Below are 288,358 nucleotides of genomic sequence, written 5' to 3'. Positions count from 1 at the left end.
GGTCTTTTAAAAAAAGAAACAGAAGTAATTAACACTTTTAACATCAGGAAATATAATTTTGTTATTCTTTCATAATCAAAATTTTCAATTATTTCTAAGACTGTCTCTATAGCCTGTTTTCACTCAGCTAGTTCAGGAGACACACTGGTTGAAAAAGGGCTGAGGATATAAACTTTAAGGCTAAAAAATTCCATCTCCAAAATGTAAAGATTTAAATAGAGCCCTTGACAAGGTTATTTAATACCTAATTGCTGGTCATGAAAACAAGCAGACAGAAAAAAAGGGCCATATTTAAATGCTTAAATGAAAAACCACAGGCAGGTCTTTCACAACGTAATTCTTTCAACATAAGAACATTTGCTGAAAGTAAAAGTTACCTTACTTCATGATACATCTTCTTCAAAACCATTACGCCCAATTCTGGATCAATGTCTCTTATGCTTTGGTTGGAAGATTTAATATAGTATATAGTCTGTAGGAGGTAACTATAGAACTCAACAAACAAAATAAAATAGATAAAATATTAGAATCTTAATTGAAAAATGTCATGTTTGTCCATCTTTTCCATGCAATCAGCATGCCCATCTTAAATCTGACATATCATTTATAAAAGATTGCTACAGTCCCCACTGAAACTTGTTATTCTGATGCGCCAAATTCAGATGCTTTCATACAGGTGAGGATTAAAGAATGTTTATTCATCATTGTCTGTAAAAAAAAAGAGAAAAAAATAAATTAATTTCCCTGCAAATCAACTGTATGTATCTACTTGTAAAAAAAATTATATTTTTCATGCTAAAGGAAAAGAGCTTTAATGTAGTTTTTATTATAATATCACATACTCAGTGTAAAATATTCAGTCAATACAATGAACAATAAAGTGGGAAGCAAAAAATGATCTATAAGCCAAAGACAACCAACATTAATTTTATATAAATCTTCCCAGATCTTTCCCTGTGCATATACAAATATCTTTTTTAAAATTACAATAAAATGCAGTTTTGAGACATGAGTTTCCCCCACTTAAAACACATAATGGACAAAGAGATGAATAAATAAGTAATAAAACAAGATTATAAAATGTTAATGGCAGAATCTAGGTGGTGGGTATATGGGTGATAACTTGAAAAGTTCTTTCAACATTTCTACACAATGACAATTTTACAATAAAATGTTGAAAAAGAATAAGTCATAGATATATTCCATTTCAATTTCAATGGCTGCATTTTGTTTTATTTTATGGATATGGCACAATTCAGCATTTCTATTTTAGCCACTTTGGTTATTTCCAATTTTTTTGTTAGTCTAAGAAAACACTGCTGCATGAATTAGAGCAGTTAATTTAATCCACGATAACAATCGCCATCTTCCACATGCCAGCAAAGGTGATTGCTCATTAAACTCCAAGTGTCATCTCTAATCACTGCACTGCCTAAGACCCTTCACTCGCTCCCCACTGCCTCAGGACAGAGCCCTATATGGGCTGCAAAGCCCTTCATTATCTGGCCTTTTAAATATGTCTAGCCTTATCTACTTTCATTGCCCACTTTCCCTAAGCATCCCCATAATTCATGCTTTAGTAACAGTGAATTGCTTATTGTTCCCCTAATGCAATATTTCACATCCCTCTATGTAGTACACATATTGATTTGGGGGTTAATTCCCATTAATATTTCAAAATCCAACTCTGATGTCCTCTCCCCTAGGAAGAATTACCCTGAAACCTTGATTTCTTCCAATATAGCCAGATCATTACCTTATGCAACATATATGTTACAATTATCACTCTGTATTACAATTTAATTGCTTTTTTATAATCACACAATGTCTCAAATAGTCAGGAAAGTACAGAGAATAAAGTAATGAACACACACCTACCTAATCCTTAGAATTAATAAAAGTTAACTTGTAGCTATATTGGTTTGGATTATTTGTTAAGAAAAATCATATTACAGGTACAAAGTACTCTTCTCCAATCTTATTGACTTCTCTTCTTCCCCAGGGGCTGTATCCTGAGTCTGATGTGTGTCCTTCCCTCCCATGATTTTTTACTTTTATTAGATATAAGTATACCTAAATAAAATTGCCTTTAAACATTACAAAAATGATATCATGTACTAACTACTTACTCAACTGATCATATTTGTGGGGCTTATCCATATTGATAGATAAAAACTTAGTCCATTTGTTTTAACTGCTCTAGAGAATTTCATTACATAAACACAGTACAATATCCAAAGTCAATGTGGAAAGAAGGTATGTATTTCCTTCTTAAGAGACTACAAGCTTGGACGTACGCTAGTAACTTGCATCATGCCATATTATGAGAAAGAGCCACATGAAATGTAACTACTGTAAAAATTACTGAAGGTATTTTTCAGTCTGATATAGTACTATTTTATAAAATGGGGTTCAAGATCTCAATAAAATCATGAATTCACAAGTTCCAGATAATGTTTTAATTTTATATTTCCAATTCTCTAATAATAAAAATAATCTTCTAACGTTTTGGAGGAAAGCATTTGCTTTACACTACTGACGGGCATTTTTAAGGACTAAGACTTGAGTTTTCACTGACGTCTATGGACTTAGATTCTTGGAATCTGAAAAAAATTTTTACCCTTTAAAGGAATCGACATATTATTCGAGCTTGAGGAACACTATATCATAGTCCTCTCTTTTTTAAGAATAATGGGAATTGTTTCCTTTCTTTCAATACCAAAAATAGCTGTCCTCTGCGTAACTGACATGCTTTGTCTCATGCACACTGTGACTCATGGACTTAATTACGTTTCCTGCTTTGCTAGAAAGATCAGCACCAAATTGGTGACTTGTTTTCACAAAATGTAGAAACCATTTGAACATACACTTTGTATTCTTACTTCAGTCTTGGCTTAATATTATATTGTTTGTACTCATTTGCCTGATACGTTGAATTTCTCAAACACTTGTTCTTAATTTTACCATGTGTTGTATGTATTTTTAAATGCAATCTTTAATGTTTTCAAAACAAGATAAAATCTTATAAAAATTTATAGTTAAATTTAAGCATCGACATTTTAAATCCTCAATTTCAAATCATACTTATAAAGTAACAGAATTTTTGACCAATATTCTAGACATATATTCTTGTTCAAAATCATCAGAATCAGTTTATAAATTAATTTTGAAAAATTGGGTTCCTTACTTCATGATAAGATACTTAAAACAAAAAGACCACATTTTATTATTATTATTTTTTGTTAATCCTCACCCAAGGATATTTTTTCCATTGAGTTTTTAGAGAGAGTGGAAGAGAGGGAGAGAGAAAGAAACATCAATGTGAGAGACACATTAACTGCTGTCTCCCACGCACGCCTGCAACCAAGGTATGTGACCTTGACCAGAATAGAACCTGCAACCCCAAAGTTCTCGGGCTGACGCTCTATTCACCAAGCAAACTGGCTAGGGCAAGACCACATATTATTGACCTTGATAACCCACTTCATTCACTAAACTTGATTTTAAGTAAAATTGAGCTTTTTCCAAAGAATTAAATGCTCCCAGAAAAAGGACTTATATCAAAAAGGATAATCAAAAAATCTGGTAATAAGCTGTCACAGGGAAATTCCAAAAGAGAACTTTCAAGGTATTTTGTGTAATGGAACATCTTCATTAGACTACGTCTATATCTCTACATTAAGTTCTTACATTTTTCCACCAAATGCTGTTATAGTTCTTTAACAATTTTTATAGAGAAGTGCTCCCTTAAATTTCTATTGATAGATTTCACAGCAACCACCATTAATATAAAACATTTTATTTTTATTTGCTATAATCCTAAGGGGGCTAAAAGAAACCATAATGAAGAATAAGTGCAGCACTAATTACTGGCTTATGAAGGAAGACTGGTATATATTCAATGCATTACTTGTTGCTAACAACCCTAACTTTTTCTTGACAGTTATTCTGTTAAAAAGAATAGTACTGAAAATAGTGATTTTTTTTTTAATCCTCACCTGAGGACATGCTGAAAGAAAGAGAGGGAGGGAAGAAGGGAGAGAGAGAGAGAGAGAGAGAGAGAGAGAGAGAAACATTGATGTGTGAGAGAAACATCAATTGGTTGCCTTCTGCACATGCCCCAACAGGGGATCAAACCTGAAAGCCAAGTATGTGCCCTGACCAGGAATCCAAACAACTACCTTTTGGTGCACAAAATAACATTCAACCAACTGAGCCACTCGGCTGGGCAAAATACAGTGATTTTTTAAGCTATAATAGTACTGACTATACCTAAAGATTTTCTAATTTTGATTTATCAATAACTATTAGAGTTTTACAAGACTTACTTGTATTAAAACAATCCAAAGAAACATTTTTTGTTGAGATTTAGAAAACACATATCATAAAACTTTAGGAAAAAACAGTCAATGTAAATAAGTCTACATAATTATAAAGCTGCTCCCCAAATTAAAAAAAATACTGAATTTCATTTTAGTAAACAATTTTTCATGAGTCAAACTATCAAATATTTTCATAAGAAGCCTTGCTCTGAAATACTTGAACTGAATATTAACAGCTCTATTCCTATGGAAATCCAGGTATTCATCATCTCATGCCCAAACACACCTACAGTTTCAAAACAGATTACTTCCAATCTTGGCACTCTCCAAACCATCCAGAATACTGCGACCAGATTGAACTTTATAAAACACTTCATTCATTATGTCAGTTTTTTCAGTTCAAAAATCTTCACTGATTTCCTCTGTGTATTTTACACACTTCACAATGTCAGATCACAAAGACTAATTCTCAATAAGAAGCTTCTAATATGGTCAATTTAATCCTAATATACATTAATCAGTTCATTCTATTTTCCTCACAAATTGTTCCCTCTATATTTCTTTCCATTTTTCACAAACGAACTTCCCCTTCTCTAATTCCTACTGTACTAAAAAGTATCTTAGGATGAGCAATCAATTATATGTGTATATATATTCTATAATAATAAAAGCATAATATGCTAATTAGACCAGACCACCGAACAACCTTCAGGATGTCCTTCTGGACAACCTTCCGGATGAAGCCAGGGCTACGAGGGCCGAGCCCCTTGCATGAGTTTCGTGCATCAGGCCTCTAGTGTGTGTGTGTGTGTGTGTGTGTGTGCGTGTGTATACCCTCACCCGAGGACATATTTTTACTTTTATTGATTTTTAGAGAGAGAGAGAGAGAAACATCAATGTGAGAGAGAAATATTGATTAGTTGTCTCCTGGATGTGCCCTGACTGGGGATTGAACCCACAACCTAGGTATGTATCCTGACCAGAAATTGAACCAGCAACCTTTGGTGTACGGGACAACGCTCCAACCAAATGAGCAACCCAGCCAGGGCTATATATAGTTTTAAATATTTATAACTTATCTCCCAAGGAAACTGTAAACATGTAAGCAAATATTAGGTCTTTTATTGTCCAGAGTAATGAAGTGCGAGGCATACTAGTACAAGAAGCACACAATAACTACTTTGAAAACCAATCTAAGTACATTAGATTGGAGATCATTTTCCTATTTTTATAGCAAAGGAAAGTGAAACTTAAGACAAAATAAATCACTCAATGTCACACCATCAGCCTCCCAAAGAGTCAGGACTGTGACACTGGTCTCTTGGTTCTGTGGTAAGTGCTCTTGACTATATTTAAAGAGAAACCATTTTTACCTAATAACTTTTCATAAAGTCCTAACATATTTTTGAGTGATTCTATAGGTAAGTAGTTTCCAAATATAAAAGTGGGTTACATTCCAATCCTCATAGATGAACTCTCCTTACTCTGAAAGAGATTACATTTAGTATTATTTAGGATAAACTTTGCATATTGCTGAAGCTCATCAATTTACATTTGTCATGTTGTTTTTTGCACATTTATTTAAAATATAAAAATGGGAGGAAATCTTACCTTCCTGATAGGCCCCATCTGCCATGACTAAATGAAGAATCTTGGCATAAAGATGCTGATGTTCGTTTCCCAAAATATTCTGAGCTATTGTTGAACAAATCTCTATATTTTCATCTTCATCTTCATGAACAGCCTATACCAAATCCAAATATAAAGTAATATTTGAATATTATCTTTCTCTAATTGGATACTTTGTTAATCTTTTACAATAAATTTACTTACCAATAAGAATCACTGACATTTCACTAGTAATTCAAACACAGCATATTTCAAAATTAAATGTTTTAACTGACATTTCACTTACCTTTATTTTCTCATAAACTTCAAAGAACTTTTCAAAGCCTATTTCCTGCTCCAGGTGAAGTCTCAGCTCCTCTAAATGGTTAAAGACACTATCATATTCACACTCACTAGTTATCTCACCATCACTGTTATCTAAAAAACATTAAAAAGATATTTTATAATTTAAAAAGACTAAATCAAATAATTATTACCCTAATATACTAAAATTCTATAAGTGAACAATGTCATTGAAATAGAATACTTTTGCACTGGCTGGAGTGGCTCAGTTGGTTGGGTGTCATCCTGTGCACCAAAAGGTTGCCAGTTCAATTCCCATTCAGGTACATGGGCTCAATCCCTGGTAGGGGGCATGCAGGAGGCAGCCAATCGATGTTTCTCTCTCTCATTCTCTCTCTCTCTTTCCCTCTCTCTCTCTTCTCTCTCCCTTTCTCTCCTTAAAAATGATAGCAAAAAAGAAATAGACTACTTTGTACTTTAAATATAAAGTTTTTGTCATTATCATATTTGTCATTTATACAGGTAATCAATCCACATAAATTTGTCTTAATAAGAACATTACTCTGAAATCTTTTCTTTTGATAGAAATAAACAGTAAACCAGTATAGAATAAAAGCTTCCCTAGAGATGTCATCAAATGTAGCAAAAAATAAAAAATAAAAAAATAGAAAAAGCACACCCATATGTTCTGCATCACAGCAACCAACCCTAACTACTATTTTTAAAAAGTAGATATTAAACATGAGCCAAACATTAACAAGCATGCAAAAGGCAGACAACCTAAAATACATACCATAAAACTTCAGTAAAGCACCTAAAAAGTATTATAAATGCTCTGTATGTTTTATGCACGCCAAAGGTACTTTGAAAAATTCCAGTAAAAAACAAAATTACTGAAGGATCATTCCTTTTCACATGAGTTCTTCTTCCCAAATAAATGCAGTTATTGGAATACATGTATTTTCTTTATATCTTAGCGGTAATGCTATGAATAAAGAATAGTTTCTAAAACAAAGTTTAAAAAGCTGCTTTAGTCTTATCCCTTCTGGTTAACCACTGTATGTAGAAGCTCTTTGCAAAACATAAAATACTAAGAAAATGAAGTTATTATCTTTATTACTAAAGAAATAAATCAAGAAATAAATATTATTCTGTCAAGAAACAGAATAAAAATGCTTCAAAAAAGCATTTCCATAATTTGATGGGAAAGAAATGGAACAACTTTTTGTTCTGAAATACTTGCTCTGAAATACTTGAACTGAATATTAACAACTTTTATTTTTTTTTGTATATGTGCATTTGTGTGAAAAGAAAAAGAATAAATACAAGTCAGACAAAGAAGCATGCTTCAGTTTTATTTAAAACTGGAAGTGGTTCAGCCTGACTGGTGTGACTCAGTGGTTGAGCATCGACCTATGAACCAGGAGGTCATGATTCAATTCCCAGTCAGGGCACATGGCTGGTTATTGGCTCAATCCCCTGTGGGGGGTGTGCAGGAGGCAGCCAATCAATGATTCTCTCTCATCATTGATGTTTCTATCTCTCTCTCCCTCTTCCTTCTTTCTGAAATCAATAAAAATATATTTTTAAAAAATAAAACTGGAAATGGTTCATATTAGATATCAGAAAAACATACTCTAGTTGAAATATGTGTACGCACTGGAAAAGGAAAAGGCCCACCACAATCGTGATCACGCACCCGAGTGCCACTCTTCATTGAGGGCGCTTTCGCTGCTGGGATTGTCCTCCTCGTCGGCTGGATCTGTCCCATTCACAGTCTGCTCTAGGTCACTGTTCTTCAGGACGGATTCTTCCTCCTCGCTATATTCCTCCCCAGGTTCTTCTCTGAGTAACTGCTCCATAGAGGCCTGAAGCTCTTGTAAATCTGTGTCAGTTTCTTCAAACACACTGAAATGTAAAAATCTAAACATTACTAAAGCCCACGTCTTTCTACTCAAACACTTAATACTCCAATACTTTTCTTTTATGTTTTGAAAGTTCAGCAAAATCTTGGTATGGATGTATAATAATTGCACACTATACAAAAAGCTTTCCATATAAACCCTCACTGGGCATCTGAACTCTTAGAAATGGAAATACTTAGGGAATTATATGTTCAGGTTAATTGGATGATTTAGTAAATAAAATGGTCACCAGAAGTCTTATCTTTAGATGCTTATTCTTGAAAATATTTCTAAAGTATATAATAAGTAGACTTTACTGTAATTATAATACATTAACCATAATAATCTTATGTGGGACACGGAACCAAGATGGCGGCATAGTTAAACAACTAATCTGCTGCCTCACACAACAATTTCAAAAACACAACTAAAAGACAAAAACGTCTACCACCCAGAACCACGGGAAAGCTGGCTGAGTGGAAGATTTACAGCTGAGAAGAGAAAGGAGCACAATCGCTGAAAAGCTGAGGTACGGAGGCACTCGAATCGGGCCGGCAGCGGCGGGCGGCTGGGTGCGCGGCTTTTCTTCAACCCGCAGGGAGACAAGCTCCCGATCACTCTGAAATCCAGTTTCTGGGGACACTCGGGGGACCCAGGCACCTACGGGGAGAAGCTGGACTCTCGGCCATCAGGTCGGAAAGTGAGAGTGACTTTTTTGCAGAGGTGCGCCCAGCATTCATTGTTTACTGCGCTGGAGCGCGGGGCGCAGGGACTTGGAAACATGGAAAGGCAGAGACGGCTGACGGCAGCCATTGCCGTTGGCCACGCCCCAGCCTAGTGACGCCCTGAGACCCCGCCCAGCCCTGAGGCCCCGCCCTGCACATTCTACAAACCCGCCCAGGCTCCACACAGCGGCTTTTGCATATAATTGGCCTGTTCTGTGGCAGCTTAACCAACTACAGCTCCAGACTGCTCCAAAACCGCCCAAGCAAAGGAGGAGAAAACTAGCCCTTGCTGTAGCTCCTGCTGGGGAACACACAGTACACAAGGGTACACCAAGAGTGTCCACCTCAAGTAACTGGGAGGCTGACCCGTTGAACCAATAGGACACCTAGTACACAAAACTACCCTACCAACCCAGGGAAGCAGAGAATATGAGAAGGCAAGGAAACAGATCACAAACCAAAGAAATGGAGGAGAATAAGCGACTGGACATAGAGTTCAAAACCACGGTTATAAGGTTTTTCAAGAATTTCATGGAAAAGGCCGATAAATTAAATGAGACCCTTGAGGATATGAAAAAGGACCAACTAGAAATTAAACATACACTGACTGAGATAAAAAATATTATACAGAGACCCAAAAGCAGACTAGAGGATTGCAAGAATCAACTCAAAGATTTGGAATACAAAGAGGCCAAGGACACTCCTCCAGAGAAGCATGAAGTGAAGAGAATTCAGAAAGTTGAAGATAGTGTAAGAAGTCTCTGGGACAACTTCAAGCGAACCAACATCAGAATTATGGGGGTACCAGAAGAAGAGAGAGAGCAAGATGCTGAAAACCTATTTGAAGAAATAATGAACGAAAACTTTCCCCACCTGATGAAAGAAATAGACTTACGAGTCCAGGAAGCGCACAGAACCCCAAACAAAAGGGATCCAAAGAGGACCACACCAAGACACATCATAATTAAAATGCCAAGAGCAAAAGACAAAGAGAGAATCTTACGAGCAGCAAGAGAAAAACAGTTAGTTACCTACAAGGGAGCTCCCATACGATTATCAGCTAATTTCTCAACAGAAACCATGCAGGCCAGATGGGAGTGGCAAGAAATATTCAAAGTGATGAATAGCAGGAACCTACAACCAAGACTACTCTACCCAGCAAAGTTATCATTCAGAATTGAAGGGCAGATAAAGAGCTTCACAGATAAGAAAAAGCTAAAGGAGTTCATCACCACCAAACCAGCATTATATGAAATGCTGAAAGGTATTCTTTAAAAAGAGGAAAAAGAAGAAGAAAGATAAAAATTATGAACAACAAATACATATATATCAACAAGTGAATCTAAAAGTCAAGTGAATTAAAAATCTGAGGAACAGAATAAACTGGTGAACTTAATAGAATCAGAGGCATAGAATGGGAGTGGATTGATAATTCTCAGGGGGAAAGGGGTGTCTGTGTGGGGAGTATGGGAAGAGACTGGACAAAAATCATACACCTATGGATAAGGACAGCAGGGGGGGAGGTAAGGGAAGAGGGGGGGTAGGAACTGGGTGGTGGGGAGATATGTGGGGAAAAAGGAGAAACAATTGTAATCTGAACAATAAAGATTCATTAAATTAAAAAAAAAATAATCTTATGTGGGGAATCTTGTTTACAAGAAATTGCTCAGGATATTAATTCTATTTTCATGGAAATATAGATGCTGAAATGAACTAATTTATGCAAATAGTATTATACATTTATACAGTACTTTAGTTTTATACTATTATTTAAATCTTATTCACACAAAACTCACTTAAGAGACATAGAAGCTGTGAATCAAAGTGTTTAAATGACTTATTCAAGGCCACAGTCAATAAATGACAATTATAGGACTGAAATCTAGGTCCTCTGACCATTTCTATAATACCCCCAAAATGTACTCATACTCACAACGTTATCTCTCCTGTGATTTGCTTCTTTCTCCTAAAGTGGCATGTAAATAGGTTAACGCCTTTCCTAAAGTTTACACTCCAATCAAACAGACAAATGTTTACTGAAGAACTAAAATATCAACAATATTATGTGAGACAGTGAATAAAATTTCCATTAATGGAAAAAAGAAAATAATCTTTTAATGTAGAAATATCTTTATTATGTACTTATGTGTACAAACTCCTACACTTTGACTTTGTAGTAGCTATAGAAAAGCAAAACATCTATGAGGAAGAAAGAGTATCTAATTTTTTTGGATCATCCTACTAGTAGCATTTAACTTACTACATTTAATTACAAAAGTAGTATAACAGGCACATCTGCTAGGTACCATTACCACAATGACTGAACACTGACTTGTGGATAAAACTCTCTAGTGGCCACCAGCCTAGAGCAGTGATCGGCAAACTCATTAGTCAACAGAGCGGCAAACCGTGGCTCAAGAGCTGCAGTTTGCCGACCATTGGCCTAGAAGAATTAGTGGCCTCCATAATGGTAGTAAAATAAGCAGGACTGCTAAGTTTGCCATTGCAAAGAAAAATGAGATTATGATCTTTTATGAAATGAACATTTCAAAATTTGTCTCAGGTAATTCAAAACCTGGTCCCAAATTCACCTTTTAGTAGACTTTCTTATTAGTCAATTTTGAGTAAAGTTTGGATTTAAATAAATTAATTTTTTCCTCAAAGAAAACATCAAGTGAAATTTCCTGTATAGACATGGAATAACTTACTTTAAAAAAATAACTTAGTTTTCAAATTTAAAAAAATCATGTTAAAGGCTTCTAACTTAAATTTTAAAATAAAATTGTAATCAACTAGTAATTAAAAGAACATAAGCCACAAATAAATGATAGTTCACTCAAATAAAATCGGATGACTTTATAAAAACTGAGGAAAAAACTGCTACCTAGCACTTTGCCAACCATAAAGATGCTGAAATGTTGTGTTCTCCAATAGGCGTAATGAAAAGATAGTTAAAATGCTTAATGACCAGAGGTAAGCAGAAGAAAACAAAGATAAAAAAGGTAACTTTTCCTCTAAATTTTGAGGGTACCAGCAAAATTCTACAAAACCCCATAAGAATTTTAAAAAAGAAGGCAGAATTTAAGAGATAAAATTTGGTTAGAGATTTAAGAAGGGGTAAGACTTAAGAAAAACAAAGAGAGAAAATAAAATATAGCAGATGAAGTAACCCTGGCTCAAATATTATAGGAGGGTTCAATCACACCAAAACACAAGTTCTTTCTATTGAATGGCAGAGATGAAAAAGGAGAAAATTTAATTTAAAAAATCAGAAAAGAAATCACACAAATTCTAATATTTTGAATGTATTTCCTGGTGACTTAAATACACTGTACCTTCTCAAACACTTTATTCTAGGGTGTCCTGGTTTTATTCTCCCCCACCCCAAATTTGTAACACTTGTCTGAGGGGTGAGAGGGCTGACTGATATCAAAGAATGTGAAGCGGGATTACTGTCTAAAGGGCCATCACTTCCAACTATTCTCAGAAGTATTGCTTAAATGACCCTGCTAGATTTTTAGATTCCCTATGAATCATAAAGTAAGGAATTTTGTGAAAGCAATTAAGTTACTTACATGTAGAACACACAAGCAAGCACGTGCACACACACAACCAAACAACTATCCCACCCACTAACTCCTCACTGCCATGGTTTTGAAATAATTCCCATCAGCAGATAGATGAGGATGGAGCTTTCTGGTCATCTTCCTGGGGAATTGTAGTGTAGTAAGTAAGCACTTCACAAATTCCCACTACAACTCCTATATCATGTGGTGTTGCACTATTTAACAGTCATTATTCTGCTAACATTCATTCACTTAATATTTATTAAGCACCTACCAGGTGCAAGCCATTATGCTGGATGCTAAGTGGTGAATAAGACAGAGAAAACCAGGAGAAACCATTTTCTTATATTCTCCAAGTGAGATTAAGTCATACTATATTGAGGCAGAAATACATATCAAAATTTGCATGACTGTAGTTTAAATACGCTGTAAAAAGTTAAAGGAGTAGTGAAAAGTTAGCTACAGATCATTTTTAGAAAGTGTCCAGGTAAGTTACCATCTCTAGGACATTTATAAACTCAGAAATGCTGTTAGTGTTACTATCTATTAATCACTTCACACTCACATGTCTTCAGAATCAGAAGGTCCTTCTTTAATGTGCTCGTCTTCAATGTCATCCATTTCAAGGTTGTCTTGCCGGACATCTCCTACCGTGGGGACATCCATCAGTGTTCTGAACAGCTTTGAGAGATCTGGAAGTGAACATGTCCTCAACATCTAAGAAAAGGCAACAGATTTCTTATCAGGAGTATGATTAGAAAATAAAAACAAAAAAATTGTAAAATTAGAGTTAAAGATAATTTTATCATTATATATATATTAAAGGCTCACTTGCCCAAGGTGAGTCTTAATTCTTTTGAATTTCAGTGAGGAAACTAAACTTGGAGTTATGTTTGGGATTCAACACATAGGTTTCAACATAGCGTCACCTTTAAAAGGTAGGGAGAGGTGTTTATTTGGGATGTACTCAGAGCATGGAACTGGAAATCTGCCCGGAATCAGGCATTGCTAAAAACTGCCAGTTTGCTCCTTCTCACTCGTGGTCCATATTGTGCCTTCATGGTATCTCTGCCAAGTCTTCCTTTACTTTCCCATGGCTAACCCTCCATATATATAGGGTGTCCTCCCAAAAAGTATACACACACTTTGAATAAGTATAAAGGCATTGTTTATTAAAATACATTTCATTTTCAAAATTGAGCAATCAGCTATTAAGTGTGCATACATTTTTTGGAGACACCTGTATTTTTTCCCAAATCTTAAAAGTTAATCTGAAGTGTTGACTAAGCACCAGTACACATAATTGATGGCTCTTTGTACCACTTTATCACTAGGAGTTGCTGGCTAGCCAACAATGGTTAAAACAGGGGCTTCAAATTAGTGGGGGGTGGGGGGATGCAAAGTCCTAGCCCAGTGGTCGGCAAACTCATTAGTCAACAGAGCCAAATATCAACAGTACAACGATTGAAATTTCTTTTGAGAGCCGAAAACCGACTTCTGCGCATGGGCCACGAAGTTTCAATCACACTGTACGTGCGCGCCCGCACGGGGTATTTTGTGGAAGAGCCACACTCAAGGGGCCAAAAAGCCGCGTGTGGCTCGCGAGCTGCAGTTTGCCGACCACTGTCCTAGCCGGTTTGACTCAGTGGAAAGAGCGTCGGCGTGGGGACTGAGGGGTCCCGGGTTCGATTCCAATCAAGGGCATGTACCTCTGTGGCAAGCTCGATCCCAAGCCCTGGTTGAGGTGTGTGTGAGGGCAACCAATCAACATGTCTCTCTCACATAGGTGTTCTCTCTCTCTCTTTTCTACTCTCTCTAAAAAATCAATGGAAAAATATCCTCAGGTGAGGATTAACAACCACAAAAAAGCCTAACAATGCTAAAGGAACAATGGGCTGTGAGTGGGGCCTTTCCCACTCTGGACGGCTAAGGACACTGCCACGTCCATGCTGAAAATCCTTGGTAGCAGCAGGTGAGAAGGACTCAGCAAACCCAGCTAAGGAAAAACCCTGCAGACAGCTGAGGTGTTTACAATTTGATTTTTTTGTTGGATAAGACTAGGGATATGAGGAATGGCTTTTGTCCACTAACTTTCAACCAATGGACTGATAGGGCTATAAAACAAGTATGTATTATAGTATAAGTCTCAGGGTTGGGTTAACCCTAAAGACTCTATGAGATCTGAAACATGACTCCCAAGGCCCTGATTAACAGCATATACACCAGACGGGAGACTGTGAAAACACAACATTTAGCATATTAATGAAAATTTATCTACTTGGACAATTTTATTGGTACAATCTGTTTTTGAGAATAAAAAAGGATAAATTTCCATTATTGGAACATAATTTACATATTAAAGCACTCAAGAGGAAAAAAATGGTTTCAATCGGCAAGATGAAGATACACTGCTTGTTAAAGCATTTAATAGTATTTATTTTGCTGAATCTCTCACTGTCAGCAGAATTTATCCTTGACTTATTTATTATTTTAATGTTTTGAACCATGTATATTATAAACCAGCAGTATGCAAAATACACACCTAGTAACAGTTCTTTCAGAAACATGCTAATCAATAAAAATTAACAGCATATACTCATGGATACAAAAGAGAGTGAGTGATTGCAGGGGGAGGTGGCTAGAGAGAGGAAGAGAAGGGTATACATGGGGATAAACAGTGATAAAAAATTAATAGCATATATGCATTACATACCTAAATACAAAGCAACTACACAAAAGGATGCACTATTTTTTAGGTTGACATAAATTTTAGCCTGGAAAAAATAATCTTAGTTCTAATTTATTCCTTTCACTCCTTAAAATAGCTTTCATAACTGAACATAAAATAACAGGAAGAATTTCCAGTGGTATGTCATTTGACAACCTTCCTCTCAGAATGGGTTTACACACCTACCAACCCAACAACTATCTGTCCTATGCTAAAAATCATTTAGGTTCGTACTCTTCTTTGAAAGACTGTTAAAGTTTTAAATAGAAAATTCACCTTTAATCAGAAAATTTTATATAAGCAAACTTTCAGTTCTATAATTCTGATTCTAAGTTTTTTCATGTTGTTAAAGTAATATTCTATAGTTTTAACAATCATAGAAAGAGATCTTTCTGAAAATAGCTATCTATAACATGTTGCCTTACATCTTCATTTACAGTCAGACTAATCTTTTTCTAGATTCTTTAAAGAATGATTTCACACAGCTAGCATTTGGTGCCATTATAAATCAATCAGGAGATCAATGTTTTAGAAAACTTTAAAACATAAAAAACTCACTTTTTCATCAGTAGTATTTTTCTTTTTTCTTTTTTTTTTTAAATATATTTTATTGATTTTTTACAGAGAGGAAGGGAGAGGGATAGAGAGCTAGAAACATCAATGAGAGAGAAACATCGACTAGCTGCCTCCTGCACACCCCCTACCGGGGATGTGCCTGCAACCATTGTACATGCCCTTGACCGGAATCGAACCTGGGACCTTTCAGTCCGCAGGCCGACGCTCTATCCACTGAGCCAAACCGGTTTCGGCAATCATCAGTAGTATTTTTCATATAAAATTATTAATTAGTAATACTTTGGTTATACTGTGAAATGGTTTATGATGAGCACATCTGTTTAGCTTCTGTTTACTGCAATTAAAGTATAACATTTCACCCTTGAAACAGTTTCCATAGTCCTGACCAGGTGGCTCAGTTGGTTTGAGCATCATCCCGTACACCAAAAAGATTGCCGGCCAGGGCACATACCTAGGTTTCAGGTTTGATCATAGTTAGTGATCAAATGGGAGGCAACCAATGGATGTTTCTCTTTCACATTGATGTTTCCCTCTCTCTCTGTCTCTCTCTCTCTCATCATTAAAAAACATATCCTCAGGTGAGGATTAAAAACAATAGCTTTTATAAATATTTGCTTATTCCAACCCATAAAATGGGTTAAAAATGAGTTTAAAACACTAATTAAAAAATTATGAGCACCTACCAAAGGCAAAAATCATGAACATTATCAAAGAACTAGAGGCCCGATGCACGAAATTCATGCGAGGGGCTCAGAACTTGCAGCCTTGGCCCTCACAGCCCTGGCTTCATCCAGAAGGTTGTCCGGAAGGACATCCAGAAGGTCGTTCGGCTGTCTGGTCTAATTAGCATATTATGCTTTTATTATTATAGATGATATTTTAGCAAATAAAAAGAAGACATTTAAGGTACATGCGCTAGTTGTAAATTGTACATTAATATTTTCCCCACCTTACATTTGCTATAACAAGAAATCTTTGTAAGAGGTTGAATTATCCCATTTTAGGAAACAAATTATATAAATATTTATCTTCATGATTCAAGGTCAGCATTATCTCAGAGATTTATGGGATAGGCAGATATGGTTTTCTGTCCTTGCCTGAAATGGCTACAGATTGCTTTGATTTTCTAGTGTTATTTTTTTTTCCTAGTGTTTTTTTCTTGCACTTTTCTCCCAAAGTACTTTTCAGAACTAGTGAGGTATAAACTAAGATCATGAAAGTAAATCAAATAATTGAATGTATTATGTAAGGAGTCATAATTTTATTTTATTTTTAAATTTATCTTTATTGTTGAAAGTATTACAATGTCCTCCTCACTCTTTCCCCCATTGACTCCCTCCACCCAGTACCCACCCCTCCCAAGCCTTCACCACACTAGTGACTGTGTACATGGGCTATGCATATATGCATATAAGTTCCCCAATTAATCTCTCCTCCTGACCCTCACCCCTGCCTTCCCTCAAAGACAGCAATGAGGTTTTAAAAAGCTTTGGGCTAAAGACAGCTGTACACCTTCAATACAAAAGAAATACATAACTTGTATGATAATCCTTGTCTGTCACACCAAGTTTATATCTTTGAAAGCCTAACTATTATTAAATAAGTGAGAGTATTTAGCAATATCTATACTTAAGATAAGCATAAGAAAATACTCCACAAAATAAAAACTTATCTAATTGGAAAATTAAATTGAAAATCAAAATGACATATTTAAAAAACAATGAAGGACAAAAGAATTCAGCCCTAGCTGGTTTGGCTCAGTGGTAAGAGCATTAGCCTGCAGACTGAAGGGTCCCAGGTTCGATTCCAGTCAGGACACGTACCTGAATTGCAGGCTCGATCCCTGGCCTGGTTGGGGAGTGTGTGAGACAACCATTTGACGTGTCTCTCTCACATCTATGTTTTTCTCTCTCTCTGGTGAGAATTAAACAACAACAAAAAAAGAACTCAGGCAACTCATTCATATATAGATAAATATATAAAAAATATTCAACCTCCTAGGGAAATACAAAAATACAAATTTAAAAAAATTAACACCATTACTCATTCATTAAATATACAATTTTTAAGTAAATGATAATAGTTGGTGCCATTTAGAATACAGACTCTCACATACTACTGACAGCATTATAAACTGTTTCCTAATGGGGAAATGAGGCAATATATATATTTTAAAATTGTACTTAAAAGAAATTTATTTTATGGAAATAATTGTGGATGTGTAAAAAGATACAGGGGATGGTAATCTCAAAAACTGAAACATAAAGGCCAAACCTAAATAAAAGATTGGCTTAAAAATAATGATATAGCAGAATAAATGGAATTTGTGGCCATTAAAGATAATATGAAAGACTTTGACAATATGACAAAATGCTATTTTATTTTATTTTTGGCACCAGGGTTTGAGCTTTTATTTTTTACTAGAGGCCAGGTGCACGAAATTCGTGCACTCGGGAGGGAGCCTCTTAGCCCAGCCTGTGCCCTCTCGCAGTCCGAGAGCCCTTGGGGGATGTCCAACTGACAGCTTAGGCCTGCTCCCTGTAGGGAGCAGGCCTAAGCCGGCAGTTCGACATCCTTAGCACTGCTGTGAAGGTGGGAGAGGCTCCCACCACCACCACTGTGCTTGCCAGCCGTAAGCCCGGCTTCTGGCTGAGTGGCGCTCCCCCTGTGGAAGCACACTGACCACCACAGGGCAGCTCCTGCGTTGAGCGTCTGCCCCCTCGTGGTCAGTGCATGTCATAGTGACCAGTCGTTCTGCCGTTCAGTCAATTTGCATATTAGCCTTTTATTATATAGGATTTATTTTAATTTCTTTATTGATAAGGTGTTACATATGTGTCCTTATTCCCAGATTACCCTCCCTATCCCCCCTGCTCATGCCCTCACCCCCATGTTGTCTGTGTCCATTGGTTAGGCTTATATACATGCATACAAGTCCTTTGGTTGATCTCCCCCCTCCCCTACCTTCCCTCTGAGGTTTAATGGTCTGATCGATGTTTCTCTGTCTCTGGATCTATTTTTGTTCATCAGTTTATGTTGTTCATTATATTCCATAAATGAGTGAGATCATGTGATATTTATCTTCCTTTGACTGGCTTATTTCACTTAGCATAATGCTCTCCAGTACCATCCATGCTGTTGCAAATGGTAAGAACTCCTTTGTTGCCAAAACCGGTTTGGCTCAGTGGATGGAGCGTCGGTCTGCGGACTGAAGGGTCCCAGGTTCGATTCCGGTCAGGGGCATGTACATTGGTTGCGGGCACATCCCCGGTGGGGGGTGTGCAGGAGGCAGCTGGTCAATGTTTCTCTCTCATCGATGTTTCTAGCTCTCTATCCCTCTCCCTTCCTCTCTGTGGAAAATCAATAAAAATATATTTAAAAAATAAAAAAGAACTCCTTTTTTACTGCAGCATAGTATTCCACTGTATAAATGTATCACAGTTTTTTAATCTACTCATCTGCTGATGGGCACTTAGGCTGTTTCCAAATCTTAGCTATGGTAAATTGTGCTGCTATGAACATAGCGGTGCATATATCCTTTCTAATTGGTGTTTCTAGTTTCTTGGGATTAAAAAAAAATGCTATTTTTGTACTAGTATTATTTGTAATCATTTTATAATACATATTACATAGAAAAGCAGGTGAGAAAATGATTATGCATATATTCTATTTTGGTAAAAAGTTATATATAAAAATTATATATATTAAAAGTAACATAAAATGATATGTAATTTCTTTATTTCTATTTTTAAATTCTCTATAGAGATAATGCTCTATTTTCTTATCAAGAAAAAATTGGTTACATATTTAGCAAGTGAGAAAAGACAAGATGTCTGAAAAACTTAGAAAGTGCATATGAACATCTATTAATCTTTCTATGTACAAATTAGGTAATATGATACTTCTAGCCATTTAAAATACCTTGCTTAAACTTAGTCTCATACCAACATTGGAAGTTGAGTTGGGTAGTGGGAAAGAAGGATAATGTAAGAGGGATCTTTTGCTAAATAAAATAAAACCCTATAAAAAGAACCTTGAACAGGGAGCCAATGGAAGAGTCTTTGTCCTGATTTTCAGTATCTCAGATGATAAAATGGAAGTTTCTTTGTTGTTTCTGTAAGTTGTTCTGATGTATGTCTGAGTATATGTGCTTGTGTTTTTAAGGGATTAAAACTCATTATTATAGTTTATCAAAGAAAAACAATCCATAAAAATGTTACCAAATGAATAACATTTCCCATGGGAGGAGCATACTTGCCTTTGGGTTGTTTGCATCAAATAAACCAGTTGAAAGTCCAATCAGCAAGGAATTCTTGTTTTTCTTTTTTGGTGGTGAACCAGAGCGGGATCGAAGTGGAAAGGATTCTTCTGGTGAACACAGAATGGACTGAATTTGAGAGACTACATTCAAGTGTTCTGGGTGAACCACTTTATGGAAAAATGGTTCTGGGTGCATAGGTTTATCTACATCACATTTAGAGTGCGGAGAATCACCTATTCCAGGTTCTGTGGTGTAAAGCAAAAATTATGTGATAAACTTATATAGCACTTAAATAAAATTTCTAAGTTATATTGATAAGACATAATATTTAACACAAATTCTAGCAAAAAACCTTCATGTTGCCGAGACCGGTTTGGCTCAGTGGATAGAGCGTCGGCCTGTGGACTGGAAGGTCCCAGGTTCGATTCCGGTAGGGGCATGTACCTTGGTTGCGGGCACATCCCCAGTGGGGGGTGTGCAGGAGGCAGCTGATCGATGATTCTCTCTCATCAATGTTTCTAACTATCTATCCCTCTCCCTTCCTCTCTGTAAAAAATCAATAAAATATATTTAAAAAAAAAAAAAAAAAAAACCTTCATGTCTACCAGAAAAACAAAATCAAAATATATACAGTAGTCCTCACTTAATGTTGCCAATAGGTTCTCCAACTTTAACTGAAATGACATATAACAAAACCAATTTTACAAAAGGCTAATTGAGATAAACAAGAGTAAGTTCCTACTATGTCTCATCAATGTTATAAAGAAATGACTTTGGCCAAAACAGGTTTGGCTCAGTGGATAGAGCGTCAGCCTGCGGACTCAAGGGTCCCAGGTTCGATTCCGGTCAAGGGCATGTACCTTGGTTGCGGGCACATCCCCAGTAGGGGGTGTGCAGGAGGCAGCTGATCGATGTTTCTCTCTCATGGATGTTTCTAACTCTCTATCCCTCTCTCTTCCTCTCTGTAAAAAATCAATAAAATATATTAAAAAAAAAAAAGAAATGACTTTGAACAAAATGATGTTATTTAGAGGACCTGCTGTATGTAATTGTACTATCTTATAAATAATCTTTAACAGAATATAATGTCTCATTTTCAGAAAAAAGATTTAATGTTATATACTTCCATCACATTGGAAACTCTAAAATGTACACACAGATGCAAGAAAATGTGAAGAAACACTGTTTAGACACTCATATTTAGTTTCAGTTTATCTTTATCCCTCTAAGTTAGATAGAAAAAAAGTATGCTTTTTATATTTTAATTAATACTATTGAAAACAAGACAACTTATGAATGTCCTTAGTATATTGCCTTAGTTTTGGGAAGCAATTCTTTTCATTTTGAACATTTAATAAAATAACTGACCTAAAAGTTGTACTGCTCACACTGTCAAGCAATCCAGGCTTATAAATGCAGAGTACAGTGTTCTATGTCTATTACATTTTTTAAATGATTGAGGTGACTGATAAGGAATAGTCTCTATTAATATATTGTCCAAATAAAACAGGTTAGTGTTCACAACCTTCCAGAACGTAATTAGACCAATACAAGGATGCTTACCTATAAGAACTTCATTAAGTTGATCCACCTTCCTTAAGATTCCTTCTTCAGAAACTTCATTTTGCTGAATAGTGATCCTATCTTCTAATCTGTCACATATAGGTATACCAGTTTAAAAAAAAAACAACTCCACAGTTTACTAGAAATAGCATTCTCAAATATAAAAAAAAAGAACTCAAGTTCACGGGCATGCTGTGATTCCTCTTCTAACTATTTTTCTGATTTATATGTATACTTCCTCTCATAAGCACAATATGTTTTTTACTCCGTTCAAACCTTCACCAATCATAATCATTCACAACAACTTCCCTCACCATTTCTTATAACAGCTGAAAATCTCTTAGACTAGAAGAATATATTCCAAAAGGTAGCAATAATTTATCTCTGGGTTTGGTTCATAGACAGTTTTTATTTTCTTAATACTTTTTTATCTATCTCAAATTTAAGTAGTTTTTACTTTCTTAGTTATAAATTTTGAACAATTTTCTATTTTTACTTTATTAAATATTTATTTTTAATCATACAAGTAATACATTTCTTCATTCAAAATGTAGTATTCCGTGGTTCCTCAAAAAGATGAACACAGGATTATCATATGCTGCAGAAATTCCACTCTCAGGTACACAATGTATTAAAAATTACTGAATTGTACATTTTAAAATAGTTAAAATAAATTTTATGTTATATAAATTTACCTCAATTTAAAAAAAGTAGTGTTTCTTTTAGGACACCCCTAACCACTCAAATCCTAGTTTCCCGTGCTACTATCAGTTTGGTGGACATGTGACCATACTTTTCCTTTAAAATTACAGATATATATATATATATATATACACACATATATAATGATTTTACATAGAATTATATTTTCTAGTATATGGAAATGTTTTATTCAATATAAATTTGTTTCATTAATCACTCAATATTTTAGACCTATTCCATATAAACAGAGAACTCACAGAAAATAGAAATGAAACTTAAACATTTGAAAAGGTATGCTCGACTTTACCAATAATAAGAGAGATAAACTAAGACCCTAAACCATGATACTAAGAGATTGGCAAAAATAAAAATTCTGATAATAAAAGGTTAGCAAAGCTATGGGGAAAATAAGACATTTTGTAGATTTTTTTCTGAAAGCATAAATAAACACAACCTTTGGGGAGAACAATAATTGAATTACAAATGCAATTTATAAAAATGGAATTGACCTGTTAATTACACAGCTATGTATCTATCCTATAGATATATTTATATTTATGCAAAATGACTTTATTAAAATGTAATGAATACATTGCAGCATGTAATATGAATTCATAAAGGACTCTGAGTTGTGGTTTATCCATATAATGAAATACCAAATAGTCATAAAATAGAGGAAGCACTATATGTATTAATATGAAAAATATTCCTGGATTACTGACTAAAAATATAAAGGGTTGAAAATACTGTGTACATTATATTAACAACTATATTTAAAAGGGAGGTGGACTATATATTTGTTTTTGCTTATGTACATATTAAAAATATTTGGAAGGAGGAGAGAGTGGGAATTTGCTGAATGGGGATAGAGGTGGAAAGACACTTCTTACTGTATGTCTTTATATACTTGTTGATTTCTGAACATAATGTCTAAAAATTAAATTACTTTTATAAGGTATAGGATATAGGGTAATATTAGATTATGACAGTCTTTTTTAAAAACTATATTTTTATTCATTTCAGAGAGGAAGGGAGAGAGAGACAGAGATAGAAACATCAATGATGAGAGAGAATCATTGATCAGCTGCCTCCTGCATGCTCCACACTGGGGACTGAGCCTGCAACCCAGGCATGTGCCCTGACTGGGTATCGAAAAAAACCTCCTGATTCATAGGTAGACATTCAACCACTGAATCATGTTGACCGAGCCATGATAGTATTTCTTAGAAGGAAATTATAGCCCAGACAGCGTGGCTCAGTGGTTGAACATTTACCTATGAACCAGAGGTCATGGTTCAATTCCCGGTCAGGGCATATGCCTGGGTTGCGGGCCAATCTCCAGTGTGGGGCATGCAGGAGGCAGCCGATCAATGATTCTCTCTCATCGTTGATGTTTCTATCTTTCTCTCCCTCTCCCTTCCTCTCTGAAATCAATAAAAACATATTTTTTTTAAAAAAAGGAATTACAAAATGGATCCAGGTTTTGACATACAAGAAAAAAGAGGTAACATACTCAGTTTCCTTTGTTTCCCTAGTCTCACTAATCCATACGTCAGTGACAGGGAAAGGTAAGCCATCATCTTTCTTTGTTCCACATGGCTCTCCTAGAACTTCTGTTTCCAAATCATCAGGTTCTGAAAGCAAAAGCATAATAAAAAATGTCTCAAAGCAAAATTAGTTTAGAGAAAATGGAATAAATTTCTATAAATTATCATTACCTAGTTTTGGGCTAATATATTAATGATAACAGGAAAAAGTACTGTGTTAACTCTCTAGTTTAGCTGCATTTGAAATGATAGATTTTTCCTTTTGCATTTTTCATTGCAATAAAAATACTAAAAAGAAATATTGCACACTGTATTTTTATTAGTATATAAAATTTTCTCTTACTTAAAATTTCAGTAATATACACTTTGCTTTTAAAGAAGATATAAAAAGTAGTTTAAGAATAACAATATCTGTGGTTAGAAACAAGGAAGAAGAATAGACTGTAATATCATGGATTAATAACTGACAGGGAAGTTCAATCACCAAAATCTATCTTCAAAACACACACACAAAAAAAATCTTATTACCTAGACTTTCACAATGATATTAAGAACAAAATTGAAGTACACTAAATCTAATTTCCTAGACCTTCAAACAATTAATAACCAGGGTACTACCTCCATTTTCTGGCAGTGGCTCATTTTGTACCTGGTTGATATTTTCTGAAAATAAACAATAATGAGAAGAGTTTTTCTTCTTCCTTTGTTAACTCCTCTCCAATTCTGATATCAATGCTATCTTATTTAAGCCAGCAGCATCCCCTCTTTTTTCCTAAAATTCAAATACTCTTTCCTTCTAGATTTAAAAAGTTTCCAATAGCAGGCCTATTTAGAAAGATAATTTATATTGTATCAATCCTTATAGTTATCTTTTATTCAAATGACTTTTTGGGGTTACTCATATAAGGTAAGCACTTGGGGGAAATTCTTTTTTATTTACTTTTTCATGAACAATTGTTCTGTAGCACCTTAATCATATAAATATGACTCATTTTACAAAGTAGATTTGTGATTGTTTTGCTTGCTAAGTCTAGAATATTTACCATGTGGCTCTTTTTAGAAAGTTTGCTGACTCTTGCACTAGGCTATATAGCCTCTATTCTATGACTAAAAGTGTTTTTTTATTTTTTTAAATAAAATGCTTATGATACCTACTAACTATGATTCTAATGAATAAGAATATTTAAGTTACTGTGGTGAATTAAAAATGGTCACACATACAGCAAGTCTCTGACATCTGTCTCATCTAGAAAGGGCCTCTTTCTCCCCTCCCCTTGAATTTGGCCCGGTGCTGTGATGGCTTTGACCAACTGAGTATGACTGAAATGTTGCTATGTCCGTTCTAGATCTAGCCTTTAAGAGAACTGGCATTGTCCACCTTGGAATCTGGAAGTCAAAGCTACCCTAAAAGAAGCTTAACTGTTCAGGAAAGACTGAATGGCAAGGCCCTGAGACTAAAATGAAAAAAAGGAACCCAGTTGAGCAGGCCCAGCTGAGCCCTGCCAGGAAAGGGAGCGACATCATCTTGCACCCTCCAGATAAGCCCAGTTGACAGAGGAATACCCCTGAGTGATGCCAGCAATTGTTCTTCTCCAGCAATTAAGGGTTTCTCCACACGGCAGAGAAGGATCTTCCCAATTCCTAACTCACAAAAGTGTAAGATAAAATATAATAGTCATTTTAAGCCACTAAGTTTTAAGACTAATTTTCTTTCCACGAATAGATAACTAAAACAGAGTTTCTTATCTGAAAAATGGGTGCTGACATGACAAAAGCCTAAAACATGTGCACTGGCTTTGGGACTGGGCAACAGGCAGAAGTTGAAAGGCTTCAAAGGGACAGTTGGTGAGAGACTGGCCAGTGAAAAAAAAGTTATTGGAGGCTAGAGAAAAGAGGTTTCTTGTTATATAGTAGCAGATAATTTGGTACCTATGAAAATAAGAATAACAGAAAATGATCTTAACAAATTCAGTGATTAGCTAAGGAACTATCTAAGCAGAATGTTAAAGTGCCAGCTACTTTTTCTAGTAGTCTCTGATAAAGTGCAAGACAGAGACTGACTGAAGAAAGAACTGTTGGGTTTATAAGGAGAATTTAGAAGAGAAAACCCAAAATAATTCCTTCTAGGCTACAAAAGTTTCTTGAGGAAGACATGGCCTCAAGAGTTTCATGGACAAATGAATTTGGTAAATGATAAATAGCATATCCCCTTCTTGGAGATTCATAGGCACATTAAAATATTAGAAACTTGAAAAAAAAAAAAAAGAAGAGATTAAAGTATTATTCAATTAAATACAGCTCATTTTGACCCTTTAACACATACCATCCACATTTCCTTCTGGTTTCAATGACATCTGTGGAGACACCTCCCTAAACTTTGGACTGTTTGTCTCAACAGAAGAATCAACAGCAGTTGATGGGTTCATTTCAAGTGAAATACAATTTACTTGTTCTTCTCCAACAATTAAGGGTTTGTACTTCTCCCCTTCAGGAGAAATCTCTGAAACAATAAAAATAAAAAATCATGCTACATTTTCAAAGTGTTTTACCAGTAACAGCATTTAGAGAAAAGTTCAAAAATTGCATTCTTATAACAGGTAATTACTGGTTAAGCTCTGTTATATATTAGAAATGGATAATTAATACCTTACCCCACCTTTCCACCTTGCAATGTTCAATATTCATAGTCACAACCATTTTGCATTCTCTAGATATCTTTCCTGTTATATAATTCTTACTGCTACATAATGAATACTACTTGGTTTTCTAATATTATATAATAGCTTCCAAATACAAAAGAAGAAAATTTAACTCTTTCATAAAATCATCTTTTTCCCCCAAACATGATTCTTCTCTTCTAAAATTCATCATTAAATCAATATTAAATAGTTACATCATTTTTTTAGTAAATGTTGTTATGCTAACCTATATTGTACAATATGATTAGATTTTCATTCTCGTACATTACCTTTCTTCTGAAGTTATCAGTTGCCTCATCTTTTAATGCAGTTGCTTTTTTAATTTAATTTTTCATCAGTAATTAACAGGAAAACATTGCTACAGGACTCTCCTAATATGGTCAGGCACAGGAAGTAACTGAGTCATTCCTTTTTTCCTCTTTAGAGAGATCTCTTAACTTCTTAATCTAATTGTATAAGCTGCCCTTTTATTTGGAATTCTCTTTATTCTCAAGAGTAGGAATCTATTTCTCTCTTTCATTACATCTCCTCTTCCCTAGATTCTAACTCTTTCTTCTTTTCTTCTTTTAATCCTTTTCCTTTTACCTCACACCATGCATCCCGCCCACCCTCCCTTTCTTCCTTTTTGTTTAATCCCTCGTTTTATTTATTATTTTTTGTGGATAACGTCCTATGGTAGCTTCCTAATATATGAAGGGTAAGTTTTGAGATGTTCCACTCTTGAAAAACATGTTCCCATCTAATACATAATTGAAACTTCACCTTGGTTTATAATAGTAGGTTGAAAAGAATTTTCCCTTAGAATGTTTATGGAATTCCCTTATTCTCTTCTAGTATTTCTGTTGAGGAATGTAATGTCATTTTTATTCCAGATCACTTTCTTTATGAATTGAATTATCAAAACAGACTTTGTCCTTTCCTCATTTATTTCAGACTCCTCAGTCAGTGATTTTGTTAAAGTACAATTTTAATCATGTCACCCTTTAGTTGTCAGACTAAACTAGGAGAAAATGCAAACTTCTTGGCATTTTATACACCATTTTATATACTCTGCCTCACCAGCCTCATCTCCTCCCACTCAAGTCTAACACTTTATGTCCTGAAATAATATGTATGTTCTTTTAGCTAGCTGAATATATAATGTTCTCTTTCACATAAGTTTTTTGTACATATAACCTCTCATCCTTTGCCCCTCTCTTAGCTTTAACTTCTATTCATCTTTCAGGTTCTAATCAAGGTTTGGTACTTCAACATTATGCTAGCTCACCACATGTCTCCAAACCAGAAAGTAACACACTGAATTTTTCTGTTTATATCCTTTTTTCCCCCAGTAAATTGACAATTGCTTTAAATAAAGCCTGTACTGTGACTTGTTTAGCATATTCCTTAAAGTCCTGGAGAAATGCTTGGATGTGGTAAATATTTTCTTTTAATAAAATGGATTGGTACAAACCATATCTGTTTATCAATCCTCATCTGGTATGCTATAACTTTCTTGAATCTTTTATCATTTTCCTATCAAATCCTTACACTCTTTGAACTTTATGTACATACCAGAGGCTCGATGCATGAATTCATGCATGGGTGGGGTCCCTCAGCCTGGCCAGCGATCGGGGCCGATTGGGGCCAATCAGGGCCATCTGGCCCAGTCCAAATCAGGGCAATGGGGGGCCGGCTGGCCAGGGGGAGTGGCCACGAGAGGTTGCCTGTGGGAGCATACTTATCACCAGGGGGCAGCTCCTGCATTGAGCGTTTGCCCCCTGGTGGTCAGTGCACGTCATAGCTACCAGCTGGTCGTCTGGTAGTCTGGCTTAGGCTTTTATATATATATAGACTAGAGGCCAAGTGCACGAAATTGTGAGCGGGTATGGTCCCTAGGCCTAGCTTGAGATCAGGGCCATCTTCCCCGGCTGCCGGCAGCTGGCCCCACCCCCTGCCGCCTCCCACCCCGGATCCCCATTCGCCATCTGACAATGGAAGCCTGCTGGCCAGAGGGAGGGACCAAGAGGTTGGCCATTCCCACCTGCTCGCCAGCCCCACCCCTGCCACGGGTCGCCTTCTGTCTGTGGGGCAACCGGTGGGGCGGGGGCCTTGGCCTGGTGCCATCTGCATCCCCCGCCACCCACCCCAGTTCCCTGTTCGCCACCAGCGATCGGAGCTTACAGGCTGGGGGGAGGGACCAAGAGGTCGGCCGTCTACACGCTCGCCAGTCCTGACCCCTGCCGCCACTCACCCCAGTTCCCAGTTCGCCTTTGGCAATCGGAGCCTGCAAGCCAGGGAAAGGGACCAAGAGGTGGTCAGTGCACCTCACAGTAACTAGTTGAACGGTTGTTCTGGTCGTTCTGCCGTTATGGTCGCTGGGCTTTTATTATATAGGATGGTGCTGGACAACTGAACAACCAAAGGCCATAAAAAAATGTCTAGACACAGACCCTACACACTTCACAAAAATTAACTCAAAAATTGATAGCAAATCTAAATGTTAAATGCAAAACTATAAAACTCCTAGAAGGTAACACAGCAAAAAATCCTGATGATCCTGAGTTTAACAAGGACTTTTCAGATAGGATATCAAAGGCATAATCCATGAAAGAGAGAATTAATAAACTGTGCTTCATTAAAATTAAAAACTTTCCAAAAAAAATTAACTACTTTCATTCTGTGAAAGACACTGTTGAGAATGAGAACACAAGTCAGACTGGGAAAAATTATTTGCAAAAGACATCCTACCTAATAAAATGGTAATATGTAAATTATCATCACTCCACTACGCCCACGATTGGGTCAGAGGGAGGCGCAGGGGGCGGGACTCGGGGTGGCCAGGGTAGCCGATTGGGCCGGCAGGACGCTGAGCTCGCATCGCCAGTGGCGGCGCGAGCTCAGCATCTGCGCCATGGCTGTGCTGCGGAACAGAAGGGGCCTCTGGGGCAGCAAGCTCACGTCCCGCCGCAGACCATCAAAAGCGTGGGAGCTGGGTGCCTGTCCGCTCTGGCACCAGGCCTTTCGGAAGCCTCTGCCGCGCCGGAGGCTTCCGAAAGGCCTGGTGCACCAGCGGACAGGCACCCAGCTCCCACGCTTTTGATGGTCTGCGGCGGGATCGAAAGCGAAAGCGTGTAGGGGATCGAAAGCGAAAGCGTGTAGGGGACCCTACACGTGCGTGATTCAATCATGCACTGGGCCTCTAGTCTATATATATAAAAGCCTAAACGATCAAATGACCAAATGACTGGTATACTGTTTGCTATGATGCGCACTGACCACCAGGGGATAGACGCTCAATGTAGGAGCTGCCCCCTGGTGGTCAGTGCACTCCCACAGCCAACCTCCTGCAGCCCCTCCCCCTGGCCGGCCAACCTCCCGTGGCCCTTCCCCCCGGCAAGCCAACCTCCTGTGGCCCCTCCCCCCACCTTCCCCACCCAGGCCAAGGGACCCCACCCATGCACGAATTGTGCACCAGGCCTCTAGTAAATACATAAAGGACTGTTAAACAAAATATATAAAGAACTCTTAGAACCAAACAGTAAGAAAACAAACAATACAATTAAGAAAAGGGCAAAAGCTGGCCAGTGTGGCTTAGTTGGTTGGAGTGTTGTCCCAAACACTGAAAGGTGGTAGTTCGATTCCTGGTCAGGGTACATACCCAGGTTTGTTAGTTCATTTTGATCATTAGATTCCACATATTAGGGAGATCATATGGTATTTGTCTTTCTCTAACTGGCTTATTTCACTTAGCATAATGATTTCCAGGGTTCCTTCTTTTTTGCAGTTACATAATATTCCATTGTGTAAATGTACCACAGCTTTTAGTTTAATTTTTAACATTACTTCCAGTATAGAACAACAACTAGTTTATGCTTACCACTTGTAATGGTTGTGTTTTCCAATAGTTCTGTCTGCAGCTGTAGTTCAGCTTCTCCAAGTATCTTTAGAACAGAATCTGTGGGGCTTTTTCCCCAGACTCTTCTTGGAGATCCTCCAGGATCTAATTTAATAACCTCTCCCACTGTATTTCCTACAAGAAAAAGATATGATTTCAATGAAATAACATAATACAGCATTACTAGAGGCCTGGTGCACAGATTCCTGCACCGGTGGGGTCCCTCAACCTGGCCTATGGGGATCAGGGCAAAACTGGCTCTCGAACATTCCCCAAGGGGTCCCAGATTGTGGAAGGGCACAGGCCAGGCCGAAGGACCCCACCAGTGTACGAATCCATGCACTGGGCCACTAGTATGCATATAAGATCTTTGGTTAATCTCTTCCTGCCCTCCCCCACTTCCCTCTGAGATTCATCAGCCTGTTCCATGTTTCCATGCCTATGGTTTCAGCTCCTGCATTGAGCATCTGCCCCTGGTGGTCAGTGCGTGTCATAGCTACCGCCCCATCCGCCAGTCAGCCAGTTGCTTAGGCTTTTATATATACCAGAGGCCCAGTGCACAAATTTGTGCATCAGTGGGGTCCCTTGGCCTGGCTTGTGGGATCGGGCCTAAACCAGCTCTCAGACACCCCCCCAGGGGTCCCGGATTGTGAGAGGGCACAGGCCAGGCCGAGGGACCCCACCAGTGCACAATCGGGGCCAGGGAGGTACACAGGAGGTTGGTCAGCTGGGAAGGCACCATGGGAGGGCTCCAGGGCATGTCTGGCCCGTCTCACTCAATCCCGATTGGCTGGACCCCAGCAGCAAGCTAACCTATCAGTTGGAGCGTCTGCCCCCTGGTGGTTGGTGCATGTCATAGCGAGCAGTTGAATGGCCTTAGCATATCATTAGCATATTACGCTTTGATTGGTTGAACAGATGACTGGACACTTAGCATATCAGGCTTTTATTATATAGGACTAGTGGCCCGGTGCATGAAATTCATGCACGGAGGGGTGTCCCTCAGCCCGGCCTGCACCCTCTCCAATCTGGGACTCCTCGGGGGATGTCTGACTGCCAGCAGTCGGACATCCCTCTCGCAATCCAGGACCACTGGCTCCTAACCACTCATCTGCCTGCCTGCCTGATCTCCCCTAACCACTCTGGCCTGCTGGCCTGCTGACCTCCAAATGCCCCCCCCCGCCAGCCTTCTCGCCCCCAACTGTCCCCCCTGCCAGCCTGCTTGCCCCTAACAGCCCCCCCCCTGCTGGCCTGTTCGCCCCCAACTGCCCCCCCCCCCCCGCCGGCCTGCTTGCCCCCAACCGCCTCTGCCTCGGTCCCGCCATCATGGCTTTGTCTGGAAGGTCTCCCAGAAGGTCTCCTGGACTAATTAGCATATTACCCTTTTATTAGTATAGAAGACTAGCAGATAAGTCAGATTCATGGTCTTCTATCCAACTGAGTGCTTCATGAGAAATAAAGGTTATATCACAAAGAGCATATGATGATGATGCTTAAGAAAAGACTTTTAGGAAATGAATGATGAATAATAGAAGAGAAACAACTGACACAGTAATAAAAATATATCTATAATTACTTTATAAATACTAAAGAATTAAACTCTAGTTTTAGGGACTATAAAAATAAAAAAATATATTATGTTTCTATAAAATTTTTTACTTGAGAAAATAAAAAACCTAAGATAATTGAGCAATTATTGGGAGAGCACAAAAAAAGATAAAATATAAATGAATACTTTTTCTATGAATTTAATTGAAGAGAATAGAAAACAAATCCTAAGCTAAATGCACTTATGGATTAAAAGTAGAGAAAAGTATATCTAAGAAATTTTGTTTTATTTTCTTATATATCTTAAGTAGGCAACTGACACTTTCTTTTTGACAATAATAATTTTGGGTAAACTTGAAAAATAAAATTTAGGAAAGCAAAAATATGGGAAATTATCTATTGAAATTTGAATTTTCAGAATGTTAATAATATATTTAGCACTTAGGTATCTAGCAGTAATAGATAGAATATAATTTCAAATAATATGGGGTATAAGTCATAAACTTTCAATGGTACCCAAATATTTACTGATACAAATTTTGTGTACCAGTTCCAAGGGAGTAAGTACCTGCAAATTAGCAGGTAATAATCAGTTTGTACAGTCAAAAAGATTACCAATTTAAAAAAAAGATGGTTGAAAAGAATATAGAACCCAAAAATAGACCTCTGACTTACAGCCACTTGGTGTTTGACAAAGATGCCAAAGCAATGTAATATGTGTTTGGGGTCTCTTTAACAAAGGAAACTAGAAAACCAAATGTCCATATGAAAAGATATACTAGAATATACTTCACACCCTTCGATGCAGGGAGGGAAAACCAGGTAGAACTGGTGGTCTCTCTGAGCAGAGGTGGCGGAACTGGAAGTCTAGGGTGGCAAAAGTGGCTTATGTTGGCAAGAAGAGTGCTGAAGAGTAGAAAACTACACAAACAGAGAATTCAGGAGAACTATAAAGAGTCCCTTTGAGTCTTAAACTGAATAATGATCAGCACATGTGTGAGGAAATTACTGTAGTCTAGAAAAAAGACCACCCGAAAGGAGTAGAGGGATCAATACTTGGAGTTTACACAGGATCAGAAGTAGAACCTATTCCCACCAGCCAGAAAAGCAAATCTTATAATCCACAAGGCATCAAGTACATTACTCAGAGAGGTTTTTGACTCAATAAAGGGAGAAAAATTAGCTACAGACTAAACATTGTTTTGGCTCCATCTAAGCTGAAAAGCAAGACATAAAAGGGTCAAATGTTTTACAAGTGAATTGTGTCTCAGAACAAAAAGAACAAAAATATTTACAGAAACACAAAAAATATACAGCACCCATCAAATAAAATTAACTGCTTGGCCTCCAAACAAAATTTATCAAGCCTGTATAAAAAAGCAGCTGAATTCAACTTATACTAAATAGAAAAAAAAGTCTATCAATCAAAACCAACCCCAAAAATGATAGAGATGATGTTATTAGTAGATAGGGACGTTTATAACTGTCATTATGACTGAATTCCATATGTTCCACAAACTAGAGACAAGACTGCTGATGATACTCACAGATAAGGAAAACATTAACAAGATCCATATTGAACATCTAGAAAGGAGCACTGAAAAATATAATGGCAAACAAATCTGATGAAAACGATATACTCACAAATTTAAGAAGCTCAACAAAACCCAAGTAAAAGAAACATGAAGAAAAATGACATAAAGGTATGCCATAATCAAATTTACTAAAACGAAAGCTTAGTGAGAAAATCTAAAAAGCATTGAGAAGAAATAAGACATATTAATACTAAGAATGAAGACTAAGAATAAGAGAAAAAAGAAAGAGCTTGGCATGTTTTAAAAGAAGTGAGAACTGAGTAGGTAGAAAGAAGTAGATAGGTCAATAGGCAAGGGAAAACCTCAGGAGAGCCTAGTGGACTATGAAAGGGACTTTGTATTTTTGTTCTAATTGACATGGAAATCACTTGTTTTAAAATGGGAGAATGATGTGATATACTTTGACCTAATTAGCATAAAATATTTTCAAGTCTCTTTTTTCATAAAGTTTCACTGACTCGAAATTGCTACCAAGTAACACCAACCTATATCTCTATTGCCCTTCATAGCTCAGCTTCTTTAAAAGGTTCTAATTTTTTTTAAATTTATTGTCTAAAGATTTACATATGTCTCTTTTTTCTCCAATTGACTCCCACCCCAGTCATTCCCACCCCGGGCAGACCCACCACCCCAATGTCTGTGTCCATTGGTTAATTTTTTCTTTTTTTAACTTCCTCACCTTCCATTTGCTTCTTAATTCCTAGGCTCTATTTCTGCCCCTGGCACTCTAATGACACTGCTGTTATCAAGATCACAATGCTTTTCCTGGACAAAACTAGTGTAAATTTTTTAGCCCTCAACTTGTCCTCGCTCTTTCTGAAGTCTTCTCTTCTTCCTTGTAATCCAGGCCACACTCTCAATTTTCCTAACTCTAAATGTTCCTCATTTTGGTTTCAAAGTTTTTCTTCCTCTGACAAACTCCTAGAAGAGTTTCACATAAAGCCCTTATAGGCCTGTCTCCAAGTATATCTTAGATGTGTCCACTTTTCTTTATCATCTTTCAGCAACTCAGTGAAAGTTATCAATACTTTTTGTCTATATTAGTACAAGGCCTCTAAAAAATGGTCTCAAGGACTTTTTAATTCTGAGTAAGATGGAATCGGATACTGGATTGTGCCATTGCCTAAATAACCAAAACAATTGAGAAAAATATCTAAAACAACAATTTCAAGATACATCATCAAAAAATGCCATGTTATATAGAGAGGCACAAAGATAAGAATCAGATTTTTAGTCAGAAACAGTGCAAGTAAGAAGACAATAGCCCTAACCACTCATCTGCCTGCCTGCCAGAAACTTTAACATCTTTAAATCACTGGAAAAAAAAAAACTGCCAACCTAGAACTCTATTCCTAGAGAAAATAACTTTTAAAAGTTAAGGTGAAATACTTTTCAGTATAAAAAGTTGAAAGAATCTATCGCTTATATAAAAAAATAAATGTTAAAAGAAGTCCTTTAGTCAGAAGGAAAATGATACTACATGGATATGTGAACCTAAACAAAGACATTAAAAAATACCAGAAATTGCCATTATACAGATAACTATAATGACTAATTTTCTTAGTATTGAAATCTCTTTAAGGATAACTATATTTCAAAGTCTTGGGAAGATGAAGTAAGCATTAACCTGTGTCTCTCACTCAATACAGCTGTAGAAGCCCGGATGAAATGCATAAGCTATCTGAGAACTCTGGGATGCAAACAGTAGCAGCCAGATTAGGGAAAAGGACAAAAATTCAAGGTACCATTAGCCCCCCTTCCACCCCCGCATCTATTATTCCCCAGTCAGGATTCAGTATGCCAGAAAACCATAAATGGCACACTGTTTGAAGACCTCTCTCAGTAAGGGTAAGCTCATACTATTCAACAGAGCCAGTGTATAGGACCCTTCATGATATGGCCCTGCTTTCCTCTTCCAAGGTCTCTTGCTTGCCATTCTTTGTCTTGAACTCTGAACTTTGCCATCCATGCTGAATTATATCCATTCCCTGGGCTTCACATGCTCTTGTACTTTTCAGTCCTACTAAGTCTCTGCTGTAAACATTCTGCTTGGCTTTGGTTTATTTAGCTAACATTTTTTTAAAAATAAATCGTTATTGTTCAGATTATAGTTTTTCCTCCCCCTCCCCCAAAGCACCCCTCCACCCGGTTCCCATCCTACCATCGGCCCTTACCGCCCCCCCCCACTGTCCTCATCCATAGGTGTACAATTGTTGTCCAGTCTCTTCCCGCACCCCCCACACTCCCTTCCCCATGAGAATTGTCAGTCCATTCCCTTTCTATGCCCCTGGTTCTATTATATTCACCAGTTTATTCTGTTCATCAGATTTTTTATTCACTTGATTTTTAGATTCACTTGTTGATAGATATGTATTTGTTGTTCATAATTTTTATCTTTACCTTTTTCTTCTTCTTCTTCCTCTTCTTAAAGAATACCTTTCAGCATTTCATATAATACTGGTTTGGCGGTGATGAACTCCTTTAGCTTTTTCTTATCTGTGAAGCTCTTTATCTGCCCTTCAATTCTGAATGATAGCTTTGCTGGGTAGAGTAATCTTGGTTGTAGGTTCTTGCTATTCATCACTTTGAATATTTCTTGCCACTCCCTTCTGGCCTGCATAGTTTCTGTTGAGAAATAAGCTGATAGTCGTATGGGTACTCCCTTGTAGGTAACTTACTGTTTTTCTCGTGCTGCTTTTAATATTCTCTCTTTGTGTTTTGCTCTTGGCATTTTAATTATAATGTGTCTTGGTGTGGTCCTCTTTGGATTCCTTTTGTTTGGGGTTCTCCGGGCTTCCTGGACTTCTTTCTTTCACCAGGTCTATTTCACCAAGTATTTCTTTCACCAGGTGGGGGAAGATTTCTGTCATTATTTCTTCAAATAGGTTTTCAATATCTTGCTCTCTCTCTTCTTCTGGCACCCCCATAATTTGGATGTTGGTATGCTTGAAGTTGTCCCAGAGGCTCCTTACACTATCTTCATATTTTTGGATTCTTTTTTCTTTTCTGGTTGGGTGTTTTTTGCTTCTTCGTATTTCAAATCTTTGACTTGATTCTTGCGATCCTCTAGTCTGCTGTTGGATCTCTGTATATTATTCTTTATTTCAGTTAGTATATGCTTAATTTCTAGTTGATCCTTTTTCATATCCTCGAGAATCTCACTAAATTTCTTGGAGGTTTCTAGAAGATTCTTGAGTAACCTTATAACCGTGGTTTTGAACTCTATATCCAGTAGTTTGCTGTCCTCCATTTCTGTCATTTGTGACCTGTTTCTGTGTCTCCACATTTTGGCTGCTTCCCTGTGTTGATAGAGTGGCTTTGTGTGCTAGTTGTCCTATAGGGCCCAGTGGCTCAGCTTCCCCAATTACCTGAGGTGGACTCTCTTGGTGCACCCCTTTGTGGGCTGTGTGAACAGTCTTGTTGTAGTTAAGCCTTGATTGTTGTTGGTATCACTGGGAGGAATTGACCTCCAGGCCAATTGGCTGTGAGGATCAGTTGTGTCTATGATGGGAGATATTCTGTGCTGGAGACACCCTTATGGGTCAAGACTTGCTTCAGTGGAGCTTTGGTGCTCACTGAGTCTGCCCCCGAGTGTGTCCCTTATGGATCTGAAGAGTTGTAATCTGGATGGTCCCACTCTGACCACTGGGTACACTGGCTCTTAGATCTCCAAGGAGGTGCAAATTTAGCCTCTGCCTGAGGCCACCCAGCAGGAGCTACGAAGAGATCTGCAGATTCCTCTTCTTTGTTTGGGGTTTGGAGGTGCCCAGATGAGGCCCAGATGTGAAGCAATGCAAGCTGCTGTGAGGCCTTGGGCCTTCTTTTTGAAGTTCTGGGGCTCTCTGACCCAGCTGCAGTTTGTTAGGTAATTTTAGATTGCAAAAGGCTGTGCCATTCATATGCAAAAGCCTCTGTACACAGCTTGTGTGGGGTTGTAAATTGGGTGGGGCAGGGTCTCAGGGAATCAACAGGGTGGAACAAACAGCAATGGCTGACCGTCAGCCCTGCCCTAAGAGGCCCCCGAGTCTCAGTGTCCTGCAGTAATCGTTGCAAGCACCTCTGAGAGAAAGCCACCCTCGTGTTCCAGCCCAATGCCAGACAGTCCAGTTTCTCCCCATATGAGTCTGGGTCCCCAGAGTCTTGCCCAGAACTGGAGTTCAGAGCAGTCAGGAGCTTGTGTCTCCCTCCCAATTGAAAAAAACAACATTGTACTCAGTTGGCAGCCCCTTTCCGTACCTCCGCACTTCACTTCCACACCCCCTGAGTCTCAGTGTGCTTTTCTATTTCCTTCTAGTTGTAGAATTTCCACTTAGCCAGCCTTCCTGTGGTTCTGGATGATGTCTGTTTTGTCTTTTAGTTGTAGTTTTGAACTGGTTGTGTGAGGCAACAAGTTCAGGTGTTTACCTATGCCACCATCTTGGTTTCTCTCCTAGCTAACACTTTTTATTCCTTAGCACATCACTGTTTCCAAAAATCATTTTCTTAGCTCTCCCCAGACTGATTTATGCCCTGAGATACATATTCTTACAGTGCCTTATGATTATTTCCTACCATATTACTTATCAACTATAATGAATTGCCTCTTTTCTTGCCTCCTTTTCCACTAGACCAGTGGTTGGCAAACTCATTAGTCAACAGAGCCAAATATCAACAGTACAACAATTGAAATTTCTTTTGAGAGCCGAAAACCGACTTCTGCGCATGGACCACAAAGTTTTAATCGCACTGTTCATGTGCACCCGCACGTGGTATTTTGTGGAAGAGCCACACTCAAGGGGCCAAAGAGCCGCATGTGGCACGCAAGCCGCAGTTTGCCGACCACTGCACTATACCCTAAACTCCTTGAATGGAGAGAATATGTCTTAACCATTATTATATCTTCACTGCTTAGGAGTATGTGGAATATAATGGAATTCCATAAAGAATTGTTTCCTCAAAAAATTAAATGTGGAATTGCCATTTGAGCCAGTGATCCCACTTCTAGGAATATATCCTAAGAAACTCAAAACACCAATCAGAAAGAATGTATGCACCCCTATGTTTATAGCAGCCCAATTTATAATAGCTAAGATGTGGAAACAGCCAAAGTGCCCATTAGATGAGTGGGGGAAAAAAGCTGTGGTGCATCTATACCATGGAATACTATGCACCTGTGAAAAAGAAGGATCTCTTACCATTTGAGACAGCATGGAAGGACCTGGAGAGTATTATGCTAAACAAAATAAGCCATTCAGAGAAAGACAAGTATCACATGATCTCATTCATATGTGGAATCTAATGAACAAAGTAAACTGATGGACAAAATAGATCCAGAGACATAGAAGTATGGGAAAGACTGTGGAATCTCAGAGGGAAGGCAGGGGTGGGTGGGTCAATCAAAGAACTTGTACTCATATATGCATAACCCATGGGCAGAGACAATAGGGTAGTGAAGGCCTGGGGTGGGGGGTGGGAGGCATGCTAGACGGGGTCAATGGGGGGGAAAGGGGAACATATGCAATACTTTCAACAATAAAGATTTTTTTAAAAAGAACTGTTAAAATAAGTAAACAAATGCTGTGGAATATTTGGGCTTTTCTCCAAGAAAGAATTCTACAAAAATAGTCCATTAAAAAAAATTACTTAAAACTTTAGTTAGACAGGGGTCAGCCTTGCTCTTTTAGAATGTAAGCTCCAAAGAGCACATATGGCTTCATGCATTCACTGTTATATCTCTATCTAGTGCAGGCGTCCTCAAACTACGGCCCATGGGCCACATGCAGGTGTTTTTGCCGTTTTGTTTTTTTACTTCAAAATAAGATATGTGCAGCGTGCATAGGAATTTGTTCATAGTTTTTTTTAAACTATAGTCCGGCCCTCCAACGGTCTGAGGGACAGTGAACTGGCCCCCTGTTTAAAAAGTTTGAGGACCCCTGATCTAGTGCGTAGAAAAATGCAAGACAATAGTAGGTGCTCATAAATATTGCTGAATAAATATATTATTAAATGAGATCTTCTTAATACCCCTGCTAAATCCTAAGGGACTTTTCTGAGATTTTTGGCAGTTTACTACTTAGTTCTCATCAAGATTTATTTCTGAAACAGATTAGAAAGTGTTAAAGTAATATAATTTAAATAGTATATATCATTAGTCTCCCCTCTCACACTTTACACTTCTATAATAAAAATCCTTGCTATTCTTAAGGTTGAATAGATTTTCCCCCATGTTCTTTCAATCCCTCTAAAGTGTTCTTTCCCTCAGAGTGTCCAGTCTACAAGTTTACATGTGTGCTATGCCAAAATAGGATAAAAACACTTTCATACGTACTGTCAGTTGCTGAGAAGGATGTATCCAATGCAAACTCATCCAGAGGAATCACAAGTTGACCTCCTGCCTCCCACTTCTTGCGATCAGGTGAAATCAACTTTTCTTTTTCATGCTCTTTGGCATTTTCATGCACAATTACCTCATCCGTATGAGGGTGACACTGCTTCCCTTTTTCATCTTCTTGAGCTTTAAGATTTTGATTTAATCTCCGTAGTATTTCTCGTTTATTCTGAAACAGTTAAAATGCTATATTTTATGATGTATATGATTAAGTAAAATGATTGAGAGAAAAAAAGGAAAATTGTACCTACTGAAATGGAATTGTTAGTTTTTTGCATTTCTTCTGAGGTTTCCTGGGTATCAGTTAAACTTCTGTCCTTTAAACACAGATAGTTTCAGAGTAAGAAACAATGTTATTTTAACATTCTACCTCAAAATTTTTGTTTTTCATTAAATTGTTCCTTGTGAGTTATTTTATTCCTGTAAAAGTTAACACAACTTCCCACATTATCAGCAGTGAGAAATAGTTAAATATGATCAAGTAATAGATTAAATATACAGTAAAAGGGCCAATTCTCAATTACTTGTCATATTTTTGGATTACTGATTACCTATTTAACTATATCTTCTTCCTCTTTGGCACCTGAATTTTTTGGTAATTTTACGTCAATAATAGAAATAAAAAGAAGATTAATTCCCATAGGCTCTTAATTAGAGCTAAGTAAAGTTTTGATGAGTAAAGTAACTCAAGATAGGCTGTGTTATTTTGAAGCTTTCTTTGTTTCATGTACATATGTATGCTTATTAAGCAATACTACTAAACATAGTTGAGAACTGGCTTTTTTACCTAAGCAAAGAGAGTAACAATAGTGAGTTCTGAGCCCCATGTACCAAGGATAATATAAATTCTATCTTTTGATTAGCAAAATCATAGCAATCTTAGACACCTAGAATTTTTACATATATGAAAAGAAGAAATAAGTAGTTATGAAAGCAAACTATATATGGAAGACTCAGAGTATGGAAGAGCAATTTTAAAAGTATAAGTAAGCAATATTTACCAAGAAAACACAAAGAAAAACCATTTAGTTACATGAATTACCTTAATTTGTAGTATTTGAAAAAATACAAAAAAGTATAGTGGTCAGTTTTAAAGCAATACATGTAATGAGACAAAGAGCCTTTTACCCAGTACAGAAGTCAGGAATTAGCAGTCACTACAACCAGAGAGGTCACAGCTACTGAAAATAAATGTAAACGTGTCTTAAACTTTATTCCTAGAGTTAATTACTTTAAGTACCAAAGACATTATTTCTTAAAAAGTACACCTTTGTTAATTATGAAAGCTGGGATATAAAAATGTTTTTGCTTTATTTTTGGTACATTTGTATATATATTTCATTTGTTCAATATTATTTTAAAGTAAAAGAGGGAGAATCATTTTAAAATAGTTTTGAGATGTGAGACTGGGTGAGACCAGGAGGGAACCACACAGTGGTATCTAAAGTTGAAGTGAACAACGTAGCACATGCAAAGTCGTTATCAGAAAGAAGAGAGACTAATCCTACTTAAAGAAAAACTATGAAGTTTTTAAGAATGACTAAGAAACTTGTCTTTTCCTACTCAGTCTTATTTTCAAGACAAACACAAAGGCTGTAAAAATTGGCGCACCAATAACAAGTGTTGTCTACAAAAATTTAATGAAACTGAGCAATTAAAAGGCACAGACATTAATTACCAGGAGAGGAGAAATCAGGTTAATGTGTTGTATTATATAGTTCAGGAGACTTTTCCCCTTCTGTCTGATGAATTCTAAACTGAAATTCCACATCATGAGCCCATTTCCCTTATCCGCAGAACAGAGTTTTCATACTTCAGATGGATACCTGGAACATTCTTCAGAGCTTAAACTTTATACTCACCCACATATCTGTGTTTTACTATCCATATAGCATGACAGATTCAGAAACAGAAGGTAAAAGAAATAACTGACGCATTATTTGTAATTATACTGACTCCTCTAACATTTGCTATGCCAAAACAATGAAAATAAATGTAAACGTGTCTTAAACTTTATTCCTAGAGTTAATTACTTTAAGTACCAAAGACATTATTTCTTAAAAAGTACACCTTTGTTAATTATGAAAGCTGGGATATAAAAATGTTTTTGCTTTATTTTTGGTACATTTGTATATATATTTTATTTGTTCAATATTATTTTAACGTAAAAGAGGGAGAATCATTTTAAAATAGTTTTATCTACCAGGTGGTCCTAGATATAAAACTTAAGAGCAGCAAGGCTCCAGAATTCAGAGTAGAGCAGACACAAAAATCTTAGATAATTTTATTCCTAGAAAAACCTAATGAAACATTAGAAATTAACATAACTTGATTAAATTTAATCCTTTTAATAATCTTTTGACTTTAAAGAGTTCTAAATTTTAGGAAACTTACCATTCCCACTTCCTTCAAGGCTGAAGTCACAGAAATAACAGGTCTTATCTGATGCTTTGATGGTGAGCCACTTGCTTCATGCTGTCCCAAAGGAGGAGACATATCAGAACACTTGACTCCTTTAGACACCAACTATAATAAAGAATTTAAATACACACTGGGAATTTATATTTGCAGGAAGAAATAAAAGCTATATGAAGGTATATATAAGATCACTGCTTATACATTCTATCCGCATATAATTTTCTCCATTCCTCAATTTTCATGATGTAGGCAATGTGCTAGGTCCTGAAAGATCAGTGAATAAAGAGAAACATTTCAGGCCTCACATGTAAATATAATTATGTGTCATGTAGTACCAAATAATTCCATAATACTTTATTAACAGTATTTCATTAAATGCTCTTAAAAACAAACTGTCTTCTAAAAGACTAAATATTAGTCCTCTCACTTTAATACACTAAAACATTTCATGAGGAAAAAAAACATTTCATGAGAAGAAAAAATATTTCTTAATCTTACACTTGAAAATGTTTCTGTAATTTGTGCAAGTTTGGTACAATCTTCTTAAAGTTTAACATCAATCACCAAATGTAAGAGCTCTCATTATAAAAATGTCAACATAAATGAGAATGGAAGAACTATTATGCACAGTGAATAAGATTTATGTCATTAAAATATTATTTGTTATATTCATATAGGTGTTCATTTTTACCTTGCTACTTAGACTCTAAAAAATACAAAGTTAGATTCTGAAACTTTAATAATACCAGGAAATGGCATTTACAGATATGGTCACATTAGTATGGCAGCAACTCTGCTCCCTACTTTTATCTCTTTTTCAAACCAATAAACACAAATTTCTGGTGAGAATACATTTCACATGCAATATTTATTGAGTATCTTCTAAGCATAAGGTAGTAATACAATTCTAATATTTAGTCTTCTGGACTTTCACATTTTATGCTAGTATATGTTGTTAAAGAGAAGATAGAAGTATCTAACATGGTATTGAAGGAAAAGAATAAAATTTGAGAAATGACTTCAAGCCTTATTATAAAGCTACAGTAATCAAGACATTATGGTATTGATGTAAGAATAAACAAGTAGATAAATGGAACAGAACAGGACTCAGAAATAGAGCACACAAATACAGTCAACTGACCTTTACCAAAGGAGCAAAGGCAACTCAATGGAGCAAAGACAGTCTGTACAATAAATGGTGCTGGAAATAGATACCCACAAACAAACAAAATGTATCTAGACACAAACCATACACTCTTCACAAAAATTAACTCAAAATCTATCACAGACCTAAAAGTTAAACGCAAAACTATAAAACTCCTAGAAGATAACATAGGAGAAAATCCAGATGAACTTGGGTTAGGCAAGGACTTTTTTAGATAGAACACCAAAGGCACAAACCATGAAAGAGAGAATTAATAAAGAGTACTTAATTAAAATTAAAAACTTTTACTCTGTGAAAGACACAATTGAGAATGAGAACACAAGCCACAGACTGGGAAAAGTTATTTGCAAGATATAAACACACAAAGAACTGTTAACCAAAATATATAAAGAAGTCTTAAAATTCAACAATAAGAAAACAAATAACCCAGTTTAAAAAATTGACAAAACTGAAAAGACACCTCACCAAAAAAGTGTACAAATGGCAAATGAGCATATGAAAAGATGCTCCATGCCATATGCCATTAGGAAATTGCAAATTAAAACAATGTGATACCACTGAACTTTATCATGAGTGCTAAAATCCAAAACACTAACAGTGCCAAATGCTTTTGAGGATGTGGAGCAATAGGAACTCTCATTCATTTCTCATGGGAATGCAAAATGGTACATTCACTCTGGAAGATGTTTTGATAGTTTCTTATAAAACCAAGCAGTCTTACCATGTGATCCAGCAATCATACTCCTTGATATTTACCCAAAGGAGTTGAAAACTTATGTCCACATAAAAACGTGCACACAGATGTTTACAGCAGGTTTATTTATAATTGGTAATACTTGGAAGCCAAACAAGATGAACTTCAGTAGGTAAATGGATAAAAAAAAAAGGTGTGTGTGTATATATATATATATATATATATATGGGATATTATTCAGTGCTAAAAAGAAATGAGCTAATATGCCATGCAAAGGCATGGAAGAAACTTAAATGCGTATTAACTCAGTGAAAGAAGTTAATCTGAAAAGGCTACATACTATATGATTTTAACTATGACATTCTGTAAAAGGCAAAACTATGGAGACAATAAAAAGATCAGTGGCGCCCTAGCTGGTGTGGCTCAGTGGATAGAGCAGTGGTTCTCAATCTTTCTAATGCCGCGACCCTTTAATACAGTTCCTCATGTTGTGGTGACCCCCAACCATAAAATTATTTTTGTTGCTACTTCATAATTGTAATTTTGCTACTGTTAATGAATCGTAATGTAAATATCACGACCCACAGGTTGAGAACCGCTAGCAGGGTTGCCTAAGACCATCGGAAAACACAGATATTTACATTACGATTCATAACATTAGCAAAATTACAGTTATGAAGTAGCAATGAAAATAATTTTATGGTTGGGGGTCACCACAACATGAGGAACTGTATTAAAGGGTCGTGGCATTAGAAAGGTTGAGAACCACTGGGATAGAGCGTCAGCCTATGGACTGAAGGATCCCGGGTTCAGTTCCGGTCAAGGGCACATGCCTGGGTTGCGGGCTCATCCCCAGTAGTGGGCATGAAGGAGGCAGCCGATCAATGATTCTCTCTCATCACTGATGTTTCTTTCTCTTTCTCCCTCTCCTTTCCTCTCTGAAATCAATTAAAAAAAAAAACATATATTTTTTAAAAAAGATCTAGGGGTTGGAAGGGGAGTGAAGGTGGTGGGAGGGATAAATATACAGAATACAGAGATTTTTAGGCTAGAGAAAATACTCTATATGATATTATAATGATGAAAACATGTCATTATACATTTGCTCAAACCCACAGAGTATACACCACCAAGAGTGAAACCTAATGTAAACTATGGACTTTGGATGGTGATGTGTCTGTGTAGGTTCATCAATTATAACAAATGTACCTGGTAAAGGGTGGTAATAATAGGGCAAGTTATACATGTGTGAGGCAAGAGGTATATGGGAAACCTTTGTACATTCCTTTTAATTTTGCTGTGAACCTAAAACTGCTCTAAAAATTAGTCTTTAATTAAAAAAAGAGAGAGAGAGAGAGAAGAAAATACTGTTTTAACTTCATAGTTCAGTATTTTAGTATTGTGGAGAAAGTATGCTGATGTTTAAAATATCTATATATATATAAAAGCCTAAGCAACCGTTACAACCGAACAACTGGTCAACCAGCCGCTATGATGTGCACTGACCACCAGGGGGCAGACGCTCAATGCAGGAACTGCCCCCTAGTGGTCAGTGCACTCCCACAGCCAACCTCCCACAGACCCTCCCCCCCACCAGCCAGCCTCCTCAACTGGCTGACCAACCTCCTGGGGTCCCTTCCCCTGGCCGGCCCCCCCAATAGGCTCGATTGCCAGCCAGGCCAAGAGACCCCCATCCATGCACGAATTTGTGCACCAGGCATCTAGTATTATATATAACATTTTAAAAATTAGAGCTCTCACAAATGACTATAATCTTCTTGAAAGATTATATAGAAATATTTTGAAACTTTATGATTATCTTATAGAGTTTACTCAAAAAAGGTTCCATAAATTTTGAGGAAATAAAAACAAGCTCCAATTAGATCTGAACAAATAGCCACAGTCTTAGAATAATGTTATTTCCCTAGATGATTATTTTGAAGGAAACAAATTAATTTAAATGTACAAATTCTGTCGTTATTTTGTAAATCAGTAATAATTTCTCTACTATGTATCATATTTATTAGTTGTATTATGCCAATTTACTTAAAAATGATTTCTGCTATTTCAATGAATAAGTTTGATGTGATTTTGTGAGAAAACAAATATACAATATCTGATTAAAATTAATTAATCAACACATTCAAAGATTTATTAAGTGTGAAGCACAATGCTAGATAATGAGTATTGAAAATGAATGATACATGCAAACTATGTGAGGTGATAGATGTATTAAGTAACCTTATTGTGGTAAATGTTTCACAATATCTACACATATCAAATCACACTGTATATCTTATACTTACACAACGTTATTTGACAATTATATCTCAGTAAACCTGGGGGCGGAGGGGAACCCAACATATTGTAGACCAGAAGTAATGGCAGTAAATAATTTCAAACCAAAGAAAAACAAAATAAAATGAATGACACAATGCTTTCTCTCAGAAGATTATAAACTAGAAGGGAAAGGGGAACACATAAATCAATCAGTGTGGTACAGAGAAACAGAAGTAGATCGATGTATGTTAAATGATCTGGGGAAAAACAAACAAAATAGAAACCACAGAAAGAACTGTGTAAAAAGCCAGGATGGAAGATAGTTTAAGTGGTCTTCAAGAGTAGCCAGTTTGAATGGCCATTCATTGTTTAAGAAGTCATGAAATACAACTGAATGGGAAAGGACTACACTCAAAGTCCAAAACTCCCCTTCACTAACCCTGTGATTGTTTTCATTGTTTCTTATCCTCTCTACACTTCAAAATGCTTCTCTCTAAAATGGGACTGCTGTACTCATTATCTCTTTGGTATAGGGATTAAATGTGATAATTTATGTAAGGTGTACAACTGTGTGTGTAATAAATGGTAGCAGTTATTATAGTTCAGCTATTTAGATTTTATTATAGTACATCTACTTAGATTTTATTAAATAAAGTCATTTGCCTTAAACACTAAAAGTCTGGTTTTAAAACCTGATGAAATGAAGAAACTTGCACAAAGCAAAATAAAAACAAGACCTCCCATCTATGTACTATCGGAATTTAAAGTTTTTGTACTACAAAAGAAGGTTTTATGACACAGAGGTCAATAAGCAGCAGAAACCTGAAAGAAAATACTTTACATTATAAAAATTTAAAAACTAAGATTTTAAAAAATGATAAAGAGTAATTTAATTGTATAAATAATTAAACAGGAAAAATAGTATCAATTTAAACAATTTTACTAAAGAAGAGCACCAATTTCCCTTCTCAACCTATGATACAATTGCATTTATGCTTATAAAGAATATCTCAAAAGTCATTTACAGAAATTATTGGGCAGATGCCTGTGATAGGAACATTAAGAAAACTCATAATAAAAGAAAAAAAAGTCACCCATATGCCTACTGCTCCAACTAATTATAACTTCATTCATCTATACTTTTTTTTAAAATATATTTTACTGATTTTTTACAGAGAGGAAGGGAGAGGGATAGAGAGTTAGAAACATCGATGAGAGAGAAATATCGATCAGCTGCCTCTGCATACCCCCTACTGGGGATGTGCCCGCAACCAAGGTACATGCCCTTGACCGGAATCGAACCCAGGACCCTTCAGTCCGTAGGCCGACGCTCTATCCACTGAGCCAAACCGGTTTTGGCTATACTTTTTAAATGTTTATTCATATGCACACATAATTATTACACAACTTAAGGCACTGGCACAACTCTCGGAAACTGTAGACTTATGGACTAAGAAAAATTTTAAATCCTCTTGGGAATACTTAGCAGATATTAAAGAATGGCAAAAGTCACATAAAGAGACTGAAAATCCTTTATCTTGACTTTCTATTATTAAGATATAAATTATACTGAAGAGATATTTCTATATTAATCTCAACCTTAAAAAATCCCAAAAACAACAGAGACAAAAATATATACTGATAAAGTGTATGACTTACAGTATGAGACTAAAGATAATCACATTTAGGACAGTGCTAAAATTATGTTAAAAGACGGACAATCTCTACTAAATTTTCTTCATACTGCTCATCTTTGTGCCCACAGAAGCAAATCTCTTTTTTTAATCAACTGAAGATACTTTAATGAAGAAAATGTTTCACACATTACTATTAAAATTTCACTTTATATTATTAAAATCTGCCTGGCTGACATATTTGTATATGGCTAATGACTAATATATAGTCCAGGGGTCCTCAAACTTTTTAAACAGGGGGCCAGTTCACTGTCCCTCAGACTGTTGGAGGGCTGGACTATCGTTTAAAAAAAACTATGAACAAATTCCTATGCACACTGCACATATCTTATTTTGAAGTAAAAAAACAAAACGGCAAAAACACCCGCATGTGGCCCGCGGGCCATAGTTTGAGGACGCCTGATATAGTCTATGATCTAAGATATATTTGATCCAATATATAAGACAACATTATTGGTACCTTTGTAATAATCACTGTCAGCAGCCTTCAGTAAATGCTTATGTTCTACTAGAGGCCCGGTGCATGAAAATTCATGCACTGGAGCAGGGCGTCCCTCAGCCCGGCCTGCCCTCTCTCACAGTCCGGGAGCCCTCAGGGGTGGGAGGTGACCTGGCAATCAGGGGAAGGTGATGCCCCATCACACCTCTGCTGCTGCCACTGCCGGCAGCACAATCCTAGGCCGGCCCTGGTTACCTGAGCCTCGGGCGGCCCTGGGTGGCCCTGCCTGGGTGGCTGGGCAGCAGCTATCCAAGGCTTGCCTGAACCTCAGGCTGGCCCTGGGCGGCTGGGGGCGCTGAGGAGACTGGGGGACTCCGACCTTGCCATGCACCTGCCACCCCAGCAGGGCTGAGGGGACTGGGCACTGCCATCTTTGAGGGAGTGACAGTCAATTAGCATATTTCCTCCTTATTGGCTGTGGGCACCGCCATCTTTGCGACAGCGTGAGGGTCAATTAGCATATTCCCTCTTTATTAGATACTATAATCAAACATATACTAATTCTCCCTGGGTCAACTAAGCTAAACAAATCAGAAGAAGCTAAAACAATGAGCAAGCAAAGAAACTCAGACATTTGAAATTTAAAGCAAAGAACTAAGACCAACAGAACATCCTGCTAACTAGCTCTAATAATTACAAAACTAAGTCAACTTTTTAAAAATTTAAAGGTAATTTGGGGTAACTATTGAGACATGGCAACATCATTCATTATAAGCCAAGTTAACACATATCATTAACTTATTAGTACAGTAGGACTTTGGCCTTCTGTGTAAACATCATCAACATATGATTTATAACCTGAATTCAGCTTAAGGCTATTCTTCAATGTTAACCAGATCTTGAGATAGAAGATAATAACATAGTTTTTATTGTAATAATAAGAGAAAACATTAGAGACCTTAATTCTGAAAGTCCGTCCAATGGGACAAACAACACAAAGGTTAAATTAATTAAACTACGAAAACAAAACAAAGTTTCATAGAAGACAAAAGTATAAAATCTCAAAACAAAAAATTTTGTTATAAAATTAGTCATCCACTTAAGTCCAGAATACATATTTCATTCTATGCACAGTCTTTCAAAATCCATAGTTTTAAAAAAATTTGCAACAAGGATAATACATTGACCTGAAAGTTTAACAGGTCAGGTTGAAAAAACAAATTGCCTTAGGAATCTTTTATTCTAGACATTTTCTCACCAGGTTCATAAATTCAAAACTTTTCCTCAAAAGGTTTTTAATTATCAATGTAAAACTGATTTTATTTTATGTCAATTATTCTGTTTGCCTAAATATTAACCCACAGTGCCACCAAAAGACAAAATTCAAAATTTCACCAAACAGTGAAGCCAGGTTTATAAACATATGAAACTATCAGTTTATCTTGCTCTTAAAGCATAGATAAATGCAAATACTATTTCATCTCTCAATGCTGAATGATCAATAAAGATTTAATATATGTTCAAAAAATATTATTAAATGGCTTGATTTCATATTTTGAATATATATCAATCCCACATGCAATTTTATATAACCTAAAGATATAGCATGGTCAAATTTTATCAAATTCATAAAACTCTTGTCTCTAAAGGACAAAAAATATAAAGATATTTGTATATGAGTAATTTTTCTGAACTAGTATTGCTATAATGAATTTATAAGAATGTCAGGGAGCTAGAAGGGGGAAGTGTTTCCACCTTGGAGGAAGCCTATAAACAGACCTATATGGCAGGCACAAAGAATAGGATAAAGAAATAAAAATGAAATAACAAGAAATAGCTAACCACAATTAAAAAGGAACACATCGTATTCAAAATATAGTCTCTATCCTAAGACAGAATTTCCCTAATTCTATTTTTCACTGAATTTTAACTATTAAATGCATTGTATCCATTTTAAAACCTGAATTTCTTTCTTATATGTTTCACTCTCAATGAGTATATATGGTAGCTGAGAAAGGCTAGCTATTCTTTAATGTTAACAGATCTTGAGATAGAAGATAATAACATATTATCTTCTTGTCATAAGAGAAAACATTAGACTGAGTCCTTAATTCAGAAAGTCTGTCCAATGGGACAAACAACACAAAAGTTAAATTTTTTAAACTAAGAAAACAAAACAAAGTTTTATAGAAGACAAAAGTATAAAATAAAAGGACAAGGAATCTCTGCCAAATCACTACCTCTAGTAACCACAAATCTGTATTATTTGAGGGGGAGGGAGGTGTGAGGTGGAATCCTATCATCGTACATGAAAATTAATTTCCATATTAAAGTCCTAATTAGTACCACCATGTTTTAACATTAATTATGTCAAAGAGAAAAATTTATAAAATTGGGTATACACGCCAAAGATTTAATAATTAAGGCAGCCATTTTTACCACTTGTTAGATCAAAGAAGTTTGAGAATTCAGTGAAAGATATGTGACCTTACTGAAGGAAAATGCAACAACATACATACAGCGAAACTTTTAACTAACATTTCAGAAAATTTAATAATGCTAACTCCAACTCTGAATACTATGATAATCACTCCTAAATTAGAGCAATGGGCAATACATATAATAAAGCCCTTTATACTATATCTAGATTATGCTGTTAGACTTTCTATTGACATAATTACTCAGTAAAATAACTTTAACCCCTTTTATACAGACTAATCTGGAGTTAAGTACTTACATTATAAAGACTATTATTCTAGTAATTTAGACTAAACAACATTAGAGATCAAGCCCTTCATTTAGGAGATGAGGAAATAAAGGCCTAGAAACATTAAGCCAGTTCCTCAAACAGGTTAACTGGCAGAGCTGAGACTGAAATTCAGGTGTTTAGATTCCCAGTCTCATTTTCTTCCTAGTTTATTGAGATATAGACATACATCACTGTATGATTTCCAGGTATAGAGCATAAAGGCTTGGCTTACATATATTGTCAAATGATTACTACAATAAGTTTCGTTAACATCCACCATCTCATATAGATCCAATAAAAAGAAAAAAAATCTTTCTCCTTATAATAAGAACTCTTAGGGTTTACTCTCTTAACTTTCTTATATATTATATATCAGACACCAATGTTAGCTATAGTCATCATGTTGTACATTACATCCCTAATACTTATTAATCTTATAACTGGGAGTTTGTATCTTTTGACCACCAATTTCTTCTTCCTCAATCACTATCTCTAGTAACCACAAATCTGATCTCTTTTTCTGGCCTCCTTTTGTTAGTAAACAAATGTTTACGGAACAGTTCTCTATGCATAACTGAAATATCATAAGCCACAGAATTCCCAATGAATTTATTTTGTGTTACTATTCACCAGGTACCCTGCTGACATCTGACATGGCAAATCAGTTAAGCTTCTTTGGTGGAAAGCAATAGAAACTAATTCTGAAGAAAGGGAGAAGGGGAACAGAGGGGAAAAAGCTAAGTAGGATCTCAAAAGCAAAAGGAATCTCCACCAAAAACCTGGGTAGCTTTATGAATCTAGGTGACAGAAACTAATCTGTGATTTTCTTGAGGTTCTCTTACAGCATTAAATAAACTCCAACTTGAAATCTTGTAATATTCTGCTCAAGCTTCAAGCCCTGGGAGAGAATTCAATTGGTCTACTTTAGATGACCTGCCTATCCCTCAGCGAGTAGAAGCCAGGAAACCTTGTTTGACAGTTTTACCAAAAGCGCACACAATAAAATAATTCCCCCAAGTGAAAATGGGTCCCTTGCCTGTTGGATCTCAAAAGCCAGGCTCACTGCCACAGTTTAATGCTGCCACCATAAAAAGACTTCTGAAGGAACGTGAGGAGATACCAAGTTGTATCATACCAGCAAGTAGTATTACCTATCAATAATTCAATAATAGTCATACACCTGTCATTTGTGCACTTTACAACTATCTAAGGCATATCTGCCATTAAAAAGAAGATATATACAGAGAAAAAAGTTTTATACTGGTTTTATGTAGCTTGGAAAGCAAAGACTTTAAGGGGAGTTTTTCTTAGGCTGCATTGTAAGTATATGAATGCTCTTGAAAGTACCTTGGATGGGTATAATGAGGTCTAATGCAGTCTTCTGATAAGAGAAAAGCATTGGCTTCAATTGGTCATCTGAGAAAATAGAACTATGCTACTACTATTGCAGGTTTACAACTGTCCAGTAATAATAATATTTTTAATATATTTTATTGCTTTTTTACAGAGAGGAAGGGAGAGGTATAGAGAGTTAGAAACACCGATCAGCTGCCTCCTGCACACTCCCTACTGGGGATGTGCCTGCAACCAAGGTACATGCCCTTGACTGGAATTGAACCTGAGACCTTTCAGTCCACAGGCCGACGCTCTATCCACTGAGCCAAACCGGTTAGGGCAATAATAATATTATCTTACTTTATAATAGAGTAACATGCAAATTGACCGCACCTCCGCTATGCCCATGATTGGGCCTGCGAGAGGCAGGGGGCGGGACTCCGGGTGCCTATCTGGCCTTTGAGAAAACCAAGATGGCGGCCGCCAAATCCTATTAGTTACCAGGGTCCTGGGGAGGGATGACAACCCTAGAGGGGCGTGGTCGGGAAAAGCCAGAAGCCTCCCGGGCTCCCCGGCTGGATCGAGATGGGCTGGCGTGGCCGTGCACGGCCAGCAGCCTCCCTGGTGTCCCAGGACCCATCGCGACACGGGGGGTCGTGGCCGGGCACGGCCAGCTGCCTCCCCGGGGTCCCGGGACCCATCGCGACCCGGGGGGGCGTGGCCGGGGACGGCCAGCAGCCTCCGGGGGTCCCGGGACCCATCGCGACCCGGGTGGGCGTGGTCGGGCACGGCCAGCAGCCTCCCCGGGGTCCAGGGCTGCATTGCGACCCTGGGGGGCGTGGCCGGGCACGGCCAGCAGCCTCCCTGGGGTCCCGGGACCCATGCGACCCGGGGGGCGTGGCCGGGCACGGCCAGCAGCCTCCCCGGGGTCCAGGGCTGCATCGCGACCCGGGGGGGCGTGGCCGGGCACGGCCAGCAGCCTCCCGGGGGTCCCGGGACCCATCGCGACCCGGGGGGGCGTGGCCGGGCACGGCCAGCAGCCTCCCCGGGGTCCAGGGCTGCATCACGATCGGGGGACGTGGCCGGGCAGGCCAGCAGCCTCCGGGGGTCCCGGGACCCATCGCGACCCGGGTGGGCGTGGCCGGGCACGGCCAGCAGCCTCCCCGGGGTCCAGGGCTGCATCACGACCCGGGGGGGCGTGGCCGGGCACGGCCAGCAGCCTCCCCGGGGACAGGGCTGCATCGCGACCCAGGGGGGCGTGGCCGGGCACGGCCAGCAGCCTCCCTGGGGTCCCGGGACCCATGCGACCCGGGGGGCGTGGCCGGGCACGGCCAGCAGCCTCCCCGGGGTCCAGGGCTGCATCGCGACCCGGGGGGGGCGTGGCCGGGCACGGCCAGTAGCCTCCCCGGGTCCAGGGCTGCATCACGATCCGGGGGGGCGTGGCAGGGCACGGCCAGCAGCCTCCCGAGGGTCCCGGGACCCATCGCGACCGGGGCGTGCGTGGCCGGGCACGGCCAGCAGCCTCCCGGGGGTCCTGGGACCCATCGCGACCCGGAGGGGCGTGGCCGTGCACGGCCAGCAGCCTCCCTTGGGTCCCGGGACCCATCGCGACCAGGGGGGCGTGGACGGGCACGGCCAGCAGCCTCCCAGGGGTCCTGGGACCCATTGCGACCCGGGTGGGTGTGGCCGGGCACGGCCAGCAGCCTCCCTGGGGTCCCAGGACCCATCGCGATATGGGGGGGCGTGGCCGGGCACGGCCAGCAGCCTCCCTGGGTTCCCGGGACCCATCGCGACCCGGGGGGGCGTGGCCGGGCACGGCCAGCAGCCTCCGGGGGTCCCGGGACCCATCGCGACCCAGGTGGGCGTGGCCGGGCACGGCCAGCAGCCTCCCCGGGGTCCAGGGCTGCATCGTGACCCGGGGGGGCGTGGCCGGGCACGGCCAGCAGCCTCCCGCTGGTCCCGGGACCCATCGCGACCCGGCGGGGCGTGGCCGGGCTCGGCCAGCAGCCTCCCGGGGCGGGGTCCCCGGCGATCGCCACCCTCGCCTAAATGGCTGGTGCTGAGAGGGATCAATGGGGCCAATGGAAGGAGCAGGTGGTAGTTGACCACGGAGGCCATCTGCAGCAGCCGGATGCAGAGCTGGGGTCCACGTTCTCCAGGTTGGCCTCCATGGGGCCCGTGTGGCACCCATTGTAGCCGAGTGGGCATGCTGGCATAGTAGCCCCAGCATGAGGCCAGCTTCCCAAGCCAGGCTGCGGAGGGAGGGAGGGCCTCTGGGCTGGGAGCACTCCCCGACCCCAGTGGACAGGGCACAGAGCAAGCAGCAGAGAGCTACTAGGGGTGGTGGGTGTGGTGGCCTGGCTTCCAAGAGGCTGGCTTCAGCTGCTGTGGCCTGCGCTGAGGTGGCTGGTGGTGGGGGCAACTGCGTGGGCGCATCCGAGGCTGGGGCACTGGGAGACGTGGGACTGCAGCCCAGAAAGCGAGGCTCAGGAGGACCTGGTCACCGACCCCGGGCATTGAAGCCGCCTCCTACAAGATGGATCCTAGCCTAGGTGTGTGGGAAGCAGGTTCAGGAACCTCTCCCTTTGCGGCGCCAGAGCCCAGGCCTGCCAGTGCCCCAGAGGAGACCCCCACCAGGATCGGGGGCTTGACCAGTCTCTAAACCAGGGTGGCCATTAGCCCAGGCCTGCCAGCACCCCAGAGGAGACCCCCAACAGGATTGGGGGCGTGACCGGCCTCCAAACCGCCAGTCACCCTAACCCAGGCCTGCCAGCACCCCAGAGGAGATCCCCACCAGGATCGGGGGCGTGACCAGCCTCTAAACCGCCCTCAGCCCTAGACCAGGCCTGCCAGCACCCCAGAGGAGACCCCTGCCAGGATTGGGGTCATGGCCAGCCTTCAAACTGTGGCGGCCCCTAGCCCAAGGAGGCCTCCTGGCCGAGGACGCCTGAGTCTGTTCTTGACCTAGGGCCGGGCTCTCCCCGCAAGGGACTCAGAAGCCACCAGAGTCTAACTGCCAGTCTCTGGGAGTGCATCCACTGTCCACCAAAAAGTAGGGCCATCAAAGCATTCAGTCTCAGTGCAGGCACAGGTCCGTGGCTGACGGGGTGGAGGCCAGACCAAAAACAAAACAGCAGAAACACCCTGCCCACCTGGGCAGGTACTGCTGTAGTCCACGTGGCCTGGGCAGTGTAGAAAGCGCTACCTTCTCCCAGGTCCTGTGCTGGCACTGCCGCCTCGCTCACCCTCAAGCCCCCCTGAGTCCTGACAGCAAAGTGTGTGGGGCATTCTGCAGGAGTTGTACCGTTCTGAGTGCTTTTGCCCAAAGACACACTTTGGGATGAATTCAGAGCCACATCTCATTTCCCATGAGACTGGAAGAACCATGTGAAAGGATTTTGACAAAAGCTTTCCACATCTCTGTTTATTCTTTTGAATCCATAAAATGACCTTAAAAAAAGCATCCGGGCCACCTAAGAAAGAATGCACTTTCTGGCCAGAGCACGCAGGATTCTTTTGCCCAACAGGTTAAAGGGAGCAGAGCTGGCCCAGTGGGAATGGCCCTGGTGCCCTATGAGGAGACCGGGGGAATGGGGTTGCCGAAATTCCATAAGCCTCTTGCCACCTTCTCCTTTGCAAACCACACCATCCAGATCCACCAGGACTGGAGGCAACTGGGAATCACAGCCGTGATTTGGGACATGGTGAGCAAATCTTGAGGGGCCTCTGAAAACATCTGCAACTGATTATAAGACTGGTCTTTATTTAAAAAGAAATAAAAGAACAGCTTTGTTGAGATATAACCCATATACTGTACATGTCACCTAAAGTGTACAATGAACTGGTTTTTTAAAGTAAATTCAGAATGGTACAACCATCACCATGCTCAATTTTTAAATATCTTCATGACCCATCCCCTCCAAAAAAAACTTCTACCCATTGGAATCACTTTCCTGATCATCTTCCCCAAAATAGATTGCACTTTAAAGGTGGGTAAAGGAAAGTTGAGGGAAGTTAAAACACTGCACAAAGGATATTGTAAGATGACAAAGCTCAAAGTGAAGATGATGTGTTTTCTTTAAAAAAATATATATTTTTAAAATTTCAGAAAGGGAGAGGGAGAGAGAGATAGAAACATCAATGATAAGAATCACTGATCAGCCGAAACCGGTTTGGCTCAGTGGATAGAGCATCGGTCTGTGGACTGGAAGGTCCCAGGTTCGATTCCGGTTAAGGGCATGTACATTGGTTGCTGGCACATATCCCGGTGGGGGGTGTGCAGGAAGCAGCTGGTCGATGTTTCTCTCTCATCGATGTTTCTAACTCTCTATCCCTCTCCCTTCCTCTCTGTGAAAAATCAATAAAATATATTTTTAAAAAAAAAAAGAATCACTGATCAGCTGCCGCCCCAGGCCCCCTACTGGGGATTGAGCCCGAAACCCAGGTATGTGTGCCCCTGATCAGAATCAAACCTGGACTCTTCAGTCCACAGGCCGATGCTCTCTCCATTAAGCCAAACTGACCAGGGCCATGTGTTTTCTTCAAGTTCTGCGTGGTTGTAATGGTCCCCAAATCTATACTAATAAAAGGGTAATATGCTAATTAGAGTGGTTGTCTTCCGGACATCTTTCCAGACAAAGCCGCAGTGGCTACAAAGGCCAAGGCTCAGGCAGCCATAACCAGCTGCAGTGGCAGCAGCATTGGGGTTATGGGGGTGGTGCCTCCAGAGGGAGGCCAGACGGGGGGCCAAGGCACAGGCAGTTTGGGGTGATCAGGCTGATAGGGGAGTGCAAGGTAGGGGCAATCAGGCTGGCAGGAGATCAAGGTAGGGGTGAGCAGGAAGGCAGGCAGTGGGGTTAGGGACAATCAGGCAGGCAGGCAGGTGAGTGGTTAGGAGCCAGTGGTTCCGGATTGTGAGAGGGATGTCCAACTGCTGGAAGTTGGACATCCCCTGAGGGGTCCCAGATTGAAGAGGGTGCAGATTGGGCTGAGGGGCACCCCCCCTCACCCCCCCAGTGCACGAATTTCGTGCACCGGGCCTCTAGTCTCTATATAATAAAAGCCTAAGCGACTGTTACGGTGGAACGACCAGAATGACTGGTCACTATAAAGTGCACTGACCACCAGGGGGCTGATGCTCAACGTAGGAGCTGCTCCCTGGTGGTCAGTGTGCTCCCACAGGGGGAGGACCGCTAAGCCAGAAGCCGGGCTCACGGCTGGTGAGTGCAGCGGCAGTGGCGGGAGCCTTTCCCACCTCCGTGGCAGTGCTAAGGAGCAGCAAGCCAAGCAGTAAGAAGCTTGCCGCTAAGGAGCAGTGAGCCGAGCGGTAAGGAGCAAGCAGGTGGGCCGTAAGGAGCAAGGGATCCTGGACTGTGAGAGGGATGTCTGACTGCTGGCTTAGGTTTAAGGCAATACTGATCAAAATTCCAATAGGATTAAAAAATTATCCTAAAATAAATCTGATAAAGGAAGAAACAGCAAATAACTAAGCATAACATATGTTAAAAAGAAACAAGGGACAAACTCTATTAGAAATTAAAATATATTCTAAATTCATAATTACTAATACAATGTGGTATTGGTAAAATAGACAGAAAGAATGGAGCAGAAAAAAGCATGACACATATTTGCTATAGATACTTTCTCTTGTATAAGAGAATTTAACATATCTTAAAGGTAGCACTATAAACAGTGGAAATTGAAGGAAGGTGTAGCCAATATATGATGCTGGGACTTTGATTAGCAGTAACAAAATAAATAAGTAAATTAGGTTCTCACCTCAAATTAAACCCCAAAATAACAGATCATCCTTAAATAGGAAAAAGAGAGAGAGAGAGAGAGAGAGAGAGAGAGGAGAGAGAGAGAGCAATAGAGCAATAGAGAGAAGAGCAGGGAAGGGAGGGAGAGGGACAATTAATGAGAATTTTTAAAAAAATAGAGTTACAAAATTATAATTCTGATATACTACGCAGCAAGAGATACAAGGGCATTAACATGACCAGGATTAAGAATGAGCTAAATCTTACATTATCTTCCCACGCTCTCTTTTCTCTCTCATATGCTTCCTTTCTCTTTCGTTCCAATTGTTCTTTTAGTACAGCAGCACGTGCATTTGCTTGGGCCTGAAAATAAAAACAACAAAATTAGTTACCAGAAAGAAGGGCATAAGAGTGTGTTTTTCAGGTCTATACAAATATTTACTTTTTAGCCAAAAAAGAAATGTGTGTGCACACACACGTGTTTGGTGTCCCAGAATAAAAATGTAAGCTCACTCTATATTTTCAGCACTTAAACCAGGGCTCAACAAACAGCAGCTACTCAATACATGTTTGTTGAGTGAAAATAAATGTAGGCACACTCTAATGGAAATACAACTGTGGAAATTTTAAATGATAATTATTATACATGAACTTTATTATTTTTCACAGAAGTGAACAATTACATTTTTCATTTATAAGGTTACCATTTTTCCTTTTTAAGGTTAGCTGTGTGATGGTTTTATGTATTTATACCATGGTTTCATTAAATTTCTCTCCATAAATATGTGAAAAAGTGCTATTTCTTAGAAATCAAAAATTGAAAGATAAAGGGGAAAAAAATTAAGGCAAGAGGATATACAATGACTGGACTACAAAAGGCTTAACACAATTCCCTATCTAAGGTTTCAACTTTCTCTAAGAAAACCATTTCCAATCTATACCTTAAGAGCTTCCACTCTTTTACGTCTCATGTCAGCCTCCTCACTTCCTTGTCCTTCAGAATTGTCAGATGCTTTCTGTAAAATAAGTAGAGAAGCAAACCTCTTAGGATAGAACTTCAAATTCGGTGCAGAGAATATGAATAAACTAACATCTAACTATGTAAAATGGTAAATCGTTCAATGTTACTAATTTGTTCTCACAATTAATTCATATGTACAACAAGGAAAAATATAAAAAGAGAATGATAGAGCCGAAACCGGTTTGGCTCAGTGGATAGAGCGTCGGCCTGCGGACTGAAGGGTCCCGGGTTCGATTCCGGTTAAGGGCATGTACCTTGGTTGCAGGCACGTCCCCGGTGGGGGGGTGTGCAGGAGGCAGCTGATCGATGTTTCTCTCTCATCGATGTTTCTAACTCTCTATCCCTCTCCTTTCCTCTCTGTAGGAAATCAATAAAATACATTTTTAAAAAAGAGAGAGAGAATGATAGAAAATGTAGCATTTAATAGGTCCATGGGTACTATTTATATTTTCCTCTTAGAATTCTTCTGGAACAAATAAATGGTATTATCAACTTTAAACAAGATTTACTTTATCCCCTTTTAGAGTTTTCTGGTCTTTGACTTTCACTGTCTTGATCAGATTTTGTGTTGCATTTTAAATCTTAACCTATTATAATGTCATTCAATTATGTTTTCTAAAATTGAATGTCAACCTGCCTTTTCACCACGGAGTTTGGCTCTAATCTGTTGGCGCTCATTGAAATTCTGCAATCTTATTTGTCTCAGCCTCGCAAGATAAACCTATAAGGAGAAAAAAAACCCACATTTTAATTTAAAAGAAAAACTACCAACGTTTGTTTTTTTTTTTTTACTGCTAAATCATTGTTAAATTAAAGAAAAGAATTAATCTGAATACCACAAATAAAAGTTTCAAAATCTTAGCTTTCAAATTTTTAATTTAGATCAACTTATTTCTGAAAAGAAATACATTGCAATTACAAATTTTTAATTTTATCAAAAGAAAAGAAATTGAACTCAGAATACCGAATAACAGTTATGGGGCAAAATTATGACACAGTATGTCAGTCAAAAAAATATTAACAGGTCCCTATAGACCTACAAAAATCCTCAAATAATTGTTAAGCATTTAAACCATGCAGGAAAGGAAGGCAATAAACTCAAAAATGGCTATGTGACGGAGGAAGCGAACATGCGGGAAGCATACCTCTTCCTCTTTGTTTCTTGGCTTCCCTCCTCTTGAAGAGCTGGACCTGCCTCCATACATAGCTGCCAGGTTTTGCAGGATTCCCTGTTCATCATTTAATGTACTAAGTTTAAAGAATGACTAAGGCTACATCAGCATCTTACCTAGGAATACCCAGGTGCCACTTTATTTCTTTTGGCTAATACTGGTCATTTATTTCTAGCTGATAAACTGAAAACAAACCCTGGCGTTTTCCTGTATCAGTTTAACCAACATATTCAGTGACAACAGAAGGAAGCAATTAAACCCCATAGATAATTATTTGAAACAGAGACCAGCTATGTTTTTAGTAGCCATATAAGTAAACAGGTTTCCAAAACTCCTTTGGAGGTTAGCTGAACCCCAAATAAAAAATTTCCTCTACAAAGGGCCAATCATTTCTACATGTTTGTTTACATACTAAATACACAAACACAATACAAACTATTTGAGCTTAAACTTTTTGCACTCGGGCACATCCTATTACTATACTACAAAGAATCATAGCCAATCACAAACTGATTCATTTTTTAACATAGTTTATCATAAACATGATAATTACCTTATTAGAAATTAGTACCCTTCAATAAAAGTATTATAGATTGAATTATCAATTTTCTCTTCCTTCAGCACATAATTGTTTCATGTTCCTCCTAATTAAAAAAAATCTTCAGTCCCACTTCCCCATCTAATGTCTTATCAACTTGTTGAAAGTGTACTTTTTATGCTCATCACCTCCATTTTCCTGCCTGCCACTCCTTTTTTAACCCACTACAATCTGTTTTCTGATCTCACTGTGACTGAAAATTTTCTAAGGTTACCAATGACCTCTAGTGCACAATTCAAATGAGTAGATTTGAGTAGATTTTGCATTTAACATTTCCACTGGAAATTAGTTTGGGCTAAATCTACTAAATTTACATAAGCATTCTTTTCTCTCATAAATATAATATATGTTCACTGTACAAAATTTATAAAGTGAAGAAAATATAAATAATTCATAATTCTATTACCTGGCAGGCAAAATTTAAGAATATTACCTTCCAAATTTCCTTCTATGTATATGCATGAATATACACACATTTATTTTTACAAAAATTAGTGGAATTTTACTGTATTCTGATTTTTTTCACTTAATATTAATTAACATTAATGTTCTGAGTCTCTTTCTACATTCATTATCCTTAAAACATTATTCTTAACTGACTACATGATATGCATAATATTCCACTAAATAGTGAATTATAATTTACACATAAAAAAAACCCTCTCTTCTCTTTTAGTATTTAAAACAGCACTCTCCTGAGATCTACCAATCTTCACTATTTTTCACAGGCTTTTCTCTTCTTTGCTCATTGCTAATGTCAATATTTTCTAGAGATTCATTCTCTGGCCCAGGCCTTAACATATGTTGCCAATTCCCAAATCTAAACCTTTTTTCTTGAACTTGTGTATACTAGTATACAATTGCCATCTGAACAATGCTCTTATGTAGCGAAGGTTCTTCAAATTATTTATAGACCTGACTTCATCATTCTTTTTACTACATGATCTTATTCCTACCTCAGTCATTGATCACAGATGGATATCCAAGTCAGAAAGGTGGGAGTTACCTCTTTCTCTACTTTCTCTCTCTCTCTGTCTCATCTGCCTAATATAAATGACTACCAAATACTAAGTCTACCTTACAATAACTCCATAATTTTTATCTCTAGTTTTTGTCTCCAGAAGAGCTTCCTAACTTATCATCTTACCTCTGGTCTCACTCTCCTACCCCCTCCCTCCCCTGCCCTACCCACCCAGTCTAGTCTCAATGCACTCAGAGAAACCTTTCTAATATTCTCTTTCATACTGAGCCCCACATAAATCCATTATTTTCAGAATATATACCACTTTCTGTTGAACAGCAGATAAAGCATCTCTAGTCTCATCTCTCAATCATAAAGCCTACATTCTAGCCATGACACCTACTTGTGGTTTACGGACTATCATCTCCTCATCATCTCAAAATGGCTAACTCATCTTCCAAAATGCAAACCAAACTTCTCACCCCAGGAAAGCTTTACCCACGCCTCCTTCAGTGAGTTAAGTGTGACCTGCCATACCATTTTTTGTATATAACTCCCACAGTAGCACTCATCAGAGTGATAGAAGGGCAATATTCTGTGACAGTTAAGACAATGGGCTGTGATGTAGGGAGCAGTTATAGGGTTAAGCCTCGGACTGACCTGCTGGCAAAGCAGCAAACAAGTCCCAGCTTAGAAGGCATAGCCCTCTTAGCATAATTAAGCTTGATCTTATGACACTCCCTAGATCCTTCCTGGGTAGCTAATGGGCTGTGGGAGGTGCAGCAAGTGCTGCCAAAACAAGTGAAACTTACAAGAACATTGTAAATTACCGTGTTTACCTCTGACTATAAAATAAAGGCTCAGCTTGCAGTCTGGATCTGTTCTGTGTCCTCAGCCAGGCACAGAAGATCCACCTAGACCCAGCTTATTCTCTTTGTCTGTCTTTTCTTCATCCTTCGCCGGCCCTCCCTCAGGCTCGCCGAACCCTTGGCTGTGCTGGCGGGGCGCACTGTGACAGGCTGTGAAGTCTGGCAGTTCATGTATTTGTCAACGCCACCTAACCATTGCTGACCTTCAGCAAAATTACTTACCAGTAAACTTGCTTTAAGACTGGCATAATAATACCACCCACTTCATGGGTGTGCCAGAACCAAAAGTATTATTATGTGAGCATATTCTGCCTTCCCCCTCTTCCAGACTGAAAAAAGGATTCTACCTACTCAGTTTCCTCCCCTCTTCAAGATCTTGGCATTAGCTTGTCAGTTACTTGAACTTTGGGGATACAGACCATAGGGTGGGGGAGGTGAGGTGAGGAAAAACAAGAAATAGGCAAGGCTGGTCAAAGATATGAGGTGAACTCTGAAAAGATGTATAGGAAAATCTACAGAGTTACAGGAGAGTGGGTAGCAAACTGAATACTGGTATAGATTATATCTCCCTTTCATGGTATTTGAAAAATACAAGTAAAACACATCTGAGTTATTTTGAAGCAATCTTTTTAACATTTTAGTTTGAAATATTAAAGGTGAAAAGTACAGGGATGTTCTGTACATCTTTTAACCAGCTTCTCCCAATTTTATCGTCTTGCATAACTATAGAAAATTATCAAAACTAGGAAAACCGGCTCTGGTACAAACCATAGAGCTTGATTTCAACAGTTATACATGCACACATTTGTGTCACTACATCAATGTAATTTTATTACACGTATAGCTTTGTAGAACCACCAAAATCAAGATACTTAATTGTATACCATTTCTTTTTTTTTAATCTTTTTTTTATTAAGGTATTATATGTGTACATATCTTACCATTGCCCCACCCCCACCCCACTCCCATACATGCCCTCAACCCCCAGAGTTTTGCGTCCATTGGTTATGCTTATATGGATGCATACAAGTCCTTCAGTTGATCTCTTATCTTCCCCACCTCTCCCTAACCTTCCTGCTGTAATTTGACAGTCTGTTTGATGCTTTACTGCCTCTGTATCTATATTTTTGTTCCACAGTTTATAATGTTCTTTATTATCCATAAATGAGTGAGATCATGTGGTATTTTTCTTTCATTGACTGGCTTATTTCACTTAGCATAATGTTCTCCAATTCCATCCAGGTTGCTGCAAATGGTAAGAATTCCTTCTTTTTTATGGCAGCATAGTATTCCATTGTGTAGATATACCATAGTTTTCTGATCCAGTCATCTGCTGATGGGCACCTAGGCTGTTTCCAAATCGTAGCTATTGTAAATTGTGCTGTTATGAACATAGGGGTGCATATATCCTTTCTTATTGGTGTTTCTAGTTTCTTAGGATATATGCCTAGGAGTGGAATTACTGGGTCAAATGGGAGTTCCATTTTCAGTTTTTTGAGGGAACTCCATACTGTTCTCGACAGTGGCTGCACCAGTCTGCATTCCCACCAGCAGTGCACTAGTGTTCCTTTTTCTCTGCATCCTTGCCAACACTTGTGGTTTGTTGATTTGTTGATGATAGCCATTCTGACAGGTGTGAGATGGTACTGCATTGTCGTTTTGATTTGCATCTCTCGGATAATTAGTGACGTTGAGCATGTTTTCAAGTGTCTCTTGGCCTTCCTTCTGTCTTCTTTTGAAAAGATTCTATTTAGGTCCGTTGCCCATTTTTTTTATTGGATCATTTATCTTCCTTTTATTAAGTTGCATAAGCTGCCTGTAGATGTTGGATATTAAATCTTTATCAGTGATACCATTTGCAAATATGTTCTCCCGTACAGTGGGCTTTCTTGTTTTGTTGATAGTTTCTTTTGCTGTAAAAAAGCTTTTTATTTTGATGTAGTCCCATTTGTTTATTTTCTCTTTAGCTTCCATTGCCCTAGGGGCAGTATCAGTGAAGAAGTTCTTTTGGCGTATGTCAGAGATTTTGCTGTCTGTGGATTCCTCTAGTATTTTTATGGTTTCCCATCTTATGTTTAAATCCTGTATCCATTTTGAGTTTATTTTTGTGTATGGTGTAAGTTGGTGATCTAGTTTCATTTTTTTGCATGTATCTGTCCAATTTTCCCAACACCATTTATTGAAGAGACTGTCTTGATTCCATTGTATGTTCATGCCTCCTTTGTCAAATATTAATTGAGCATAGTGGTTTGGGTCAATATCTGGATTCTCTATTCTGTTCCATTGATCTATATGTCTGTTCTTGTGCCAGTACCAGGCTGTTTTGAGAATAGTGGCTTTGTAATACAGCTTGAAATCTGGTATTGAGATCCCTCCTACTTTATTCTTCTTTCTCAGGATTGCTGTGGCTATTCGGGGTCTTTTTTTATTCCAGATGAATTTTTGGAGAGTTCTTTCAAGGTCTGTGAAATATGCCGTTAGTATTTTAATGGAGAGTGCATTGAATCTATAGATTGCTTTGGGTAGTATGGACATTTTAATGATGTTGATTCTACCAATCCATGAACATGGTATGTTCTTCCATCTGTTTACGTCTTCCTCTATCACTTTTTTCAGTGTTCTGTAGTTTTCGGCGTATAGGTCTTTTACCTCCTTAGTTAAGTTTATTCCTAGGTATCTTAATTTTTTTGGTGTGATGGTAAATGGAATTGCCTTTTTAGTCTCTCTTTCTGTATGTTCACTATTGGTGTATAGAAAAGCCATAGATTTCATGGCATTAATTTTGTATCCTGCTACACTGCCAAATTCATTTATTAAGTCTATTAGTTTTTTGACGGAGTCTTTCAGATTTTTTATGTACAATATTATGTCATCTGCAAATAAAGACAGCTTTACTTGTTCTTTTCCAATTTAGATGCCTTTTATTTCTTCTTCTTGTCTAACTGCAATGGCTAATACTTCCAGTACTATGTCAAACAGGAGTGGTGAGAGTGGGCATCCCTGTCTTGTTCCTGTTCTTAGGGGAAATGTTTTTAGTTTTTGTCCATTGAGTATGATGTTTGCTGTGGGTTTATCATATATAGCTTTTATTATGTTGAGGTATGAGCCTTCTATTCCACCTTGTTGAGAGTTTTTATCAAGAAAGGGTGTTGGATTTTGTCAAATGCTTTTTCTGCATCAATTGATATGCCTATGTGATTTCTATCTCTCAATTTGTTTATGTGATGTATCACATTTATTGATTTGCGGATATTGTACCATCCTTGCATTCCTGGGATAAATCCTACTTGGCCATGGTGTATGATCTTTCTAATGTACTGCTGGAGCCGATTTGCTAGAATTTTATTGAGGATTTTGGCATCTATGTTCAAAATTGGCCTGTAATTTTCTTTCATTGTGTTGTCTTTATCTGGTTTTGGTATTAGGGTGATGCTGGCTTCATAGAAGGAGCCTGGAAGTGTTCCTTCCTCTTGAAGTTTTTGGAAAAGTCTGAGGATAGGTTTTAGTTCTTCCTTGAATGTCTGATAAAACTCTCCTGTGAAGCTGTCAGGCCCCGGGCTTTTGTTTGCCGGAAGCTTTTTGATGACTTCTTCAATTTCTTCCATAGTTACTGGCCTATTGAGCTGTTTAGATTCTTCCTGATTGAGTTTTGGAAGGTTATATTTATCTAGGAATATGTCCATTTTCTCAAGGTTTTCCAGTTTGTTAGAATAGAGTTGTTCGTAGTATTTTTTAACAATCCTTTGTATTCCGGCGGGGTCTGTTGTTATTTCACCTCTTTCATTTCTGATTTTGTTTATTTGGGTCCTCTCTCTTTGCTTCTTGGTGAGCCTGGCTAGAGGTTCATCAATCTTGTTTATCCTTTCAAAGAACCAGCTCTTGGTTTTGTTGATCTTTTGTATTCTTTCTTTGGTCTCTATGTCGTTTATCTCCGCTCTGATCTTTATTATTTCCTTCCTTCTGCTTACACTGGGCTTTTTTTGCTGCTCTTTTTCTAACTCTTTGAGTTGTAGGGATAGGTAGTTTATTACCATTGTTTCTTATTTTTTGCCATAGGCTTGTAGAGCTATGAACTTCCCTCTCAAGACTGCTTTCGCTGTGTCCCATAGATTTTGGATTGTTGTGTTTTCATTGTCATTTGTTGCCATGATGTTTTTTATTTCTTCCTTGATCTCTCTTGTGACCCAGTCATTGTTTAATAGATTGCTGTTTAGTCTCCATGTGTTTGATTTCTTTGGATTGTATTTATTGTAGTTGATTTCCAGTTTTATGCCACTGTGATCTGAGAAGATGCTTGATATAATTTCTATCTTCTTGAATTTGAAGAGACTTTGCCTATGTCCCAGCATATGGTCTATCTTTGAAAATGACCCATGTGCACTTGAGAAGAATGTATATTCTGTGGCTTTGGGGTGAAATGTTCTGAAGATGTCAATTAATTCCATCTGGTCTAGTGAGTCATTTAGGATTGATGTTTCTTTGCTGATTTTCTGTTTAGAGGATTTGTCCAATGGTGATAGTGGGGTATTGAAGTCTCCTACTATGATTATATTGCTATTAATCTCTCCTTTGATATCCTCTAGGAATTTTTTTTTATGTATTTGGGTGCTCCTACATTGGGTGCGTATATGTTTACCAGAATTATTTCTTCTTGTTGGATTGCTCCCTTTAGTATTATGAAGTGGCCTTCCTTATCTCTTGTTATGGCATTTACTTTGAGGTCTATTTTGTCAGATATAAGTATTGCTACCCCAGCTTTTTTTTCATTTCCATTTGCCTGAAAGATATTTTTCTTTTCTTTTTTTTTTTAAATTTCTTTATTGATTAAGGTGTCACATATTTGTCCTCATCCCCCCATTCCCATCCCCCCCCTCCCCACGCATGCCCCAACCCCCTGTTGAACTTAACCGTTGGATAGGCTCATATGCATGCACACAAGTCCTTTGGTTGAACTCTCCCCCTCCCCCCACCCTCCCCTATCCTCCCTCTGAGGCCCGTTAGTCCGATCGATGCCTCCTTGCTTCTGGTTCTGTTCTTGTTCCTCAGTCTATGTTGTTCATCATTTCCCCTAGATGAGCGAGATCATATGTCACTAGATATATACTTATGAGAACTGAATGTGAGACGAGCAATAATAGTTATGCTGACAGGCAGATGGATCAGTCTGTAGTGAGTTTCTTTCTGGACCAACAGTTCTATTGAGACCCAATTTCAATGTCCACCAGTTCCTTAAGTGTACATGTCAGCACTGACCCCTCAGCTCTGGATGGTGGACAAATGGTGGTAACGGAGGTCCGACTCCCTCTGGTTTGGTCTCGGCCGGACCCAGGGGCACGGCTTCACCCGGACTAAGGGGCACGTGGCCTCACCCGGATCTAGGGACACATGGTCTCACCCGTACCCAGGGACGCTTGGGCTCTCCCAGACTCTGGGGCACGTGGCCTCACCCGGGCCTAGGTGCACGAGGCCTCACCCAGATCCAGGGACACATGATCTCACCCGGACCCAGGGACGCTTGGCCTCTCCCAGCCCCAGGGGCACGTGGCCTCACCCGGGCCTAGGTGCACGAGGCCTCACCCGGATCCAGGGACACATGGTCTCACCCGGACCCAGGGACGCTTGGCCTCTCCCAGACCCAGGGGCACGTGGCCTCACCCGGGCCTAGGTGTACGAGGCCTCACCCGGATCCAGGGACACATGGTCTCACCCGGACCCAGGGACGCTTGGCCTCTCCCAGCCCCAGGGGCACGTGGCCTCACCCGGGCCTAGGTGCACGAGGCCTCACCCAGATCCAGGGACACATGGTCTCACCCGGACCCAGGGACGCTTGGCCTCTCCCAGACCCAGGGGCACGTGGCCTCACCCGGGCCTAGGTGCACGAGGCCTCACCCGGATCCAGGGACTCATGGTCTCGCCCGGACCCAGGGACGCTTGGCCTCTCCCAGACCCAGGGGCACGTGGCCTCACCTGGGCCTAGGTGTACGAGGCCTCATCCGGATCCAGGGACACATGGTCTCACCCGGACCCAGGGACGCTTGGGCTCTCCCAGACCCAGGGGCACGTGGCCTCACCCGGGCCTAGGTGCACGAGGCCTCACCCGGATCCAGGGACACATGGTCTCGCCCGGACCCAGGGGTGCGTGGCCTCTCTCAGACCCAGGGGCACGTGGCCTCACCTGGACCTAGGTGCACGAGGCCTCACCCGGATCCAGGGACACATGGTCTCACCCGGACCCAGGGACGCCTGGCCTCCCCCAGACCCAGGGGCACGTGGCCTCACCCGGGCCTAGGTGCATGAGGCCTCACCCGGATCCAGGGACACATGGTCTCACCCGGACCCAGGGACACTTGGCCTCTCCCAGACCCAGGGGCACGTGGCCTCACCCGGGCCTAGGTGCACGAGGCCTCACCCAGATCCAGGGACACATGGTCTCACCCGGACCCAGGGACGCTTGGCCTCTCCCAGCCCCAGGGGCACGTGGCCTCACCCGGGCCTAGGCGCACGAGGCCTCACCCGGATCCAGGGACACACGGTCTCACCCGGACCCAGGGACGCCTGGCCTCCCCCAGACCCAGGGGTACGCGGCCCCACCCGGGCCTAGGTGCACGAGGCCCCACCCGGATCCAGGGACACATGGTCTCGCCCGGACCCAGGGGTGCGTGGCCTCTCCCAGGCCCAGGGGCATGTGGCCTCACCTGGACCTAGGTGCACGAGGCCTCCCCCGGATCCAGGGACACATGGTCTCACCCGGACCCAGGGGCGCTTGGCCTCTCCCAGACCCAGGGGCGCTTGGCCTCACCCGGGCACAGGACCCAGCATCATCCGGGTCCAGGGGCACTTGGCCTCACCCGGACCCGGAATCCGGCCTCACCTGGACCCAGGGGCACGGGGCCCCACCCAGAGCCAGGGACGCGAGGCCCCACCCATACCCGGAGGCGCGCGACCACTCCCGAGCCCAGAGGCGCGCAACCCCGCCCGCACCCGGGTCCCAGCGGGGCCCCGTCCTCCCGATCCCAATTCCCGCCGGTCAACCCCCCCCCAGCAACCCCCCACGCCATCCTGCCAGAGCTCCAGGACGGCCGCCGCAGAACTCGTCGGGCGGCTGCTCGGCGAAGCTCCGGTGCGCCCGGTGTGTGGCGACGGGCCGGTCCGGCGTCGCCGCGCCGGCCCCTGGGTCCGCAGCGGCGGCCGGTCGCCGAGCATGCGCACCCGTCCGCCCCCGGGGCACCGAGATTCCTGAAGGACTCGGAGGCCAGCAAGCGCGGAGTCCCCCACCCCACGTCTCACAGGGGCCCGTCTGTCTGTGCTCGGCAGCCAGTGGAGCTGCCCCCTCAGCCGGAGACCGCCGGGGGGACCGCGCCGAGCACGCTCCAGGTCGCCACTGCGTCGCCCGAGCCGCAGTTCCCAAAGTGTGGTCCTTGGGTCATCTGCATCAGCATCATCCCGCATACCCCTCTTTTATTCTAGCTGCAGAGCATCCACTCAGCCAGCCCTACGGTGGTCTTGGGTGGTGTCTGCTCCGTTCTCCCGTTGCAGCCTCAAAGTTGTTGTGGCAGGCAACATCCAGGCCTCCGCCCTATGCCTCCATCCCGGTCCTCCCTTGTATAGTTAAGTCTTGATTGTTGCTGGTGTCACCAGGAGGGCTCTCTTTGTCTATAAAGGAAGAGTTGCTGTGCAGGAGACACTCCTATGGGCCGGGTCTTGGTACAGCAAGGCTTTGGCGCTCACTGAATCTGCCTGTTGGATGTGTCCCTTATGCGCGTGGTTGAAGTCTGGTGTCATTTCCCACAGACCACCAGATGCCCTCATTTCTGGGTCCCCAATGGGGCGTAGATCAGCCACTGCCTTAGGCACTCAGCAGGGATTACAGCAAAAACTGTAGTTTCCTCCTCCTGTCTGAGTGGCCCTGGAGCAGTCCGACTAGAACAGCAGTTCATCTGGTCCGCTGCCAGAGGGCAGGCCACCCACATGCATAAGCCGTTGCTTGGAGCGTAGATGCGCCTGCAAGACTTGCGGGGCGGGTCTTCAAAACGTACAGGGTGGGTCCCAGGGCGGGGCGGGTCTCAGGGCGGGTCGGGTCCCAGGGTGGGGCGGGGTCTCAGGGCGCCAACAGGCTATGGTGCGGCGAGCCGCAATGGCTGCGAGTCTGCTCCTTCTGCCTTCCAAGTTTCTAAGTCCCCTCGTTCCGTGCTCTAGCGCAGCAAACACTGATTGCTGGGCGCACCTCCGCAAGAGTCCCGCCTCTCCCCGCAGGCATCTGGGTCTCCCGCAGGTCCCCAGAAGCTGGATTTCAGGGTGATAGAGAGCTAATCTCCCCTAGGTTTGGAACAAAAGCCCCTTTCCCCCACCACCAGCCCGACCCACGCGCCTCCTCACCTCGTCCCCTCCGATTTAGCTGGTTTCCTCTTCCCTCTTAGCTGTAAATCTGCCGTTCAGCCATCTCTCCTGTAGTTCTGGGCTGCAGACGCTCCGTCCTCCAGTCGCGCCCCTGAAACCGCTGCGCGCGGCGCAGTTCGCAGTTCCTTTGTTTAGCCCAGCCGTCCTGTTTAGCCCCGCCGTCCTCTTGATTCTCCTCCGTCAAAATGGCTAGAGGACTTGAATGTAAGATGAGAACTCCTAAGAATCCTCCAAATCGGTGTTGGCGGCGTCCGGGGCCCCGAGGATCTCAGTGCGCAGCTCGGCCAGGTCGGTGGCGCGGATTAGCCCCTCCTGCAGAAAGATGGTCTCTTCCTTCACCGAGAACCGCTGCGCCAAGTCCGCGGCCGCCGCCACAGCAGCCGCCGCCACAGCAGCCGCCGCGGTGCCCACGAGTCCATGGCCCCGGCTGCGGTACTGACTGAGAGGAGCAGCTGCCCGGTCTGGGGAGACGCGAGCAGCAGTCGCCACCCTCACCAGCCCATGTTTCAGTTGTATTTCCGAAACTGCCATGCGAGGCAACAGATCAGCCTTTCACCTCCGCCGCCATCTTTTTTTCTCCCCTGAAAGATATTTTTCCATCCCTTCACCTTTAATCTGTGTGAGTCTCTTGTTCTGAGGTGGGTCTCTTGTAGACAGCATAGATGTGGGTCCTGTTTTTTAATCCATTCAGCCACTCGATGTCTTTTGATTGGAGCATTTAGTCCGTTTACATTTAAAGTTATTACTGAAAGGTATTTGTTTGTAGTCATATCTATTTTTGTGTCTGTGTTCCTTCTTACCTGTTTATCTCTTCTTTTTACAGTATTCCCTTTAGCATTTCTTGCATTGCTGGTTTGGTGGTAATAAACTCCCTTAGTCTTTTTTTGTCTTCGAAGCACCTGATTTCCCCTTCAATTTTGATTGATAGCCTTGCTGGATAGAGTATTCTTGGATTCAGTCCTTTGCTTTGCCAACACTTTGTATACCTCCTTCCATTCCCTTCTAGCTTGCTGTGTTTCTGTTGAGTAATCATTTGACAATCTGATGGGTGTTCCTTTGTAGGTAACTCTCTGTTTCTCTCTTGCTGCCTTTAAGATTCTCTCTTTGTCGTTTATATTTGCCATTGAAATTATGACGTGTCTTGGTGTGGGTCTTTTGGGGTTGATCCTGCTTGGGACTCTCTGTACTTGTGTAACTTTTTTCTTCCCCATATCCGGGAAGTTTTCTGTCATTATTTCTTCAAATAGATTTCCTAATCCTTGCTGCTCTTCTTGTCCTTCTGGCAGCCCTATTATACGCATGTTACTTCGTTTCATGTTGTCCCGAAGCTCCCTTAGGCTCTCTTCCTGCTTTTTAATTTTTTTCTCCAATTGCTGTTCAGATTGAGCTTGTTTCTGTACCTGATCTTCTAACTCACTAATTCGGTCCTCTGCTTCTTCTAGTCTACTGTTGAAACTTTCCATGGTGTTTTTGATTGTAGCTATATCACTTTTCATTTCTTCCTGATTCTTGCATAAGTTGTTGATTTTATCATCCATCCGATGTATAAATTCCACGACCATTACTCTGAACTCTTTTTCGGTCATGTTGCATGCTTCAGTTTCACTAATTTCCTTTCTTGGCGACTCCTCATTTTCTTTCCTCTGTGAATTGTTTCGTCTCCCCATTCTGACTATCACCAGAAAGCTCAAGCTTCAATTTGCATGGACCTGGGCTGTGTGCTGTGGGAACTTCGCACCACCCGAGTTTCACTGAAGTGCTCTGACACTAGGACATGTGGCTGCTGTTGGTTGGTGGGAACCAGGCTTGCCCAGGGTCAGTGTCCCCAGTGTTCCGTGTGGTCTTATGTGCACACTTAGAATCAGGGGCCCTGTCTGCACCACACTGTTGGTATGTGCCAAAAATGAGTTCCTTAGCACGTGCCAGGAGTCAGAGTTTCCCTGTGTCTGCACCAAGAATCGAGTGTCAGAGTCTCTGTTGCCTCGTGCGGCTTCTCGTTGAGAATCAGGGTCCCTGTGTGTGCATGCACCAACAATTGGAGTCACTGGCTCTTAGTGTGAATGCACTGTGAGTCAGGGATCCCAGGCAGCTATGTCCAGCATGCCAAACTCCCTGAAGTGGAGCTGCGTCCTGTGTGTGCTTTCTCTACTGAGCCAAACCGGCTAGGGCTTCACACACTCTTGAATTCCTGAAGGGGAGCTGCCTCCTTGCGCCGAGCTCTCAGAATCCCCGAAGGGGAGCTGCGTCCCGCACGCCAAATTCCCCGAAGGGGAGCCCTCTGTGCACGCTCTCAGATTCCTCGAAGGGGAGCTGTGTCCCGCACGCCAAATTCCCCAAATGGGAGTCCTCCGTGCACGCTCTCAGATTCCTCGAAGGGGAGCTGTGTCCCGCACACCAAATTCCTCGAATGGGAGTCCTCCGTGCACGCTCTCAGATTCCCCGAAGGGGAGCTTTATCCTATGCACTAAATTCCCTGAAGGGGAGTGTGTCCGTGTGTGCGCGGGCGCTCTGCAGCTTGGGCAAGGGGCGGGTCTATCAGTTACTATGGTGCTATCCACGAGCCTGCGGGGAGGGGGATAGGCTTTTTGACTCAGGGAAATCTGCTACCGGGAAGTCTGGATTCTTGTTGTCTGTTGGTCTGGAGCTGTGATAGCAGTTCTCTGTCTCCAGTGGCTGCAGGGTCCTGGTTTGTGTCTGGAGCCAGGATCCTAGTCTCAGGCAGCTCTGTTTCACAAGATGGCATGGTCTCCGTGCCGCACCGGCCGCCAAGAAGTGTCCGCTTTGTGCGTGGGGCTCCGCCGTCTAAGAATGCCCGGTTTGGCAGCCCCTTGGAAGACCTGCAGAATCTAACTGACTCTAGCTCATATATACACACACACACACCACACACGTTTACACTCTCCTCTATGGGTTCCTCACTCTCTCACACTCTCTCCCTCCCTACCTTCCTGCCGGTCGCCATCTTTCCTCCCCCTGTATACCATTTCTGTAACACTTCATAGCCATATTCACTCCTCCTATCCCTAACACCCATCAACTATTAATCTGTCCTCCAACTGTATATTTCACAAATTATATATATATGTACATATATATATGGAATCATACAGTATATATCTTTTTGAGATTGACTGTTTTTACTCAGTATTATTTCCTTGCAGTTCGCTCTTGAGTATATGTCACAGAGAAAGGAAAATTTATATTCATTTAGAAACCTGTATTCAAGTGTTCTTGGCAAGTTTACTCTTATAGCCAAAAACTTAAAACTACACAGATGTACTAAAGTGGATGAATGAATGAACAAATTATGTTATATTCGTACCATGGTATCATATTTAGCAGTGAAATGGAATGAAGCATTGAAGTCTTTCTTTTTAGAGTTCCTCTAACCTATATAGTTTTTAAATTTCAGTTATCCAAACATGGAAAATTTTCAATTCCTACACAAGTATATAAAATAACTTAAAATCCATGGTTTCTTTAAATTGCAATTCAACCTAAAAATTATATAAGTTTCAAATATTTATTCATAGGTCAGGGACTTTGACTTCATTTGCCACAGAACCAATATTATGATTTACTAGGATTTCCCAAAGCCGTTAATAAAATGTATTGATCAAATAATTTAACTGTAGCAGTTTTCCAATTCTAGAGGATTAATCTTTAAGATCCAAAACTTAATCATAACTATTTAGGTTTGTTTATAATGTGATTTTTAAAAGTATTAGAAAACACACATTAGGTTTAAGACATAACCTCTTTATAAATATATCATGAGTACTGATATGTATCAATGGAAAAATATTATGTGCTGCCTTAAATTACTGATGTTGACATATTTTTCTTGAAGAATCAGGGTTATTATTTTAAACTAGAGGCCCGGTGCACGCGTGCACCAGTGGGGTCCCTCAGCCTGGCCTGCGGGATCGGGCCAAAACTGGCTCTCCGACATCCCCTGAGGGGTCCTGGATTGGGAGAGGGCACAGGCCAGGCTGAGGGACCCCACAGGTGCACGATCAGGACCAGGGAGGGATGCGGGAGGTTGGCCAGCCAGAGAGGGACCACGGGAGGGCTCCAGGGCATGTCTGGCCCATCTCACTCAGTCCCGATCCTCTGGACCCCAGCAGCAAGCTAACCTACCGGTTGGAGCATCTGCCCCCTGGTGGTCAGTGCACGTCATAGCGAGTGGTTGAGCTGCCTTAGTATATCATTAGCATATTAAGCTCTGACTGGTTGAACGGATGACTGGATGACCAGACACTTAGCATATTAGGCTTTTATTATATAGGACATCCATCACTGTAGTGTGTTATAGGTACAGTTATTATACAAAAATATTTAGCAGTTATAATGTTGAATTGAGAAGCAAAAGTTGTCGTAACCCAAAAATTTGCATTAATGACCAGTATAAAATTAGTCCCCACATATTACTCCAACCCTCTTAACACCAGTGTTTAGTTACATTCAACACATCAAGGTCTCTGTTGGTCAATCTCTCCCTGAGTGTTGGGTGTTGTAAATATCTGACAATATAATGCATACCAAATACAAACTGACTGACAAAGTAAAATGCTAATCTTGCCAAAGATGAAGGATTTCACGAAAATAAAGACACTGATATTGGAAAATTGTTCAGATTACATGCAAAATCATCTACAAATATGACAGAAAGAAAATACAAAGAATTATGATATTAGTCTTTGAAAATAGTTTGTATATTAAAAATTAAGGAAAGATCTTTGGAAAACTGACAAAGGCTCAACCATTTTTTAAAAAATGGCTCCCTTTTACAATGTTATAAAAGTAAAACCTAAAAAACAAGAAGTGAAGGATATACCATCTTTCATCAATATGAATTATTTTTCACATGGGTGCATCTTATCATTATTTCAATGACATATTATAATCCTATATAATAATGTTTAGGGGAAATGTTTGTTAAAGATTACAGTTCTTTTCATTTATACCTACCTTATTCCAGACCTTCACTTTGAATACTAATATGTTCAAAAACCTCAAGAGAAAAAAATCATACCATATGTCCTTCAGCTCGAGCTTTATTCTGCCTTGCTTCCCATTTTCGTTGTAGGTACTCTTCTACTTGTTTAGCTCTTTCCACAGCTAGCTGCCCCCTTTGCCTAGATAATATAGATAAATAGCAAATTCAGAAATTCTGAACATTAAATATTCCATAAAGTTAAAAATTATTCTAAATCTTTTCTTTGTTGCAGAATATGAAAAAAGGCTGATATGTAATAAAACCTTCCTCTATAATGAAGAAATACCTACATGTATATTAGTGTCTACTACCTAGAACAAATTCTTTACTGTTTTAAGTAGAAATAAAATCTATACTATTATTCCAAATCTTAACAAGGTTACTCTTACATTTATTTAATCAATTCTACTTATAGATACATAAAATTATTTTAGACTACACTTAATTAAAGAAGAATCTCAATAGTTTCCAAGTACAGGCAGTCCTCGGGTTACATCGGACTCAACGTACGTCGTTTCGTGGTTATGTCGCGATCTCCCATTTATTTATTTTTAAAAAAAAGTTCCGTCATTTCGACATTGTTATCTTTTAAATTTTTTTTACTGTTTCACTTCATTACTACCCTGTATGTGCTCCATGTGAGTGACTTAGGTGCTTCTGTAGGTGGGTTCTGACTTACGACAAAAATCGAGTTACGTCGCGCCTTAGGAAAGGATCTCCGATGTAACCCGAGGACCTACTGTAGTTAAGCGTATTTCAGAACTCTGTATAAAATATATCTAAGATCTTTCTCTTAATTAGTATTGAAATAAAATTAAAGCAGTATAGTAGCAATTTCAAAAATGAATAAAAAGTTTATTGTGTGAAATTTCAAAAATACAGTAAAAAGCAATGCCTGAATTCCTTAAATATCAGCACTATGAAAAAGTAAAATAGTTATGTTAGGAAAAAAATTAATAGCACAGTTATTTGTTTTTATTTTTTCCAATTATACGTCTCTATCTTCCTTTGGCAATTACTAAAGAATGTAAGCATGTTGAGTCCAGACTACAAATAAAAATATCAATAACATTTATTGAACATCTAATATATATTGTGCCTATTACCATGCTAAGTATAGGAGACACAAAAATAAATACAACCCAGACCCAGTAATCACAGAACTCAGAGCATAGTATCAACTCCAGTAAATTTTGGAGGTGAGGAACAAAGACGGAGTTTTTATCTGTGCTCCTATTGGGATTCTGGCTACTAAAGCACACAAGCTTCCTACAGCCTTTCTTTAGAACTGCAACCAAGTTATGGTCTGAAAAACACATGCAATAATGCCTTTTCTGTCTTCTGGTAGGTTTAAGCACTTCTGATTTTTATGCCTCAAATAATAATTTCCTTTACATGTTTTGTTAACTACTAACTGAAATATAATCATTTTTTTAGAAAGGAAATTAAGCTATTAAAACTTAAAATCTGTTCCACCAAAAAGCTATGAATGAACGTGCTCTCAGGTTCATTTACCTTATGTGATGCTTAAAGGAGATTATTTTGAAATTTCCATCCCTGGAATTTTCTAGGATTAGATAATCTCTAAAGCTGGTTAAGAGCCTTTTATTATGACTCTCAGATATGTCTAGGTAGCTAAATTTTAATCTAGTTCCACATTACCAAATTCAGAAAAACACTCCACCCAAGCCATGGTAGCTTGAGTAGATTAAGAATAATGAAGGAGAAAGTTGTTTATGCCTCTGTAGTGCACATGTGCTATACTCTACCAGTCATAGTATGCACTGCATAGCTCTGAGATTAATAAGGTACATCTGGTCTGGATGCAACATGTGTCCTCAATATATATAGGCAAGGCTGTATCCTAGCCTACTATAGCCCTATTTAAATAAAGCTGGGCTTAAAAAGGGTAGACAAAATTTCAGAGGGTATGATGCTCAGTCATGTCTCCTGAAACTACAGGTTTACTGTTAGGCTCTTTTGGGGGGTTCTGGAGGCTTACACCACCATCTGTAATTAGATAAAATTTCTGATCTCTCTGGTATGTGTCTTCACTGCATCAACTTCCTTCTTTAACCTTTACAGAAGTAAACTGGGTTTTATTTTCCATCCTAAGATACTATGTCTAATATTTGTCAGTCTGAACCTCCAACTGACATATGTTAATACAACAGGTGCACAGAATTATTTTGCTAAAATCCTGGTTATATGTACTATAGCTTTGATTTATAGACTTTTCACACCATTTATATTTATACTAGTGGCGTGGTGCACATATTCATGCACATTGAAAGGAAATTAATTAGAAGAAATATTTTAATATTGTTATTTGCCTTTTCTCTATAATAGAAGTGTCAGAGATGAAAGAAAATTTGTAAAATGTATATAAAATAATATATAAATTGATTAATAAATAAACAATAACATGATATAAAAACAACAAAAGCATGATATAAAAACATTGATTAAAAACAATGACTGATAAGTTGATTTTTTAATATATTTTATTGATTTTTTACAGAGAGGAAGAGAGAGGGATAGAGAGCCAGAAACATCAATGAGAGAGAAACATCGATCAGCTGCCTCTTGCACACCCCCTACTGGGGATGTGCCCGCAACCAAGGTACATGCCTTGACCGGAATCGAACCCGGGACCCTTGAGTCCGCAGGCCGACGCTCTATCCACTGAGCCAAACCGGTTTCGGCTGATATTCTAATATCTCCCTTTATACCACATTAAGAGTAAAAACACTTTAGAGTGCTTGACTAATTTCCCTTGTGATAAGTATTTACAACTTTAATGTCACACGCTCTTCGAACTCAAGAGAAAGCAACATATAACTGAGCATGTACAAAAAAGTAGGAATATTCCTATTCTGTCTAGAGTTTGTCCTTGTGATTTATTAATAGTCATCGTAAATGCTGGCATCACGGGAAACTGTCTTTGAATTAATTTAAATGGGAGGCCAGTGTCAGGCAGGGACAAATATCGTGTGACAAATCAATTCTTGGAATCAGAACCACCTCTCCTTCCACAGATCCTATTAATACTTTAGCTTCAATTACGTTAGGTCGAAATCTTGTGATAATAAACCTAGTACCATTACAAAGGCCTCATTTAATACTAAGATTTCTCAGTAGCATGATGATTGCACCTACTTTCAATTTTAATTTATGACACAGCATTCCTGGAAGAGTAATACTATTAAGAAATTCGACGGGAAAAGTTTCCTTTTTGGCATCATCCATTGAATCAATGGAATCGTCCCTCATATAGGTGTGAAAATCTCCATTGAGTATATCCAAAATTTCTTCATTTATGAACATGCTAATTTTTTGGACAAAGACTCGCATGTTTAGATATATTTTAATATTATCTACAGATATACTATTTCCAAAGGCAGCTTCAATAATAGATCCATTACAAATCATTTCATGGGGGATTTCAATAATATCCATTCCTAAATGAAAACTGCTATCAAGTTTGCCATCTCCAAGTTTTACTAATCATTTGCTATAAGCAGAATTCTCTGATCTCACATTTGTTTTAAGAGACAACTGTCTGAAACACCCCCAAACACTACAGAACTTTAAACTCATTTGTACTATAGCCAATCGCATAGCAGTTGGTCTTCAGATACATTGTGGCCGACACCAGCTTCTTTCGGCATCAGAGGTACGTTGTGCCAATAGTTGGTCTTCAGACATATTCTGTCAATGCTGCTGCTTTCTTTCAGCTTCAGAATGTCAACAAAAACAACCAAATTCATGATAGACAAGGACAGATAGAAACACACATGTGCAATTGGCGCCAGTGAGAGCTTTATATGTATCGCACATGCACAAGTCAACATTTATTTTTAAACTAGAGGCCCAGTGCAATCCGGGACCCCTCGAGGGATGTTGGATTGCTGGCTTCGGCCCAATCCCTGCTGAGGGACCCCACCAATACACGAATCTGTGTACCGGGTCTCTAGTATGCATATAAGATCTTTGGTTAATCTCTTCTCGCCCTCCCCTCTCCCCCTTCACTTTGAGATTCATCAGTCTGTTCCATGTTTCCATGCCTGTATGTTGAGCATCTGCCCCCTGGTGGTCAGTGCGTGTCATAGCTACTAGTTGAACAGTCGAGTGGTCACTTAGGCTTTTTTTTTTTACTTTTCTTTTTTCTTTATTGATTAAGGTATTAGATATGTGTCCTTATCCCCCCATTGCCCTCTCCCCCTGCCCTGATCATGCCCTCACCACCCTGGTGTCTGTGTATACTGATTATGCTTATTTATATGCATGCATACAAGTCTTTTGGTTGATTTCTCCCCCTTACCCCCACCCTCCCCTATCTTCCCTCTGAGGTTTGACAGTCTGATCTATGCTTCTCTGTATCTGGATCTGTTTTTGTTCATCAGTTTATGTTGTTCATTATTTTCCATAAATGAGATCATGTGATATTTATCTTCCTCTGACTGGATTATTTCACTTAGCATAATGTTCTCCAGTTCCATCCACGCTGTTGCAAATGGTTAAGAATTCCTTTTTTACCACAGCGTAGTATTCCATTGTGTAGATGTACCACAGTTTTCTAATCCACTCATCTGCTGATGGGCACTTAGGCTGTTTTCAAATCTTAGCTATGGTAAATTGTTCTGCTATGAACATAGGGGTGCATATATCCTTTCTGATTGGTGTTTCTAGTTTCTTGGTATATATTCCTAGAAGTGGGATCACTGGGTCAAATGGGAGTTCCATTTTTTAGTTTTTTGAGGAAACTCCATACTGTTCTCGACAGTGGCTGCACCAGTCTGCATTCCCACCAGCAGTGTATAAGGGTTCCTTTTTCTCTGCATCCTCGCCAGCACTTGTCATTTGTTGATTTGTTGGTGATAGCCATTCTTCTGACAGGTGTGATCACTTAGGCTTTTACTAGTATATATACATATAGACTGCCAGTGTGCGTCATATGCACTGGCAAGTTAGTCGGTCACTTAGCCTTTTATATATATAGATACACTTACTTTAGGAAGATTTGACTAATATAAAACAAAGTAAAGCCAAACCAATTATATACTAGAAAGATCAATAACACCAGGGGATAAAAGCCACACATAAAATTTGCTTTGCCATCTCATAAAAAATAGGCATTTATACGTGAGTCTTTATAGCCTTCGTTTCACAAAAATGGAGAATCTACAATTAGCTTAACACTTCAGGCTACTGTACATTATTCAATAACTAGAGGCCCGATGCATGAAATACGTGCAAGAGTAGGCCTTCCTTCCCCCGGCTGCTGGCACCGGCTTCCCTCTGGCATCCGGAACCCAGGCTTCCCTCACAGCCCCGGCTTCGTCCAGAAGGCGTCCAGAAGTACGTCCAGTCTAATTAGCATACTATGCTTTTATTATTATAGATGTTAATTTATATTCACCTCAATTATTTATCTCTGCTTAACTACCTTTAATCATATTTTTTAATTGGGGGATCATAAAGTATTCTCCTTAAAGTAACAAGGAAGAGGTAATGTTTTCACAAAATGATATTCTGAAAATGTTTTATAAAAGAAATTGTCTAAGAAAACATGTATGCATACTTAAGAAAAAAGGAACTATGTAAATTAAAACTATTGACTGCTACCATATTAAGTTAATTCAATGGAAGAAAAATCAGATAAACAGGACCAAAGCCATAAATCAGAAATGAATCTGAAGAGAAAACAAGCCAAAACAACAAATAGAAAAGTGGAGTTCTAAGTGATGAGGAAAAGGAAGACAAAAAAAAACACATGGCTTTGTAGTTTTGCATAAAGTGTGATTCCATTTAAATATATTCTGATTTATTTAAAGCAAGTGGATGAAGTTATTACAACCATATGTTAACTCAAAGTTATCACATGTTCCTTTAAATAGTACATTCAGTCTATAACATACAAATAAGCTATGAAAAAGTCAGCTGAATTGAGGAGCTATATGTTTGCCTAATCAAAGGCCAAATTTGCACCTGAGAAAATTACTGCAGCCAGAAGGCAAAAAAAAGTCAATGAAATCAATGGAGAAAACATTCACAAAGTGTAGATACTAAACTAGACATGACATAAAACAAAATTACAAACAAGGATGCATTTATGGATCATTACAGTCCAAACTGTTAGCACTGGCTTAGTTACACATGGTCTTCAATCTCTTCAAAGTTTCTCTGATAGCATCAGCATTAGAGATACAGTGATGAACTGCAGCCCCATTGGGAAATCCTGAATGTACTCCAGGTGATACTCCTCTTTAGGTAAACATGCACAATGACTTTTACTACTTTCTCTGAAGCAAAGCACAAGCAACTTCTACAGAACACAGCCTACCTTTCTGGAAGTCTTCGGCCATATATTTCTCCTTTCCATTTAGCTTCATTATCTTCTGCTCTTTGTTGCTGCATTCGATCAAAAATAGCATGATAATGTTCATATTGTCCCCGAGGAGAAAAAGATGATGAAGCCACAGCCCCTCCACTGCCAAAAAAGGTAGCCTAGGAATTAAAAAAAAAAAAAAAGAGCTCTCAAATGATTATCTCATAATACCTAAAACACCCATACCATCCTCAAAAGAAAAAAAATTCAACACTTGACTTTTAAAAGGCAATTATCTAATTTGAAAATATTAATAAACATATTGCCTCAGGAAAATGTCTTCCCACTATATTATAATCATTAATAAAAAAGTAATATGCTTTATAACTAACAATAAAGCATAATTTAATGCAACAAACAAAAATATAAAATGTCACTAAATTCATGTAAATAGGAAAAAATCTGGTCTTAATTAACATGTTTTGAAACAAGATTCTAGTATACATTTTATGTGATCCCATTCTTTTAAGTTTAAATATGTATAGCTTATAAGTAAAGCAGAGCTGCTTTTGTAACATTCAAAATCATATTTAACAAAAACATTTGCATATGGTATTTAACATACTCCAAATCCTTCAATTCAATAAGCAAGAAGACACAAACACCACTGAAACATGCTCTAGGTATAAATAAAAGAAACAAAAACACCATATAGATTCTTAAGCACAAAACTAGAAAAATATTTCATGCCTATGGCAAATGAATGGTCATAGGCACACTCTAAAGAAGTCGGTACTGAGCAAATTTACAAAATAGAAAAAAAATTGTCAAAAGTAAAAAAATCTGTAAAAATAAAATAAATAAAGAAAAAAAAACGGAAAATATATTGTTCAACCCAGCCTTGAAAGCAATGGAGAGAGAGAGAGAGAGAGAGAGAGAGAGAGAGAGAGAGAGAGAGAGAGAGAGAGAGATTTTAAATGAGCCAGAGTATTAAAGCAAAAATAAACAATGTATGTATATATATTTGGGTGTTGGCAGTAGAGGGAGGAATTAGGAAGGTATATAATTAGAAGGAAGGCAAATAGGGGGCATTAAGCTTGGTCATAAAAGGTTGGTACAGCTAACTACTATCAAACCTGGGTGTTTGAGTTCATATAATAAACAACAGAAAGCATTTATAAACTTTATAGTGGGAATAAAATACAAAAACAGTTTTTAAGAAGTTCAGTTAAGGCAAGTTATCTATAATAAACAGGAATAAGAGAGAGAACAAGGTTGAGGATAATTAGAAGACTTGTTGCCCTGACGCCAAGTCAAGAAGCCTAGAAATAAAAGGCATTCAACTAAAAAGTAAGTGATTGTAGGAAGCGGCTAGAGTTAAGCCTAGGATTGACCTGTGGCAGAGCCACAAACAAGACCCAGCTTAGAGGGCAGAGCCCTCTTAGCATAATTAAGCTGGACCTTGTGGCCACCCCCTAGATCAGTGATGGGCAACCTTTTGAGCTTGGTGTGTCAAACTTCGCCAAAAAACTGAGCATAACTCGGGCAGTGTGTCACTTTGAGGAAAAAACATTAGTTCGCAAATGTTTCATCCTCAGGAGCAGCAAATGTTTCATCCTCGGCATGCGGCCGCCTCAGCGGCCGCGTCATCAGAAATGGCTACGCGTGTCAGTGCTGACATGCGTGTCATAGGTTCGCCATCACTGTCCTAGATCCTTCCTAGGTAGCTAATGGGCTGTGGGAGGTGCAGCAAGTGCTGCCAAAACAAGTGAAACTCTTAAGAACATTGTAACTATGTTGACCAGCTCCTTGTTTGTCTCTGACTATAAAATAAAGCCTCAGCTTACAGGCTGGGGTCTTTCTGTATCCTTATCCAGGCACAGGAGATCCACCAAGACCCAGCTATATTCTCTTTGTCTGTCTTTTCTTCAATCCTTCACCACCCTCACTCAGGCTCACTGAACCCTTGGCTGAGCTGGCCTGGCACAAGGGATTAAGGGAGTTCTGGATTCTCTATGGGAATGACGAAGGATAAAAGCAAAAACATAAGGATATAACCTCAGACACATAAGAATTCAAGCACAAAGAAAACTCAAAGTTAGAAAATAGAGATATCAGAAAAGGGTAAGAGTTAAAAAGAAGTAAGTGTATACTGTTGCAGATGTCACAGTGGAAGAATATCACTGAGATGAGGAAACCAATGACCTCAAATGCAGAGGTCAAAGCACTGAAAATAAGACATACTGCTATGACTAAAGTTGAGTGGTAACGTTTAAAAAACCCATTTCTGTGAACATAATCCAGAACACTGACAGTAAAGAAGAACAGCATTAAAATCAAATAAAAGAAATTTCAGTGTACTCTACGAGATAGAATTTGTGTTAACATCTTGACACAGTGGGTTGCAAATATTCTAAGAAAGATTAATTTGCCCAGCCAACGTGGCTCAGTGGTTGAGCATTGACTTATGAACCTGGAGGTCACAGTTCGATTCTCAGTCAGGGCACATGCCCATATTGCCCATTGTGGGGTGTGCAGGAGGCAGCCATTCAATGATTCTCTCTCATCATTGATGTTTCTATCTCTCTCTCCCTCTCCCTTCTGTCTGAAATCAATAAAAATATATTTTTTAAAAATCAGAAAGATTAATTTTAAAAATATCATCTCAAGATAAATACTGATAATTGATTAAAGATGTCTGAATTGCAAGAGATGAAAGTTGCTAGAAATAGGTAAGAAAATTAGGCAGGAAACGCCATCCAGGTGTTCCTCTCACATCTCCAAAATGTCAATCTCAAGGCAAGCATCAGAATCAGAATTCTGAAGAAAGATAGTCACTTCTCCAGGAGAGGGTTTGCTATTTGAGTTTAGTCTGGTGTGAATATCTTCTTAACTTCATTTGAGTGTTTCAATGTTTTTCTTTAACAAAATTATGTAAACAAAAGTATGTAAACATCTCTGAAGATTCCTATACTGAAAATAAAGTTGAAATACTGTACTAGAATACTGAAGCAATATGAACTTTGAAAAATCACTTACTTCACCCAATATAAGCACAAATTGATGAATTTTGACAAATGTATACATTTGTGCAGCCACTACCACAATCAAAAACATATCTATCATCCCAGTAAGTCCACTCATGTTCCTTTGAAGCCAATGCCTCTTCACTCCAGCAACTACCAATCTGCTCTGTCCTATAAATGAGAGTTGCCGTTTATATAATTTCATATAAATGGAATCATGCAATCTGTACTCATGTCTGGCTTCTTTTACTCAGTATGTTTTGATTGTTCCATGTTGTTGAATGTATTAACAGCCTACTCCTTTTTATTGCTGAATAGTATTCCAATATATTTTCAAACAAAAAATATGCCACTTAAATATTATGATCAACACATGATCAAACTATATATATGGAATATTTCATAATTTTTCTAAAAACATTCATAAGAGATACATCAAAAATGGATAAAGCAAAAGTGTCCGAGATTTTGCAGATACTAAATAATCAAAGACAGCTGGTTATTTATACTATGAAGAATGTCTTTATTATTTAGAGATATATAATAATATTAATTTTTAAATACTTCCCTTAATATTTATTTTTTATTTCATCTTTATTTTGGGGATTTCCTTAATTTGATTAACATTATACTGAGTCTCCAGGTCCTTATAAACTGTTCAGAAATCAAATAGTCTAGGAAGTTAAGTATTTCAAACCCCAGCGGGAATAAGCACAGAAATTAACATAGATTTAGAGTCATGAGAAATTTTTTTTTAGGGCAAATAAATTACTCTATTAATGCTCAGTGACAGCATTATAGAATTTATAAAGTGAAGCAGAAATCTGTTAAATACGTAGTATCTAACACTGTGGAAAAATTGTCTCAATTAGTTATCGAACAACATTGACAAAAATGAACTTTAGGATTAAATATAACCTTTACACAGGATAGTAAAAAAAGGATATTTTATTGCACAGAAAAAGATATACACAAAGGGAGAAGAAAAATAATCAAACTCTCAACATTAATCATGGACTTGATATGAAATACTTGACAATATCTGTGGGCCTAACTCTGATTGGTAAGTCTTTACTTTCCAATCAGATAAGAGGTTATTTTATAATGAGTCAAATTCTGTCTGAGTTATTCCTCATCATTCAGGAGGTAATAAGTTGTACTTCCTAGTAGATAGTATAGTACAAAAATAACAAAATGAAATTTTAAAATAAAATTGTATTACTGAAGATTGTATGTCTATACTACTACAGAATTAGAAAAAGTGACTCAAGAAAGTCAGGATAGAACATATATGTCTACATAAACCAGACAAAGCAGACTTTTATTCATATCATAACTTTTGAAGAACAGAAACAAGTAAGAATGGTAATCAATTCAAAATGACAAATATATATCCAGCACCTAAATATCAAGTTTAATGAGCATGGGTCAGGGGATTCAGCTTAAAGAAGGGTTGACTAACAGTTGATTGGGTGGTACAAATTAATACAGAGGAATAATAATGTGTTAATTTTTATGGCTGTGTAACAAATGCCCACAAACTTAACAAATTAAAACAATATCCTGCCGAAACCAGTTTGGCTCAAGTGGATAGAGCGTCGGTCTGCGGACTGAAAGGTCCCAGGTTCAATTCCGGTCAAGGGCATGTACATTGGTTGTGGGCACATCCCCGGTAGGGGGTGTGCGGGAGGCAGCTGGTCGATGTTTCTCTCTCATCGATGTTTCTAGCTCTCTATCCCTCTCCCTTCCTCTCTGTAAAAAAATCAATAAAATATATTTTAAACACAAACAAAAAACAATATCCATTTATTATCTCATAGTTTCCCTTGCTTAGAAGTCTGGGTATCCTTCTCAGAATCTCACCAGACAGAAACCAAGGTTAAGCCAAGACTGCAATTCTCAGCTGAGGCTCAGGGTCCTTTTCCAAGCTCACTGGTTCTTGGCAGAGTTCATGTCCTTGTAGTTGTAATGGCTAAGGTCACCCTTTCCTTGGCCAGAGACCACTACCAACTCTAGGAGTTCACTAACTTCCTTGCCATGTGAATACTTGCCTTTTTCCAGGCCAGCAGAAGCATACCTATCTCTAACCTTCTTCTCCCCATCCAGGCTGCTATGAGGGAGTTGTGAATCAGATATTAATGAAATCAGAGGAGTGACTATCGCCTCTACCATCACCGTTTGCCATAAAATAAAGCCTAATTAAGGAGCTGCTATACTACCATATTCACAAGTTCCACCAATACTCAAGGGGAGGGAAAAATACCAGGTGTGTATCCAGGGGTCAGGAATTTTGGGGACCATCTTAGATGTCAGCCAACACAGATAGGTAAAAATGCTCCCTGAGCAAAAGAGGAAATGCAATATAAAGGTTAGCAGAACAAAGAAAGAAGCAAGACATTAACATATGAGACCTTGCTAACCAAGCTCCAGGAACTGTTCTTAAATTTTTTAAAAATAAGAATTTAAGGCTCAGAAAACTTAAGTAATTTGCATACAGTTATATACTAGTAGTCTGGATCTATCCAAAGCAAATGTTTGAATTAACAGATCTACATAAATTGTTAGTTAGGTAACTGGTTATTTAATAAACAAATAATGATTAGTTTCCTTGTTGTTGTTTTTTAAGGTTGGAGATGGGAATGAGAGTGAGGAGGTAGGGAAGGCTACTATCAAATACAGAGAAACACAAGGGCAAAGAAAAAATTAAGTAGACCTCACTCCTTAAGGAAACTACAAGTACGGTCTTTAGTTCAGCATGACTAGAGCATACAGTGTATGGTAGGGAATGGATGGACAGAAGCTTAGAGAGATTGATAGGGGCCAGATTAACATAGGTCTTCTTTCTGAAAACTTAATCTTGGAGGACACATGAAGATGCAGAGGATTTAAGGCAAATTTGATTTGTCTTGATTTTAAATAGATTCTTCTGGCAGGAATAGTGTATCCACAGCCTTTACATAAAAAAATTTAAGCAATTACCAGTCACATATTAGTTATCAATACAGGTTTCATATCAAATAAATGCAGAAAAACTAAGAATTCATAATAGATGCTGAAGAATTCTAGATAAAATGTAAATGTACACCTAAAGAGAGCCGATTATATATATTTTAAAAAGCAAGGAGAAACTAGAAAAAGAGTGGCAGTACTATATTGGTATCAAGTGCCTACCTTTACTTCACCACCTCCTCCAGCACTTAGCACGTTTTTCCATCCTTGTTCCCTGGCCCTATTTATTCTCTCCAACTTTGGGGGGAAAGAAACAAACAAACAAAACACCATTTCAAGTATTTAATATAAAATACATAAAATACATTTAGTGATGAAATGGAAATCAGTGTTCTTTTTTTAAAAAGTGTGTGTGGGAGAGAGTGGAATATACCAGGAAAAAATGAATTATCCTCTTACCCTTTCCTTTTCTTGCCTTTTCATCTGTTCAGCCTTCATTAAACTAATCTGTAACAATTTTAAAGACAAATTTCTTAGAACCCTTGAAACTAATATCATCTGCAGCTTGGCAAGGGAAGAAGAATAAGAGCAAAAAAACTACCTGATCTTTTTGTTTCTTTGCTTTATCAATAAATTCCAACCTTCTCTTTCTTGCTGCTTCCTTAAATAAACAAGAACATTTTTATCAATAATAATTTCTACTTTCTCTAGTACATCAGGAAAGTTAGCACACCAAAGGTAGAGGTATGCCCAGGGAGGTAAAAAAGAAATGTCAAAGGTATTTTTTTGTTTGTTTGTTTTTTTAAGAAATAAGGAGGAAAGGTTTGGAGGTTTTTCTATTGTTTTTTATTTTTGTTTCTTATAATTATTTTTGCAAAGCTTTAAAATAAGCAGACAGATGTCTTTATACCTCAAACATTTTCCTCCTTTCTTCTCCAGGATTCACTTTCTTCAATGGAGTTTGATGGGCCTGGACAAAAAAGTAAAACTACAAATTAGATAAGGATTTGTTATCTACATTTGTATTTGCATTTGTTTTCTACATTGATATACATAAAGAACAGTAGCTTTCAAGCTTTTCCTAAAAGTAACCAGCAGTAAGAAATATATTTCACATCCAGACCCAGTAAAGACACACACACACACTCCCAAAGTTTCATAAAATAGCTTTACTATGTTTAGTAGATTCTGTTACTTTCCACTCTATCCTCTTTTAAAAAGTCCCTGCTCTTCACCCACTAAAATAATTTTGCCACTACAAATAGAAAGCACTCTACAGTTTTTAGTCAAGAGAGAGCTCTGGGGTCACTGTTATGGAAGTTTAAGAAAAAAAACACACACACAACTGCAGATATTGCTCTTCATAGTTTATGAACACAGAGTTAATATTTTAAAGTATGTTCTATTATATAAAATTTAAACTAGTGGGAAATGCTACTCAGAAGCTTTGTAAAAATACACATTCCTTACATATAACGGAATATTACTTGGCAATAGAAAGGAATAAAGTACTGATACATGCTACAACATCAATACATGCAACTAACTTGTAGGCATTATGCTAAATAAAAAATCCAGTCGCATATGGTATGATTCCAATTATATGAACTATCCAGAATAAGCAAATGTATATAGAGACAGAAGTAGATTAGTGGTTCCTGAGGGGTATGGAGGTGGGGGACAAATGGGAAGTGAATGCTAATGGGGGAAAAGATTAGGTTGTTATAGAAATGTTCTAAAATTGATTGCAATGATGGTTGCACAACTCTGGGAATACATTGAAAATCATTTAATTCCAAACTTCAAATGGATGAATTGTATGATATGTAAATTATCTACATACTTTATAGATAAGACAATTGCATATCTACATGTCCACCCATGTGTACATTCCTTATTGAGCTAATAATCGCAATAAAGCTGTTTTTAAAAAATACGTATCCCCAAAACTTGCTGAATCATAATTTTTGGACCTGGGGCCCTGCATTCTATATATTGACAAGTTCCACGGGTAACTCCTATGTGGCAGGTCTAGCACCAGTATCAAAATTGGTGAACCACAAACACCAAACAATTTAAAAATATTAATGCAAGCATTACAAATTCTTACTGTGAATATCAGCTTTTAAACAGGTTAATAATGAGAATAATGTAGAATAAGAAGAGAATGTTTAAATAAGATACCTACAAACTCTAGGGTAAGTTACAAGAAGTCATAAGTTATATTCACCTTTTAATGTTCCATATTGCCTTACATATAAGATACTCAAACATTTGTGAAATAAAAATACCAAACTGTTTCTATGACATCACACAGGTACTTTCAGAACTCTATGTCTACACAGAAGAGAAAAATATGGTAACATAAAACATCCACACTAAGAGAAATGTTTTTGTGTTTCTTTTTAAAATCAGAGGCAAAATACTGAAATGTGTTCATAGAGCGCCCTCTGGTGGCTTAATAGCCACTCCTTTGTTTTAACAGAGCCTTTAAAAAATAACTTACAGGGGGTTGGAGCAATGACAGTTTTATGATATGTAAGTATTTTATGATATGCTGAGTAATAACGTAATATATATTAGCTAAAATTGTGAAATTAAAATTAAATGAAAGACAATATCATTAAGCAATATGGTCTTCCTTATGAACTCATTTTTAAGTTTGATAGAAAGTTAAAAAATCTAAAAGATGCTTCTTTAGATTTCCAGGGAAAAATTAAGTCTTTATAAAAAACAGTCATGTAAAAACCCAACGGGGAAAAACTTATTTTTAAAATCTTATTTAAAATAATTCCAATATTTTGTTATATTTGAAAAACTTTCAGACATTTGATTGCCACTTCTTTTTTTCTATTTATTATTTTTCCTCTTAAGTTTTTTTCTACTTTTTATTGTGGTTAAAATACACATAACATTTACCAATTTAACCATTTTTAAAGTACAGTTGTGTAGCATTAAGAACATTCATATTGTGTGCATACAACTATAGTTTTAAGTGGTATATATTAAAATAAGCTATATGATATTTCAAGTACTGATTATTATCTAGTTCTCATTGTTCTGGTTTAGAAAAATCATATTTATTTGCCTAAAAAGTTTAAGGACAACAACTTGCCTGAAATCCAGAACACATAATTATCATCTAAATCATTTATGGGTCATTCAGAATATTTGATAGAGTATCTATTATTCAGAATATTATTAACTAGAATCTTAACATATCAGAGCATGCTGCTCTTGCATACTGAATAGTATTAATTGAAAATGAGAGAAACATTAAGAAAACCCATATATTTCTTGATTCTATCAGCCATATGAAAGAATAGATTATACACTTGGCTACAATCCTCCCTAATCATAAGGGGCCTTCTGTTATATCATTAGTCCAATCTCACCTAGAGTTCTGACCCCTCCATTCAGTCAGGCTAAAACTTGCTCAAGGATAAGACAATTGCATATCTACATGTCCACCCATGTGTACATTCCTTATTGAGCTCATAATATAAAGACAGTCCCCAAAATGATAGATTCATTCCCAGAAAGTCTGCATGTGTACAGCCAAATGTTAAAAAGAACAGTGGATGTAATAACTGCCATTTTGGAATAAACACCTCAAAAACAGTCTATGAAATATTTTTACTTTGAATCATATTTCACTGAACTCCATTAGAAGACATAAAACATTTCCAAAGCAATTTTGATCCAAGGCATGAGTTTTTAAAAAAGAAGACATTCATAAGAATGAAATCTAACTCATTTCATAACATTGAAATATAATCCAATCACTAATAATAAAGAAAAAATTTACAGAAAGTATATATAACATTAAATAAAAACATCAAAATACAAAATCAGAGCTACATTAAAAATACAGGCAATATAAATGTAATGTTTGACTACTGGGAATATGTTCCTTTCCTTTCATTATATAAAACTGTCAAAAGTATAATAAAAGACCACAGCAAATTTATTGAAATACATACTTTATAGAAAAAAGTTCAGATCAAAATTATACTACTTAAATTACTTCAAAGAACCAAATAGCTCTAATAGAAATCAAGTTTCTATCTCAAGAAATTAAACATATATATAAAGGATCATTTTCTGCTCAAATTTCTCTTCATCACCTCACACTGAAATAATGTTACCTTTAGGCAATAGGGATGAAAGTTCAAAAATAGTGGACTTCTGATTGTGCCTAAAAACAGGGTTTTTATTTGGCCTTTAACCAAATAAAAACCCTGCTATTCACTGCTCTTAAAATATTACAGGATATTGCTTTACTGACTTGGAATTCACTTTATTCAATAATTTATTCACTCTTTTATTTAAAAAAAACTTACTAGACTCTTACTTTGTGCAAAATGTATAAAATATGGTTCCTAACTTCAGAGAGCTGAAAGTCTAATAAAAATAATAAGAGAATATATAGATATAAGGTGCTAAAGCAGTTCAAATAAGGAAGAAATTATTTCCCTGCCTTTTTGGGGGAGGGTACATTTAGGGAAGAAAAAAGAAAGGTCTTGTATTTGAGGTGTTTCCTACTACCTCTCCTAGATCAGTGAAGAAGTTTTTTTATTAATCCTCACCAAATCAATTTAAATTGGCTTAAGAGAGAGAGGCATGGAGAGAGAGAGAAAGAAACATCAATGTGAGAAACTCTGATCGGTTGCCTCTTGTACATGCCCCGACTGGGGATTGAACCCATAACCTGAGTATGTGCCCTGACCTGGGATTGAACCTGCAACCTCTTGGTTTATGGGACGACGCTCCAATCACTTGAGCCACCTAGCCAGGGAAGTCAGTGAAGAGCTTTGAACACCAAAGCCACACTGCCAATGTGAAAGTCTCCCAGGCTATAATACCAGCATTATATTTTTACTAGAGGCCCGGTGCACGAAAATTCATACACTCGGGCAGGTCCCTCATCCCTGCCTGAACCCTCTTGCAGACCAGGATCCCTTGGGGGATGTCCACCTCGGGGGATGTCCCTGGGGGATTGGGCCTATGCTGACAGTCAGACATCCCTCTGGCAGCCCGGAAGCCCTCAGGGGATGTCCGACTGATGGTTGGGAGTGGGCCTAAGCTGCAGTTGGACATCCTTAGCACTTCTGAGGAGGAGGGAGAGCCTCACGCCACCACCGCTGTGCTCACAGCCTTCAGCCCGGCTTGTGGCAGAGTGGAGCTCCCCCTGTGGGAGCGCACTGACCACCAGGGGGCAGCTCCTGCATTGAGAGTATGCCCCCTGGTGACCAGTGCACGGCATAGTGACCAGTCATTCCGGATCATTCTCCCATTAGGGTCAATTTGCATATTACCCTTTTATTATATAGGATAATCTAGCGCTAACAAAGTGAGCAGTCATCACACAACTTGCTCATTTTTTTTTCAGGCCTTTGTCTCTTTATTTGGAGTATAAGATTTGAGGAGAGAAGAAATATGGTCTTTACTTTGTATTTTCTAAGGATTTACAAAAATAATCCAGTATCCATGTGACATATACCTAGCTACACAGAAAGAGAGGCAAAGAAGAGAAGAACATTTAAAAAGAAGGAGGGGAGCCAAAACCAGTTTGGCTCAGTGGATAGAGCGTCGGCCTGCGGACTTAAGGGTCCCAGGTTCGATTCCGGTCAAGGGCATGTACCTTGGTTGCGGGCACATCCCCAGTAGGGGGTGTGCAAGAGGCAGCTGATCGATGTTTCTCTCTCATCGATGTTTCTAACTCTCTATCCCTCTCTCTTCCTCTCTGTAAAAAATCAATAAAATATGTTTAAAAAAATTAATAAAATAAAAATAAAAAGGAGGGGCTAACTAATGAACAAAGACAAGAAAGAAAAAACATATACATGGTGTAATCAGTAACTAGTGCTAATTATATTAGGTTTTAGTATCTTTAGTACTACTATTAATAATACTTTGAGCAGACTACTTATCTTTCTAACTAAACAAAATCGTTACTAAAACTACTTTTTTCCTATTGACCATATGAAATAAGCACACATTCCAGTGTTCTCAAGAGACTTAACCATTATCATTTTCTCTCTCCAGGTTTTGTTTCTTAGTAGTTATCTATTTGCTAAAAAGAATAACAAAATGGCTTTTGTAGAGGGTTTTGGTTGTTATTCATTCTTTTAAAGAACATTTGAATGACTTGGAAAAATCTAAGCTATTTGTCCAGAACCAATGGAAACAACAACAAAACTCCTTGCTCTCAAGAGTTTTTGCTCTGTAATGGAGGAGATGGACAGTCGGCAAATAAAGGAAAAACACATAGAGCATTAGATAGCGACAATGTGGAAAAAAACAAAGCCGGACAGAGCAGAGAGAACTCTGGGCGTGGGGAGAGGGACAGTTGTCAAGGATGAAGGCTCTATTCATAGGTCTTAAGCACAGACCTGAAGGAACTAATAGAGAAAACTACACAGTTTTCTCAAGGGAGAGTCCTCCAGGAAAAAAGAATAGAAAGTACAAATGCATTTTTGTACTTTCTATTAAGGGCTTGAGATGTTTGAAGGCAACGAGGTTCAGTTAGCATGGCTGGACTGGGAATAGCAAGGGGGGTCAAAAAGTGAGGCTCAGGGAGGTAAGGGGGCATCAGAGGGCTCTGCAGGCCATTGTAAGAGCGCTGGCTTCACCCTGAGTGAGAAGGAAAGCCACTAGAAAGTTCCAGGAGGAAAGTGCAACAATGTGGCCTTCGTTGTCAGAGGAGCATTTAGGCTGCTCCTGTGAGAACAGACTGAAAACCCTAAGTTTGAAAGCAGTGAAATCAGCCAGGAGATTACTATTATAACCCAGGTGAAAGATGAGGGGGGCAGAGAGGACTAATGTGGTGAAAAAATAATGAGAAATAGTCAGGCCATGAATGTATTTTGAAGGCAGGGTTGCTAGGACATGATATTTAAAGAGTGGGCAATGATGACCCCAAAGGTTTTGATGAGAACAAAGGAAAGGACTGAGTTGCCATTTACTGAAATGAGGAACAGTTTGGGAAGGAGGTGGAATCAGGAGTTCAGTTTTACACAAGTGAATTCTGAGGTGCTTATTAGAAATCCCACTGGAGATATGAAGACAGAGCTCAAGCGCGAAGTCCAGGCTGTAGATACAAATTTGAGTGTCTGTTTATAGATGCTGTCAATTAGAGAGAGAATCTAGTACAAGAAGGAAACTATCCAAGGACGGACACCTTAAGCTTGTCAGCATTTAGAGGTCAGGGACATGAAGAACTTGCAAAGGAGGCTGAGATAAGCATTCTACAACTAGGAGAAGAAACAGAAGAATGTAACACTTTGGGCTCAAATGAAGACAATGCTTAAAGAAGAAGGGTAATCAAGTGAATCAGAAGCTGAGGGAGAAGAAGACAACTGACCCCTGGACTTGACTTAACATGGAGGCCACTAATGCCCTAGTCAAGAGCTATGTTGTAACAGCTGTGTCAAGGAAGCCCTGAGCGGAATGGATTAAAGGGAAATGAGGAGAGAGCTGGGAGACAGCACAGACAATGCCAAGGGTAAGTTCTGCTGTTAAAGGAAGCAGAGCTATAGGGAAGCAGCTAGAAGGAGATATGGAGATAAGGAAAGTTTGGTTTTTTTAGAGACTAAAGACACAACATGTTTGTTTGCTAACAGAGATGACTCAGTAGAGAGAAGAAATATAATGATGTAGAAGAGAGCCCAAAGAAGGAAAATAATAATAATAATAATAATATACTAGAACACAAATTGCAGGGCTGACTACAATTGAGAACAGATCATCTAAAGTAATAGAAACAAAGGCAGAATATTTCAAACAGATATGACTGACTGGCAGAAGTGGTGTAGAAAAATTTTCTTATAATGGCTTCTATTTTCTCAGTGAGATAAGAAGCAAGGTCATTTGCCTGAAGTGAAAAACAAGAAAGTAAAGAAATTAATCACCTAGAAAATGGGAGGGTAAATGGACTGAGGAAATATCATAGGGTAGCCAGAAGGTGCTCATTTGACATTGTTGGTTATAAAAGTAAAGTGAGAGTGCTCTAGCCATGAAGTCAGAAGAGAAACAGTCCAGAGATGGAAGACGCTGATGACGCCTTGCCATACTAGCAGTCAGCAGATATGCGTCACTGCAGATTGCCCAGGACCAAACCAGAGAGGGTCGGACCTGCAATACCACCATTTGTCCACTATCCAGAACTGAAATATCATTGCTATTATGAACACATAAACAACTGTTGGACATAGAAACCAGGACTCAAAAGAACTGTTGGCCCAGAAGAAACTCACTATAGACTGATTCATTTGCCTCTCAGCATAACCATTATTGCTTGTCTCATTTTCGGTTCCTATAAGTGTATTCCTAGTATCACATGAGCTCACTCATCTAGAGGAAAAGATGAACAACATAGACTGAAGAACAAGAACAGCATTGATCAGACTGTCAGACCTCAGAGGGAAGGTAGGGGAGGGTGGGGACAAGGGAGATAGATCAACCAAAGGACTTGTGTGCTTGCATGTGAGCCTAACCAGTGATCACAGACAACAGGGGGAGGGGGGCATGCGTGTGGGGGGGTTTGGGAAGGGAACGGGGGGAGGGGGTTGATGACAAATATGTGATACCTTAATCAATAAAGTAATTTAAAAAATTAATTAAAAAAAAAAAAGTAAAGTGAGCACAGTTAGAATAGGGCAGGAGAGCTGAGATGGAATTTAAGCCAGAAGAGGAAAATATAAACTAGGAGAAAATGGGCAATGAAAAACTAACAAGTTCCATGGGTCCAAATAAGACAAAGACATTTTTGGAGGCAGTCTTTGAGGAATGCGCAGGAAACAGGAGGTAATGGTCAGAGAGTGGGATGTTTATTGTTGAAACAACGGAATAATTGCTACTATTAATATTATCAAATTTGATGGCATATTACAGGTGAGAGTTCTGAGGTATGGTAGGAGACAAGATCATTCATTAAAAGAGAACAATCAAGAAAATAAAAGGCCATGCACTATTGGAACGGTCATCATTTTGGGATACTAAAATCATCAAGAATGATGACAGTGAGTCAGGAATTAAACTCTTCCAAAAATGAGGGTCTGCATATGACCCCTACATGGAGGGGTAGCCAGTGATTTAGTCTAGTGGCAAAAGTGATAGACCTTGGGGAAGAGGCGAGAGGTTAGGAAGCAGGAAATAGTCTGACAATGAGAAGAAAACACCTCCCTCACCATACTCTAGACTCAGCAGTAATAAGGGATTAGAGAGAAAGTAGTGGCCAAGTAAAAGAGCTGCACAATAGTGTAGTCAGAGACAAGGCAGACTTTAGAACAACAGCAGTGAGGGCAATCTTTAGAAGATTAGAATACAAGGAATTTTGCTGACAATGTACTCTAAGTGGGCTTTGTGGATATATTTATCTGCTTGTGAATTCTCAAATACAAAAATTTCCCAGATTTTTATCAAATATATCATAGATTTTTACTTGTTTTATGCACACACACACAAATGGCTCTGCTTAGGTTGTTTAAAAAATTATTTCATTTATAACATCACTTTTTAATGTGTGAACTACTTTGGTTAATATATCTACTTAATGTTTCTTTATGACTTCTGTAAAGTCTTCTTGGTTTTGGAAGACTGGTGAAGCAGAGAACAGCAATGTTCTTTAGTAACTAAATAAAAACAATCCTATGAATGTCAAGATAATGGAACTGAGCTGCAATAAAAAAAAAAGGTCAAAGTGAATTTGTTACTAATGACACAGTTTGTAACATGATCATACCTGTTTATTTTTTTGGAGTGGCTTCTTTTCATGTAATTTTTTCTCTCCATATTTCTTATATGTTAAAGGCACTCCATATTTAGCAGCAGGCTTTGTAATTTGCTGAGCAGACACAACAGAAGCCAAGCTTTGTCCTGAGGCAGGTCTTTTAGCTACATGAAAAGATAAAAATAAAATGTCCAGAGTTCTATATGTTAATCTTTAATTTCAAAATTCTTCAAGATAGAACTTTTTCATTTTCATAATCATAAACAGCATGTAGTTTGAAATTTTTCATTAAACATATAATTCCTTAGCACATGTCAATGCCTTCATTATAACTATTTTTCTAAAGCCACTTTTAGAAAAAGAAGCAAAAGTCACACTACTATAAGATGCTGAAATTTCTCATATAAAATAAGTCCATCCCTAAAATTGACTGTGGGTGATCACTGCACTTATCTGTGAATATAGAAAGCGCTGAACTCTAGGCTTTAATTGGGTGAACTGAACAGTATGTGAATTACATCTCAATAAAGCTGTTAAAGATAAATTTTAAAAAGAACATTCACTGTTTTAGAAGTTACTTTCAAAATCAAAACATAAACTTCAAGAACAACTGTTAAACATTAATTCTATAGCTATGAGCAGCTTAATATTTTCTTCATATGCAGTCTGAATGTCTATACTTACAGACTTATTGAAGAACACACACCTTAAAACAATTATTATATCTAAGGATCCCATGAAACAGGTACCTTTATGTACTCCTGATGGAAATATAAATCAGTCAAACTATCTAGAGGGCTAGCTATGTTAAGAAGAATGTTTACTGAACTCTTCCAAAATTCATCTGGAATAAAAAAAGACCCCAAAGCCGAAACCGGTTTGGCTAGGTGGATAGAGCGTCGGCCTGCAGACTAAGGGTCCCGGGTTCGATTCCGGTCAAGGGCATGTTCCTTGGTTGTCGGCACATCCCCAGAAGGGGGTGTGCAGGAGGCAGCTGATCGATGTTTCTCTCTCATCAATGTTTCTAACTCTCTATCCCTCTCCCTTCCTCTCTGTGGAAAATCAATAAAATATATTTTTTAAAAAAAGACCCTAAATAGCTGCAACAATCCTGAGAAAGAAGAACAAAGTAGGAGGGATCTCAATACCAGATATCAAGCTGTATTACAAAGCCACTGTTCTCAAAACTGCCTGGTACTGGCACAAAAACAGACATATAGACCAGTGAAATACAACAGAGAACCCAGAAATCGACCCAAACCACTATTCTCAATTAATACTTGACAAAGGAGGCAAGAGCATACAATGGAGTCAAGGTAGTCTCTTCAATACATGGTATTGGGAAAATTGGACAGATACATGCAAAAAAATGAAACTAGACCACCAATTTACACCATACACAAACATGAACTTAAAATGGATGAATGACTTAAACGTAAGATGGGAAATCATAAAAATCTTAGAGGAATCCATAGGCAGCAAAATCTCAGACAAATGCCAAAGCAGTATCTTCACCGATATAGCTCCTAATGCAGTAGAAACTAAAGAGCAAAGAAACGAATGGTACTACATCAAAATAAAAAGTTTCTGCACAGCAAAAGAAACCATCAACAAAAAAACAAGAAAGCCCACTGCATGGGAGAACATATTTGCCAATGTTATCACCGATAAGGGTTTAATCTCCAACATTTATAGGGAACTCATACAACTTAACAAAAGGAGGATAAACAACCCAATCAAAAAATGGGCAATGGACCTAAGTAGATACTTTTCAAAAGAGGACATAAGGAAGGCCAAAAGACATATGAAAACATGTTCAAAGTCACTAATCATATGAAAGATGCAAATCAAAACAACGAGGTACCATCTCACAGCTGTCAGAATGGTTATCATAAACAAATCAACAAATTACAAGTGCTGGTGAGGATTCAGAGAAAAAGGAACCCTCATGCACTGCTGGTAGGAATGCAGACTGGTGCAGCCACTGTGGAGAAGAGTGCCGGAAACAAATCAGTTTCACTAAAAAGAGAGATGTTGACAGGAAGCCAGGAAGGCTGGTCAACAATCTTAATTGCTCTAACCACTCACCCTTTAGTTGAGATATTGTTAGCTGAAGCAGCCTCCACCTTTGTTTGTCCCATGTAAGTTTCTGTTATTTCCTGCCTAAGGGCTACATGTATATTTCTGTTTATCTTGACTAAGATGTTTTTCCCCAAAGCCTCAATAAAAGGGATGGCAGGGCCAGAGCAGGGGGTAGTTCTCCCACTAGAGGTGGACTACCGCCTGGCCCCCCATTTCACTAAATTGAATTTCTTCAAGTCTCCTTTCATTTTTGTGCGGCCCTTCTCCAGAACTCGAACCCTGAACCGGAACCCTGGACCACGTGGGACGTGGAAAGGGATTCCTACAGAAGAGTATGGAATTTCCTCAAAAAATTAAAAATGGAACTCCCATTTGACCCAGTGATCCCACTTTTAGGAATATATCCCAAGAAACTAGAAACACCAATCAGAAAGGATATATGCACCCCTATGTTCATAGCAGCACAGTTTACCATAGCTAAGATTTGAAAACAGCCTAAGTGCCCATTAGCAGATGAGTGGATTAAAAAACTGTGGTACATCTACACAATGGAATACTACATTGCTGTAAAAAGGAAGGAACTCATACCATTTGCAACAGCATGGATGGACCTGGAGAGCATTATGCTAAGCAAAATAAGTCTGTCAGAGAAAGATAAATATCCCATGATCTCACTCATATATGGAATATAATGAACAACATAAAATGATGAACAAAAACAGATCCAGATACAGAGAAGCATCAATCAGATGCTCAAACCTCAGAGGGAAGATAGGGGAGGATGGGGGCAAGGGGGAGAGATCAACCAAAAGACTTGTATGCATGCATATAAGCATAACCAATGGACACAGACACCAGGGTGGTGAGGGCATGATCGGGGAGTAGAGGGGGAACAATGCGGGGATAAGGGTACATATGTAATACCTTAATCAATAAAGAAAGAAAGAAAGCCCTAACCGGTTTGGCTCAGTGGATAGAGCATTGGCCTGTGGACAGAAGGGTCCTAGGTTCGATTCCGGTCAAGGGCATATACCTTGGTTGCAGGCACATCCCCAGTAGGAGGTGTGCAGGAGGCAGCTGATCAATGTTTCTCTCTCATTAATGTTTCTAACTCTCTATCCCTCTCCCTTCCTCTCTGTAAAAAAACACACACAATAAAATGTATTTTTTTAAAAGAAAGGAAAAAAAGAAGAATGTTTATGAATTGACTTTAAAGAAATAGAGAAACAAAAATCTATACACAAGGATAAACCCTGCAGCATTATGTATTAAACTCTTACTGAAGCCTAGACAACGTTCACTCTTAGGACAATGACACATTCAAGAAAAATAGTTAGCCAAAACCAGTTTGGCTCAGTGGATAGAGCGTCAGCCTGCAGACTGAAAGGTCCCAGGTTCGATTCCAGTCAAGGGCATGTACCTTGGTTGCGGGCACATCCCCAGTAGGGGGTGTGCAGGAGGCAGCTGATTGATGTTTCTCTCTCATGGATGTTTCTAACTATCCCTCTCCCTTCCTCTCTGTAAAATATCAATAAAATATATTTTTTTAAAAAGAAAAGAAAAATAGTTAAACTAAAGTAACTAAAAGAAAAGCCTACTATTTACATCTTCCAAAGATATTACAGGAGGTCAAAGAGTATAGTCTATATCAACAGCTTCCCCAAATCCTCTTTCCTCTATTTTCCACATCTATTAAGGCACCTCTCTGATCTAACTGCCCCACATCCTAAGTAGCAACTTTCCTTCTGCTTCTTCCAGCCTGCTATCTCAGGATCTTACCATGTGATAAGTCAATTTAAATCAATCTCTTCTAACAAGTATTCTTCATTTTTAGGAAGGGAAAGGAGAAAAAAAATTAACCAGTGGTTCACAATGAAATGCCACCAGTAAACTCAGTTCTTCAAAGAATGTTAAGCTGTATTAGAAAATGATCATCATATAATAATTTAAAAGAAACAAATCTTTGTTTATAACACAACCCCAATTTTCAGTTGTTATACATGTGTTGTTATAGGAAAAAACACAAATATAACAGTACGTGTTAAGATTTGAGTTGTTGTTGTTGTTGTTACTCCTCACCAGAGGATATTTTTTTCATTGATTTTTATAGTGAGTGCAAGGGAGGGAGGATGGGGGAGAGAGAAACATTGATGTGAGAGAGACATCAATTAATTACCTCCTGCACTCACCCTAATGGGAGCCACGGATCAAACCTGCAACCCTTCTGGGCACAGGCCAACACTCTAAGCATTCAGCAACACCAGCCAGGGCAAGATTCGAGTTAATTTTTATTTTCTTCTTTTAATTTTTATAAAGAACACATATTATTCAAATAACTTAAACTTTTATAAAAATAATATTCATTTGATCGGCAGTTTAGAGATTAATAAGTAAGTTGGGTTGAAGAGATGAGATATATAGTATACTAACATAAGGTTTTCCAAACACATACTCCAAATGTATGTGACAGGAGCTAGGAAATGTGAAAAAAAATTTTCCTATGAGAGTTCAACTGTAAAACTAATCCAGACCACAGATATACAAAGTCATAACATTGTAACCTGGCTACATGTATTAGCATCCCCCAAAGCATACTGGGTATGCCAGTAAAGGGTCAAGAGGCACAAAAGCATAAAAATGAAGAGTCCCAAGAAACTATATGAATAGTCCCCATTCACTTTCTAGAGAAGAGAGAGAATTACTTATCTGATCTTTGAGCATTTCTCAGACTCAGAGACAAAGCTACCAGTAGGATAAAGAATATAAGGCATTGGAGCCCACCAAATATTTATAGGCGCATCAGCAATACAACTCCTATTTTAGTCCCATGCTATTAAACATTTCATCCATCCATCTGTTCTTACAACAAAGTAACTTTCTAATTCCTACGCAGGCTTACCCATGTGGAAAGAATGTGCTGACATGGTGCATTTCTGGCCTTTGTAACAATGAGGCTTTTAATTAAGATTTGACTTCTCATAGGCTTGACTTTGACTGCAAAGAGAGATGTGCTGATTTTGCCATGTCTGTCCTTGTGAATTTTATTGAGAGTGAACTGATGTGCCAGGAACTGACAGTCTCTGCACACTGAGAGGATGAGTCAGGAGTCTTTAAGGAGAGCTAAGTATAGCTGGCCTTCCTGGGGGAACCACCACACCACTTCCAGCTTATATGGACCCAGTTTCAAGATAGATCATTCATTTTTATTAATCTGCTCACACTCAAAATGGAGTAAAACAGGAAAAGCATTATGTTTGAAAAACAATGTATTCGCCCTGGCCGTTGGTGCACAGTGGTTAGAGTCGGTCTTTGCAGGACACGGGTTCAATTCCTGGCCAAGGGCATGTACCTGGGTTTGATTCACCCGCCCCTATGAGGGGAGTAATAGGGGCGGGTGAATTACTCCCCTATTAAATCAATGCAGATTGATTTTTAGAGAGGCAACCAATCAATGTGTCTCTCTCATGTTGATGGTTGTTTTTTTTCTCCTCTCTCCCTCTCCCCTCACCCCTTCCTCCCTCCCTTCCACTCTCTGGAAAAAAATATCCTTGGGTGAGGGTTTACAAAAAAAAGAAAAACAATATACTCTTCAAATCTTAAATAATGTCCACTGATTTTAGAAATCCATTCTGAAGTCATTCTATATGCAAAAAATATTTTTCCTCTCACACAAATATATGCATATACATATGCATAGTATAAAAACCATACCCACAATGCTACAAATATTCTTCTGTTGATGCCACATTAAAAAAAATTATCCTTGATAAAGTACCTAACTTCACATTAATTTATTTGTTAAATTATAGAATATAAAGTATTTCTCAAAGAAAAATATTTTACATAAAGATGTACACACTTAGTTAAGACATTTTAATAACTGTGACAATGTTCTCAGAATATCACCTAAGCATTTGATAAAGACAGAAATTTTCAAAACAGATGACACTTGGTATGTTTATTTTTTCGTTTAAAATATTTATTTTACATCCGTGGAATCGAGACCAAGCCTCCCACGAACAGTGAAACCTAACAAAAGGCCTCGTACAGATGCATCACATCACGTGCTCCTTGGCCTCACTGCAGGCTTCACTCAGTGTGGATGTGCTGGCTTAAAAAAACTCTATCTCGTTAAGGGAATGGAAACCCATCACCGAATGACAACCAGAGAAGAAACAGAACTACCATTAAAGTGGTCATTAAAATAACTAGTCCACCAAAGAACTTGTGTGCATATATGCATAGCCCATGAACACAGACAATAGTGTAGTCAAGGCCTGGGGTGGGGCTGGAACAGGAAGGAAAATACGGGACATCTGTAATACTGTCAACAATAAAAATAAACTTAAAAAATAATAATTAGTCTGCATTTAATGCATATTAACCAACTCACCATCACAGTTTCAGTAAAGTGTCTTAAAGCAGTTTTTGGTCATGAAATACAGCAAGACATTGACCAGGCTTTATTTGTTTATCTACAGGCATTTCTTAAACCCTAGGAACACCGTCAATGTCCAGGAAATTTTCAATACATCATCCATGGATGGCATTTCTTACAGCCCAATGATCTGCAGTCATCATAGACCACTGTGCATAGCTGGTGCTGCACACACACTGACAAAGAGCGACGGAAGTTGCCTACATTTACAGGGACTGACAGAAACACTCAGCGGAAAGTCATACCTGAGTGTGGTGATAATGTCAGGACACTGGACTTATACTGAGTATGACATTCAGAAAGCTAGGCTTCTGTTTAGGAGGCTGACAGTGCAGTACTAGCAGAACACCAAGTTATAAACTGACTGAATTTTTTCCTCCTCCACTATCATTTTATTAATTCTTTAAAAAAAATTTTTTTAAGCTACAGTACAAGGAACAATATTATATTAGTTTCAGGTATACAATCTGATGATTAGACATTTATATAATTTACAAAGTGATCACCCCAATAAATCTAATATCCACCTGGCACTATACATAGTTATTTTGGTATTATTAATTATATTCCCTATGTTGTAATTTACATCTAAGACAGATTTCATTTAACTAAGGCAAACAAAAAATAAAAATTTTGCAATTAATCAGAAGGCAAATAATTATATCATAAATAATTTAAATATGATTTTATCTGAATTAATTTATCTATAATTATACCAATTTATTGTGTCTACATATATCTCTAGTATAATTAGTAAATATTACCACTTAGTATAATCAGTATATTAATTATTGCAAACAGGTTAAAGGATTCATTAAATTTCATTTACCTGGTATAAGCTGTGCTCCAACTTTGGAAAATGTTTTTAGACAAAATTCTTCTGCAATAAGCTTAGATTGAAAGAGAGGGGAAAGTAAAAAAAAAATACATTAATCACAATGCATTTTTTCCTTCCTCAATCACATAATTCATTCATCAAATTCCTCTTATGCTCACTGCCTCCCAATCTTACCAATTTATTTTTACTTCTCCAAACAAGCTTTTTTTCAAATTAACCTAATTTGGAGGCCCCCACACACTGCTTGCTCTTCTATAGATCAGCAACTGAACACAACTACCTCCTATCTGAAATAACCTCTATATTCTGTGTGTATCTGTATCTCTTATTTACTTCAAAACTGATAATTACTTCATTACCCCCTTCTCAGATTAACCTCTCAGTTATTTCAACTTACCTCTGAATCTTCTCAGCATTTCTAATAAGTTTTCACTCTTATCAATCAATATATAACTGTAAAGATTATTGGCTAATATTTAAATATTCTAACAAAATTTAACAAGTGTCTCTTTTGTTGTTGTTGTTAATCCTCACTTGGGGATATTTTCTCTTCTTCTTTTTTCCCCTAAAGCCAGAGATTTACTGATTTATTTTTATTTTTTATAATCCTCACCCAAGGATATTTTTCTATTGATTTTTAGAGAGAATGGGAGGGGTAGAGACAGAAAGAGAGACAGAGAGAAACATCGTTTGGTTGCCTTCTGCACACACCCCGACCAGGGCCAGGGATCAAGCCTGCTACCAAGGTACATGCCCTTGACCAGAACTGAACCTGGGACCCTTCACTCCACAGGCCAACGCTCTATCCATTGAGCCAAACTGGCTAGGGCCAAAGGATATTTTTTCCATGGATTTTTAGAGAGAGTGGAAGGGAGTAGGGAGAGAGGGAGGGAAGAAGGAAAAGAGAGAGAAAGAAACATCAATGTGAGAGAGACACATTGAATGGTTGCCTATCGAACCTGCAACCCAGGTACGTGCCCTTGACTGGGAATCAAACCCGAATCCTTTTGGTGTGCAGGCCAACACTCTAACCACTGAACAACACCCAACACCAGCCAGGGCAACAAGTGTCTCTTTTTACTATTACTAAAATATTCTGTGAATATTTCATGAACATATTTTGGGAAGCAAAAATCATTAGTATTGCCTGCAAGTAATTTTCTCCCCCTTACTACATTTGTTCCCCTCTTTAAGTACAAACTATTACACCAACAAAGATTTAACTCAATTTAAGTCTGCTCTTTTTTCTTACTGGGTGGCAGAAGCAAGTTAATTTGTTTTTTTTCCCAAGAGAAATGAACAATGGTGGATAAAATATTCCTACAGTAGCAGTGGACCAGAAGCTCCAACAGGCAAAAACTGTAACTGAGATGGTCGTCTTCCCAGCAAGGATCTCCCTAAAGCAGTTCTGAAAGTCTCATACCAGCAGAGTCAGCATCACCAGGAAAATATTAAGTATGCACATCCTCAGGCTCCACCTCTGAATGTGCTTTACCAACTCCAGGCTGCTCCATATTGGGTACTTTCTTCCATTGTTTGAATTTGAATCTTTCTTTTCCACAGTGTGAATGCAAATATGAATTGAGAGATGGGGCAGGTAGATTCCAAGAAGATTCTGGAATCCCTATGCTGTTGCAGTCCAACAGAATTGCTACCCATATGTAGCTATTTGGATTAAAATTTTAAATAAATGTAATTTGAAATTCAGCTCCTTAGTCACACCAGTCACATTTTAAATGCTCACTAAGCACATATGTCTAGTGGCTACAAAACTGGATAATGCAGATACAAAACACTTCATCCTCACAGAAGGTGATGGACAGCACTCAATGGAATATCTAGTGAAGCAGAGCTTATTCATGATTTGTCAAGCCACACCCAGGAAGAAGTTTCTAGAGTGTGCAAGACTGAGAAGTAGTGATACTGAAAATAATAATTCATAAGTTTCAGTAAAGCTCATAACTTGTTTGAAAGTTAAAGCCTTAAAAAATGTATCACTAGGAGGAACCAAGATGGCGGCATAGTTAAACAACTAATCTGCTGCCTCACACAACAATTTCAAAAACACAACTAAAAGACAAAAACGTCTACCACCCAGAACCACGGGAAAGCTGGCTGAGTGGAAGATTTACAACTAAGAAGAGAAAGGAGCACAATCGCTGAAAAGCTGAGGTACGGAGGCACGCGAAGCGGGCCGGCGGCGGGCGGCTGGGTGCGCGGCTTTTCTTCAACCCGCAGGGAGACAAGCTCCCGATCACTCTGAAATCCAGTTTCTGGGGACACTCGGGGGACCCAGACACCTACGGGGAGAAGCTGGACTCTCGGCCATCGGGTCGGAAAGTGAGAGTGACTTTTTTGCAGAGGTGCGCCCAGCAATCATTGTTTACTGCGCTGGAGCGCAGGGCACAGGGACTTGGAAAAGTGGAAAGGCAGAGACGGCTGACGGCTGCCATCGCCGTTGGCCACGCCCCAGCCTAGTGATGCCCTGATACCCCGCCCCGCCCTGAGGCCCCGCCCCACACATTCTACAAACCCGCCCAGGCTCCACACAGCGGCTTTTGCATATAAATGGCCTGTTCTGGGGCAGCTCAACCAAATTAATTGCAGCTCCAGTCAGACTGCTCCAAAACCGCCCAAGCAAAGGAGGAGAAAACTAGCCCTTGCTGTAGCTCCTGCTGGGGGACACACAGTACACAAGGGTACACCAAGAGTGTCCACCTCAAGTAACTGGGAGGCTGACCTGTTGAACCAATAGGACACCTAGTACACAAAACTACCCTACCAACTTAGGGAAGCAGAGAATATGAGAAGGCAAGGAAACAGATCACAAACCAAAGAAATGGAGGAGAACAAGCGACTGGACATAGAGTTCAAAACCACGGTTATAAGGTTTTTCAAGAATTTCATGGAAAAGGCCGATAAATTCAATGAGACCCTTGAGGATATGAAAAAGGACCAACTAGAAATTAAACATACACTGACTGAGATAAAAAATATTATACAGAGACCCAAAAGCAAACTAGAGGATTGTAAGAATCAACTCAAAGATTTGAAATACAAAGAGGCCAAGGACACTCCTCCAGAGAAGCATGAAGAGAAGAGAATTCAGAAAGTTGAAGATAGTGTAAGAAGCCTCTGGGACAACTTCAAGCGAACCAACATCAGAATTATGGGGGTACCAGAAGAAGAGAGAGAGCAAGATGCTGAAAACCTATTTGAAGAAATAATGAACGAAAACTTCCCCCACCTGATGAAAGAAATAGACTTACAAGTCCAGGAAGCACACAGAACCCCAAACAAAAGGAATCCAAAGAGGACCACACCAAGACACATCATAATTAAAATGCCAAGAGCAAAAGACAAAGAGAGAATCTTACAAGCAGCAAGAGAAAAACAGTTAGTTACCTACAAGGGAGCTCCCATACGATTATCAGCTAATTTCTCAACAGAAACCATGCAGGCCAGACGGGAGTGGCAAGAAATATTCAAAGTGATGAATAGCAGGAACCTACAACCAAGACTACTCTACCCAGCAAAGTTATCATTCAGAATTGAAGGGCAGATAAAGACCTTCACAGATAAGAAAAAGCTAAAGGAGTTCATCACCACCAAACCAGCATTATATGAAATGCTGAAAGGTATTCTTTAAAAAGAGGAAAAAGAAGAAGAAAGAGAAAAATTATGAACAACAAATACATATCTATCAACAAGTGAATCTAAAAGTCAAGTGAATTAAAAATCTGAGGAACAGAATAAACTGGTGAACTTAATAGAATCAGAGGCATAGAATGGGAGTGGATTGATAATTCTCAGGGGGAAAGGGGTGTCTGTGTGGGGAGTATGGGAAGAGACTGGACAAAAATCATACACCTATGGATAAGGATAGCGGGGGGGGGAGGTAAGGGCAGAGGGGGGGTGGGAACTGGGTGGTGGGGAGATATGTGGGGAAAAAGGAGAAACAATTGTAATCTGAACAATAAAGATTCATTAAAAATAAATGTATCACTAGAATACTAAACAAGCGATATTACAGTCATGCATCACATAATGTTTCTGTTTCCCTCGACGACAGACCACATATGTGACGGTGATTACCATTTAGCCTAGGTGTGAAGTAGGCTATATAATCTAGGTTTGTGTACTCTATGATGTTCACACAATGACAAAATTGCCTTAACAATGCATTTCTTAGGACATACATCAGTGCTTAGCGACACACAACTATACAGCAGAAAATAAGTGTGAAGAACAAAAGATAAAACTTTTCATGAAGAATGAAATCTCAGTGGTGCTTAAATAGCAAAAGGGGCTAAATATATACTAAACATGTAATGTCAAATACTCCATTTGTTAATAATCACAATCTGTCCTTTTCTCTTTCCATATTATAAGTTCTACATAAATCAGGATTGACTATTTTCTTTTATTGCTGGCGAGTTGAATTCCAGTGCTTCAGCCTTGAGACTATATGTCCTAACTGCTGGTATTGAGGGAAAGAAACCTTAGCAAGATTAAATGAAGTCATTCTTTCTTCTTTAGTACTTGCCAAAAAAATAATAGTACATTGCATCATAAAACTGCCCTTGAAAATGTTATTAATAACAAAGGAGTCTCATAAATGAACACATTTCAGAGACTGTTGCTGTATCCTATACAAGTAAATTTTAACCTTCAAGTTTTAATTGGCTTTCTTGCTTACTAATGCATTCTCCTGGTAGTAATAAAGCCACATCTCTGTTTTCTGAAGAGTATTTATTCACAGTGATGTTCTGTTAAGTCAGAATATATATGGTACTTCCCTCACCTCTCAAAAGCATACAAAAGTAATAAAACTATGATTTTGCTAAATGTCTAATTACAGAAGAGTTTAATAGTGATCACTTAAATTGAAAAATAGCACACAAAACATGTAATGTAGAATAATTCCAGTTTCAGGTGATCGTACTTATATTAATAACTTATGCTAACTGACTTGCTATAAATTTTTCTAAGTCCTGTCAGATTAAAATTCAATTCAACTGAACAAATATTTATTATGCACCTATACGCAAGTACTACAGAAAATATAAATCAATAATCTATTATACATATATGACCAAAGAACAATGATTTCCAATCATTTTCTATCAAATTATAATAATATAAATTATAGTAATATATTTATATTAGATAAAGTAATATATTAATAATACTGAATATATATTGAATGCATTGAACACTTAGTATGTGCTAGACATTAAGCACTTTACATGCATTATCACTTTAAATTCTCATAACAACCTCATGATGGAGATATATTAATAACCCCATTGTTCACAAGTGAGGAAAGTGAGGCGCAGAAAGGTTTAATAATTTTATAGTTAGAAATCTAAGAAGACAGAAAGTAGAAAGATTGTTGCCAGGCACTAGGGATTGAAAGATGGGGAATAACTGGTTAATCGGTAGAAAGTTTGCTCTACAGGGGAAAAGAGTTATGGTGCTAAATGGTGATGATGGCTGCACAGCACTATGAACATATTTAATACCACTGAACGGTGCATCTAAACATAGTTAAGATAATAAATTTTATGTTATGTATATTTTACCACAGTAAAAAAAAATTGGAAAACAAAATAAATCCAAGAGACAGAGGAATGATTCTGTTCTATTGTGATTTATAATAAGAAATACAGCCAGGCCAGGTGGTTGGAATATTGTCCTGTGCACCAAAAGGCTACAGGTTCAATTCCCACTCAGGGCACATACCTAGGCTATGTGTTCGATCCCTGGTCAGGGCGCATACAAGAGGCAACTGATCTATGTTTCTCTCTCTCCTCTTTCTCCTCTAGTATATACTAGAGGCCCAGTGCACAAATTCGTGCACCAGTGGGGTCCCTTGGCCTGGTCTGCGGGATTGGGCTGAAACCGGCTCTCCAACATCCCCCGAGGGGTCCTGGATTGTGAGAGGGCACAGACCAGGCCGAGGGACCACACCAGTCACGATCAGGGCCAGGGAGGGACAAGGGAAGTTGGCCAGCTGGGGAGGGACGGTGGGAGGGCTCCAGGGCGTGTCCAGTCCCAATCAGCCAGACCCCAGCAGCAAGCTAACCTAAGAGTTGCAGCATCTGCCCCCTGGTGATCAGTGCACGTCATAGCAACTGGTCAACCAGTCAACTGTCTGCCCCCCTGGTGGTCAGTGCACATCATAGGGAGCGGTTGAACAGCCTCAGCTGTTATCAATAGCATATTACACTTTGATTGGTTGAATAGACAACTGGACAACCGGTCAACAGGACACTTAACATACTAGGCTTTTATTACATAGGATGATCTTCATCCAGTTCCTGGCACATAGTTCCTAAAAGCTTGGAATTTCCTAACTGTTAAGTGCACAACAGTGTCTTTTGTTATTTATCACAGGCTGCCTTTACCACACCTGAATTTTAGTTAATAAAGTGACCTTAAGGCCTGGTTGGTGTAGCTCAATGGTTGAGCATCAACCTATGAACCAGAAGGTCACGGTTTGAATCTTGGTCAGGGCACATGCCTGGGTTTCGGGCTTGATCCCCAGTGTGGGGCATACAGGAAGCAACCAATCAATGACTCCCTCTCATCATTGATGTTTCTATCTCTTTCTCCCTTTCTCTCTGAAAGCAATAAAAAATATATATATATTTTAAAAGTGACCTTGAGGATGGAGGCTGGTTGACAGAGAAACCCACCAAGTGATTAGAAGGTTGGATTTTTAGTCCCACTCTCCCCTCCAGGAGAGTAGGGCTATAAGTCGAATCACTCACTAAAGGCCTATGTTTTAATCAATCATGCCTCCATAATGAAACCTCCATAAAAAATCAAAATTTGGACTGGTCTGGAGAACTTCCAGGTTGGTAAACATGCCAAGAGGGTGGTATACCCCAGATCCATAGAGACAGAAGCTCCTGAACTCTGACCCTGATGAATCTTACCCTATATACCTCTTCCTCTGGCTATTCATCTGTACTCTTTTAATGTCCTTTATAATAAACAGGTAAATGTTTCTCTGCATTTTGTGAGCTGCTCTAGCTAAGTAATTGAACCTCTGATTGGTCAGAGCACAAGTGACAACCTGGACTTGCAGTAACTTAAGAGGGGCAGCCTTGTGGGACTGAGGGATCTGAGGCTATCTCCAGGTGTAGTGTCAGAACTAAGCTGAATTGTAGGACATCGCTGGTATCACAGAATTGCCTGGTGTGGGGAAAAAGACCATTTGGTGATCAACAGTTAAGGATTATGTGTTAAGAGGAGACACAGAACGAATGTGTTCCCTCCTAGAGACGGACTGAAAAGCAAATAGGGAGGGGAAGTTACACAGGAATAGAAAGAAAGGTGACCCCAGAACTGTTTGAAAAAGCACTTCATTCCCCTCCAAGTTCTGATGTGTTTGCTCTCCTCAAAACAGAGGAGGGCATGTTCTACTTAAGCACCATAACCCTACTGTTCAATTTTAATTCTACAGTAAAAAAAAACGTACCTGAGGTGAGAGAAACTTTTCAATGCGTTTGGCTATAAAACCTTTCTCCAATATGGAGTTGACTGATGGTCTATCCCTAGGATTTCTTTTAAATAACTGAGAGAGCAAACAGCGGAGATCATAAGAATAATGCAAAGACACAGGTGGAAAAGATCCAGATATTATCTTCAGTACCAGGTTTTTCATATTGCCAGCTTCAAACTAAAATTCAAAAAATAAATTAACATACATAACACATATATACATTGAAAATGGGAATATCAACAATGACAATAGTTCATTTCCTATCAATATAGAACAGAAATACAGTCCTCTTCCAAATATTTTAATCACATGTGTTCTCTAGAGCAAGGTTCACTTGGTTATTTATAAATATATTTAAAAGAGAATACCAGTCCTCATAGTACATTATAACTGGCTATAAGAGTTTTAGTTATTGAAAATACTAAGAGATGGGATATAAGTAATAATTAAATATTTTATAAAAACATAACAATAATAAAGATGAAAACAAACCAACCAACCTGGTGGTCTTCATCTAAGACCTGCCTTCCTGTGCTCTTATTGTAGTAACTACAACAAGACATCAATTACAGAACTAAAATATTTTGGGGAAATATAATAAATTACTAATTAGTTTCCTTTTAAACACTGCTCATTATTTTTAAGTGTGTTATGTTCCCAAAAGCCATGGAATCAACAATGCAGCAAATATTCCAAAGTCATAAGTCATATCAATGGGAATACTAAATATTTTAGTACTAAGCACAATATAAATTCTAACTGAAATTAAAAAAAATAGAGTGGGCAGTTTAAAATCTTAAGACGATTTCATTTGGAGTTTAAGTAAAATTAAGCTTTGACATCTTGGCTAAAATAGTATAAAATGCAAAATTTGGTATAAATTAGGCACTGGTGATTATACCAATTATAATATAGTTCTGTTAAATGTTAAATTCTCTTAGCACATTTCAAATACGTCCTTCAGTTGATTAAAAATCTGAATACAATTCAATTGTATAGAAATATTTATGTACATAAGAAGAAATCCTAAATGCAAAGACTTGTTACTCTCTCTCTTCAGTACAAAGAATTTTTATCTATCTCTCAACTGACAAATTCTTCATAAATAAAGGTAAGAGAATTACTTAATTCCATGTGTCCACTAAGAGTAAACAATTCCAAAATATAGAAGTAATGTTGATGGTTAAATGTAGATGAAGAAATGGTGACAGGTAAATGTAAAAATATTCTGATTTAGACTTTAAATGACTGTCACAGAAAAACTAACCCATTCTTCTAAATACAGATCCAATAATGACCATCCCATATCACTTTGGCAGTCTATAATTTTTTCTTTAAGAAACAAAAATAAAATCCAAAGCAATACAGTAGGAGAGTATGCAAACCTAAGGGGAAAAAAAACACAACAAAGAAAAATACTCCTCAAATAATATCAGGAAATAAAAACAGGCCATAAAACTGCTTATATAATATAACTAAACTTTTCAGGGGGAAAACAAAACAAACTCACTTTATAGATTATTCTAGAATAAACCTAAAAGGAAATGATAAAATATTACAAGTAGTCATTACTGGTTGAAAACATTGCTTTTGGTATTTATTCACTTCTTCATATTTTTTATGTATTTTCTTAAGTTTTCTGTAATGAAAACACTCCACTGTTTAAACAATGGGGGAAGAATTTTTAAAAAACAAATTCTGAAATGGAAAGTGATTAAAAATAAACCTATTTAGGACAAGGACTTCCCCTTTTTGGTGTGGTATGTGCCATGTCAAAGAGTCTCAAAAGTGAAAATTTTAAAAACTCTGAATTAAAAGGTATTTAAATTGATTTTTTAAAAAATCCCTTTATATATATATTGAAAATGTTCCGTAGATAATTTTAATTCCAAACACAGATAATTTGGTTGTTTTGATAAAAACTACTAAGATGAAACAAATATAATTTGTTAAGCTAAAATATCAAATTCATATATGAATTTAACATTAAAAGTACAGCAAATTTCTGTCTTTAGAAGTAATTTTTCAGAAAAATGTATGATATATGTATTATAAGAACAAATACATAACATGAAGTATGTAATATATGCATACATATTAAGGGAAAATAAATTAAAATTTATGCTTAAGAGAATTTGAGATGTTTAAAATCTGACAAAGAAGAATTCCTAGTATAAAAGGGTCATCTGAAAGATGGCATATAATTTTAAAAAAAATATTATAGTCACTTTTTGACATAATCTTTAAAGAATTTCAGAAACTTCTACTTACTGCATGTTTAAGTGTGCACATCTCATAAAGGACACACCCCAGAGCCCAAATGTCACTAGGAAACAGAAGAATAACGCATTTTTTTAAGTTTCAGATTTTACTTAAAATTTTTTTCACTTAAAGAAAACACCAGCATGAAAATGCTGTGAAAAAATTATGTTCCATAAAACATGTCCTTTAAAACTTAAAATTTCAACCATAACCAAATGATGGAAGCAGCTATCTCAGATTAGAGACATTTAATACTAAAAAAACAAAATTGGTAAATTTTATGAATATTCCATTGTTATTTTATTTCAATTCAGATACTTCATTTAATTATTTCCAATATGGTACATCTATACAATGGAATACTATGCAGCTGTATAAAAGAAAGAACTCTTACCATTTGCAACAGCACGGATGGACCTAGAGAGCATTATGCTAAGCGAAATAAGCCAGTTAGAGAAAGATAAGTATCACATTATCTCACTCATACGTGGAATCTAATGACCAACATAAACTAATGAACAAAAATAGACCCAGAGACATAGAAATATCAAACAGACTGTCAAATCTCAGAGGGAAGGCAGGAGAGGGTGGAGGGGGGGAAGAGATCAACCAATGAACTCATATTCGTATATGCATAATCCAAGGACACAGACAGTGGGTGGTGAAGGCTTGGGGAGGGAGCGGGGAGGAGAGGGCAATGGGAGAAAAAAAGGGACATATGGAATACTTTCAACAATAAAGATTTATTTTTAAAAAAACATGATTTCTAAAAATATTAAAGTAGGACACTACTACTTTAGTAAATATGAACAAAATATTAATTTACTAAAATTATATCTCTAATAAACCTGAGAGCCAACTGAAACATTAGGTAAGAGTAAATATATTAATTTATTTTACTCTAAAATACTTAGTTATACTATCTTCTTTACATATGATCTCTTCTCCTTTTTTTTTTTTCCTTAAATATATTTTGTGGGAGAGAATCAAGATGGCAGCATAGGTAAACACCTGTACTTGCTGCCTCCCACAACCACATCAAAATTACAACTAAAATACATAACAACTATCATCCAGAACCACGGGAAAGCTGGCTGAGTGGAAGTACTACAACTAGAGAGGTAAAGAAGAAAGTGCATTGAGACTGGTAGGAGGTGTGGAGGCGCGGAACGGGGTGGACCCGTGTGTGCCACTTTTTTAATCAGGAGGGAGATACAAGCTCCCACTTGCTCTGAGTTGCAGTGCCGGGCAAGACTCAGGGGGACCCAGACAGATACAGGGACTATCTGGCATTGGGGCAGGAATGGAGGGGTGGCTTTCTTCCAGACAGAGGTGCTTGCAGCAGTCATTGTTCCCGTGCTGGGACCTCCCAGATGCAGGGCTGACCGGCAGCCATTGCTGTTGGCTCCACCCTGGAGATTCCAAGACCCTGCCCTACCCAATTTACAACCCCACCCAAGCTGTGCGCAGTGGCATTTGCATATGAATGGCTTGTCCTCTCTCAGGCTAAAACCTATAAAACAAGCTGCAGCTGGGTCAGGGAGCCCCAAAGCTATCAAAAGAAGGCCCAATGCCACACCAGCACCAGCCTACCCTGCTTCACACCTGGGCCTCGTCTGGGCACTTCCAAACCCAATACACAGAGGAGGAATCTGCAGATTTCTCTGTAGCTCTTGCTGGGTGGCCCCAGGCAGTGGCTGACTTTGCAACTCCTTGGAGATCCAAGAGCCAGTGTACCCAGTGGTCAGTGTGAGACCATACCAGATTACAACTCTTCATATCCATAAGTGACACACTCAAGGGGAAGACTCAGTGAGCACCAAAGCCCCACTGAAGCAAGTACTGCTCCATGGGGGCATCTCCTGCACAGCAGCTCTTCCATTGTAGACACATCTGGTCCTCACAGCCAATTGGCCTGGAGGTCAATTCCTCCCAGTGATACCAACAGCAATCAAGGCTCAACTACAACATGACTGTGCACACAGCCCACAAAGGGGTGCACCAAGAGTGTCCACCTCAGGTGACAGGAGGCTGAGCCACTGGGCCCTATAGGACACCTACTACCCAAGGCCACTTATCAACTCAAGGAGACTTAGCAGCTACCCAGTACATAGAAACAAACACAGGGAAGCAGCCAAAATGCGGAGACAAAGAAATGGAAGAAAGCAAACTACTGGATATAGAGTCAAAACCACAGTTATAAGGTCACTCAAGAATCTTCTAGAAACCTCTGAGGAACTTAGTGAGATCTTCAAAGATCTAAGTGAAAATGCTCCCCCCCCCAAAAAAAAAATGGAAAAGGACCAGTCAGAAATTAAGCATACACTGACTGAAATAAAGAATAATATACAGAGATTCAACAGTAGACTAGAGGATCCCAAGAATCAAGTCAAAATTTTAAAATACGAGGAAGCAAAAAAACACCCAACTGGAAAAGAAAAAAGAATCCAAAAATATGAAGATAGTGTAAGGAGCCTCTGGGACAACTTCAAGCATACCAACATCCGAATTATGGGGGTGCCAGAAGAAGAGAGAGAGCAAGATATTGGAAACCTATTTGAAGAAATAATGACAGAAAACTTCCCCACCTGGTGAAAGAAATAGACTTACAAGTCCAGGAAGCACAGAGAACTCCAAACAAGAGGAATCCAAAGAGGACCACACCAAAACACATAATAATTAAAATGCCAAGGGCAAAAGATAAAGAGAGAATCTTAAAAGCAGCAAGAGAAAAACAGTTAGTTATCTACAAGGGAGTACCCATACGACTGTCAGCTGATTTCTTAACAGAAACTATGCAGGCCAGATGGGAGTGGCAAGAAATACTCAAAGTGATGAATAGCAAGAACCTACAACCAAGATTACTCTACACAGCAAAGCTATCATTTAGAACTGAAGGTCAGATAAAGAGCTTTACAGACAAGAAAAAGCTAAAGGAGTTCATCAAAACCAAACCAGTATTATATGAAATGCTGAAAGGTAATCTTTAAAAAGAGGAAGAAGGTAGAGATAAAAAATTATGAACAAAGTGACAACAAATACATATCTATCAACAAGTGAATCTAAACATTAAATGAATAAAAAATCTGATGAACAGAATAAACTGGTGAATGTAACAGAATCAAGGGCATGAAAATGGAGCAGACTGACAATTCTCGGGGGAGAAGGGGGTATGGGAAGGGAGCAGGAAGAGACTGGACAAAGATCTTACATGCATGTATGCAGTACCTATGGACACAGACAGTGGGGTGGCGAGGGCCTGGTGGGGTGGAAACCGGGTGGAGGGGATCTCTGGGGGGATAAAAGAGGGACATCTGTAATAATCTGAACAATAAAGATTAAATATATATATATATGTTGTGTGTGTGTTTGCTGTTGTCATTTTTTAAAATAATGCTTTATTGTTGAAAGTATTACATATGACCCCTTTCCCCCCACCCCCTCCAGATCATTCCCCCACCCTTTGTTTCCCTCTCAGATTCCACACTCTGCTCCATGCTTCCATGTCTCTAGACCCACTCTGTTCATCAGTTTGTTACTTAGATTTATTGATTTCAGAGAGGAAAGGAGAGGGAGAGAGAGATAGAAACATCAATGATAAGAGAGAATCATTGGTCGGCTGTCTCCTGCATGCCCCCTACTGAGGATCGAACCCACAACCTGGGCTTGTACCCTTGACCGGTATCAAACCTGGGACCATTCAAGTCCGCAGGCCGACGCTCTATTCACTGAGCCAAACCAGCTAGGGCGAGCTCTTCTCTTTTATCTTAAAAATAAACAGATATTTGTAATACTAAAAGAAAATACCTCACCGAAACTGGTTTGGCTCGGTGGAAGGAGCGTCGGCCTGCGGACTCAAGGGACCCGGGTTCGATTCCAGTCAAGGGCATGTACCTTGGATGCGGGCACATCCCCAGTAGGGGGTGTGCAAGAGGCAGCTGATCGATGTTTCTCTCTCATCGATGTTTCTGACTCTCTGTCCCTCTCTCTTCCTCTCTGTAAAAAATCAATAAAATATATTAAAAATAAAAAAAATAAAAAATAAATAAAATAAAATACCTCTATTTTTAAAAGAAAAATAATACTCAGAGTTACAGTGGTCCTTAGAAATCAACAAAAGCAAAAACCACTGCTCCTCAAAGTTGAGTTTACTGGAAAAGAATAAAACCCACTATTAGAATTTTAAGATTATCTTTATCAGATGTCTCACAAAAAAATCTACAAATATACACTTGTAATCATAATCTATTTAATATCAAGATTCAACTGGGAAAAGAATGTAAATGTAATTAAGATATTTAGTAACTTGTACATGTTACAGACTAAACAGTACAAACAAAAACAATAAACTAATGATTCTATTAATAAAATACTTTAAAATACATTTATAAAAATACTAGAGGCCTATTGCAGGAAGATTCCTGCAAGAATAGGGCTTCCTGCAGCCTTCTCCACCACCCCGCATGCTTCCCTCCCTTCTCCACAGCCCCGCCTGCTTCCCTCCCTTCTCCGCAGCCCCGCCGCCCCGCTTGCTTCTCCGCAGCTTCGCTCCCTTCTGCAGCACTTGGCTTCCTTCTACGCTGTCTTCAGTTTTTGCTTTCCGCCTGGATATGCAAATTAACCGCCATCTTTGTTGGGTTAATTTGCATACTCACTCCTGATTGGCTGGTGGGCGTGACTTGTGGGCATAGCAGAGGTGTGGTCAATTTGCATGTTTCTCTTTTATTAGAGAGGATGAATTGTTAAGTATAACCAATGCTGCTCATCCATTACATTTTTAAAGCATTTTGTCACAAAATTAATTTTATAAAAAATTCTTTAAAGGATGACTAAATCCATTCTTACTTGAAAGAATATTTTTTACAGTTGACTTATCCACAGGACACCGAAATAACATTAAAATGTAAAATTACTTTAGTTCAAAGAAAATACTGTTCTCCTTTAGAATATTCACTGATAATATATTCAATGATCTAGACATATTATAACAAAAGTTTATTTAAAATATACATTGGTAGGATGATGTTCTCAGCCTCTATATTCAACTTCGAAATAGAGCTTCCTCCTCATCCTCAAAAAAAAGGTGGGGGAGAGGGAGAACAGATAGCAATAATACCACATGTACCGGTTAATAATGCAGATTTTTTTCAATAGATGGGAGTTACACATATGTTGATATATATGCGATTTGATATGTATTTTATTTTGTTATATTGACAACAAGCCTCAAAACTTCATATGTCACATTTTCTGAGGGTGTTAACATCACATATTTTTACACTTAAAAATGTCGAATTTCGTGCCCAAAAAAAAAAGAACATTTGCAGGAAGTTTTAATTCATTACTTTATTTTGAAGAAAAGTGCTGCTGAATACTTCAGGAAGCTAATGGAGAACATGCTCCATCTCAAGATACTTGTGAACGCTGGTTTAAATGCTTTAAAAGTGATGATCTCGATGTGAAAGACAAAAAACATCCAGGTGAACCAAAAATGTTTGAAGAACAATTAGAAGCATAATTGGATGAAGAAGCGTGTCAAACTCAAAAACAACTTGCAGAAAGATTAAACGTTGCTCAGCAAACAATTTCCGATCGTCTACAAGCAATGGAAAAGATTTTAAAGGAAGGAAAATGGTGACACATCAACTGAACGAAAGACAAACGGAAAACCGAAAAGTCACAGTAAAATGTTGCTTCAATGGCACAAAAAAAAGTCTTTTTTGCATCGAATTTTGACTGGTGATGAAAAGTGGATTTATTTTGAGAATCCCAAATGCACAGAATCATGGGTTGATACAGGTCAGCCATCAACATTGACTGCAAGGCCAAATCGCTTTGGAAAGAAGACAATGTTCTGCGTTTGGTGGGATCAGGATGGTGTGGTGTATTATGAGCTTCTAAAACCAGATGAAACCGTTAATACTTGATCGACAACAAATAACCAATTTGAACCAAGCTTTGATTGTAAAACGACCAGAATGGGCCAGAAGACACTTTGCTTCATGATAATGCACCATCACACACTTCAAAATCAGTTAAAGACATGTTAAAAGATCTTGCCTTGGAAGTATTAACCCACCCACCATATTCACCAGACCTTGCTCCTTCAGATTACCACTAGTTCCGATCGATGGCACATGCACTTTCTGAGCAGCACTTCAAAACATACGAAGAAGTGGAAAATTGGGTCTCTGAAAGGTTTGCCTCAAAATAAGAAAAGTTCTATTGGGACGGTATCCACAAATTACCTGAAAGCTGGGGGAAATGTGTAGCTAGTGATGGACATTACTTTGAATAAAGCACTTTTGTTGTTTCTATTGAAATTATCGTGTTTTCTTTGATTACAAAATCCACATTATTAACCGGTACACCTGGTACATGCATTATTGCAAGTTATCAATTTTTACCTTTTAGCTTCTATGAGCACTTTCAAAATTAACATGAATGCTTTTTGGGCCGCATTTTTCTATTAGAAAGACTGAGACAAAATAAAGGGTAATTGGAAATCAGTGGCAGAATTTCTTTTTCCATCTATATTTATAGTCTGGTAACCACAGTACAACTCAATAATTAGAAAATTTGAGGTTGGAAGCCAGATGCCTGGGACTTTGAAGTTACTTTATATTGCTCTACATTTGAATTCCGCCTCGTCATGGTGCTGGAGGAGAGCGTAGAAGCCTTGTGACTGCTGCAGAGTTTCAAGCGCCACTTCCTGGCGGCATATCCCCTGCGCTACTTCCCCTAGCAGGTGGGCGGCAGGGTACTCTGAGAGCAGTGGGTGGTGAAAGACTGGTGAGGGGAGTGCTATGGGCTCTCACCCCCACCCTCCCTGCCATGGGATGGTTCTGCCCCCTCCGGGCGCATCCCCACTTCTGCCCCGTCTCCGGAGCAACACGTCGGTGCCGCCCCACTGCACATGCAGCTTCCTGCTGATCGGTCAGTCGTTATGGCGTGAAGGCGTCACAACCATTAGCATATTAGCTCTTTATTATATAGTATTATAATGCAGTAGGAAGTTACTATTACAAAGAGAAAGACCAAAGAAAGCCCTCTATTTCCACCGTGGTGGCAGCCAACAGCGGTGGAGGGGTGATTGGGGGGCAGGCCTGGCTGCTCGCCTGCCAGCACTGTCCCCCCCATTGGCCCACTGGTCGCTTCCTGCAGAGGTTGGCCAGACTGTGGCTTAGGCCCCTGAGAGCTCCTAGACTGTGAGAGTGTGCAGGCAGGCTGAGGGACCCCCCCGCCCCTCCCGCCAAGTGCATGAATTCCCATGCACTGGGCCCTCTAATCCTATCTAATAATAGACAAATACAAATTGACCGCACCTTCGCCACGCCCACCAGCCAAGCCACGCCCGCCAAACAATCAGGACGAGTATGCAAATTACCCCAACAAAATGGTGGCTAATTTGCATATCAAGACAGTGTCGAAAGAAGCCCTCTATTTCCAAATATAATTTCAATAATAAACTGATTCTATCTATAGTTCCTTTAGCAAGATAATGAAATAGCTTCTTTACAATTCCCCTCATCATATATTTTTTAAAAGAGTGTGTGTATATATTTACATATGTATATTATTTATTTTAGAATATTCTTAAGGCTAATACAGTATAATAGATATAGTTAAAGGAAATATACATATAATAAATATTTTAAATACCTTTTATTATTGTAAGGTTTGTTTTCACAGATTTCAGGTGACAAGTAGTACGGGGTACCTATGCAAGTTCGAGCCAGTTCTACAGTACTAGAACAAAAAAAGAATTATTGGAGAAGATTAAGTTACTTAAAGATATTAATTATCACATATACATCACCATGAATTTAAACTTTACTGAGGACATATCAAAACAAAGTTTAAAACTGATATATTACCTATTTAGAACTCTAGCAATTCCAAAATCTCCAAGTTGTATTGTCCCATCTTTGGTTAAAAATATGTTCTATAAAAGTGAGAAAAAAACCCAAAATTATTATTACAGTTCAGTTCTGAGTCAACTTTTTTCATAAATATGAATGGAGTTTTAAAAATGCTAGGATAACTCGACATCCACATGCAAAAGAATGTACACCCGTATCTTATATCATATACAAAAATTAACTCAAAATGGACTCTAGATGTAATATAAGAATTAAAACTCTAAAACTCCTAGAAGAAAATACAGAAGTAAATCTCCACTGGGCTAGGCAACAATTTCTTAGATATGACACCACAAACTGAAGCAAAAAAGAAAAATAGAAACTGGATTTCATCAAAATTTTAAAAATTATTGTACATTAAGGAACACCATCAAAAAAGTGACAGCTCACAGAATTGGAAAAAAAAATATTTGCAAATCCTATATCTGACAAGGAATTTGTATCCAGAATAAAAACTTTTACAATTCAACAGCAACAATAAAAGACAAATAACTCAGTTTTAAAATAGGCAAAGGCACATATTATATGAATCCATTTACATCATATGTCCCAAATAAGCAAATCCATAGAGACAGAAAGTAGATTAGTAGTTTCCAAGATCTATGTGGAGTAGGGATAGAGAGTGATTGCTAACAGGTACAGGGTTTCTTTTTGGAGTGCTAAAAAATCTTTAGGAATTAGAAAGTGGTGATGATTTCACAACGCTGGGAACATACTAAAAATCATTGAACTGTACACTTTAAGTGGGTGGATTTTGTGGAATATAAAATGTATGTATCTCACTAGAGCTTTAAAAATTGAATCCCAGCCTCCCCCACCATCAACTGTCTAAAACTTCTAAGTAGCATAAATATAACAAATTAATCTTAAAATTTTCTAAAAATGGGGGGGGGGGGGGCCAAGGGGCAGGCAAAATAGGTGAAGTGGATTAAGAGATACAAACTTACAGTAATAAAGTAAGTCATGGGTTGTAATGTACAGCATAGGGAACACAGTAATATTTTAATAACTTTATATGGTGACAGATGATAACTAGACTTATTGTGATAATTTTGCAAAGTATATATCAAATCATTAAGATGTACACCTGAAACTAATAGAATATTGTATGCCAATTATACTTCAATTTTTTAAAAAAGTGCAGATCCCTGAGCATCATCAAAAAAAAAAAAGGTAAAACAGTCTGTAGAAATAAGATTAAAATTTTTTTAAATTTCCAATAATTTACCCAATCATTTTGCATTTATAAATACAGAACTCCAATACATAATAAATACAGAACTCTAATACTCTATCAAACAGTGAAGTCAAGATTTTGTGTGATAACATGAATTAAAAATCCATCTTTATCAGTCAGGAGACTTGAATCAGGCACATGCTCAAAGCCAAAGATGACACAAACTGGGGTTAACAGGGATGGAGTAAAATGGGATGAAATGGGACTAAGTAAGTGGCAGAGGGTTGGGGGACAGAAAAAGTGAACTTCCACCACAGTTTCTCTTCTTCTCACTATTCATCTTGTGGCTATTAGGCTATAAAGAAGCTGTAGGCCTGAGGTAAGAAGACAGGCACTTGGCCCTGACACAGAAAACAAACTTCCTCTGCACTCCCTTTTCTGAAAACTGAGAGCCTAAGTGAGACAACCATGGAACCTCTATGCAAAGATGAGTGAGATGTGGGGAAAGCCATACATATGAGGAATATAATGCAAAGGAAAATAGCCCCCAAAATCACCAGAACAGAAATTTGCTCTAGATATAACTAATTTTAAAAAAAAGTCCAACAAAAAAATTTTAAGTAAAATGTTTAGATACTGCAGAGATAAATGATGAAGGGATAAATATCCATTTAAAAAGAACAAGAGATTATGAAATAAGAACCAATCAGAATGTGAAAATCCATTTTGAAACCTTGCAGAGAAAAAAAATTATTATTTAAAAAATAGATGAGAGTCCTGGCAGGGTAGCTCAGTTGGTTAGAGCCGTGGTCGGCAAACAGCGGCTCGCGAGCCACATGTGGCTCTTTGGCTCCTTGAATGTGGCTCTTCCAGAAAATACCACAGCCTGGGTGAGTCTATTTTGAAGAAGTGGGTTAGAAGAAGTTTAAGTTTAAAATATTTGGCTCTCAAAAGAAATTTCAATCGTTGTACTGTTGATATTTGGCTCTGTTGACTAATGAGTTTGCCGACCACTGGGTTAGAGCATTGTCCCAATATGTCAAGTTTGCATGCTCAATCCTCAGTCAGGGCACATACAAAAATCAACCAATGAATGCATAAATAAGTGGAATAACAAATCAATCTCTCTCTCTCTCTCCCTCCTCTCTTTCTCAAATAAATAAATACAAAAATGTTTTTTAAAAAGTAGATGAGATAAGCACTAGTTTACACAAAATTAAAAAGGTAGGTTGATGAAATTGACCTATAAAATGCAACAGAGAGACAAAGAGATAAAATATGAAATAAGATACTTAACGGGATAGATTAAGAAGCTCCATCATGTCTAGAAAAAAATCCTGAAGACAACAACCTTGAAGATAGTAACAAGTAATATTTGAAAAAATATAGCTAAACATTTTCCATAACTTTTCCTGAGAAATACACATTCCCAGAACAAAATTACACAGCATAATGAATAAAAGCTGACCCTCATCAATGCGCAACGCTGCAATTTCATAACAGGGACGGAGAGAATATCCTAAAATCTTCCAGAGAGAAGAAAGAAGGGTAAGAATTATGGCTTTAAATTCCTAAACAGCAACTAGAAGTCAAGTGACATGTGAGTGATATCTTCAAAATTCTATAGGGAAACAATTTCCAATCTAGAAATTTATATCCAATTATCATTGCCTTCCACACATTCATTTTTTAAAATATTTTTCTGTTATAATGAGAAAGCAAACCAAGATATAGGAAGTAGGCAGGAGGTCTAACACAAGATACTGGTGAAGACTTCTAGGATTGGAGTGAAGAGAGAAAACAGATAATCTGATGCAGATTGGATTGGGTTCAAAAATTTTGGCTCAAGACAATGCTGGTTCCATGTCCATATCTATTCAAAAGTTACTAGTAAATAAATGGAACATACCTGTGATTTTATGTCTCGATGAAGAATTTTTCTATCATGTACATGTTTCAGGGCCAAACATATCTGTACAAACCAGTCCAAAATCTAGAGGAGGAAAATGAGAGCTGTCATTTCTTTTAAATTTTATATTTCACAGTGCTCTTTTCTTGACCACTAAAAGGATTCAGGAATGAGTTCAAGGGAACTAAGTCCTTTAAAAAAATGTAGCTATAATTTATTTTTAATTTGTAGTAACTCACATTACATAGGTATTCAAGCCAACTGCCACATTAAAGTTAGGCACATACTAACTTTAAAATGTAAGAGACTGCTACTGAATGTCAGAATAAATATGGAAAGAAATTTCTAGAGAGCAGTAAAAGTGGAAATAATTTATATTTTATTATAGCATGATAGGCGACTTCTGTTTTTAAGGGTTTTTTTTTTTTTCTATAATGCTTACTTCAACATAAAAATTGTAAAAGGAAAAACATTAGGGTGAAAAGTTGGACAACATCTCTTGCTTTTTATCTCTACCCACATTTCCCATAAATAAACACATTTTGGAATCAGCCACTTGAAAGTAAAAAGGTTAGGCCACGCGCCCCTGGGTCCGGGTGAGGCCATGTGTCCCTGGATCCGGGTGAGGTCTCGCGCACCTAGGTCCGGGTGAGGCTATGCGCCCCTGGGTCTGGGAGAGGCCACGCGCCCCTGGGTCTGGGTGAGGCCACGTTCACCTGAGTCCGGGTGAAGCCGTGCCCCTGGGTCCGGCCGAGACCAAACCAGAGGGAGTCGGAGCTCCATTGCCACCGTTTGTCCACCATCCAGAGCTGGGGGGTCAGTGCTGACATGTGCACATAAGGAGCTGGTGGACATTGAAATTGGGTCTCTAAAGAACTGTTGGTCCAGAAAGAAACTCACTACAGACTGATTCATTTGCCTGTCAGCATAACTGTTGTTGCTCGTCTCACATTCAGTTCTTATAAGTATATCTCTAGTGACACATGATCTCGCTCATCTAGGGGAAATGATGAACAACACAGACTGATGAACAAGAACAGAACCAGAAACAAGGAGGCATCGATTGGACTATCGGGCCTCAGAGGGAGGATAGGGGAGGTTGGTGGGAGGGGGGAGAGATCAACCAAAGGACTTGTGTGCATGCATATGAGCCTATCCAACGGTTAAGTTCAACAGGGGGTTGGGGCATCCGTGGGGTGGGGTGTGGGATGGGAATGGGGGGATGAAGACAAATATGTGACACCTTAATCAATAAAGAAATTTTTTAAATAAATTAAATAAATAAATAAAAATAAAATAAATTAAAAAAATGAAAGTAAAAAGGTTTAATTTATTCCTCAGACCTAATACAAAAATAATTCCAAGCAGATGGCATTTTGAAATGAAATATATATATATACAATAATAGAAGAATACATAGGTTCTTTGATTGAAACAGGATTTTCAAATCATGACACAAACCTCACAAATCACAAGAAATAAGAATGACAAAGTTGACGCTATAAAATTTAAAGCATCTGAATAACAAAAGATATAATCAAGTATAATAATCATATGAGAAAATATCGGCAGCATAATTAAAATATTGCTAATTCTCTAATATGTACAAGTTCTTTCAAATCACTGAGAAAAATACTGGCAGCCAAAGTAAGAAGTGGACCAAAGACTAGAAAGGCAAGTGACGGGAAAAATAGCCAATAAACACGTATATAAAATACTAACCTTCCTCCAAATTTAAAAAAAAAATTTAAACAAAATACTAACTGAACTTGACAAAAATGAAATATACAATATTGGTCAAAATGTGAGGAAATAGGTATTTGCATACCCTATCTGTGGTAACGTTAATTACAGTCATTTTGCAAAGTATGCAAAAATTTTATATTCACATACCAAATTAAAAAACTAATTACAATTTCAAATTTATCCTACAGATATAGTTACAAATACAAAAGGATGTGTACAAGGATGTTTACCCCAGCACTGTTTGTCAGAGCAAAAATAAATAAATAAATAACCTAAATGCCCTTCATGGGACCTGGTTAAATATATTTGATAACACTACACTAGAAATGCTATGCAGCCACTGAAAAGAATGAAGCACTTCTATGTACACTGTTAAGTGAAAAAAAGAATGGTGCAGAGCACACTCCTATTTTTTAAAAAAATATTTATTTTATTGATTTTTTACAGAGAGGAAGGTAGAGGGATAGAGAGCTAGAAACATCGATGAGAGAGAACCATCGACCAGCTGCCTCCTGCACACCCCCCATCGGGGATGTACCCGCAACCAACGTACATGCCCTTGACTGGAATCGAACCTGGGACCTTTCAGTCCTCAGACCGATGCTCTATCCGCTGAGCCAAACCGGTTTTGGCCACACTCCTATTTTTTAAAAGTATATTTATGTATATTATATACCTGAACTCTACTAGGTGTACCAGGTAATAATGCGGATTTTTTCAATAGTTGGAGTTACACATATGTTGAAATACACTAAGTGGCCAGATTATTATGATCTCTGAATGCATAATAAACTGGCCACTCAGTGTATATCCTATATAATAAAAGGCTAATATGCAAATTGTCCCCTCGACCAGGAGTTCAACCAGCAGGCAGGTGGGCTAACTGCCCATGTCCCCTCCCCCTGGTCAGGCTGGCTGGACCCCACCCATGCACAAATTCATGCACCGGGCATGAATGTTTGAAGACCAACAATTATAAGCATTGTTGGATGAAGATGCGTGTCAAACTCTAAAACAACTTGCAGAAAGATTAAACGTTGCTCAGCAAACAATTTCTGATCATCTACAACCAATGGAAAAGATTTTAAAGGAAGGAAAATGGGTGACACATAAACTGAACGAAAGACAAATGGAAAACTGAAAAGTCATCAGAAAAATGTTGCTTCAACGGCACAAAAGAAAGTCTTTTTTGCATCGAATTGTGACTGGTGATGAAAAGTGGATTTATTTTGAGAATCCCAAATGCACAGAATCATGGGTTGATCCAGGTCAGCCATCAACATCGACTACAAGGCCAAATCGCTTTGGAAAGAAGACAATGTTCTGCGTTTGGTGGGATCAGGATGGTGTGGTGTATTATGAGCTTCTAAAACCAGGTGAAACCATTAATACTTACCGCTACCGACAACAAATAATCAATTTGAACCACGCTTTGATCGTGAAACGACCAGAATGGGCCAGAAAACATGGCAAAGTAATTTTGCTTCATGATGATGCACCATCACATACTTCAAAACCAGTTAAAGACACATTAAAAGATCTTGCCTTGGAAGTATTAACCCACCCACCATATTCACCAGACCTTGCTCCTTCAGATTACCACTAGTTCTGATCGATGGCACATGCACTTTCTGAGCAGCACTTCAAAACATACGAAGAAGTGGAAAATTGAGTCTCTGAATGGTTTGCCTCAAAATAAGAAAAGTTCTATTGGGACGGTATCCACAAATTACCTGAAAGATGGGGGAAATGTGCAGCTAGCGATGGACATTACTGAGATCAATTTCTTCATATGATTTCAAGTCACTGTTTAGTGTTTTATCATTTCAATCTGCAAGACTCCCTTTAGCATTTCTTTCACTGCAAGTCCAGCAATAACAAATAACCTCAGCTTTTGTTTATCTGGGAATGTCTTAATTTCCCCCTCATTTCAAAAGACAGTTTTGCCAGATATAGGATTCTTGGATGACATATTTTCTTTTAGAACTTGAGTACATCAGCCCAAGTCTTCTGGTCGCCAAAGTTTCTAAGAAGAAATCTGCTAACCATCTTACCAGAGCTCTGTTATATATAATAAGTCACTTCTCTCTTTGTCTTTGCCTTTTAACAGTTTAATTATAATGTCTTGGTGTGAGTCTATTTGAGTTCAACCAACTTGAGAGTTTGCTGAGCTTCCTAGATGTTTATATTCATGTATTTCAACAAATTTTGAAAGTTTTCAGCCATTAATTCTTTTTTAAAAAATATATTTTATTGATTTTTTACAGAGAGGGATAGAGAGTTAGAAACATCGATGAGAGAGAAACGTCAATCAGCCACCTCCTGCACACCCCCCAATGGGGATATGCCCGCAACCAAGGTACATGCCCCTGACTGGAATCGAACCTGGGACCCTTCGGCTTGCAAGCCGACGCTCTAGCCACTGAGCCAAACCGGTCAGGGCTCAGCCATTAATTCTTCAAATGTTTTCTCTGATCCTCTCTCTCTCTCTCTCTCTCTCTCTCTCTCTCTCTCTCTCTCCTCTTTCCAGGACTCCCATAATGTATATGTTGGTCTACTAGATGATGTTCCACAGGTCCCTTATGGTCTGTGCACTTTTCTTCCATCTTTTTTCTTTCTGTTCCTCAGATTCAATAATTTCCACTGTCATAGCTTCAATTCACCAATTCTTTCTACCTGCTCAAATCCACCTTTGAATCCCTCTAATAAATTTTTTATTTCAGTTATTGTACTTTTCAGCTCTAGAATTTCTTTTTGGTTTCTTTTTAAATTTTCCCTTTATTGATATAACCATTTTATTCATACATTGCTTTCCTGACTTTCTCCATGTCTTCCTTTACTTCTCTGAGCATCTTTAAGACAGTTGTTTTAAAGTTTTTTTCTAGTAGATTACCATCAGGTCTTTTTCAGGGACAGTTTTTGTTTATTTTTTTCCTTTGAATAAACCATACTGTCCTGCCTGTTTGCCTTGTTAGTCTTTTTGTACGTTTTCAGCTATTAATTCTTCAAATGTTCTCTCAAATGTTCTTTCAAATGTTGTTGAAAACTAGCCATTTGAATCTAATAATGGGGTAACTATGGAAAGAAAATTCTCCTCCTTCCCCAGTGTTTGTTGTTTTGAATTTTTGTTTGTTTTTAAATTGTTGTTTGCTATCTCTGAGCTGAGGATCAGCCTGAGGTATAAACTTAAAATCTCAGGTCTTTCCTAAGCCTGCATCCTCCTCTACCAATGCATGGTGACCTTCTAATTCCCCTTGTTTATGTGGTTGTTTTTGAAAGTCCTAGTTTGTAATATCTGGTTCCCCATAAAGAAAAGAAAGAGATGAGGCAAGAAATAAAAGGGTATGGCCCTTTAAATCCCTTAGAAGTTACTTCAACCAGAAGGGATGGGACTTGTTATAATGGGGGTGAGGTGAGGGTGAGGGGACAAAACAATAATAGCTGCCTACCTCTACCTCTTTGTCTATCCTTGAAGATCAGAAGTAGCTATGAATGGTCAGAGCACAGATCCCTAGTATTTGGAAGTCAGGGACCTTTTTGCCCAGCATGCAAGCTGCTCCTGAAATGCTGCATGGCTAGTTGCCTTGGGACTGAGAGATGGAGAATGAACATCTGCTACTACAAAGCTAAGACTGAAATTACCTTGAAAGTTGCAAACCTTCAACAGACTCCAGAGATCCCAAATAGTTACATAAAACAGGTTCTGCCACTGTAACTGTATTACTGGGGAGATAGATTCCTGGTGCTTCCTACTCTGCCACTTTCCCAGAATCCTCTCCATCTGCATTTACTTTCTGAAATATGTTGTTACTTTGCCCTATCTTAATCAAGTGATCAAATCTCTGACAACTCTTTAGATTTTGCCTTCCCAAGTTTAGATCCTAAATTTAGGAAAAAATAAAAATTTCAGGTTATCTCTCACTATATATAAATTAGCTCAATGTTGTTGTAAGAGCTGCATGGGAAGACTTGGTTTACATAACAATTACTAGCTGACAAGTAGAACAAGGACTCAAAACCAAATCTTCTTACTCCCAAGTTCTATGTTCTGTCTACTAGGTTTAATTGTGGGAAAGGAGATAAGTAAAGCTTGAGAATTATGACATTACCTTACTTAGTAATGCTTATTTAATATATAAGTCAAGATCTCACCTTACCATATTTTAAAGTTGCTACTAAGACCCTAAAAGTCCCCACATGTATGGTATTATCAATGAACAGCTTAGTTGTGCCAATTTGGTGTAGACCACAGACACAGATTTCCTAAGTACCCTGATATGATATAAATAAGAACTGTGATCTCTGCTCTAGAATAAATTAAAACCTAGTTGGGGAAATAATTCTGAGGTGAAGTTATTCAGAGTACATTAAGAAGGGTGCATGATTTAGGAAAATAAGTGTAGACTTGGAGTACATGGAGCACCATGTAGTTATTAGAAGCAACATTTGCACTCATAGCAAAACAGATGAGTCAGGAACATAGCACTTAGGGAAAAAAAGTAAAACTAAATGAGTTCTATAATAGGTGTACACTTAAAATACATGTATACAAAACAATGATAGCTGTTTTGCAAAACACACATAAAATATTCATTAAAAACCCCAGAATAGCTGCCTATGGAGAGAAGGGGAATGGAAATGGAGTTATGAAGATAAAAGAGTAAAAATAAACAAAAAGCACAAAAAACACAGGCTTTGTTAGAATGCACCATGATGCAGTTATTAAAATTATTTGATCTATATAGACTAACAAGATAATGTTGCAGTGATAATGGCAGGATAGAGCATGATATACATAATATCCTATTTCTGAATGTGTGTCTCGATTTTTACATGTGTATGTGCAAGTATGAAGAAGAAAGCCTGGAATACACCAAATTAATACTCAGGGATGGAGCAGTGGAAAAGAGGACTTTCCATTTCTGAACTCTTAAATAATTTTGCAATTTACTTTTAAGTTGGTAAAAAGAAAGTTCTATAAAATTTGGAGTTGCAAAATGGCTATCATTGTTTGGAGTTAGACAGAAGCACGTTTAAACACTACGTGATTTTGGGAACACTACTAAACCTCTCTTAGATTTCTTAGCTACTAAACAGAAAATGACTACTTTAATTCATGAGGGGTTGTAAGAATTAAAACAGACAACAACAACAACAACAACAAAAAACAACACTCCTAGCACAGTACTTCCTCCACTCCCCTATGTAAAAGCATACAATTAAAATTAAGAATGGGTGATAATGAGAAACACAATTTAGAGAAAGAAAAGGTCATGGAAAATCAGACTTAAACTGAGCTTTAAAAAAATAGAATATTAATAAGAGAGAGTTGGAGGTAAGGTATTATCAAAATAAAGAAATAATCAGAATAAGCACATAGGAGGAAGAATGAGATGTATAAACATGTGTCCCAGTGCATGCTCAATAAATATGTTAAATATATGAAAAGAATCCACCATTCCTCATGTGCTTTGGGAGGCTGTCAGCTGAGGAAATGCAGTTACCGTATATACAACTAGGAAATGGACACTGACATATTCCTAGAAGATAGGTTTTGATCTGTAACAGTGGATTGTATGTTTTTGTTGGGCCTCTTTCTCTTCTACTGTATTGAAAATTTATCTGGACCTACATGAAGACCAAAAGGTGTCAGAGCAGGCCTATTCTAGAAAATGGGCACAATTGGGAGAATATCAAGGAAACAGATGTGCTTTGGAGATTATAATGTCCACAGGATAGCTCCATGGTAGCACTCACTTTGCTCCATGCTCTATCTCTGGTACCTAACTTGGGTGTGAAAGGCACATGAATATTTGTTGGATGAACAGATTTGATCTTATCTATCTATCTATCTATCTATCTATCTATCTATCTATCTATCTATCTATCTACTTATTTGTCTATTTATTTAATTTGTGGGCTTTCTTCTCGGGCGTAAACTTCCCAGCCTTTTTTGACACTTTAATTACTCATGTTCCTTTTTTCTGGCAACAAAAGTGAACTTCTCAAATTGGGCCTCTTTCAGACTAGAATGGTGCCAAGCTGTCTTAACTTCCCCTCACTCTAACACCACTCTGGGGAGCAGGGCAGAGAAACATATCCTATCACAATACGAGGTACACAGCTCTAAAAGTATGAAAAAATAACGTTAAAAGCCATTTTGAGACCCAGGAATAGTAAAAAAGCACATGAATTCAGGGAAACTATTTTTACACTGCAGTAATTTCTTTTTGAAACCTATTTATCGAGGCACGTGCCAACAGTATAGTATTGTACGAGTGATGTAAATTAAAGCTTACACAAATGTAAAATAAATAACTAAATAAATAAATGAAAAAAAGTTGAACATTAAGGAATAACAGAAAAAAGTAAGATTGCTTAGGTAGGATAGAGTCATATTTTAGAGATCCTTGAAATCAAAACAGAGGTTAGATTTCATGAAGTTGCCAAGACTAGGCTTCTAGAGATGCAGTTACCTAGAAAAGCCATATTTTAGGAAAACATTGTCTGGCAACAGTAAGCCAGATTGACAGGGTATAAAATTAACCAGTTATAATGAATAATTAAGTTATATACATAAATATAGGTATTATATATATGTGTGTATATACATATACAAACCTATATATACAAGCACAGTATATTATACATGGAACAATATTACAGGCAGGAAATGAGATAGAGAACTGAAGTAAGATGGGAGCTATTAGTACAGGAATGTGACTAATATATTAGAATATGTTACTGAACTGCCCTAGTAATTACAATTAGCATTTGTAGTTATAAATACATATATAAATAACTTTGAATTACTTCTAAATAACATTATGGAGGAAGAGTCAATCTCCTACATGCTAACTCACCTGATCCTCTTGAAACAAAATGCCTTTCTGAGCATTTATTCGTTTAAAAAGATCCCCTCCTTCACAGTAATCCATCACTATGTAGAGAGAGCCATTTTCTACAAAATATAAACATTAGATTCCATTTTTTAACATGTGTATCAAAAGCATAAAGGTACCAAAAGGTTTACTGAAAAGAAGCAATTAATTAATTGTGTTCTGTTAAACCAGAAATAGAATAACACTCAAAAGAATTAGAATGCAAAGGCAAGATATACTGATAACACAGATATTCAATAACTTGGGTTAATAATTTCATCATTAATATTTTTTCTACCAAGAATACATAATCTTATTGGATAGCAGTATCCACAATAACCCAAACATCTCTGGAATACAGACAATATGTAGACAGATATACAAATAATTCCTTGACTTATGATGGGGCTACATCCCAATAAACCCATCTTAAGTTGGAATGCGTATTTTAATACTTATTATTAATAACTAGAGGCCCAGTACATGAAATTCGTGCACGGGGGGCGGGGGGGAGTCCCCTCAGCCCAGCCTGCACCCTCTCCAATCTGGGATCCCTCTCACAATCCTGGACCGCTGGCTCCTAATTGCTCACCTGCCTGCCTGCCTGGTCGTCCCTAACTGCCCCCACCCCCCGCTGGCCTGATTGCCCGTCACTGCCTCTGTGTGTCAGCCTGATCACTCCTAACTGTCTCCCCTGCCAGCTTGATTGCCCCTAACTGTCCCCTGCTACTGGCCAGGTCGCCCCCAACTTCCCCCTCCCTGCCGGCCTGGTCGCTCCTAACTGCCCCCCGACCAGCCTGGTCACCCCTTACTGCCCCCCTGCCAACCTGGTTGCCCCCAACTGCCCCCCCTATGCTGCCGGCCTGGTCACCCCTAACTGCCCCCCCTACCAACCTGGTCACCCCCAACTGCGCCCCCACTGGCCTAGTTGCCCCTCACTGCCCCCCCCGCCAGCCTAGTCGCCCTCAACTGCCCCCCCTGCCAACCTGGTCACCCCCAACTGCACCCCCCTGCTGGCCTGGCTGCCCCTGACCCCCCACCGGCCTGGTCGCCTCTTACTGCCCGCCTCCGCTGGCTGGTCGCCCCTCATGGCCCCCCGCTGGCCTGGTTGCCCCATACAGCCTGCTGTTCAGTCGTTTGGTCATTCCTCACTAACCCCCCTGCGGGCCTGGTCGCCCCATGCAGCCTGCCTTGTTCAGTCGTTTGGTCGTCCCTCACTAACCCCCCTGCCAGCCTAGTTTCCCCACGCAGCCTGCTGTTTAGTCGTTTGGTTGTCCCTCACTAACCCCCCTGCTGGCCTGGTTGTAGGCAGCCATCTTGTGAGGGTGTGAGGGTTAATTTACATATTACCTCTTTATTATATAAGCTACTTTCATGACTCGTTCTGTGGGTAGACACTTCTTAATCCTCCTCTCCACCCTTATTCTTATAAAAGAATAAAATTATGCTTATTCTTCCCAAGTAAGGAAGAAAGGCCAATAGCGCTTCTAACATTTACTAAACTACTGCTTTCTAGTGAAACTATTGCAACTCAAAGAACGTTTCTAAGTTTTCACTTCTCTCTGTGCTTGTGGCCTTATTTCCAGCAGTACTTATTTCTTGCATCTTGTGGTGGTGGTATTACTTGTAGTGCTGATATTCCCTTCTGATATAGTACTGCTTCTAATGTGCCATGGATTGGGAACCTATATAACTAATTCAAAATCTGTTATAACACTTTATGAATGATAAAAAAAGATTATCCAAATACACATGTGAGAAATCACAACACAAAAAACCCTATAATCCACTATTTATAAAAATATGTATAGGATATTAATATTTATGTAGCATAAAAACAAAAAGCAAAAAATTATGTACAGTATGCTATTCTTCTATGTATGCTTACTAATGCATAGAGTACTTTTTGGGGAAAAAAACAAGACAGTGGTGAACAGTGGTTAACTCCAGGAAAGGAAAATAGGTACCTGAAAGGTAGGAATAGAAGGCAAACTTTTTAGTGCTATATAACATCTGAATTTTGTATGATATGCATGTATCAAAAATAAATAAATAAAACCATCAAAAGATATTTTTTAAAAAAGGTAAATGTGTATGTGTGTGTGTGAGAGAGAAAAAGACAGAAACATAGATAGGAAGACAGGGGAGGTTAAATAAGAACTGAGAAAGGGATGGAGAAGGAATCCTGAACTAAAATGCCCGAGCTTTAGTACAAACATTCTGTAATGTTTTCTGCAGCTTAAACATTGTTTATTTGGGGGATAAATACTACTTAAAAATATAAGGTTAACTGAAAAGTCTTTTCTCCATGAGGGAAGTACTAATCTATTTTGTATCCCTTCAATCATTCACACATCTGAGTGCCAGGCACTTTGCACAGATGCTAGGGATACAGAAATATGACACTACCCTTATGTTTAAGTAACAGGTAGAGAAAATAAAAATGTATAACACATATACTCAAATATATAATGATACAATACAAACCCCACTTTTTCAATAAGATCAAATTTTTTGAATGTATCAATTTTAGAGATACAGATAAAAGAGTAAAGTGTCTAATATAATATTTAATATTAAATCTAATTATACATTTATATACCCAAAAATATTGTTTTCTCTCCACTCTCATATTATATGAAACATTTTTATTTATTTATTGATTTTTTGAGAGAAAAAAGGAGACACACATACACACACACACAGAAAGAGAGAAAAATATTAATCGTATATGCCTCTTGTATATGCCCCAACTGGAGATAAACCTGCAACTCAGATATGTGCCCTGACCAGGAATTGAAACTTTTTGGTGTATGGGATGGCGCTCAACCAACTGAGCCACCTGGCCAGGCTATATCAAACAATGTTATCCAAACTTTTCACATCTATTTTCAATATCAATGTTTATCTGGGAGCAAGAATACTTTAGCTCTAATTCAGACTCTGAAACTGGTATGTGATGTGACCCAAAACAGTCATTTAAACTAACATCTACTTTCAACCTAGATTGTATTCCTGTTTTATAATTTATAGGAATTTATGATAATAAGGGGAATGACTTCAACAGGATTTCAATAAACCACTTTAACCTGCCTTTAAAGAAGCTTATCCTTATTTTAGTTCCTGAATTAACAAATATAATGGAACATATTTCCAAATCATCAATACAGCTATGACATTTTAAGAACTTGAGAACACTTTTTCAACATACCTCAATATTATAAGAATCAGGTATACAAGAGAATACCAATGAATAGAATACTTTCTAAAGATCAGAACATTTTCTCAGTAGCAGTACTGGTAGCAATTCAAAGGAGTTTAGTTAAACCAAAAGATGTAAACTACTGTTCTAGCTTTGTCCAAATTCTTGCACTTACTAACATTGCTTCTTTTTAAGAAATTATAGTAACAGTGAGCCAGTATTAAACTTACACAGGGATAGTGTGGTGCATTATCCTAGAATCAAGCTGATATTCATATGCATATATATTGAAGCAAAAATTATATACTTTCCTTCCTATGAATATATTCACAAAAAGATTCCTTATAAGGAAAGTATCCAAATGTCATCGTATGGCTTAGGAGTTTTTGGAACTCTCTTGAAAACTGTATCTGACCTTCAAATGATTCTCTATACTGGACAATATTTGGATGCTTCATGTTTGCCAACACTGCAACTTCTCTCCTTGATTCTTCCCTTTCTTTATTGGACATCTTAAATGGGAGGAAAAGAGAAAATACTATATTAAACATCACTACACAATTTAAAAGTCCATTAATAAGAAAGTCGTTAAAAAATAATGTTAACAAAGAAGCACGGTCCAAACAACAAAATATTGCCAGAAGCTAAAAAGAATGAGTTGAATCGACAAGTAAAAACATTTTGAGATGTTCAAACTAGATTTAGTTATAGAAGAGGAGTCATAGAAACACAAACACATACCATAAAAAAATCTGAAAGGATATACAGACTATTCTGAAATTAGTGGCTCTCCCTGGGATTATGGCAGCCTTCCACTTTAGGTTACATATTGCCATTTTCTTTTTTTTAAATCTCTAACAATGAACCCTTTTGTAACCAAATATTACTTGAATAACCAAACGAAAAATATACTTACTCTTGAGATGTTAATTTCCTTGATAACATATTGTCTGCCATCTTCTGTAGATTTAACAAGAATGGCTTTTCCAAATGAACCTTCTCCAATCTTCTGTACTCTAACATACTTCTCCATAGTTATTTTTCTAAGGCATCTTAACTGACAGACTAGACAGAAACAAAAATAACTGTTAACAGAGATAAGCACATGTTCTATAAATATTATGTTTAATTTAAATTATACTTCCTTAGTGATATATGTACTTAAAAATAATATTTTAAATATTTACTGCAAGTTAAATAAACTTAATCTCAATTTTATTCATGCAACGTAGTGATAGCTAGAAAGAGAAAAACAGAGACATTTCAATTTTATTATTTTTTTATAAATATATTTTTACTGATTTCAGAGAAGGGAGAGGGAGAGAGAAATAGAAACCTCAATGATAAGAGAGAATCATTGATCGGCTGCCTCCTGCACGCCCCCTACTGGGGATTGAGCCTGCAACCCAGGCATGTGCCCTTATCAGGAATCAAACCAGATTTCCTGGTTCATAGGTCAACACTCAACCACTGAGACACACCAGCTGGGCGACATTTCAATTTTATAAGAAGGCTTTGTAAAGTTAAATACTGTATATACTTAACATATAAGGTGAGGGAAACAAACTTTTTCTTATATGAATTACTAGCACTACTTTATTTTCTCCAATAAGACTGTTTCCCAAGGTTATTTAATCCCCTAGTATACATTTAAATTATTTACAGTGTTTGCTATTATAAAAAAAACTTCAGATAAAATTTCCATGCATACATTTTTATGTACTTCTTACTTACAAAAATCCCTTAGGATAAATTCTTAGTTCAAAGAATGTGAACATGTTAAAGCTTTCAAACATATTGCTTAACTGTCTCACAGAAATGACTAATAATGTATGTTCTAACCAGCAATGCATAAAAGTGCTTGGCCTGCCCAGCGTGCCTCAGTGGTTGAGCATCGACCTACGAACCAGGAGGTCATGGTTCAGTTCCCGGTCAGGGCACATGCCCAGGTTGTGGGCTCGATCCCCAGGAGGGGGCATGCAGGAGGCAGCTGATAAATGATTCTCTTTCATCATTGATGTTTCTCTCTCTCTCTCCCTTTCCTAAAATCAACTTTTTAAAAAAAATTAAAAGTGCTTGCTCCTAGGTACTCTTTTAACACTGGTATTATTCATTAAAATCTTTGAGAGGCAATTAAGGGTAGTAAAGAGCACTGAAACCCTGGAATCAGAGAACCTAGGTTTTTAGTAAATCCTAGCTTTATCACTTTATTACTTATGTGACCTTGGGCAAGCTACTCATCTTCATGTGCCTCAGTTTTTTCATCTGTAAAATGTGGATAAAAGCAGTCTGTACTCACAGAGTTGTTGGGAGGATTAATTTCAGTCAGGTACTAAGAACAGTGCTGGTACATAGGGAGCACTGCCTCACTTTCAGTTCTCATCATTCATTACATTTGATGGGGGAAATGGTGCCTTTTCTTTTGCATAACAGTGAATTTGAAAAAGTGAATTTGAAAACTTCACCCATGTTTATTGAACATTTGTATTTCTGATCTTTGAAACACTTCATCCACTTTCTTTGTCCATTTTTTTCTGGAATAGTCTTTTTAAAATTAGGAGGGAGGGCCAAGGTGGTGACATAGGTTAAACACGGTACTCGCATCCTCCCACAACCACATCAAAATTACAACTAAACCACAGAACAACTATCATTCATAACTGCCTGAAATCTGGCTAAATGGAAGCCCTACAACTAGAGAATTAAAGAAGTCACATTGAGACTAGTAGGAGGGGTGGAGGCGCAAAACGGGCTGTTCCAACACCCAGGAGTGGATTTTTTTAATAGGGTGGGATATTTTGGCCACAGAGGCCTCCCGTGAGGAACAAGGGCTCCCAGCCCCATACCAGACCCCTCAGCCCTGGGTTCCAGTGCCTGGAAGAGAAGTCTCCATAACTTTGGGCTATAAAAACCAGCAAGGATTGTGGCTTAGTGACCCGAAGGCTGCTGGAATACCAAGCAGTTCCTTTTTAATAGCTGGCTCACAGACTTACTCCCTTTGAGTTCCAGGGATGGGGTGGCAGAAAGGATTCAGGGACATATGGGGAGGCACTAAATTGTTTGGCATTAGAGCAAGATTGGGGGGCAGCTTTCTCCCAGACAAAAGTGCTGGTATAGGTTATTGTTTTTTTGCTGACACCTCCCTACCACAGTGCATATCGGCAGTCACCATTTTTGAGTCTCCATCAACCTGGCCCACAGTTTTCCTCACCCTGGTGACTCCCTGAAGCCCTGTCCCACACAATTTGTAGCCTCACCCAAGCTGTTTGCAGTGGCTTTTCCATGTGAATGGCCTGTCCTGGTTCAGGCTTCAGGCTTTCCTAAAATGTCTCAAACCAGCAGCAGCTGGACTCAGCATGCCCCATACCTCTTGCTAAGTGGTCCCAGGCCCAGCACTAGCAGCAGCCTGCCTGGTTCACAGCTTGGCCTCTCCTGGACACCTCCAACTCCAATATAAGTAGCAGCCAGCTGCAGATTGCTCTGTAGCTCAGGCCAGGTGGCCTTAGGCGGGACACAGGTAGTAGCTGACTTTGCACCTCCCAAGAGGCCCCAGAGCCAGTGCACCCAGTGGACAGCTTCAGACCATGCCAGATTACAACCCTACCATATCCACAAGCAGCACACTCAAGGGGCAGACTCGATGAGCACCACAGCCCCACTGAAGCAAGTCCTGCTCCATGGGGACATCTCCTGCACAGCAGCTCTTCCACTGTAGTCGCAGGTGGTTCGAACAGCCGAATGGCCTGGGCGTCAACCCTCCCAGTGATGCCAACAGCAATCAACGCTTGACTACAACAGGACAGTGCACACAGCCCACACAGGGGAGGCACCTAGAATGCCCAGCTCAGGTGACTGGGGAGGCTGAGCCACTGTGCCCTACAGGATACCAACTACACAAGGCCACTCAACCAATTCTAGGAGACATAGCAGCTCTACCTAATACATAGAAACAAACACAGTGAAACAGCCAAAATACAGAGACAAAGAAACATGTCACAAATGAAAGAACAGAAGCAATCTCCAGAGAAAGAACTAAATTAAATGGAAGCAAGCAAACTACCAGATACAGAGTTCAAAACAATGGTCATAAGGATGCTCAAGGAACTTAATGAGAGCTTCAAGGATCTTAGTGAGAACAACAATAATATAAAAAAGGACCAGTTAGAAATGAAGGATACACTAAATGAAACGAAGAATAATTTACAGGGAATCAACAGTAGAGTAGACGACACCGAGAATCAAATCAATTTAAAATATGAGGAAGCAAAAAACACCCAATCAGAACAGAAAAAAGAATCTAAAAATATGAAGATAGTGTAAGGAGTCTCTGGGACAACTTCAAGCGTATCAACATTCGCATCATGGGGGTGCCAGAAATAGAAGAGCAGGAGCAAGAAATTGAAACCCTATTTTGTAGGGAGAGGTTATAGGGTTAAGCCTCGGACTGACCTGCTGGCAAAGCCACAAACAAGTCCCAGCTTAGAAGGCACAGCCCTCTTAGCATAATTAAGCTTGATCTTATGACACTCCCTAGATCCTTCCTGGGTAGCTAATGGGCTGTGGGAGGTGCGTGCAGCAAGTGCTGCCAAAACAAGTGAAACTCACAAGACATTGTAACTATAGTGACCACTACCTTATTTACCTCTGACTATAAAATAAAGCATCAGCTTGCAGTCTGGATCTGTTCTGTGGTCTCAGCCAGGCACAGAAGATCCACCTAGACCCAGCTTATTCTCTTTGTCTGTCTTTTCTTCATCCTTCGCCAGCCCTCCCTCAGGCTTGCTGAACCCTTGGCTGTGCTGGCGCGGCACACTATTTGAAAAAATAATGACTGAAAATTTACCTTATCTGGTGAAAGAAATAGACTTAGAAGTCCAGTAAGCGCAGAGAGGAATGCAAAGAGGCCCACAACAAGAAACATCATAATGAAAATGCCAAAGATTAAAGACAAAGAATCTTAAAAGCAGAAAGAGAAAAGCAGTTAATTACCTACAAGGAAATGCCCATACGACTGCTGATTTCTCAACAGAAACTTTGTAGGCCAGAATGGAGAGGCAAGAAATATTCAAAGTGATGAAAAGCAAGGACCCACAATCAAGATTACTCTACCCAGCAAAGCTATCATTTACAATTGAAGGTCAGTTAAAGAGCTTCACAGACTAGAAAAAGCTAAAGGAGTTCACCACCACCAAACCAGTATTACATGAAATGTTAAAGGGAAACAGAGGAGAGGAAAAAAAGAGATCAAAATATGAACAATACACCATACACAAAAATAAACTCAAAATGGATAAAGGACTTAAACATAAGATGGGAAACCATAAAAATATTAGAGGAATCCACAGGCAGCAAAATCTCAGACATATGCCAAAGCAATATCTTCACCAATACAGCTCCTAGGGCAATGGAAACTAAAGAGAAAATAAACAAATGGGACGACATCAAAATAAAAAGCTTCTGCACAGCAAAAGAAACCAACAAAACAACAAGAAAGCCCACTGCATGGGAGAACATATTTGCCAATGTTATCTTCGCTAAGGGTTTAATCTCCAACATTTATAGGGAACTCATACAACTTAACAAAAGGAAGATAACCGAATCAAAAAATGGGCAATGGATGTAAATAGATACTTTTCAAAAGAGGACATAAGGAAGACCAAGAGACATATGAAAACATACTCAAAGTCACTAATCATCCAAGAGATGCAAATCAAAACAACAATGAGGTACCATCTCACACCTGTCAGAACTGCTATCATCAACAAATCAACAAACAACAAGTGCTGGCGAGGATGCAGAGAAAAAGGAACCCTCATACACTGCTGGTGGGAATGCAGACTGGTACAGCCACTGTGGAGAACAGTATGGAGTTTCCTCAAAAAATTAAAAATGGAACTCCCATTTGACCCAGTGATCCCACTTCTAGGAATATATCCCAAGACACTAGAAACACCAAACAGAAAGGATACATGCACCCCTTTGTTCATAGCAGCACAATTTACATTAGCTAAGATTTGGAAACAGCCTAAGTGCCCATCAGAAGATGAGTGGATTAAAAAACTGTGGTACATCTACGCAATGGAATACTATGCTGCGGTAAAAAAAGAAGGAATTCTTACCACTTGCAACAGTATGGATGGAACTGTAGAGTATTATGCTAAGCGAAATAAGCCAGTCAGAGAAAGATAAATATCACGTGATCTCACTAATATATGGAATATAATGAACAACATAAACTGATGAACAAAAACAGATCCAGAGACAGAGAAGCATTGATCAGACCGTCAAACCTCAGAGGGAAGGTAGTGGAGGGTGGGGGTAAGGGGGAGAGATCAACCAAAGGACTTGTATGCGTGCATATAAGCCTAAACAATGGACACAGACACCAGGGGGGTGAGGTCATGAGTGGAGGGGGGGGGCAATGAGGATAAGGACACATATGTAATATCTTAATCAATAAAAAAAATTATGAACAATAAAATGGCAATAAATACATACCTATGAACAATTGAATCTAAAATAAATGAAAAAGAAATCTAATGAACAAAATAAATTGATAAATAAAATAGAAACATAGGCATGGAAAATGAAACAGAATGACGAATCTCAGAGGTAAGCGCGGAGATAGGGGTGGGAAGAGATTAACCAAAGAATTTATATGCATACATGCATTACCCATGGACGCAGACAATAAATAAGGTAGCAAAAGCCTAGGGCATGATTGGACCCCGGTGGAGGGGAGCAACAGGGGAGAAGGGAGGGACATTTGCAATACTCTCAACAATAAACAGTTAAAAAAATAAAGTAAAAAATTACTTTTTAAAAGCTTCTTTAATGAAGATGTGAACCCTTCTCTATCATACATTCTTTTTCCTTTTATGCTATTAGCTTTTCTTTCTTTTTTCTTAATTGATCTTAAAGAAGGAGGGAAAGAGAAAGAGAGAATCACTGATGAAAGAGAGATACATTGATTAGTTGCCTCCCACACATTCCCTGACTGGGGATCGAACCTGCAACCTAGGTATGTGACCTGACCAGGCATCAAACCCACAATCTTCTGGTACAGGGGACAACACTCCAACCAACTGAGCCACACCAGCCAGGCCCATGCTATTTACTTTTCAATTTTACTTAAATACTAGAGGCCCAGTGCACGAAATTCGTGCACTGGGTGGGGGTCCCTCAGCCCGGCCCAGCCTGCACCCTCTCCAATCTGGGACATCCCTCTCACGATACAGGACTGCTGGTTCACAACTGCTCACCTGCCTCCCAGCCTGATCACCCCCTAACCACTCCCCTGCCAGCCTAATTGACGCCTAACTGCTCCCCTGCCGGCCCGAATGCCCCCGACTGCCCTTCTCTAACAGCCCGATCACCCCCAACTGCCCTCCCCTGCTTGCCTGGTCAACCCTAACTCCCTTCCCCTGCCAGCCTGGTCGCCCCCAACTGCTCTGCCCTGCAGGCCTGGTCTCCCCCAACTGCCCTCCCCTGAAGACCTGGTCGCCCCCAATTGCCCTCCCCTGCAGTCCTGGTCGTCCCCAACTGCCCTCCCCCGCCGGCCCAGTCACCCCTAACTGCCCTCCCTGCTGGCCCAGTCACCCCTAACTGCCCTCCCCTGCTTGCTTGATTGCCCACTACCCTCCCCTGCCGGCCATCTTGTGGCAGCCATCTTTGTGCAAGGGTGTGAGTGTCAATTTGCATATTACCTCTTTATTATATAGGAAAAAAGTTTATTTTGATATTGACACTCTTGTACTTAGCTAGTTATTAGTAACTAGAGGCCCAGTGCACAAATTCATGCACAGGTCGGATCCCTTGGGGTGGCCTGAGGGACTGGGCCCCAGCTCACACCCCCAGCCTCACAGCCCCGCAGCCCCGCCTGGCATTCCGCCCTGGCCTGGCACCACCCCCTCATCTACTCCACCATCCCACCACAGTCCCACTCTTGTCGGGGCCCATTGGGGCCGGCAGCGCCTACTCCACCGCCGCTGCCAGTGCCATGTCACTGACGCCTACCATGTTCCATGCCGCCCCCTGGGGGTCAGCGCATGTCATAGTGAGCGGTCGAATTCCTGGTCTACCAGTCAAACTCTCGCTCAAAACGACCACCTGAAGGGACAATTTGCATATTAGGCTTTTATTATATAGGATAGGAAAGGAGGAAGAGAAGGCCAGACATTACAGGCTTGTCATTTGGGCAACTTCACCAGGAAACTGCAACTTGCACTCCCCAGGGAACCACAGGGCTATTCCCTGCAAAACGCTGGGAGAAGAGGTCCAACAAAGGGAAGAGAGATGCATGCCCAGTAAAGTTGGGTGACATAGGGAAGGTACTTGCCCGTCAGTCAACCTTGGAACAGAGGTGGTTGGCCTAAATGGGCGTGGACACTGTAAACCTGTGAAAATTTGGGAATACATAATCCCCTAAAGTTTAGTAAACAGAGGAATTCTCTCTTTTTTTACTCCCCACTCTTGGCTCCTCTAGACTCATGGGGCTCTCTTGTTTTGCTCCTACCCATGTTCCCCCCGTAGCCATGTGGCCCTGCAGACTCTACATGCAATGGACTGATGGAATGAAGCGGGGAAACACAAATTAAGCTAGCCTGATGCTGGATTGGACTGTGCAGACATGGAAAGGCAACTCTGGACACTGGCTCTGATTTTAGCTCTAAAGAAGCCCTAGCTACACTTCTTTTATGGCGGGGCAAAAGGAAATGGGATTTTGAAAATTCAGGGATTTAATTCAATGGAAAGCTTTCTACCATATTGCATCCTCCTGTGCAAGTCTCAGGAAATTATTTTTCTCCGGGTATCACAAGAAATCCATACCCACAAGCAAATGGGAGAGACGAGGTCCTCTCCCCTCTGTTAACAATATGAACAAATGTATCAATCTTTTCTTTATATTTCTGCCTTTGGTATAATTAGATTCTTACCATACCCAGATATTTGATTAATATCATCAGAAGCTTTAGCAATAGTAATTTCAGGAGACTGGTGGGGACAGAAGCCAAATATCCTAGGTAGTGAAATCTTTAAAAAAGTGAGAGAGTCCTGGTGGCTGTTGCTCAGTGGTTAGAGGGTTGACTTGAACAGTGAAGGGTCATGGGTTCAATTCCTGGTCAAGGGCATGTCCCAGTTAGGACACATGTGGGAGGCAACTGATTGATGTGTCTCTCACATTGATGTTTCTCTTTCTCCCTTTCTCTCTCTCTCTGCCCCCCTCCTCCTTCCCACTCTCTCTAAAAATCAATGGAAAAAATAACCTAGTGTGAGGATTAACAAAAATTTTAAAAATTAAATTTTTTTTAAAAAATTGAGAGTGGAAAGGGAAGGACAGGTGGAGAGAAAATGTTGAAAAAGCAATCATTAGTGCTGCTTATTAGCAAGATCACCATTATTGTGGAGATACATGAATTCACTATGTTAACCTAAAACTAATAAATATTTAATTCACCTAACTTGCTCTTTTCTATGCATTGCAAGCAGGCTTTCTCTGTCTGAGAAAATGAGCTTGTCATGAAGACTATATTAAAATTTCTGTGTCAGTTTACCATATTTCTCATTGTAAATGAACAAATCCATGTTCTCACATCATTTTCTCAATACTAAAATGTTTTATTTTGCCTCTAAGGAATTATCCAATTTCCTTAAATGACAAAATTCATATTCTAGGTATATAAGACTAAAGGCCTGTGGTAAAAACCAATTCCCTATAAAATTTTGCAGGAAAGAGCTTTCTTCTGCCTTAGAAAACATTATAACCATTTTCCATTTCAAAATTTCTAGAAGAAATTACAAGCCTTTTAGCAACTTTAAGAGAAACAGGAAAATAACTATTACAAAAGCACTACAGCATTATCAGTGAATTAAAGTAGGAGAGTCATTTCAAACACTTTCAAGCCAACTTTGATCAAATGGCATAATATAATAGTTATCTGGGCACCAGCCAGAATTTAATGATTTCTCCAGGACATGAAAGTATATCATATTACTATGCTATTTAGAAAAAAATATCAAGATAAACTCATCTTAGAAAACTAAATTTCCTAAGTCAAATCGCATTAAATAATAACCACATAATGAGATTATTTCACAGCCATCATTATTTTGTAACTTGTGCCAAGAAAAAATAAAGTAAAATAAAATTAGTAAGCTTGGCCCTGCCTCAAAATTTAGTTGCCAATTCCTTTCAAGGGACCACACTAACAAGATGGAAACTCTAAGAATCTCTAATATTGCATTCTGCTGCCTACCGCATTACTGAGTGAATATTGTGGTTTTGACAACTCAGTCAAGTAGAATAGAATCTGCCCCTAGTAGAGAAGAAGAATGACTCTAATTGTCATCAAATAATGTCAAGTGCAGACACCTTTATAAACAATCAAAGACTTGTGGTCAACAAGTTTCAGAGCAACTGACAGCCCTCCTTTTCTGCAGAGTCCACATTAGACTAGTGTAGTACACTAGAGGAAGTAAAAGGGAAAACATGATAGATTGCTTTCACTGTCTCACTGGATATTTAACCAAGCTATTTATTTCCTAGTTGCAAGACTTCTCAGCTGAATTACAACCCTAGAAGACTTTCAAACCAAATGAAAGAAAAGTTAACAAAATGTACCATAGGCTTACATTTCCAAAATCATCATAACATGTAACTGAAGGAACATAAAAATCTGTTCTAATTTCATTATTGTAATAAACTCAGATTACAAATAAATGTTTTCCCTTTTCTTTTTTTAAAAATGTTTGTTTGTTTGAGAGAAAGGGAGAGGGTGAGAGAGAGAGAAACATGGATGAGAAACATTGATTGCTGCCTCCTTCCCACTAGGGATCAAGCCCTTTCTAAGATTCAGCTTCCAACATCCAATAAAAACCACAATACCAATTTGATAGTAGAGGACTAGAGATTAAGGTCTCTTACAATTATATCAATTCAATCTCCATAAAACATGCCTGATATTGAAGATATTCAAAGCATAAGAGCAAAGAGTTACGTGATACAACAAACAAAGCAAAGGATTTGGAAAATAAAAGCTACGTGAACAAAAGCAAACCACCTGACTTCTCTGAGCCTTGGATACTTCATCTAAAAACACTGATCAGTTCAACATAATGTTTCTTAAGGGCCCTACAACTATAATAATCTGAGACTCAAGGAGAAGAAAATAAAAGAGCCAAGTGGGTCAGAAAACAGGAAGCTGCAACACTGTTTAGAACTGTACTATCAGCCACAAAGAGTAGAAATAACAGAAAGATATAGCCCAAGTCTTTTCTTCAGAAAAATGAAAAGAAGCCACGAGAGTCATTATTTTAGCCTAAATCTTTAAAAAGTCAAAAAGTAAACTACAATTTATAGTTACACACATCAAATGAACATACTTATTTACCTCTACTTCTTCCTCAAACCTAACAAAAACTTTGAAGGGATAAGAAAGGCAGCGGAGGAAAGAAAGCAATCTCAACAAAATTCTGGAAGCTGACAAACACAAAAACAAGCAGCAACTGGCTTGGGAGACTAAAGAAAGCTGTATACCAAGCCAGCGGTGGGAAATAACTCAATTCCCACTACAGACTAGCTCAATAATTGGAAGCACCCGGTGCCTCTGAGAGTGAGGATAATATTAGGACTAAAAAAAGATTGGGTGGCTGTGTCAGAAGCAATCACACACACAGTTTGCCTGGTCCTCCTCTCCCCATCAAGAGATTACCCCTCTCTCAGCTTGGTAGAGGACTAGAGACTTCTCTAGATTGGGGATCCTGACAGAGCTGAGAATGGAAATGCCATATACAAGCACACCTCATTTTATTGTGCTTCATAGATGTTGCCTTTTTTACAAAATGAAGGCAAGACCCACTATCAGGAAAAAAAAAAATTATAGCACTTTATTGCAGGGGTCTGGAATCAAACCCACAGTATCTCCGAGGTATACCTGTACAATCTGGGAGATTAAATGAAAGTCTACTTAGGAAATGGTGAGACACTGTTCCAACCATGATGGTGAAACTCGTAACAGACCTCCCCAAACAATCATAAACGCTGAGTAAAATATATAAAACAACAGATAGAAGTTGAGGGGCTATAATCATTGAAAAGGTAGGAATATACTAGTGAAATCCATATTTACCTCAGCCTTTTTCCTGAAGTCATTTTCCAAATTGTGCCAAGCAGAATGGAGCTTAAGTAGAAAGCTGCAGTCTTAATGGGCTGAGGAGAGTGGTTTAGGGCTGCCAAAATCCTGGAGAGGAGGGGAAAAAAACTGAGTAGCTCTACAGTTTAAAAATCAGCATAGCCCTAGCTGGTTTGGCTCAGTGGATAGAGCATCAGCATGCGGACTGAAGGGTCCTGGGTTCGATTCTGGTCAAGGGCACATGCCCAGATTGTGGGCTCCATCCCCAGTAGGGGACGTGCAGGAGGCAGCCCATCAATGGTTCTCTCTTATCATTGATGTTTCTCTCTCTCCCCCTCCCCCTTTCTTTCTGAAATCAATAAAAATATATTGTAAATATAAATAGAAATCTACATATAAATTCCTTTCTTGTCAGTTAGCCCATTCCTAAATTGTGCACACACAGGGCAAGAATAAAACAGGCTAGTCCTAACAAAACTAAAACCAATCCTCAACCGGATCAAGGTTATCAGCTGATACTCCCATCAGCTTGCTAGAACAAAACAACAATTTTTGGAGGATAAATGTTCCAGAAACTCTAAGACATTTCATTCACAAGTTCTAGCATCCAGTCAGTAATTATGAGGCATGCTTAAAAAAAAAGCAGAGAGACAAACAACCAAAACGAAAGAACACACACAATAGACTCGAAAATGACTCAAATGGATGCAGTTATCAGTAGGGGATTTTAATAACCAAGATTAATATGTTCAAGAAAATAAGAGAGAAAGATGAACAAAGTTATTTTTTAATATGGAGAATTTTTTTAAAGAAGATTTTAAAGATGGGGGAGTTTCAATAAAGAACTGAAATGTATTTTTTTTAATTAAATGAATATTCTAGAACTAACATATCTGAAATTAAGAACCAACAGCAGATAGGATTAGTAACCTGGAAAATGAACCAATAAAAAAAAAATCATCAAAAGAACAGAAAGAAAAAGTAAGGAAAAAACAAACATGAAAGAGAGAAAGAAAGAGAAAGAGAGAAAGGAAGGAAGGAAGGTAGGAAGGAAGGAAGGAAGGAAGGAAGAAGGGAGGGAGAGAAGGAGGGAGGGAGAAAGAAAGAAGATGAATGGAATAGGAAGATTCAATATCAGAAAGATTTAAATTCTTAAATCTCTAAATTTACTGCTGTCTTAAAAAAACAAAAGCTTTGGGGGTGAGAGATTAGACAAGCTGATTTTAAAGTTAATATGAAAAAAGCAAGAATAGCCAGAGAATTACAGGGGGGAAAAAGACCAATGAAGGAAGGTTTGTTCTACTAGATGTAAAGACACATTATCCTATACTAGAGGCCCGGTGCATGAAAATTCATGCACTAGAGGGGGGATCCCTCAGCCTGGCCTCCCCATCTCACAGTCCGGGAGCCCTCAGGGGCAGGAGGTGACCCGGCGATCAGGGGAAGGCGATGCCCCCATCACACCTCTGCTGATGCCACTGCTGGCAGCGCAAGCCTCAGCCAGCCCTGGTTACCTAAGCCTTGGGTGATCCTGGGCGGCTGGGCAGCCACCATCTGAGGCTTGCCTGCACCTTGGGCCGCCTCTGGGCGGCTTGGCAGCTGCCATCCAAGACTTGCCTGTGCCTCCGACGGGCCCTGGGTGGCTGGGGGACTGAGGGGTCTGGGGGACTCTGGAGGCAGGCGTGCAGAGCAGCCAGACCCACCTGGGGGAGGGCCCGGCTGTGCCGAGTGCCTACCGCCCCAGCAGGGCTGAGGGGACTGGGCGCCGCCATCTTTGAGGGTGTGGCAGTCAATTAGCACATTCCCTCTTTATTAGATAGGATAATAAGAGAGGAACATGCTAATTATCCGTTACACCATAACATCATCACAACCAATCTACAGGTTGTGGAGAGCTACAGGAGGGCGGGGCATCGAGTTATGAGCAGCGGAGAGCTACCAGTGGTGGTGGGCGGGTGGCCAGCTGAGGCTAGTGGCAGCAAGATATTCGCGCAGTACGCAGGGCTACTAGTAAAGCTATAATAATTATGAATTGGCAAATCATAGAAAGTCCATAAGTATATATTAAAGTTTTAACTTGGTGGATGACCATGGAGACATTTCAAATAGGTAGGGGAAAAAATGAATTTTAAAACAAATAGTATTTAGACAATTATTAGCAACATGGAAAAAAAGTTAAATCCATTATTCGTTTTATTCACTTTCTACCAACTTAAATTCCAGATGATAAAATACTTAAATGTAAACACTAAAAACATGATAGTAATAAAGTAGAACATGAGAGGATGATTTTTATGATCTTAGAGTAGAATAGCTTAATATGACACAAACTCCAAAAGCCTTAAGGGATTAATAGTACTACATAAAAATCTTGCATAGCAAAAACTAGTATAAATAAAAATTCAAATGACAAAAATAAAATATATTTATATAATTTAGATCAGATCACCAAGGGTTCTTTTGTCTAATAAATAAAAAGCTTCTACATGTTCATAAAAAAAAACCCAACTGTAAAATGGACAAAAATATGAAGTTAAAGTTAACAACAAAAAGGAATATAATTGATGTTACAATGTGCAAAGGTATACAATCACACATGAAAAATACAATGTAAAAGTACAAGAGATAAGTTTTATTATGTATATTTTACCATGATATAAGAAGTCTAAGAGATAGTGTTTTTTAGCTATCAGAATGGCCAAATTCAGAATGTTTTTTACTGTACTGTGTTGAAGAGGGATATAAGAAAACAGAATGTGGTGAGAATACAAACTGGTACAAATACTAAGGAATATTAATTTGACAATATCTACCAAAATTATAAATGTTCAGTCATTTTGACCCAGAAATTCCATTTATAGGAATTTACCCTATAAACATTTTCAAAAGTATGAAAATGAGACATGTACAAAGTTATCCTCTGCAGCACTGTTTGAAATGGCAAAACTTAAATATCCATCAACAAGTCAAAGAGAAAGAAGCAACATTTATACAGATACAATTTCTAAGTACCAGAATAATAAAGAGTTCATACTCCCCTGTGTGTATTAAAAGGAAATATACATGTGTGTGTTTCTACTTACATTTATTTATATATAGTATGTGTATAAATATATATATATATAACCCTTACATGTATACACACATACATAATTGCTTGCATAGGTTAAGTAATATCTCTGAAGAGATACAAAATAAACTGGTAATATTGGCTGCCTTCAGGGAAGAAACTGAGTCGTTGAGAAGATTTTTTAAACTATATAAATGTATTGTCTATTCAAAATAATACATTAAATTGAAGAATAATAACTACTGATAGGAAATAGGAAGAATGTTACCTAAATCAGTATTTCTAGTTAAAATCCTTGAACAGTTCTCCATTTCCAAACTTCTAATCCTGACATCCATGCTCTCTCCCCTTCCCCCAAAAATATCTTGCCTCTAGTCAAATTAGACATTTTTTTCTCACATTTTACTAAAAATTTCTTTAAGCCATAAATAAGCAATGTTTGACATAATAGTTATTTGCACGAAATATGAAAAATGTCAGAGTATATGAATGAAAAACTTTAGCCCCACCCATCTCAAACATTAAGTCACTTCAGCTTTATGATGGACAGGATGTCCTAAAGGGAAACATTGGTAAAGGAATGTCAATAGATTCCTTCTGGTGCTGTCTGCAGCTACAATCCATAAATATAATTCTCCAAAAATCATAACTACCATTTGGGATTATGGGAGAGGGTCAGTTTATCTTCTCCGTAAGGAAAGTTCCTGCCTTATTTTTCGTTACTCAAAAAAGCAGAAAGCAAAAATAAGATTTCTACTAGACTTCATTCCCGCAAAAAAAAAAAAAAATACTTTTCTTCTCTGTAAGTCTATTCAGGCAACAACTAATGGCTTCCCTAGTGGAAACTATCAACATGTAAATAATTTACATTCATAAAATGGGGTCATGATCATGACTTAGGAGGTAGATTAGAGTAAAATTTACTTGGAATTCAATGACCTCAAAAGACTCCTGTGGCCAAGTTCCATAAACCTTACTAAACTAATGGTGACTTTTACTGTGCAAAAACCTGTTTTCCCACAAAACAGGCTCCTTACCTTTCACCCAGAACAATGGGCAATTTTAAATGAAGATCTGTGGATCTTCTCACACCAGACAAATCTAAACTAAAAACAAAGGACTACTTCTCTCCATATCTGGCTTCCCTCCATCATCTCTACAATACTGCTGCATCATAAGAAAAGGCTATTATTAGTTTATATTGGATATTTTAATCCTTCATAAATATCTCTGATGTAACTTAGAATGGCAATAATTTTTCTGCTTCTTGATCTTAGAGAATAAAAATTAGGCCTGTATATTTATAAGAAATGAGTCATGAACTCTGAAAGTAGAACTTTTAATGCCTTACATATAGAAATGGTTTCAAATTATAGGAACTGAAATATAAAATCACAGGCCAACCAGTTGCTACTCATTTTCTAATTAAACTTATGTGTAATTTAAGATTGGAGTCAATATGTAAGCCTGTAAATGACTGCTTATCCATACCAAGATTTCTATTACTTTAATAGATTTTTGCTTAAACAATGTCCAATGACTGCTTTGCAATACATCTTGCTCCTTAAGAGAATTAACATTCTAGTGAGATGAGGGTTATTATTTTTCCGCGCACTTATGGTATCCATGCAATCTCTACATAAGCAAGTCTACGCAAGGTCTCCTCGTTCCCAACCCGATTTTGCCATTTTGCATACCACTCCTTGCTTCCCCCAAGTAAAACTCACCTCAACGACACAGGACGTTAGTAGGGATAACGGTGATGATCTATTAGCAAAAGTCTAGGTGTAGCAATCTTCCTATGGGACTTAAAGAGGCAGAGGCATCATCCCGCATTTCGAAAATGACATCCTGAAAGAGAAACCAAGTCTCTAACCAGCAGCCAGCAGCCCACTATGAAGGGGGGGGCACTGAGACTCCCACACCTGACAACAGCCTTTGCCTGACCGCTCCGGTTGGACTCGGTCCCAACTCGGGCAACGCCCTGTGAGACAGGTACACACTACCCGGACGCAACAAACTGGTTTCGGAGCCCCTTGGAAACGGCGGGGCGGCAGCCGGGGGAGTGCCGCGGAGACTGCCTCCCCAACTTCAGAGGCGGCGGCCGCAGCGGGGTGGGGACGGGCGGCCTTCGGGACTGGGAGGCTACCTGCCTGCCACGCCCTCTGGCCTCGCAACGCCCGCGCTAGATCCCGGGGTATGCAGGGAAGTTGCTAGGGACCTGAACACTGCAGCCTACCACCCCTTACACCCCGGAGCGAGTGCAGAAGGGGGAGCGGTCGGCGCGTCACTGGCGCTGGCGTGTGACGTCACCGCGCTGAAGCAAGCGCGCAGTGGAGGTGGCTGGGAAAGAGCGGCTCGGAGGGGCGCGAGGGGCGCGAGGGGCGCGAGGGGCGGGGCCGGGGGCGGGGCCAGGACGAGGCGGGGGGCGGGGCCAGGACGAGGCGGGGGGGCGGGGCCAGGGCCTTGCAGGCGGGACTGGTTAAGGGAGCAGGAAAGTTGAAAAGGAAAAAGAGGGCCTCCTCCTGGGCTCCCTCTGCAGGCTCGCCCCGCGACCTCTGGGGGCCGGTTCTCCGAGGAGCTGTGGTCCGCGAGGCGGGCGCCGGAGGAGGGCTGCCGCCGCCCACGCTGACCCCGGCCTTCGCCGGCGCAGCCCCGGCTCCCTCAGGTGCAGGAAGCACCTGGGTGGAGGCCTCCTCCAGGAGAGCCAGAGATGGATGGCATCGGTAGACTTCAAGACCCACGTGGATCAAGCCTGCAGGGCTGCCGAGGAGTTTGTCAACGTCTGCTGCCCCACCGTGGATCAGCGGAGGCGTCTGCTGCCCCGCCTCTACACGGGCACCGCCACCCTGGTGTGGAATGGAAACGCTGTTTCAGGACAAGAGTCCTTGAGTGAGTTTTTTGAAGTGTACCCTTCCAGCGAGTTCCAGATCAATGTGCTTGGCTGCCAACCTGTACATGATGAAGCCACCCCAAGCCACACCGCAGTCCTCGTTGTGATCTGGGGAACAGTGAAGTTTGAAGGCAACAAACAACGGGACTTCAACCAGAACTTCCTTCTGACTGCCCAGGCCTCACCTAGCAACACGGTGTGGAAGACAGCGAGTGATTGCTTCCGCTTCCAGGACCGGGCCAGCTAGTAGAGCAGGCGTCAGCCCCAGCTCGGGAGGGGAACACAGATCTCAAAATGTGGGGACACCAGTTCCTTTCTGTTGTGGGCTACACTGCCCAGGGTGAACTCTGCATTTCCTCAAGTCCAAGGAGCCCCTTTACGAGTATACTTATTTGTCATAGTTGCCTTTTCGTAGTACAGTTTTCTGTTTTTCTACGTGTCCAGTAGAGACCCTGGTTCTTGAAATTCTGACAAAATAATACTAAAAAAAAAACAAACGAAAAAACAGGAGTGTGTAGTTTGAAGTAGTATGGCAGAAGTTGATTTGAAATAAAGCATTCCATAAATTTGTCCCACACATAAGACACTGCAAAAATAATTTTTAACCTAAAGACTTTTATTTATTTAAAAATACATTAAAAAAATTTTTTTACTGATTTCAGAGAGGAAGGGGAGAGAGAGAGAGACATCAATGATGAGAGAGAATCATTATCAGTTGCCTCCTGCACGTCCCCCCCCCGCCCCCCCCCCCACTGATCTCCTGGTTCATAGGTGAAGACTCAACCACTAAGCCACACCAGCTGGGAGGGATGCCACATTTTTAAAAAGTAATTTTGCTTTAAAAAGCAAGCCTTTTTCCAGTATATTTTGGATGATTAAAACAAGAAAGTAATTTTAAATCTCGAAAAAAATTTTTAAGCTATAATGTGATATTCTACACCTATACATCTAATGTGTGTATAAATTCATTGTCAGTATATTGAAAGGGGTGGTAGTCTAAGTACCTTTCTTCATTGCAGGACTTTCTAAGATAGAAACATATTTCCTAATAAGGGTGTTGTCCTGTATTCCTACAGCTAAAGTGACTGATCCCAAGATACTGGAAATTACAAACTTTAAGCGGAAGAAGGATGGTACAACTCCAAGGTGTGTCTGCTGTACACAAGTTAAATGTAGCTTGGAGAGACTATTGATTTTGCCAGAGACCTCAGGTCAAATGATTTAGCTCTTTACTTCAAAGAAATCTGTCTCCTTTACCTTCATCCCTTTCCCAACACACCAACACCAAGACCTTCTTTCGGTTCTCCTGTGGGTCTTTGATTTAGTCCTGCTTAGAAGACAAACTTGATTCCCATCCAGCATGTAAATTGAAAGTGTTGGGCTTCTTTGCCAGCAGATGGCACTGCAAGTCATTCAGCCTAGCAAACTGGAGAAAATCTGCTTCAGTTGATTTACTCTTTAATCTCCATGCAAAAGACTTGTTTTCCTCATTTTCTCACTTCTAGGCTAACCTCCTGTGACCCTTCCACCCCAGTTAGTAAGTAGGAATTCTGGTGTCTGAATGCACAATAACTCTAGTTCTACCCACGTCCCATTGTACAGCAAAGCAACATGAAAACGTTTGCTAATTGCTAAACTAGCAAATTCTTTTTGGCTGTTTTCGTGAAGAATAGTTAGATATTGCCTTAGACAATTATTTTTGCTCCTGTCATAAACTGTTAGTGCGAATTATAAACTACCGCAGTTTTTGTAGAAGGCATGCTAGCAATATGTATATCAACAAGTTCACTTCTAAAAGAAGTAGGTAAAGATGTATTACAAGAATAACCATTATTTTTATAACCAGAAAAAGTAGAGATAATGTGAAGTCTAACAATAAGATCTTGACTAAATAAATTATAATACATCCAAACAATAGAATATTCTGAAGCCATTAAAAAGAGTCAGCTGGGGAAAATAAAGGGGGGAAAAAGAATTAAAGAAAAAGGGTCATTGGGATCTATTTCTACTGACAGAAAGATGCCTTTGATATATTGTTGAGTCAATAAGGCAAATTACTCTAACCTGGATTAAGAAGATTACCCAGCCCTAGCTGGTTCGGCTCGTGGATGGAGCATCAGCCTTTGAACTGATGGGTCCCAGGTTCGATTCTAGTCAGGAGCACATGCCCAGGTTGTGGGCTCAATCCCCAGTGCGGGGTATGCAAGAGGCAGCTGATCAATCATTAATCTCTCTCATCATTAATGTTTCTATCTCTCCCTCTCCCTTCCCCTCTGAAATCAATAAAAATATTTTAAAAAAAAAAAAAAAAAGATTACCCAATGATTCCCCTTTCTGGTTTATATACTTCTGTAAAGTTTAATATTTTTTTCTTTTTACAATAAGAATATTTGAATTTCTTTGATTCCTTTTATTTAAAAATTTTATTGGATTTTTCTTTCAAACAACAAAAAATATCTTTGCTGCTTGCAACAACCCAATAGCACAAGTACACAAAAATAAGGTCTGTAGCCTATCTACCCAAAGTCACCCTATGCTTATTCCTACGAGAGGCCAATGTTAATAGTTTTACAAATAGCTACACTTTTTGTAAGTTAATAAAAACATAAAAGAGCATTTATTCACATATATTTGTTTTAATCTTTTAAAATGAGATTATAGTATACATATTGTTTTGCAACTTGCATTTTATTTAACAGTATATCATGAATATCTCTAGAGTTCAACTAATTCTTGTTAATGATATCAACATTCCATGATATGGATGTACCAAAATCTATTAAATAGGATTGCTGGGTCAAAAATATGCTTTTTCTTTTACTTGAATAGATACTCCTGTGCTTTGGTTACATATTGCTGTGTAACAAACCACCATAAAACTTAGTGGCCTACCACAATGATGTATTATTTCCTCACAATTCTGTGGCCAGGAAAATAAGGCAGGGTTTTGTTGGCTGGGCTCACGCAGCTTCATTCAGTGGGCAACTATGCTGAACTGGATGGCCTGAGAAGATTCAGTCACATGTCTGGTGCCTTGGCACTCCTCAACTCCTTCTCTCTCCACGTGGGTAGCTTGGGTTGTCACATTATAGTCTTGGGATAGTCATTCCTCTTTCATAAAAGCTGGCTTCACATAAGGAAAAAATAGAAGGTGCCAGTCTGGCTTCATATAAAGAAAAAAATAGAAGGTGCCAGTCTTTTTTTTTAATACTCACCCGAGGATATGGTTTTGTGATTTTTTTTTTTTTTTTGAGAGAGGGGAGGGGGGGAATGTGAGAAACATCAATAGTTGCTTCCCACACACATCCCTACCAGGGATCGAACCCCTAACCTAGGAATGTGCCCTGATTGGAAATTGAACCTGCAACCTTTTGATGTACGGGATGACGCTCAAAACAACTGAGCCACCCAGCCAGGGCAAAGGTGCCAGTTTTTTAAAGACTAGGCCAAGGTCACTTCTGCCATATTCTTGGTGAAAACAAGGTTCAAGGCCAGGCAAGATTGACAAGAAGGTGAGGGATCAATGTTGGCCTAACTTGTAGACTTATCTACTACATCCTGGATTAATTTTCAAAAGTTTTAAGAAATTCAAACTCCCAGTAGCCTATTTCCACCACCACTGGATGTTTCTCTCTTAATTTTGCAAAAACTTGGAATTTCTTCCTCTGTGTCTGCCTATTATATCCCCTGCCCCTTTTCTACTTATCTTTTTAAAAAATCAATTTGTAGGTGCTATTTGTAAAATATAGAAATGAACCCTGTGTCATATTGTGGAACAAATATCTTCTGACAGTCTCTCACTAACATTTTAATACTTTTCATGGTATCTTTGCCATATAAAAATTTGTATTTGATCAAATCTGGCAGTCTCTCTCTCTGTCTTTCTTTCATTTTTCATTTTTTTTTTTTAGCTTTCTCATTTTGCCAAGAAAATATTCTTTCACCCTCAAAGCCATCTAAACAATCTTGATGTTCTTGTCTTTTGTTCGATAAGTTCAATACATATGAAATTTATTTTTGTATATGATTAACAGAGAAACTAGCTTTGTATTCTTTTGGAGAAAAGCTAGTTATGCAAGAACCATTTATTATATGTGATTTCCTTTTCCACTAATTTGAAATGTAAACTTTATCATATATTAAGTTCACTATTTGTATTTTTATCTACTTAGGGATTTCTCTTTAATTTATCATTTTGTCAATTAAAAAAAGAACAAGTGCCCTGACTAGTGTGACTCAGTTGGTTGGAGCATTGCCCCATACACTGAAAGGTGGTGGGTTTGATCCCCGGTCGGGGAACATATGGGAAGCAAACTGATTGATGTTTCTCTCACTCCCTCCTCTCTCTAAAATAAATTTTTTTAAAAAAAGTAAAAGTGTGTTTAAATAATCAAGAAATACTATAATAATATTTTCCATTCTGAAAAAGAAATGCCAACACTAAAATAATTTTAAAAATTTTAATAATTATTTATATTCTTATATATTAAAGATGGTTAAAGTTATTCTTGTGGGCTTCTTTTCTGGTAGAAAATAAATAGAAATTCCTTAAATCTTTATTAATAGTGCTTTATACTATCCCAAGTGGAAAGGGACTAGCTATATTACTAACGTGTTCTACTAGAGATTTTACAGAAATATATTGTTCTTTATTCGCAGTGGATTGAACATTATGCAAATTATATGGATAGGCATATTCAAGACATATAGGTATTGTTATTCCTTCTTTCCAGAAAGCAGGCAGCAAGATGAAACAAATTAAAGGATAACAAATTTAAGCAAATAGTTGGTGGTAGATTTACAATAGAATATTTTCCCTTTGTGAAATTATTAAAAGACTACATGTTTGTGTAGGTATATGTATTTGATCAAACTATCCTGACATACAAGCAATCTTTTGCGATTGAAGAAAAGAAGGCTTTAAACTTTAAATATGAGGAAATGCATGCTCTAAAATCCAGATCTCTTACAGACATGTAATACATACAAAAAAGAAAAAGAGTGTCTTTACATTTAGGACTCTATCTCTCTACATTCTAAAATCGTCGATTTTAAGCTAATTCCTGAAAGCCTACTCTGTCTAACTTTATGTAGTTTGAACTAATCATTAGCTATAGATAGCTTGGACTTAAACCGTAGCAGTCTGATTAATTTCTGCATCTTAATCAGGTAAGCTTACCTCAATAAGCAAACATAAAGGAGTTATCTAATTCTTCAGTTTCTGGCTTCCTAGGTTGGGTCATCTGCAGGAGCTCATGGAAAAGACAGCTATCTAAAGAGAGAGGTCGATCATAACCTATTTTTAGGAAGAATAAAGTAAAACATTGAGTCTTTAGCTATACAGAGCCTGAAAAAGGAGTCACCTCATGAGACTGAATTGAGGATGTACTTGGTTGAAATAACTGATGGTCTATCAAGTTCCAATGAGGCTTAGATAGGAGTTTTCTAGGAAAGAATCACATGAACCTGGAAGATTATTTGCAATGTCAAAGGCTTCAAATGTAATCAGGAGTATAAATCTATTCAATATAATTTCACATTCTTTCTCAGAGAAAAAGGCAAAGAACAAGAAAAGGTCATTTTCAACTATTTCCCTGATGCTGGTGGAATCAGAAGGAAATGCTAGACTATAACGATATCACTGTTTTCCTAGTAGAATATCTAATCCCTTTTCACTCCCTCTTGTCAATGTGTATGAAACATAAGCAATAAAGTCACAGTTCTTTTTCTGAAACTCACAAACACATGAAATAGATCTATACAGCTTTATTCATTTCTCTGATTTTCTGTAGAACAGTGTTGTTTTTTTTCCCCATGTATTTTTCAGCTATTATAGGAAATAATCCTACTTCTAGGTTTTTTACTTCAAAGAAAATTTACAGCAACTTGCCTGGGGTCAGGGAATAAGAATCCTGCACACCCCACATTGGGGATCAAGCCCACAACATGTGCCGTGAACGGGAATCAAACTGTGACCTGGTTCATAGGTCAAAGCTCAAGCACTGAGCCAAGCCAGCTGGACCAGAGGGCTTTTAAAAATGCATATAACACCTGTGGTCAAAAGATAATTTATGCAACTTATAGTAGGTAGAATAATGGCCACTCAAAGATATCCCAGGCCCTATCCCATCTCTGGAATCTGTAGATATGTTAGGTACATGGCAATGGGGAATTAAAGTTGCTAATCAACTGACCTTAAAATAGTGAGATGATTCTGGATTATCCAGGTGAGCTCAATGTAATCACGAGTCCTTAAAAGTAAAAGAGTTCAAAATGTTTGGATCTGAGAAGGACTCAAGCCCTAGCTGGTTTGGCTCAATGGATAGAGCACAGCCTGTGGACTAAAGGGTCCCGGGTTAGATTCTGGTCAAAGGCACTTGCCCAGGTTGAGGGCTCTATCCCAGTAGGGGGCATGCAGGAGGCAGCCAATCAATGATTCTCTCTCATCATTGATGTTTCCATCTCTCCCTCTCCCTTCCTCACTGAAATCAATAAAAATATGTATATTAAAAAAAAACTTAACCCACTGTCACTTGATTTGAAGATGGAGGAAGGGAGCAATGAGCTAAGACGTGGCCTCCAGAAGCTGCAAAAGGCACAGAAACAGATTCATCCCTAGAAGTAGAAGAAACACACTCTGCCAACACCTTGATTTTAGCCAGTGAGATTTGTGTTGGAAATCTAACCTGAAGATCTCTAAAATAATGAATTTTTGTTGTTTCAAGCCACAAAATTTATGGGCTACTAATACAAATGCCTATCCTCCTAAGGTCTCAGGAGCAGAGTATGGAGATCAGGTTGATTGGTATATATTTTCGTAATGTGTGGGAAAAGCAGGATCTGTAAAAACTCCTTATTGGGTATTATTTCAGGCCTAGGAAACTCCTTCTGTATCATCCTCCTCCAAGTAAAGGATCTGTAACAACCCCAATTAATAGGACCCCTTCTGGAACACTTGCTGAGAGGGAATGAGATTCTGTTGGAAGTGCTTATATTAGGGCACATAAGAAAATGTTCAAAGGATCTGGCTGTACTCCTTATTTTCTGAAACACCCAAGTATGTCGAAGAGGTTTAACATCACCAGATTCTCTAACAAAAATACCAGGGGAATTACAGAGAAAGTTCTTCCTCAGATGGAATCTATTGTTTTATCACCAAGCTATCACAGAGCACTTTGTTTAAATAGATTGTCCCATGTCTAATGTAGTGGTTTTGACTGAGTCCTGCTCATTAACTGGGAATAATTAAAAATATGCTCACTCAGGCCCAAACTTGGAACAATTAAAACAGAATTTCTGAGAGTGGGGCCCACGCCCCGTTTTTTTTGTTTGGTTTGGTTTTGGTTTTTTGAAGCTCCCTAGACAGTTCCGATGCATCAAGTTGAGAACTCCTGACAAAATGGTTGTGTATGTCAGAAACAATTGATGTTAAAATAAACAAGTTCTCATGAAGGAATAAGGCAGTGCACAATATTACATATCCAAATGGATAAGCAGACTTGTTCTTGCCCACTTATAAAATCCATGTAGGAACTAACACACTACCATAAGAGGATTTATGATTTATTTATAAAAGGATCACAGAAAGCACATATAATCGATTAACAGACTGTGACTATTGTCTCTCATTCTCACAGTCTGTGTGCCTCTTTCCAAAATTAGGCTATCCATCTGCAGTGAGAGAAGAAAATATATGTCTGTAAAATCTCTTGTGAAAAAATCCACTTAGTTTAGAAAAGTTTTCGCTTCTTTTTTCACAGTTTTCTTAAAATAATCTAAGAAACTTGTTCAACAGTTTCCCACGTAAAATAAAATGATATTGTGCTTGGAATTACCATGACTCCGATAAATCTACCTTGATAAAAGTAATGAAGGAGTCATAAGAAGTTTGACTGCATCATCACCATGGACATAATACCAGGTCTGAAGCCCAGGACTGTATTATTTGAGAATACTCAATTCTTCCCCGGAAGGAAAAAAATCAACAGGATGGACAAACCTCATGTATTAAGCATGGATAAGTTCAAAATCTGTGAGACACAGTGGTCAGATAAAGTTAGTAGGACATATACTTATAGCATAGAAAATGCTGAAATGACCAAGGGATGCCTAATATTCATGAGGCACTAAACATACAAGAGGCACTAATATTCATTAAACATTATATATTCCTCACACACTAAATATACATGAAACATTCAACATTCACAAGTCTTAGTTCTGCCACTCAGTGGTGACAATCATACTGTGTCCACACGTCCTGTACAAGAAGTGCAAAACCTGTACTTGCTCAGCAGGTTACTTGGCAAGCTACAGCTGTGGCCAGATATTCTTGCCCTGCATCTCTCCAATCACGTCCGAGTGTGTCATTGGCACCTCCCATCCTTGTCCCCTTGCTCAAACCCCAACTCTGGTCCAATTACAATTGCATCAACAGGAAAGCTAATGTGCCAACAAGAGACAGGACATATGAACATTGCATAATCACGTTTCAATGTATTAATTTTCTTTCCCTTTGCTTCTCATGATGTTTTAGCCTTCCTTTCTATGACCTCTAAGATAGCTCATCTGGTAGTACATTTGGAGGGTCTCAATGCATTGAGGTAATTTCTCAAAAACCATGAAGCAGGTAATATCTGGGTATTACTCAGCACTGTATGTTATAAAAAATTATTTTAAAAAATTTTAATTTGAGAGAGAGAGGGAGAGATAAACATCATTCAGTTGCCTCCCACAGGTACCCAACCTGGGCATGTGCCCTGACTGGGAATGGAATTGGCAACCTTCTGGTGCATGGAACTAGCTCAGCCAACTGAGCCACACCAGCCAGGGCAACACAATATTTTTAAAAAATAATTTTACCTGCTATCCTGTAATTTTCAAAGTTTTACACTCAAAAGAATGTCTCTCTTTGAGTGTCCATTTTCCTGGCAACAAGAAACAGAATCCCTAATTTTGGCAGGTTCTAAGATATGTCCTTAGAAGGCCTTTTAATCTTTAGGCTTTCCAAATAAACTAGATTAACAGTTTTTAGAATGTTTATTATAGTGGGTATAGTTTATTTTAATTGCAAGAAGCTGATTATCTTGATCCTGGAAAGGTCACTTGAAAATCCCTCTGATTACTGTACACATTGGGTGACTAGACCTCATTGTTCCAGGATTAGTAGCAAGAACTTTTTGGTGTTTTTGCCAACTTGTTTAAAGTGGCCTAACCTGAGATTCAGAGTTAGAGAAACCTACTGCATAAACCCCTGTAGTTTTATGTAAGGCTAGTGACAGAGAAAACCCTGATTCATGGGTTGGTGGTGGTCCTGAATCAGAAAGTGAATGTGAGAGTGACTGGAATCTGCGAGGTTATCAGTGAGTGGAAACAAATGAGCTGAAAAAGTGAGTGCTCAAGCCTCTTAAGGCACAAAAACCCTCTTGGGTGAGGGTATCACAAAGGAGACTTCCTTTTCTCACCCCCCATCCCCCCAAAAATCCAAAACACCCTCACCCCCAAACCACCTCCTATAATGGCGAAGAAAGGGGCACTCTTTCATCACCTGTGGTAGGTGACTGTGCATTTGAGAACAGTGACTCCATCTTCCCTTCTACTACTTTTTGAACTGGAATACCTACCACTGTTGCCTTATGCCTATCCAACCACTATATTTTAGGAGTGTTGGGAGCAGATAACTGGCCCTTTAGTTTTACAGGTGATGATATTCTGATTGTGAAGAGATTGTTAGTCTTAGTAGATGCATGTAAAAGTATACAGGGTTAAGGTATCATAATGTCTGCATCCTTCTTTCACATGCTTCAGGGGGTAAAAAATACACCCAAATATAGATGACACAAATATAGCAGAATTTTTGAATCTAGGTGACTGATCCCGTCATACCCACGATGGAAACCCTTCAAAACCACCTTCAGTTGTCCTATGCAAGTTGAATTTACACTTGAAAACATAATCCTTCTCTATTTTCTCCGAAATAACGTGATTTGCAAGCATTATTTCTGAAAATGCTTAACGGCTAAATTCGGGTTATCGGTTTTCTTTGCATGCACGTCAGGCACAGAACCGGCGAGGCGACCCCAATTGCACCACCTGCCTGTGACCTGTAAGCACAGGCAGCATGGGCCGCTGCTCTCAATCCAAAGGCCCCCATTCCTCTCGATCTCAGTGAGAATTCAGCGCTGGTCCCCGGCGGCTTTTGCTTTTCAGTTTTGGGGCCGACGTTCGCCGGCGTTCCACGCGCCGCTCCGGGGCACGTCGCCGGCGTGGGAGCGGAGCTTCGCGAGGACGCCGGGGCAGGCGCCCGTCTGCGGCCTTCGGGCGGCGGCTTCTCCGGCGACCGCCACCATCCTTCCCCGAGGTCGGCAGCAGGGCAAACAGCGAAGTCAGAGTGACGCGCACCGACGCGCCGGGAGGGTTTCACACCCTGCGCGGCCCCGCGGCGCCCGCCAGCTCGCTCGCGCGCTCCTCCCCCCGGCGCCCCGCTCCTCCTCGCCCCGCCCACCACACCCGCTTTGCCCAATAGGCGCCGACGTGGCGGCGACCGAGGGCCGGAGGAGGAGCTGTTGGGGCGGCCGGACGCTGAACGGCCGTTCACGTCTACGCGGTGACGTCGCGCGCCGACGCACCTGTCGGGCGCTCCGGATTCCTGCCGCTTGTCTTCCCCTTCCGTGGGTCGGGGACGCTCTGGTTCGGAGCCTGCAGCCCCTTTTCCGTGGTCCACATTCGTCCGGGGCGGCGTGTCGAGGAAGGAGGGTGCGGTGGCTTGAAAGCCACTCTCCTTCGTTCCCGAGCTAGACCCCATGGGCTTAGTTTTCGTCTCTGAAGAGAGAAGTGATGCTGGAGATCGTTATTTCTAATTTTGGGTAGAGAAACAGGTTGACCCTAGGGCCCAAAGCAGGCGGATTCAACTTACTGCTGTTCCCGTGTTGGAAGGAGGACCCAGATAAAAAAAAGTCCCACCGGGCAAAATTTCCGGAACCTCGTCCGTAGACAACGCCAGGTGTCTTACCTCGCGGTAGTTCTGGTTGTGTGCGGCTTCCTCGGGCGGAGCGCCCAGGGCTTAGCGAGGGTTCAGGTTGGAAACACATGCAGAATCCCGAGGCAGCGCAGGAAACGGCCGCCGACGTTGCTATGCCTCTGAGCTGCAAGGTGAGTTGCCTTCTGTGAGTGGAAATGTGTGAGCTGTCCTGTTCACGGGCGTTGGGGCAACTTTGGTCCCAGGGCTGTCATCTTGGTGTGTCTTAGAATACATTTACCTACAGAATGTTAAATCCACCCTGATTAGATGTATACCCTCGAACATTCTTTTAAGATCTCGCCGGTTTTTGTCCTGGAAACGTCGAAGGATTTTTGAATAGAATGGAAGTAGTTTCCAAGGAAAAGATTACATTTGAGCTCAGAGAGTGGGACTTACTTTCGCTAAATTTGCCCGCATTTAAAGTAAATATCGGTTCATTTTTTTTTTTTTTAGTTTAGGTGTAGGTGTCTGTCAAGACACAGTTTGTGTGTATATATAAAACGTTGGAGTTTTGATCTCAGACTTGGACCAGAAGCTTCCCGAGACTCTCAAATTAATTTTGCATGTGCTTTATTTGTATAGCATTTTTAAACTGGAGCACATAGAAGGTAATATACATACACACTATGCGTATTTGTTAGAATTGAATCAACAGTGGCCATACCATTTTTTTTTTTTTTTTTGGTAATTCAAAAGTTCAATTCTGCAAACTATAAACTTTCTGTGCAATTCAGTCACTGCACCATCATTGTGGCTTGTGTCATTGATTGTTGAATCTTCCCAGAAAGGATTTTCTTTTCATCTCCAAAAGTTAAAGTAGAAGGTTTGTTTCTTGATGAAGTCTTTATGGAAGTAATTTAACTGATGTCAGTTTTATGTGCCCTTGTGAGTAACTAGAAAATACTGTGTAGCTCAAGAGTACATAAAGGGAGTTAAAATGCTAATGTATACATTGTTGATTTTTGTCGTAAAAGTTGCTGATTGCATAGAATGGCTAGAAAAACAGGTATGATCTGCAGAGAATTTCTGAAATTGAGTATGCTGTTATAACCTCTGGTTAATAGAAACAGCCAAGGTTGGCAGAATATATGACAAATTTCATTCCACTCCCGCATTCTACCTCCCACACTCTTCAAAGACTTTTTTTTTATGGTATAGCTTACATACAATATCATATTTTTTTTCAGATGTTCAACATAGTGATTCTACATTTATATTCCTTATGTGATCCCCACATGTCTGTGTCTAATAACTCAAAGACTTTGATTCTTTGTTTGAAAAAAGGGTCAAATGATTTTAAGAAGATGAATGTTTAGTACGTAGATCGTTACTTGGAAATTGTTGTAGCATGTGTTTTCAATCATGTTACTCATTAGGAATGTAAATATTTGACCAGGTTTTGCATATATATAGTTCAAGGAAACAGATTTGCTGAGGTTATGATTTTATGTTAGTAAATTGGCTCTTTTCCAGGTCATGTTGGTGGTAGGCTTTCCATTTCCTGTTGTGACATGTTGGTAATAATTTTCAGACCGCTCAGGAAGCGAGGTTTGATCTCTAGTGGGTAAGATATCAAAGCAGTATTCTGTGGGTTTTGGCCACTGACTACTTTGAAGAACTTCCAGCTAAGTTTCTAGTCAAACTTATCAGCAGTGATCTAAAACATACAGTATGAAATAATAAGTGTTAATATTTATTAAGTGAATTCTATGATTCAGGATCTTTCCTAAGTAGTTTTTGTAGATTATCTCAATTCTCACACCAACTCCATGAGGTAGGTACTTTCCAGTGTTCCCATTATACAGATGTGGAAACGGAGGCATAGAGAATTTAATTAATTTTCCCCAGGTCTCGGTAAGTGTCAGAACTGACACTGAAGCCTGGCATGATTTCAGAGCTCTTGCTCTCAATGCAGGTAGGACTAATTAAAATGTTACAAGAAATGATAGGATGAGAGGGATGGCATGATAGGTCCATTGCTTTTTCCAATTATAAAAGTAATGTAAAATTACAGAAACTCTGGAAAGTATTTTTTTTTTCTTTGAAACTCTCATTCTACTATGATAAACCCCATTTTGGTATTTTTGTACTAGTATATGAACACATGTTCACTAGTATATGAACATTGCAGCTATGATTCATTTTGATTCTTAAAGATAAATGTTCCTTAGTTAAGTACAAAATGGAGGATGAACCCCTGTGGGGAAACTGCCTATTTGCATTGCTGAAATATGGAGAGATTTGATCTGCAACTTTGACTTGAACAAAGTTAAATAATATGTTTCTTGACCTTAGGGGAAGTAGTTGATAGTTTGTCTTGTAAAATCATGAAAATTACTTGGTTTTCAAAGTGTAAGCTTTCCATAGCATCTTTTTGTTGGATTTTTGTTTACCTTTCTTTGTTGTGATAGTCTGAGCCTGATATTTGTGTGTGTTTTTCCTTTTAAAATCATCTAGCATTTAACTTTTGAATGACTAAAGTTTTTATGAATCTAGGACATTTTCTTCAGAGCTGACAGGTTACTTCCCTTAGCAGATTATCCATTGAATACTTTTTTGAAGACAAATGTATATGGCATAGCAATTTACACATCCAGCTAATAAAATTAACAGGATAAAACATCAAGTAGTATTACTTTTGGGAGAATTCAGTTTCTTGTCAGATGTTATATGGGTTGACAATTTGTATCAGAATAAATTCTTGCTACTGTGACGTTCCAATCTTAGTTTCATGATGTTATATGGGATTGAGGGGTCATTCCTGGGTAAAATAAACTTGAGAAACTGCATAAATTTTGATTATAAAGTTAATTTTTACGAGTTTTTTTCCCCCAAGAACCTTACTTATGCTGATAGCCGTTATAATTCTAGATGGGGATATGCTTTATCACCCATGCTTATTTGACCATGAAACCTTTTACTGGACTTGTGTTCTGTGCACATACTCATCTGCAGATATATTTGTTGTCTTCTTGGCTCCATAGCTTGACTCATGCCAATAATTTTGATTCATCTTCTCCCATCTCTGCCTCATAAAATCCTCCTTGCCTTTTAAGGTCCAACTCACATGTGTTTCTTCCAAAGAAGGCTTCTCATCATCAGATACAGTGGAATGTGGTATTTTATCTGACCTCTTATAACAGTTCTTCTGTGACATCTGTCATGTATTGCCTTTTATTATGTGGATATATAGTATTTTATGGAAAATATTACATCCCTTTTGAGGACAATATATAAAGTAATTTTATACTGAAGGTTACTGAAAGCCACAAACCCTATACAAATATGCCATTAATCAATAAAAATTGTTTATATTTTGTACAATTTCTGGTATATTGGTAGCTATTCTATAAACAGAATGAATAAATTATTGTTTAAATTTATTGTCACATTTTAATATTTGACCTCTACCTAGCACATACATTTCTTAAAATACATATATGAGAATGCTTCTTATATATAGTCAGTTTCTCTTCCCTGCCATCATTGATCTTGAGACTTTTATCCATCGCTTTAGTTGCCAACATTTGGAATTGTCATTTTGGGGGTGGGTGGGTGGTACGGATTTTAATTTCTTTCACTCAGATTGTGCATACTTTTTTGTCAGTTTACTAACCAGCCAGATAGCTGACTGACATACCTTTGACATTTAGTCGTGGTCCTCAGTCCTGATCGGTCGTCTTTATGAGTAAGGCAAAATTTTGTTGGAAGCTATGAAAAATTAGTGTACCACTTCAGGCTGTTAGTCACTTAGCCCCCCATTTCCAAGGTCTTTCTATTTCTGTGCTTTATCCCCAAACTCCATTCTGGTGGTGTACTGCTTTGTGTTTGCAGTTTGGGGACTTAGATTACATTCCCTTCATTGTAGTCTGACCTTGAATAGGTTGTATAATTCTACAGTTGGAAAGAACATTCTGGTCTTGAGGCCTGTAGGCTGTAGGAGTAAAACATTTGTTTCTTTCAGGAATTTTGAATTAGTCACGTCAGAAACTTAGCAGATATCTTAGATTTCTTCTTCACCATTCCCACATTTTAGTTAACACATCCTCTTAAATATTTCTCAAAATGCTTTCTACTCCTCCATATTGGTATGTCTTATTTCAGTACTAGAGGCCCTGTGCACGACATTTGTGCACTGGGGAGGGAGGTCCCTCAGCCTGGCCTGCACCCTCTCACAGCCCAGGACCCCTCGGGGTCCTTAGCCCTGCTGCAGAGGCGAGAGAGGCTCCCGCCACCGCAGCTGTGCTCCCCAGCCATGAGCCGGGCTTCTGGCTAAGCGGCACTCCCCCTGTGGGAACACACTGACCACCAGGGGGCAACCTGTGTTGAGCGTCTGCCCCCTGGTGGTCAGTGTGCATCATAGTGACCAGTTGTTCTGCCATTCGATTGATTCGCATATTAGCCTTTTATTATATAGGATGCCCTCACTATCTTATATTTAGAACTAGAGGCCGGTGCATGAAATGCGTGCATGGGTAGGGTCCCTAGGCTTGGCTGGTGATCAGGGCCGATTAGGGCCTTCCCCCAGCTGCCCCTGCTGGCTGGGGCCTTCCTTCATTCTGCGCCACCCCCTGGTGGTCAGCGCACGTCATAGCGAGTGGTCGAACTCTCGGTCGGTCGGTTGAACTCCCTAGGGGATAATTTGCATATTAACCTTTTATTATATAGGAGGAAGGATTGTTCAATGGTGTACTAGAATAAGGGTCACCTAACTTTTCTCCTTATCTTTAGTCCTTCAGTCTCTTGCCCTTCTGATCTGTCTTCCACACTGCTGCTAGAATTGGTCTGCTAAAATTTATATCTGATCATGTGGTTTCTTTTTTTAAAACTCTTAGTGGTTTACCATGTGTATAAATGAGTAAGTTCCTTAGTATAACATGAGCCCCCTCCCCCCCCTTTTTTTTGTTTGTTAATCCTCACCCGAGGATATGTTTTCCATTGATTTTTAGAGAGAGTTAAAGGGAGGGGGAGAGACAGAGAGAAACATCGATGGGAGAGAGGCACATTGATTGGTTGCCTCCTGCAGGCATTCTGAATGGGGGCTGGAAATTAAGCCTGCAACCGAGGTACATGCCCTTGACTCGAACTGAACTCATGACCCATCAGTCCCAGGGCTAATGCTAGGGCAGTGGTCGGCAAACTGCGGCTTGCAAGCCACATTCGGCTCTTTGGCCCCTTGAGTTTTTAGCAAAGGCCCGCTTAGGAGTACCCTAATTAAGTTAATAACAATGTACGTACCTATATAGTTTAAGTTTAAAAAATTTGGCTCTCAAAAGAAATTTCAGTCATTGTACTGTTGATATTTGGCTCTGTTGACTAATGAGTTTGCCGACCACTGTGCTAGGGCAACCCCTTCCTTTTTTTTAAAAAAAATATATATATTTTATTGATTTTTTACAGAGAGGAAGGGAGAGGGATAGAGAGTTAGAAACATCGATGAGAGAGAAACATCAATCAGCTGCCTCCTGCACACCTCCTACTGGGGATGTGCCCGCAACCAAGCTACATGCCCTTGACCGGAATCGAACCCGGGACCCTTCAGTCCGCAGCTCTATCCACTGAGCCAAACCTGTCAGGGCAACCCTTCCTTTTTGATTTGGCCTGTGTTTACCTCTTCAGCTACTCTTTAGTTCCCTCCCTCTTCTCTTCTATAAGCTACCCAAGGAGATTTTGTTACGATGCTGCTGAGTTTTTGCACATTTTTTGTGTGCCTGTATTGACTTTTAATCTTACACACTTACCCTAGTTAACTCATCTTAATCATTCAATGCTCAGCTGAAACTTTCCCTCTGTTACTAAATGTTCACAGACTTTCCCAGGCAGCATGCTGATTCCTTTTTAGCGTTAAATACTTTGTATATACCTCTCCTGTGGTACTTATCATGTCATACTGTAGTTATTTGTATGTCTTTCACCTTCAATGCCTTGAGAATAGGGACCATATTTATTACCCTGCACAGCTTTGTGCTTGGTGTATGCTAGCTGCTGAGTAAATGGTTACTGAATGAATTAATAAATGACTTTGTGCCCTGGCCAGTGTGGCTCCGTTGTTTGGGCATCATCCTGTGCACCAAAAGGTTGCTGGTTTGATTCCTGGTCAGGGCACATGCCTGGGTTGCAGGTTCGATGCCAGGTAGGGAGCGTGCAGGAGGCAGCTAGTTGATGTTGTGCTCTCAGATTGATGTTTCTTCTCCCTTCCTCTCTTTCTTTCTAAAAATCAACAAACTACTCATAAAAAAATACAACAAAACAACTCTGAAAACTAACTTTGGCTACTAGATACATGGTGATCCTGTAAACTCATATAGGGAGAGTAGGAGGACTGGCAAATTGGGACAAATATGTCTACAGTTTGGGTCTTGCTGAATTTGAGTTCTTCTATAACAGCTAAGTAGAGATGTGCCATTCATTTGTTATACATTTGTTATTCATTCATACTATAAATATTAATTGACCCAGAGAGATTTTGTAACTATAGACAGGGTTATTCTAAACTTTATATGGAAAGGTAAAGGAAACTGAATAGCTAATACAGTTTTGAAAAATAAGAATCAAGTATGAGAAGTCAATCTATCCAATTTCAAGACTTAAGGAGAAGTGTATGTTCCCAGCAAAGGGAGCAATAAAGGCACTGAAGCAGGAGACAGGAAAGAGCCTGCTAGGACTGAGAGGAAGAAGATTAGTGAGTCAAGAGCACTTGCAAGAAGTACACCAACAAAAAATGAAGCTGGAGAACTAGGCAGAGGCCAGACTGTATAGGGCATTGTCCGCTATGTTTGAGTTTGTCTGCTAAGGGTGGTGAGAAATGATTAAGACTAATCTAATTTCCATGAATTACTGGTTGGGAGAGATTACTGGTCAGACTTGCTTTTAGAAAAGACTATGCTGGCTGCCATGTAGAGATCAGGTTAGAAGAGGTAAAAGTGATTTTACATAGATCATTTAGGAACTTACTGCAGTAAACCAGGCTTTTTATCCCTGAAGATTTTCATTGGTTATTGCTATAATCTTCATAACTCTGCAAAAATATATTTTCAAGCTATTATCTATAATAATAAAAGCATAATATGCTAATTAGACCAGACATCTTTCTGGATGACCTTCTGGACAAAGCCGGGCTGTGAGGGAAGCCGGGTCCTGGGTGCCCACCGGCAGCCGGAGGGAAGCCGGAGGGAAGCCGGTGCTGGCAGCCAGGGGAAGGAAGGCCTACCCTTGCACGAATTTTGTACATGGGGCCTTTAGTCCAGCGGTTCTCAACCTGTGGATCGCGACCCCTTTGGGGGTCAAACGACCCTTTCACAGGGGTCGCCTGAGACATCCTGCATATCAGATATTTACGTTACGATTCATTAACAGTAGCAAAATTATAGTTATGAAGTAGCAACGAAAATGATTTTATGGTTGGGGGTCACCACAACATGAGGAACTGTATTAAAGGGTTGCGGCATTAGGAAGGTTGAGAACCACTGCTCTAGTCTATTATAATGTTTTGAATATATTTCTGACAATTAAAAAGGAAAGATGACTAGCATTGTTTGCATTTTTTTTTTTTGGCATATTTTTTAATATGCAGAATTTCAGTTGCTGTATTATGATTTAAATATTCGTTTGTGGGCAAGCCTGGGAATTAAGTTTAGAACCTAAAAAGATTTAACTCTGGTGTCCATATTGCTTTTTATATTTTCTTTATCGCTGGGACTGACCAATACCCACTGAAGGACGGATGAACAGATTACTCAGACACAATTTGACTGTGAAAGAGAGGGCTACGGGGCATCTGGCCTTAGTAGCCAGAACAGCCTAGATTGCCTGCCTCCTTAGCCCTTTATTGGAATTTTTATCTTTAGATACAATCAATAGGGTGAGTAATCTTGGGAGGACACATGTGTTTACATTGTTCTTTAGGCAAGGGCATCCAGGGATTAAGCATAAGGATTCCAGTAAACACCTGGGGGTCTGCACATGCACAGAGTTGTTTGGAAAGGAATAATTGGGCACAGCCTTCGACACTTCTCTAAGTCTCCCCTAAGTCAGAATTCCGATAAATAGGGAAGGCGGCCTTCCACACACTTCCCTTTTATCAGAATGTCCTCCTTACAACTTTCCAACCAAGTCTTTTGTGCTCCCCAACACGTTGTGCTATCATAGAATTTTGAATACTTTATAGCAGTGATGTTCTATAAAAATATTTGTGCTGTAACTGCAAGCCACATATGTAATTTTAAATTTCGTAGGAGCCACATTATAAGGTAAAAAGGAAATGATGAGGTTAATTTTAACAATATATCTTTTTAACCCAGTATGTCTAAAATACTATTTCAACATGAAATCAATATAAAATTATTAATGAAATATTTGATTTTTTTTCTTATTAAGTCTTAGAAATCCAATAGATGTTTTACCTTAAAGCACATCTCAATTTGGACTAGCCATGTTTCAAGGCACTCCTGAACAGACAGTGTATACTGCTCTATAGGTTTCTGGGGTAGATTTTTTTTTTTTTTGGGGGGGGGATATTGTGGAAGGCAGAATTCCAAGATGACCCTCAACATCTGCATCCCCTGGAATACAGATGTCTCTTCCCAGTTATTCAATCAAACATGAAGTGCTGCTTTGAAGTGATCTTGCAGATGTAAAGTCCCAAGTCATCTGACCTTAAATAGAGAGATTACACTGGGTGAATCTGATCTAATTAGGTTAGTTTTGTTTGTTAAGTTATCAAATTTATGGAAATAATAGCCCATATAGGCCTGAGTTCAATAAACTTCTGGGACAGAGTTGGTTACTCTTGTTATAAAGAACGGTGTGGCATTCTAGATACCTCCTAGATACCTCAGAGGTGTTAGTGCAATTAAGTTTTTTAAGCATTTTGAAAGAGTGAAATTGCCAGTTAACACTTATGGTTCTTGAGGGACTTTTAGGGATAAAATGGAGGAGACACGTTGTAACTTGCTGATTGAGGTCACAGTATACAGAAAACCTTAACTAATTTTTATTTGGTGAATGTTATATGTATTAAGCCCTTTTAATGTGATTATCACATAAAGAAGTGAAGAATAGAATGTCTGTGTTCTTTGCAAAATCTTAGTTTAAATGCTTTGATACATCAGAATTAAAATGATTCTTGAACTGTTAATGATTTTTTTTTCAAAGCCTTTGGTTATTTACTCAAGAGTCACAATATTTAATCTGATTGCCTCTATGGACACTGCAAAATTCTTAGTATGAATAGCTATTTTATACTATTCTACTTTAACATTTACCTTAAATATAAAAACTCTTGCTTTAATTAGTATGTTGGAACAAATTCAGTATGTAATAATAGGCCATGTTTGGTAGAGGTAACCATAAAACAGCAATAAAGTTGTAAAGCATTACATATTCAAAATTTTCTTTGTAATTTATGTGCTAGTTTTTAGTTGTTCTCCCTAGACCAGATTAATGCTGTTATAGAGAATATTTGTCTATTGAAAAATCAATACATGTATATTTTTTACTTTATTGTTTGGATAAACAATTTGACATTTATTATCCATCTATTATGTACCAGTCACTACCATATGCTGAGAATAAAGATATGTTCTCAGGGAGCTCTCAAACTTCACCTTTTCTAAATTAGGAAATGTATGCAATACATCTGTTTTAAAAAGTGATATTTTTCTAAAAAATGTATAAAAGCTTTGCAAATATTTTTTTAGTTATTATAGCTCTTTGAAGTTAATTTCCATGTGAGGAAGGAGAATTTATTGAGGACAAGAGATTGTCTGAAAACACTTCAGGTCTTCAGTACTAGAATTTAGCACTAGAATTGGAGTATGGTTCCATTCATCGTTTATTTTCTGTATGTACTTATGCTATGTAGTAAGTCTTATTTTACAAGGCTTACTGGTTTTGTTATTGGTGGAAGTGGAGCTCTTGGGGTGCCAAGGGGAAAATAATTTCCTGAGTCCCCCACAGGAGGATGGGGTTTTGTGGAAAGTTTTATTGATGATGTAAAATTAAGGGGGTTCTGCTCCAAGGTCCTGTCTCCTTCTCTCCTGCCATGGAAAACATCAAATCACGTCTTCAGCGGGCCAGGATTAAGGCCACTGCCAAGAATTTCTGCTCCATATTAAAGTCCAGTTCAGTCCAGCATTTGGCTAGCTTAGCTTGTGTTCCTGCTGCAGTCAGTCCATTGTGTGTGGGGTCTGCATGGCCATGGACAATGCAGCTGGTTGAGGGAATAGATAAGCACTCAGGGTGATTGCTGGTCACAGAGCAAGAGAGAAAAGGAGACAAGCAAGGGAGAGGGGACTCTTTGGGGATTTTTTTTTTTTTTAATTGATATTTAGGGAGAGAATTTAGAGGAACATCGGTGTGAGAGCAAAACATCGATCTGCAGCCCCATGCACATCCGGTCCTGGCGATCCAGCCCTCAACCTGCGCATGTGCCCTGACCGGGAACAGAACCAGCAACCTTTTGGTGCACAGGATGACATGCAACCTACTGAGTCTCAAGCCAGGGCTATCTGGGTATTTTAAACCTTCCTAGATTTTGCAGGCTTGCATTGGCTCCACCCTCCTTGCCATCCATCGTTTCCCAGGCTAGACTGACAGGCAAGCCACCTCCCCTACCTCACCTGGACTTCACTGCGCATGCGTCCATCTCCCCCTTGTTAGATCCCTTCTCCCAGTGATCTGTAGGGAATGGACCTGTGGTTCCCTGGGGAGTATGAAGCTATCGTTATAATGATGACCAAAAGTCCATGTTTATAATATCTGGCCTCCCCTTTGCTCTATTCCTACTATTAATATTAATAAACCCTAGGTAGTTGCGACAGTAACATTTTTATGACTACCTTGCAAGTTCCACACATGAACCTTCCAAGTCTGTTCTAATGTCTACCAATTTGATGTTGAGCAAGTAGGTAGATGTATTTAAAAATTTAAGCCAGGAGTAATACTATTTTTAAAGTATAGAGAGTAAGAACAATGAAAATGTATGCTTGTTTGGTATGATTTGCTTTGAAAAAATGAAAATTGTTACATGTTATCATAGCTTCCATGGCTGATATTTAACTACGGGCTCTGAAGATTTAAATTTTAAAATGATGAAAAGAGAATGAAATTAATATTTAAAGTTAGCATTTGTCCCTGCTAAAATATACAGAAGGGACGGTCTCACTTTTAAACCTGGTACTTCAGCCATCTTTTTCCTTTGACATGTGGCCAACTATTTTGGAAATCCCTCCAGAGATAGTCTGTACATGCACAAGCAATTATATACTGTATTCACCCCACCCCACATGTATTGTAGTATACTGTAAACACTTCTCTGTACTTTGTTCTTTAACTTAACAATTGACTTTGGAGATTGTTTTATACCACTAACTGAAGATATTCTTCATTCTTTTTTACAGCTGCATAATGAGAATAGAATTATTAAATCATCCTAAAAGACTTCACATGACAGATGTTTAGCAATTGTTAGAGTGAATGAACTTAGTATTTTTTTCAATACAGAGATCAGAAATTTCCTTTGTCATGTTAAACTAGATGGTTTTTATTATATGTTGGGAAAATTTTTAAACAATTTTCCCCCTTTTTTTCAGATAACCAAACAGCTCAATGGAGTCTGAGCAGCTGTTCCATAGAGGCTACTATAGAAACAGCTACAACAGTATAACAAGCGCAAGTAGCGATGAGGAACTTTTAGATGGAGCAGGTGTCATTATGGACTTTCAGACTTCTGAGGATGACAATTTGTTAGATGGTGACACAGTAGTTGGTAAGTTTAGCATTGCAACTCTTAATATTTGTAGTCATGAATATCTACTAATCAGTATATACTTGTTTTACTGAGGTTGCATATTGGAGTAACTTTTTAAAAATTGAGGTGATTCATGTAACATAGAACCACTTTTAAAGTGTACAATTTAGTGGTGGTTAGCACTTTCATAATGTTGTGCAAGTACTGCTTCTTTCTAGTTTCAAACATTTTCATTACCCCAAAGGAAAAGCTTATATTTGGATAAAATTTAAAATTTAAATATAACTTAATGCAGAGATATATACAGCTTTAATTGGGGTTCTCAAATAAACAGAACTAACAGGATAAATATTGATATGTAAGGAGAGATTTTTTATGAGTGATGGGCTCACATGCTTGTGGAGGCTGAGAAGTCCCATGACCTGCCATCTGCAAATTGGAGGCCTAGGAATGTTGCTGGTGTAATCCTAGTCCCACCCCTAAAGGCCTGAGAACTAGGGGAACCAGTGGAGAAGTCCCAGTTTGAGTCTGAATGCCCCAGGTCCAGGAACGCTGATGTCCAAGGGCAGAAGGACATAGATTATATCCCAGCTCAAGGAGAAAGCAAATTCACCTTTCCTTTGCCTTTGTGGTCTATTTAGATCCTTAATCGATTTTATGATACCCACTTTCGTTGGTGAAAGTATCTTTTTTCAGTCTCCCAATTCAAATGCTAATCCCTCTGTAAGGACCTTCATAGATATATATACAGAAATAATGTTTTACCAGCTATGTGGGCAGCCCTTACGCCCCAGTACAGATGCATAAAATTAACTATCACAGCAATCATCAAATTCTTAGTGTGGAAATTGATGAGTTTCTATAAAGTGGACACCTCATACCCATATAACTACCCCTGTATCAATAAACAAACATTATCAGGACCCTCAGAATCCTTCCTTGTTCCCCCTTCCAGTTTCAAAGTAACTACTATTTTGATTTCTATTACTGTAGTTTAGTTTTGTAGGTATTGACCTTTATCTAAATGGAATTATACCACATATCTATATATATAAAAGCCCAGCGACCGGAACAGCAGAACAACCAGAATGACCAGATGACCGGTGGCTATGACACACACTGTGGCAGCCAACCAGCTTGATCCGGGCCCCGATCGCTCCCACCTGCCACCAGCCCAACCCTGATCGGCCTCCAACACCCCAGTCAGGTGGGGCCAGCAAGCCAACTGCCCACGGCCCCTCCCCCTGCCGGCCGGACCCCACCTGTGCACGAATTCCTGCACCGGGCCTCTCGTATCTATACTAATAAAAGGGTAATATGCTAATTAAACCAGGAGACCTTCCAGACATCCTTCCGGACAAAGCCATGGTGGTGGGGCTGAGGCAGAGGAGGTTAGGGCGATCAGGCCGGCGGGAGTGGGGGGCAGTTGGGGCTGATCAGACCGGCAGTGGGGCAGCTGGGGGTGATCAGGCCGACAGGGAGGGCAGTTGGGGGTGAGCAGGCTGGCAGGGAGAGTGGTTAGGGGTGATCAGGCAGGCAGGCAGGTAAGTAGTTAGGAGCCAGAGGTCCTGGATTGCGATCAGACCTGCAGGGTCCCAGATTGGAGAGGGTGCAGACCGGGCTGAGGGACACCCCTGTGCACGAATTTCGTGCACCGGGCTACTAGTAATATATATACTTTCGGGTCTGGTGTTATTTACTTATGCTTTGAGCTTCATCTATATTGACTACAGCAGTCGTTACTTTATTTCCATTGCCATTTAGTATCCCATTATGTAAATATGCTGCAATTTATCTATTTTATGCATTCTATATTGTTGATGGATATTTAATTTTTTTCTTGTATATTTTGTCTGTTAATAAAATAATGCTGCTGTGAATTTTCATGTGCATGTGTTTTAGTGCACATTATGTACACAGTTCTTTGGGATTTATGTCTTAGAATGGAATTCTTAGATGACAGGGTATGGGGATCTTAGTACTCAGATGCTTCAGAGATAGTTCCAATGTGGTTATAGCAAGTACATTCTACCAGCCCTGTGTGAGAGTTCTAGTTGTTCCACATCTTCACCAATACTTGATATTATCAGTTTTTAAAATTTTGGCTATTTTAGTATAGGTGCAGTAGTCTTGAGTTTTGGTTTTAATTTATGTTTGCCTGATGGCTTATGAGTTGAAGTGCCTTTTGTATGTTCATTGGTTTTTTAGATTGCCTCTTTAGAAGTGCTTTGGTATTTTGGTATTTTTGACTAGTTTTTGAGTTCTTTATGCACTCTGATTATGAGTCCTTTGTCAAATATATGCATTGCAAATTTCTGCTCTTTCTGTGCTATGCCCTTTCATTCTTTTACTGGCATCTTCAGATAAGTATGTTATCGCTTCTAATGAAATCCAGTTAATCTTTTCCTCTTTTGTGTTTTTGTTTTAAGATATCTTCCCACACCTCAAGGTCATGAAGATCCTTTCCCATTTTCTTTTAGAAGTTTTATTTTTTTGTATCTTTCACACTTAGATTTATAATCTATCTGAAATTAACTTTTATATGTGATATGAGTTAGGGGTTCAGATTCATTTTTTTCCTATATGGATAACTAGTTAACCCAACACTAGAGACTTTTTTGAAAATAATTTTGTATCTTCTAGAAGATATAAATGATTAACAGAAGATCTAAAACTTTTATTCCATGTGGCAAAGTCATGCTAATTTTAGCTATGATAAATTAAAAATTTTTTTTAAATTGATTTGAGGGAGGGATGGGGAGGGAGAGAGAGAGAGAGAGAGAGAGAGAGAGGAGGGTCCTCCATCTTAAGGGCTTTTATCTGTGAACTTTTCCTGGGAGAACTGAGAAAATAGTTGGGTAAATCATGTTTTGTGTTGTGATTCTAATTAAGAATTTCAGTTGAAAAAGCCTCAGTAGTTATGAACTAAGCCTATAAAATTATAAGATGAAGTAAATACATAAAATTACAGAGAGTTTATGGATCAGTTTAAACAGTTCTAAAATACTGATATTTAGAGGAAATTCTTTGGAAGAATATTGATTTTTAAGAAGTTACAACTTATTAATTCTAATGATTTATTTATGATGGCTTTTAAGAATATCGTTTGTAAATAGTGAGTTTTTCTTCCTAATCTTTATAGTTTTCTCCTTCCCAGTCCCCCTTGCTTTGCTCAGCTGGCACTAGTAAATTGTTGGATGGAAATGATGATTGCAGGCATCTTTTGTCTTGTTCTGACCCTAAAGTTTCACTGTTAAGTATTACCTCAAAGTTTTAAGTATGACATTTAATCTGGACTTTGGTGTTACCTTTTATCAGATTAAATAGGCTCACACCTATTCTTAGTTAAGAATATACCATTTACAATAATAAATGGATGTTGAATTTATTATTTTCCCTCCATTTTTTGAGCTGATTATCTGATTTATATGTCCTTTTTTCTGTTATAAACTTTAGTTGATTTTCAGGTGTATTAGTGTATTATTATTTTTTGTAAATTGCTGGATTTGATTTGGTTATGTTTTATTTAGGATTTTTTCATGTATTTTCATAACTGGGATTGGCTGATAGTTTTTCTTTGTCCTTATGATGTTTTGTTATCAAAGTTATACTCCCCTCAAAGTCATTTGTAGTGATGCCTTTTTCTAGTCTCTGGAGGGGTTTATGTAACATTGGCATTATTATTTCTTCCTTAAATTTTGGTAGAATTTGTGAATGAAACTCTTGGTTTAGAATTTTCTTTGGATTAAGCTTTTAAATTATGTTTCAAGCTATTTAATGGTTATAGCACTGTTCTTTTTTTAAAAAATATATATGTTTGTATTGATTTCAGAAAGGGAGAGAGAGATAGAAATATGAATGATGAGAGAGAATCATTGATAGGCAGCCTCCTGCCCGCCCCATACTGGGGATCCAGCCCGAAACCCAGGCATGTGCCCTGACCAGGAATCGAACCATGACCTCCTGGTTCATAGGTTGACACTCAACCACTGAACCAACTCGGCTTAGCACTATTCTTAATGTTGTTTCTTTTTAGATCAATTTGGTAAGTTGTATTTGTCTAAAAAATCATTCTTTTTATTTAAAAAATTTATTGGCATGAAATTGTTTTCATGATTGTAGTTTCTGCAGTCATGATAATGACTTTGTCATCCTGATAATGGTTAGTTGTGCCTTTCTTCTTTTCTCTCCCTCTCTTTCTTTTCTCCTCCCCTTAATAGTCAGTGTCAGTTTAGATTTATCAGTCATTAGTCTTTCCAGTGAACTACTTTTGCCTTTGTTGTTCTTTTCTATTATGTATTTGTTTTCTGTTTTATTAATTTCTGTTCTTAATTCCTTCTACTTTCTTTGGATTTATTTTCCTGTAACTTTTTTTAACTTTTTGAAATAGTTCTTTAATTTTTAGCCTTTTTTCAGGTAAATATGTTTAAAGCTAATTTTCTTCAGATTATTACTGTTGTCACCAATTAAAAATCCCTTCTAACTTCCATAATGATATCTGTTTATACTTATAGGTTATTTAGAAATGTAGTTCATAATTTCCAAACCTATGAAGAATTTCTGGTTATATTTTTAATGGGGTTACAACATTATTACATTGCTGTCAAAGAATATACATTGTGTAATATCAACATTTTCAAAAATTTTTGAGACTTGCATTGTGGCCCAGGAAAAAGTATTTTTGTAAATGTTCCACATATGCTATAGAAGAGTATATAATATGAAATTTTTGGTTAATGGTATTCTCTATATACCCATTAGGTAAAATCTGTTAATATTCTGTTGAACTCTTTTTTCCCCCCACTTAACTATGTTTCTCCTTGTTTGTTTCTATCAAGTATATGATAATGATGCTTTAATATTTATCTGTAGACTTATGTATTACCGTTTCTTATCATTCTGTAAATTTTTGCTGTATATACTTTGATCCCATGTTATTAGGTTACATCTTCCTGTGAACTGAACCACATTACTTTTATTGTGAAGTGACTCTATTTTCCAAGTATACTTTCTTTCAAGTCTCCTTGGATATCAGTAAAGCTCCCAAATTTTCTTTGTGTTTAGGGATTGCATGCACCATTTTTTCCAAACCTTTTACTTTCATACTTTCTGTATCCATGTGTTTTAGTTGAGACTCTTGTAATCATGTTGAGAGCTAAAATGGCTTATGTTTGTGAGGGATGAATATTGTAAAACCATTCTGTTTTTTATATTTATTTTCTGGTTTGTCATTTTTGAGAATTCCTAAGTCCTCTTTTTTTTAATGCTGCAGTAACTGTGTAGTATGATTTGATTGTTGTTCTTGAAAGTTTTGCTATTTCTCTTCTTTTTATTCCCCCTCTGATGATTTTGCTTAGGGAAGAGGACTGACAACCCAAGTTAAAGTTTAATGTCATACAGAGTGTTCAAATATAATTGTAAAGCACCTATACTTAATGGGTAAGCTACAGTTAATCTGACACTTTTCAGAGTAATATATTTAGTTTGAGGAGTAAAGGATATAATTTTTGTTAATATTTGTCTCATACAAGTGATTATATTTATTGACTTTTTTTTTCTTTTTTTCTTTTTAAATTTCTTTATTGATTAAGGTGTCACATATTTGTCCTCATCCCCCCATTCCCATCCCACCCCCCTCCCCACGCATGCCCCAACCCCCTGTTGAACTTAACCGTTGGATAGGCTCATATGCATGCACACAAGTCCTTTGGTTGAACTCTCCCCCTCCCCCCACTCTCCTCTATCCTCCCTCTGAGGCCCGATAGTCCGATCGATGCCTCCTTGCTTCTGGTTCTGTTCTTGTTCCTCAGTCTATGTTGTTCATCATTTCCCCTAGATGAGCGAGATCATATGTCACTAGATATATACTTATGAGAACTGAATGTGAGACGAGCAATAATAGTTATGCTGACAGGCAAATGAATCAGTCTGTAGTGAGTTTCTATCTGGACCAACAGTTCTTTTGAGACCCAATTTCAATGTCCACCAGTTCCTTATGTGTACATGTCAGCACTGACCCCTCAGCTCTGGATGGTGGACAAATGGTGGTAATGGAGGTCCGACTCCCTCTGGTTTGGTCTTGGCCGGACCCAGGGGCACGGCTTCACCCGGACTAAGGGGCACGTGGCCTCACCCACACCCAAGGGGCGCGTGGCCTTACCCGGGCCCGGGACCCAGCCTCACCCGGATGGATCCAGGGGCACACGGCCTCACCCGGACCCAGGATTCGGCTTCACCCGTACCCAGGGGCGCAAGGCCTCACCCGGACCCAGGGGCACATGGCCTCACCCGGACCCGGGGGCGCGTGACCTCTCCCAGACCCAGGGGCACGTGGCCTCACCCGGGCACGGGACCCAGCGTCATCCGGGTCCAGGGGCACATGGCCTCACCTGGACCCGGAATCCGGCCTCACCTGGACCCAGGGGCACGTGGCCTCACCCAGACCCAGGGACGTGAGGCCTCACCTATACCCAGAGGCGTGTGACCACACCCGAGCCCAGAGGCGCGCAACCCCGCCCGCACCCGGGTCCCAGCGGGGCCCCGTCCTCCCGTTCCCAATTCCTGCCGGTTAACCCCCCCTCAGCAATTCCCCTGGCCATCCTGCCAGAGCTCCAGGACGGCTGCTGCAGAACTCGTCGGGCGGCTGTTCGGCGAAGCTTCGGTGCGCCCGGTGCATGGCGGCGGGCCGGTCCGGCGTCGCTGCGTCGGCCCTTGGGTCCGCAGCGGTGGCCGGTCACCGAGCATGCGCACCTGGCCGCTTCCGGGGCATTGAGATTCTTGAAGGACTCGGAGGTCAGCAAGCGCGGAGTCTCCCACCCCATGTCTCATAGGGGCTCGTCTGTCCGTGCTCGGCAGCCAGTGGAGCCGTCCCCTCAGCCGGAGACCGCCGGGGGAACTGCGCCGAGCACGTTCCAGGCCGCCATTGTGTCGCCTGAGCCGTAGTTCTTAAAGTGTGGTCTTTGGGTCACCTGCATCAGCATCATCCCGCATACCCCTCTTTTATTCTAGTTGTAGAGCATCCACTCAGCCAGCCCTATGGTGGTCTTGGATGGTGTCTGCTCTGCTCTCCTGTCGTAGTCTCAAAGTTGTTGTGGTAGGCAACAATCAGGCTTCCGCCCTATGCCTCCATCTTGGTCCTCCTTTGTATAGTTAAGTCTTGATTGTTGTTGGTGTCACTGGGAGGGCTCTCTTTGTCTATAAAGGAAGAGTTGCTGTGCAGGAGACACGTTTATGGGCCAGGTCTTGGTGCAGCAAGGCTTTGGCGCTCACTGAATGTGTCCCTTATGCGCGTGGTTGAAATCTGGTGTCATCTCCCACAGACCACTAGATGCCCTCGTTTCTGGGTCTCCAATGGGGTGTAGATCAGCTACTGCCTTAGGCACTCAGCAGGGATTACAGCAAAAACTGTAGTTTCCTCCTCCTGTCTGAGTGGCCCTGGAGCAGTCCGACTAGAACAGCAGTTCATCTGGTCCGCTGCCAGAGGGCAGGCCACCCACATGCATAAGCCGTTGCTTGGAGCGTAGGTGCGCCTGCAAGACTTGCGGGGCGGGTCCCAGGGCGGGGCGGGTCTCAGGGTGGGGCGGGGTCTCAGGGCGCCAACAGGCCATGGTGCGGCGAGCCGCAATGGCTGCGAGTCTGCTCCTTCTGCCTTCCACGTTTCTAAGTCCCCTCGTTCCGCACTCCAGCGCAGCAAACACTGATTGCTGGGCGCACCTCCGCAAGAGTCCCGCCTCTCCCCGCAGGCATATGGGTCTCCCGCGGGTCCCCAGAAGCTGGATTTCAGGGTGATGGAGAGCTAATCTCCCCTAGGTTTGGAACAAAAGCCCCTTTCCCCCGCCACCAGCCCGACCCACGTGCCTCCGCACCTCGTCCCCTCCGATTTCGCTGGTTTCCTCTTCCCTCTTAGCTGTAAATCTACCATTCAGCCATCTCGCCTGTAGTTCTGGGCTGCAGACGCTCTGTCCTCCAGTCGTGCCCCTGAAATTGCTGTGCGCGGCGCAGTTCACAGTTCCTTTGTTTAACTTTGCCGCCTTCTTGATTCTCCTCTGTCAAAATGGCTAGAGGACTTGAATGTAAGATGAGAACTCCTAAGAATCCTCCAAATCGGTGTTGGCGGCCTCCGGGGCCCCGAGGATCTCACTGCGCAGCTCGGCCAGGTCGGTGGCGCGGATGAGCCCCTCCTGCAGAAAGATGGTCGCTTCCTTCACCGAGAGCCGCTGCGCCGAGTCCGCGGCCGCCGCCACAGCAGCTGCCGCGGCGCCCACGAGCCCATGGCCCCGGCTGTGGTGCTGACTGAGAGGAGCAGCCGCCCGGTCTGGGGAGACGCGAGCAGCAGTTGCCACCCTCACCAGTCCATGTTTCAGTTGTATTTCCGAAACTGCCATGCGAGGCAACAGATCAGCCTTTCACCTCCGCCGCCATCTTTCCTCCCTTTATTGACTTTTTAAAAAAAGAATGTTCTTATTATAGGAAATATTATGTTCACCCAGTCAACTCTCTTTCCATCATCATTTTCATGTACCGGGCCTCTAGTTTGGTTAATAAAATTATATAGGTTTCAAGTGTACAGGTCTATAATACATCATCTATATGTTGTATTGTTTGTTCACCCAGTCAACTCTCTTTCCATCATAAACATAGCCCTGCTGAGTCCCCAAGTTCCATCAACCTTTTGATGAAACTTCTTGCATTTATGACATGCTGGAATTAGCTTCCGGCATCTTAGTAATTTTTTTTCAATCCTCACGGGAGGATATGTTTTTTAGAGAGAAAAATCAATGTGAGAAACATCTATTGGTTGCCTCTTGTACACACCCCATCAAGGGATCAAACCCGCAATCTAGTTATGTGTCCTGTTGGGTATGGGATGATACTCCAACAAACTGAGCCACCTGGCCAAGTCCTCTTAGTAATTTTTTAAAAAAATTATTTATTGAATTTCTTGGCGTGACATCCTATCTAATAAAGAGGGAATATGCAAATTGACCATCACACAGCCACAAAGATGGCGGCACCCATAGCCACAAGATGGTATTGCCCAGTCCCATCAGCCCCGTCGGAGTCCCACAGTTCTTTCAGCCCAGCCGGGCGGGCAGCAGGTGCATGGTGTGGCCGGACTCGCCCTCAGTCCCCCAGCAACCCAGGCCCGGCCCGAGGCGCAGGCAAACCTAAGATGTTGGCTGCCCAGCCGCCTAGGGCTGCCCGAGGCTCAGGTAACCAGGGGCGGCCAAGGCTTGCATTGCTGGCAGTGGCAGCAGCAGAGGTGTGATGGGGGCGTCGCCTTCCTCTGTTGCCAGGTCGCCTCTTGCCCCTGAGGGCTCCCAGACTGTGAGAGGGGGCAGGCTGGGCTGAGGGACTCCCCCTCTGGTGCATGAATTTTCATGTACCGGGCCTCTAGTTTGGTTAATAAAATTATATAGGTTTCAAGTGTACAGGTCTATAATACATCATCTATATGTTGTATTGTTTGTTCACCCAGTCAACTCTCTTTCCATCATCATTTATCCTCCCTTAAAAAATATTTTTATTGATTTCAGAGAGGAACAGAGGGAGAGAGAGATAGAAACATCAATGATGAGAGATAATCATTGATTGGCTGCCTCCTGCAGGCCCCCTGCTGGGGGCCAAGCCCACAATCTAGATACTGTGCCCTGACCAGGAATCAAATTGTGACCTCCTGGTTAATAAGTTGTTGCTAACCACTTGAGCCACAACCGCTGCATGTCCCTTTTTTATCTTTATTGTTGAAAGTATTACAGATGTCCCCCCTTTTATTCCCATTGACTTCCTTTCACCCATTCCCACCCCTCCCAGGCCTTCACCACACTATTGTCTATGTACATGGGCTGTGCATATCCTATATAAAAAAGTGTAATATGCAAATCGACTGAACGGCTGAACAGCGGAACGACCATCCAGACAACCATCTGGAACCATGCTATGACACCCACTGGCGCCAGGCTAGCCAAGGCAGATGCGATGCGATTGGTTGGGGGCCTGGCCATTGCCCCATGATCGCCCCACAGACAGAGGCCCAGGCCACCGACTGGTAGGACGATCAATTGGGGGGCTCCATGATCGCCCCAAGGAGGGAGGCCCAGTCCACCCCCTGGCGGGCTGCAGTGGGTGGACGGGGCCTCCCTCTGTGAGGGAAGCCCAGGTCCCAGGTGCCAGCGGCTGGGGGAAGGAAGGCCTACTCTTGAATTAATTTCGTGCCTCTAGTATGCATTTAAGTTCCCTGGTTAATCTGTCCCCCTTCCCACCTTCCCTCTGAGATTCATCAGTCTGTCCCATGCTTTTGTGTCTCTGGATTTATTTTGTTCATCAGTTTATTTTGTTCATTAGATTCAACATATTGGTGAGATCATGTGTTACTCCATATATCACCATTTATCTCCCCTATACCCTCCTCTACCTTCCTCCCCGCTCCCCCCCCCCCCCCCCCCCCCCCCCAGCAATCACCACACTGTTGTCTGTGTCCAGGAGCATTTTCTTTCTTTAAAAATTATTATTTTTTTAATTCTCATTCAAGGATATTTTTTCCATTTATTTTCAGAGAGAGTAGTGGAAGAGAAGAAAAGATAAACATTGATGTGAGAGAAACACATTGATTGGTTGCCTCCTGCATGTACCCTGACCAGGGCTGAGGAACCTGCAGCCAAGGTACATGCTCTCTACTGGAATCAAACCTGGGTCTCTTCGGTCCATAGGTTGATGCTCTAGAGCTTAAAATTTTTTTTTTGCTCAACCCCCACACCCTCTACCCAACCCCCCTCCTCTGACATCCATCAGCCTGCTCTCTATGAGTCTGTTACTATTTTGCTTGCTGGTTCATTTTGTTCATTAGATTCTGTACATGAATGAAATCATGATATTTGTCTTTCTCTGGCTGGCTTATTTCACTTAGCATAATGCTCTCTAGGCCCATCCATGCTGTCGCAAAGGGTAAGATTTCCTTCTTTTTTATGGCTTAGAAGTAGTCCATTGTGTAAAGGTATAACAGTTTGTTTTTTTTATCCCCTAATCTACTAATGGACACTTGCACTGCTTCCAAATCTTGACTATTGTAAATAACACTGCCATGAATGTAAGGGTGCATCTGTTCTTTCAAAATAGTGTTTTGGGTTGTTTTGGATATATTACCAGAAGTAGAATTGCTGGGTCATTCGGCAGTTCCATTTTTAATTTTTTGAGGAAACTCTGTACTGTTTTCCACATTGACTGCACCAATCCCACCAACAGTGCACAGGGTTTCATTTTTCATCCTCACCAATACTTGTTGTTTGTTAATTTATTGATGATAGCCATTCTGACAGGTGTGAGATGATATCTAATTGCATTTCTCTGACAATTAGTGATGCTGGGTATTTTTTTATATATCTATTAGCTATCTTTTTGTCCTCAGTGGAGAAGTGTCTGTCTATTCAGGTCCTTTCCTCATATTTTAACGGGATTGTTTGCTTTTTTGGTGTTGAGTTTTATAAGTTCTTTATACATTGTGGATGAGATTCATCAGTCTGTTCCATGCTTCAGATGTATCATTGGTGAATATGTTTTCTCATTCAGTGGATTGTCTTTTCATTTTGTTGATGGTTTTCTTTGCTGTGCAAAAACTTTTTAGTTTGATGTAGTGCCATTTGTTTATTTTTTTCTTTTGTTTCCCTTGCCTGAGGAGATATATCAGAAAAAATATCCTTTGGGTGGTGGGCACACAGTGCAATATAAAGATCATATATCATGGAATTAATTGTACATTTGAAATCTATGTATCTTTATTTATTTATTTATTTTTAATAAATATTGTTCAGATTATTACAATTGTTCCTCTTTTTCCTCCCCATAGCTCCCCTCCTCCCACCCCCCCTCTGCCCTTACCCCCCCCACTGTCCTCATCCATAGGTGTACGATTTTTGTCCAGTCTCTTCCCGCACCCCCCACACCCCTTCCCCCCCGAGAATTGTCAGTCCACTCCCTTTCTATGCCCCTGGTTCTATTATATTCACCAGTTTATTCTGTTCATCAGATATTTTATTCACTTGATTTTTAGATTTACTGGTTAAAAGATAGGTATTTGTTGTTCATAATTTTTATCTTTACCTTTTTCTTCTTCTTCCTCTTCTTAAAGAATACCTTTCAGCATTTCATATAATACTGGTTTGGTGTGATGAACTCCTTTAGCTTTTTCTTATCTGTGAAGCTCTTTATCTGCCCTTCAATTCTGAATGATAGCTTTGCTGGATAGAGTAATCTTGGTTGTAGGTTCTTGCTATTCATCACTTTGAATATTTCTTGCCACTCCCTTCTGGCCTGCATAGTTTCTGTTGAGAAATCAGCTGACAATTGTATGGGTGCTCCCTTGTAGGTAACTGTTTTTCTCTTGCTGCTTTTAATATTCTCTCTTTGTGTTTTGCTCTTGGCATTTTAATTATGATGTGTCTTGGTGTGGTCCTCTTTGGATTTCTCTTATTTGGGGTTCTCTGCACTTCCTGGAGTTGTAAGTATTTCTTTCACCAGGTGGGGGAAGTTTTCAGTCATTATTTCTTTAAATAGGTTTTCAGTATCTTGCTCTCTCTCTTCTTCTGGCACCCCCATAATTCGGATGTTGGTACACTTGAAGTTGTCCCAGAGGCTCCTTACACTATCTTTATATTTTTGGATTTTTTTTCTTTTTGCTTTTCTGGTTGGGTGTTTTTTGCTTCTTTGTATTTCAAATCTTTGACTTGATTCTTGTGATCCTTTAGTCTGCTGTTGGATCTCTGTATATTATTTTTTATTTCAGTCAGTGTATGCTTAATTTCTAGTTGGTCCTTTTTCATATCCTCGAGAGTCTCGCTAAATTTATTGGCCTTTTCTAGAAAATTCTTGGAAAACCTTATAACCGTGGTTTTGAACTCTATATCCAGTCATTTGCTTTCCTCCATTTCTTTTATTTGTGACCTGTTTCTTTGTCTCCGCATTTTGGCTGCTTCCCTGAGTTGATAGAGTGGCTTTGTGTGCTAGGTGTCCTATAGGGCCCAGTGGCTCAGCCTCCCCAGTTACCTGAGGTGGACACTCTTGGTGCACCCCTTTGTGGGCTATATGCACAGCCTTATAATTAAGCCTTGATTGTTGTTGGTATCACTGGGAGGAATTGACCTCCAGGCCAATTGGCTGTGAGGATCAGCTGTGTCTACGATGGGAGAACTTCTGTGCTGGAGATACCCTTATGAGACAAGACTTCCTTCAGTGGAGCTTTGGTGTTCACTGAGTCTGCCCCCTGAGTGTGTCCCTTATGGATCTGAGGAGTTTTAATCTGGATGGTCCCACTCTGACCCCTGGGTACACTGGCTCTTGGATCTCCAAGGAGGTGCTAATTTATCCTCTGCCTGAGACCACCCAGCAGGAGCTACGGAGAAATCTGCAGATTCCTCTTCTTTGTTTGGGTTTTGGAGATGCCCAGATGAGGCCCAGCTGTGAAGCAATGCAAGCTGCTGTGAGGCTTTGGGCCTTCTTTTGGATGTTCTGGGTCTCACTGACGCAGCTGCAATTTGTTAGGTAAGTTTAGATTTCAAAGGACCCGGCCAGTGGTCAGCAAACTCATTAGTCAACAGAGCCAAATATCAACAGTACAACGATTGAAATTTCTTTTGAGAGCCGAAAACCGACTTCTGTGCATGGGCCATGAAGTTTCAATTGCACTGTGCGTGTGCGCCTACACGTGGTATTTTGTGGAAGAGCCACACTCAAGGGGCCAAAGAGCTGCATGTGGCTCACGAGCTGCAGTTTGCCAACCACTGGACCAGGCCATTCATATGCAAAAGCCTCTGCGCTCAGCTTGCTCAGGGTGGAGCAAACAGCAATGGCTTCATGGGCGGCATCTCAGGGCGGAACAAACAGCAATGGCTTCCCGTCAGCCCTGCCCTAAGAGGCCCCTGGGTCTCAGTGTCCTGCAGTAATCGCTGCAAGCACCTCTGAGAGAAAGCCGTCCTCGAGTTTTTCCCACTGCCAGACAGTCCAGTTTCTCCCGGTATGAGTCTGGGTCCCCAGAGTCTAGCCCGGCTGGAGTTCAGAGTGGTCGGGAGCTTGCGTCTCCCTGCGGATTCAGAAAGCCAGCTGCGTACTCAGTTGCCAGCACTCTCCGTGCGCGCGCGCCTCCATACCTCTGCCTTCTGCAGCTCCTGTGAGTCTGAGTGTGTTTTTCTCTTTCCTTCTAGTTGTAGAATTTCCACTCAGCCAGCCTTCCTGTGGTTCTGGATGTCCGTTTTGTCTTTTAGTTGTAGTTTTGAAATTGTTGTGCGAGGCAGCAGTTCAGGTGTTTACCTATGCCGCTATCTTGGTTTCTCTCCTGAAATCTATGTATCTTATTAACCAGTGTCACCCCAATAAATTTAATTAAAAAACAAAGAAAATATATATTGCTACTAGAAATGTTTGAGATTTTATTGCCTATGTTTTCTTCTAGGATTTTTATGGTTTCAAGTCTTACATTTAAGTCTTTAATCCATTTTGAGTTTACTCTTTTGTATGGTATAATAAGGTGGTTTAATTTCATTTTCCCCCATGTATCTGTCCAGTTTCCCAGCACCATTTATTGAATAGACTGTCTTTACCCATTGTATGTTCTTGCCTCCTTTGTCAAATATTAATTGATCATAAAAGTGTGGGTTTATTTCTGGGCTCTATATTCTGTTCCATTGAGCTATATGTCTGTTTTTATGCAAGTACCATGCTGTTTTGATTATTATGGCTTTGTAGTGTAGTTTGATATCATGTAGCATGATTCTTTCAACTTTGATCTTCTTTCTAAAGATTGCTGTGGCTATTCGTTTTTTGTGGTTTTTTTTTAGTTCCATATAAATTTTTGGAATATTTGTTCCTGTTTCGTGAAATATGCAGTTGGTATCTTCATAGGAATTGCATTGAATCTGTAAATTCCTTTGGGTAGTATAAACATTTTAATGATGTTAATTCTTTGTACCCATGAGCACAGTATATGCTTCCACTTGTTTGTATCTTCTTCAGTTTTTTCTTCAGTCTCTTTTAATTTGCCAAGTTCAGGTCTTTTACATCGTTGTTAAATGTATTCCTAGGTATTTTATTTTTTTGATTCACTTGTAAATGGGATTCTTTTCTTAGTTTCTCCTTTTGATAATTCATTATTGGTGTATAAAAATACAACTGATTTCTGGACATTTATTTTTTTCCTGCTAGTTTACTGAATTCCTTTTTTCCGTTCTGGTAGTTTTTTGGTGGAATCTTTAGGGTTCTCCATGCCATCTACAATAATGACAGTTTTACTTCTTCCTTTCCAATTTGAATGCTTTTTATTTCTTTCTCTTGTCTGATTGCTGTGGATAGGCCTTCCAATACTTGAATAAGAGTGGTGTAAGTGGACATCCCAGTCTTCTTCCTGATATTAAGGGAAACATTGTAGTTTTTGCTCATTGGGTATAATGTTGGCTCTGGGTTTGTCATATATGGTATTTATTTATTTTTGTATTTATGTATTTATTTATTTACTAGTGGCCCAGTGCATGAAATTCATGCATGCTGGGGGGGGGGGGTGTGTGTGTTCCTCAGCCCGGCCTGCACCCTCTCCAATCTGGGACCCCTTGAAGGATGTCCTACTGCCAGTTTACAGGGATTGGGCCTAAACTGGCAGTCGGACATCCCTTTCGCAATCCGGGACTGCTGGCTCCTAACCGCTTGCTTGCCTGCCTGCCTGCCTGCCTGCCTGATTGCCCCTAACCACTCTGCCTGCCGGCCTGCTTGCCCCCAAATGCCCCACCCCTGCCAGCCTGATCACCCACAACTGCCCCCCGTGCCAGTGTGCTCACCCCCAACTGCCCCCCCTGCCAGCCTGCTCACTCCAACTGCCCCCCCTGCTGGCCTGCTCACTCCAACTGCCCCCCCCTGCTGGCCTGCTCGCCCCCACCTCCCCTCCCCACTGGCCTGCTCGCCCCCAACTGTGCCCCTGCTGGCCTGCTCACTCCAAACTGCCCCCCCCCCTGCTATCCTGATCACCTCCAACTGACCCCCACTGACGTCCTGCTTGCCCCCAACTGGTCCCCCTGCTGGTCTGCTTACACCCAACGGCCCTGCTCCCCACCAGCCTGATCACTCACAACTGCTGTCCCATCCTGGCCTGCTCACCCCCAACTGCCCCCGCTGCTGGCCTGCTCACCCCCACCTTCCCTCCCCACTGCCCTGCTCACTCCCAACTGCCCCCCTTCTGGCCTGCTCCCTCCACTATCCTGATCACCTCCAACTAACCCCCACTGACATCCCCAACTGGCCCCCCTGCTGGTATGCTTACCCCAACAGTCCTGCGCACCCCCCCCCCCAGCCTGATCACTCACAACTGCCACCCCATCCTGGCCTGATTACCCACAACTGCCCTCCCATCTTGGCCTCTAACCACCTCTACCTCGGCCCCGCCACCATGGCTTTGTCCAAAAGATCGTTTGGAAGGTCTCCTGGAAGGTCTCCCAGTCTAATTAGCATATTACCCTTTTTTAGTGTAGATAGAGGCCTGGTGCACCGGTGGGGGCTGGCTGGTTTGCTCTGAAGGGTGTCCCGGATCAGGGTGGAGGTTCCCTTGGGGCATGGGGGGGCCTGGGTGAGGGGCTGAGCGCTGTTTTTAGGCTGGTCAAGCCCCCCAGTGGGGACCCTCACCCCATGGGGTATGGCCACCCTGGGTGAGGGGCTGAGGGCTGTTTTCAAGCTGGCCACACCCCCTTCAGGGTGGGGGTCCCCGCTGGGGCGCCTGGCCAGCCTGGCCAGCCTGGGTGAGGGGCTGATGGCTGTTTGCAGGCTGGCCACACTGCCTTCAGGTTGGGGTCCCCATTGGGGTGCGTGGCCAGCCTGTGTGAGGGGCTGATGGCTGTTTGCAGGCTGGCCACGCCCCTCGGTGATCCAGGTGCCCAGCCCCTCCTTTTTTTCTTTTCTGCACCTCTCTGAGCAGAGGCCAGGGCTGGCTGGAAGCAGGTATCTGGGATTTATTTATCTTCCATAATTGAAATTTTGTAGCCTTGAGCGGAGGCCAGGGTGGGTGGGATGCTTGGCTTCCTCCATCGCCGGGGGCAACCCAAGCCTCCTTCTTGCTCCAGCTCCGTGGCCGCCGCCATCTTTGTTGGGTTAATTTGCATACTCACTCCTGATTGGCTGGTGGGCGTGGCTGGTGTATTTATTACTAGCAGAGGTACGGTCAATTTGCATGTTTCTCTTTTATTAGTGTAGATTGCCTTTATTACATTGAGGTATGTTCCCTCTATTCCCAGTTTTCTGAGAGATTTCTTTTTTTTAAATTCTTTATTGTTTAAAGTATTACATATGAATCCTTTTAACCCCATTGACATCTCCCTGCTTGTTTCCACCCCCCAGCACATGCTCTCACTCCCCTACTGACTGTGTCCATGGGTTATGCTTATATGCATGCATACAAGTCCTTTGGTTGATCTCAACACCTCCCCTCCCCTCCTCCCACCTTTCCCCTGAAGTGGGATGGTCTGTTTGATGATTCTATATCTCTGGATCTATTTTAGTTCATCAGTTTATGTTGTTCATTATATTCCACATATCATGTGATATTTATCATGTGATATTTATCTTTCTCTGACTAGCTTATTTCGCTTAGCATAATGCTCTCCAGTTCCATCCATGCTGTTGCAAATAGTAAGAGTTCCTTCTTTTTTACAGCAGTGTAGTACTACCATTGTGTAGCTGTTCCACAGTTTTCTAATCCACTCATCGGCACTGAGGCTGTTTCCAAATCTTAGCTATTGTAAATTGTGTGCTATGAACATAGGGATGCATATATCCTTTCTGATTGGTGTTTCTGATTTCTTGGGATATATTCCTAGAAGTGGGATCACTGGGTCAAATGGGAGTTCCATTTTTAGTTTTTTGAGGAAACTCCATACTGTTCTCCATAGTGGCTGCACCAGTCTTCATTCCCACCAGCAGTGCAGGAGGGTTGCTTTTTCTCCACATCTTCGCCAGCACTTGTTTGTTGATTTGTTGATGATAGCCATTCTGACAGGTGTGAGGTGGTACCTCATTGTTTTGATTTGCATCTCTTGGATGATTAGTGTCTTTGAGCATACTTTCATATGTCTTTTGGCCTGTATGTCCTCTTTCATAAGGGGTCTATTTAGGTCCTTTGCTATTTTTTGATTGGGTTGTTTATCTTCCTTTTGTTAAGTTGTATGAGTTCCCTATAAATGTTGGAGACTAAACCCTTATTGGTGATAACATTGACAAATACGTTCTCCCATGCAGTGGGCTTTCTTGTTGTTTTGTTGATGTTTTTCTTTTGCTATGCAGAAGCTTTTTTTAAAAATCATAAATGGGTGCTGGATTTTATCAAATGTTTTTTATGCATCTATTTATATCATGTGGTTTTTATCCTTCATTTTGTTTATTTGCTGTATCATGTTTATTGATTTGTAAATATTGATCCATCCATGCAGCTCTGGAATAAATTATCCCAGTTGATCATGGTGTATGATCTTTTTAATGTATGCTAGATCCAGTTTGCTAATAGTTTGTTGAGGATTTTAGCATCTATGTTCATCAGGGATATTGGTCTATAATTTTCTTTCTTTATCTGGTTAAAATGGATAAACTCCTAGAAATCTTCCAAATTTAAGTCAGGAAGAATCAGAAAAGACCAATCACAACTAATGAAATTGAAGCAGTAATAAAAAAAAACTCAACAAATATAAGTCTAGATAGATGGCTTCACAGGTGAATTTATCCAGACATTCAAAGAACTAACACCTATCTTTCTCAAACTATTCCAAAAGATTCAAGAGGAGGAAGACTCCCAAGCTAATTTTATAAGCCTAGCATTCTATGTCCAAATTCTTAGTAATTTTTTATTGACAAACCTTCTAATTCCCTCTTGGCTATAAATTTCCACTTCCTTGCTGTATTGGGAATTGAACCAAGTTCTAGTATATTGAGGTCTCTTATCCCCTGTTGCAATAATCCTGAATAAAATCTATTGTTACTCTTTTAACTATAGTCCAGCTTTGGTTTTTCTTTGACTATATGTATATATTTCATTTTGTATCTTTAAAATATAAGAATTACTTTACGGTTATTATCACATCTAAAATATGAACTATTCCTTAAAATAAAATATATTGTGTATTTCACATTTCCCAAACTGTTTCATAAAAAATTTGTACATTGAAATTGCTTGATACATCTTTTAAGTCTTTTTGTTTTTATTTATTTATGTATGTATGTATGTATGTTAATCCTCACCCTCAGATAGATTTTCAGAGAGGAAGACGGAGAAGGGAGAGGGAGACACATTGATGTGAGAGAGACACATCGATTGGTTGCCATCTGCATGTGTCACCACCTACCGGGGCTGGGGTAAAACCTGCAACCCAGATACATGCCCTTGACTGGGATTTGAACTCTTGACCAGTATGTCCATGGGTTGATATGCTAACCATTGCACAGTACTGGCCAGAGCTATTTGTTTTGTTTTTAATTCTATAACCCATTCCCTTCCTTTCTTTTTCCTTGCTACTTGTTTGTTGAAGAAATCACGTCATTTGTTTCCTAATTTGGGTTTTCCTGATTGTGTTCCTGAGCTGTCATTTAACATTTTTCTGTATTTCTTGTAAATTGGTATTTAGAAAAAAAACATTTTTAAAGTAATTCTGTTATAGGTTTCTTGGATCATGTGTGTTAGGAAGGACTTAAAATTTGAACATTATAATATGATAGTCATATGTTGTATACATATAGTTATGATATCCTAGTCATCTGTTCTGCCTCCCTGACTTATATACCTCATAGAGGTTGTGATTTAGCCAGTATCCCACATCAAGTTTAAGTTGGAATCTAGGGTGCATTTGGAAGTAGAAATATCTTTCCTTTCTAAATTTTTTGTGCTGCCACTTTAGTATTTTTGTTCTTCAGAAGTTCCTTCCTGAGCATCCCTCCCACCCCACCCACTGTACCTAGGAATTTGAATTTGTCTTCTCTTTCTACTTGAGACCCACTCTAATTGTAATTTAGTTTGTTAATCTGGTAATACCTAATCTGTGTCAAAGTCCTCTTTTGCCACACCTTCCAGCCTTTATCCTTTTCTAAAGTCTAATTATAAAGCATTGTAGCCTGAGTAATAATTCTTTTAAGTGGCAGCCATGGCTTTGTTTACTTTTGAAATGTAAAAAATTTTCAGATTTCTTATTATAAAAGTCATATATTTATGCAAAAAGTAAATATATATTTGCTTAAAAAATTAAAACAATGTGGAACTATATAAAGTAAACACTAAATGTGCCATCATCCTCTCCACCTCATTCCTTCCTCAGTGATAACAATTGTTGAGTTTGGTGTGTTGGATTCTAAACTGAACTCTATGAAAATACATACAATTTATACATTGTATATACATGTACACATATAAAATTTTTGTTAACTAAAAATAATTAAAAATTACTTATGATAAAAAACTTTTACTTATATTAAATACAATATATTTTATAGGGAAGGTATTCTTCCTCCTCTAGCTAGTGCTAGCTAGCTATCATTTTCATTTTTCCTTTGTGACCAAGTTGTAAGTCAAGAAAAACAAGAGAGTGTCTACAAATACCAGGAAAACTTGTAGTTAGATTTTCATTTTATATAATGGCATGAAAGAATGGAAATAGTATCATAAAAATTAAATTATTTATGAATGTCATATAGCATATAGTTTTTAAAAGTTTTATAATAGTAGAACTTTATCAAAGGACCACAAAGGACCAAATTTAATGTAATAAAGTTAGTTCTTTGGCAAAGCTTTCCTTATCTAAAAAAACTATTTCCTAGAAAATTTAAAAAATACAAAAACAAAAAAACTCACATGGTCAAATCACATTAATAGCCAGAATAAGATTTTATGGTATGAATTCTAGTCTGTGTTCCTTTCCTAAACCCTTTTCTGCAAATCCTAGGTGGAATTTTATGAGGTCTGTCTGTATGATGTTCACACTTTTTGAAATATAAATACTTTATTTAACCTAATTAAAAAATACCTTAAATAACTAAAATGTGACTCCTCTCATTTTTTATTACCCCAGTTCTCATATAAATGCCTTGAATTGGAGTGGACCTCAGAGGTTGGCTCATTCAATACTTAGGAAAATAAATTTTATGGAACCCCAATTGCTACTAAGGAATAGTACATTTTTATTTAGTGGCACTTGCAGCAATATTGCTATTTCAGAAGGAGAATGTCCTAGTCTAGAGGAAATCACCTTAAAAGTAGCTGTACAAATGATGAGCATCAGCTTTTTTTTTTTTTAATGACAGTTTGAAACAAAAAGAGTTGCTTTATTTACGAATTTCATAAACATTTCCAGTAAAGACCCAATTGGAGTTATCTTTTGAGACACATTTTACTAAAAGCCTTTTTTTAAAGCACAAAGTATTTGTGAAATAGGACAAGTAGGAAGATAGGAAAATCTCCTACCTACTGAATCTGTTTTTGCATTGTTTCATAAACAATAGCCAAATTACTTACTATGTTAATATGTTTTCTTTATTCTGAAAAGGTGGAATGTCTTACTGGTTAGTTCTTGAAAGAAGGAAACAAGAGGCTGCTGAATGGGATTAGTGAGATAAAATACTTTTCAACTGCTCAGTTACTAAATTTTCTGAACCCACAGTAGAGGTCTGAAGTACATTTTAGATAATTGAAAATTGACTTTTAAAACCAAGTCTCTTGAAGCCTTTGATATGTTCTAGTTCTTTATGACTTACCTGACAATACTATATAAAAATTAGTACCCGTATAGTATAAAATCACACAGCCTTAGAGTGTGGCTCCCTTTTTTCTACATTAGTAGGTATAAATGAAAAGGGGCATTGTCTACATCAGAATTTCCTTTTCACATCTCTATATTAAATGCTTTGTTCCCCTGTATATTTATCTTAAAATCAAAAAGAAATAATGCTCTGTTGTCTTTCTGTAGTTGCCACCGACGCTATGGAAGCTCTATTGTGAATGCTTTAAAATTCTCAAACCAGTTTTGTCTGTTATACTTGGAGCTTAGTCATCATCATACGTAGCAGGACCTGGTTAAGAAGGCTGTTCCGCCTCTAAGCCTTGCTAGATTGTAGCCACTAGCAACCAGGCTGCAATAATTTCCCTTTGATGACATCATCCACTGTGGAAGAACACAGTTGCTTTAGCGAGTCGAACTACATACAGTTCTAACCCTCATCAAATATGGCATCTCCCTTGCCTGCTGCAGCAGGGGTGGAGGAAATGCCACTGTCTTTTTAAGCTAGCAAGCTTTTCTTTTTCTTCTTCTTTTTAAAAATTCTAATCATGGATGCTTCTTCTGATCCTTATTTGCCTTATGACGGGGGAGGAGACTATATTCCCCTGAGGGAATTACATAAAAGAGGTAATATCATCCCCTTGCTATGAATCCACTGTGGGTATGTTTTGCATGCGGCTGGGCGGTTCTCTAATTGAAACAGGTTCTTGGTTGTCCTTTAAATACTTCAGTATGTTGTTTAGTTGGCCTGGGTTGTTAGCTAGGGGCAAATGCAACCTTCTGAATGTTCTGTAGTCCTCTCTGATTGTTTTCTCTGTGCAGATTAGTACTGCTTCAGATCACATCGGACTCCGACTCCATCTTCTGTGTGAAATCCTCTTTCTATTTAACTGGGAAAATAAATTAATCCGCTTTTACAGCTAACTAATGTAGTGTTGATTGGCACCTAAAAAATAATGTTTTCCTTCCTTCGGAAAACTTGTTTCCTTTAATTTATACAGGGAAATCAAGTGTGTCTGTGTACCTTTATATTTCAGCAGCTGCCAATGACCATGTAGTTTTCACGCCACAAAGTAAATTGATAATAAAAGCTGACTAGCATTTTAGAACACTGAAATGACAGTAAAGATGAACACATTTTTATGTTAATATTTTTCAATTGATTAACATTAACTACATTATCTTACACAGGTAGCTTTTAAAAATTGATATGATAAAAAATATAGGGTAATTTTTACACATCAGAAAAAATAATAGTCAATGGTTTGTAAAAACCAGAAAAGCACCCAACATTCACATAAATCTTTTGGCAGGTACTTAAAACTGATTACATGTTAATTTAAACTGCTTTTTATTTATTTTTCTTAAACTGGTTATACTAAAACTAGGCTGTTGGCAATTGTTCTAGAAAAATAAATTGCCACTAAAAAAAACTATCTTAGGTGACTTTATGAGCCATGTTAGTTTGAATTACTGCCTAATATTATAAACTCATTTTATGTTTTAACCCAAACTTATATTTATGAAATAAAGAAGTCATGATTTTCCTGAGCATATTTAGCCTGTTTTATTTAAAATATAGTTTCTATTCTGACAACACTTTTTTTTTTCATAAGTTCCATTGGAAATTTTTTCATTTTAATTTCTTTTTTGATTAAGGTATTGCATATGTGTCCTCATTCCCCCCATTACCTTCCCATTGAATTGAAAAGTTAAGATAGTCAACAAATATTTATTGGTTGCATTGTCTGCTAGATACTATTTTAGGCTCTGTACAGCTAGATACTATTTTAGGCTCTGTATAGCTCTGTACATTATATATCCTATAGTATTCTGTTGTTAGTAAAAGCTTGTTTTTCAGATTTTGAGAAAAACTGCACCAAGGATAATGTTACATACACAGTATTGTGCTTCATACAGAGTTCCCCTCTTAATGAAACATATATAATTACATATATATGTAAAATAATATGTATATAATTTCAGAACACTTGGGGAAATAACCAAATGAAGAAGAAAATAAAAGTTTTTCATAATCTTACCACCCAGAGCTGTTGCCCTCCCTCTCCCCCCCAATTCTTAGTGTGTGCATTAACTTACTTTTTCCTATGTTACCATCATCTTTTTTCTGTTAAGGCTATCTTTAAACAGGAAGCAACTTGGATGAATGGTGACTGTTCAAATGTCACAGTATTTGTTAAGTAATTAAACTGTAAAACAAGACAAATTATGTTTTCTTTGAGCTATTACAACATCTTTTTGTTGATAATAAACCAAAAGACCTAGGCTTGAGAAACTTAAAATTGTCAGTGTTAAGCTTAACCATCTTTGACGTAACTTACTTATAGAGTTCATCTCTGTATAACATATGCAAATAATAAAAAATAAGCCTAAGTCAGTGATGGCGAACCTATGACCCGCGTAGCCATTTCTGATGACACGCGGCCGCTGAGGCAGCCACGTGCCGAGGATGAAACATTTGCTGCTCCTGAGGATGAAACATTTGCGAAATAATGTTTTTTCCTCAAAGTGACACACTACCCGAGTTATGCTCAGTTTTTTGGCGAAGTTTGACACACCAGGCTCAAAAGGTTGCCCATCACTGGCCTAAGTGTATGTGAGAGTAGGCATGGTTACTGATACAGTTATTACTAAAATATAGGCTTTTTGTGTCTATTATATTTTCATTAATAATCCTTTAGGGATCTTGCTTAAGTCTAAATCAGTCTTTCTCTTGGCAGCCCAGATAGATTCCTTGTCCCTTGATGAGACTTATTCAATTAATATAAGCTAATGTTATTTGAATGTAAAATTGTGTCTTTGTAGTACCAATGAGTTAGTTATTAGGCTTTCTTGACTGTACTTTAGTATCTGAGGGTAAAAGGTTGCTTTCCATAATTTATAAGCTATTATAGCCATGGGTCAACACAAAGGAACTAGAGATGTGGGGATAAGCAGCTAACATAAATCAAGAAAACTGAATCAGGACAAAACAATGACTAGAAATATATCTTCAGGCTGATAAAAGGTGAAGAGGCAGACAATGGAAGTATGAAACTGTAAAGTAAACATGAAACTCAGAGTATTAGAGTTAGGATTACCTTTTTTGGAGTAAATTACATTTAATACTATTCTAGGTGAGATGGTAAATGATGTAGCTTCCTACTTAAGTGAATAATATAGAAACTGGAAATGTCAGTAGATTAAAAATAGAATTAGTTAATATATTGTTGATTAGAAATTATGACATTTTAGAAATAGCCATCTTTTGGGGTAAATTTCCTACACAGAAGCTATCAAGTTCTTTCATGAAATGTCTCTTTCATTTAAAAAAAAAATCTTTATTGCTCAAAGTATTATATAAGTCCCCTTTTCTCCTCATTGATCCATTGTAGCCCACTCCCACCCCCATCCACCAGTCTCTTTCATTTTTGTCAGGGAAAAAAAAACAACTTGCTTTATTTGGATTGTCAGTTTTATACTTTGACTTCCTTCTTAATTTGTTCATGAAGTTTAATTAGTTGCGGGGGCCGGGGGGAAGGAGGGGGAAGAATTCTTTCTTCTACCAGGCCCTATCTTGGATTTGATCTTTTGGGCCTTGAGCCTGCCTCCATTTATTCCCTGAGGGATCTTTAAAACTTATTTCAGTATTAATTGTTTCATTCAAAGAATTTAGTTGAGCTCTTGTATATGTATAAAGCACTACTTGGTGCTGTGGAGAAAGATGGTGGTACTAATAGTAATATTAATAATAGCTAATACTTAGTGTAGAATTTACCATTTGCCAGATACTGTTTTAAGTGCTTTAGGTGTATCAGGTCATTTATGTGTAACAAATCATTTTAATCCTCATTGCAGACTTGTGAAGTATGTATTGTTTTAATCCCCATTTTTCTGTTGACAAAACGGAGGTAAGCAAATGATAAAAGTCAGGATTTGATCCAGAAGATTTGGCTCATACTCTAATCATGCTTCTTACTACATATATATATATATATATATATATATATATATATATCCCTGTAATAACCTGGCATTTTGAGTCTGGAACGAGCATAAGAAGGCTTCCTAAGTTAAAAACAAAGAAACAAACCCCAAGGAAGTTAATAAATTTCTAGGGAATGGTGTAGACTACATGTTCTCTGGGACTTTACGGGAGGAAGAGATCAGTCTCTTTTTGACAAGTGTTTTCAAAGTAGGCCAAGTCTTCAAGTACACAAGGGAATTTGATATGACTTTCCTGGGGGAGAGGATAGAATGAGTACATGCTCTGGTGGGAATAAATGCCTCGTATGTTGTTCCCTGATTAGTTTTGCTATATAAATGGGTCATACAAGGGATAATATAGAAAGGTGGGAGGTAGAAGACCACCAATTCTAGGGGAAACTTGAATGCCAGACTAATAACAGTTTAAACCACAAAAATTGTGACCTTTCTATTGAAATAAAAGTTTGAGGTCTGTTGTTTTTTTTAAGTTTGTACTTGATATCATTTCTTGACATTCATTAGCTAAGAGATGTATTTAAGTAGTTTTTTTGTTCTTATTATAATAGATGAATTTGTTCATTTTTATTTCCTCCTAAAAGTATCAGTAGTTCACATTTTTTGCACATTATTTGGAAATCCAGGTGCTAGATGATATTCTTACTGCCATAGGGATATTTTGTAGGCTCTTTGTAAAATGATTGTAAGTATCCGGTCATTGTTGTGCTTCTGTTACCTCTAATCTTTTAGCCAAGTAGAAAATTAAATCTGTTCTTACAAATTAATTCATCTAAGTGTCTGTGAATTAAAAGAACAAAATAAAGATTCTTTATTTGATGTTAGTAACTCTTTGTATTCTAAAACAATACAAAGCCTGTCTTTAAATTTATTTGCCCACAGTATCTGAGTTCAAAATCTTCAATAAAATTTGGTTCAGATTACTATCTTTAGTTCTATTTTCTAAAAATAACCTACACTTTACTATGATTAATTTTATACCATCTCATGGCGTGTTGTAAGTCATAAATGCTTTGTTTATTAAGATTTCATAATGTGAGCAGATTTGCCACATAGATTAGGTTTGTAACTTTGGTTTGTAACTTTTTTCCCAGCATGAGGACTTTTCTTTGTGCTTACACAAAGGCACAGGAGACGGATGGCTTACATTGTATTTTAAAGTTTGTTTTTAATAAACATGTTTAATTTGTAATTTTTTGTAGTCTCTTTCAAACACAATTAGATAAAAATGGATTTACTTTGGTTTATGTCAATTTATTTCTCATTCTATTTCAGAGAAATAAAACAGATTTCGTAATTTAAAAAACTCATGTAATATATAAATCATCTTATATACAGAGATAATAAATGAATATGGAATTTCTTTCCAATTATACAAATGTTTTGATATCCACTTTATTATCTCTACCTTTATTTTGGGGTGGCAATAGAATAGAGAAGAAAACAGTGAATTGGGTAGTAGGCTCAGCATTGCTGCTTATTGGTTTTATGTCTTTGGTCAACTTCTTTGGGATTTGGTTTTAATTTCCAAGTCTTTGCAGTTTAAATGGATGGCAGTTAAATATGGCTGGATGGCAGAATAGATTTAAAGAGTACATACTTCATTTATCCTATTCATTTATCCAGCAGACATTTAATTGACCACCTACTAAATACTAGGCATGGTGCTTGCCGTTACCCTTTTAATCTTTCATTTGGGAGTCTGCTAACATTCTGGAACTTCCACTATCAACTTACAACATTTACTTTCCCCTTCCTCACCAGGATGAACTTTTCTTATCAGTAAGGTCACAGAGGGAGGGAAAAAAGTACATTGGGGACTAGACTTCCTGCTCTTAATATACAGAAGAAACTGGGTAGTTGGGCAATATGTAGGGTTTTGGATTTCTGCCTGTCTTCTTTCATAATTAAACAAAATATTAAAGATGTTTTATATGTGTGTGATAGGACAGTAATCTGCATTATGAGCTTAAATGATAAGAATCACTGCTGTCACATCTTTTGAGATCAATCCTAGAGGTAATAATAATTTTAGGAATAAATATATAACTAGTTTTTCATGTAAAATTGTTATTTGGATATTCCCCTTTGAAAAAAGACTTAGGCTGCTGACTATGTGTGGCTTTGAAATTTACAAAAAGCTCAGCCTAAGGTGAAACCATGAAGTAAGTATGTTTATTTTTTTTTAGCTCAGTTTACCAAATATATATTGAAGGCCAGTTGGTGGGAATATAAAGGTTTTTATTGATGAGAAAGCAGATAATTTCATTAATGTTGTATTCTCTAGTTAAGTATTTATCAAATTTCAGTTTTTAACATGTTGGTTATGAAATCAATTGTGTTTGTGACTAGTATTTTAAAAAGAAGTGTCAGAGTATATGCCAAATAGTAAGTATATTAAACTTCGGTTTTACTTCCGTATGTATCTGTATACTATGTCAGTGAGAAATGCTCTTGGCGTGGGCCAGTCAAACAAGTTTGAAAACCAGTTTCTTAAGTATACAATTAGGAAGGCAGTTAACACTTTCTTTTTAGGCAGTATGTCTGTGGCCTAAGCTGAGTCTGGAACAACCTCAAGATGAGAATGGGGTGTGTTACTGTCCCAGACCGCTCCTAAAGCATAGGGATGTGAGTGCTGGTAGCAAAACTGTGCCCGTGATTACTATTGCAACATTTTTTCATTGCAATATTTTAAATAATATAGGACAAGTGGTTTGGAACCAAAGGCAAAGAGGGATGATGGTAGTGATGGATAGGATTGTATTGTCTGAAAGCTAAATGCATGGGCACAAGTGTTTTGGGAGAAGGCACCACCTAACTTGGAAAGGAAAGTGTCCAGATATCATAAAATATACAAGCAAACAAACCATGAGATTATTTTTTAGGCAGTATTGCATAGTGGTAAGAAATGCCTTTGAAGTCAAACTACTTGAGTTTGAATCCCTCTTCCATTACTTACTAGCTTTGTACCCTTGGGTGTATTTCTTAATTCCATACCTTGTTCTAATTTATAAAATGGAGACAGTGATACCTATCTCTTGGGGTTGTGAGGATTAAATGAGCTAATAATACATGTAAAGTGCTAAAAACGATGTCTAGTACACAGTAAAGTACTCAATATAGTTGTTTCATTATTCTTATTGACACCAGATAGATAACGATTCGTTGCCTCTAGGTGGGAAAGATTATTTTAATTCTGATGTAATCTAGTTTGTTTTTTTTCATTTGTCAGTTATATTGCCTAATCCAAGGTCACAAGGATTTACTCATGTTTTCTAAGAAGTTTTATAGTTTTAGCCCTTACATTTTGGTCTGTGATTCATTTTTAGTTAATTTTTGTGTATGGTATGAGGTATGGGTCCAGCTTCATTCTTTTGCATGTGGACAGCCAGTTGTCCCAGCATTTGTTGAAAACACTATTCTTTTCCCATGGTGAAAATACTACTTTAAATAATAATGAATATTACTTTCTACAGATAATATAAAAACTTTTTTGTTGAGATTACAAATACTAGTATATAATGAATTTGTGTTTACATAGGTATGCATGAATTTTATAAAGTTCTGTTTCTAGGGAAAAATAAACAAGGCATAAAATATTATTAATAAAGTTATTTGCAAGAAAGTTACATGCCAGTTACAGCTCAATGACTGGATAATTTCTCCCACTTGCTGAGGTATTTTAGTGTTGGTAATACTTGAACTATGAAATATTGTTGGTGATATTTGATTTGTAAAATGTTCAATTATGGAAAGGTTGATTATTGACCATACTTTTTTGGATATTAGTTTTTATGTCCATGTCAGGTATAATGAATTATATTATCTGTTAAAAATCTATAAGATTTTTACACAATATACAGTTGTAGCAGAGCTCATTAGTCAAATTTGTAAGATTCCACCCCCCTTTGTAATATTTTCAGTCTTTTAGTTAATATTATAATATCTTATGAGTAATATAATACATAGTAATATAATATAATAGGCAGTATTGCATAGTGGTAAGTGTTGTTTTTTTATTTAATTTATTGATTTTTGGACAGAGGAAGGAAGGGAGAGAAACATCTACTTGTTGTTTCACTTATTTTTACAATCATTGCTTGATTCTTGTATGCTATTGGCCCGGTACACGGAATTCATGCACGGGGGTTGTCCCTCAGCCCGGCCTGCACCCCCTCCAATCTGGGACCCCTCAGGGGATGTCCGACTGCTGGTTTAGGCCCGATCCCTCTCACAATCCGGGACCGCTGGCTCCTAACTGCTCACTTGCCTGCCTGCCTGATTGCCCCTAACCACTCTGCCTGCCAGCCTGCTTGCCCTCAACTTCTCCCCCACCTCTGGCTTGCTTGCCCCCAACTGCCGTCCCTGCCAGCCTGCTCGCCCCCAACTGTGCCCACTGTCGGTCTGATTGCCCCCAACTGCCCCCCACTGCCAGCCTGCTCGCTCCCAACTGCCCCCCCTCCTGGCCTGATCACCCCTAACCACCTCTGCCTCGGCCCCGCCACCATGACTTTGTCCAGAAGGACGTCTGGAAGGTCTCCCAGTCTAATTAGTATGTTACCCTTTTATTAGTATAGACTAGAGGCCTAGTGCACAAAATTCATGCATGGGGCGGGCGGTTGTCCCTCAGCCCAGCCTGCACCCTCTCTAACCTGGGACCCCTCGAGGGATGTCTGATGGGCAGTCGGACATCCCTCTCACAATCCAGGACTGCTGGCTCTCAACCCCTCGCCTGCCTGCCTGCCAGATTGCCCCTAACCACTCCCCTGCCAGCCTGATTGACACCTAACTGCTCCCCTGCCAGCCTGATCGATGCCTAACTGCTCCCCTGCTGGCCCGATTGCCCCTAACTGCCCTCCCTTGCAGGCCTGGTCCCCCCTCAACTGTCCTCCCCTGCAGGCCTGGTCGCCCCCAGCTGCCCTCCCCTGCAGGCCTGGTTGCCCCCAACTGCCCTCCCCTGCAGGCCTGGTCCCCCCTCAACTGCCCTCCCCTGCAGGCCTGGGTCCCCCCTCAACTGCCCTCCCATGCAGGCCTGATCGCCCACAATTGCCCACCCCTGCTGGCCATCTTGTGGTGGCCATCTTGTGTTCACATGGGGGTGACCATCTTTGACCACATGGGGGTGGCCAACTTGTGTGTTGGAGTGATGGTCAATTTGCATATCACCTCTTTATTATATAGGATTATTATATATAGGATGCCCTGGCCAGGGATCAAACCTGCAATCTTAAGAGTATTGGGACGACGCTCTAACCAACTGAGTTCCCTGGCCAAGGTCCTAATGATGTTTTAAATGCCAGAATATTTGAGCAGAAACAATAGCTTGAGTTTATTGATTTCCTACTGTTTGTCAGATATATGTATGATTTATCTCTAGTCCATATACCATATTCTAAAAGTGGGTGAGAAATCCAGGTACCTCTACGAGGTGCTGGATCATGTAGTTAATAGGTGGCAGAGCTGGAATTTGAGTCTAGGTCTTTCTGATCTGAAAGTGCATTAAGGTCATGGGATTTCTCTACCAGGCACTGAAAAGAAAGTGATCTTTTCTCCAATCTTTTTCATTGCTGTTTTTCAGCCATTAGGTAGTAGAGGGTAGTCACTGGCATCTGGTAGGCAGACCTCCAGAAAAGTTGTTTTAAATTTTTTCTTGTTTTAAATTTGGGGAGGTACTACTTTCAGATCACACCTTCTTCCAGTCCACGATCTCGCAGGCGTCCTCAAACTACGGCCCGCGGGCCACATGCAGGTGTTTTTGCTGTTTCGTTTTTTTTACTTCAAAATAATATATGTGCAGTGTGCATAGGAATTTGTTCATAGTTTTTTTAAAACTATAGTTCGGCCCTCCAACGGTCTGAGGGACAGTGAACTGGCCCCCTGTTTAAAAAGTTTGAGGACCCCTGATAGGGTCTAGGTAGCAGGAGCTATCCTTTATCTTTTTGAAATTCAGTTGTTAAAATTAATAGACTCCTACTGTCTTTGTGTTTCTCTTCTCAAGGTTTACATTTCCAGGAGATACAGTTTGATTAGTTTAACTTGAATTATGTGCCTTTTTCTTTGCTGGAATTAAGGCCTTCACCAGGACTGTACCCAACGAGAAATAGAAGTTTCCTAAAAATAATTGGGTTCTGTTAAAGAAAGGGAAAAGGTTACCAGGCGAGCAGAAACAAGGGTCCATTATACAAATGATAACTAACCCTAATCTGGGGATAGTTACTGGACAATGTGTTTATTTGAAATTTGGAGATATATCTGGTTATTAATATTGAATATCTAGGTGTTGACTTGGGAAAAAGGTTAAAAACAAGAAAAAAGTGAAAAAAATTAATTGAAACCTATTCAAATCTCTTCTGGTTTTATAGCTAACCATTTACTCTCTTGCAAATGTTTTGTGAAACACCCACCCAAATTACAGATGCTATGCTCAAATTAACAACAATATATATATTTTTAATTTCCTCTTCTCATGTCCACCAGACACCAATTGCTTTCTGTTGTGTTCTCCCAGAGAGATGGTAATACTTTGAAATTTATGGGTTGTTTAAGGTTTTCCTCATCCACTTGTGTTCTTGCCTGTGATTTTTACAAATATTGCTCATTTTTTATTTGCTCTTTTGTTTTGATATCCATTTATGTTATTTTTCTTCATAAGCAGATTCAGGGAGATTCAAAAACTGTATTAACCCCATGGTAGTTCCAGAGTCTTTATAAATACCTTTGCATCCATATTTCTGCCTTATCCTCTTTCTCTGTGGCTGGAGAATAGTAAACTGAAGGCAATCTTTAAATGCTAATTTAATTGATTAATTGGACAGAAAAAATTAATTCTTTTTACTATATCTTTTGTGTAGCTATCATCAAAAACATTATTTGATCTCAAATTAAGAGCATCACCTATTGTAATACAAATATACAAAGATGTAAATTAAATAAATGCAGAATAGTTATTAGATTAAAGAAAATTCTGAGGTACCTGATGGTACACAGAAGCCCTATTATATGTTTCATTTCTCTTTATAAGGGTTATTAGAGGACCCGGCAGTTGGTGGTCATGTAATCACTGATTTTCTATTCTGATTTTGGAAGTTTTGGTTCTCTTTGTAATTGATTTACAATAAATCAAACTTACATTTAATTCAATAGAAATAAATAAATAAATAAAATTTAATTGGAAAATAGGATAACTAAGTAAGTATACCACCATGTTCATTTCATGTGCTGTTTGTAATACAAACTAACCCAAAGGTTTATTGTATGTCACAACAGATAAATATAGTAATCTGAAGTACACTGAAAGTGATGTGCAGTATGCAATTAATGATTTGAGGTAGTTTTAGAATGTCTGCCTAGTAATAAAAATATGCTAAGTAGTGAAAAGCTTATAAATCAGTGTGGCTAGTATAATAATTTATATTTTTGGTTTATAGGAAGTTTTAAAGGCTGAAGCCAATTGACAGTCTAACTATTGTAACTCTCTTATTTACTCATTCCCTCCCCTTGTTTTCCCAGCAAACCCTATGTAGCTATGTAGAATTGGTTTTTCATCTGTTCTTTTTTCAAGCCATGGCTTATTAACGCTAATAAGCCTTTTTTACTTAAAGTCTTTTAAAAGCCATAAACCTATCACTCACAACTCAAAGGTATTGGCTTTTAAGATTTTGCTTGTTATATGAGTTTCAAAAACTGAAATTTGAAACTCAAAAGCTATGATACTGAACCTTGTTCTCTGACATCTGCTGTATTTCTGCTCCTGTGGCTATGGATGTCTCACTGAACTGGTTTGGGGGAGATAGGTGGAGAGGACAAGGAAGTCATGTTGGTGAGGAGCCTTGATTAGCAGTTCCAAGAGGCATCCCAGTGTATCTCTACTATCTTCACAGATAAATAAATGAGCTGCATATGCTTAGAGAAATGGGAAGCCCAGGGCAAATCATGTCATTTTATGTTAATAAAATCCTAATATATAAAAACCCTGGGTTCGCCAAGACTGGAGGCTCAACCAACCAGAAGTCAGTCCTGCAGTCAGCGCTGGGTTGCCGTGGTGACCCAGCACTGACTGCTATGGCAGCAGCATGGTGACCCAGCACTGATTGCTGAGGGGGCTGCGAATCAGGCCTGGAGAGAGGCCTGAAGAGAGAAGCAGGGTCTAATTCGTAGCCTCTGTGGCAGCTGTTGATCAGCACTTGCCTCTCTCTCTCTGGGCCTGGCCAGCATCCGCACCTCTATTTCTCTCCAGACCTCCACCAGGGCTGCTGATCAGCCCCGCCTATCTAATCAGGCCCCGTTGATAGGCCCAGAATCGCTGACTGGCATAGAAACTGACCAATCAGAACCAAATCCAGGTGAACTGTGAGGAGCCAATGGTCACCTAGGAGGTGGAGCTTTTGACGCTAACTGGCATAGAAACTGACCAATCAGAACTAAATCTGGGTGAACTGTGAAGAGTAAATGTCTGCCTAGGAGGCGGAGCTTTTGATGCTGACTGGCATAAAAACCAACCAATCAGAACCAAATTGGCTGGCAGAGGAGGGAAGTTGGGGCGAGATCAGGCTGCAGGAGAGGGCAGTTGGGGGCGAGATCAGGCCAGCAGGGGAGGGCAGTTAGGGTTGATCAGGCTGTGGCAGGGAAGGGCAGTTGGGGGCGAGATCAGGCCAGCAGGGGAGGGCAGTTGGGGGCAACCAGGCCGGCAGGGGAGCAGTTAGGTGTTAATCAGGCCGGCAGGGGAGCGGTTAGGGGGTGATCATGCTGGCAGACAGAAGCAATTAGGGGCAATCAGGCAGGCAGTCAGGCAGGCAAGCGGTTAGGAGCCAGCAGTCCCGGATTGTGAGAGGGATCTCCACAGGGATCGGGCCTAAACTGGCAGTCGGACATCCCCCGAGGGGTCCCAGATTGGAGAGGGTGCAGGCTGGGCTGAGGGACACTCCCCCCCAGTGCACAAATTTTGTGCACTGGGCCTCTAGTACAACTATAAGAAGAGCTCTTACTGAGTATATAATCAGGGAAGTGCAGCTTCACCACCTTGGTCTTCTAGGCTCCCTTTCCGATATCTGCTGTAGGAAAGCCATATTATAATTTCCAAATTAACCCTTGTAATAATATTTTAGGAAAGAAAGAGAGATGTACTTTATATATGAAGAACTTCAATTTGTGCAAGTTCTATGCTTCATTCATGCATAAAATGAAGTTAGTTAACTTATACTGTTGCTTATAAAAATTTTATTAACACATATAATTTATATTCATCTCATTTTAATATATGTAAGTTAAACTCTATACAGATCTGGTTGCAGTGAACTATACACAAAGAAATGATGATAGGTTGGGAATATCTAAAAACCATTGTTATTGTTAGGAAACATAATACCTTTAAAATTACTCCTAATGTGGGATGTGTGGGTATTCTTGTGATCCCATTAGAAATGTGAATGTTCCCTACCCAGTTTAGAGTATGAGAGAAAATCTTTCCTATTTTCCTTCTTTGTGCTACTCAGATTTCCATGTTTGGCAGAACAAGCTATAAAAGAAAATATATGAAGTGTCACACATATATTAAAGTAAAAGACTGAATATTTTTTTAGTGGCCAGCCAATTATATTTAGCAGGTTTTTGCAATAATATACTTTAAATTAAAAATATTTATTAATTTCACAGTCAATATGGTATCCTTCAATTGTCAGTAATAATCTAGTACAGTAAGCAAAAAACAGGATACAAGGAGAAAGGTACTTTCCTCTTCCTGGAGGTTCCATTTAATTATATTTACTAGAGTCCAATAAATATTCTAACCAGCTCTATCTCAGCAAAATGTTTTTATTTTCATACCCAAATCTATCTTGTTCACTGTCCAAGCTAATATGACAGTAAGTCATAAGAAGGACCCAATCTCTAAGGGAAAATCTGTTTCTGTGGGCTTCCCCAAAACCAAGATCAAGCAGTATTTCCCTCTTTACTGTTTTCATCACCTTTGCTGTGTCAAGTAGAAGCAAGTAGGCATGAGGGGACAGAATGACCTTCAGGCAGTCTGTTGGGGACACAAGCTGCTCTGGCTAATTTCCACCTCAACATGTGCAATGGCAGCCTTAGATATTCTAGTCTAATGGACACAATGTGCAAGATCTAAAACATAATACATTGATCCACAAAGTCCTTTGGTTTAAAAAGTGTGAGTCCTTTATTTCTGGTGTTCACATATTTAGAATTACTGCATATAAATGTTACTGAGCTGAATGAGAGTTCATCTGCAGGTTCACACAGACTGAAAGAAATGTATAAGCAGGAGTTTTTAGTGGATGAAAGAATTCACTTTATATTTTATTTTAAAAAATATATATTTTATTGATTTTTTTTTTACAGAGAGGAAGGGAGAGGGACAGAGTTAGAAACATCAATGAGAGAGAAACATCGATCAGCTGCCTCCTGCACACCCCCTAATGCGGATGTGCCCGCAACCAAGGTACATGCCCTTGACCGGAATCGAACCTGGAACCCTTCAGTCTGCAGGCCGACGCTCTATCCACTGAGCCAAACCGGTCTCGGCCACTTTTTTTATTTACTTATTTTTAAATAAATACTTATTGTTCAGATTATTACAATTGTTCCTCTTTTTCCTCCCCATAGCTCCCCTCCACCCGGTTCCCACCCCACCCTCTGCCCTTACCCCCCTCTTCCCCCCCCACTGTCCTCATCCATAGGTGTACGATTTTTGTCCAGTCTCTTCCGGCACTCCCCACACCCCTTTCCCCCCAACAATTGTCAGTCCACTCCCTGTCTATGCCCCTGATTCTATTATATTCATCAGTTTTTTTTTGTTCATCAGATTTTTTATTCACTTGATTTTTATTATTTATTTATTTATTTATTTTTAAAAATATATTTTATTGATTTTTTACAGAGAGGAAGGGGGAGGGATAGAAAGCTAGAAACATCGATGAGAGAGAAACATCGGCCAGCTGCCTCCTGCACACCCCCTACCGGGGATGTGCCCGCAACCAAGGTACATGCCCTTGACTGGAATCGAACCTGGGGCCTTTCAGTCCACAGGCCAACGCTCTATCCACTGAGCCAAACCGGTTTTGGCTATTCACTTGATTTTTAGATTCACTTGTTGATAGATATGTATTTGTTGTTCATAATTTTTATCTTTACCTTTTTCTTCTTCTTCCTCTTCTTAATACCTTTCAGCATTTCATATAATACTGGTTTGGTGGTGATGAACTCCTTTAGCTTTTTCTTATCTGTTAAGCTCTTTATCTGCCCTTCAATTCTGAATGATAGCTTTGCTGGATAGAGTAATCTTGGTTGTAGGTTCTTGCTGTTCATCACTTTGAATATTTCTTGCCACTCTCGTCTGGCCTGCATAGTTTCTCTTGAGAAATCAGCTGACAGTAGTATGGGTCCTCCCTTGTAGGTAACTAACTGTTTTTCTCTTGCTGCTTTTAATATTCTCTCTTTGTCTTTTGCTCTTGGCATTTTAATTATGATGTGTCTTGGTGTGGTCCTCTTTGGATTCCTTTTGTTTGGGGTTCTCTGTGCTTCCTGGACTTGTAAGTCTATTTCTTTCACCAGGTGGGGGAAGTTTTCTGTCATTATTTCTTCAAATAGGTTTTCAGTATCTTGCTCTTTCTCTTCTTCTGGCACCCCCATAATTCGGATGTTGGTAAGCTTGAAGTTGTCCCAGAGGGTCCTTACACAGTCTTCATATTTTTGGATTATTCTTTCTTTTTGCTTTTCCAGTTGGGTGTTTTTTGCTTCTATGTATTTCAAATCTTTAACTTGATTCTTGTGATCCTCTAGTCTGCTGTTGGATCTCTGTATATTATTTTTTATTTCAGTCAGTGTATGCTTAATTTTTAGTTGGTCCTTTTTCATATCCTCGAGGGTCTCGCTACATTTATTGGCCTTTTCTGGAAAGTTCTTGAAAAACCTTATAACCATGGTTTTGAACTCTACATCCAGTTGTTTGCTTTCCTCCATTTCTTTCATTTGTGACCTGTTTCTTTGTCTCCGCATTTTGGCTGCTTCCCTGAGTTGATAGAGTGGCTTTGTGTGCTAGGTGTCCTATGGGGCCCAGTGGCCCAGCCTCCCTAGTTACCTGAGTGGACACTCTTGGTACACCCCTTTGTGGGCTGTGTGCACAGCCTTGTTGTAGTAAAGCCTTGATTGTTGTTGGTATCACTGGGGGGAATTGACCTCCAGGCCAATTGGCTGTGAGGATCAGCTGTGTCTACGCTGCGAGAACTTCTGTGCTGGAGACACCCTTATGAGACAAGACTTGCAAAAGCCTCTGTGCTCAGTTCGGATGGGACAGAGTCTCAGGGTTGAGCAGACACCAGTGGCTTCCCGTCAGCTCTGCCCTAAGAGGCCCCTGGGTCTCAGTGCCCCGAAGTAATCTCTGCAAGCACCTCTGAGAGAAAGCCGCCCTCGAGTTTCGCTTGCTGCCTGAGAGTCCAGTTTCTCCCTGAATGAGTCTGGGTCCCCAGAGTCTCACCTGGAACTGGAGTTCAGAGCAGTAGGGAGCTTCTGTCTCCCTCCCGGTTGAGAAAGCCAGCTGCGTACTCAGTTGCCAGCTGCCTTCCGCAGTTCCTCTGAGTCTCGGTGTGCTTTTCTCTTTCCTGACAGTCCAGTTTCTCCCCGAATGAGTCTGGGTCCCCAGAGTCTCGCCCGGAACTGGAGTTCAGAGCAGTCGGGAGCTTTTGTCTCCGTCCAGGTTGAGAAAGCCAGTCATGTACTCAGTTGCCAGCCCTCTCCGCGCGTGTTTTCGTGTCTCTGCCTTCTGTAGCTCCTCTGAGTCTCAGTGTGCCTTTCTCTTTCCTTCTAGTTGTAGAGTTTCCACCAGCCAGCCATCCTGTGGTTCCAGATGATGTCGTTTTGTCTTTTAGTTGTAGTTTTGAAATTGTTGTGCGAGGCAGCATTTTAGGTCTTTACCTTTGCTGCCATCTTGGTTTCTCCTCACAATTCACTTTTTAGATTGGTGCCAATGCGGAGAAGGGATGAGCTTGCGTTCCAAAATACCCAACTCCCCAATGGTTTACAGACAAGAGGCAAAATCATGCCATCACGAATAAGGGGTTTGGGATTATTGGTGAAACTGATTGGTCAAGAGTGAAGTAAGGTAAATCATGATGTCAAGCCTTGAGGTGAGCTTCGTGGTCCTGCAGTTTGGTTTCATGGGAGTCATTTCACTTTAGGGCTCAGGAGCTGAAACACAATTTAGGGCAGTGATGGCGAACCTATGACACGTGTGTCAGCACTGACACACGTAGCCATTTCTGATGACACGCGGCCGCATGCCGAGGATGAAACATTTGCTGCTCCTGAGGATGAAACATTTGTGACTAGAGTCTTGGAGTTAGTTTTTTCCTCAAAGTGACACACTACCTGAGTTATGCTCAGTTTTTTGGCGAAGTTTGACACACCAAGCTCAAAAGGTTGCCCATCACTGATTTAGGGCATAATGTTATCTTCAGCTTAAGGAAAGCCGTACCTTGTGACCACTAGTTAGTAGGGCTTGGCTGTTGTTTCTTGCTGCCTTAGGAAGTTAATAAAATGTACGGGAAAGGGCAAAGGCTATGGAGCATGTTGTGAAGAAACTAAATTGAGTGCTAGGGCTAAAGTAGTACCACCCAAATTAAATCAAAATCATACATTAAATCAGGACCCTTAGTTGTACATAGTTTAGATGTCAGTTTCTACAGAGTAAATATTTTAACGTCACTGAAGTCAAGACACATGGCTAAAATAAATACTTTTTGCTACTTCATAAAAAAGAATAATAGTCTCTACTTTTTTACTTCCTAGTTCTTAAGTCTGTGAGAGGAATATGTGCCTTTTTTGCTATTCACCTACATTGGGGCAAACAGCTTGGAAATGCTTATCATTGGGGCTGATGACATTGCGTTGTATACACATTAAGTGTATAGAAATTTTGCTTTTGTATTTTTTGCATAGAAGAGTAATAATTAAGATCAGTAGTCTGTGTTTCTTAAATTCTACCCAGATAAGGGCACATGGTCAGGAGGGAATTTGAAGTTTGTAAAATAGGTCATCTTATACATTTAAAAAATATTTTTTCAAAGTACACTTAAAATAATATTTTCTTTTAATTTCAGACTTATAGATGTTGAAAAATAGTGTACCCTTTACCTAGATTCCTGAAATGTTATATTTTACCACATTAGTTTATTCTGTCTCTTGTTCTTTCTCTTGCTATTATATATGCTGTTATCTGTGTAATATATGCTATTATCTGTGTAACATTTTTTAAAAATTGCCAGTGTTTTGTTTTTATTTATTTAAAAAATTTTATTGTTTAAAGTATTACATGAGTCTCTCTTTCTCCCATTGACCTCTCCCTGGTCGTTCCCAACCCCCAGCACATGCCCTCACCCTCCTACTGTTCTGTGTCCATGGGTTATGCATATATGCATGCATAAAAGTCCTTTGGTTGCTCTCTTACCTCCCTCTCCCCTGCCAGTTTTAATGTTACATGGAAAGCAGAGTCAGAGAGTCTCACATTTGTCAAGATATTATACATTGTCATATTCATTCTCCAGTTGCTTTCTGTTAAGAAAATTTGTGGCCTTTTAGTTAGCTTTTACCAAGTGGAAATTGCTGAATAAAATCAGGATAGAGGCAGAAAGAAAGAGCTGGTGTACTTGAGCTTTAAGTGTAAGGTTTAGAGAATATGTTTTATGTGAATGAGCATATGGGCCATTGTAGGGATTGGGCTTTTAAACCCTCGGTCAAGAACGATAAATTATTTATTCTTGGAGTACTTCTGCCAAAACACTGAAATCAATATACTATTCTCCTTTTAGAAGTTTTACACCTTTTCAAGGCAAACATTCAAATGTATTGAGTAGGGAGGTAAGAGGAAACCCTGTTTTATCTGGTAGAAGTAAAAGACATTTAAGTTTATTAGAACAATATTCAGTATTTATAATACTGTTTAAAATATTAACCCTTTCTATATTAGTGCTAGTTCCTACTGTCTCTTTGAATGACCAAGAAACAACTTGCAGCCTGCAGTATAATTTATTTGGCTTCTATCAGCAATAAAATTAGTTTTTAGTACTGATGTGACTGTGCAACTCTCCCTTTCCTTCACCCTCCAGCTGATTTATGATAATCTGTTGCTCTAATCTAGGCATTGTTTATTGTGATTGGGGAAAGTTCAGATTCTAGCTTTGCCAGATAATAGTTTTGTGAAGTGACTTAACATTTATGATAGTTTATCTGTAAATAAAAGGGAATGAGTCATTTTAATCACCAGACTGCAAGCCTTAAAGTCATACAATAAAATAAGCAGGTTTCTTGTGTTTTATTTTTACAATGTTTATTTAAACATTAGTATAGTGCCGCTCTATATTCTCTATCAATTAGTTATATTTCTATTAAAATGACACAATTCTAGATTATTACTTTTGGTATAAAGTCTATATTACTGCTACATAATTTAAAGATGTAATTTGTAATTATTTATGCTAAAATCGCCTATTTGAAATTATGTACCAGCTTTTCTAAGTTTTTAGGGCTTTAGAAAAATTTCAAATGCTTCTTTACTTATATGTCTTTATTATAAGGTGTAGCATATATAATAAAGACTAGAGGCCTGGTGCACAAAAATTTGTGCACTTGGGGGGAGTCCCTCAGCCTGGCCTGCACCCTCTTGCAATCTGGGACCCCTCCAGGGATGTCCGACTGCCAGCTTAGGCCCGCTTCCCAGGGGATCGGGCCTAAGCTGGCAGTCAGACATGCCCCTGGGAGCCCTTGGAAGATGTCCAACTAACGGCTTATGGGGGAGCAGGCCTAAGCCATTAGTCAGACATCCTTAGTGCTGCCGTGGAGGCAGGAGAGGCTCCTGCCACCGCCGGTGCTCTGGCCAGCTATGAGCTGGCTTCTGGCTGAGCGGCACTCCCCCTCTTTTGCTTATCTGCTCCGTGGTGGTCAGTGTGCATCATAGTGACTGGTAGTTCCCGGTCATTCGGCAGTTAGGGTCAGTTTGCATATTACCCTTTTATTATATAGGATATTTAACATTTAAAGATGACTTGTCCAAACTTACTTAGCTGTCTTGGACTAGAGTCTATGAGGCTGGCTTATTTTTGATACTCTAGTATGGGTTTGAAAGGACATGCCATGCCCTAGCTGGTTTGGCTCAATGGCTGGAGCATTGGCCTGCGGACTGAAGGGTCCCAGGTTTGATTCCAGTCAAGGGCACATGCCTGGGTTGCAAGCTCGATCTCTAGCTGGGGGCATGCAGGAGGCAGCTAATCAATGATTCTCTCTCATCATTGATGTTTCTATCTCTCTCCCTCTCTGAAATCAATAAAATATATTTTTTAAAAAAGGACATGCCATAATCACTTTGTGTTATTTCCAAATTTTACATAATATTTTTCTTAATTTGAGTCATTTTCTTAATTTTTCTATTTTATTGTAATGATTTCTAGTGATACTATTACTAATGAACTTCTAAGAAGGTTACATAGTTCACCATTGTTTCTCATAAAACATAATCATTGTTCCTCTTTTGCTTATAGGAACTCATTACACAATGACAAATGGAGGCAGCATTAACAGTTCTACACATTTACTGGATCTTTTGGATGAACCAATTCCAGGCGTTGGTACATATGATGATTTCCATACTATTGATTGGGTCCGAGAGAAATGTAAAGACAGAGAAAGGCATAGACGGGTAAGTATTTTCAGTCATTTAAAAAAATAGAGTACATAATTAGATCCTTTAATAATATATTTCTGCCAATGATCTCTGACTGTCAAAATATATGTTATACATTAAAGTAATTTTAAGCATTTTTAAAGTTTATTTATACCCCATATCTTTCCAGAAAGGATGTGAGGTATCTTAAAATAAAATAAAAAAGTGTGTAGTAAGACAAAATAGAAAGGAAAAGGAAAACAGGGCCCATGAGGAGGGAAGATTAGGTCAAGTTCAAGATTTGGAAGTCAGCATGATTTTGGGCTTTGATCAGCTATGGCAAAACAGGAAACGTTACATAATTCTCATTATTCAAAAGTAATTACTTTCTGGGGACGTAGTTTTATGCAGTATTGCTCTTTTATCTCTTTTCTCAGTTTTTAAATTCTGAAATGTTTCTCAAATTGATATTGAGTATTGTAATAAATCGCTATTAAAAAAAAGTGGCTTTTATTAGAGAGTACAACTTATGGATCTTTCTTGTTATGGGTTGTGACTTACTGGTATAATGTAATCCAAAAATACATTTTTAAAAAAGAGATAAAAAGAAATCTCTTTGACTGCAAAATTTCAAATTCCAAAAAGCCCTTTGTAACTTTGGAGTCTGCAATCTACCTGGCGCCCACAAACAAACACTTGGCTTCCCCCAAATGGGATTCTGGCCCCACCACCACCACCATCCTGGAGTGACACCCCACCAAATTGCAGCCAACGCTGCCAAGACCTCATGGTGCAAAACGCAGCCCACAGCCCAGCCCAACCTGGAAACAGTGGCTGTGGGTGCCAGGTAATGACGTCACGTAGCAATGTCTGGCTTCCTCTCCCTAGCTACTAGTGTCCTTGGAGTTTCTTCAGCTCAGGAACCCGACTTGCTTTATAGCCAGGTGCAGACATTTTACAGTTTAACTAAATATCTGTGAAGTGTTTTCACGTGCCTCATCTCATTTGATCCTCACAGAAGTCCTGAAGTAGGCAGATAGGACACGTGGTGGAATCCTATTTTCTTTTCATTAGCCGGAAAACAGAGATTTAGAAAGTTTAAAAACTTGACCCGAACGAAAAGAAGTAAGAAATGGTGGAACTTGAAAATGACTTCAGGTTTTCTCACTGCGCAGAATATAGTTAAACACTGCTACAGTTAAATATTTTACCCTTTGTTCTCCCTGCGTGATCTACAATAATTATCTGCTTCGTGTTGGTATTTACTGCTGTGTTGCTGACAGTTACCTGAAAGAGAAGTTGGGGTGCTTCACTGGGCTGGAAAAAGTTTAGCTAAATAAGAAAGCAGGTCTAATTAAGCAAGTTTATTCTATCTATATAAAAGGCTAAGTTGACTCGCATATGCATGATACATATAAAGTTCTCGCTGGTGCCCTCCTATGGGACAGTTGAGCATTGAAGTCCTACTCATAGGATATTGCTCCCCTGTCCCTTTTTCTTAGCCAATTTTATCTCTGTGCTGGTAGTAATGTAGTTTCTAGAATATGGCTTTTTCCCCCTTTTTATTGAATTTATTGGGGTGACACTGGCTAACAAAATTATGCAGGTTTCAGGTGCACAATTCCACAATACATCATCTGTACTATATTGTGTGTTCATCATCCCAAATCAAGTCTCTGTCCACCACCATTTATCTCCTCATACCCTCCTCCAGCCTCCCCCACTCAAACCCTCCCCCAGTAATCAACACTCTGTTGTGTCCATGAGTTTTTTTCTTTCTTTTTTGTTCAATCCCTCTACCCCTTCTCAGCCCCCACCCCCCAACTGTCATTCTGCTCTCTATGTATGAATCTGTCTTTTCTTTTGCTTGTTAGTTCATTTTGTTCATTAGATTCCACATATGAGAGGAATTGGATGGTACATGTCTTTCTAGAATATGGCTTTTTAACAATCCTATAAAACGGGTTTAGGTTTAGAAGTGATGCTTACTAAGAGAGGAAGACTTGGCTTCTTGTGTCTTAGTGAGATCTGGAAACCAAACCTGTTAACACCATGCTAATCTCACCTCCTCCACATTCAGTGGAGGACACATCTGCCTTACACACTGGTAAAAGAGGGCCTCTGGACCTGCCAGTGGCATAGGAGCTCTTCATTCCTGCATATTTACAGACCTATACATTTATTTGTAAATTTATTTTTATAGTCCCTTTATTCACATGAGTGCTTTTGTACTACATTAATGGGCATGGAACTGTTATTCACTGACCTTACCTTTTAAAGAATGTAATAATCCACTTAGGTTCTAGGAGCAGAGAATGACTAGGGAATGATCCACATTTCAAGCTTTAATGTCTTATTGCTGTGAATATAAAAGATGCATACCAGCTAAATTTGATACGGTTTAGACCAGTCTGGGTCAGACTTTATATGGTTTGTGGGTGGATCCTTTGTGCTCAAATTCTGAGGTTCTTATTAAAATACATATCTCTGGGTAAATGTTTGCCATTGGTTTACAGGTATAGCAACTGATAGTGGTTCCACCCCAAACTCACCTTTCCCATTATTTAATGTAGAAAGTACTGTCCTGTGTATAATAACTGAGAAAATGGTTAGATTCTAGAATTGTGGCTTCTAGTCATAATTTGAAAATGAAGCATAAGCATTTCTAATTTCAGATCAACAGCAAAAAGAAAGAATCAGCATGGGAAATGACGAAAAGCTTGTATGATGCGTGGTCAGGATGGCTAGTGGTAACACTGACAGGATTGGCATCCGGTAAGGAAACTTTTTATGCTGTCCTTTTCTGGTTAACAGAACAACAGAACAATAAATAGGTCTCTCTCCTTTCCACAATTTTTTTTTTTTGCAGGTATTGTTAGATTTTTAAAATCATTTTTATTTTGTTTCTTTCCTCCAAAAATCTTTTAAACACAAGACTAGAAGGCAGGAGGCTTCTGAATCTCGTTTTGGCTCTATCCAGTTTTTTAAATCTTTCTGGGTTCAGTTTCTGTATCTGTAAAGTACATGGTTTGGACCAGATGATCAATAAAATATCTTTTAAAGTTAACTTCATAATAAGGAACTAATATTTATTGAGTGCTTCTTATGTGTCATACACTGCTCTAAAAGCTTTATGTATATGTAAACCTCATACAATTCTATGGTATATGCCAGTGATTTTCAACCCTTTTCATATCATGGCACACATAAACTAATTACTAAAATTCGGTGGCATAGCAAAAATGTATTTTTTGCTGATCTGACAAAAATAGCTATAATTTTATTGTTGTTAATTTCTCAACTGAGGATATTTTACATTGCTTTTTCAGAGGGGGAGGAAGGGAAGAAGGGAGGGATGGAGGGAAGGTGGAGAGAGAGAGAAACACTGATGTGAGAGAGACACATCAACTGGGGTGGGAGCGAACCCACAACCCAGGTACATGCCTCTGACTGGAAATCAAACCAGGTGCACTCTGGTGCACAAGCCGATGCTCTAACGACTGAGCATGCCAGCCAAGGCAAAAATAGGTATACTTTAGATTCATTCACACCATACAGCTATTGTGTTGGCTGTTGTCATTTTTTTATTTGACAGTGTAAGGGAAAAGAAGTCAGTGCCCCTGACTGAATAGTCAGGTATTGCATGTTTTAAAAATTCTTGCAGCACACTGGATGAAAATCTCTGGTATATGTGTTATTATTATCACCATTTTACAGACAGAGGTCATATAAGAAATAAATGGCCAAGCAGATTAAAATTCAGGCAGTTTAGTTCAAGAGCGTACACTTTTAACCATCATGCTAGAGTAACCACAAAGTCCGTATGTGTGAGATTTTTAAGAATAGCATTGAAGATCTGAAAACAAACATTAAAGACTGTTTTAATGACTTTCAGCTTCCACCGTGGAAGATTATGTCCAGAAGAGCATGAGAAAAATTTAAAATTTGTGTGCAGAATAGAGGGAACTACTGATATCTCTAATTGACATGCACAAGAATTATATGACTCATTGATCTTTTTATATGGTGAAAAGGACCTAGATTTTTGCCATAAATTAGTGTATATTTTTGTATTCTGGCAGTAAATGATCTTGATGTATTTGATCTTTTGTTTAAGAAAGAAATGAAAATCTATCACAGTAATTAATGCTAGGAGTTTCACTAATTATTTCTAATGGACACTAGATTAATTCTATTAACTTTTGGATTGAAACATACTAGTAAAAACTCTGACTTCAGTAACCAGGTTTGTGAATTTCCTGCCAGGTAGCTGTCTTTTGAAGATGTTTTAGTATCTTTTAAATACCTTTTTAAAAAATCACAATTAATTTGAATGATGTAACTAGTTTTAATTTCAAACAAAAAACAACAGTTTTAAAGAATAGGAATTTACAGTTTTTAAAAAGTAGTATGAACTTAAGATAATGAAAATTTGAAAATCTTAAATTCACATTATATTACCTATATGACCCTTTATTTGTAGGGAGTCTCCTGTTTTCCTAGGATTTTTTAACTTGATAGTTCTTAACTCCCAAAAATGAACTTAATTTTTTACCACCTCCTACTTGTTTTTATAGGGGCATTGGCTGGATTAATAGACATTGCTGCTGATTGGATGACTGACCTAAAGGAAGGCATTTGCTTTAATGCTTTGTGGTACAACCATGAACAGTGTTGTTGGGGATCTAGTGAAACAACATTTGAGGAGAGGGATAAATGTCCACAGTGGAAAACATGGGCAGAGTTAATCATAGGTCAAGCAGAGGTAAGTCTTCTTTGTCTCAAGATGAATTAATAATTGCTCTAGAGAAATGAGTCTCCAAATTCATTTAATTATAGAGTTAACCACATATTAGATGATTGCAACCTGCATTAAAGGGAAAAAAGAAATATAATAGGATAGAATGAAAAAATGAGGCTACTTTACAGCAAGTAAAATATAAGTATTGTTTCAAGAAACTCTTATATTAATTACACAGTCACATATGAGTCTACTGGGCTGTGATGTGAAATATATTTCTTATTGTAGTAAAGAAGTGCAGTAGGATCTGTGTAACCACAAAAAGTTGTCATGAAGTCAGGTTACTAAAACTGCTTAACATATATTACATCATAATTATTTGGGAAGTATGAATTATCAAAAAATTTAGTAAAATAAGGCCTAACTGGAGATATCTTGGAGAAATCCATAGATTTTTCTTCATGGCATTACAGTATTGAAGTGTGATTATCCTGTTCTTGATGTTCTATTATGAACATTTTAGGAGTTAGAATATTATATAACATGTTACAGGATCATATATGATATGTTTTTAAAATTTTGCTATAGCTGAATTTTAGAGATTAAAGTATAGCTGAGGCTCTGCACAATAAGACTAAGGCTCCTTGGGATGGATACAAATATGTTTTCGGTTTCTACCTAAATGTTTGTTCATGTAAAGCTTTTCTTATTGTGGAAGTAAACAGGAGCCTTTACAAGTTTTACCCATTTCTTATGAGGCAAGCATTTGCATTAGTGGTGCATTGTAAATTAAATTCATACAATTGAACTGTTTGCTTTATAGGGTCCTGGTTCTTACATCATGAACTACATAATGTACATCTTCTGGGCCTTGAGTTTTGCCTTTCTTGCTGTTTCTTTGGTAAAGGTATTTGCTCCATATGCCTGTGGCTCTGGAATTCCAGAGGTAAGCCATGCAATACTTAGTACTAGTATCCTTAAACATTTAGTAATTGTTATGATGCTTATCATTTTTGCTTCTAGGGAAAGTAGTTGTTTTTTGGGGGGGACATGTTTTGTTTGTAATATAAAAAAAGAAAAGTTTAGCTCTAGCTGGTTTGGTTCAGTGAGTAGAGTGTCAGTCTGAAGACTGAAGGGTCCCAGGTTCGATTCCAGTCAAGGGCACATGCCTAGGTTGCTGGCACATCCCCAGTGGGGGCCTGCAGGAGGCAGCCGATCAATGATTATCTCTCATCATTGATGTTTCTCTTTCTCTCTCCCTCTCCTTTCTTCTCTGAAATCAATAAAAATATGTTTAAAAAACAACAAAAAAAGTTGAAAAAAATGTATGCTTATTGTAGACATTGAAAGAAATTCTGCCCTGTAGTCATTTCACCATTTACCTTGGAGGTTGATTTTTTTTTTTCTTAACACTAATTTATCACATGGCTAACCAAATAGCCTAAGACTTACTTAGATCCCAAGAACCTGAAGAAATATCTTATAGCCTGAAGTTATTTGATAGATTAATTGATGTTTAGATTTAAATACATTCATTTTCTCTATATAAATATATCTTAATTAAATAAGTTAATTTTTGAATTTGGCAGATAATATTTATTACCATTTTATACTTTAAAATAAACATTGGGTCATAGTGAATCAATAGCACAAACTTTTGTGTTTTATTGTTTATCAACAGTAAAGGAGGCTATAGTTAGGATTGAGCATCATATCAACTCATTTCTTTCCCCTTTGTATTTTTCTGTGTTAAATAATTTACCACTTTTTCTAGTGCATTTCTTGTAAATACTAAATTGTAGTGATTTTCAAAGTCTATTAAGAATATCTTCAATAAGGAGCAATATCATACAGTATTTAACAGTTGTCACTTCTTTTTAATGTGTAGGTAAATATTACACATAATTACAGGACTCTGAGAAGGCATAATATCTTTATTTCCGACACAGAATGTCTGAAATGTATCTAACTATATTATATTTCCAAAACAAATACTCAAATTTGTCTTTTTCTGATTTGTAATTATTTATCTTGTATTAAGGTCTGTATTCCTTTGAACGTGGCCTAATATTTTAGTTTTGTTCGTGAGATAGGGTTGCCTTCTATCCTTGCTTGGGAACAGTGTTAGAATATGATATAAATTTATTATATGTAGCTATTAGTTTAAGCTTTTGAAAAATAAATTGTAAATTATTCATAGTCCACCAAAATTTATGAGGTGGTATTCTGAGTAAAACAAGAGAGTCACTTAAGTAAGTTAAGTTCTCATGGTTCTTTTTAAAGGATATTAATCTTTCCTTTGTAGATTAAAACTATTCTGAGTGGATTCATCATCAGAGGTTACTTGGGAAAATGGACTTTAATGATTAAAACCATCACATTAGTACTGGCTGTGGCATCAGGATTGAGTTTAGGAAAAGAAGGTCCTCTGGTACATGTTGCCTGTTGTTGTGGAAATATTTTTTCCTACCTCTTTCCAAAGTACAGCACAAATGAAGCTAAAAAAAGGGAGGTAAGTGTCTTTTCTAGTTTATTTGACATATAAATATCTGTCATATACACTTAATCAGTTGAAGAATTTTCTAGTGTAAAAATCATATTTACTCTTTACTTTTTGGATACATTTTGTGTTCAGATTAAAATTACAATGGGAAAATTGTTTGCTTCTTTCTCTTTTTGTGAATAATCGCTAATTGCTTTGCCTTACACCTCTCCTCTGAAGTGTTTCTCAAATGTAGTATTATTTTACTCTTCTCTCTCACCATCAGTACTTCTCCAGGGTTGGAAATATTAACAGCTGTGTTTTCCTGAAGTGTCTGATGCCAGTGGGAGTGTGTATCATCTGCAGAGAGCTGTCTGGCACCAGGGGGAAGTTCTGAGGGCCTTTAGACCGCCTAAGGTTTAAATCAGAGATTTACATTAAAGGAGCTGTAGGAACTCCTCCTTTATTCAGCTGTTAGGGAAGTTTCTTTTACCATTTTTTTAAAGGCCAGCCTGAGATCGTCCAGGAGGTCTTTAAACTTTACATATTATAGAGTTTCCCTGATATTTCTAGATTGCTCTGAATGTCTTTTAGGAGGAAGGTAGGCTCCTGGGATCTTCTGTGTTAGCTCTAAACTTGGGAGGCCCAATCCCATCCTGTTTTCCCAGTCTAATCTGCAGTTCTAGATGGTGCAGAGTCCTTTGGGTTTTTAAGGTACAATATTTTGTATCTCATTAAATATTGAGAATTCAGGGGTTTCTGGCTCTAGCATAGGAGGAGCTTTCAGCCTGTTGTGTTTTATACTACAATGAAAAAAGTAGAGTATTTTTAGCAAACTATTTAATTCCTCAATTGAAATAATTCCAGTTTGTTTTAATGCTAGCACTGAAATGTCCTTACATTGGCAGTAGTCTAAAAGTGGAACATTTCAGAGCATCATTGCTCTATCTCTGGATGATAATTGTGACTTCAGTACAATCCTGTATAACAGCGATTTTCTACCTTTTTCATCTCATGGCACACATAAACTAATTATTAAAATTCTGCAGCACACCAAAAAAATATATTTTTTGCCAATCTGACAAAAAATAGGTGTAATTTTGATTCATTCACACCAGAAGGCTATTGTATTGGCTGTTGTCATTTTTTTATTTAACAAAAGGAAAAAGAGGCCAGTATCCTTGACTAAATAGTTAGGTGTTGCATGTTTTAAAAATTCTCACGGCACACTGGTTGAAAATCGCTGTTATGTAATTAGGATAACTAATATTGTTATTGATTACTTACTATGTATCTGGTTCTATGTTAGATTCTTTACTTTCACCTTAAAATTCAATCCCATGATAATCCTATTAACATGGCATTATTATTCTCATTTTTAGATAGGTAACTAAACTAAATCTTGGCTAATTTGCCCAAGATTACGTGTCAGAGTATGGATTAAAATTTACTTTTCTTCCACTCTAAAGTCTATACTCTTAACTACCCTACTACTACTACTACTACTACTACTACTACTACTACTATGGCTGTGTGGACATGTGTTTATGTCTTCTCAAAACAAAACCTAAACTATACTAGGGTAAGTTAGTGGTTAAATGGAACTATAGCATTCATCTCCCCAGTTAAATTCCTTTACTTGCTATTGTACCATGACATTTTGGGGGTAAGATTTACATTTTTATTTATTCACCAGAGACCTGGTGCACGAAATTCATGCATGGGGGCAGTGTTCCTCAGCCCGGCCTGCACCCTCTCCAATCTGGGACCCCTCAAAAGATGTCCTACTGCCAGTTTACAGGGATTGGGCCTAAACCGGCAGTTGGACATCCCTCTCACAATCCGGGACTGCTGGCTCCTAACCGCTCACCTGCCTGCCTGCCTGCCTGCCTGATTGCCCCTAACCACTCTGCCTGCCGGCCTGCTCGCCCCCAAATGCCCCCTTGCCAGCCTGATCACCCCCAACTGTCCCCCCTGTTGGCCTGCTCACCCCCAACTTCCCTCCCCACTGGCCTGCTCACCCCCAACTGCCCCCCTTCCCTGCTGGCTTGCAGAGGCCAAGGTCGGCCAGGGCAGTGGGAAGCTTTGCTTCCTCCATTGCCAGGGAAACCCAAGCTTCCTGCTCGCTCCGTGGCTGCAGCCATCTTGGTTGGGTTAATTTGCATACTTGCTCCTGATTGGCTGGTGGGTGTGGCTTGTGGGTGTAGCAGAGGTACAGTCAATTTGCACATTTTCTTTTATTAGTGTAGATTATAAGTGAAAAATGTAATTTATTAGAAAATGTTATAGAAATTTAATTCATCTGAATTTTAATAATGTTTATGACAATTTTATTCTGTCACCTTAGTATATAAATGTCTAGAGTTTACTTGTTTAGGGTACTTGTTAGTGAAAGCATTAAAGCCTCATATTTTGTCTTTCTTCCTATACCCACTTCTTTGATATTTTTTAATTAAATGATTCTTAAATACTTATTAAAGGGATTAAAATGTGTGTTATAGGTGCATGTGTGTTAGTTTGATTGTAAAATTCTATTTTATTAAATGTAGAATTAGAAAACTTAGTTAAATATGTTGTCTGCAGTTCCATTAATGGGAAAAACAAAACAAATAGTAAGTTAAATTTTCTCACACTTCTTCCCTAAACAAAGTCTGTATTCTTAAAGCCAGATATGATTTAATTAAAACACATACTTGTTTATTTTTAATTTACCAAACAGTAGTCTGACTATGTAGTTTGTACTCTTAATCATTTACAATTTAATTTTGATAATTTCTAATTTCTTTTTCAGAAATGTAAAAATTGAACATTTGAAGAAATGTTTTGGTAGCCTCAAATATTTACTAAAGTGGTGAAAAGAATAAGGACTCTTAGAAAAGCAATTAGAGATAGATGCCCAATGTGTAGTTGGCTTCACAATGGTGGGATTTGGGCAGTGTCCACGTGACAGACCAGGAATTGCAGAGAAGATCCACAAGAGAGTGTATTATGTGGGTTCTGGTTGGTGAGGCTGTATCCTAAGGGGCAGCCATTGTTTGTGCTGAAGGCTCTCCATACTGGTAGTGGCAGTATTTTCAGAGGACTTGGGGTAGTGAAAACATAGGGAAACTCAGTAGTTTTTAAGTTCCCTGGATATTTTACTAGGATTTGGACTAAGGCAATTATTAATGACAAGGGGTCCGGTGCACGGATTCGTGCACATTGAAAGGAAATTAATTAGAAGATTCGTGCGGTAATTATGTTACTACAAAAAATTACATGTCAAATAGTATATATAATATAGTATCATAAAATTAAAACATGCGTGTGATTGGCACCAACGAGAGCTTAATATGTATCGCACATGCACGAGTCAGTGTTTATTTTTAAATTGCCAGTGCGCCTCATATGTATCTGTCGGTCAGTTGGTCAGACGGTCAGTTGGATGTACAGTTGGACACTTAGTCTTTTATATATGTAGATGACACAGTTAGCTCTAAAATATGAAGAAATTATATCCTATTTAAAAATAAGTAAACAGCCCTAGCCAGTTTGGTTCAGGGATAGAGCGTTGGCCTGTGGACTGAAGGGTCCTGGTTTTGATTCTGGTCAAGGGCACATACCTCAGTTACAGGCTCCTCCCTGGCCCGGGCCCTGGTCTGTCTGGCTGTGTGCAGGAGGCAACCAATCAATGTGTTTTCTCTCACATCAATATTTCTCTCTGTCTTTCCCTCTCTCTTCCACTTTCTCTAAAAATCAATGGAAAAATATCCTTGGGTGAGGATAAAAAAATAAAAATAAGTAAACAACTCTGCCCTCAAACTAGTTACTACTGTTTCCACTGGTCTTCGTAAACAAACACCTTGAAAGTTGGCTATATTTATTGCCTCTTCTTTATATCCCATTTATATTATCATATCTCGCATAAGTTGGGTTTTTTTAACTGAATATTTAATATATGATTGACCTTTCAATTAAAGCAGAAGATAAAAAAATCTTTTTACAGGAAATATTTGCATTTGCTTGGGGAGGAGGGAGACATGTGAGTTAAATTCAGAAGAGTGATTTCGAAAATTCAAGTAATGTGAAGAATTTTTATTTGGCATATGTTTGAATTATAAAAACATGAAATAAACCACATCCTTTTTTTTTTAGGTGCTCTCAGCTGCCTCAGCTGCAGGTGTTTCTGTGGCTTTTGGTGCACCGATTGGAGGAGTTCTTTTTAGCCTGGAAGAGGTAGGTAAAAAAAAGAATACAAAAAAGTTATATATAATTACTATTAAAGTATATTTTAGCATACTTTTCAGTTTTATATCTAGTGAAGTAGTTATAGACTTTGTTTTTAAGTTTTCAAATTTATTTTTATAAACTTATTTTTCACTCATACATGAACGCTAATATACTATATATGTTCTTTACCTTGAGAAAAATCTTTTTAAAAATATTATTTACAAACATTAGTTGTTTAAAATTTAACTTGGCTGACACATTAAAGTAAGCAGATATGAATTTGATTTAATAAAGAAATATTTAAAATGATCTATCCCTATTGGCTTAAATACAGCCTTTTTATTTAAAATTTTTAATTAATTCCTAAATCATCTTTGTAAGTTTTTTTTCTGTGATTATTTATATTGCAGTTATTAATGTTTGAGGAGATCATTTTAGTTGCTTTAGCAGAATATTTTGTTTTTGTTTTCTCTTTGGTGCTTAAGACATTTTACACATTTACACAAAAATATGACTAGGAGTGTTTTAAAATGTACTTTTCTAGTTATTTCTATTTTTTTCTTCTTTTTTTAATTTAATATAGAAGAGGTAAATCAAATACTTATGTATGAACTAACAGGAGTTGGTGGCAGTATATTTATTCTTAACTACTATGATTGGAAGTGAAACTCATTTTGAAAATAAATGCTAGGTATTTTAAATAACTATTAGACATTTATGACTAGTTGATATTGTGAATGTATAATGAGGTGATAAAGTTAATAAAACATCAATATTTTTATTACCATAATGAAATCCATTCTATGTAAATTCTAGTGGCAGCAAAATTTAGAGCTATGATATTTACTGTTCAAGTTATATCAGAAACATTGTATAAAATTATACCATTAATTTTTCTTTTTCTTTTTTTTTTAGGTTAGCTATTATTTTCCTCTTAAAACTTTATGGAGATCATTTTTTGCTGCTTTAGTTGCTGCATTTGTTTTGAGATCCATTAATCCATTTGGTAATAGCCGTCTGGTCCTTTTTTATGTGGAGTATCATACACCATGGTACCTTTTTGAACTATTTCCTTTTATTCTCCTCGGGGTATTTGGAGGGCTTTGGGGAGCCTTTTTCATTAGGGCAAATATAGCTTGGTGTCGTCGACGCAAATCCACCAAATTTGGAAAGTATCCTGTCCTTGAAGTCATTATTGTTGCAGCCATCACTGCTGTGATAGCTTTCCCTAATCCATATACTAGGCTCAACACCAGTGAACTGATTAGAGAGCTTTTTACAGACTGTGGGCCCCTGGAATCCTCTTCTCTTTGTGACTACAGAAATGACATGAATGCCAGCAAAATTGTTGATGATATTCCTGATCGTCCAGCAGGCGTCGGAGTATATTCAGCTATATGGCAGTTATGCTTAGCACTCATATTTAAAATCATAATGACAGTATTCACTTTTGGTATCAAGGTAAGTGCCAGTGTGGGGTGATGTTTAACTAATCTTGCCATGATCAAAACTTGCATGTGGAATGAGAGATGAAATTTTTATGTAAAGGTGGTTGTTTCATAACCGTGGCCTGAAAAAGTTCTTATCTTTTGGGTTCAATTTTAAGAAATGAAAAAAAAAAAAAGAAAGGAATCCTTAGGATATATTGTTGAGCCATGGTATCTGTTAATTTGTAACAAATTACCCCCAAATCTAGCATCTTAAGATAACTTATTTTGCTATAGATAGTGGTCAGTGATTTGGTAAGGACTCAACTGGCATGTTTTGGTCTCTCATACAGTTGTCATCAGACATGGCTAAGGCTGCTCATCTCACAGACATTCATTTGTCTGGCACTGGTCTGAGAATATCCAGACAGCTAGAGCTGGAACACCTGGCCTTTTCTAACATCTGGCATGGTGGATAGATTTCCTACATGGTAGCTCAGGTTTCCAAAAGCAGGTGTCCCAAGAGGACCATTTCTAACCTAGCCAAAGAAGCCATACAGCATGCCTTCTATTGTGTTCTGTTTGTCTAGATAGCCACAAAGCCCCCCCCCCCCCCCCCCCCAGGTTCAGGGAGAGGGATATATGTTCTACCATTTAGTGGGAGGAGTGTTAGAAATTTTATGATATTTCTAAACCATTTATTAGTTTACTATTGCTGCAGTAATAATTAGCACAAATTTAGTGCCTTAAAATCACCAAAATTTACTACATTTCTGGAGATAAGAAATCCAAAATCGGCCTTACTGGGCTAATATTAAGGTATTCACAGGGATTCCTCCCCCCTCCCCCCCACAGTCTTCTAGAGGCTGCCCACATGCCTTGGCTCATGGCCCCTTCTTCCATCTTCAAAGCCAGCAATAAATGGTCAAGTCTTTCTTTACCTCATCATTCTGAAACTCACTCTTCTGAATCCTTCTTTCACATTTAAAACACCTTTATTATTATTTAGGGCCCAGCCAGATAATCCAGGATAATCTCCTGTTTGAAGGTCAGCTAATTAACAACCTTGATTCTGTCTGAAATCTTATTTTCTCTTTGCTACATAACATAATGAATTCACAAGAATCAGGATATCCATATCTTTGGGAACCCATTTTTCTGCCTTACCATATCCCTGTAGGGGTTACCTTGAAAGGACACTGCTGAAGCAAGAGTTAAATTACTAAACCCAAAGCCTTTTTCCACCAAGGACTTGGTCCTTATGCCCTGGGACATTGCTTTTTTCTATCTTATGAAAGTGAGAATAACATTTGATAGTGATTTGCCAGTAAATATAATTCTATTATGGGACTGTCAATGATGTATATAGGGAGTCAGCTAATCCATGTTCTTTAAATTACTCTACCTGTAATTCATATAATAATATTCTCTAGTGTTCGTGTGTTTTCACAGCTGTACATTGTGGGGAATAACAGCTTGATTTTAACAAAATTGGAGTGGTGAAATATGGTCTTTTGTTGTTTTGTTTTGTTTTAAATTTTATTTAGTTATGAGAGAGAGAGAGAGAGAGAGAGAGAGAGAGAGAGATTTATTGTTCCACTTATTTATGTATTCATTGGTGACTCTTGTATGTGCTCTGACCAGAAATATGGTCTCTTTTGTATTGTCCTCTGTGTTTAGTCTACATTATATTAATTAAATATAATTAAATGTAAGAGTTAAATAATAGAAAAACCTTGAAATTTTCCTTTTTCTTCTTAGTGAATCAAATTAAAGGAGTTGTTAAAGCTCCTAGTTCTACCGTAAGTTGATTTTCTGTAAAAACAAAAAACAAACACACCCCCTCAGTTGAGCTACAGGACACCAGAGGCACATTGCCCTCTGCTTTGGCCTAAGGATCTAACTGGCAGGAGAATGAAAAACATATTTTGATCCCTTCTATTTGGATATCCATTTAATGATCCTGATAAATTCTTTAACTTGCCAACACTTTGTGCTCAGCTTATTTCATATCCACAACAGTTTAGAGCTATTAGTTTTTTAATAGTTTTTAAATGATCTTGCTTAATTTGTTTACTGTTTTCTATTATCCTCATTAGATTCATATGTATGAATTAAAAGAGAAAAATATTTATTGACTAAACATATATATGCATGCATATATACATATAAATATATAATATAAAATCACTACACAATTATTGGGACACCTGATAACATTGTCCGCTTTACATTGTACCACTTAAGAGGGATAGCATCTAATGTTTCTATCATTTTATAAACAGGTAATATATAGGAAGGACATAATCTTGGAGTAAAGGGCAGTACTTCATATTGAATTGATTTAGAATTATGAAAAGTGCTTTGTACTGTTCTTTTCTTTTTCTTTCCACATTTTACCATGTACTAATGAAAATTTTGTTAGGGCTTGGCATTAAGGAACCCCTACCTAAAGAAATAACCCTTGGGTTATTTTCTCTTTGGACTAGAGAATGTGATGTGTTACTTTGTAACTGAAGTCATGGAATTGTTAGGATACTGTATAGTAAGATTTTGCTAAAAGATTTAGGATTTTGCTATGTCAATGTGAAAAGAAGCAAAAGTGTTAGAAAGAAATCCACAGAACATAGGTTTCAAGCATGCAGGTGAGGACCTCTGCCTTATCGTGTATTCTGTTTTGTTGTAGGTTCCATCAGGTTTGTTCATCCCCAGCATGGCCATCGGAGCGATTGCAGGGAGGATTGTGGGCATTGCAGTGGAGCAGCTTGCGTATTATCACCACGACTGGTTTATCTTTAAGGAGTGGTGTGAGGTTGGGGCTGACTGCATTACTCCTGGCCTCTATGCCATGGTTGGTGCTGCCGCATGCTTAGGTAACAACCACTGTGTTTGTCTGTGTCTGGATGCCTGTGAGTCCGAGAGAGAAAATGAATAAGAGCTTGCTCGTGCTTAATTGGTGGGGTAGGGTTAGGGAAAAGGTGGGGCACAGGACAGAGCAAGAGAGTGTTTTCACAGAAATGAAACAGTACTACTATTACATGATACTAGAGACCCAATGCACAACATTTGTGCCTCGGGGTCGGGGGGGCTCACTCATCCTGGTCTGGGCCCTCTCAAAGTCCAGGACTCCTCAGGGGATGTCTGCCTAAGCTGGCAGTCAGACATCCCTCTCATAGTCCGGGACCCCTCGCTCCTTACCACCCACCTGCAGCGGAGGTGGGAGAGGCTCCTGCCAACACTGCTGCGCTCGCCAGCCATGAGCCGCCTGAGTGGTGCTCCCCCTGTGGGAGTGCACTGATCACCAGGGGGAAGCTCCTGCATTGAGCATCTGCCCCGTGGTGGTCAGTGCGCGTCATAGCGACTGGTCGTTTTGCTGATTGGTTGACTTGCATATTAGCCTTTTATTATATAGGATATACAGTACTATGTTTTATTTTACCTGCCTCTGAAAATTTGTTAATGCAAAAATTTAATTTAATCTTTTTAATGTCATTTAATGCTTTATGACAGAAAACATCTCAGTACATCATAGGCTTAATTTGAATCCTGTCCAAGAAGATTTTTGGTTTTTTCATTGTCAACGGTCTTACCTTCCCTCCACCAGCTATAGCCTGGTTCCTAAGGTTAGCATTCCAGCAAAGCTACAGAGTAGCTTTACTTGGGCTCTGCAGTTATGTATTTTTAGCCTCAGTAAAAGGTTTCTTTACCAGCCCTCCCCCATGTAAGGTGTATTTATAGAAAAATGAGAAAAGTCACTTCTCTTTTAATGAAAAGAAAAGAAAAATATTTGCATTAAATACTTATGAGTCTATTTATTGTCCTCTTGGGCATGAAAAGTAGTTTTATATTTAAAATGTCAGCTAAGCTTTGGTTATAATATTTAATAATAGTTGGTATTTTGACTTATTTTTGTTCAATACATCAAAATTTTGCAAAGTAATTTTTTATCTTCAACAGTGTAATATCAAATGAAAGTGAAGGACAGAATCATTTTCACTAAAGTAGCAAGTATTTATTGAGTACCCACTTTCTATTTAGCACTTTGCTAGGCACAGTGAGTCATAGAAAAAGAAGTATAAACCATGAACCCAACCTCAACTATAATCAGGTTGGGTAGACAAGACCCACACTGAGAAAACAATAGTGAGCAATAGATAATGATTATATATTGTACTGCAAGAGTCTATGAAAATTGTAGCAATCTAGAGGAAAAAAGAGCTGAAGTAATTTAGGTAGGGTAAAACATGAACTTTATTTTTAAAGATTAATAGAATTTAGAGGCCTTTGTTGAAGAATATAATAATGTGAAGACAAATTACAGTAGGAGTAGATTTAGTATCCTTGGGCCTCTGAAGAAACTGACAGTATTGAAGTACAGAATGCATTTTGGATACTTTTGGAAAACGAAAAGTTGGATGCTGAGGAGGAGCCAGACTGTGAGATTGCATAGTTTAAATTAGGATGAATTTGTATTAGGAATTGTTCAGGTCTGTGGCAGTCATGCCTTTGCCACATGTAGCTTGATGACTGGGAAAGTTCCTTTACCTCCTTTAAAATTTTTTTTTTAATGGAAATAATAACTACCTATCTCCTACAGTTGTTTTGAGGATTGCCTATATGTATAATAGCCTAAGCAACTGTTAGGGCAGAACCACCTGAATGATCAGTCGCTATGATGTGCACTGACCACCTGGGGGCAGATGCTCAATGCAGGAGCTACCCCCTGGTGGTCAGTGTGCTCCCACACAGGGAGCGCTGTTCAGCCAGAAGCCAGGTGGTAAGGAGCCTGCCGCTAAGGAGCAGCCAGCTGAGCAGTAAGGAGTGAGCAGGCAGGCGGTAAGGAATGAGGGATCCTGGTTTGTGAGAGGGATGTCCCGAGGGTTCCGGGACTGTGAGAGGGTGTAGGCTGGGCTGAGGACATCTTCCCCCACCCCCACCCCCACATCCAGTGCATGAATTTCGTGCACCAGGGCTCTAGTATGAGATAAAATGTATATAAAGCTCTTAGCATAGTGCCTGGTAAAATAAGTGCTTCATAAAAAATAATTTTAAAAACACTTTGTAAACTGACTAGGACATGTCTGGCATAGTATAGATAGATAATAGTAGGTCCTTTCTCCCTTCTGTTTTTAGGTTAAAAAACAAGAAGGAAGAGTTTAAGCTTAATATAGAATGAACTGGTGAGCCCTGGTAGGTTTCTGAGAAAAGAAGCAAAATGGTGAAAGTGTTACTTAGGAAAGGTTAACCTGGGGACATGGCTTAGAAAGTGGATTGAAGGTAATAGGCCTGGACTTAAGGAGTTAACACAAAATAGTATTAAAATTAAGGAACAAAGTCTTGAAGGTCTGGACTAGGTTGGTAATAGTGAGAATTTCGAAAAAGATACCCATAGGTGTTTTGCAGAGCAAATCAGATAGGACTAGGTGAGAGTCTAGGTGTTGGGATAAAGTAAAAGGATGAACCAAGAATGATTACCTAGGTTGTCAGGAAGAATGTGATGCTGGCTGTTGGAGTCAGGGAAGTTGGAATGGGGAGCTCTTTGGGAAGAAGAGTAGTTTAGTTTTAAGTGTGTGGTGTTTTCTGTGACAGTGCCTTTGCACTGTCTTTTTAGAGGAAGTAGAGACAAGCACAATAAGATGAAGCATGCACAGCTGGAGACATGGGGCAAAGGTAGCCATAGAGGGAGACGTGGGGGAGGCATCAACATAGAGAAGGTAGTTCAGAATGGTGATTGGGATAGATGATTAGATGAGTTTTCTGAGGGAGGAAATATTATACTGCTACCATAAATCACAAGGCATCAACATATTTTGCTTATTTTGAAAAAATTTAGAGGAGAGAAATATAGTAAATTAATATTCTGCCCACATATAAATTTCATTTGTAAGTTGGTAATAAACAAGATAGCTATGATGTGCTTCACCAAATTTCTTAAGAATGAATAATCTTTTTTTAAATATATTTTATTGATTTTTTTACAGAGAGGAAGGGAGAGGGATAGAGAGAAACATCGATGAGAAAGAAACATCGATCAGCTGCCTCCTGCACACCTCCTACTGGAGATGTGCCCACAACCAAGGCATATGCCCTTGACTGGAATCGAACCGGGGACCCTTTAGTCTGCAGCCCGACGCTCTATCCACTGAGCCACACCGGTTAGGGCAATAATAATCTTTTATAAGGGTGAAATTATGTCTTTGCTATCACAGTGAACCAAAATGGCAAAGTTGTTTTGGTTGGACAGCTGTGGTTTTTTTATAGGAAGCAAGCAGGTTTTGAAATGTTATTTTAAATCTTCTGTGCTATAAACAAAGATGATTGGTGTTCTTCTAGATCTTATTAAAATAGTAATAATTATCCTAATAGTAGTTTTTGATGACAATCCTTTTCACTAAGTTCTACTTACAATTCGTCTTCACTTGCCTAGTGCAAAAATTCTACTAGCAAGTATTGATGAGGCTCCTGTCCTTCCTGACCAGTGGTGCTTATGTTTTTCAGGTGGAGTGACAAGGATGACCGTCTCCCTGGTGGTTATTGTTTTTGAGCTCACTGGAGGCCTGGAATATATTGTCCCCCTTATGGCTGCAGTAATGACCAGTAAATGGGTTGGAGACGCCTTTGGTAGGGAAGGCATTTATGAAGCGCACATTCGGTTAAATGGATACCCTTTCTTGGATGCAAAAGAAGAATTCACTCATACCACCCTGGCTGCTGATGTCATGAGACCTCGAAGGAATGATCCTCCCTTAGCTGTCCTGACACAAGACAATATGACAGTAGATGACATAGAAAACATGATTAATGAAACCAGCTACAATGGCTTTCCTGTCATAATGTCAAAAGAATCTCAGAGACTAGTAGGATTTGCCCTCAGAAGAGACCTGACAATTGCAATAGGTATCTTTTTTTAAAAAAAAAATACAAACACACACCTTTATAAGTATTATCTAGATATCTAGGTAGATATAGATATATAGTAGATTTCTGGAAGATAGGAAAGCAATAAAGTTTAATTGGTGGGGTTTGTGGAGGCAGGTCTTATATTTAGAAAAGGAATTTATGCTTTCATAGATGGTTTTCCTGCTAAATAGAGTTTTATCTTTGACTTGGCATTGTTATTAGTTTGGAGTCAGATTATTTTCCCCCCACTCAGATAAGTCTTGTTAAGTTGATTATTCTTAATTAACATATAATTATTCTTAATTAACATATAAGACCTTAGCAAGTGCCAGGGCATCCAGCGAAGTACATTCTTCTATTTAATAAAGTTGATTTATTTGAATGCAAGTTATTGAAAATTACATCTTCATTGGTCTGTTTCATACCAGATTCACAAGGTGGTTTTTTTTTAGTTTTTGGATTTAGGTTTATAATATTAACTTGTAATATCTAGTTTAAAGTGAAAAAAGTCATTGAAATTTTATTTTTGGTTAAACGTCAGGTTGAAAAAGTATATAAGTGCTGTTGTATTTTGAGCTAACATTCCTGAAAAAATTGTAAAGGCATTAGCCACACTACGTTATTTCTTGGAAATAAATTAAACTTTTTCCCTGAGGAGGAAGCAATTGTGTTCCTCCAAAATTAATTTTTCCTCTTACCCAATAGTACTACAGTCTTAATCAGGAGACCCATAAGGCTTCCAGTCCTTTTCTACACAAGCTGACTCTCCCCCTCACCTCCAAAGGTGATAGTGAATATTTTCATGAAGTCATTGCTTTGACACTCTGCAGTTTTTAGTAGAGGACCCTGAGCTGAAAATGTCAAGCTTTTGGCCTGTCTCCAAAGGTCACTCATATGAGCCCGTCATCTCCCTTTCAACTTATCCCTGTCCTGCAATTGCAGGAGTATTGTAAAATATTCCCATTCTTGTGCCATTGCAAGAGGAAAGACTAGACAGTGTAGATGAGAGTATTTCTCAAATCAAACTGGAAAGAAACTCAATTTGCAAGAGCTGTTAAAGTAGAAAAAAAAAGAGAAGGAAATAGTTTTCGGAGAATATCCTACTCAGTTTAGGAAAAGGCTTATACCTTTAGAAGATTTTTTCAAAGACCAGCAATCCCATCATTCCAAGTTTTGTTTTGTTTTTTTTTTAAATAATTTTATTGATTTTTACAGAGAGGAAGGGAGAGGAATAGAGAGTTAGAAACATCCATGAGAGAGAAACATCAATCAGCCGCCTCCTGCACACCCCCCACTGGGGATGCGCCCGCAACCAAGGCACATGCCCCCGACTGGAATCGAACCTGGGACCCCTCAGTCCCCAGGCCGACGCTCTATCCACTGAGCCAAACCAGCCAGGGCCCATCATTCCAAGTTTTGCTCTCAGTAATATCATAGTAGTTGCCAGAGCGGGCAAAGTATGTGGTCAGACTTGTCTCTCTTCAGGTGTTTCAGCTTCTAAATCATTGCCATGGCAAACCTACAATCCGAGAATTTCATTGTTTAGATTCCTATTCTTTAGGTTTTAATGGTAGCCAGGCAAAGAAACGGAAAAGATCAGAATGTTGGAATTTACATAGAAGTTTAAAGAAAGAAGGCCAGGTTTTAAAAAGAAGAAGGTGGTAAAGTTAAGGTTTACATTCTCAGTCGTGGATGTATTTTTTAGTTTTTGTTCTTGTCTTGAGAAATAGAATGTTGGGTTGGCAGATCGTGTTCACAAGGGAATAGAGGTACTTTAGATACGTGAGATCAAGTCAGATTCTCAGATATGTTAGTCACATGACTTTTTGAACACACCTTAAATATTCACCCACATATACTTTTGTAAAGTTTAAGTTTTTGAATGGAAAAAGTAGACCTGTATGTTAGGTTTTACACATATAAGCATAATATATAAAATGCCTTATTAAAGGACAGTTTTGAATACACACTAAACTCAAAATAGATTCATAAAGCTGGCTATTTTATTTTTGTATTCTATTTCCTGGATTTCCTTCTTGCTCCCATGGTCTCTCCCCTTCTTCTACAGTTTTCTGCCTCGTTGCCACTTCTTGTCTAGCACTCAGAGTGGGGAGTGGAGGTAGGCAGCAGGACCGAAGCATGTGAAGCCGAGCACACCGGAGGGGGCAGTTATCACAGCCTTTACAGATAAAACCTAGGAAGTCAGTCTGTGCCCATTATGTGCGTAAATGTAGTTTCAACCCACTTGTTCATACTTGTGACTCATCTAGAAAATTAAACGTTAACATTAGCAAAGAGAGAGAAGGAGCTAATTCACAGTGGTGAAGCACACACCATTGTCAAAGCAAGGACGAAGCTCTTTCAGTCCCACCTCCCAGGCAGGAAAAGTGACTGTTGGCACAGGCAGCTGTTATTCGATGGTGGATTCCTATAATTTGTGCAGGTTTAAAAATCTCATATTCCAAACATGCTTCCTTATCCCCCAGGGTTAATAAACAGCTTCAGTGCCACTAAAGACAATTGAACCATGATTTACCAAAAAATATTTTATTTACATGAAGATAGTGTGTTGGTGATGGGTTCTGATTCTGTCAAATATAAGAAATGGCTAACTGACTTTTTAGTTTATTCCTTTCTTGTTTAAGAAGATAGGAAAAAATGAAGGGACCAAAAGTCATGGTGTACATTGCTTTATTTGTTTAATCTCTGACCTTAAAGTAAAATAAAACCTGTCAGATTTAATTTTTGTTCTCCTCTGTCTCTTCAGAAAGTGCCAGAAAGAAACAAGAAGGTATCGTGGGCAGCTCTCGTGTGTGCTTTGCACAGCACACCCCGTCTCTGCCAGCAGAAAGTCCGCGGCCCTTGAAGCTTCGCAGCATTCTTGACATGAGCCCTTTCACAGTGACGGACCACACCCCCATGGAGATCGTGGTGGATATTTTCCGAAAGCTGGGCCTGAGGCAGTGCCTTGTAACTCACAATGGGTAAGTTTCATCAAAAAATCAGTTCACTTGTCAGAGGTTTTTATCCCTCTTAGTGGAATTCATATGCACTTAATAGGAGAGAGTGTAATCAGCTCCCAAGTGGGAAAGTCTGTCTTAGTGTGGCTATAAATACAAGATCTATCAGATTGACACCAGAAAATAAGAAAAATGTCAACTCCCAGATCTTTGCCAAAGTGTAGTGACATTCGTCAGGCAGAGGTGCTGAAACGTCTCCAGCACCTACGTGGTGCTTCGAGCATTTCCTCCCGTGGACGAGAGTTCGCCCTGACCTGTGTGGAGGACTGCAAACACCTGCTTCCTCTTGTCTTTCGTTTTTAAAATAGGTATTTCTAGTGCAGAATAACTTTCTAGATGTTCGGCTGTTTACTGTGTCAGCTATTATTTAATTTATCATGTAACAAGGGAAATAATATATAATTAAATGAAATTTGTAAATTAGCTGAAAACTTCCTTTAGCAAATGCTTTGTTTCCTGTTTTCTACCTTCTCCACTCACAGACCTTTTACATACAAATACTCATTTATTTAAAATGCACAAATTGATTATTTTTGCCCTTTACACATAAACTGCCAGTATTTCTGAGGATGGGGAAAGTTGTGTTTTGCAGATGTCACAGGGATTGTGGAGAGTAACACAGTATTCCCTGGTCACATACTGCTCCCTCGTGTTCTGCTCCCTCTGTTCCTGACCTGGGACCTGCTTCCCTCCCATTCTCTCTCTACCCCTTCCCCCCTTTATGTTACTGTTCCTAGTTGAGATACTTAAGAACATTGTTTTACCTGAGGGCTGAAATGGAAAGCTAGAAATGAGGAACAGAGGATTGTGCATAAACTGCATGCATGTCTGAAGCTGGTTGAAATGCCAAACACTGGGAATCACAGCAAGTTTTCTAAAATATCATTTTGTACAAAATATGTGACCCCTATCTAGAGAAAAGAGGGAGAAAGGACAAAAATAAAGGAAATTTGTTTATTGAGTACCTTGCTCATTTAACTTTGTAGCCCCTCTGCAGAGTCGGTGGCAGTATCCCGACTTTACAGACGTAGGAATGGAGCTCGAAGAGGTTTGGTAACATGCCCAGCCACATGGTTAGCAAGTCAGAGATCAGGGAATAAAAAATCTTCCCAGTTTTAAAATCCAATGTCTTGTTATTGCTTTATAATATAATTGACTGATTGAATCTTAACCTACTACTGTTTTCTTGGACATATATGATACTGTATTGTGTTAGGAATAGAAATATAAAGCTAGAAAATTACATCCATGTTTAATGGTTTCACTGTGCTAGCCAGTTAAAATAACTCGAGATAATATGAAGTAAATCATTAAAGTGGTAAAGGTCTTGATTAGGAGCAGGGAGGTCAGAATTGTTAAATATCACAGATATTGATGGGAAGAGATGTAAGTAGTAAAAGAACTTTTTTCTTTAGTGTTGTTTGATTTGAAAAATAATGGTACCAAACTTCACTTTAAAAACGAGTACATGTTAAATGGAGTAACTTCATAAAGCTTTACTGCTTCTTGGGCCCTTTTAATTATAAATGATTTCGTGGGAAGCTAAGATGAGTTGTTAGGAACTTTTACTTGCTTTGAGTTGTTCTCTGTGCCTGCCATGGTGTGTCCTTTTATGTAGGACCAAATATACTGTCAGTCTCTAGTCATGATTAACTATGTCCACAAAGCTGTACGAGTTAATTACCGTATTTCCCTTTGCTGATTAATTCCCAGGTTTCGGTAGCACAGACATTGGAAAGTGTATTTAGAAGAAAGTGTAAAAAGAATGAAGTGGGGGGAAAGAGGGAGGGTAGTTAATTAAAATCTTACCTGATACTGTTTATAAGAAAGCGTGTGTGTGTGTGTGTGTGTGTGTGTGTGTGTGTGTGTGTGGCTTTTTTTCTAAAGGAACATGTTTAATTGCCCTGATTATATTTTCCTTATTTCTGTCCTATAAGGAAAACAGATTGATAAATATGAAAAAAGAAGAGATCCTTCGGGGTGGTGGCTCTTGGGATTTTTTTCTTTGAAATGTGTAAGAAAGTAGTGTTTTATTCTCACTCTAAATCATTTAAGATTTAAACTCAGAAAAAAAATTATATCTTCTGGTTTTTAGTATAGACTATGAAGTTCTGGACAATTGCTCACATTTTATAGATTATACTGGGTCCTTAGAGGTGGAAAATAACTATTTGGGGCAAGGGATATAACAAATCTGGAACCTTGGATGCCAGGAGAAAATGAGATCTGAGAGACCAGGGGAAGTATGTCTGTAAAGATGCCAATGATAGATGTCTAACTTTTAATTTTAATTTCTCAGAATCTTCGAGTCTTGGAACTAGCAGGATGTTAATAGGCATTGTTCCAAAAGAGTTTTGTGATCATATAAGTTTGGGAAGTATTGGATTAAATATAATTGAGGTTTATTTATTGTGGAACTTCTCAGAACTTATAAAATGTTGGTATTATTTGATTCTCAAATGGGATAATAGAAAACAAGTTTTCCAAACTTATTTGAATATTAAACCTGTTTTTGATGGAGGGACAGGGTTAGGACTCTGATGTTTGGTTTTAATTGGAACAGACTTTGAAAAATGTTGGGTCACGCTCTGTTAACTCTTACATCATTGTTTGTTAGCCCATAAGAAACAGCAAATCAGTCTTTTTTTTTTTATTTTTATTTTATTTTATTTTATTTTATTTTTTTTTAAATTACTTTATTGATTAAGGTATCACATATTTGTCCTCAACCCCCTCCCCCCGTTCCCTTCCCAATCCCCCACACACACAAGCCCCCCTCCCCCTGTTGTCCGTGATCATTGGTTAGGCTCATATGCAATCACACAAGTCCTTTGGTTGATCTATCGTCTTTACATGAGTCACATTTTGCATTGATTTTCCTTACATTTCCTGAAATTAACAAAGCAGCACTGAACTGGCCTTATGCTCAAATCACTTTTCTCCATTAACGAAAGAGAAAGGGATATATGTATTTTCTTCTTTTTAGGGCTATTACTTTGTAAATATAATCACTGCTTTGTAAAACTCTAAATTTGCCATTTGGTCCTTAAAAACTTGTTTAATAGTAAAGTTGACTTAACCTGATCACCAGGGAAATATATAAATATGTTCAATTACCCTGAAGGGAATTCTGGGTGGGCTTCCCAAATTTAAAGATTAAAAGCTTTTTAAGGTGTTTTTAAAAAATATATCTTTTTATTGATTTCAGAGAGAGAGGAAGAGTGAGGGAGGGAGAGAGAAACATTGACCAGCTGCCTCCTGCACACACCCTATTGGGGATTGAGCCCACAACCCAAGCAATGTGCCCTTGACCAGGAATCGAACCCATGACCTTTTGGTGCACGGGACAACACCCAACCAAAGAAGTCACACCAGTCAGGGCACTTTTTAAGGTTTTTTGACATTCACTGTCTATATTGTCATATACTGTAGTTGAATTCATTGACTTTCATTATAAAACCAATGAAAGTTATTTTTGTTTTAATAATTTAATTTAATTTAATTTAATAATTAATTTAATAATTAATAATTTAATAAAGAATTTTGTTTTAATAATTAAAAGTTTAATTATTTTCAAGTATCCTGAGAATTTATGTCCATTGTTTTGCTTGATGTTATAATAATAATACATTAACTGAGAATTAATCATTTAGAAAAAAATTCATAAAGTGCAAGTGATTTTGACCCCCTAATCTTAAACCTGTCTTATTTGCTTACCTTAAGAAGTAGCATTCAGTAGGTCCTGAAAATTATGGTGTGTATGGGTCGGCATTATTTATTTGGTACACATTGCCTTTAATTTTAATTCCAAATAATAGTAAAATAAAGGGATTTCTCAAGTCTCATAGGCAATAAAGGCTAAGACTTCTCCTATCTTTACATTGCTGAGGTAGATCCAAAAAATACCTGCTGCATTGTGACATTTTAGATATTAGAAAAATATCTTCTTCAAAGGAGGGAACAGTGAAAATGAAACTAAATTTCAGAATGTTATAGTTGTATATTAATATTTTTTGTACTTTGTAGTCATCTTCATTGCAAACTTTTATCATTTTGATTTTTAACTTAACAAGGAAAACAATCCATCAGTATTTAAAAATAATACCATGTCACTTTTGAAAGTCAGTAGAATTTATGCAACCTGGGATTTCAAACCTTTTTTTTTTTTTTTTTAATTTTTCTAGAGTTCATTAAAAGCATTCTTTTGGTCCATGTTTTTATTCTTTCATTATCATTATGATTGGAACCTCTTTTAATTTAATTTCTCACAGTTATTAGCATAACATGATCTGTTTCAGGATTGTCTTGGGGATCATCACAAAGAAGAACATATTAGAGCATCTCGAGCAACTAAAGCAGCACGTCGAACCCTTGGTGATTAGATATATCAGATCTCCTCACTAGACACCTTAGAAGTCAGGAGGCATGAAACTTGTGAACTGTTCCGTTCTCTCTTTCCCAGACACCTGCCCGCAAAGTCCTACATGCTGCCAATTCCATTTCTATCTCATAATATGCCTGTAAGATAAATTTAAATGTATGTAAAATTTCATTCATGGGAAGTAAGCAAAAGTTAGCATCTCATCAAAACCATTAGTTGCAATTTAAGAGCTGTAAAGAGTTTGGTAGTTGACTGAGTAAATATTACTGGACATTTTTAAAGTAACACAACATGTCTACTTTAGCGCTTACACCAGTCTCAGAGGATGCCAGATTGGTTAAAAATGTCTACCCCATCACCCCAAACCCTCCCCCTCCTTTAAAAAAAAATGTTTCCTGATCTTGTGGTAAATCTAAGCTCATAAATCATTTTAACCGAGCTTAGCAATGTTAGATTTGCCGACAATTAAAGGGATTTTTTTTATGGGCACATTAACTAGTGCGTAATATGTGTATATATATGTGTGTGAGCATAGCATTAGTTTTCTGCTATACCCTCCATACCCTCAATACTTTCAAAGTCAATAATGTGTCTCTTGCCATTTCATTAGTGAACTGGACCTAGAATATGTTTGTGCCCTTTTTGTATGATGCTTCTAGAGTGCTGTAAGCAGTTTTTAGGGTCAAATGCATTTGTTCTAACAGGCTGTATGTCCTTCCTAGTAGTTTAATGACTAAAGATAAATTTTGAATTATTATTTTACCTCATAACCTAAAAATTGTCTGGCTTTAGCAATAAATGCCTGAAGTTATTTTGCCGTGCAATTGTCATACCTATATAAACTTGTCCCAGTTTGTTTAATACACAACTGATTGTGTATTCCTGTTGTATGCTAATATTTCACAAGTGTTTCATGCATCCTTTTAAAAAACTAATCAGAATAATAAGTAGCTACTCATTCATCCTGCTTTGTGCTTTACTTATACTATTTTAGGACTGCTTCTTGATTTTTTCATCTATCTTTTAATGTAAGCATTAACAACTAAGACTTTCATAAAAGCACTGTATCTTAACTTTTTTGGCCAAAATCAAAAAAGGAAAACATTGATGAGTGTTGGGTTGTCTTACAGATTGGTTCTGGCTTCTGAAGTTTGCTATTGAAGTTCTGTGTTGACCATTTTATCTCAATTGTATGTGCTTTCATGAAGATTCTGCATACAACTGAGCAATCTCTGTTTTTTAAAAGTTAATTTTAGTTTTAAAAAATGGAATATTGAGGGGATTTGGTCATCAAACATTTTACTACTTTTTGGTGTGATGGGAATGAATATTCCTTCTCAAATGGATTAGTATAATTTATTTTCCATACATCCTCCCATTTTTTTGTTGGCATTCATTAGTCAAAATAGCTCGACTTCAATGACAGTCTCAGTGGAAAGAACGTTGTACTATTAGTGACTATAATACTTTTTATATCAAAGGATGGTAGCTGGGTAATCTGATTATCTTTACCAATAAAATATTTTTGCAAGTGTAATATCAGGCACTTGCTTTGCTCTTTTCCTGTCTACAAAAAGCATTTAGCTGTAAATGTAGCTTCTCATTTTCTTTTTCCCTTTTAACGGCAGTCTTCTCTTTATCCTTTTCAGGCGCCTCCTTGGCATTATAACAAAAAAAGATATCCTCCGTCATATGGCCCAGACGGCAAACCAAGACCCCGCTTCGGTAATGTTCAACTGAATCCCGTAGATGAGGAGAGAGAGGAGGCAGAAGAGGAAGTTCATTTGTTGAATAGCACAACTCTGTAACCTGAGGGAGTCGTCTACCTATAGTTCTCCTTTAAACAAAAAAAAAGAAAGAAAAAGAAAAAAGGAAATATAAAAGCCAGGCTTTTGCAACATGGTTTGCAAATAATGCTGGTGGAACGGAGGATTTGTTTGGGGAGGGAAAGGAGAGAGAAGGAAATGAGTGAGGTATTTCCCCATCTAAGGAGAGCAGCCAACCACCTCCTGTCGTTCTGCACTGGATGCGTTCAGCTGAGGATGTGCCATGAAAGTGCAGACTTGAGCCCCAAAGGAGAGGGCCCTGGAGCCCTGAAGCACCCGGCCTGTTACTCCAACATCGCAAAGACGCGTTATCAGTCCCCGTTTCTGGAGGGGTTACTTTGAATTGAGCCATCTATAAGACTGCAGGTCTTGCCCTTTTTTAATCAAAACTGTTCTGTTTAATTCATGAATTGTATAGTTAAGCATTACCTTTTTACATTCCAGAAGAGCTTCTCTCTCTTTCTTTCTCTTTCTCTCTGTAACAAAGCCTCTTTAAATTGGTGTGCCCTTTTGAAGCAATCCTTTCTCATATTGAGATGTACTGTGGTTTTCCTGAGGTTTCATCACAAGAAGGGAGTGTTTCTTGTGCCACTAACCATGTAGTTTTTTACCATCACTGAATGCTTGGAGCCGACACATGCACCATAACAAAGGCCGATCAAACAGGTACAATCTTGAATGAAGCATGAATGAGATCTCTCAGCTTGTGTGCTGTGTGGTTCAGAATCTTTTTGTTTTTCCCTCTCAGATTTTATAGATAATGTGACCTGGTCTTATGCATATTTTCTATTTCTAAAACTGCTATGAAATACAAGTACTGTTCAGCATAAGCAAGCACCATGCTACTGCTCTGACAGTAGAGAAGTAACTATTCTGTTTAGCTATATCTGGAATTAACTGCATGTTTAAACTGGAATTTTTTTTCTTCTTGAAATTAGATCAGTCATTTTTTTCTTTCCTCAAGATATTTTACTGCTGACACTGAAGAAATGTAATTCATAACTTGCACTAAATGTATATTTCTTTTCTTAAAAATTTACCATTCTTATTTATATTTTTATGGATTAAAATTTATAAAATACAGATCAGTTAATATCTCACTTAAATAATTTTACCTTTTTAATGTGATTTTTATAGACTAATTCTGACTTACAAATATGGAGATATGAACAAAGTTTACAATGGGAACAAGGGTTTGAGAGAGGATGTGGTTATTTCTCTATGATCTAATGTGTACATAAACTTTTTTCTGATCTTTCACTGCCATCCCCTGGATTCTATCATCTGACCTGTCCATTCTGACTCATTAACTGGAAAGTTGAAACACTACAAATCACTTTGAAGATTAAAACCAAACATTAAATAGTGTTTACCTTAAAAAAAAAATGAAATTGCAAAAATATCAGTTAAAATTGTAATCAGAACATCACCTTTGAATCTTTGGGTATGTCACATCCAGAGGTATTTAATGATGTTTTGACTATTCACAGTGCATTTTTTGCAGGATGAATTGAAAATGTATTGGGGTGTGTTTGTGATTGCTTTTGGAAATGTCTGTCTTAATCATGGTCTTAATTCACTGTTGGCAAAGCTAGTTTTCTTGAAGGACTGGCCTAAATATTCTGTGATTATGTATTTTTGGTTGGAAAGTAATTTTTTACAGACATTTTTGAAACAAACTGGCAACGAGCTGCTTTTTTGGAAGTGAGTCTTCCTTTTTTAATATATCTGTAAGATCACATAAGATGGGTAAAATCTTGAAGATTTATAAGATCATGAAGCCATATTAGAATGACAAGTTTAAGTTGAACAAAATTTTAGAAACTCAGTGAAACATTCTTAGTTTTGCTATCTGCCTAAAATTGGTACTTTGTCCAAGACACTTCCCCACTTTGGCAGATTTCAAGTTTTCTGGCCCCCTTCAAAGTTTATTTGACCATCCAGGGTAATATCATTTCTGAACGATGGTTGTATGTATATTATCTCCAGCTTGTCTGAAGTGTGCAAGGCGCTGGTGGAGTGTGAGTTCCTCAGCACTGGCTACTGAACAACTTAATTGCCTGTTCTCAGTTATAAGCCTTCGAAGGAGAAGCGAGTTTCTTTGCAGGTAGCTTCATCATAGTAAACTTTACCTGGATTTCGTTTTTCATGTTAGGTCCTCCTTTCATTGCCCATCCTGCTTCAGAGACGGACATTTCAGGGTGAACACTCAAGGTGGATATTAATTTTCTTCTTGGTGTATTTCTATCCCTGATGTGTCTTACAGCTGAAATACAGGACAAGTGCCATATTTTTATGCATTCAGTGGCTTTCTTTGGGATTACGATCTGTTCCATTTTTCTTCTTGATATGTTGAGGTATGTCTGCTTTTTAACCAAACTGTGAAGTAGTGGAGATCATGAATATATGTGCCTGGCTGATGGCAGATAATACGTGGAGCACCTTATTTGCGTCCCTTTTTGGAGAAGGTATGATGAGAATGGGCAAGGGTGTCAGCATTTCTTCCTAATTGTTTTCCGTTTTGGTTCATGAAGAATGCTTAGTTTGTTAATCTGTGATGTTGCCTAGAGCTGTATTTATCTGTTTTTATTTATACTAGTATAGTAAAGCTGCATATCATTACAGTAAAAATGATTACTGTGATGAGTTAATCAGAATATCTATTAAAATCTATATGACAATGTGTGGTTTGCCCTTCAATTATATGTATAAACCCTTCCACTTTTACTCTTTTTGCAGTGTAGGCCAGTATGTCTGGTACAAGCAGCCTTAAAGGGGTGATATATGTGTTAAGCTTCTCTCAGATTACAGAGCCATTTAATGCACGGTGTAAGCAAGGAGCAACCAAACAGCAGCTGCTGGATTGAACAGCAGGGTATATACATACCAGCAATAGTACAGAGCCTCCCTGTCAGTGCAAGTTGCAGGTTTACAGAAAGATTTAATTTCTGTTTACTTTCAAAACCATGGTGTTTATTATTATTTTTAAATAGATTTTTATTGATTTCAGAGGGGAAGGAAGAGGGAAACATCAATGATGAGAGAATCATCGATCGGCTGCCTCCTGCAGGCCCCCCTACTGGGGACTGAGCCCGCAACACTTGACCAGAATTGAACACTGGACCCTTCAGTCTGCAGGCTGACACTACCCACTGAGCAAACCCAGCTAGGGCAAAAACCATTATTTTTAAAAAGAAATAAAGAAATATTAGGCTATTTGCATGAAGAGAAAACATGTGATTTACATTTTAAAATTTTACCTTGGAAAGTTGCTAATAGAACTGCCTAAAAAGAAGTGGTGACATTTGAATTGTTAAAAGATTTCAGGAGTGTACTAATATTAAACTTTTAGTAAAGAGGCAAGCACTTTACTGAAAATTCAAGGAGAGAACTTTGATCATTCATTTCATTTGGTCATTCCCTAAGTACTTATTGAACACTTACTGTGTACTAGGCATTATTATAGTTTGATCAAAGCAGTTTCACTGGGACCAGGCAAAAGTCTGATTGGAACAGTTTTGCCAGAAATTGGAGTTAAAGGCAGCTATTAGAGCTCCTGAGATTTTCAGAAAAGGGATGTATGATAAAGGGCATTTTAAGATGCAGGACATTATAGCTTTCGTTTTTGATGGGAATGTTTAAGAGGGAAATTGATAACTGAGGGGTCCTTGAGTAGCTAACGGATGTCATCTGGGGTACATAGCAGGACACTAAGCAACATTCATAGAAATGAGGAAAGGTAGTAACTTGGTGAGATTTCATTGAAGTTATTTTGATTGCTTCTATTTCCTCAGTGAAATAAACTGAGGATGGAGGGTCTTCGGGGAAAATGTGCAAGTAGGAATGAAGGGCAGCAGCATGACCAACTTGAGGTTAATGGTTCTGTTTTTTCTCCAGCATGTATATATTTTCTCTTACTGAGGGGGCTGTATACTTAATGGCATAACTGTGAAGATGAGGCATTAAAATTCCTGACTAGAAGTGTTTCCTTTTAATAGTGCACTCATACCTTTTATCAAAAACATTAAGTATCTCATAACATCTGGTTAAGGACACAGCTCACAGAGTAAGTAACTGGGGACTACAAAATGTGGGGACTAAACTAGATGACATCAGGGCTTTCCTGTAGTTCATATGAAAGGGAAAGAACTTATAGGTTCTTTAGCCTAATCCACAATGTTTGCTATTTTACACTTCATGGTTTGCTTTGTTTTTCAAGTAAAGGACATTTTGTCAGGTTTAATGAGGACCTGAATCTGGTAAAACACAGATTCATACTGGAAGTACAATGAAGTAATTTGCAATGGAAAACTAAAATCTAAATTAATAGTATACTGACTTCTATATTATATTATCTATACAGTAGGTCCTCGGGTTATGTCGGAGATCTGTTCCCCCGGTGTGACGTAATCGCGTAAGTCAGAACTCACCTACATAAGCACCTACGTCACTTCATTACATAGCAGTAATGAAGTGAAACAGTAAAAAAAATTAAAAAGGTTACAATTCCTGACCTTTACTTGTGGTAAATAAATAACAAACATGAAGCACATTTATACATACGTCAAAATGACGGAACTTTTTATTTTTTTTAATAAATGGGAGATGGCGACGTAACCACGAAACGACGTACGACGTAAACAGAGGACTGTTTGTATATATAACACCCTAATATGTAAATAGACCAAACAACCGGTCGCTATGACATGTGCTGACCACCAGGGGCACATGTTGAACACGGTGGGCATCAGCAGTAGGTGGCAGAGCACGGAACATGGCAGGTGTCAGCTGCAATGGGATGGTGGAGCAGGTGAGTGGGGGCACCAGACCAAAGTGGGGTGCTGGTCACTGTCATTGGGTGAGCCTCTGGTGGTTACTGAAAATTCTTTGCTCCCATGCGCTGGTCCCGCTCACACCCGCTGCTGGCGCCCAGCACCGGCCCCAATCGTTCGGCACTGTCAGTGGGTGCGAGCGGCGGATGCCAGCCCCAATCGCCCCTCAGGACTTCTCCACCTCCCCCTGCTCCTGAGGGTCGATCGGGGCTGGCAGCTGCCTCTCGCACCCGCTTCCACCTATGGCCCCGCTCGCACCTGCAGCCAGTGCCAGAGCAGCTGCCGTGGGAAGGGCTGGGCTGGGGTGCGGAGGATGGGCCAAGACAACCTACAACTGCAGCCTCATGGCCCACAGTTCCTTTCAAGGTGCACAAACTCATGCACTGGGCTCCTTGTACTATTTAAGTATACTATGGAATAATGATTAGTAATACAGACTGAGTCAAGGAGAATTGTTTTAAAGAATATTCCCACTGAAACCGGTTTGGCTCAGTGGATAGAGCGTTGGTCTGTGGACTGAAGGGTCCCAGGTTCGATTCCAGTCAAGGGCATGTACCTTGATTGCGGGCACATCCTCGGTAGGGGGTGTGCAGGAGGCAGCTGGTCGATGTTTCTCATCGATGTTTCTAGCACTCTATCCCTCTCCCTTCCTCTCTGTAAAATATCAATAAAATATATTTAAAAAAAAGAAAAAGAATATTCCCAATGGGAGAAAACAGGAGTCACCAGGAGACCCTGTTAAAATGCAGTTTCGTTAGGTGGGGTCAGGCACTCTAGGAGAGTGCTGGGTACAGTATCACGGGTTTCCTTGTCCTGTGCCTTTCCCACCCTCCATAAATCTAATCCCTAAAGCTACAGCTATTATTAACTCAAGTCTCAGAAATAAATTCTTAGCTGCCCATGTTAAATACTGAAAAGGACTCCCGGGAGGAGAGGATAGTCTGGTTATCTACAGGCATTAGGTGGTGAATTCCTGTGACATTAGAGGATGACTTTCTTTCAAATGTGATTAGGAACTCACCATTTAGATGATTTTACTACCATTTATTTGCACATGAAAAAAACCCAGAACAGAAACCATCAACAAAATGAAAAGGGAACCTACTATATGGGAAAACATATTCGCCAATTACACATCAGATAAGGGGTTAATTTCCAAAACACTCAAACTTAACACAAGGAAGACAGACAATCCAATTAAAAAATGGGCAAAGGATCTAAATAGACACTTCTCTAAAGAGAACATACAGATGGCTAACAGACATGAAAAAAAGGCTCGAATTCACTAACATCAGGGATGCAAATTAAAACTACAATGAGGGATCACCTCACACCTGCCAAAATGGCTACCATCAATAAATCAATAAACAATAAGTGTTGGCGAGGATGTGGATAAAAGGAAACCCTAGTACAGTGCTAATGGGAATGCAGACTGATGTAGCCACTGTGTAAAACAGTATGGAAGTTCCTCAGAAAATTAAAAATGGAACTGCCATTTGACCCAGTGATCCCACTTCTGGGAATATATCTAAAAATCCTAAAACCAATCAGAATATATGCACCATTATGTTCATAGTAGAATTATTTACAACTAGAGGCCCGGTGCACAATATTCATGCACTTGGGGGGAGGAGGGTAACCCTCAGCCCAGCCTGCGCCCTCTTGCAGTCCAGGAGTCTTCGCGGGATGTCCAAGCAGGCCTAAGCCGTCAGTTGGATATCCTTAGTGCCGCGAAGACAGGAGAGGCTCCCGCTGCTGCGCTAACCAGGAGCCCCTGTGGGAGCGCACTGACCATCAGGGGGCAGCTCCTGCATTGAGCGTCTGCCCCCTGGTGGTCGGTGCATATCATAGCGTCCAGTCGTTCCTCCATTCGGTTAATTTGCATATTAGCCTTTTACTATATAGGATAGCTAAGATCTGGAAACAGCCTAAGTGCCCATCCGTAGATGAGTGGATTAAAAAAAGTAGATTTACACCATGGAATACTATGCAGCTGTAAAAAAAAGATGGTACTCTTACCTTTTGAGACAGCAGTGATGGGCCTCGCAATTATTATGCCAAGCGAAATAAGCCAGTTAGAGAACAACAAATATCACATGATCTCACTTATAATGGAATCTAATAAGCAAAATAAAATGACAAAATAGGTCCAGAGGTATGGATGTATGGAACAGTAACATCTCAGTGGGAGGGGACAGGAAGAGATTAACCAAAGAACATATATGCATAACCCATAGACACAGACATGGGGTAGGATGAGGTGGGGGTTGGTTGGAAGGGGGCAAAAAGGGAGAAAATGGGAGACATCTGTAATTCTGTCAACAATTAAAAGAAAAAAAAAAAAAACACGAGATTTATAGAAAGTTTTAGTAAATGTTTCCATCAGTTTATTTTCTCTACCCCTTAAAAACAAACAAAAATCACAAGTTTAATATTAATGCTTTAAAATATTGTACATTAAGGAAAGCCAGCTCTCACTCATGCTGCAAGCTGGTCTGTGTTCTCTTTACTTCTGTTTGCCAGATGATCTTCAATAATTTCTGCAAAGAGATTCCTCTTCAACAGATTGTATGCAAGAGGTAAAAGCTGGCCAGCAACTTTATGAAAATACTGAAAAATAAAATAACATTAAGTAGAGAATAAAGCAGATGCCCTGGTAACAGAAAATACATTTAAAAAGCACTCATTTAACAAAGCATACTCCCCAAATCATTTTAGCTACTTTGTCAATTGATTAGTATTGAATTTTGAGACAGACAACTGGCATTCTGTCCAAGAGGCAACTTTGTAGCTCTAAAAGACTAATGGCATATTCTGAAGGAAATTCAGAAGAAAACCAAGTCAAAAACTTAAGCTTCCCTATTTCCTTAGATAAGGTTGATCAACCTTTATTTAATTTTTTTTTTCTCCAAACTATATAATAAAATGTTTTTACCTTGTTACGAATAGGTATACTGAATTTGAGTTTTCAAATCAATCCCTTTTCAAATTCCTTCTCTCTCCTCCACCCACCATGTTAAACCCCTCCATCCTTTAAGCTACTGCCTGGGTTATCAAGTGACTTAGACTACTGCTATTATTTACTAGAAGAAAAACTGGCAATGCTTTTGTTGGTAAACATGAATCAGCACTTCCTATGCTCTAGGTTCTGTGTAATAACACCTTTTCATATATTCTTATATGTGACTTAACTTTTCACAGCAATCATGTTTTTTATTAAACTCGTTCATTTCCTGGCATGGCCAAGCACTATTCTGGTTTATCAAGGACTGTCATTCTAGTTGTTAAACATTTGGATTATTTTTACTGGTAAGCATACATGAGGAAGGCAGAGGAAAGACAGTCATGTGGTTTAGAGGAAGCAGAATTCTCAAATGAGACTCACCAGACCTACAAATTCTCAGGACCCAAGAAACACTTTGGGGAGGGGGGATGCAGCCATCTGTGCCTGAACAGCCCTGTAGATGACTAATGCATGCTAATGTGAGCTGCCGGCTTGGTCCAGCTCCTGCAAGCGGCAGCATTAGCATCACCTGGGAGCATGTCAGAAACATGGCTTCTCAGGCCTCACCCCAGATCTACTGAAGCAGCCTGCATTTGAACAGTATCTCTAGGTGATTCCTATGCTCTTTACAGTTTGGGAATTACTAACTTAGATGCTGACTCGGGAACCAGACTGCCTGTGCAAGGTGGTTTACCTCTCTGTGCTTTGTAGGTGACATCACAGGAATTAAATGGTCTGTGTGCAGACATATTTTATAGGTAAGGAGAGAATAAAATGGTTATGGAAAAGTTGCCAAATTTTATACAGCATTTAAGTGGGGTAGATGTAATTTAAAACCGAACAGGCTAGCCCTAGAAACACATTGAAGCCACTACACCTTCTTGTCTCTTTGACCTCAACTATAGTTGAGTCAACTATAGTTGAGTAAGCACTGATTTAACTGTTGGGTAAGTCTGTCCTATTTAATTAGCTAATGATTAACTAGCATCTTATATATTTTAAGTAATTTAAAGCCTATTTAAAAATTTTTTTTGCTAATCCTCACTCGAGGATATTTTTCCATTGATTTTTAGGGAGAGATGAAGAGAGAGGGCAAGGCAGAAACTTTGATGTGAGAAAAACACATCGATTGGTTGCCTCCTGCATGAGCCCTGACCAGGGAGGGCCCAGGCCTAGGAGTAGCCTGCAACCAAGGTACGTGCTTTTGACGGGAAATGAACCCGGGACCCTTTGATCCACAGGCCGATGCTTGCTCTACCCACTGACCCAAACTGGCTAGGGCTAAAGCTATTTTAAAATAGTATTTATTCTTCATCTAGGAATTCAAGCACAAGAACAAATAACTCCCCCATCACAGTAGGAAATGAAATGACGCCCTGGGAAAGGTGTGTGCATACCCACACATGTATGATGTCCCCTTAATACATCTAAAGTAAATTTAATGTAAACCTGAAGGCAAATAATCTTGGTAAGTCACCTTTGCCAGAATAGAAGATGAATTTCAAATAAAAGGTATTTTTTAAATATCTGCTTTAAAATCACTTCAAAAAGCTCCTTTTGAAATACATACCCTACCTGTGCTAGAACTTGGGTATGTAATGTGCATGCATGTGTGACGGGAACAGGGGGAGGTTTGCTGGTGATTTTTTACTCACATGTGAACCATAACAAAAGAGGTCCATTCCCAACTCTAGCCCCATGCCATAGTCACATTCGTCATTAGCAAACTGCACAAAGGTCATCATTTCCTGAATGGGAGCAAAAGCCTTTAGTCTCTCCTCATCACTTGGTGCCTCAACAATTGCCTTGCAAATTCTCTTGAGGTTGGCTGAAAGAAATCAATGATATTAAAAATTATCTATAATCATCTTCAGAAGTAAAAATATCAGCTGGGTTTTTTTTTTCTTCATAGGACTTTTCATACTATTGATATAACCTTGGATGGCAACGTAATTTAGAATGGTAATTTTATAATTTTTCTAATTAAGATTCAAGCATAAAAATGGCTTAACAAAATGATTTCTTGTATTAGCAAAATGTATTTCAGTGGATCTAGTTGTAATCATGATTTCACTAAGCTTTCAACGATGTTCAGTAGGCTAGTCCAGGGATTGGCAAACTATGGCCAAACCTAGCCCAACCCCCATTTTTAACTGCCCTCAAGCTAAGAATGTTTTTCCGTTTTTAAAAGGTGGAAAAAAATAAACAAAAAAGAATATGGCAACAGAGATCATATGCAACCACCCCTGGGCTAGTCTTTATTAGGAGTTGGATTAAATAAAATCCAAATAGACAGTAAAGTTCATTCCTTTTTGTTCTGTCCTTCCTTATTTAAAAAAATACAGGAAAAGACAACAATAAAACATTTCAAAATCAAACCTTTACCGAAGTGGAAGAAATGCAGCTATGGCAGAAGTGTAATTAGAAGAAAGAACACAGAAAATTTCTAATGTTTAAATATATAGAACATTTCTCTTTTGGCTTTCAACATTTTTCTTAGTATCTGCTGGATGCCAATGTGTGTCAGATCTCAGGGTGCATATGAGAATGAAGATACTGAACATCTAATTAGACCTTCTTTTTGAGAAACTATCTCTGAGGATTATCCAATAATGAAAAGAATGGCAATTACTAAAACCAACGAAACACATCTTTAAATTAAGTGGCTAATTAAGTAGGGAGACAAGGATTTGTTTAAACCTTAACAATCACACCCAAGAATGATACATAGCTATCAAGTTACATGTATGAGGCACAATATTCTATTGGTATTAACTACAAATATAAGGATTACCAGAGGTGGTAAAGATATACTAGGGCTTTTAACTTTGGCATGGTTATCATACTGTAATACGCTGAACACTTTCACACACTGACAAGCTGCCAGTCAATTAATTACTCCTCTTAGCAAATAACACTAGGCAGGAGCACGATGGTTTTAGGTCCTTTATGTCTTGCTACCATTTCTCATTCAAAAATAATTAAGCTACTGAAGGATTTAATGTTTAGAATGTTAAGAAAAAGTTGAGGGAAATAAAAATGATCTTGCACATAAAACCCCAGGACCACAAGCAGGGGAGGGTAACAGGGTTTATTCCAGGCACTACAATTTAAAACCCACCAACCCTGCAGTTTTAGAGACTGCTATTTCTGTAACATGTTCTCACCCTTTCCCAAACAACACACTAATTCTGCTTGTCAAAACTTCGAATAGACGAGTTCGAAGAGGCTGAAGAGAAGAATGTAAACAGAAGACTAGACAGTAAGGAGAGCCCACATGCCTTCCCCAGTAGAGACGGAGTACCCTGACTCAGGGAGGAAATGTGGAACAGGGGGACAGGGGGACAGATTATCCTGTCCAACAAATACAATGCAGGTTACACGTGTAAAGTTTTTCTCATATCCATAGTAAAAAACATGAAATTACTTTTTTTAGATATTTAATTTAATCCAACTACCCAAAACAATCATTTCTGTATAATAATAAAATTGTAATATGCTAATTAGACTGGACATCCTTCCAAATGACCTTCTGGGTGAAGCGGGGCTGTGACGGCTGAGCTCCTTGCACGAATTTCATGCATCGGACCTCTAGTATAACAAACTATTGAATCAAAGTAAATTCATCTTCTCAGTTATAGTAGCCACATTTGAAGTGCTCAACCTCATATGGCTAACAGCTACCATATTCTATAGCCCAGCTATATTCATTTTCCCCATGGAACTCCTCTAATGTGGTGTGAAGCTGACAAAATAATACATCTGAATAATTGAGACGCCTCAATCTACTGCTTAGAACTCTGCAGCACAATAAAGTTTGAGAACAGCCACTGTAGAGAACTTGTTACGAATACAGATTTCCAGGTACCAACCCCAGAGAACACCAAGCAAAGCCGGTTGGTTCTGTTTAAAAAAATGGACAACCAAGTCCTAATTGGTTTGGCTCAGTGTATAGAGCATCGACCTGCAGACTGAAGGGTCCTGGGTTCGATTCAGGTCAAGGGCACATGCCTAGGTTGCAGGCTTGATCCCCAGTGGGAGGTGTGCAGGTGGCAGCCGATCAATTGATGTTTCTCTCTCCCCCCTCCCTTTTCTCTCTGAAATAAAAAAAAATAAATGGATGGCCAAATCCATAAGCTAAGAAGGAATATTTGGTTCTTCCTTGAGGAAGTGCTAATTTTGACTTCTAAGTTGTATCCTCTCTGGAACAGGATGATAATTAAGGCAATGCCAACAGAAATGTTCAAAGTAATAAGAGAATAAAGGGAAGGGGAAAGAGTTGAGAAGTAGTTTTGTTTTCTTAACATAGCAATAATAATATTTTGTGTATGAATAGACCATTTTCAAAGTGTTTTCATACCTACAAATGAAGTAGTTCAGGATCTTGGGCTTCTGAATGCTAAGTTAATCTATCTGCAGATGAAAACATTTTTGCAAAGTAATACATCAAAACATACTATTTCAATAATTAATATCTTGTATGTTGACCAATGTCAAAGATTCTGAAATAATTCAGAAAATGTAACCTAGGCACTAGGTTAAATTCCCTAAATGCCTGTAACTACTATATATGTATATATATTTATTAAAATATATTTTTATTGATTTAAGTGAGGAAGGGAGAGGAGAGAGAGAGAGAAACATCAATGATGAGAGAGAATCATTGATCGGCTGCCTCCTGCATGCCCCACATTGGGGATCGAGCCTGCAACCCAAGCATGTGCACTGATTGGGAATTGAACCGTGACCTCCTGGTTCATAGGTTGACCCTCAACCACTAAGCCATACCGGCTGGGCGTAAATACTATATTTTAAGCACTATTAAGGCAAACACTGTGCTAAGACCTTACATACTTTTTTTATACCCCAAACACCCCTCCCTATAAATTCACCATTATTAACCATTTTACAGATAAAAAATGACAAAGTTTGAGTTAAATAATTTAAGGTTACACTGATACAAACCCAATTTTAATTCAGGCCTGACTGACCCTAAAACCGGAGCTTGCTCCTTATTACTAAGGTCTAGTGACTGTCCCACAAAAGGCACATGTATACATCTACTGTTCCACAGAAGGAAAGCCTTTCTCCAGATATTACCTTATATATGTACATATGCACATGTGTCCATGAGAAATACATTACCATCTGTTTCAGGGAGCTCTCTGTACCCAACATCATTTTTATCTACTGGAACAACCAAGCCTGCACCATGAAAGGTCTTTGTCACGACCTAAGTTTAAGAATAAAAAAAGCAAACCACAAAAACTTAATCATGGTAAATAGACTAAACAAACAAAAACTTACCCGAACCTAACAGAATACACACACAAACCCTCAATATTTCTGTCAAAATATAACTTAATGACATTTTATTTCAGTCAATTTGGATGCCAAGGCAAAAGTTTAACATTCCTTATCTTTAAAATTAGCTTAAATTAGGTGAATCATAAGGACTTCAAGCAATTATAAAACAATGAACTGATTAGCTGTTATTACTCATGTCATCATTACAAGCCTGCAGCCTGAGTTGTGTGGGAAGAACAATGGCATGCTATTACAGGAGGCAAGCCAGAATATTAGTTCAACTGCAAAGGAGTCTGAAAAATAAAACATAAGGAAGAAAAAAGACTTATTCTAACCCTGATAGAAAAATAGGCAAATTTTAGATAGTTCACAAATGAAATACAAATGACTGGCAGAGAAGTAGAAAATATTTAATGTCCTTTATAATCAAAGAATTAAAACTAATTAAATCTAATTGAAATAAGGAAGTATTATTAAAAGAGCTGATAATACCCAGTACTGGTGAGGATATAGAGAAAATAGGCACTCATACATTGCTGGTGGGAATATAACACCATCTATAGTTTTGCAAATAACAAAACCCCACAAAATTAAAAAACAAAGCGTGTGTGTGCGCGCACACACACACACATACACACACACTCATCTTAAACCATGTATACCTGACAGAACTAATTCTAGGAATTTCTTTTAAGGAAATAATCAGATAAGTTCAGATAAGTGTGCAAATAAAGGTGTAGGAGGATATTTATGGCAAGGTTGTTTGAAAAATGTTAAGCAACCTAAACTTTGAACATAAACATAGCCACTCAAAATTATGAGGTAGATATATCTTAAATTTAGCAATATGAAGCAATAATCATAATATATTCATAAGTATAAAAAGCAGGTCATAAAACAGTATTGATAAAGAAAAAACACAATGGTATATATACAATGACTTATCTTACGCTGACATACAACAAAAACCACCATGTGTATTTTCACATTTTCCACAGACAATAAACTGTACTAACTGTCTATAAAGAAGTATCAATTATTAGCAAAACACCAGGATCCTAATTTTATTATGGACAATAGGAATACAAATTTAGGAAAACCCTGTACCAGGGTGGTAATATTCTAAGGCATAAGGATCAGAGGTGGATAGAATGGTATACTCTTATTTTACAATATCATTAAGTCAAAATACTCTTTTTAATAATGAAATCCTATCTAATAATAGAGTAACATGTAAATTACCATCACTGCGCTACACCCACGATTGGGCGGCGGGAGGCTGGGGGGCGGGACTCGGGGTGGCCTATCCGGCCATTGAGAGGCACGGATCCACTGCCACTGAGGGGGGCTACTGACACCCAGCTGCACCTCTCAACGGCAGGGTAGCCAGGTGTCCTCGGCAGCCCTCCTCAGCGGCCGTTGAGAGGCGCAGGGGGCGGGACTCCCGCCCCCTGCGCCTCTCAACAGCAGGGTAGCCCCCCTCAGCGGCCACGGACCATCAAAAGTGGGGGAGCTGGGTGCCTGTCTGCTCAGGCACCAGGCCTTTCAGAAGCCTTCGCTGCGCCGGAGGCTTCTGAAAGGCCTGGTGCACCAGCGGACAGGCACCCAGCTCCACTACGAAAAGCGAAAGCGTGTAGGGGACCCTACACGTGCATGATTCAATCATGCACTGAGCCTCTAGTCTAGGAATAAAAAAAAAAGGCAAAGTGGCTTATAGCCAATTAGTAAGAGGATGGAGTGGGAAGAATGCTAATTATTAAAGATGTGAATTTAGGTCTCAGATCTGTCTCAATTATGATTTTGGACAAATCTGTAAATCTCAATTTACTTATCTATAAAATAGGATGATAATTCCTACCTACTCTGCAGATTTGCTTTGAAGGTCAAATGAGATAAATCATAAGGACTTTGCAATCTAAAGCACTGTAAGGTATTGTCAGTATAAAACACTGATTTCTAGTGTACTGTATAGTGCTCTGTTACACTGGAATGGACATATTACTACTCTCATACTCACAAGGACAGTGTCACAAAGTCACAGATACTAGTGGAACTGAATTGTTCAGGACTAGAAAAGTACGAATTAAATGGAGATGAAAATACCGTAACAAAGAACAAACTTGGATTTGAAAGCATAACCAATATGTTGTCTTTGGCAGGATAAAAATCATGGTTGTCTTATAAGTTATTTTCTTCATTATATCTATGTTTTTACCAGCTGTTTTTATAAAAAGAACAAACAAACAAGCACAAACCACAGGAGAGTGGGCCAGGACAAATATTCCTATGAGGTTTAAACCCCAACCATATCTTATTTACAGTTTTGGAAATCCTACCTGAAGTAAATGATAGTTGATGGTAGAAAAATAAAACAAGGCTCTGATGGAAGAAATTGTTCTGTACATACAAGCTCAGTATTTACTCAAGAATTAGGAATACATAATAATGAGATGAAAAATGCTACCCCTATTTCTACTTACAAGTGGGAGAGCCTCCCTATGAAAACTAGGAAAGATAAAATGGCAACATAAATCTTTAAAATGTTAAAAACGCCCTACTGCAGTGTTGCATTCAAATGTATATTTTTAGAAACTGTTTTCGGTCTATAGGACTAAAGAAAGAAATGCTAACACTGCACTTAGTGACTAATTTACCAGAACATCACCCTATAGTTGAGTCATGATCAGAGAAGGAACTAAAGTAGGACTTTCAATAACCAAGTACACTAAAGTACTTCATCACCAGTACTAGTTTATTTGGGAGTAACTAGTACTTCATTTGGCCTAGAACATTCAGATAAACCAGCTACAGCAGACAATGCTGAGAGGCTGAAGGAGACTGGGGTGCCCTCATTCTACAGTGACAAATGTCCTTCCTCCCCAGAGGTTATAAGAACAAACTCCTATAGAATTCTCATTTACCCCAAAGCAGAATTCTAGCTTGTCTGTGAACTTACTCTGAAATTTGTAAGTGATAAACCCAAAGGATCCAACACCTTGCCACAGTATTTGCTGTTTACAAAGCACTCCACTACTCTACAGGCATTAGGAGAGATGCAACAGGATATGCTGAAGGGGTAAGGAGAGGACTGCTAAGACCCACATTTTCTGGAGGAAGTGAACAAATCTGAAAACACACTGTCTCTCAAAAGGGAACCAACCACCTCTGAGGCCCTGAGGAAAGCACTCTAGGCATACCTTTACAAATACCCCCAAAGGACACCTTGCACTAAATCATTAGCCATTAGACCTTACCCACTGAAAAAAGAAATGTAAGTAAATTACATGCAAAGCTGCCTTCAGTCAGTTCTATTAAATGAGTAACTGGTAAAACAAGAGTAAAAGAGTGGGAAATACTGGCATGAGTTAGGCAACCCCAGTAGCAATATAGCACATAACTCAGCCTGTAATGACCCCCAGACCACCCAAGCCCTGCCCCAGTGCGGTCCTCCTGGCAGTCCAGGCGTCTGTCACACAGCCATGGAGGAAGTCCTGGGGGTGGCATCCAGCGCTCCTTGGGAAGAGGCAGCAGGTGAAAAGACAAGGATAAGGGGCATGTGGGAAGGAGTCAAGAGAGGGGAAAAAACCCTATTAAAATAGCAAAATAGCCAGCGATGAACAGATTTAAGAATCATACTTTCTTGTCTCTCTGCTTCATCTTCACGGTTCTCTGTTCCAGTGAGTACCCCAGTTCTCTGGCTGCTTCTGTGAGCTTTTCATCTATGGATTTCAAGAAACTAGTTTTCTTTTTATCTGTTATTCCTTTAAGTTTTTTCATCAAAAATAATCTGAAAAAGAAGTAAAAGCCCTTGTTATACGACAGGCCACTGTACTAAGTACACAGGCCTGGGAAAGTGAAGGGAGCTAAGTTAAAAACATCAAATGCCATTAGGAAAAAGACTGCAGAATAATTACCAACAGCTCTCTCATAATTCTCAATAGATTTCTTCAAACAAGGGAAAAGCAGTATCAATAGCCTCAAAACCAACAAACGATTCAAATTTGTATTATCTCTGTCTACAATAAAGATATAAGGGATATTTACAAAGCTGAGATTAAGCCACGTGTTATGTGGCATTACTTGGTGTTGAGATATTACATACTGCTGTGGAAGAGTCTGGCATTAGAGGAAGTAGAATGTAGACAAAAGAATTTTTTATTTTTAAAGCGCCAGGGGACATTGTTATAATACTGAAGATCAGCAGATTTTTTAAAATGGCACCTTCAAATTTGTTTTAAGATAAATTTGGAAAACATAAAAGGAAAGCAAAGCTACTTTCATAAGTTTATACAGAAGCACAATACAAAAGGCATGAGAACAGTACATTCTGTTACTGCCAGTTACGGAGATAACTGTGTTTTATCATAAGCAGGTTAAGACTTTAACCAGCAGAACAGGCGGGTAAAACGAAGAGCTGGAAATACAGGTCAGCCCCCTTCCTCTGTAGCCACTGCCAGACTCCCAGGAGGAAAGTCGCTTCTATTAACTACTGACATTTGACAGTTTGCTGTGGACTTGGCATTGTAAAAAGCTTAGGACATTTATAGTGTGTGTTATTCTTATCCCCATTTTACATGTCAGGAAACTGAGGGCAGAGAACAAAGTAAGTTCAGAACTAGTAGGGGCGGGTTACAGTGCCACAGAAACCAAGACCACCAAATCATGTCTTCTGATGACAGCACACATACTCACACCAAATGCTACCTTCATTCATAACCAGCTGTGTATCATGAGAATATGTTTTTGTCAACCATAAAAAGCAAATTAAAGACATCAGATCTAGGTGAACCAATCTTCACACTCTTCCTCAACCTCTCCGGCATGGCATAGGCCTTCAAATACCACGTGTCTCTTGTTTTCATACTTTCATTCATATATTGCTACCTTGCCTAGAACATCCTTCTTCCCATTTTTTCCTAGTAAGTTCTTAGGCATTCTAGACCTAAATAAAATGTCTGTGAAGACTCCATCGCTACTTAAGGCAATTAATTGCTGTCTTCCACATTTATCACATTATTATGATTATCTTGGTAGCAATGTATGAAGCTTTTGTCTCTCAGCTTCAACTTACTCTCCAATAGTTTGCTTTCTGATGCTTACAGTTGCCAAGTACAAACTAAAATAATAACCATGAACATTTTGTACTCTTTCATTAAAATCCATTGGGGTACCTTGAACTTTGAATGATCACTTAGAAAATACTAAATTATGCAGATCTTCCAAATATTGAAACTTTTCATTATATCATATTCACTCTAATATATCACAATATAAAAAAATCACATTCATTACTATTACCACTAGTCACATTAGAAACGTCGTTAGGTAGTGAAAGCTGTCAAGCTCACAATGGTGCTTATTAAGTTTCCCCAGTTCTAATTTTTGTTTTTGAAACCCTGAATTTTAACCACTGGCAACAAATAAAGTTAGTTGTTTTCTTTGGTTCATTTGAGAAAATGTCTGCCAAATACTCATGTCTGAATAACCAGTGTGCCAGTCATTCTCAAGTAAAAGTGGAGAAAGTTCACCTCACAGCTCTGTCACACGAGAGCTTCTTCCTTGAGACAAACCAACACCTGCGTATGCAGAAGGGCTCTCTTTCTGGGTATGCCCCATTTCAGCACAAAGCATGTTAAGGGATGTGTACTCAATGACAGAGCTCTAACGTTTTCACTGCTTCATCACTGACATTCTTACATGACACACATTATATTACTGCCTCAATAATATAATGACTGCTAATTTGGCCCCACTGCCTTGATTCTTGTCAAGGTATCAACAAGTATTACCCACCATTCATATCCTGTGCCACTGGAGCACAAATGGCATCTTACTGTGAATAGTTTTGACCTCATAGGCCTCTTAAAAAGGGGTCAGAGACCACCCCCGCCCGAGGGTCACACACAGTTCTTTGATAACTGCTACTGAGCTCATGGTTTCACATGACCAGTACAGTGAGCGAAGTAACTCGGCAGAGAATGATGGGGCAGCAGGCAAGAGGAAAAAAGATTATTTAACAAGATTACCCAAGATCTGATACATTGGATAAAATAAATTTATTCTTTTAATAAGTTTCAAATCTGCTTAGTTTTTGGGTCCTGTACAAATTAAGCATTCATTAAATGTAGGGTAAATAAATTTAAAAAACTGAAGTATCAAAATTAAAGAAGTATAATTTTGTGTTCCATTTAGACATATCTGGAATGTGTACTTAAAAATATATATTCCTGAGTCCTGTGCTATATGTACTGAAGTGGAATCTCTAGAGGCAGGACCAAAAGAGCTGAAAGTCAAATACTTTTAACCAGTAACCCAGGAGGTTCTGATATGAAGTCACGATTAAAACCATTAACTAAATAGCAGTTATCAAAGAATAGACTGTGGACCCTTGTGGATCCCTGGGTTCTTTTTAGTAGGTCTGTGAGGTCAAAAGTACTGCTAAAAAAAAACAGAATGGGGAAAAATTCACTCCAAATTTTGTTGTCCAAAGATAAATGGAAACTTTGAGTATATCTAGATTTTCTCCTATGTTCATTAAACAATATGAAAAAGGAATCATTCTACACTATTCTATTATTTGCCCTCTTCATATATCAAACATCTTTCCAAATCAACATACAAGGATCCTGGCATTATAGTGTATGGACATTCTATTATTTACTGACCTAATTTTTCCTATTATTGGATTTGATGTTTCCAGTTTTTAATTTTTATCAATAATCTGTAATATGCACACATATTTGTGTACCTGTCCAGAAGTTCTTTAGATAACTAGCTAGAAATGGAATTGCTGATTTAAGGGTAAAAATGTTTCTTACTTAGCACAGTACCTGGCAATGTTAATAATCTGACATGAAATTTTAGAATAAGGTTATTCAAATTGCTCTCTATACTAGTAAAAGTTTTACCAATTAACACTTAAATCAGCCGAAACCGGTTTGGCTCAGTGGATAGAGCGTCAGCCTGCGGACTCAAGGGTCCCAGGTTCGATTCCGGTCAAGGGCATGTACCTTGGTTGCGGGCACATCCCCAGTGGGGGTGTGCAAGAGGCAGCTGATTGATGTTTCTCTCTCATTGATGTTTCTGACTCTCTATCCCTCTCTCTTCCTCTCTGTAAAAAATCAATAAAATATTAAAAACAAACAAACAAAAAACACACACACTTAAATCAGTAGTTTCTTAACATCTAATTGGTATTATCACTCTTTAATCTTGACTAATCTTTGTTGCCTGAATTTGCATTTCTTTGACTACTATTCAATCTTGCACAAAGTGAACTAGTTTCCTGGGGCATAAAAATAATTTGTTTATAACAAACTAGAGGCCCAATGCACAAAATTCATGCACTGGTAGGGTCCCTAGTGGCTGCTGGCTACTGGCCGCTGGCCAGGACCTCCCTTCCTTCCCCCAGCCAGCCTTGCCCCCTGGTCGAACGGACAATTTGCATACTATGCTTTTATTCTATAGGATGGTCTGACTTCAAAGACCTTACTCAGGCTGATATAGAAATAAGTTAAGTTAAATGTTCTGGAGTAGTTTTTTAAGAAAAGGAAAATGTTAAAAACTAAAACAGTTGTTAAGAGTTGAAAAAGATTATAGTGTTTTTACCTCTATGTTTGAGATAAATTATTGGAGATTGAAAACATCTGAGTGAAACAGGTACTCAAATACTTACTTGCTGGTCTTCACCTAAATTATAAATTTATCACCAATTTTTTTTCTTTTTCTTTTCTGTGTTCTCCAAAAAGCTAAAAAATACCAGAATAGTCTTGGATTATTTCAGATAACTACTATGACTTTCTTTTTAAAAAAGATTTTTAATAAGACTAATGAAAAGTTAGGTGTTTTTGCATGTCAAAAATATTTGGAGCATCTACTATGGGACAGATACTCTACACAAGAAAGCCTCTTTCCTTATGGAGTTTACATGTTAATGCAAGAGACAGACAGTAGGCAAGTAAACAGCTATCATTTCTAATAAACATGGCACCAATTTCAACTGAATGGTAAATCTGAAGGGCTTAAAAGAACTACAAATTCTATGTAAATGATAACATTTACTGTAAGAACAGATACTATATAACTGTATAACAGAGACAAGCAACATTTTATAAAACTCAGAGGCATCAGAAGAGAAAGAACCTCTTTTGGATGTCTACGAGTTGCCCTTTAAATACATGGGTATGTATGACATACACATAGCAGCCCAGGCCAGTTAGTTTGAATTTTTTATTGCAAATCTGCATTATTAAATCACAGGCATAAGTCTTTTTAAAAAGTGGGTAATAAATAGAGGTCCCACAAAACATTATCTACTTATTGTATTTAAAGTGATAAAGATGGCTTTCTTCATTTTTGTTCAGTGTAAACTGTATAGCTGCTAACAAATAGCTTCGAATTCTGTCTGAGGCTGGTGCATTGTGGACTAGCTTGCTCAGCTCCATTCCAAGCCCCTTCCACAAGAGACCTTGCTGCATTTCTCATACTATTCTTCAGCTCAGACTCCACATGGGACCTAGCTTCTCTCAAGCAGATGCACCTCTGAAATCCGAAGACGTACCAGGGAGAGGAGGCTGTGCTTCTGCTGCCCACCAGTGAGCATAGCTGTAGAGGCAGCTACTGTTCTGGAGCAGCTGCAGCTGAGATCTCAGCACCTGGTCCTTAGCTGCATGAGGGCTGAGAGGCAGAGGGCAGGGCATCCATTTTATTGGCCCAGGTTATATCAAAGACAGTGTGGTCCCGAAGGCACTTGTCGTGGCAGCAGCTGCCGATTTCCCAGTTTCCTGATGGTGGCAGAGACAAACTCCATTGGTGAGCCAGTTCTGCCCACATCTTTCATTCCTGGAGGGTCAGGCTGCTCCATCAGCCCTTCTGAGGTTGTTATGAGCACCTGTTTTACTTTATTAAATATTTGTGTTTGAACTAGATACAGTGAGTTCTTACAATGAATCCATAGTGATGGTGTTTAAAATACCATCAGTTTTCACTAAAAAAATATTTTGCTTTTCCCATGGGACAAGTGAGGTCAACATTAAGGAATAGTTTCATTAAATAAGATAATTAGATATATGAGATATTTGGGGGGGGGGGGGTGAAAAGTAGAGGAATATAAGACTACCTGCAAAAGTCAGAAATTATCTCCAGAAACCTAGAATTTTTAGGTAACCTCAAGTCCTCATATAGCACAAAAATTATAAACAAATATAATTAGGAAGGGATTGAAATAAAGTATTTCCTTACCTAACCGCAGCAAACACATTATCTCCATTTTGAACAATTACACAGTTTTTCTTTGCTTCATTTGTACCAACAAATACAGGAAGATCATCAGGAGAATCCCTATTTAAGCAAAAGATATTAAAAATTTAGCTGCCCACAATTTACATTATTAGATAAGTAGTATTTTTAGGTCTATAGACAACAATTTATATCTACACTAGAGGCCCGGTGCACGAAATTCATGCACGGGGGTGGGGGTGGGTGTCCCTCAGCCCAGCCTGCACCCTCTCCAATCTGGGAACCCTCGAGGGATGTCGACTGGGATCGGGCCTAAACGGGCAGTTCGACATCCCTCTCACAATCCAGGACTGCTGGCTCCCAACTGCTCGCTTGCCTGCCTTCCTGATTGCCCCTAACTGCTTCTGCCTGTCAGCCTGATCACCCCCTAACCAGTCCCCTGCCAGCCTGATTGATGCCTAACTGCTCCCCTGCCAGCCTGTTTGTCCCCAATTTCCCTCCTCTGCCAGCCTGGTCACCACTAACTGCCCTCCCCTGCAGGCTTGATCGCCCCCAACTGCCCTCCCTTGCAGGCCTGGTCCCTCCCAAATGCCCTCCCCTGCTGGCCATCTTGTGGTGGCCATCTTGTGTCCATATGGGGGCAGGATCTTTGACCACATGGGGGCAGCCATCTTGTGTGTTGGAGTGATGGTCAATCTGCATATTACTCTTTTATTAGATAGGATAGAGACCTGGTGCACAGGTGGGGGCTAGCTGGTTTGCCCTGAAGAGTGTCCTGGATCAGGGTGTGGGTTCCCTTGGGGCGTGGGGCAGCCTGGGCGAGGGGCCTATGGTGGTTTGCAGGCCGGCCATGCCCCCTGGCGATCCAAGCGGAGGCCCTGGTATCTGGGTTTATTTATCTTCTACAATTGAAACTTTGTAGCCTGGAGCAGAGCCAAGCCTTCTGCTCGCTCTGTGGCGGCAGGGGATTTATTTACCTTCTATAATTGAAACTTTGTAGCCTTAAGCGGAGGCCTGGGCCGGCTAGGGTGTGTGGAAAGCTTGGCTTCCTCCATCGCCTGGGAAACCCAAGCCTCCCTTGTGCTTTCTCCATGGCCACAGCCATCTTGGCTGGGTTAATTTGCATACTCGCTCTGATTGGCTGGTGGGCGTGGCATGTGGGTGTAGTGGAGTGGTGGTTAATTTGCATATTACTCTTTTATTAGGTAGGATGTTTGTTTGCTTTTTGACTAGAATTTGCCAGGTTTAAGCTCTTAAGTTTCTTAGGAATAGCAATGACAAATCTTGCTTATATACAGAACCTAAAATTGAGATTCTTAGGCCCATGCACCAAAAGGTTACTAGCTTGATTCCCAGTCAGGGGACATGCCCGGCTTGCCCACTCTAAAATCAATAAAAACATATATTTTTAAAAAAGATTCTTAGGACCTAGTTACTTGTGTAACTAAATATAAGAAAAGGGGAGTAAGGCCTATCAAAAAGAAGTAGGGAAGATTATATACACCGTCATCTCAACTGTAGTATTATAGTCTGTGAAAAAAAGACAGAAAAGCAAAAGAGGACAGACAGGATTATAAAACATTAAAAGCAAAAGGATCTGATTTATCTATATATATAAAAGTCTAAGGGACCGAACAACTGAACAACGGGTCGACTGGTTGCTATGATGCACACTGACCACCAGAGGGCAGACGCTCAATGCAGGAGCTCCCCCCTGGTGGTCAGTGCACTCCTACAGCCAACCTCCTGTGGCCAGCCTACCTCCCATTGTCCCTCCCCCCAGCCGGCCAACCCCAATCGGCCCTGACTGGGACTGGGCAAAGACAGCCCCAATCAGCCCAGATCGCCAGCCAGGCCAAGGGACCTCACATGTGCACGAATTCGTGCACTGGGCCTCTAGTATACATATAACCAAATTCTTTTATTTTACAATTGAGGAAACCAATATAGAGAGATGAAGCACTCGGCCAACGTCCTGGTAAATTAATGGCAAAGCCAGTAGTAAAACCCATGCTAACCCAATTTCCAGCACTGTGTACATTCTACTGTTCCACATTGCTTCTCCCTCGGCACGTTTCCTACACTTCCTCTATTCTCTTACCTTACAGTTAATCTTTACTTTAAATGACAGCATCTCTTCTGGTAAAGTATTTTTCCCTTCAACCTACTTCTATTTCTTTAACATTCTAAGCACCTTGCACATAGCCATTTAATCCCCTTAATATTCTATTAGGTATGCATATTATCCTCATTTTTACAGAAGAAATTGAGTCACAGAAATTCAATCACTAATGACGGACACAGGGTCAGTCAGATAATAAACAGTAGGACCAGTCAGTAGGACCTGACTCCAGATCACATTCTTCTTTTTCTGGATAGAAATTTGATTTATTGGTGGGTGTAAGGTGGGGGCAGCATCAAGACTGTCACGAGTGCAGGGCAACACCAGGATCTTCAATGGCATGCCGAAGGGAAAGAGCCAGAGCACATTCTTAACTACCGATTGTCTCTATGGGCCCTTGAAGCACATGGCTAATTTAAGTCACAGTATCTGCTCTAAATTATCTTCCTTGAGCTAAAAGAGCTTTTTTGAACTGCCCCTCCCCCCAGAAAAAGTTGATAATCACAAAGGAAAAACCAGTGAGGTTAAACCTAGAGTTCACCCCTCCTAGGGTAAGTTAGGATGGCAATAGCAGAACCCACCAACAAGGGAAAAATATGCCCTGCACCTTGAATATTTATTTATGCTTGTTAGAAGAAGAGTAACTAAATTTTAGAGGAAAAGCTCCTTTACCTGAAATACCCCATGTGGAACTGAGTTTTATTATCTCCAATAATTATTGTCTGGAACTCAGGAGGATCATAGTAAAATCTCCAGTGAAGGTTAAAATTCAGGCTTGCTGATTTTTTTTTCATTTTATGTTTTCCGGCAAGGATGTCATACGGACCCACTAACTGAAGTCCCAGGCTTTCGGAAAGTGAATCTATAAATTAAATGAGTTTATTTAGACAATAACTTTCTAGAGGCAGACAGGACATAATGCCTTTCACTAGTAAACTATTTCTAAGCAATTATCTTAAAAAACCATTTAAAGTAAAAAAAAAAAAAATTTAGTTACACGTGAAGATGTTAAAAACACTCAATGGAAAAGAAATCAGAGCAATAAAAATGTGGCACTTACATTTAGGATTTCCTCTTAAATTTACCACTGAATACATTTCAAACATTCCTGCCATTTGTTATTTTGGCCAAAGCAAGACTGTTTTGTTTTTCTATGGGCATATTATACCTGCAAACACTTACCCTGTCTCATTACTAGGTTGTTGTGAGCCTAAAATAATTGTAGCACAACCAGATTAAGGGAGAGACATGATAGATAACAAATGAGTGTGCATTAAGGAACATAAATTATTTAATGAAAACATTTCTTTCCCCTTCCCTCCACTTGAGCTAATTATCATTGTGGGATTCCTTTGCCTCCTTGACAATCTATCTAGCCAACCAAATGCTGGATGATTCCTTCTATCTCCAATCTCAGATCACAGAGGGAGAATGTTAAATAATACCAGAGTCATGAAGTCTGTTCAAATGTACACTCTTACTATGTAAGATGGGTCTGGTTGTTCCTCTAAGGGGGAAGTAAGCATTCCAGGAATTCCATGGATATATAAGAGGTGGGGCTGGAGAAAGGAAGAAAATTCTTAGAAGAGGTAACAACGTGAATAAGAGCACAGTTTCCTTGGAGGGGGAAGATGCTCAGCTTAACGGGAAGTTAAGACAGCACACACTAATTTTTAAAGCAATATAAAAAGTAAAACTACCCATCTCAATAGCCAGACAGTAATAACATTCCCCTCTCTATAAACAAATATAAACATATAGATATTTTAAAGGGAGATCATGCTGTTTTCCAATTTGTTTTTGTTCTCCGTCCTGTTTTCACTTAAATTTTCTGAATATTTTCCCATGAAATTAAATTCTTTAACATAATTTTTAATACCTGCACAATGTTTCATTATAACTATTCTACTGATATTTACTGTTTAACTTTTTTACTATTATAAACAATGCTTCAGTGAACATCTTACTACATATTTGTACACAACCATGAATATTTTTACAGTAGTAGCTGCACAGTTTAAGTATTTTGATATATTGTCAAAATTCAGTTATCTACCAATATAATTCATTTTCATCAACTGAGTATGAGTGTTTCTCTCCCCCAACCTCATGCTCAAAATTTAAACAGTACAAAATGGTAAGAGTGAAAAGTAACTCCGTCAAAAACATGTTTTTGTGTATTCCTTCAGAGATAAGTAGAATAAGTACATAGGAAGTATATAGGGATGTGTGTGTGCATCCTTGACTTCTGAATACTCTATACACTCTTCTTTTCCACTTAAAATTTTTCAGGCATGATACTTTATCATTGCCTAAAAGTCAGATTCACTCTTTTAAAACAATGAGTACTCACTGAATGGATGCATTACTGATGGGCATTTGAGCCATTTCTTATTTTTTGTTTCAATAAATATCACTGAACATAATTTTGGTTCACATAATCCATAAGACAAGTTGCTAGAAGTCATACTAAAACTCCTGCAACATATCAAAGTACTTGTTTTCTTTCAAACCCTCATCAAAGGATGCTGTGAAATTATTTACCTTTGCCAGGATAATAGGTGATAGTGGTGTAATTTTAGCATGATTTTATGTTTCTCTTATTAGAAACATGTTTGAAAAGGTTCCTTTTCTATGAACTGTTTAGATCCTAGGTTTAGTTTCCTACTGTCTTTTCCATTGGTAGAAGTAGAATGATTCTGGAACAACTCACCAGCTGGCTTTTCAGGATCAAGTTCTTCACAGAACTTCCAGAAGTGATAGAAATCTTCAGGCAGAGAAAGCTTATAATGACTTTCTACTTCTTTTCGAAGGTCACTGGAGACATCAGCTTCACAGGATTTACTCTTCTTCACATCAACTGTTTTTTCACACTGAAAATTGGCATGCAAAATGTTTTTTCTCCAAACAGTAATTTCAATAACTTTCCTTAAATAACATTGTTTATTTCTGTTTACCCAACTCTATGAGATACACTTTAAAACTCTATAAGTAAACTCTATAGTATTTCTAAGTAAAATCTGGGGATTCTTTTGAGCAAATAAGAAAAAGAGTTTATAATATATAGTGGTCAAGAGGACTCATACAGCAAGTCTTTAAATGTATTTCTCTAAGATATTAGAAACAAAAAAAATAAACAACAAAATAACTAAAGTAAAAAGAAAAGGTAAAAAGTGGGAAAAGAGGAATAAGGAAAAGGCAGGTTTTGCCTTCTTTTGGTAAGTAGGATTCATCATTTGTTTTTTTTTAAATAGATTTAGTTATCACATCAAATGCAATTGTCCAAAATAACTGGATGCAAGGGAATTTACCAGTTAAACAATTATTTCACAAAAGGCCCTTTAATGCCAGGACTAGGTTATAAAACTTATCTCCAACATGTCTGCAAACCAGGTTCATTATAAAAGTATGCCAAGTTTTATAATGCATGTTAGGTATTTGATAAATTTCTATAATGATAAAATATTCAGTTGGAGGCTACTTATCTTTAGTTTTGTAAGTAGCAATCTGATTTTCTTTTTAGAACCTTTCTTTTGGATTAAGTTCTTCTCTTCTTATTCTTCTCATCAGTCAGTGCTGCTCAACCAGGAGGGATTTTGCCCCCCCACCCCCCAACTCCCTAAGGGACACATTTAGTAATGTCTGGAGAGGTGCTACTGGCATTTAGTGGGACAGAGGCCAGGGATACTGCTAAATATCCTACAATGCACAGAATGGGCTTCTTTAACAAACACTTATCTGGCCCAAAATGACCATAGTGCCAAGGTTGAAAAATTTTAACCTTAAATGCTTCTCATACTTATATTCTTCAATTTTCCAAGTAGACTCAAGTTTATTGATGCTCCTTTAGGTAGTATTCAAAGCCTACAAAGATGACACATACCAGAATGTTCTTGATAGCACTGTTTCTAAGAGCAGAACACAGAATAAATGAAAATGCCTACTGACAGAAGGGATAGTTACAGAATTTCCAACAATGTAATATTACACTTTGTAAAAATGAAATAGAGGTACACACAATATGAATCAGTCTTCATAATAGAATGTTGAATGAAACAAAAAGTCCTTGAAGATTATACGCAGCATCATAGCCTTTTTATGAAGTTCAAAAACAATAAATAAATGTTGTTTAGGCATACACTCATAGGTGATAAAGCTATAAAAAGAAGGCAAGGGAAAACATAAAATTCAGGATGGTAGCTACATTGAATGTGGGTGATAGGAAGTTAGAGGATAGGTGAGGAACACAAGTAGATGTAGAGTTACTGTCAGTGTTTCAGTTCTCAGGTTGGGCAGTAGGTTTACAGGTGTTTGTTATATTAATAAACAAAGTAAAAGAGGGCCACACACTGGCCAATGACAAGAGTTTATTATGCCAAGGACTATAATGTGCCTGAGGTCCTAACAAATTAAATTTAACAAAAAAGGTGTTGAAATATGGATCCAAAAATGGGTGCTGGTGATAATAGCAAACAACTAATAAAGATAATAATAATAAAAACAATACATAATTTTAAAAAAGTAGTTATTATGCACTTACTATGTGCCAGGCCACTGTTCTAATAAGGATTTTCTATGGATTAACTCATTTAATCTTCACAACTACCTTATGAGCTAGATAGTATTATCCACATTTTACCTATGAGGAGACTGAAGTAATTACCCCTAGGGCCCTAAGTATAAAATGAAAGAACAGGAATTTATTTAAATCCAGATGGGCTGGCTCCCAAGCACAGATTCAACCACTTTCATGCTGCTTCTCCAACTACAAATACAACAGTTGGAACATATCAAGTTCTGACCTATCCTCCCTTCTGTTTTAATAACCATCTTTGGTTCAAAGACTGGCTCAGACTTAAGATGTTAGAAAGAAAAGCCTCAGTCTACCTTGCTGAAAGGCAGTTTTGCATAATGGTGACCTGGTGAGGTGACCTGGGTTGACTGACACCTGACTTCTGATTTCCAGCTCTGTGGCCCTGGGCAAGTTAACTTCTCTCTGTGCCTTGTTTACTCATTTACAAAAAGGGCACATGTAGTACTCCGCCGCCATCACAGGGTTGTTATGAGCGGTGTTATTTATAAAAATACACAGAAAAGTCTTAGCAGGTAATATATAGATGCTGGCAATTATCGTTAGCTATAGTCTCTATAGACTCATCTTTATTTTTGTTATTTCGTTTCTAACACTATCACTCTGTCAAAGCGGTCCACTGACCAGGAGATAAGGATTTTTATTTTTTTTTTAGCTCTGCCTTACAGCACACACCAATTCAGCACCTCCAAATCCCCAATAACTAGAATTTAGGACAGCTGTGCCCTTCAGAGGCTGCACTGATGCTTTGCCCTTGTGTTCCTAGAAAGCATGACCCAAATATAATGAATGAATGCCCAGAGCTACGGCCCTCTCTCAGTGAATCAGGCCCTCTAACCCTGCCTCACCCTATCCAGTTAGGACACAGCCAGAGCGATTTTTCTAAAACTCTACTCATCACCATGACAGTTCTTTCCTGCCTGACTCCCCCTCTTGGTACTGCAGCGGTTACAGAACTTCTGAAATCATTCAAAAGTATGAGAAATGCGCACTTCATGTGCCCCCCCCCCCCCCCCCCCCCCGCCCCCCACTAGCGCCTTTGTGACCAGGTGCCCCTTACTTTCCCTCCTCCCAGGCTCCAGCCTGGCGGAACTCTCCGCTGTGCCCCAACACCCTCTGCACCGATTTCTTAGCCCTTGTTTCTCTTCTCTGCCTTCACGAACCCTTTCACACAGGTGAGCTGCCCTAAAAGACTTCCTTAACAGTTCCCAGGGATTTGTTAAAATCCCCCTTCAATGTTTCCACAGCACGCTCTACACATTTTTGTTACAATGCCAACAAAAACGTTACGGCCACCCGTTGTTTTCGCTGCTGCCCCGCCTCCCGAGGCTGGGGGCCCCACGAGAGGCAGGGGCGGCAGGGCTCATCTGGGACCCGCGGCGCCCCGCACAGCGCCTGGCTGGTGCCGGGTCGCCAATCAATTTGGCTGGCTGAATGAATGAACTGCTGGTTGTCCCAAGCTGCCCCCCAAGAACCGCGCCGGGAGAGAGCAGAAGATGCAAAGGCGCTACTTCTCTGGCCCCAAACCCAGCAGAACTCTGGGAAAGAGCGGCCCCCGACCGCGCGCACACGGCCGGCGCTCAGGGGTCACTGGAGAAGTGCGGTGAGCAGCCCCTCGGTGCCCCAGCTATCGCTCGGAGCGCCCGCGGAGCCCGCGCCGCCTCTGGGGCAGTACCTGCTGCCCCTCCCGGCCGGGCCTGCGCTTCCCGCCGCCGCCGCCGACCATTCTGCAGCTGCTGGACCAGCCGACTCCCGCCTGCCGCCGAGGCTTCCGAGCGCCGCCGACTGCTTCCGGGTTCAAGAGCCACCAATCCGGATGCCTGCTCCGCCCCCCCGCGCCTCTATTTAGGGAGAAGACTCCGCCCCCGCTCCGCCCCGCCCCCTGAGACAAGGAGTCAGGCCGGCCGAGGCTCCGCCCACTACCCGGCTGCATCCCCTCCCTCCTCCCCGCCCTCCAGAGCATCTCCTAGGGATGCTCCTGAGATACAGGACCCCCGAATTTGTTTTCTTTCAGGGGGTACTGCCTTCCTCTTCAGGTGTTTACAAGGGGCAAATAAACACCTGGATATATGGCACTGCCCTTACCCCGGCCCATGTTTTCCCTTGATTTGTAAAGATGAATCTTTCCCTCTATTTCATCCCTCTTCCTTTTCTACTGTGCTGTATTATTATGGCTTAACACTGTCATCCTCAATTATCTCCCAGAGCAAATCAATTTTTCTCTCCCATTCTTTCTTCGTACAGTCTTGTTACAATCTGGACTGTTTGTTCTTTACACTCTGCAGTGCAAATTGTAGTCCCTGAACAAGCTGTGTCAGCATCCTGTGGAGAGCCGTTAAAAATTCAGAATCTTAAGCCCTACCCAGACTTTTTGAATCAGAATCTGCCTTTTAACCAGATCCCCCAGTGATTCCTATGCACAACAAAGTTTACATTCAACTGATGCTCTGGGGTCTCCCTCACTGCCATCCTGGGAATGTCCTGTGCCTCATTCCTGAGAAGAATTCCCTATTTCCTGAATATGTATTGTCCTTTTTCTTGATTTTAACCATTTTTGTTGATGTGAATAAAAATTTATATTTTAACTCATTTGACATTTAATGTCTCATTCTATTTATATGTTTACTAGAGGCCCGGTGCATGAAAATTCATGCACTGGAAGGGGGTTCCTCAGCCCAGCCTGCCCCCTCTCACAGTCCGGGAGCCCTCAGGGCCGGGAGGCGACCCGGCGATCAGGGGAAGGCCATGCCCCATCACACCTCTGCTGCTGCCACTGCTGGCAGCTCAAGCCTCAGCCGGCCCTGGTTACCTGAGCCTCGGGCAGCCCTGGGTGGCTGGGCAGCTGCCATCTGAGGCTTGCCTGCGCCTCAGCCAGCCCTGAGCAGCTGGGGGGCTGAGAGGATTGGGGGACTCCAGAGGCAGGCACATGGAGCGGCCAGGCCGGTCTAGGGGCAGGCCCGGCCGTGCCGCGTACCTGCCGCCCCGGTGGGGCTGAGAGGACTGTGCACTGCCATCTTGTGGCTGTGGGCATCACCATCTTTGAGGGCGTGGCAGTCAATTAGCATATTCCCGCTTTATTGGCTGTGGGCACCACCATCTTTGTGTGGGTGTGATGGTGTGATGGTCAATTAGCATATTCCCTCTTTATTAGACAAGATTCCATAATGATTTTGAAGAAACTGATAAATTTCACCAAATTTGCTATACTTCTTTAGAGTATCAATGTGCACCCTATTGAAACAAAGCAATTATTGATAAATATTTTCATTTATCGTTAAGTGTGTTAGATATCTAGGTCTGCACATGCATAGCAATTTTTTTACAGAATTCAGTGAAATTTAGCATATCAGTACTGGTATATAATAATACAGTATTTACTATGCAAGAGTACTCATTTAATCCTGATAATAATTCTTAAGGTAATTACTATTTGTATTTCCATTTGACAGATGAGGTGGCTAAGACTCAGACAGGTTAAGTGAGCTGTTCAAGGTCACACAGCAAGCACAGGAGATAGAATTCAAACCCAAATAGTCTGACATTCTAGAGTACTCTCAACACTACCTGATACTGTCTTTCTAGCAATCAGTGATGTTTATAGAATTATATAATTGCACTGAATTATATAAGGTCTATAGTTCAGAAAGCTACTTTTATTTTTTTCCTTTTTGGTTAATCCTCACCTGAGGGTATTTTTTTCCTTTGATTTTTAGAGAGAGTGGAAAGGAGAGGGAGAGACAGAGAGAGAGAAACATCAATGTGAGAGAGAGACATCAATTGGTTGCCTCCCATATGTGCCCCGACCAGGGTCTGGGATCGAGCTTACAACCGAGGTACATGCCCTTGACTGGAATTGAACACGGGAACCTTAAGTCCATGGGCCAATGCTTTACCCACTGAGCCAAAGTAGTTAGGGTGCCACTTGCATTTTTTATCGTATTTGAAACAACTTAGAAAATTCATATCTAAAGGATACATCTTTTTTACTGTATCCTCTGAACCTCCCTTTAATTGGGGGACCGGACAGAGCTCTGGGTCCCTTGCTTTCCAAAAAGTCAGTAAAAGAGGAAATAAGGATATGCAACAATTAAAGTTTTTCTGCTGCTTTAAGTTGGTTGGGGATTCTTTGGGGAAAATAACTTACCTTCTTGCCTATGAAGGCTGGTTGGTGCTTTCCCCAGGTCTATATGATTTCAGGAAGTTCTCAAATAAAATTCGGTGGAAGTGGTTTGAAATTACAAAAATTTTATCTTTCCAATCCTTTGGTTTTTTTTCCTCAGGAATTGCTCTTACATAAGATCCTCTTGAAATTTGTATCTTTGAAAGTTAGTGATGGTGCTGGAGGTCTTCTATAGAAAAATTCTCTGTATGAAAACAGAAGTGATGGGTGATTGCCAGGATCTTTGACTTTCCATTAAAGAATTACATATATTTTAAATATATGCTCTTATAAAAATGTATGTAAAAGGAGGTACATGGACATGATTCTGTAGCATTCTAAAGATTGAGAGTTCAGACATGCGCTATCAGAACTATATAGTGACAAGTAAATAGTTGTGTTAAGATGGCATAGTTCAAGGTTATCAACCAACTAGAATTAGCTAAAAAGAAAAGGATCCTAACCACAATAAAGTAGAGAAAATGCTTCAACAACAGTAGCTACGAAATATATATATTTCTTTTAAAATATATATTATGGATTTAAAATATATATTACTGGATTCACTATTTAAGTGGTAGGGTGTTAGTGAAACAGGGATTACTAAAAGACATAGGAAATGGAATAAAGCACTATTATGCACTAGAGGCCTGGTGCACGAAATTCATGAATGGGGTGGTGGTGGTGGTGGTGATGGTGTCCCTTGGCCCAGCCTGCACCCTCTCCAATCTGGGACATCCCTCTCAGAATCCAGGACTGCTAGCTCCCAACTGCTCACCTGCCTGCCTGCCTGATTGCCCCTAACTGCTTCTGCCTGCCAGCCTGATCACCCCCTAACCGCTCCCCTGCCAGCCTGATCAACACCTAACTGCTCCCCTGCCAGCCCGATTGCCCCCAACTGCCCTCCCCTGCCAGCCTGGTCACCCCTAACTTCCCTCCCATGCTGGCCTGGTCCCTCCCAATTGCCCTCTCCTGCAGGCCTGGTCCCCTCCAACTGCCCTCCCCTGCTGGCCTGGTCACTCCCAACTGCCCTCCCCTGCAGGCCTGGCTGCTCCCAACTGCCCTCCCCTGTAGGCCTGGTTGCCCCTAACTGCCCTCCCCTGCAGGCCTGGGTCCCCCTCAACTGTCCTCCCCTGCAGACCTGGTCACCCCCAACTGCCCTCCTCTGCTGGCCTGGTCACCCCCAACTGCCCTCCCCTGCTGGCCTGATCGCCCACAACTGCCCTCCCCTACCGACCATCTTGTGGCAGCCATCTTGTGTCCACATGGGGGCGGCCATCTTTGACAACATGGGGGTGGCCATCTTGTGTGTTGGAGTGATGGTCAATTTGCATATTACCTCTTTATTAGATAGGATTCTTTAAAAGAGTGACTGATTCTAGTAGTCAGCTAACTTCAAGCTCCTAATCAATGATACATTTTTTATTTATTTATTTATTTATTTATTTTTTTTAAAATATATTTTATTGATTTTTTACAGAGAGGAAGGGAGAGGAATAGAGAGTTAGAAACATCAATGAGAGAGAAACATCGATCAGCTGCCTCCTGCACACTCCCTACTGGGGATGTGCCCGCAAGCAAGGTACATGCCCTTGACCAGAATCGAACCTGGGAATGTTGAGTCTGCAGGCCGATGCTCTATCCACTGAGCCAAACTGGTTAGGGCTATGAAACATTTTTTAAAAGGAGTATTTATTTCTAATCTTTTGCATGCTTTCAGGACCCTAGGTGTTGCATCTAGCTCCTTGAATAAACACTTTTTTCTGTATTTGTTATGAGAGCTACTGCAAATTAAAGTCAAGACAGGATGCCACTCAGGATTCCAGGTCTTGGGGTACAGTCAGACTTAGCATTGAAGCAGTGTTCCCAATAACCATGTAAACAGGCATATGTGTAAGGAATTACAGCTTTAACAAGCCAATTCATAAGGCTCTAAAGGGTGGAAACCATTCCCCCTAGCAATCAGGAAGGAAATGAGTCCCCATGTCTCATGCCATTGCCCACCCCTAGAGGAAAACATCTGCTTGAGAAGGCCCAGAGCCCTTAGGGCATTCAGGTTCTCAGTCTTCCCGATAAGAGGAACTGCTTTTGGGGATGACTGATCATGAAGGATCTAATTAGGGAGACCAGTTATTGTGTTATGTCCAGAGGAAACAGAGATGTTGGAAAGGTCAATTTTTGCCTAAACTGCCAGATTAAAGTCAGCAGAATCTTCAGGCAGAGCTGATCCTAGAGGTTGCTACACTGATGGCTATGGATGAACTGTTGCATTAACTTGGGACTCCACATGCTGACTCTACCTGTGACCATTTGACCCTGGCAAACCACTTGATTCAACAATGATCAAATTATGCTTGGTCTGCCCTACTCTGTTTAATCCATATCAGTAGCCGGAACCAGATAGTCTATAGTTAGCACTAGCTGGATGATCCAAAGACATCTTAAAAAGTCTTCAAAGGGGCCCAAATCTTCACATTTACACTAGATGAAAAGTCCAGGTGATTCACCAATTCACTTGCTTTTCTACCACGGTTTCTTGGAATGTAGCTTCATGTACAAGCTGTCACCTAATGTATGTAATAAATAATAAATATTGCCTGGCCAATGTGGCTCAGGGGTTAAATGTCGACCCATAAAACAGGAGGTAATGGTTTGATTCCAGGTCAGGTCAGATGCCTGGGTTTTAGACTCAATTCCAAGTAGGGGGTGTGCAAGAGGCAGCTGATCGATGATTCTCATCATTGATGTTTGTCTCTCTCTCCCTCTCCCTTCCTCTCTCTGAAATCAATAAAAATATACTAAAATACAATAAGTATTAATTGACTGGCTGATTTTCACTAGTGGATTGCAATCACTATCATTAAATAATTGCTCACCCTTCCTTCCATCCTTTCAGTCATTTATTCACTTGAAACATTTATAATGTGAAAGAAAAACAGCAAAATGGAGTTGGTATTGTCAAGAGAACAATCTAAAATGGAGCCAGGAGGTTTCCAGGAGACTGAGTTAACACACTCCCTCAATGTGAAACTGAACCTTTGAACTGAGCTAAACCAACAGGTCCTGGACTGGAACTGCATCGCTGAACTATTACAAAATAAAAATTCCACCTAGCAATAGACATTAATTAATCATGTGCAGCATAATGTAAGTCCGCTTGCCAGCACCTATCACAGCTCTTTGAAAGCAACTTGTAACCCCCTTTGGAAGCCCCTCTTTTTCTGTCTTTATAAACTCTGCCCTTTCTGTCTCCCTGGGAACACAATTGGATTTCTACCCAAATCTCTGTCTCTTGGATTTGCAATTCCTAAAATGACAAACATTCAAACTATAGAGGCTTCCAGAGAAATTATTTTTTTGATAAATGGAGAATTCTTTTTTCATTTAACATCCGGTATATTTGGCCCATGAAAATAGGTGTTTTTCCTCTTTATAGGTTCATATATTTTCTCACTGCTGACATAGCATCTAAATTCTAGGTCTCTCCTTTTGGTAAACCACCACCACGCAATTGATGAGAATGGCTTAAGATGCTGACTGCAAAATAAAGAGGTAAACTCAGTTTCTTCTTTCCTTAGGCTTTATTTTCTCATTCTAAGGAAATATATATTTTTCATTGGGCTGTTTATTCCCAAGGCTCTTAGACTCAAAGCACATTGCCATGGCGATCGCTGCAGTAAAACTGTTTCTTTATATGCTTTTCTGCTTAGCTCCGGGAAAATTTGCTGGATTAAATTAGCCACAGGAGGGCTCCATTGCAGTTTGTGGGGGGAAAAACAATTCTGTGGTTGTACTGTCCTAGCCCACAATTGTATCTCTGCAGTTTTCAATAGCTCGTAACTATTTATGAAGGTGAAATAACAAGACAGGGCATGTAGCTCAGAGACATTGAGAATGTTCATTAAAAAATTCCAGATAATTTTCTGGAAACCTAGAATATATATATTTGTTTATTTTGTGAGAAATAGCACAAAAATGAGACCTGAAATGATTAAGCTTTGATTTATTTATTTATTTTTACCTTAAGCATTTTAAAACTCATAGCAGCAGTTTATGTTCAGGATATGCAATTTATGGGTGTCTAATGCATGAAAAATACACTTACCGTTATGCATTATCCATTATATTTTTCCTGTCAACCAAAAAGACTTTTATTATAATCCAGTCTGACAGGCCAGATGCTGCCTATCTTTATTTTCATCTGTAACAGTGCTTCCTAACATCTGTCCACAGGATGATAATAGCTATTATAAGAAGAAAAGTATGGGACTCCCTGGTGAAACAAAATCGAATGCAATTCCTTGCCACAGAACTTATTAGCACCTCACTCTGAATCTCTTTGAGAGATGTATCATGTACATTTGTGTCT

At 39.1% G+C, this 288,358-nt stretch overlaps 4 protein-coding genes across 9 annotated transcripts in view; 2 read left to right on the top strand and 2 right to left on the bottom strand.

Moving 5' to 3' along the window:
- The window catches only part of NEK1 (NIMA related kinase 1), a 156,273-nt gene extending 501 nt beyond the window's left edge, over positions 1 to 155,772 (bottom strand). Inside the window, exons 1-33 of one of the 3 annotated variants that reach the window (XM_028152723.2) lie at positions 155,379 to 155,772; positions 139,367 to 139,515; positions 138,866 to 138,962; positions 135,231 to 135,328; positions 126,622 to 126,705; positions 123,491 to 123,558; positions 123,276 to 123,362; positions 115,623 to 115,677; positions 113,328 to 113,528; positions 105,830 to 105,890; positions 98,493 to 98,644; positions 89,658 to 89,717; positions 89,349 to 89,408; positions 89,207 to 89,254; positions 88,970 to 89,044; positions 82,788 to 82,951; positions 76,478 to 76,580; positions 60,083 to 60,166; positions 59,366 to 59,440; positions 58,692 to 58,787; positions 42,286 to 42,417; positions 40,143 to 40,208; positions 39,832 to 40,060; positions 30,364 to 30,516; positions 26,129 to 26,305; positions 23,772 to 23,892; positions 21,557 to 21,645; positions 19,991 to 20,238; positions 12,994 to 13,145; positions 7,933 to 8,141; positions 6,238 to 6,368; positions 5,934 to 6,066; positions 1 to 708 (exon numbers count right to left, since the gene is read on the bottom strand). The exon at positions 1 to 708 is cut by the window's left edge and continues 501 nt beyond it. In XM_028152723.2, coding sequence (XP_028008524.2) covers positions 695 to 708; positions 5,934 to 6,066; positions 6,238 to 6,368; positions 7,933 to 8,141; positions 12,994 to 13,145; positions 19,991 to 20,238; positions 21,557 to 21,645; positions 23,772 to 23,892; positions 26,129 to 26,305; positions 30,364 to 30,516; positions 39,832 to 40,060; positions 40,143 to 40,208; positions 42,286 to 42,417; positions 58,692 to 58,787; positions 59,366 to 59,440; positions 60,083 to 60,166; positions 76,478 to 76,580; positions 82,788 to 82,951; positions 88,970 to 89,044; positions 89,207 to 89,254; positions 89,349 to 89,408; positions 89,658 to 89,717; positions 98,493 to 98,644; positions 105,830 to 105,890; positions 113,328 to 113,528; positions 115,623 to 115,677; positions 123,276 to 123,362; positions 123,491 to 123,558; positions 126,622 to 126,705; positions 135,231 to 135,328; positions 138,866 to 138,962; positions 139,367 to 139,483 — 3,639 coding nt within the window. In that variant the 5' untranslated portion in view covers positions 139,484 to 139,515; positions 155,379 to 155,772 and the 3' untranslated portion in view covers positions 1 to 694. Of the gene's footprint in view, positions 709 to 5,933; positions 6,067 to 6,237; positions 6,369 to 7,932; positions 8,142 to 12,993; positions 13,146 to 19,990; positions 20,239 to 21,556; positions 21,646 to 23,771; positions 23,893 to 26,128; positions 26,306 to 30,363; positions 30,517 to 39,831; positions 40,061 to 40,142; positions 40,209 to 42,285; positions 42,418 to 58,691; positions 58,788 to 59,365; positions 59,441 to 60,082; positions 60,167 to 76,477; positions 76,581 to 82,787; positions 82,952 to 85,919; positions 85,970 to 88,547; positions 88,750 to 88,969; positions 89,045 to 89,206; positions 89,255 to 89,348; positions 89,409 to 89,657; positions 89,718 to 98,492; positions 98,645 to 105,829; positions 105,891 to 113,327; positions 113,529 to 115,622; positions 115,678 to 123,275; positions 123,363 to 123,490; positions 123,559 to 126,621; positions 126,706 to 135,230; positions 135,329 to 138,865; positions 138,963 to 139,366; positions 139,516 to 155,378 lie in introns of those variants that run through there. The other 2 variants (XM_054717651.1, XM_054717650.1) reach the window with 2 other exon arrangements.
- A 76-nt stretch (positions 155,773 to 155,848) lies between these two features.
- Positions 155,849 to 157,150, top strand: LOC103288954 (NTF2-related export protein 1-like). 2 transcript variants are annotated; one of them, XM_054717652.1, is made up of 2 exons: positions 155,849 to 155,990; positions 156,194 to 157,150. In XM_054717652.1, the coding sequence occupies exon 2, from the start codon at positions 156,369 to 156,371 to the stop codon at positions 156,789 to 156,791; it is 423 nt and encodes a 140-aa protein (XP_054573627.1). In that variant the 5' UTR covers positions 155,849 to 155,990; positions 156,194 to 156,368; the 3' UTR covers positions 156,792 to 157,150. The 2 variants fall into 2 exon arrangements, with proteins under 2 accessions (XP_054573627.1, XP_008142974.2); XM_008144752.3 differs by lacking the exon at positions 155,849 to 155,990 and having other exon boundaries at positions 156,145 to 157,150.
- Positions 157,151 to 167,189: 10,039 nt separating this feature from the next.
- CLCN3 (chloride voltage-gated channel 3) lies at positions 167,190 to 253,420 on the top strand. Of its 3 annotated transcripts, XM_054717649.1 has the most exons (14): positions 167,190 to 167,695; positions 179,156 to 179,331; positions 221,630 to 221,787; positions 224,427 to 224,526; positions 226,329 to 226,516; positions 227,316 to 227,438; positions 228,798 to 229,004; positions 233,109 to 233,189; positions 234,099 to 234,644; positions 237,297 to 237,483; positions 241,109 to 241,507; positions 244,278 to 244,494; positions 248,829 to 248,904; positions 250,561 to 253,420. In XM_054717649.1, the coding sequence occupies exons 2-14, from the start codon at positions 179,172 to 179,174 to the stop codon at positions 250,717 to 250,719; spliced, it is 2,601 nt and encodes an 866-aa protein (XP_054573624.1). In that variant the 5' UTR covers positions 167,190 to 167,695; positions 179,156 to 179,171; the 3' UTR covers positions 250,720 to 253,420. The 3 variants fall into 3 exon arrangements, with proteins under 3 accessions (XP_054573624.1, XP_008153449.1, XP_008153451.1); XM_008155227.3 differs by lacking the exons at positions 167,190 to 167,695; positions 179,156 to 179,331 and adding an exon at positions 201,505 to 201,713; XM_008155229.3 differs by lacking the exons at positions 167,190 to 167,695; positions 179,156 to 179,331; positions 248,829 to 248,904 and adding an exon at positions 201,505 to 201,713 and having other exon boundaries at positions 250,561 to 250,735.
- Positions 253,421 to 257,941: 4,521 nt separating this feature from the next.
- On the bottom strand, positions 257,942 to 281,602 carry LOC103298467 (histone PARylation factor 1). The gene is made up of 8 exons (XM_008155231.3): positions 281,506 to 281,602; positions 277,953 to 278,112; positions 275,912 to 276,101; positions 273,121 to 273,219; positions 267,517 to 267,667; positions 263,719 to 263,806; positions 260,229 to 260,401; positions 257,942 to 258,179 (listed from the first exon to the last, which is right to left on the bottom strand). The coding sequence occupies exons 1-8, from the start codon at positions 281,554 to 281,556 to the stop codon at positions 258,048 to 258,050; spliced, it is 1,044 nt and encodes a 347-aa protein (XP_008153453.1). The 5' UTR covers positions 281,557 to 281,602; the 3' UTR covers positions 257,942 to 258,047.
- Between the last annotated feature and the right edge of the window lie 6,756 nt (positions 281,603 to 288,358).

Source organism: Eptesicus fuscus, chromosome 6, assembly GCF_027574615.1.
Source record: "Eptesicus fuscus isolate TK198812 chromosome 6, DD_ASM_mEF_20220401, whole genome shotgun sequence".
Classification (NCBI taxonomy): Eukaryota; Metazoa; Chordata; class Mammalia; order Chiroptera; family Vespertilionidae; genus Eptesicus; species Eptesicus fuscus.
Note: the sequence above shows the minus strand (reverse complement) of the source record. Positions and strands in the feature narration are given on the sequence as shown.

Excerpts from the sequence above, each read along its gene's own strand:
- LOC103288954 (XM_054717652.1), top strand. The coding sequence starts at position 156,369 with ATGGCATCGGTAGACTTCAAGACCCACGTGGATCAAGCCTGCAGGGCT.
- LOC103298467 (XM_008155231.3), bottom strand. The coding sequence starts at position 281,556 with ATGGTCGGCGGCGGCGGCGGGAAGCGCAGGCCCGGCCGGGAGGGGCAG. Across the intron at positions 276,102-277,952 it reads TGATCCTGAAAAGCCAGCTG|ATTCACTTTCCGAAAGCCTG; the intron begins GTGAGTTGTTCC and ends TTTAATTTATAG. Across the intron at positions 267,668-273,120 it reads AATGTGTTTGCTGCGGTTAG|ATTATTTTTGATGAAAAAAC; the intron begins GTAAGGAAATAC and ends CTTCTTTTTCAG.
- CLCN3 (XM_054717649.1), top strand. The coding sequence starts at position 179,172 with ATGGAGTCTGAGCAGCTGTTCCATAGAGGCTACTATAGAAACAGCTAC. Across the intron at positions 221,788-224,426 it reads ACAGAGAAAGGCATAGACGG|ATCAACAGCAAAAAGAAAGA; the intron begins GTAAGTATTTTC and ends TTCTAATTTCAG. Across the intron at positions 248,905-250,560 it reads AGCAGCACGTCGAACCCTTG|GCGCCTCCTTGGCATTATAA; the intron begins GTGATTAGATAT and ends TATCCTTTTCAG.